General features: G+C 40.0%; 2 protein-coding genes across 3 annotated transcripts; both read right to left on the bottom strand.

The window, feature by feature from the left end:
* Positions 1 to 70,260: 70,260 nt before the first annotated feature.
* DHRSX (dehydrogenase/reductase X-linked) lies at positions 70,261 to 232,775 on the bottom strand. The gene is made up of 7 exons (XM_066545172.1): positions 232,632 to 232,775; positions 194,795 to 194,902; positions 182,444 to 182,512; positions 130,140 to 130,241; positions 116,545 to 116,752; positions 100,085 to 100,292; positions 70,261 to 70,726 (listed from the first exon to the last, which is right to left on the bottom strand). Exons 1-7 carry the CDS (start codon positions 232,741 to 232,743, stop codon positions 70,529 to 70,531), a joined length of 1,005 nt encoding a protein of 334 aa, XP_066401269.1. The 5' UTR covers positions 232,744 to 232,775; the 3' UTR covers positions 70,261 to 70,528.
* On the bottom strand, positions 220,863 to 275,302 carry ZBED1 (zinc finger BED-type containing 1). 2 transcript variants are annotated; one of them, XM_066545170.1, is made up of 2 exons: positions 274,801 to 275,302; positions 220,863 to 225,710 (listed from the first exon to the last, which is right to left on the bottom strand). In XM_066545170.1, exon 2 carries the CDS (start codon positions 225,657 to 225,659, stop codon positions 223,572 to 223,574), a length of 2,088 nt encoding a protein of 695 aa, XP_066401267.1. In that variant the 5' UTR covers positions 225,660 to 225,710; positions 274,801 to 275,302; the 3' UTR covers positions 220,863 to 223,571. The 2 variants fall into 2 exon arrangements, with proteins under 2 accessions (XP_066401267.1, XP_066401268.1); XM_066545171.1 differs by lacking the exon at positions 274,801 to 275,302 and adding an exon at positions 232,632 to 232,728.
* Between the last annotated feature and the right edge of the window lie 13,056 nt (positions 275,303 to 288,358).

Here is a 288,358-nt window from a genome sequence, read left to right as displayed (position 1 = left end):
TCTAATTTAACCAGATGTTAAGTCTCTCCAATTCAGCCAGAATTATGTGACCTTACCAATGTCAAGGCCCATACAAAGCTTAGTGTTAATTCTTGTCCACTTTCAGCCTGCTGCAGCCCTCCTGGGCTCCCATCTCTGGCAGCCTTACTGACATGGAGAATCTCCTTACTGCCCAGTCCTCTCTCCTCACAGAAAACCAATTTGGATGCATAGTAAATACCACAGTAAATAATCTGGTTAAATCTGTCCATAGGGTGTCACGAATGGATGTGGGGGTTTAGATAAGTCCTTGAATTTTGCCCAGGCCTCAGACAGCAGCCAGAGCTTTACTGAGGCAGCCAGCTCCCCAAAACCCACTCTCATTCACAAGTGCTTTAATTCTGATTTTGTCTATTATAGAATTGTTTATTCAATAGACATGAAACTAACAGACATAAGGCTTATACTACACAGAAATTAGGACAAAAAGAGACTACTGGAAGATATATATAGCACAAGGTTAAAGGTACCTATTAAGGTTACAGCTAGCGAAGAAATAATCTAACTTAGGCTTCAATGTATCTTGCCATCCAATTGTTGGTGGGGCACACATTGAGATCCTTTCCCTCAATCCCCTGGGAAGTAACCACAGAACCTGGCTCCAGGGAGAGGTCTCCCACACTTTCAGGGTGGGCAGGTAGAAGGCTTCAGCCTCTGCGGTAACTTGTGTGTCTTTTATAGTTTGCAAAACGGTGTCTCTTAGTCAAGAATATTTCCTTTATCTCTTCCCACTCAGCTCTCCAGACTAAGATGCTGATTCTTAGCTGAGGTCTGAGCCCTTTTGGCAGCAGAGATGACCCCTTGCTGGGCCTTTCAGCCTGGGTTATCTCTTTATGCACCAACTATCCGTGGTAGAGAGGGGGTGAGGGAGATGTCCTGCCACATAGGGACAGGCAGAAAACAAAAGAGACTATTAGTTTTAATCTTTTCAGAAAAATGAGTACAACAATCATGAGTGATATAGTGCATACAGTGGTAACAAACATTGCAATGTTTACTGATGCACTGTGAAATTTCAAAAGAACACTTTTTCCATTGAAAACTTAAGACCTTCATTGCAAGCAATGAAAATTGCATGCTAATTTTACAAATATTTCCTGTCATCACTGCAAGACAGTTTTTACATAGTTTTCATTGAAGCAACAGAGCAGAAATATCATTTTAAATTTCATAGCCATTCATCTCCATTATTTTGTTAATATGCTCTGCCATTACCACATCTCCACTCAACCAAAAAATATACTGAATAGTTATAAGAGGATCAGCACCTTCCAAAATAATTGTTTGTTCAGGTGTGAAGTGTCTCTTTCATACAGAGTCTTTACATTAATGACTGTGTTTAATTAGGCTGGTTAAAAGTCAGAAAGAAGAAATTCGTTCTCAGCATAATAAACTGCTAATTACTAACTGCAAGGAAAAGGTTATGGATAAAGAGGACTTGGCTATTAAGGCACGTAGCAGAACAACTTCCATTCCCCTCACATTTCCTGCATTTGTTACAAACAATTGCAAAACTCTTTTCAAGGCTTATTGGTCTCTCTTTCCCCACACTACTCTGAGATAAAGAAACAGCTTTAATGCCAATAGCGTGATTTCCATTTTTATAGAGGGTGTAGAGGTATTTAAAGGAACATTGCCAAAACACTAAAGATAGACTCTTAGAATTTCTATTTTTCTGTTGTTTTTTTTTTCATTCAGAAACCAAGTAACAGACACTTCAAAAACTCCTGTAGGAATGATATTTGCAAGCATTATTTGGGAAGCTGTTTTCATTTCAAAATACAGAGATTTGTGTCTAGAGAATGTCAAAGTAATCACAATTACAATATTGAGTGTCATTGTAATATGATTTTAAAACAAAGGTAACAGCTATCTAATGGACATTTGATAATTAATTTTTTTTCTTCTTAAGCCTAAGTAGTTCCTATTCACACTGCAGTACAGAGCTGTGCTGTCATCCCTGTCCTTGCTGCACATGTGCATAACCCATGTTTGTTTGCGTGCCAGCAAGGCACTGACATGGCCTTCATCTCCATGTGGGATAATTCAGGCTGGAAGGGGCCTCAGGAGGTGTCTAGTGTAGTTGAGTCCTAAGCATTCTGCTTTACTACATTTAACTGGGATGGTGGTTTACAGGTCAGTATCTCAGTTCACCACCTGATTCATATCTGAAATTGTCAGAGAGACAGAAATGAAAAATCCTTCAGTTCTTGCTATTGCCATGATTTAAATATGTCTTCTCCAGAAGCTAATTCCTCCTCTTTGCCTTTATTAAATGCACTATTTTATTTGAGGTATAGTTATTCTTCCAGCTGTTGCATTTGTTTTGCTACTACAGTAAAAAAACCAGAAAAAAATTCAGTGTAAAAGAATAGCAACTAGTTATATTCTCACTGAGCTACAATATCAAGGACATAAACTCCATTAGCAGATTGCAGGCTTTATAGGTTTATCTGCAGCATGCAGCGTTAAAAATATACTCTATGACAAAATGTCTGTGGTTTTGCTGCTGAAAGCAATAACTAGCAACATCTCTGATGAAACATGTCTAAAATGGATGGGCACTGATATGTTATTGCTTTCTAGGTATCTCTCTTGACCATAGCATCATAGTACTATTTTCCCTAAGACAGTGCCTTCTTCCTGCTGGCAGTTGTAGTTCTTCTATTATTTCTAGAGTCCCATATTGTTGTTATTAGATTTCTAAAGTCCATACCTCTTGGATGTATTCTCATGGCTGCAGATCTTCACTGCACAGACTCCTTCTGCTGCATGCTGTTCTCTCTCATGTCAGGGCTCCTCCAAGGCTCTCCCTGACTGGCTAACCCACCCCCTTTTATCCCGGTCGTCTTCATTGGTTACAGCTGCAGCCCATCAAGGGCAACCAGGACCTCTGGGGCAAAGCCTCTATACAGATATTTAAATACAATACATATCCTCTAGTATAGTCCCCCTTTGCTTTTACTTAAGTTAACAGTTATACAGATGCTTTAAGTACAATACATTTTCCCATGGCTCACAGGCCATGTACAACACCCACATTTCTCCATGACTCACAGGCCATGTTCAACCCACATAGCTCCTTGCTCAAAGGCCATACTCTTTCACAGCTCCCTGACCCAAAGGCTATGTTCCATCGCTGCTCTTGGCCACCACAGCTCTCAGCTGTCTTATCTTCTGTTAACTATCATGTCAGGGTCACCACTTGTAGTTCTTCTATTATTCCTAGAGTCCCATATTGTTGTTATTAGGTTTCTAAAGTCCATACCTCTTGGGCACATTCTCATGGCTGCAGATCTCTGCTGCATGGACTCCTTCTGCTGTATGCTGTTCTCTCTCATGTCAGGGCTCCTCCAAGGCTCTCCCTGACTGGCTAACCCACCCCCTTTTATCCCGGTCATCTTCATTGGTTACAGCTGCAGCCCAATTAAGGACATCTCAGCTGCAGCCCGTCAAGGGCAACCGGGACCTCTGGGGCAAAGCCTCTATACAGATATTTAAATACAATACATATCCTCTACTATAGGCAGTGAAACGTGTCAGGAAGACAGCCTTGCCACCCACTTATTTTAAATTCTCTTGTTCTTCCATCTTAATGTTTAAAACCATACCTCATGAGAATGACAGAGGCTTTAGAAATATGATAAACAGGTACACAAGTGCATAATTAAGAAGCATTTAGAGTTTTTTGCAGAATCCACTGGGCAAATAGGCAAATATTTGATAGCTAGTTAGAGGTCTCTACAGGATATCAACATCAAAGAAGGCAGAAAACAATCTGTTATTTCTAAATTCCAACAGCTGCCTACTTACTCACTTTACATACTTCAAACCAAAACAGATAGCCCGTCTATAAAGTCTCAGTGAAGTGGGTTGTTACTCAAGTCATCCACCAAAACTTAATTTAATTGTAAAACAAACTTTATTGTGTACCTGCAGTATTACTCAGTAATCCATGTGTCTTTACCACTGAGATGGCCAAATGATGAGGATGAATTTCTTTACAGCAGGAGTTCAGTCCTCTGTCTTCAACTGTCTGTGCAATGATAAACAAGACTTCCTCATTACATCCCTGTCATAGCTGCTGCACAGAACTTGTTTGCTAAGAACCAGAACCACTTTCAACCATGAGAGGAAAGCTGGCAACACAAAGAGCTGCTAATGCCTCATCCCAACAGGGGCCACAAAGGTTCATCAGGCATCTCTCAACTTCCAGCAAAGTGGAAGCTGCTGTCAACTTGTCTTAGCTGATACTAGGACAATGTACTTAAGTTAACCCTTCTGCTTGAAAAGAACTAGAAATAAATTGTTTCAGATATATAGACACACTTATGTATATCTATGTGTATGTGCTCGTGTGCATATTCACAGGTAAAGTTTGTACAGGTTTGTTATGCCCATATGTGAAAGCCATCTTTCTCCCTCTAGATAAATACACATTTAAGTGGGGATTTATTTTAATATTTTTTCTTCACATCTATGTTTAATTTAGTGTAATTTTCTTTAAAGAATGAGTCCTATGAAGAACTGTTTTAATTCAAAGTTTACTTATATAAAATTCAACATTAAGGTTAAAATTCAGGTTATGCTTTTCTTACAGTATGGAAAACTTGGGTATCTCTTACAGGGTCATTCACTTTAGACCCAAGACCTTTCCTAGGACACCTGCCAGGTGCAATCAATCTGAAGCCATGGTGAATAACATTGAAACAGCAGGCCCTGAAAGCTGTTTGAAGGGCAGTTTCTTCCAGCCAAACTTCAAGCAGGAAACATGGACCTTTCTTTGGAAAAGGCTAACATTTTGAGGGGTTTTAAAATACCTTTAGAATATATATGGTGTTTTTGAAGCACTAAAATAGCTCTTCCCTCACTCCGAGACTCACTTTTTAGGGTCATGAATTTTAAGCATTTTGTATTCAGAGCCCAAGCAGTGCTTCTCCCTGGGGTTTTTAAGCACGGTCTTGGTGTGAAAATCTTGTGCTGATTACCACTGTAGTATGAATGTTGTAATTCTGCTGCAGAAGTGAGACACTCCCAAGGATTCTGTTTGAAGAAGCAAACAGCTACTGTGGGGACCAGAGCAGACACCTCAACTTTTCAGAAGTGTATCATAGGGAAAACGTCACATTTTGATTACACTTTAGAACAAGACCATGGAAGACCCTTATTTCTTTCTTAAGAATGGAAGATGCTGGATCATACAGACTTGCCACACAGCCTCTACTGTCTGGTGACTGATGACTTGCTGAATGTCACTCCTTCCACTCACTGCCCAGGTCTGCATCCAGCACAATTCCACTCATCATCCGAGCTCCAAGGCTGTCTGCTCCTGTGTGCCTTGATTGGTTTATGACAGTTGCACAGTCACACCAGCCAGTCTGCTCTCCACACAGCCTTCTTCTTCCTTGTGGCTCTGTCCATCCCTTTCTATAAATTTTGTACTTCATTAAAATGTGAGACATTATAATTTGCTCGGAGTTGTCAAGTACAGGTCACACCATGTACCAAAAAGTCATGAGCAAGAAGAATGGGAATGGACATCAGGAGCAAGATAAATAAAAACAGACAAATAGGTGCATGTCAGAAAAATTACCAAGTATGCCAAACATCCCTGTCTTCAAGAAGTACAATATCAGATTCACAAAGGTTATGTTTGCAGTCCAGATCCCACTGAGATTAACAATGAATTCCAATTCACCCAAGCAAAAGTTGATTTAATTTTTGAAGACGGCTATTTTGTTTATGCTTCAGCAGAAGTTCAGGCAATCTTTGTTCTAGACAGTGGTACTCAAGTACATTTTTACAGAGTGAAAAATTATCTTTTGAAAGTGCACACAATGTTTCAGAAGTCAGCAGCTCTAATCTGAAAAATTACTGTAAAAGTAATATCATAATATCCCTTCCTCTTCTCTTCATTTCTGATATCAGTACAGTTAATGATTAAAATAAAAAGTACTTTAGAAATGAGGGAGTTTACTACAGCCAGTGAAAATATGTCTTCCTGAAGTATGATCAGCAAAAACAAAATGCACTTTGCAACTCAAGGAGTTATAAGTTCTATTTATTTTTTTCACACTAGTGTTTTCTTTAACCTGGGCACAAATAAATTACTTACTGCTTCTCCAGAAGGTTTTACCTATAAGAGTAGTAAAAAAAATCCACCAACAAAGATACAGAACTTGTCTCTGAAAAAAACCCACATGCATTTTTTTTTTACTATTAGTTGCTTTCTGCATATCTCTTCCTTTCTGTAGAAATGAGCATAATTTTTCAAATGAAAAAACACCCTAAAATGTTCATCAATGGATGAAATTGGTTTAGTTCACTTTTGTATATTAGACTTCATTTTTTGTAAATGGAAGAAAATCAATTCACATCACATCAAGGACACAGTGTTTGGTGCATATCATTCCTCCAGCAATGTTTTCACATAAAAATGGAGACTCAGATGTTCCTGAATGAGGGTGGAACAATAGGAACCAGAAATTCTATTTAATGTACTGCTCAATGATAATTACAGACAAGTATACTCAGCTCCCTTCTTCCAGATTCAACAGACAGCTGCTGTCATAAAAGTTATTGACTGTGCAATGACCGTATTGTGGCCAGGTATAGATTACTTCAGTTCAGAAAATGCAGTAACTTGAACTGTTTCAAATGCCATTAATATTCCTGTTCCTATTATAGAAAGCAAGAAAATTTATAAAAATCAACCTCAAGCTTGCAGCTACAGGCAATGTAGTTATATAATTGGAAGTGCAACGTAGAGTACATTCCGGTGTTTTGAAAGACTCAGAGGCCTGAATCAATGCCATAAATCAGGGGAATAAATTCTGGTACAGAAAATAGATTTCTGCTTAAGTTCAAGTAAAACTCAGACATTTAAAATGTATGCCTCCATTCTCAAAATGACAAACAAAAGATAGTTGGAATTTAGTTGTCAGTACAGGTCTGATGTGTGGGCTGCAAACCCTACTCTCTTTATAACACAATGATATCCTGACAACAGTGGGCACATTTGCTTTTTTAACATGACATATATTATTTTTCTGTAACCAGAGAGACCATCTGATGAAATAGTATTATTAATGATGACTTTATAGAGCAAGAATTTCATGGTATGTACCACAGTGCATTCCATGCATTATGGATGGTTTTGCTGGTGATCAAAAGATTCTCTGTTTGTCAGAGAAGTCAGAATTGACATATGATAGAAAATCATGGAAGCCCTTTTATTAGACACAGCTTAGTATGTCAGAAATTGTTTCTGTTCCCAGAGAGACCAGTCAATTGTCAAAAGCAATTGTGACTGTTCCAGAGAGCCAATCATCCAGGGAAAATTATGTACAGCACTTACTGGCTGCAAAAGAGTTGTATATTTTTGGTGCCCCCAAGATGATTGAGACCATGGAAAATCAGTTTCACAAGAGCCATGGTGGGCTGTACTTTAAACAACATCAACACCACAAAAATCTGACCTTGTATCTTTCACATATTTTAAACCATCAGTTTCCCTTTTACATTTTTCCAGTTCCATTTCCAATGTACTCAAAATAAAATACGAAGAAGGGTTAGGCCAAGAAAAGTCTATCCAGTCCTGTGTCCTTCAGCATGCCTGGAAGGGCCAGGAACATATTAGCAGTATAAAAAAATATCAATAATAATTCTCTAACAATATTGACACACTCAGAAATACTTCCTCATAATGCTCTTCCAGTCTGTGCAGGCCATGGCTCAGAGACCTCCTCGGAAGGGACAGAGTCTTTACCTTTGGGAGTCACTAATGCAGTTTTTGCTCCCTTGATTAGTCCAGCTGTCTCTTGACATCATGCAAACTTTTAACTCCACCATATCCATTTCTAAAATTCATTGCGCAAGATGTGAAAGATAGTCTCTTTTTTTGGTTGATGTTTTAAGGATGCCATTTACTGCTTTCACTAGATCCCCCTTGCACTGAAAAAGACAGGGAAAATCCATTCCCTCTTGACAATGATTTCAGCCAGCATATTACCTGTGTTCTGTTCCTCCCCATTAACCACATGGTGAGCTCTTACATTGAGTGATTCTTTATTTGTAACACCATTTCCCTCCTTTGGCCCTTGTCATTGCCTTCAGTGGATCTTTCCCACTTCTGTTGTACTGGATGGAGACTTAAGATCTCCATTAAGTGTTCAAGATGCAAACATCCTATAGAGTGTGTTTGTACTGAGCCATGACACTGCTGCTGTTTTGCTGCTTCTCTTTCCATCATACTCCCCAGTACTTGGTGCGCCTTCTGAAAACTGCTCCCTGCTGACCTGGTTGTTGGGAGCTCTCCCAGCAGCCCCAGACCTCTGACCTGGGGGACAGCTGCTGCCTTAGAGAAGCCAGAGCCTATGGCCATGTTGGTATCTGGGAAGGATCCAAGGATTTGCATAATGAAAAACTCAGCATTTAGAACCTGGTTGCAGACTCATGTTCAGTGGTGGGACTGAGCTTTCCATCATGTGGTTTTCTTTGAAGGAAGGCATGAACTGTATTTTTGGACAGACTTTGTCCATGTCCTCATCTTTACTAGCACACTTAGACTGACAGCAGTCTAACCTATCCAGCAGTGCTGTCCCAGACTTGCTCTTGCAGTTTTAAATTTAAATATTTTGCATTGGAGATATGTTTCATGTTCTATACCATAGTTATACTAGTTGAAGTGCTGTTGAGCACAGCGTGATGTTTATTATTTTAATCATATTAAACCCCATTAGGGAAGTAAATTGTGTGCAGTGATTGTGGGCTTTTTATCTCTTAGGGTAAGTTTCCCCACCCCTTTTAGGAGGGTGAAAGGTTTTAATGAATCAGTCTGTGCAGGGAGCACTGGCAGCTAGCAAGATGCTGCTGCTCCCTTTCAGAGCAGGAGCTATGAGGCAATCTGGTTGTTTGGGATTTTTCTATTTCAGTTGAGGAAACACATTCATAGAGCTTACAATTTGCTTGCAGGACTCCTAGAAATGTGCAAAGTATTGTCTTGCAACGTGAAGATCTAATCAAATTCCCTTTAGAAAGCATTTAAAGTTCTGAAGGACAGACATGCAGGACCAGTTGAGAGCTGAAATTAAGAAATAAGGTGCACAAATTAAACATACTGGAGCCATGTTATTTCGTTTAATCAGGGCATCATAGTTTATTATGCATTTCAACATCATCATTGCTATTTAACAGATTATCACTGGTGTGTTCTCTAATAAAAAAAAATAATAAAGGAACGGCAGATTTTGGTCCATTTTGCTTTTGCTATTGGGCTTTGACTTGATCAAGAGTGATATGAAAGCATGGGTTTGTCAGAATGGGACTGAATTTTACTTTATTACCTTGATATAATTGGAGATGTGGAGAGCATACCAACTTGAAAGAACTGACTTAAGGGATTCAACAACAAATCCACAAAAGTAATATTTATTTTCATTGACTGTTAGGGAAAGTGTTAAACAAATGCAAAATTTAAAAAAGGGCAAAGAGAGGAATGAAGTTTGCTGTTGTATATAGTTTCAAGGATACTTGTATTTTTGAATGCCAGATGTTAGCCAAGCTCTTTGCTTGGCTCAGATGCTTTGCCTCTGATGAAGACATCTAAACAGAAGCATGGCAGTGTTCTAAAAAGGTATGTAAATCCATCCATGACCAAGTAGAACTTGTTGCTGTTTCCAAGACAGGCAGCCTTTTTCAGGCTTTCATATTCCTATTTTTTTCTTCTTCACATGCCTTTGGCTTTAATGTTTATGAATCTGACCATGGGCAGGAAGGTGGGGTGGTGGGACTTTCAGCAGCCAGACCCAGAACTAGCTATGGAAAATGGGGCTGACACCATCAAACACTTGGCACCATTCAGTCTCTGCTTCAGGTTCACTCACCTGTTAGATGAAACCAGGGAAGAATGAGCAAGAGTTTGGCTCAGTGTGTAAGTGTGCTATAAATTAAGTATTAATTTGAAAAAAAAAATAGCAAAAGGATTTTCATTGCAAATCAAAAGATGCATTGGATCACTGTTCTGGTTTCAGTTTCTACAGTAGCTTTGGGGAAAAATTCAGGTGGAATAAAACCTGATAGCTTTCTTGACAGTCATAACTATCTGTCTTGACAGTGAATAAAATTACTGTTCATTTAAATCTGATTTTTGGTTGAAATGTATATGACTATGAGCAACCTGGCATAGCAGGAAAACACAAGAGTAAATGATCAGGGAGAGTATGATGCACTTTCAACAGGAAACCAAAATTACTATTTTACTTTGCTGTCACCTTAAAATGTCTCTGTTTCCTGTGACAATCCTTTTTCTTCTTCAAAAAGGCTTAATAATTATCCATCCAAGGTAGCAGAAGATTTTCCAACAGTTTTAAAAACTAGAGCACCTTAATTTCTCCATGACTGTCATTATGAAAATGGGGCACTTATGAAACTGGGGCACCTGGTAACCTTACCAAAGATTTATACTGAAAATAATAACATTAAAAGCAGATAGACAATCTAAATGAATCCCATTTTTTATAAAGCTAAAACTATTCCTGTGAAGTAGGACTGGAATTTGGAGAGTGAGTATGTATGCATTTGCATTCAGCCTGTCTGCTCACCAACAGTTTGGGTGCTCCCATAGGCACGTGGGCAGAAAGCCAACAGGCATTTGCAAATGGCAGTGTGGCCACTTCTGAATGAGAAGATCTGAAGCTGTCCCACCTGGGACACCTGAGCAGCCTCCTCACCATTGGGACCACAGTCTCATGACATGCCTCAGTAGCAGGGCTGGATCAAGGAGCTCTTCCCCTGACCCCTCTCACCCCTCACTGTTCAGTCCTTCTCTGGACAGCCCCATGAACAAGTCACATCTTAGTGGGGTGTGGAGGGATAGAATGTAAGAAAAAAAATAAAGATAGTGCAGAAGGTAATCTCACCCCTGAGGAGTTGCAGCTGTACTAATTACCAAAGATTAGGAACAGGCCTGGCCTTAACAGGCCACAGCTGGGTCTAATAAGGACGAGTGCTATAAGAGTGGGTTAGCCAGGTGAAGAGCATTAGAGTTTGTTGGCTGAGCTGTGAGGAAGGAGTCAGTGTGGTAAGGAGCTGCCTGTGAGACATCACCATAGCTTTGCTATAAGATGACAACAGTGGGGAGCTTCTGAGGATCATCCCAGTGATGCCTGAGCACGTTCCTGTGTGTAGACCAGGTCACCATTGAAGTTTCTCATCCCAGCTGTACCAGGAGCTGCCCAAGAGGAGCCATGGGACAGCCCCATCAGACAGGCTCATGCTGCAGCCACCAGGCTGAGGGACTCCAGCCTGAGGAACAGACTGGCTGCATGATGGAGCTCATCCTGAGCAAGGACATCCTGCTCAACCCAGGGCAAGGACAAGGCAGTGGGGCTAAAACCCACCTGAGCTATGCCAGGACATCTGTGGAAACAGGGGACTAGGGAGGCAGGGGGAATAAAATATAGCTGCTTCTGAGGAATAGAAGCGAAATAGTCTGTACTAGCCTTTTCCCTAGTGTGTGCAAAGGGATCTGAGGGAATCTGCATAAGTGAAGTGTATGCACCCCTAATTTATTAGAAATCTGAACTGTTATGGGAGTCCTCGATAAAAATACAGTTTGAACTTTGTCTGCAGTGCTGAGCTGTTCATCAGCCTGGCAGAAGATATCACTATTTATTCAACTGCCTGAGTGGAGAGGGCTCAGGGATAAAAAGTTTTTTCACCTTAGAAATATAATAGAAAAGAGTGTGGAAAATTATTCAGTAGCAGAGCAAAGCACCCAAAGTGCATCTGGTAGCTTTAGGGAAGGGGAGATTAATATATTATCTATATATATGTTGATATCTTTGTACATTTCTGTTGTGGGTATAAAGAGCTCACTACATTTACAACATTATAGATGGATTGTCTGTGGTGTTTTACACCTGCCTTTGCCCCTGCTAAAGCTCCATTGCAAACAGCACTAACACCAGTCACCTTCCCAGAAAAATAATGTGCTTAGTTATTAAAGCAGCTTGGGGCTCCCAGGTTATGCCAGAGGACTGAAGAGACTGGCTAGGGTTGGATTTGAGGACTGTTGTGGTTTCAGTTTTCCCCCAGTAGGTCTTCGTACTGACTCCAGGGCAGGACAAACCTGTGCAGGGGAGAGAAGGAGCAGAGCAAGCCTGCCTCTCTGCATGTGTAAGGCAGCTGCAGAGCTCAACACTCAGTTTCTTACACTTTTAGGATGTGCCTGCATAGGCATGTGAAAGCTGAACATGGCTGATGGTGGTCTTGAGTAAAATGCAAACTCCTCTCTACTACCTGTGTGAAAACATCATAGTGTTCACACAGGCACTTGAAGTGTCAGTTTGGTTTCTACAATCCCAAGTACTCCTATGATTTTTTTTAATGGTACTGTATCACTTAATAGTCTGTCTTTATTTATGAATACAATGCGTTTTCTGTAAGAACTTTATTGTGATCCCCAATTTATTCCTGAGATAGTTATTCTTATCTTGTAAGACATTTAAAAATAATTTAGTCTTTACTCTCTATGGTATTTGAAGAACTTTGATTTTCAGCATTTATAGCTTCTACAAGGCAAAAACAAAAATGGGATTGGCATAAAAAAAAGCAATTACTGCCTTCTTGTATATGTCACAGTTTGGAGATCTTACCAGGGAACTGCAGTGTTCTTGATGTATGAGCTCCACTCCTGCCTTTGCTCTGTTAGAACATTTGGCACCAAAAATGAAACTGGAATCTAATGTACACAATGTTAAGAAAAAATGGCTTTTCAAAGCCAAGTTCAGAAATACGACAGTCCTTACAGCCTGAATATGGAGGAGATTTTTTTGTTTGTTTAATTTAAGGACAAAGTATGGGACAAACCAGAGCAGCTTAAACCTGTATGTTTTCACTATCACTGTAGCATGACATTTTTACATAAACCACAGTGGCTGTGCTGGGACATTGCAACAGAGAACCAATAATGCACCCTGTGAAAAGAAAGCTCTCTTTCACAACTGCTTATTGACTTTTATTCAGTATGTAGTGCTAAGAACTAGTATGTTGCAAGAGTAGTTGTTCTCTCCTATTTACAAAAAAGAATAATTCTGGAGTGCTGTAATTTATTAACTTTGATTTTGAGACTGTCTGTAAGTGTTAATAAGGTCCATTGTTTATAGTGCTTGCTGGCAGAGCTTAGCACTTGGAGTTGGGAGCAGTGAATACTAATTCAGGAGCTACTTTCAGCTGTTTGCACCTTGACTTTGACAGTGTCCATTTTAGAGGGCAGAAACAGCCTTTTTCTCCCTTTTTTTTGTAGTTGGCTACCACATTTGCAAGATCTATATTAATTTAGCTCTCCAAAGGAGAATCAATTTAGCATGTTTTGACATGAGAAAATTTATCTCATTACCTTTTGTCCGACACTGCTTTTATTTTAGTTCTTATTTAAATTCACACAGAGCCTTTATCACAAAGGTTATCCTAACTTTCATCTTTTGTATTTGTCACTGGAACAACTTGTTCTTGTCTATTGTATGAATATAGCACTCAGATCTCCTTGAAGATCTCCTTCTACAACACAGTCCTTAACAACAGAAAATAATGGTTTCAGTAGTGCTCCTTAAAAAAAATAATTACACCCCTCCCCCCCAAAAAAAAAGGTTAAAAAAAGAAAAACAGAACAAATCCTTATCATTCAACAAATATGAGGTCACAGCCAGGAATAACTTAAAGAGACTGAACAAGCCTTGCTAAATCTGCAGAGGGTTATGATGAATAAAACTCATGGAATCCTGGTGTATTTTCCAAATATGATGGCTAGTGTAGTGCAGAAAATGGCACCATAAAGGCTGGAGGCTGTCCCATATTAATGTCAGCTAATAAAAACAGATCCTCAAAGGACAGATCTCCTGTTGAGGTTGTGGATGAGAAGGAACTTAGCTTCCCTTAATGACATTCAGTGAAATAACTCAAAACCTATATATGAGTTTTTATTTAACCTTAGTATCAATGTAAAAGAAGAAATATTACCAATTACACATTGCTGAAAGTGGTCAAAGAGGATAGAAGGCATCTTGGAAGATATTGAGAAATACTGAAGCATCTTTTTTTCTGTTGAATGAATATGTATAATAGTTATGTGATGAATGAAAGACAGAAGCTGAGATGGCCATTTCCATGCTCCAATCTTTACCGTTAAGGTGCTCAGGTTTTCAGACAATTCACTTCTTTCTGTGCCAAGTCACCTTGAAGCCTGGAAAAGACATGTCCAAAGGAAATAGGGAACCTGCCCTCCAGAGGTAATGATTTTTCTCCATCGACTGTAGAGGGAGCCTAGAAACTAACTTTGACTTGGTGACAGGCATAGAAAGGTGCAGGTGGATGTAAAATCCCTCTGGCTGTGTTTACAGCCATGCACTACCGACAGCAGTCAGAGCTGGATGCAGGCTCAAATGGAAGAGAGCACCTATGACTTCCTGCATTTTTTTTCCTATCTGTGTCTTTAGTAGTGTTACTCAGCAAACATTCATCTTCACATTTATTTATACTGCCATTGCATGACCATCATCTTCCAGGCAACACCTAAACAATTCTGCTTAGCTAGAATTTTCTTAACAAGAAAAAATGAAAAGGTACGTGAAACTCTTAGAGGCCTGGTCTTAGGAGTAGGTAAAGTCTGTAGTATAAACACAAGATTTCTTATCCCACTTATTTCACTTTAAAAAACAAACAAAAAAAGAAAAGAAGGAAAATAAATACTTTTTAGTTTTAATGTGTACCTACCTTTCCTCTATTATTGTTTATTTTGAATTATGGTTTTTTGTTCAAAAATATTCCTGTGTTCTGTCTGCAAAATATCATGCAAGTATAAAATGTAATAGCAGAAGTTAGTCTTGCAGACACGTTCATCAAAACATACAGAAAATGAGAAGATTTATCCTTTATGCTGTGCACTTGATAGCTTCTTTAAAAAAAGGCATTCATCTGTATCAGAACATTTTAGCAGACTACACATTTTGATGTATTTTACTGCTTAAAATTGATTCTTAACCTTCTGACATTTCACTGTTTGGCTCTAACATGGCACAAGAATGGAACGAGGCAACAGTGTTAAACAGATCATATCAAGGCTGTTATTATGAGCCACTCTTTCAGAAGGTGAAAGATGGTCACCCAAGGTGCCTATGCAGAATGAAACTTTTGCTGATGAGGGATAGGGTGGAACTGATTCATTACCATTGTTTCAAAATTTATTCCACTCCAGAATGAAAAAAAAAAAAAAGCTTCTGGAAAGTCTCTGGAAATTCTACAATTATTTCTGAGCTGGTAAACAACACATCATTTTGAGAAGTGAAAACAAAATGTTTCAGTTTCTCACCAGGTCCAGGAAGAAAGATCACCTCTGGCTTTTTCCAGGGTGTGTCTCTTTGTTACTTAATCCTGACTTCTCTCCTAAATGAGACCCCTACTGCAGGCTCCTGTAGGTCTCAGAGTGGCCACTTCATCAGCTGCAGAACAGCCTGACACCTTGTGCAACCAGGACACTCTTCTAGTCTACAACGACCCTTAAAAATAAAGCAGTAGTGATTAAGAGTCTTTTCAGCTTCAAATGCAGAAAAAAAAATACGTACACACATCAAAGCTGGCAGAGTTTCTCCCCTCTCTGTCTCATCACCCCTAGGATCCATTTGGTCCCTGTCCCAGCTATCACCCTCCTAGTAAAGCATCCAGAGACTTCAGTGTTTGGTTTGAATCTCTAGTCCCAGCATGTGCTTGTGCTCTGTTCCCCTTGGCTGGCAGTCACTAAGGGGTCCATGCCCAGCATCTGGAGTGCCAGTGTCATCTCCAAAAGACCAAGAAGGCAGCAATCACATCTAATGCCAAGCACCACTTGACATTAGGCAAACATGCTGCCTGCACTGCTCCATTCTTTACAGCTGGCAAATGTTTAATAATAATGTTATTTTAATACAAAAAAAAAAATAAAGTAGTCAAGAGGTGATTCTTTTATGCCTAATCTTTTACCGGAGTTGACTTTTCATCAAGGCACATCAGATTTTTATAATTTAGTCTTAAAAAAAAGGAACAAAACTGAAACCAGTAGCCACAACAGAACCAAAGCCCCAGTAAAGAACCAAATGAGCCACAGTCTCTGAGAATTTCAGAATAGACTTTCCTTGTTACCTCATGCTGGAAGATGGGAAGGGCCACATTCTGCTCCCAAAACCTGTTCAGGGAGAACTGTGGGATCTTTCATGGCCTATGCCCATGGCACATCTGGATGCATGGACATAGGCCATGAAAGGGGAAGCAGGGAAAGACCATGTGCCTCCACAGCACTGGAAAGGGATTCTGGATCACAGATCCTCTAAAAACTGCTGGGCCTTGCCCACTGATCATTCCAACAAATTCAGGGATATTGAACTAGAAATATAACTCTATTTAATATTTAAAAAAAATAACTATCTATTTTTTGATATTACGAGGGAGAAAAAGCCAATGTCTTTTTGACTCTGAACATCTAGACTTGGCTTTTTCCAGAAAATTACCTGCAAAAAGTTTGATTGAAGCAACTTTAATATAAGCAGGCATCCAGTTGTATTCATCCACTACCCCCCAGTGACACTGCCAAGCAGTTCAGAGGACTGTGCCCATAAAATACCATTGAAAACCTGCCTTGGCCTTGTATTTCTCCATCCTGATCTCAACCCTAGAAAAAGTCACTTATCCACCCCAACCTTCATAATTCCATGTAAGAGGAATCCACTTGGTTTCAGCGATAGTTGCAGCAGCTCTTTGAAGGATACTTGCCCTGGGATCTTGCCTCTGATGTTATTTTTTATCCCAAGAGTTTGCACATTCTGGTTCCCAGTGCATTCAGGCAGAATAATATAGTACAGACCAAGGTAAAGGAAGTCAGACAACATTTATTATACAGAGGCACATTCTGGAAAGAGAAAAACAGTGGTTCAGAGGTGAGCAAATCTGTGCAGCACCTAGAAATCAGTCATGCCATGATTAAATCATAGCTCTAATATTATGTATATTTATTTTCAAAGAAATTCAAATGGGTTCCTTGGTACTTTTGCATGCACAGTTGGAGACCTTGAAAGAATTTTGTTTCTCAGTCCTCATCACTCTTAATTGCTGCCTTTTCAGGCAGTACACAAAGTCACCAGTCACCTTTCAAAGGTTTGACAGGTGTGTCTTATCACATCAGTTAAATCAATGCAAGAAAACTCTTGGTTAGGAAACCTGCAACCAAGTCCAGTAGCTGGACAGCAGTTAATTCTTCTCTGCCTCTCTGGCCTCATGTTCACTCTAACAATAAGCCCAGTAATAAACCAATTAAGCATAAAATATTTATAAAGGTAAAAATAAGAACAGAGGAAGAAGTGAAAACCAACCATCAGAAAATTGTGCTGGCATTTTATTCTTCACAGCTGATTTTCATCTAGAAGATTGCTCAGTCACCCTCACAGCACAGGCACTGCAGCATTGCGTAATGCAAAGCTGGCTGTAGGGTGACTTTTAGTGCTCCCTCTCTGTGCTCTGCTCCATTCTTTCTGTGCTTCACAGGAAACAGGACTGTATTTGCTTTATTAGGAATGCTGTTCAGCTGTTTAAAGGAAAAGTAGCAATTTCACCCTTTATTGCTTCCCCTGTGTAAGTAAGGAATATCCTTGGCTCTCTGCTGCAGTTTGCACCATGGCTCAGCCTAAGCAGCCTTTTTAGAGTAAGGGAGAGAATGCAGAGGGGTGTTTTGCCAGCAGACTTGAGCATCTCCTGCCCAAGTGGATGCTACATGAGGAAGCCCTGCAGCTGGAGAAGAATAACCAGGACAGCGTGGTCCTGACAATGCTGTGCAGGTCACAGGGAAGAGAACATGAGCTGTGCCCACTTGCATCAGGTTTTTGACATACATGTCTGCAGCCTAGAGCATCCACTGCCAAGTGCAAGTGTTCATGGAAAACACCAGGTATGTACAGCAGAGCAGCTGGTTAGGGGTGGATAAGACATTTGGATCTTAGGGTAGAGAGCTTAACTACTTACAAGTTATCTACACTATAGATGTAAAGTTGTGGCAAACATTCCTGCCCTCTGCACTGGCATCTTTTAAAACATCTATTAAGATGCTCCAAATTTTGGCCAGAACTTGTTTTGAAGTTAGCCTGAGGGCCAGGGAATGGGAAGGGAGGTTTGCATCCAGAAGCCAGGAGCTTGAAAAAGAATTTGTTATTTTTAAGCATCATGATCATTATAGCTTTTCCCTTTGAGACATCTGTGAGAGAGATAATTTATACGGGAAAACTTTCTAGTTGTTTTTGGAAATGGAGGCATCATATTTCAGAGCTGGTTTTCTGATAAGTTTCTGCTTTGGCTGACTTTTTCAAAGTGTCTGCTTCCCATTTGTTGGATGTTTTCTTGTGTGATTAACCGAAATTTAGTTACACTACATTCAGGAACTGACCCCTATATTGGTATTTATTGAAGATCAGTCTTGGTCACAAATATTTCTTTTCTTAGATATAAAATCAAGGCAACAGAACTGTACAGACCTGTCCCTGCTTTCAGGGATGCAATCTGACTTTGAATACAAAAAATGCTCCATGACCATTCTCCACTCCCCCAGATGATTCTGCAATTTGTACTTTATGTTGTAAACGGCTGCACTGTTATTGCCTCCGTTTCCCCACTGATACCACTACTGATGATACAGGAGGTTTTACTTGACAGAGAATTAAGCATTTTCAATTAAGTTCTTCAGAAGTACTAATGATACCAGTAGTCCTTGAGCATGTGCTTAAGTACCTAGCTGATTGTTTAAAAATTGGTAAAATAGGTACTACAAACCACATTTTCTCCATTTCTTAGTTTTACTAAGCAATCTGGTCTGTTCCTCATTCTGTCAAACAAAATGTGGTGTAATACCAGAGATGGAATCTGCCTGCAAGCAAAAATAGCAATGAAAGCTACAGTGCTCCCCCAGAGCATCAAGGGAAAGGTTCAGTCCGAAGCATCTGGGATTAGAATTGCAAAAATTAAAAGAACAATAAGACAAGATCTTCTTAAATATAAGTTTATATTGTGCTTTAGAATGCTGTATCAGTACCTGTGGTATTATGTAATGCTACAGCATCTTTCCTAACTTAATTCAGCACAAATCCTCATATGATATTTCACATTTTAATCAAAAGGTTAGAACAACATTTTAGCTCCCATTTTCCAACATGAGCTGGAAAAAAACGAGTAGGCAAAAGATTCTGGCTAATCCCAGAGAGCTTTCTTTTTTTTTTTTCCAATTTGTTAATGTTTTCAGATACATGATTCTCATCTCTGTAAGGGTGAAATAAGCAGAGTTTGAGCATAAGAGATAAAAGATCCAGGGACTAAACATAGTATGTGGTACTAATGGCTGGCAGCTAGATGTGCCAGCTCAAATCTGTTATGATTTGAAGGATATGGCAAGGAGGCCTTTTCAGTCTTTTTACAGTGTTGATGCTTATTTCTTAAATTTTGGGGCTATTTCTTTCTCTCTGTACTGAGAAAGTTGGTTCCATTTTCAATACCAAGTATTAAATACCTACCTTTTCATTATTCTCTATCCATAAAGAAAAATCATCTTCAAATTTTTCAGGGCACAATGACTATAATTCCCTGATCTAGTGGATGAGTTAGACTTTCCTGAAGCCTGGGAAATTTTGCTTTAGACAGATGAGGTGCTGAATTTTCTTTCTCTGCTGAGAATCTTTTGACAGTACTAATCCCCAGCTGGAACAGTAAATACAGTGAGCTTTAAAGATGACTGAATTAGATACAAATCCACAGGGGATTTCCTATTACCTTCATAAATGTAAGTATCTCCTGCTGATTAAATGCCCTGTAAACATTCTTAGACGGTTACTCATGCAGGTTGATTGTACAGTAGGACTAAAGAAAAACACCAGCTTAGCTGAATAAGATATTCTGGAAACATTTTTAAAGTAGTAAGAGGCTAGAAGAAGAGGCTAGAAGTAAAGGCTAGAAGAACTGCCACAATTTTAGCACTGAGAGGAAAAGAACAGCTGGGTACTCTTGGAGGGGCTGAGCATCTGTCCTGTTCATGCTTCCACCATCCAACAGTACTGTAGCTTAAGATATCTCTATATTATTCACACTCCAACCAGATATTTGAACCTAGATAGTGGGGTAAAATAGCACTATCATTCCATTTCTGCACAAGTCAAATGAATGGGAGAAATGTAGTGAATTACTCCATTTAAAGTACATAGAAATAGATTGATTTGAATGTATATGTGTAAAAAATGAACATATATTTTTTATGTGGAATTACTGTCCCATTTTATTTTACCATCAAATTTTCCTATAAAATTTAAAATAGAATTAGTTATCACTTAAATGCTTATAGCTCTAATGGAAATATTTCTGTTTCTCTTCAGTTTTAAGTGCTTGTTATGGGGCATGTAGGTGGGCTTTTTAATTATGCAAAGATAAGCAAACATGACAATGTTTCTGAAAATGAAGTCTACAGTAAATATTTTACCTACAACAGATATTGTTTATGCTTATATTGGTTTTGGAGTTTGCTTTTGATGGAGTTTGCTTTTATTTCTTTTTTTTTTTTTTGTTGTTTGGGTTTTTGTTTGTTTTTGTGTGGGTTTTTGTGTTTTGAGGTTTTGTTTGATTTGGAGTTTTTTGGTTGGTTGATTTCATTTTGTTGGTTTTTTTCTGGTTGGTTGTTTTTGGTTTTTTATTACAGTTCAAGAATTTCAGGAACAAGGAAACACCTTTGAGGAACATCAGTGATGACATAGCAGTACCAATACTAAAACAAATTTAGGAATTTAACATTTAACTTTTGCTAGAAAAGAAAAAGTTGGGAGATGGGTGAATCAAACAGTAATGAGTCATCTTCCACATGACTGAAGCACAAAGTTCCACTTGACAATATTCCTTCCCTGACATGTTCCCCCTGAAACACAAAGAGTAGACTAGGGACAGATGGATAAATATTCCCTCAGCTCAGAACCATTCTGCATCTTTTGCTGAGCCCACAGAATCCAAAAGTCATTGCCCCTAAGCAGAAGAGATAGTTATTCCCCGCCTCCTCCTAGCAGGAATCTTTGATATTGATCTCAAACATGGATATCTTATCTTTATCATATTCTATATGATTTTAGAATCCTCTTCAAGTTCCTAGCCTGAGACAAGAAGCAGTGGGATGGTGCAGCTCAAATTGCATTTTGCTGGTCTTTCTTCTTCAGCTTCTGTGCTCTCCTTGTCCTTAAGGTACCCTCAGGGTGCCATCCTTTGAGACTTTAGCTAAATATGTACATAGAGTTTGTACATCTAATTTGTGTAGATGAGGGCACTTTGTTCTTTTATGATTCATGAAAGTGTACCGGCCCATTAGCATCAGCAAGAATAAAATCCACTTTTCATTTAAATAAATCTCTTGCATCTTTATGACTCCATCAGTCTGACAGTCTTAATGTTGATGTACCTTCCTTTGAGTACGTACCAAACCAAAGGCAAGGGACAAAATGTCCGGTAAGCAGGGAACTCTGTAATTCCTTTAACTGAAGAAAAGAAAATGAGACAGAGTGAGATTATACAAGGTGTTGACATATTTAGACTTCTGTAAGGCACCTAAAATGTTACTGCACTAAATCATTTAGGAGAATGAATGATATAAAAGAAGTATGCTTTTCATTCAAAGGATGATTGGTGTGTCTCTACCTATAATCATAAGGAGTAAATCACTATAAAGGGACATTTAAAAAAATTAGATTCTTCTAGCCTTTGGAATACAACTTTAAAATAATTTTCTTATATTAGTATACAAGTTTTTGATATTCGAAGACTGAGAAAATTGGAACCATAAAGAGAACATGCTTAGGGGGTATTCTAATTTTCTCAGCAAAGTGGAAATTTCAGCATCAATTGAAGTGTACTACCAAAGCCAAGAAAAGAATGAGACTGTAGGACAAGCAGAATAACAGCTTCCAGCCTGGGAAAAAAAATTGCTCTGAAAAAAACCCAGAGGTAAATATTTAGATTAAAATAATTTCTCATGGAATTTTACGATCAAGAGATTAACATGATAAAGTGCATGTATGCATCAACTGATTAACTGTGTAGGGACACTGTGAGCAGAACTCAGCTGCCTGAACAGGTGTCTAGTCCTGTATGAAGGGCTGTTCGGTACATCCCAAGACCAGGGTTTAAAAATATGGCAAAGGACCTACCAGAGATGAATACCCATCTGGACTGGCAAATAGAAGTTAAGCAAGAGACCATCTAAATTTTCAATTTACAATTGAAAATAGTTACAACATACAGTTAGGCAAAAAAACTCTACCTCTGTAATTACTGAATCTTAGTATCAGTGTAACTACTACCAGGACATGGTACTGTGCTCTACTTTCAATATCTTATCATGATGGCTACAGGAAACTCAGCAAATATTTTGAGACTTAAAGAAAAATACAACTGACCATAGGCTATAGTTTCCATATGGGAAAATTAAGCCTGAGAATACACAGGTTTCCAATGTAAAAGATGAAATTCTGCTAACTGCCACTCAAAGACAGATGCATTCTTAGCAAAAAATGAAATGGGATTTTTCACAAAGGTGTCAAGGGTCATAGTCTGGGGAGGGGACAACTTTCTTCTTGTCAGGTTTCACTTATTACTGGGAAGTGGCTATTACATTTGAAGACTTCCCTAAAAGAGAAGCTCGATTTCAAACAAAATTTAAGTTTCTTTCCTCATGATGGATGTGGATAGGGTTTTTAATCTGAGTTCATGAACTGGCTTCACTATGCATTACAAGAAAAGCAAATTATAGAGCTGGGTTCAAGTTGATAGTGACCTTGAGATGGGGAAAAAATGGGTCTAGCAGAATCTCATGATGTTCAAAAAAGAGAAAAGCAAAGCCCTTCAAATAGAGAGGAATGGCCTCGTGTACCAGGCTGGGGACCCAGCAGCAGAAAAGTGGCTTTGCAGAACATGTGCTGAAGATTCTGGTGGACAGCAAGTCAAGCTGTTCTAGTAATGTCCCCTCAGGGCAAACAAGGTCAACAGCTTTCTGGTCTGCACTAGGAGCAGGGTTGCCAACAGCTCTCAACACCCAGGAGATAGATCTGGAAAGTCCAGTTGTGGGCAGCTCAATGCAGCTGTAGTGGGGAGATGTGGACATACTGGAGTGAGTAGAATGAAGAGCCACAATGATATTAAAGGAATTAGCATGTATATAGAGGCCCAGAGACGTGCCACACACAGAGGAAATGCACTGCCTGGTTTCAAGTACTTGACTGAACCTAAAGTTGATTTAAATTAACTTTAGACTTTGAAAACATAGAAATGAGATCAGAGACTAACCAAATGCTTAAGCATGTTCCTATAATTCTTTTCAGAAAAATACCTTTTTTTTTTAAAAAAGAGAGCATGTACAAATGGAGGGGTCAGGGGAGCAACAAGCTTTTCTCAATTAGTCTGCTAGTAGCAATTTCGACTTTTCTTTCATAACAGAACTTTCAGAAGATGAAAGGAAAGAACCAGTCCTTGGAAAACTCCAACAAATGTGAAGCATTTTAGAGAGTAGAAGCTATTTTTGGACAGCCCTTTTTATAGACTGATTGAATTATTCTTAGCACAGAGCTAGATTTTCTGGTTTACATAAACAATGATTCATTGTTTTGTGATCTGCAGTTCTGTATAGCTGAATTAAACACTGTTTAGTGGCCAGTCATTGTGAAACTACTTTATATTATACACAGGTGAATTGAAGGTGAACTTAACTCACAGGTGACAAGAAGAAATGTTGATGACACACTTGATCAACTGACTTCTTGAGCAATTTACAGAAAATAACTACACGAATAAATACAACAGGCTTGCAGGAAGAAAAATGGGCAAGGAACCAGGCTGCGCACCTCAGGTATCTAACTTGCACCTAGCATTTTCCAGTCCAGTGTTGCACTCTCTTCCAGTCCTGTCTTATCTGCATGTGAAAAGACAACTGGAAGCTTCCTGAGGGATAACTGGACTGTCTTAGGTGCCTCTACTGAGGAGCTGAGACCTTCAGAGATGCTTATTCCCACTTTGTGCCAAAGGAACTGAAGCATTTTGGGGGGTTCCTTCCATCTCAGCTCAAAATTTCTGCCCCTGCTATGTACCTAAGCAACATAATGTTTTATTGATGCTTTACCATCATGGAGTGGATCACGTATTCAAAGTCTTGTTCTGTCATACAAAATACTTTTAAACTTTCATTTTTTGAAATTTTTTGTGCAATTACTCTTCCAGTAAAGCAACAACTCTCACCTTCCAAAAGTCTTTTTATCCAGCATGAAAGCAAAGGACTGAAGTACTCCATACCTCCCAAGATGTCTCTGCTGTAACCTCCAGCAGGTTCTCAGTTCATTTACACAGCTACCAGTATTGCCATCCTAGCACGCTGAGAACTGGGTTCAAACTGCAAAACCTTTTTGCATTATAGGATCAGTCTCATACTACTCACTTAAGACAAATGTTAATTCACTGTTTGGAGGTCAAACCCCCAAACATTGTTAATTCCAGTTACAAGTAATTCGCTCTGCAGCAGAGATATATGCTCATTGTGCCTGGACGCAGCTGTTTAATTTAAAATTAACTATCTGCTCAGTCAGGGGGAAGATATTTTCATTGGTACTTTTTGAGAAAGGGAGGGAGAACATAAAATCACTGAGATGTTTCACATGTTGGGAGGAGGAGAGAACTGCATTATGAATGAAGCAAAGTAATCAACCCAGCTGTCCTTTCCCCATCAGTTTCAGCCACTGTCATATAAATTAGGGATGCCCAAATGCTTGGATAAAATAAAAATATGCAAAAAATTCCTTATATTTCAGATTGCCTAATTTAGAAATTTAAGGATAAAAAGTCTTTGATTTAGATTGATTTTTTTAGTTCTGTGAATTTTCTTCAGGTTGTATGATTCTGTGGGAATAGTATTTTTAGACCTTCATGCTGTGGGAAGTCCTCACCTGGATAAAAATGCATCTACAAATATATAAGTACTTATCAGATTCTGTGGTTTGCCCTTTGTATTGTTAAAGCTGTGGGAAGAGAAGAAGCTGAAGTAAAGGGAGGGAAATCTGAAAACAGGAAGAATTTTGAAGACACGTTAATTTATTTGATGGGATTTTTTCATTCCCTTGGAAAATTGTGCCCATCCCTGAAATAATGGGAAGAGATGTACTGTGAAATAGGGTTTGCTGCTGTCCTTGGTCTCTGCCTTTGGCAGAAAGTCTTGGTTTCTTTGACATGGGATTGTCAACTTTCTGCAATTTAAGGGAAGGGCTCCCTATAAAAAATTTCCAATTTGAAAAATGCCAGGGAAGTAGAAAGTGTCAAAGGTGTTAAATTGAGTGCACAGGGTTCATTATTTCAGTAATATGCTATATGGAACATAAACTGAAGCTGTGAATAAATTTTATGCACACACATGGTCTTCACATACTTTATCCTCTGATAAAATGACCTTTTTTTATATAATACCAGTTGCCAGTATAGTTGTACAGTTCCACGATTTTTGTTTAGGAGAAGGCTGAAAACCCTTTATTCTTAAATATATTTTACTTTTACACTCAGCAATTAGAGTGACATGATTCCACAACAACAACTTTGAGAAAAGACTGGATATATAATTAGGCTGCTGTCTCCTATTTCATAGTTCTCTAAAAAAAAAGAACTGGCAGGTTTAGAAGTTTAATGTTAACCCTGGCCAGCAACTAAACACCAACCAGCAACTCACTCACTCTCCCCTAGAGGGACTGAAGACACAATTAGAAAAGCAAATTAAAAAAACTCTTAAAACCTGAGATAAAGACAGTTGACGTGAATTAAACAGGGGAAAGAAAACCCAAATGATGCAAAGACCATCACTCACTGCCTCCTAGTACTAGACCGATGCTCAGTCAGGCTCTGAGCAGCAGCTACCTTGGAAAATCTAGTCCCTCTCCCCAGTTTTTACTGAGTTTAACCCAGTTTTTACACATCCCACATGGCAGGGAATGTCCCTGTAGTCAGTTTGGGTCAAGTGCCCCAGCTGTGCCCCACTCCAAATTCTTGCCAAAGCCCAGACTGCTTGCTGGCAGGTCAGAGTGAGAAACAGAGAGAGCCTGGAGAGAGTGAGTAAGCACTGATCGGAAACAGCTGAAACATCCCTGTCCCATCAGCACTGTCTTGGTCCCAAATTCAGAAGAGCACTACACAAGCCACCAAGAAGAAAGTTAACTCCATTCCAGCCACTTGCCCAAATTAATACCTGAGTGACACCCATATTTCTTTAGGTTTTCAGCCACTGTTTCCCTTTCACAGGTTGAAGCATTCAAAACAATATAAAGTCAGATTGCAGTGTAGAGTGAAAATGGGTTTAGTGTGTTTGATTGCCTCCACTTGTATTGATCAGTTAAGCTCCTATGCTACCTGTTATTTACCTAGGCTTGATTTTCTTTTTCACCACATGGTGTTGTATGTGTTTTTCTAATAACAGATTACGTCTCACGTTCCCTCTGCTGTTCCAGTTGTCAGGCACATTGCAGAGGTCACAACTGCAGCAGATAGAAGCTGAGCCTCCTCTGTAAAGAGGCACAACCAGCCTCTTATTTTTAAGGTTATGTTTATGACAGAACTGAGAAGATAAATTGCAGCTCACAGAGAATCTTAAACTTGCCAGCTTGGGTCTTGACAACAGTGAAGCCAAGACACCAAGAGGCTGAGGACAGACTATAGGACCTATCAAGATCCCAAAGAAAATATTTATGTAATCTGTATCAAACTAACTCAAGTATCTTTACAACTCAAAATATTTAAGTGTAGTAGGTTTTTTGTACAGTAGAGAATAAGAAAGCCATTCTAGTTGATGCCCTGTCATAGTTCTTCTGCATGGGAGGCTGAAATCATGGCTGGATGTAACAGAAATAAGTTCTATATGACTGGAAAAATTATTATCTGAGGTGTATAGATAATCAAGGTCTTTGGAGTTTTATCTAGAAAAATCCAGGAGCATAGAGGATCAAAGAAGACACTTTCAAGATGTTGTACTCAATGGATGTCCCCAAAAATCTTGAAATCAAGCAGAACAGGAATGGTAGGATATATAAAGACGTGGTTCAACAGATAAAAGAGTGTGCTTACAATAGATCCTGTTCTGAAATCCAATACCAAATGTCCAGAGAACCCAATTAACTTTCCAGTTTTTTCACTATTTCTGAGAATTCTCCCAAACAGAACAAGCACTGCATTAACTTGTCATGATGAGAATAATTTCATTTTATTGAGTTCACTAAAAGACTTTTGATCCAGAGCATACATACTAGAGCAGCCATCAGTGGCACAGGAAATCCACATGCTCATTGCATATTATGTTCTAAGGGGTGCCCATCAGATTCCACTGCTAGTACAAATTTTAATTTCCACTAGCCTGTGTTGCTGAAACAGTTGGACATCTCCTCTGGAAGAGTTGATCAGGCTCCTCTTGTGATCAGTGGACATGGCAGGCATCCCCAGAGCTGGTACATATCCCCAGACACATCCAGTAGAACTAACAGGGAGTCCACAAGTTAATTTGGACCACATGCAATAGGCTAGATGTCTTCTCTGTGTGTCACATTAACATTAGTCTGCAACACAACAAATCACATTGAAAACCCAGATTTTCCCAGGCCCACCACAGTACATCAGTGACATAAGAAAAAAAATTGCTCCCCTGACCTGAGTCTTGCCTAGCAGGGATCTTGGGCCAGGCTGTATACAGAATCTTAGATGTTTCTGAGGGAGAACTGGACTTCAGATACCTGAAGCAAAACCACAGAAATTTAGTGTTAAATTAGTGTTAAATGTAAAATAAAATAGTAATAAATGAAGAACCTCTTATTCTCTTTTGTTCTTTTCTTTTTTTTTCCCTGCAGGTGTTGGAGAATTTTTTTTTGCATTTCTTGCTGCAAGAGGTATTCTAATGAAGGTATCTTTCAAATCTATTTTGTTTCTTGTCAGATCCTTTTGGAACTAACAGCAACATCTCCAGTTCTGTCATGACTCATATCTAAATTTTAAAACATATTTTGATTTATAGACAGTGAAGGAAATAGTTCTATATATTGCAAGTTTCACAGAACTTTGTTTTTCTTAAGACAGCAGATTTGCTTGGAAAAAAAAAAAAAAAACCAGCTCTAATTTACTGAGTATTCAAAGGGTACTGTTGGCACAAATTATGACAAAAAAAACAACTTCATTATGGTCCTGCTCTACAAATCAGGCTCTTTTTCTCAATGCTATGCAGAAAAGAATCTGAAAAGTCATCAAAATGTTGACACAAAATTCCTTTGGATATTTGGACATGCAAGTAGCAATTTGTATATATATTATACTGAATGTTTGCTGTCTATAGCTAACCTTATGAGGGCTGTTAAAGATTTGTAAAGCTGAAAGGCCAATCAAAGCATACATTAGTAAGAAGTTCTACAGTTTTCTGTGTCAATTATTCTGAAATTGTTCTGAAACTCAAGGGGGTAAATTAGCTCAGGTAAAAACCTGCAGCCTACCCTGGCATTCTTTGCCTTTCTTCTCATCCAAGACAGCACAGGGATAGCAGCAGCTGCCAGAGCCCATTGTTTGCTGATTGTACAGGCAGAACCCACAGAAAAAAATCCTCTGCTTTCCACTGCACCAAGGAAATGTGTGTGTGGTGACTTTTCTGAGCTGCCTGTTTTGTCATTCAACAGTGAACTAAGGGTAGGGACACAAAAGGCATGAGTTGCCAGGCTTCATTGGCAGAACTCCCATTTGGAACAGCAGCAGAGCAGGACTCTGAGGACAAGGTTTTGAAGCTCACATCCTAGGAAAGTGGATGTGCATCACTGACTCCTCTCCTGAATTTCTCTGTAGTCTTGCTAGTGTGCAACATCGACTATATGAAAATGTACCCCTTAGACACAGTCCTTGAGACTTTGCATGCAGAATCACTAGAATAGAGACTGATTTTAGTGCACAATGCCAACAGTTTACACATCATACTGCAAACATCCAGGGTTAGGTCAGCTTTTCCTTGCTAGACAGTGAGAAAAAGAGGCTTCTGCAAAACCTTCCTTCAGGCATTATAGTTGGATGACCTGAATCTCCATACTACTGCTCTCTGTAGCTAAGAAGGGAGGGTGGTTTAGATGCCTAAAATAGGGAGCTAAGTATACTTTCTACCTACAAAAATATCAAGCAGAAACACCTACATGGCTTCCATCCCTGTTCAGTGAAGATCCACTCAGTTCTTTGCAGCCATTTTCCATCTGTGACCCTGGCTCTTAACATTCAAGGAATTTTCTCTAAGTGCTTAACATTAAAGCAAAATTGCAAAGAAAACTCATATATCATGTTTGAGTCACGTGGAATACCAGGCATATTTTCCTGATACTCTGCAGCTTATGTGCAATTAAAGAACAACCTGCTCTTTTTCATTGGCGATGTAATATAGAACAGAGAAAATGAAGACATATTATAAAAGATTGGAAATAAAGCATCTGTTTCAAAGCTTATCTACTTCTTTAATATATCATTTAAATACAGTATTCCCTAGTCTTTGCTTAGATAATTTCATGTGAAGAGCTTCAAGATTTTTTCCAGTTGTCTTCATCAGTGTGCTGTATGGCTCTGTGCATTGTTCTACTGAAACCCATTTCACACATAGAACAAAAGGAGATTTGCCTTGTAGAATTCTTTTGACTTCTTACTGAAAAAAAAATTAATTTCATTTTTTGTCATTTGAAATAAGGAAACATTCTCAGTCAGTGAAACCAGACACATTCTGTCTTTAGGAATTTGCAGAAGGCTACATCTGAACAGTTTCAGTGGGAACTATCAGCAAAGCATCAGGATGTGTTGAAACAGGGGATTAACCTTTTTGAGAATGGGATGCTGTTGCTAAGGCTGCCAGCACAATAGAACCTTTCTCCTTGTGTTCCCTTACTGTTACCAGAGTTTAAATCTCAAAGAAATACTGTTAATTCTGCAGCATGTTGTTGTGGGATTCCAAACACCCCAGAACGATTTCAAACCAGCATGCATGAGACTTCTGTAGAGGTAACAATGGTAATTGTACTAAAGAATGTTAATGATTTAACTATGATGAACACTTCTGAATACAGTTACCCTTACTCATAAAAAATTAGAAAAACATATGTGTTTTTAAGTGACAGTGTAATAAAAGTAAAATATCCTTATTTTTCAGTTTTATATTTTTCTGTCATTTCCTCTTCTTTGTATTCATAATCCTCATTCCATTTCTTATGCCTAGTTATGAGCCTAGTTATATGTATATATGTGTTTAAGCACAGTTATCTCTCCACATTCTTAAGTCATCCTGTTTGCTGCAACAAAACTGAGCTCTTTGCAGAGCAGTAGATATTTGTGTGAATGGCTGGCATCTGTCAGCCCAAGTGTGAAATCCTCTGTGGAGTGTGGCCTTCTTGGAGAGAAGGTGAAGCCTCTAAGTGCCAAGATAAGGGGGTGCCAAATGAATTACAGAATGTTTCCAGTGATATCGTTAAGGAGTGATCAGCTAAACGTTTGAACATAATTATAATAAAATGTTTCACCAGTCAATATGTGCAAGTTCAGGTGCCAAACTGCAATTAGAGGCTAAAGGCCAGGAGTCAGGTGGCACGTGGTGGCTGTGATGAGCCCTGTGCCCATCCATGGCTATCAGCTGCCAGGCTGTGCTTTTTCAAAAAAGTTGGGGGACCTGGGGGGAGAAAAGGAAAAAGTTGTTGAGTGACCAAAATCTCATAAATTGTTTGGCTGGTGTAGTGTAGGTCTGAATTGCCAATAATGCTCAGCATCTTTATAGTCCCTCACATGAGAAATGTGAGTGGATGCACAGTAACGGAAAGCAAATGCCTCTGAGGTATTTTGTTCAGGTATTTCTGGAATGCTTTCTGTTTGTATCCTACAATTAAGAAGAACTGGAGTTGAAATGTGAGCTAAAATCACAAAATTAACATCCCTGAGTTCTGCAGTATAAATATGAGCACAGACCTGGACATTACTACTGCTGGCCAATGCCTATTATTTTCAGCTCAGGATTCTAAAACCAGGGGAAATTCCAAAATTATTTAAATTTATTTATTTATTTCCTAGAAGGAGCCCTAGATGATTCTAGTAGCAAAAGACCTACAGGTAAGTGTGAAGCTGTTGGCAGAATGAAAGGAGCAATTTTCTCTGAGTGGTAAAAAGCTTCTTCCTCTTTTTAGCTGTCTCTGTCACTTAACCCTTTCTCCTTGGTACACTGCCCCTGCCACTTGCCCTGCCTGGCAGGTTAGTGGTCATAAGATAATGAGCACTAAAGAGCTTCTGCAGTGAATGTTATGACTTGGCTGAGGTTAAACATTACAAGCAGCCACTTGAATAATGAATGATAAAGAACATGAAGGCAACCTGTTGTTAGCACTTTGGCCTTTGAATGTCTGAAGTTGCTTGCTATTATTTCTGACATTTAGCACAGGTACAGCACAGGCAGCAGAAATTTGCAGTAAAAGTGAGGAAAGTTGTTTCAATATGCAAGCCATTACATACTTTGAAAACGTCTGTTCTACACTGGTTTAGCAGAATTTTTTTTCCTGATAATGTTATTTAGCTAAATTGTCTGTTTTGACTATTTAAGCTGATAGACTTGTGGGAGAAGCACTTCAAAATGAACTTGTCAGGGTTATTTTTGTTCTGTTCCCCTTTAGGAACAGCTGATATTTTTGGATGCAGTTTGGAAAATAACATAACTAACAAAAGTGAGTTGTCATGAGCAGAACCTAGTGATTTTAAAGTTTGATACAAAAATACTGTTTAGGTTGATTCAAAGTTATTTTAAAATTCTAGTCAGAGTCTCAAGATAGCTTTGAACAAATAAAATGATATACAAGAAACTTTGAGAGAGACCATCCTGATATGTTCTGAAAGAAGTATCTCAAAAAAATTTCAATGCTATTTCAATAAACCTGGAGGCAAAATGGAAGAAGAAATAATAAATATTTATTTGTCAAAGAAGGAACTGAAAAGTCATCTAAAATGTTAGAATTCTTCAATGAGAAGAGGGAGGTTTTAATTTCAGTTCATGCTTTCTTTACTATTAAATGTTTAATGAGAAATTTTAAAGCTGCAGCAGAAGAGAATGAAAAAACAACACAGAATCTCATATATCTCATATATCTCTCAGCAATGAGAGTATTCAATGATGGATGTATTATAAAACTAGCTTTTTTGGTTTTAGAAGGGTTCTTAGCTAAATATTTTGCCTATCCACACTGTTTTGATTTGGTAACTTTATTGACAAAATTGTATGAATTTAATTTGGGAAAAATATTTAGAAATTCTTTTTGAGCACCACCCAAAAACCCATTGTGGTCATAGCCACAGTAAATGTCAAATATTCTTAACAGGGAAGGAATTAATTTTACTCCCACCAAGAAAGAAGCAGAGCTAACTGTTAGAAGACACAGGATATTTCTTTTAAATCCAGGTGTCTGTTATCTATTGTTGTTTACCAAAACCAATGAAAATTTGATTTCTTTGGTTTTCTGCAAGTTCTTGAGCATGGGAAAAAAAGCCAGGGCATATATTTTAAAGTGTTATATATAAATGAAGTGTTTCATGATCACAGGCACAGCACTAGACAGGATTCACTCCTTTATTTCACCACTTTTAAATGTAGGCTTGGGGGTGTGGGTGTGTGTGGTTGGTTTAATTAACACTGGACTTCATTATATTGTCTTGGAGTTTTTTTCCTCATAAGCATTCTAAATTATTAATTAATCAGAATTAATCTTTATCATCAGAATCATATGGATTTGAAATACTTTTAATTAATTTTAGACAAAAAATATTTCCAATTAACTTTGCTTTAATTGCATGATGTGCTTTTGGGGAGGAGTGGTTAATTGATTGCCATTTCTTCAGGTGAAAATATTGGTTCTATTAGATGGGAGGGTTGGTAGGGGGCCTTCAATTTACTTTTGTGTCTATTCATGTTTGTCATCAAAGTCTGACTGATGTCCATGCCTTTCTGCTGTGTTTTCTGTCTGCCTTCTCAATGTTTCTCTGTTCTATTTTGGACCTTTTTAATTCTCTGCATCTCATTTGCATGCTGTAGTATATGGTATAGATAATTCATGCTATTAATGTATAAAATATTGTAAGATCCAAGCTATGTCTTTTGACCACCCCAGATGGGAGCAGAGTCTTATTCTTATTCAACCAGTTCCTGGAGGACATTAAGATAATATCGAGTCTTTTCACGTAAGTATGGAGTCTTCCTGAGCGATGATCACTGACTTCCCTGGAATGTCCAGGCCACTCAAGAGTGATTTTGCACCTCGAAGATTGCATCTACTACAGTGATCCCCCTACTACAGTGATTCCCGGGGGGGCGCCACCCTGTTACGTGTGAATGCCGACTTCTCCGGAGTGCTCTGACAACATCCAGACACCTGGACTGGACTTTTGTCTAACCCTGCACATGTATGGCCCCAGTCCTGCATGTGAAGGGACACAAAGGAACATTCGGTCACTTCTGCCTCAGGTGGAATAAACTGTATAAGAACTCGCTGTGCAAAGCAGCCGGCGTGAACTGAGGGGAGACTCTGACATTTTGGTCAGATCCAGGTTCACCCAGTGCCGATCCTGGGCTCGATGCTGCCCTAGGCTGTGGTGGGGTTTTTTTCGATCGAAATTCTGTTTCGCTGACCCTCTAATAAATCATTGCTAAATTTTCTTATAAATTTGGCTCTCGATTTGATCATCTATAACACATGCCAATACTGAAGAAGGTATTTCTGTATGGCTTAGTCTCTCTCTTCTGTTTCACTAAAAAAAGCACCATTTTTTATTATCCATAAATTAAGTATTTCATGCCCATTGCCTGAATATAAGGTGGCATTTATATATTATCTCCACTTCTGAGTTATCAATACATTAATTAGCTTCACATCTTACTTTTGCTGTCTCTTTGTTTTACACACCAGAGTGAAAGAGTTAGCTTGAAATGTTTCCATAATATAGTTATTTAAGTATTCCTGATAATTATCTAATACATCTGCTACCATCATTATATAATATTAATGACAGCCATATTTCTTTCTGGATGGAGGATTATTGTTTTTACTGCAATACTTTCTAGTATGATCTTGGCTTGTAGTGGAAAGAAGTAATAACAGTGCAGGAAAGAGTCAAAATGCTTGGTTCTTTGATGTATGCCAAGGAAAATAAATTCATTATTACCTTTCTTTATTGGGTAATCTTGGTGGTGCTGACTGGGACATAGAAGAAATTGTTCCTCTGCCATGCATGAACATCTCAGCTGAAACAAACTCAAATGAAGTAACCTCAAATACATGCTTATCCCAAGAGCCAGAATCCAGAGGTTTACCTCTTCTGCTTATTTTCAGTGTGCTTTCCATGTGAGAGATTCAGATGAAACAGATGTCCACTTACCTTACACAGTCTGTTCCATTGAAACACAGACATTTGTTTGAAATCTTGATTTGTTGTATGCCTGCCTAAACTGCTTTTGATCGGTGGGCAACACTGCTCTTACCAGTGCTTTAGCTTAACACTGAAATTTGTATTGCTGACCGACTTTGTCATCAATTTAATCTTCTTACTGCTAACTGATGTTTCTGAGTAAAAAATCAAAGAAATCACGCACCATACATGACTCCCTGAACAAGACCAGTAAAGACACTTAATAGTTTCCTTGTTCTCTTTGACCACTCTGGTAGGTTGAAACAAATGACACTAATTTCCACCATCTTCCTTGCTTCTTATGGGTAAAGAACTCATTCACTTTTGTGAATATCTTTCAGATGTGTAATTGAGCTGATTTCTGGCACTTCTCACCTTCTTCAATCTCAGGTGATAAACATCTAGTAATTAAATCTGTCATTGAGGGCATAAATTTCAGTATTTAGACATATCTACAGTCATAATATAGAGATCCTTGATCCATGTATATATTTAACCCTCAGGGTTTTTCAGTGATTCATCAAATTGTCTCAGAAGAAATATTTTAACATCCTTTCCTACACAGTCTCCAACTTCTTATTTGCTACTGAACCCTCATTCATCTGAGCCCTCTTCAGCCAGGTTTTAATACTACAGTGATTCAGAAGTGTCACTTCACTTTTCCTCTATCCAGTTCTCATTTTTAAGTCATCAACATCACAGCCCAGTATCCCTGACACCTGCATGGTGTCAATCCTTCAAGATAAACTCTTTTTACCTGATTGCATACCTGTTACTGGAAGTCAGATTTTTTTCATCATAACCAACTCATGATGTTTGTTTTTAGTTCTTGTTGCTATGCACTTAGATTCCTCTCTTGGGGATGGATGAATTCCGGAGATATAACTTAAACCTCCTCTTCTTTGCACATTTTACCCCACTATAGAAAGTCTTGACCCACTCCAGTGTAAGTTCTTGTCCTGATGCCAAGAACACTCAGCAGAGTCCTCCCTGATATTTTCAAGAACCCTAACCCAATCCTGCTTTTCAGTTCTTGTTTTCTTTACATCAGCTTCTATGATAGGATTTTAATTTTACTTCTCATAATTAGGGCTCTTTCCTGGTACAAGTTCTGGTTTTCTCTACACCGGCTACCAAGGACTCTTTGGCTCTCCATTCCACTTTCTTTGGTGCACTAGGTGTGCACATTCTCATTTTCCAATTTATCTTGTGTCCCCATTCTTTTCTTTTTTTTCTTCCAAGAAGCAGATCTCTTCTCCAGCTCTGAGTTCTCCCTTTTCCTGTGTTTTCAGATTCTCTTTCTTGTTCTGGAATTTGCCCTGTACCTCTGCTATGCAGCATATTTGCTGAACATAAATATGCCCAAAATTCAAGGGATCTATAGCTCAGGCATATTGCCAAGAAATACATCTTCCCTCTCTTGGTCATCCTTAGATCCTGAAGTCTGTCACCACTTTTGGTTATGCCACTTATTTCTCTTAATTTTACTGAGGTCCAGATGATAACTCTACAGCGAAAACCAATATGACTACTTGAGTACTGCTGGCAGAAAAAGGGGAGGAAATTATTTAACCAAAGGTTTTAATAAAGTAATTCAGCAGACTTGGTCTTTGCTGAGAGACTTTTTTCTCATGACAAAAGCTTTGTCAAGCTCATGACCTCACATTATGTGCTGGGGTCTTGAAACACTTTGAATGATTATAGCACTAATTCATGTCTTCAGCTTTAATTTCTAAAATGTGTAAGGAATTTATATTTCTTTATGGGAGAGGGGTTAAAAAGAGTACTGGTATATATATTTCCCCTGTTTTCTTTTTTTTTTTTTTTTTTGTTCAATGCTGCAGAAAAGCTAGTATCAGGTTAAGATCTGTGCAGCTATAAACCTTTGCCACTGGCAGGAATCTAGCAGTCACAAACAATTAGTTCTTTCTGTGAATGGTTCAAGGTTAATTTTAGCCTCCCTAAACTGTCTCCTGCCAGATCTGATAAGTTTTCTGCTTTAGCTCCAGCTGTCTGGTCCCTGATGGGATTTGGCTACAAGGAGGATGGCATTATCAGCCCATTAACTATCACTAGCAGGAGAACTGTGATGCTGATGAATATTGATCACCTGTTCCACGGGGTTATCAGATGATGCTGAGTGAACCTGACGCTTGGTTGTTTCTGTGGGCAGCTTTTATTTTTTACTGGCTGAGGGCACTTCTCTCCTTGCTTCTGCCCGTGGAGGAGAGCAGCACAGCAGGGCATCTCTGCTCTTGCCACCACCAGGTTCTGTTTGACTTCAGGAAGGGACTGGAGTGAGGGCTTTACCCCCTCTCTGTCCCCCTTATCACACAGATTAGCAAAACATTTTTGTTAGTGGGGCAGGGAAAGGCCCAGGTCGTTAGAAAGGAGTCTGAAAGGGTTTGCAATCACTGGAGGGATCTCTGTGGTGCTCTCTAAACTGAGGATGGTTTCCACCACTGTGGTGACTCAGCTGTGTCTAGGGTGGGTAGGTGCATTTCTACTGAAGTGGTGCCAGGGGAGGTTTAGGCTGGATATTAAAAAAAGGGGTCTTCCCCCACTTGGGCACTGGAACAGCTCCCCAGGGAAGTGGTCACAGCACCAGCCTGACAGAGCTCAAGAAGCATTTGAACAATGCTCTTGGGCACATTGTGTGATTTTTGGGGCTGTCCTAAGCAGGGCCAGGAGCTGGATTCGATGAACTTTGTGGCTCCCTTCCAACTCAGGATATTGTATGATTCTAAAAGATGTGGAAGGTCTACCCAAAAGGAGAGCAGTGTGCAACCCAGATTTCTGTGGACACTTGAAATCAGAGGGTGTGCTTGGTTGTTTTGTTTTTCACAGCCGATAATTATGAAAAAAAAACCCCAAAACTATACACTGCCAGTATTTTCTTCCTAATCAGAGCATTATTTCTTAGGGTTATGGAGGCTAGACATTACTTTGCAGTATTTTTCTAAGCCAGTTTGGAAAAAATAAATGTTTTATTACATCTCAAGGCATAGCAGCACAAATACTGGGAGCAGAATAATGAACAATGCATTATTTATGAATACATAAAATATCCTGTCAACTAATAAAGTCATAATTTGATAAAAATCCCTTATTTTGGATATTACTTCCCCTTTTATTTCATTACTCCAGCAGTCACAATTCATTCAAGAGATGGGAGGGGAGATGGGAACAAATCATGGTTATCATATTAAGACAAAAAGTCATAAACAAATATTTCCTAGGAATAAGCAGTGCTTTGGAATAAAGATTAAAAAAAAGTGACTTAACATTATCTTATCAAAAAGAGGTAAGAAAACACCTAAAAGAGATGGTCAAAAGTTTTCTCAATGTTTTGGGTTTTTTGTTTAATCTTTCTCCAGTGCATGTTAGGAGAGGAGTAGACTTCCTATTCAAGACAACTGAATCTCCTTTTAATCCTAAATTTAATGCTTAACAGATTTTTAAAAATCTTAGTAATCACTGTTGCAATTTAGTTTGATAGTTTTAGGGAACATGAGAATAAAATTGTATTGTTTCCTTTTTTCCTTTTTTTTCTTTTATAAGCATCTAAGAGATATTGTCTTCATGTTCAAAGATGATTTCTAAACATGGGAAATACTAGTAGCAATCAGTATTTCCTCAACTTTTTTTCCTATTTACTCAGTAAAGCGGGTATCAGTTTTAGCATGGGAACATCCATCTGTGAATGGTGGCGGAGGAAAAGGAGATCATAGTGTCTGAAATGGAGATGATTTAAGTGTTGCACCCATACTTTGGAAAAAAAAAAATCTGAAAAAAACCCCAAAACTTTCCTAATTTAGAAAGGGAGAAAACATTTCATAGCCTTCAGCAGATGGAAGCTTTGGAAAGCTTGCCAGCTCCAGCTGCTGCCAACTGGCTGTGACCTGTAGGCAAGGCTTCCCCAATATCACAACAAAATCTTAGCCTCCCCAGTGCTCTGCATTTTGAGAAACAAAGCCTGTCCATCAAAATTGTACCTCCACTCTACTCAAAACACATCACAACCAACAATTTGTTCTGCTTCTACCAGTACATTTGTTTTGACACATCAGCCCATTTTATAAATACTTGGGTTTCTGTGAGACAATGTTTTGTCAAGAGACTCAGGTACTTCAGTGTTTAAACTCAGCAGCATTAGAATGCAGAATGGCTGATGAGAAATTGGATGGAAAGAGAAGCAGAAAGGAAAGAAAACAGAAGAGTGGCATAAGAGTCTGTTGGGTTTTTTTTTTTAAGTTAGAGATCAATAACACTGAGATGGTCTTGATTACTCAGTGGAAATCATTTGAGGAAAGCACAGAAATTGAAATGCTCAGCCACCAGTTACAAATGTGTTCCTCTTGATGGCAGATTATTTTCATTCCTATAAATTTGCAAACACTATTTAGCTGAACTTTGCACCTCCCAGATTTTTGGCCCTTATTGGCAATAAACCAATTAAACAACATAACTCTGAAACAAAGCAAATAGAAAACCACCATGGAATCAATCAGCATAAAAATATTTGAAGGATGAAATAATTAAAACCCAATTTTTTGTGTGATTTCCATCCAAACGCCTGTTCCCCACTCTCTGCAGTGTTATTCTTTTTCCCAGCTGGGATACCTGCAAGATGTAGTTGTGACATGTAAAACTTGAAAATCACAAAAATATATATTTTGGTCAAGTATCACCTGTCATAAGAAGAAGAAATTAGGAAAATATCAATAAATTATATTTTTTACAGAAATGTTATAGAGAAAATATAATCTTCCTTTCATTTCTTGATTTTTGACAGTTAATCTCTGATTATATATTGTAGCAACTCCAGTAGGATCCTGTCAGGCTCCATAGTGCCTTTGTAGAGCTTACATATCTGTGTTGCTGTGTGACTTTCAAAAAACTCAGCTTTTCCAGGATTGCTAAATGATAGAAAAGTTTAATTCAATTAATACTTCCCTTTTTATGCAAGGAACTGCTCAGACCAACAGAAACCAATCCACCATGAACGTGGGGTTTCACCTTCACAAAGCATTTTTGGAGTACCAGAGGAAAAACAAACAAATGAACTAGAGATCCTTGCTGAGTGGTTAAGGCTGGATACCGGATGTGCTTCCAGACCAAACACATTTGAAGGTGAATATATTTGACCATAAATGATTGATTTCTAGCAGCTCTCAGGAGAAGGAGCAGAGCACCCAACACACCAATGTCACAGCAGTGCGGTTCAGTAGCACCTCAGGAGACGTGCTGTGGCACCCATGGATTGTTCAAGAAAAGCTCCACAAGCAAAGAAGAAAAGAAACAAGAAAAACCAACACAAACACACACACTCTCACTCTTGTGTCACATTACTTTTTCCCCTCTGTCTCAGACCATGGCAGAACAAATGCTGGTATACAGATGCAATCAATATTTTCTAGTTTCTTAGAAACTCTCTGAAGACATCACTCAAGTCCAATAGACCAGAACAATCTCTAGAGGTGACTGAGTTCTCTGTGCAGTAGAGGAACACTAAGTGACAGGGACTTGAGTTGTCTCTGGAGAAATGCAAATGTGTCTTCCACACCTCATTAATTGTGTGACTGTGACTGATAAGGGACCTCAGTTAGAGACCTAAACAATGGGGCAGAATTCTCTCCCATTCACTGATTTTTCATAGCCCATCTTAAAGAGAAAATAAGAGCTGTCACTGTTCTGTTGGTTTCTCTAACAGAAAAGAGTACAACTTCTCTTTGCCTGGCAGTGCACATTCAAGTGTATTTATATGCAAAAAAATGGGAATTGTGGCTCCCATTAAAGTATTCATATCTTCCAGAGTGACTTACGCTAATCTGGGCTTGGTCCAGCTTCCAGCTGAGTAGGAGTAACTCAGCCATTCTGGAACAGCAGCATCCACCTATGGCATAATTCAGATGTAATAATTGTGCTTTGAATTCATAATTTAAATGTGACTTAGCTTTTAGGTGCAAAGAATGCACCTAAATGCAGAAATGTACATGCAGTCAGGGATAAAAAAAAAAACCACAAACAAATTCCAGAGAAAGAGGACAGAGAAATATGACAAAAAGCATCACAATAACCACACTTGTGGATGTCACCCTACATTGGAAAATTCAGCAAGAGTGCTTGATCACAAGTTTGTTTTGGGCCAAAAGCTTTTTGAGCCTTTTGAATTCTGTGTTTGGAAGCTTTGAAGTTGTTTCATCCTCTCATGCTGAGCCGTGTAGGGGATGGATGTGCATACTGTCTTTCTGGCCTTTAAATCTTCTTAAACCTTATATATGTTTAATGTCTTTAAAAAGCCAGCAGAAAGCCTATGAAACACAACAGCTCAAGGCATAGCTATAGAATATACACTTCAATGGGGCATTACACATCAAAGGACTGTGACAGAGCAGGACTATGAAAACACTGATATTGAGACAAGTAAAATACAGTTATAAAGTAAGACTGTGTTACTTTGTGACCTCAGAAGTCCTGGAACAACAGGCAAAAAGAGTATGTGGTGAAGTGATGATTGTAAATGAAAGTCCCAAACATCCAGCAACATCATTCCATTCATAACCCCTTGAAATGTTTTCTAGAATTTGCAGATTAGCCCCCTTTTCTGATTAATCATCTGTTCTGGTTCTGCTAGGGATGGACAGCTTGGAAGTAAGGTACATGCATACTGATATTACAATGCAGAAAAAAAGCAGTTGCACACTTCTTGAGGCTAGTGTTGTGCTACCTGTTATGCTCAGCTTGCTTTTGTTGATGGTTAAGCTCAGCACAATCAAGTTTGCACATACATCAGGGATTAAAGACGCAAGTGAAACCGGCAAGGGGTCATGGCCAGGTCACTCATTAACTTCTGTTCATTGATCATGACCTGGTAAAGAGATGATGATTTTGGAGTTGGATATTGTGCCTGTTTAATGACAGTGCTTCCTACCCCTCTCTGCCCACTGCCTGTTATTGTCTCCCTTTGCTGTGAATATTTGCAGCATTTGTTTTAATTTGGATGCAGTGGCTGGCACCACAGTGGGGAAGAAGCTACTCAGGAGCAGTTATTCCACATAATTCTCTGCCTATTGGTTGGGTGGGGATTATTTAGCATAGGAGTGATTATGCAGAGAAGAACATTTCTGAGCTGCTGAAATAAAAGCTACTCTTCACAATGTATTAGAGTGGTGGAAGCTGAAAGGGGCATGCTTAAAACAGTCTCTTCTGAGAAATAAGGAAGGATCAAAGACAAAATAACTCTTAATAACATAAAAAACTTAGGCAAACTGACACAGAAAGATAGAGCTCTAGAAACCAGTTCACGCATTAGAAAGGCATTGATAGAAATCACTGACAAATTCCTGTACCCTTAAAAGTTCTGGGAGTCTTGGACAGAATGTGATTCTGCTGCTCTCCATGTGGTGCCATCAGCACCTTGCAGCCACCAGTTTCCTTACCTCAAGTAAGTACCCTAACCGTTTGTCACAGTTACCAGAAGTCCATTCTGTCCTGAGGAATCCTTCTGAAAACATTTAATTGCAACCATATGTTCCCATCAGAAGCTTGAACAAGTCAGCATTTCCTTTGCTTGACATCAAAGCTTTATCACCCAGCTCTAATTGCCAAATCTATCAGAAGGGGCTGTAGAGACAACTAAAGGAGTGCATTGCTCATCTGCAATTAAACCTTTGCCTCAAAACTGATTGCAGGTTTGATTACTCTAGCCAAAGCTGCTGTGAGTCCTTCCTACTCAAAGCAAGGCTGGCTGGTAGGCAGGTTCTGGGGTTGGGCAGAGGTGGGGGAGGCCACCTGTAAAAGCAAAGTAACAGAGGGCATGTGCCCAGGAACAGACTGTACTTTTTTGCCCAAGGGTATGTCACCCACATTTGTTGTTCCTTTAGAAAAGTTGAATTAAGGCAAAAAGGTAGCAAAATTTTTTTCTGACAAATTACTGAAACAGCAGAGTTTCAGCTGGCAGCTCGAGGAGAGCTGCCTGATGAGCTGTTGTGAGGACAGAGCTGGAAAACATCACAGAGCCAGCCTTAGAGAATGCTGAGGACAGTGACAGATGAAGGTTTGGGAACAAGATGCACAGGAATGCTTATTTGCTATGAAGGAATTTCTGCTTTTGCTCAGAACACTAACTTCAAATGGTGAGGTTATTTTGTTCACCAGCTCCTACTACAATTATTTCTTTACCCAAATTTGTTTAATTTCTACAGAAAGCAGATGAACATGTTTTTTATTGTTCATTAGATTTGTCCTGAATGATCTAATATTATGCTTATAATAACTGAAATAAAAAATACTAATTGATTCTTTAACCTCATTTCTGACCATTAATGGTACCTGCTTTTCAAAGCCATGTACACTTGAGATAGCTACCCTTATGAAGACTCCTGGCTATCACTGTGCTTTCAGGCTGTACTTCCATCTGCCTCATTCATTTCTCAGACTTTAAAACTGTCACATCTTAATAATCTACTAAACCCCACAAAAGCTGTGCATTGCTTTTTTGTCTGTAACCACAGAATTTCCCCTCTGCATTAATCATGATCTGCTTGCAACACCAATAAGGGAAACCTTTGTCAAATGATACTTCAATAATGAAATATCTGATGCTTGCAGAAGAAATAAGCACAGAATCACAGAATATGCCAAGTTGAAAGAGACCCACAAGGATCATTGAGTCCAACTCCTGGCTGGCCCTGCACAGCACCACCCCCAAGGGTCCCATCGTGTGGCTGAGGGTATTGTCCACGTGCTTCCTGAGCTCTGTCAGGCTGGTGCCATGAGCGTTTCCCTGGGAAGCTGTTCCAGTGCCCAGCCGCCCTCGGGTGAAGAACCTTTTCCTAAAATGTAACCTAACCCTCCCCTGACACAGCTACAGGTCATTCCCTTGGGTCCTGTCACTGGTACCACAGAGAAGAATCAGTACTTGCCCCTCCTCTTCTCCTCATGAGGAAGTTGGTAGAATATTAAGAGAAAACTAAATTATCGGCAATACTCAAAACATTAGAATATTTTAGTAATGCATAATGTCTTTCAGATGATAGTGCTAGATTTATTGATGCCAGCATTTTAGAGATTGAACAATGCTTTGATAGAGGGTTCAATGTCACCTGCTTCAATAGGGGTAAGTAACTTCATAAAAGAAGCAATGCACTTGTTTTAAGGGTTCCAGGCACTTCTCTTATCCTCCTGCAGTTTGATTTGGAGTCAGATATTTTTACCAGGTTAAGATACTGCTGGGATAATCATATTCTGGGCTGCATCAAAAGCAACGTGGCCAGCAGGGCAAGGGAGGGAGGTCCTCCCCTTTTACTCTTCTGTCATGAAACACTGGCCTGAGTCCTGCATTCAGCTTTGGGGCCCCCAACATAAGCACAGACCTGTGTATGAGTCCAGAGGTCACAAAGATGAACAGAGGGCTGGAGCAGCTCTCATATGAAGTCAGGTTGAGAGCACTGGTATTGTACAGACTGGGTAATTGAGGCACCCAGGTTTTGGTAATTGGGAGCAGGGCTGGGCCAAGCCTCATTCCCAGTGGGCTACAGCTGTGAAAAGCAGGTGAACAGCATTGAAAGCAATGAGACATGGAGGGCTGAGATGCACTGAGCCTCATCCCCAATGGGCTACAGCTGTGAGAAGCAGGTGAGCAGCATTGACAGCAATGAGCCATGAGTGCCCAGGGGCACTGACCAGCCACCAAAGGGAACAGAGGGCAATGAATGAGCATGAGGACATAAAGGGTTGGGCTGAAGAACAAGAAGGGCAATGCCTGTAGCCTTCTGATGTGTGATGTTACCCTGTATGGACAGGGACTTGAAGCCTTCTGATGTGGTATGGTGTTACTCTGTATGGGTAAATGCTTAAAGCCTTCTGAAATTGTGTGGTGATACTCCGTGTACTGTGGCCATCTCAATTGCAACGGGGTAAGAGAAGGCTTTGGGGATTATTTAGAACATCCTTTCATAGGTTTAAATGAAATATTAGGAAGAAATTCTTTAGCATGAGGGCAGTGAGGCCACCGCCGCATGTTGCCCAAAGGAACTGCAGATGCTGCATCCTTGGAAGTACCCAAAGCCAGGCTGGATGTGGCTTTGAGAAACTTAGGCTAGGGAAAGGTATCCCTGCCCATGGTGGGGGGCTTGGAAATAGATAAGCTTTAAGGGCCCTTCTAACTGCCACCATTTCATAATTCTGTTACATGATTCAGTTTGGTTGGTAATAAAAAACAGCACTTACAACATGCCCACTGTCTGACTGCCGGACTTTTGGCATTTCAGATGAGGTAAGTTTTGAGAGGAAACTTGCATGCGGTCAGTGGAGCCACTTTGCAGAGTTTTCTGCCATGCAAAGGGAGAAGAACAGGAAAAAAACAAAGCCTTAGACATGTTTCCCACCATGTAATTTTGAGTATTATGGCCTCAGTTTTGGGAAAATATTTGATAGGATAGATAATGAAGATTTCAGACACCTCCCCCCCCCCCCCCCCCATGATCTGGGCTCCAAATGTTGCTGCACTAAATGGGGCAAGGGAAGGATGAGAATTTTCTGGAGGTTTAACAAAGAAATAATGTCATGAAATGAAGAATACGAGAAAGTAAACTTAGATCATGGAAAGGATTTATTGGCAAGGCTGTGACAATCCAGACAGGTAACTTCAGGGCATATATGAAATGATAAATCACAAGTATCATGGAAAACCTACATTTGTTCTTTTTAAATTTGAACTTTACCACAGCAAAAATGAAAGAGTAAGCCTCAGTATTTTTGATGATTTCGTAGAATTTAACTTGATAGATAGCACATGTTTTCCTTATCTTTCTATCTCCCTTTGCCAAGCGAATAACTACAATTTTCTGACATTTTTATTTGGCTGCTAATAAGAAAATAGAAATTCTAACAGAGAAAATTGAAAAGAAGGTTAATTGATCCTTGTCTCCTTATAGGGGAAACAGAGTAGACAGAATTACCTGTCATCTGATTTGTAAGTACAGAATAATACTAAGGTTTAATTTATGTCTTATCTCACCATGAACAGTAACTTGTCATAGAAGAAGGTCCCTGAGGGAATCAAAAGGATGGGACAAAAGCCTAAAGGGAGCTACTTTGCACCAGGGACTTAAAAACTGCCCTCGTTAAACACACCTTTTTTTAGTGCTATGCACAGGAGAGCAGCAGCACCAAACCAACTAGCTGTAAACTCTCTAAAGCTTTCTCACCTGCTCCCATCTGTAGGTTTTTCATTGCCCAGGTGTACAAGGCCATGTCTGCTGACCCAAATTAGCCAAAGGGATATTCCACACCATAGAATGTCATGCTCAAAATATGAACTGGGGGGAGCTGGCGGTCAGCAGGTTGCTAGCGCTTTTCTCAGGTTCCATTCCTCTCTCTTTTTGTTGCTTGTTTTGTTACAGTTATATTATTACTACTCGTGGAAGTAACATATTCATTTTATCTCAATGATTAAACTGTCCTTATCTGGATCCATGGGTTTCTCTTTTTCTCCAATTCTTCTTTCCATCCCACTATGGGGGCATGGCAGAATGTGGGTGTGAGCGAGGAGCTGCATGGTGTTTAGTTGCCACTAGGCTTAAATCAATCTATTGATGACACTTCCAATGATCTGATATGAATCAAGATAATGGTCTGTGCTAATTGATTGCAAAATAAGAAAATTAAATATCAAAGGTGTAGTATATGATAGAGATAATCCATGCTATTTATGTATAAAATATTGTAAAATCCAAGCTATGTCTTTGACCACCTGGCTGGGAGCAGAGTCCTACATTTATTCAATTAGTTCCCGGACAATGTTAATATCAAGTCTGTTAACCCATGAATGAAACCTTCCCAGGCCATGATTGCTGACTTTCCTGGAATGTCAGGGCCACTCACGAGGGACCTGCACCTGGGAGATTGCACCTACCTCACTCAAGCACCGGCGTCCGTCACTCTGCTACATGTGAATGCGAACTCTTCCGAAGTGTTCAGACAACCATCTAGACACCTGGACTCACTTTTGTCTATTCCTGCACATGTATGGCCCCAGCCCTACATGTGAAGGGACACAAAGGAACATTCGGTCATCTCTGCCTCAGGCAGAATAAACTGTACGTAAGCTCACTGCATGAAGCAGTCGGGGTGAACCACTGGGGAGATGCTGACACTGTCGGTTGGATCCAGGTTCACCCAGCACCGCCACACAGGGCTGACACTGCCTTGGCTGTGGTGGTTTTTCTCGAAGTTCTATTTTGTTAACGATCTAATAAATCATTGCTAAATTTTCTTATAAATTTGGTTTCCGATTTGATCATTTATAACAAAAAGCATGTTAAAATATCTGGGTTTAATTTTTTTTGCACTAGTGCAGCAGTGCAGTTAAAACTAAATGAGAGTAACACATCTGATTTGAGGTCTGAGAAGTATTTTTTGTGAGATCTCCATTATGCCCTCTAGGATTCTTGCTTTGCAGATCAACAGCAGCAAGAACACAGGATATGACTTGTTAGATGCATAATTTCCATTTAAAATTAAAATAGTGTCAGTACTGACTAAGTTGTTCCTGGAATTTATATACATTTCCCAACCCAACTGACAGCAAACTTCAGGCCTGTTATGCTTCTATGATCTTTCCTTCATTAAAATGTATAAATAAATGATGTGGTAAATTATCTCATGTCTAACTCTTGTCTTGTTAGTACTCTAGAGGGAGATGAAGTTCTTAGAACAGGGCAGGAAAGACAGAAAATACAAGATAATTAACTTATCTTCAATTTCACTAACAACACAATTTTTTAAAGACAGAGGTCTATTCTTTAAAATGCTTTTTTAATTGCGGAGGAGTGATCCTTTTATGACAATAATCTTTTACCTTGAAGTGGTAAAGAAAAACACCCTCTAATAGAGGTTCCCAGAAATTGAAATTAACCCTCAAGGAGTTCTCCAGAGCCATTACAGAAAGCAAAGGATGGAGTTTTTTACCTGATTTTTTTGTATTCTGAACAAAAATAAAACCCCTCCATTGCTTGCTCTTATATTAAAAAATGCAATTATTATTTATTTTTTGTTCATGCAGATGATTGTTGTTGCCAATAGGCAAATAAAATTAAACACTCTGTCCCAAAGAATTTATAATTCATGTTTGCATTTAATGGATGGGAGAGGGATAAGTAAAATGAAAGAATAATGACTACAGAAAAAGGTCCCTATGGACCCTTTGGTTTATTTTGCATATGTCAAGGTAATATAACAAATAAGCATCCATCTGTGTTTGTATGTTGTATGAAGTATGCATAGCATGAAATCCTAGTTATGGCCTGACTCAGGCTGTGAGAAGATGCACCCTCTGTTTGTGGGCAAAGGATTCACAGTCACAGGGGAGAAGCCATGAAAGAGTGGCAATAAAAAGCCAGTGGAAAAAAAGCACAGAATTGATGGGGAGGAAGGGGGTAGGTGGGAACAGGAATGCATCCCAGGAGCAGGTGTCACAGGGCAGGGAAGCCTCATTCTGCCATGGAATTTAGCTGGAGGAAGATCTCTGGGCTGTGCCAGCTGACCTGAATTCCCCAATGATGGTCCCCTCCATGCTGTTGTGGGGAATGGTCTTACATTCCTCACAGTCCCCAAGAGCCCAGAGCCATCTAATGCTGGCAGTGCAACAAACTGGTGATGCTGAGCTCAGCTGTGCCAAGGCACTTTACAGAAAAGGATCTCTTGGAGAAATTGTTAGAGGCTCTTTCAGACAGAGAGAATAAATATATTCTATATCTACCAATAAAATGTCAATTAAATAATATAATAATGATCACACACAGAGCACTCAGTACAATCTCCTTTGTCTGAAAAATTAACAAAAAGTATTTTTTTTCTGGCAAACCAAAGGAAAAAGTGAAAATTAAATACCAGCATCTTTCTTCTATAGCTGCACAGGCTTGTTTCTTTAATGAGGAATCCCCCTTTGCTCTCTTATGAAAGGGAGTTCATGAGAGCCAGGAAGCTGAACTTCATTTCAGAAAAATGCTCCTGTATCAGTGAAAAGGATGATTATGCCTACAAACCCTGTCATGAAAAAAAAAATAATAAAAAAAGGACAAGAACAACAAAAAACCTTCCAGGCCATGTTGCCTACAAGAGCAGACATCTGCCTTTGCATTTGAAAATGACCAAGTAGTGCCAGTTGGCATTTTAGGTTGGCAAAATGTGCACAAGTAGGGCACAGGCTCAGAGTGGTTATTAGCCCATTGAAAATGTAATGAAAAATCTGTGCACATGGGTGGCTTAAAGATATTTAAACATGATGAGTAAATGTAAAATGACTGTAGTTTAAGAGTCTGTCTCGGTGGACATATTTAGTCTTGTAAAAATTCCAGAGCAGCGAGGCTGCTTCCTTAACTGAGGTTGTAACTGGTTGTGTAGACAACTGAAGGAAGTTTGGGCAGGCAACCCAGGATTGCACAGGCAACTGAGCATCAGACCAGGGGAATGGCGTAAATAGAAAAGGTGATTTAACATTTCTGTGCCCAGCAGGGAAACAAGAAATAAATGCCTCTTCTGCTAGGCCAGGAAGGAGGTCTAGAAGCCCTTGTCTGCCCATGATAATATCACAGCTTCCAACAGGGTCTGAAGAAACAGATTTGTAATTGCTCACCAGGAGCAGAGGGAAGGGACAGGATTCCCTCCTGGACATTGGTGCTTCCCTGCCATGCTGAGGTGGGCATTTTTGAGGAACTGTGTGTTTGTGACCTCTACTGCTCATCAGTCTCTTGGAATACTGGGGGTATGGGAGAAGGGTCTAGAGAGAAGAAGGGGCACTGGCTGACATCTAGCTGACTCTCTGGAAGGCTGGACAGGGACAGTGGCAATGGCTGCCTCTCACTTGGGAGCCCAGCAATGGCAGTGTCTGCCCAGGACACACTGCTCTCCAGCTTCCCATATCCCCAATGTGGAAGATATCCCAGAGGGCCAAGGCAGCCGCTTTTCCATATTTTTGGGCAGCCTTGGGATAGTACTTAAGAGATGGGAGAAAGGTGCAGAAGTGAAATATTCCATTGCCTCAGTTTCCATCAGCTCCTGTTACATGCTTTCCCCTGTGTTCCTGTTGGACATTTCAGCTTGCTTTCATGGCTCACAGGGAATGTACAGCAACACCTTCCCCACTGGAATACAGCTACTGTGCTGTCCTCCCTGCTCTGCTGAGAGCACCAAACCAAACCCAAAGGGATGTCCAGCAGCAGATCCACGAGGGATGACCTTCCTTGCACACCTGGACAGAGGCACTCTCTTTCCCTGACAGTGTGATGCAGTACAGAGCAGAAACACATCCTTGCCCCACGGAATAGATCCTAGAAGGCAAAGGGCTCTCTGCAGTTTGCAGCCACCCAGAACACTGCAGTCTCTCACTGGTCAGCCAGAGACTTCTGCTTCACATGAAATACCATAACAACATCTCTGAGGTATGGGAGCAATTTACTTAATTATCTAGCTTATCCCCTTGATTGATGCTAAATTATCTTAATGATTTTGATAGCAATAAATGCAGAAAATAGTACAACAGTACTTTATAATTAGACTGCAATCTTGTGCTTTTCTCCAAGTGCTGCAGCCTGTTTCTGAGATGCTTAATAATTTCTGCTTTCAGAGGCCTGAAATTATTTTTCAAGACACAAATCAAAATAATTTTCTCTTTTAGCCTTTCTTGTGCCTAATGTTTTTCAATTTTATGCAATGGTCTTATAAAGCAATTTATAAAGCTTCTTAGTTTGAACGAGCCCTGCAAAAGTATTTTGGATATTGGATATATTAAAGCATATTAAAACATAAAAAACTATTAGAAGTGCCCATCAAAGAGCTGATAGACATGTTTAGCTGTTGTGCATAGTATTGATTTCACTGCAAACTGTGAAGTTGCTGATTTATATTAAATTAGTAGAGCAACTAAAATGGAAAACTGAATTTTCATTGAAAAGTCATAGTTATGGAATCAAGTGATTGCTGTAAACACCTGAAGAGTGGAAGAACATTCCCCAGATCATGTCAGGTATAGAAAATGTTAATTCAGAGGGATTGACAAAGGAAATTTCTCTCCTGTAAGTGCATTTGAAACACAGGTAATTTTAAAAAGATCCTTTAAAAAAAAGTAATTTCTTTCTGGTTTTAAAAACTCAAATTTTAAAACATATTTGTCTTCAAGTTTTTCCTTTTTTCTTCATTTGTTCTTTACTCTCTTTGAAGAGAATAGGAGTTGGACTCTGATGATGCTTGTGGATTCTTCAGCTCAGGATATGCTATGATTCTTCAAGAATGCAAAATTTAAAGTCTGAAACATGTAAAAGCAGGGAAAATCACAAGAAGGGTAATTAACAAAACTATTAAAAAAAGGCTATCACACACCAAATCACCCACCTTCTTTCACTGAACTAAGCATGGAGAAAAAACCATCACTTTTTGGATGGAAAAATGAAATGGTTTAAATAGGAATTAAGGCAGCTAAAAATGTTCATTTCAGGGATTTAAATTTTATTTTTCACAATTCTTAGGAAGACCATTTTTTACTTTTCTTTTTCTCTTTTCCTATTCAAATATTGAAAGAAGCAGATTTTTTTAAACAAGTTTCATTTCTTTGTGCTGTAATGGTAAGCCCTGGCCAGCTAATCAGAGCCCTATTCATTCAGGCCCTGCATTCATTGGGACAAAGCTGTTTAATTTGTAAATCTGACAGTTAATAAGTTGTTTTTTTTCAGATTGGACAGAAATGACATAAGAAGGACAAAACATGAGTCTTTTGACAGACTCCTGGTAGGCAGTTCAAGGGTTATCCTTTCACTGGCAGATCTAATCATTTAACATCAATCCAATTTAGGTCCTGTTGAATATTAAGAGCAAGCAGTCACTTCTAGGCAAAGAAATGCCTTCATATTAAACATTTACACTTAAAAACAAGAAGTAAATGATTGTCCATCCTGTCTGTTTCTAAAAATCAATTCACATGATGCTGCATCAGTTTGCTTGAAATGGGAGATTCTGGTTTTAAGTCACATTGTGACACTTGCAGATGGGTGATGGCTCCATCACCATTACTGGCCTCATCTAAAAAAACCCCAAAACCCCCAAAATTCTCTATAATGAGTTTGCATCTTATTACAAAAAAAAAAATTAAGGAATCTAATGGCCATAAAGAACATGTGGTTCTTAGCCAAGTTTGTTTGTCTGAATAGAATGTTGACATTGGCATTTTCTGGACATTCTGCCTACTGGCTGGAATTGAATTGAATTTTAGTTCTAATCATTATTCAGTAAATGAAAGAGGGAGGTTGTTGTTTGGGTCTTTTTCCCCTGCTGAGGCTTCTGTAGAAATTAAATCTGCTGTTGTGCATAGACCATCATAAGGTATATTCCTTGCTTTGTATTCTTGACCTCTATCTCTCTCTACCCTCTTCTGAGGATTAGCATAAAATTTCATTGATGCATTGGCTTTCTGCTGATCTTTCCTGTAGGGACAACCTTCCTGAATAAAACTTTTGAAAATACAAGCAGATTGGTTTAATTTCAGGGATTAATGACAATTCTAAAAAGACCAATAATAAATTCTTTTAGGTTGCTTAGCTGCACTAGAGCATATCTGAACCACAGACTAACTCCAGGCTACCACTTTCTGCTGAATAATTTTATATGAAAGCTATTTTAAATGTGACCTACAGTATTCCAAAGTACCCCAGGCTCATCTGCTTTTATATTATAAACATCCTGTTTCTTGAAGACAATGTAGTTATGCAACTTTTGAACAAAGATGAAAAAAAAGGTTGAGGCAAACAAACTGCAAATACAGCTCTTGTGTCACTGGAGGAAACCTTACACAGTACAGGTAGACCTGATCATGTCAAATGCCAGGCACTTATTTACATGCATGTTGTAAGGACTAAAATTTGGCAGTGGTAGAAATTGGAAGTGCTGTCTTCTCTCCTTAAATCTGCCTTTAATATGCAGTATTCTCTAAATAGAATATTTTAGCATATTTCTAGCCTCAAGAAAATTTTAAAGGGGAACTTGGGTATTCACTGCAAATTATTTCCTGACACTGCAAAGGTCTAGGATTTTTTTTGGCACCAAAGTACTGCTATGCTACCCTGTGATTTGCCTTTTCCCCTTGGTAATTCATAGTGACAGACTTTTAAACAGAATTACATCCCCCTAAGCAGTTTCCTGTTCTCTGGTAATGGGCAGGACAGCACAAACAATAAGGAAATATGACTGGCATACAAACATGGCTGTCCTTGTTTGGCATCCACACAGAGATAGGTGTTCAGCTTTTTTTCCAACAATGAAAGAACTCCCTGTGCCCTCCATGCATTTTATTTTCGAGGCAAAATCAGTGTGTTTGGGAACATGCATAAAGAGGGAAAAAAGTTTAGAAAAGAAACCCTGAATAGACCACTGTTTCTCAAAGGCTGAAAGTTGTTATTCTCATGAGATCAGACCTTTAAGGCAGCTCAGCTCTTTCACAAACCTATTGTTGCTATGCCAGAATGCTCTCATTGTGGACACGTATTTTATCCAGTCTCCTCATCCCTTATGTCTGTGCTATGAGCTCATAATTGAGAGGCAATATAGCAGCACACCTTTTTAAAGTGCTTCAGAATAGAATGCATTACTGCCACACATGGCTGAAATAGAACAAAAAGCCTTTTTGAGCATTGATCTTTCTGTGGGGAAAGAAGGAACCATTGTCTTATGCAAAGAATAGCTAACACATAGCCTGGAACGTGCCATAGTTATCTTCCTCCAAAATCAGTATGTCTATAGGGAAGATAACTGAATATCTTTATGTTATTTACATATACAAACACTTTTCATGGCTTTGAGAAGGGAATAAAAGGATAAGTGTGCAGATATCTAGAAGCTCCTGTAGGGCAATCACAGACATTTATTATTAAAGAACAATTACGTGTTTTGTGTTGTTTTGTATGTATCTTCCCCATCTTTTACATACCATAAAAACATAAAATAGTATCACAGTAACAGATTATGAACTGGTATACCACTTCCATCTACTTCCATGATAGGATTTACTGTTATAAATTGATAAGACAGGTCTGATTCTAGCCTTAAACCTTTTTTTTCCACTTCCTCATTTAGAATGAAACAGTTTTTCCATGATGCCAGCCAACTATCTGAGACAGCAGTGAAAACTGCAAGAGAGAATTCATAATTAGCCTCTGTGGCTCTATTGCCAACAACCTTTTAATCATCAGAGATTCTTTCTGAAGAAATAGGTTTTTGCCCTTGTTGCAGAAGAGGAAGGATCTGATTCTGCTCATAAAATTAATAAGACTCTATGTCATTATTTTATTTTCCTTTTTCTTACAATTTTTCCATCCTGCAGCACAAGACTCAAATGTGAACTTATGGTCAGACACACACATCCTATGGATTGAATTGCAATATTATGGAAAGGTCCCAGAGAGAAGAAAGGAACAGGATTGGATCAACTAGCACTGAAGAACTTTCCATGAGGAAAAAATTAACAGAAATCTCTTACATAGAGCTCTGGTTTTGGATGGAAAACATGGAAGTCAGACTCCCAGGTCCCAGTCTGATCAAAGACCCTGGTGTCTCATCGTCAATTTTGAGGCTCTTGGTCCTCCAAAGCTGAACCCAGGCCTCTGAATAAGTCTCTGTTATGGTCAAAATTTGTTCCCTTACAAAGGGAATTAAAAGGGAGGTTTTTTTTGAGTCAGGAGCTGTCTAATAGTTTGCATTAATGAAACTTTGGGCCTCATTTTCCAGGTACCTTATTCAGCTCTGCATTGGGATGACTCTACTACAGATGTGCAGCTGAGAAGACTGCCATAAATGTTAAATGCTGTTAACCTTCACATAGAAAGGATGAAAAAGGCACACTGCTAGATTTCTGTGGTGGTTGAAGTGCAAGGCAAGGCTAATATTTTTCTTTTTTTTTTTTAGATCCTGGACACTACTGTCTCACCTAGACTACGGGTTATCAGGACAGATCTCCTGTCATGTGATTAAGTTTAAGAGCCATGGACTATATTTTAATTGGTTTTAGCATACTTTTCCCCTCCCTTCTATAGACTTAATGGCCAATTGAAGATGACTGGACCCCAAGCCATGTTTTTCCTGACCCACAGAACTCCTCCCCTCCCTGGAGGAAAATCAAGGTGCTCTGCAGAGACATGCAGACCTCATAAGTGTTGGTGACCCCTTCCAAGGGGAAAGGATCTCTACAAGCCACCTGATCCAGCTCTCTGCTCAAAGCAGAGCAATTCTGGCTCAAGGAAACCATGTTTGGCTTAGTCAGTCCAGGGCTAAGGTACCTCCAAGCCACTCTGAACAGTCTGGTACCTCTCAGAAAACCCCACACTTCCAGTCATACTTTTTGAAAAGTCCTTTCACCCAGGATTTTTCTCCTGGGAAGCTGAGAAGCCTCAGAGGAAGAGGAAAACAATAATTATCTCATTTGCTTCTCCTGTGTTTTGCTGCTTTGGAATGTGTTTGGACGTCGTTTACCAACAGGTGATTGTTTCATTGGTTTCATGTGAATTGTTTTGGCTTATTGGCCAATCAGTGCCAAGCTGTGTCGGAACTCTGGAGAGAGAGTCACGAGTTTTTATTTAGTATCTTTTTGGCCTTCTGTCTGTATCCTTTCTGTATTCTTTAGCATAGTTTAGTATAGCATTCTTTAATATAATATAGTATCATAAAATAATAAATTAGCTTTCTGAGAACATGGAGTCAGATTCATCATTCCTTCCTTCATCTGGGGACAGCCCAAATACAATCCTGTTGAGTTACCCCAGTTCTGCTCTGAGCCTGTCTCCTTGGCAGGAACACCCAGAGGGAGATTCAGCCAGCCTAAAAGCTAGGTATCTGACCTGGACCTCAGAAGGCTTCAGTCTGCCACAAAGAAATAGGTGCTTTTAAAAGTGAATTGTGTGCCACTTTTCTCCTCTTATTATAGAGCTTGCAGCCTATTTAACTCCTCAGAGAAAAGCTCCTTTCCCAGGCTTGGGGGTTTCAACCTAAGCCAAACGAGAAGAAAACACCAAGCTGGCTTGAGAGCACAATGTGGGCAGAGACATAATTAAAGCTAGCTGAGGAACTTTTAAGCTATTTTGGTGAAGTAATGTGGTAGCAAATTGGAGGAGAGGATCTCAGGATTACCATTTTGAACTAGAACTGAAATTTGGGAAAAAGACCTAACTAACTCAGCACTGAGCTGTAGTTTGTTTCACTATTTTTAGTTAAATGTCTGTTAGTAATTGAAGCTTCACTTTTTCTTTCAGTTTCAGAAGCACAGATTGAGAGAATGTTTGTTTCAGTTCCCTGTTTCTGATTTTATGCTAAGATCGGGGCAGTAATTTAAAAGTACATAAAGAAAACAGAATATGTGAAGATTTTCTTCCAAAACAGACATCAAGAATAGTTAGAGCTTCTCATTCTCTTGCAATAAAATAGTGATAAGCAAAAGGTGTTGCTCTCCAGGCAACAATGTCTGAAGCAACCTTTCAAGACAAACAGAAAGTTTCTATTTGTTTACTCTGTTTTCTTCAAAGTGCTTAGCTGGGATTATATTCTCTTTTCTTCTTCAGCTGCCTTCTCCACAGTCTCTTTTATCCCTGGCAGTTTACTTTTTCTTTCATAGATTGCATCATTCATATTTCTTTATCTCATCCTTTCTTAGAAATTGCTGTCCAACCTCTTGTTTTGTTCCTCAGCCAGCATACTTATGTTTTGCTTTTGTTTTCTGCTCTGCCTTTTCCCACTTTCCTATTGCAATTTGCCCTTGGTGAGCTCCAGTTACCTAACAGAGCCAGACAAGAACTCCCTCTGGGGAACTGCAGACTCCTCTCAGTCTCCACTGGCTCTGTGGTGAGCAATGGAGTTACTGGAGTTCAGAGGCTGGTTTCACTAAGACCCTGGAATTTAGAAGCAAGCTGGATGAAGGGAACTAATATTTCTTGTCATACAGACTTTTTGAAGTTTAATCCCTTCATTCTACTATTTTTCACTTGTATCCTCCGGCTTTCTCCAGATTTTTTTTCTCCAACAGTTCCTACATCCCTTTAAAAACTGCCTGCACGGACAGCAAAGCCCTGCTCAAACTTGGATTGGTTTGAACACCTCACATTTGAACATAAAACCTTCTTTCTTTGAAGCATTTCTCTTTCAGAGCTTCATCTCTGGCCCTGCAGCAATACTGGGGCACCACAGGAGAGCAAAGCCTCTGAACTCTGCTACAGTTCCCACACTGGAAAAGTAACTTGGATGCAGTAAGACCATCTCCTGGTCTTTCTGCATTCACATATAATTCTAATACATAAGTGAAGCCTTTAAGTAAAAATGTTGCTCTATTTTTCCTTCTCTCAAACACCATCTATTTTGCCTACTGTTAAGAATGACCCAAACTCCCATGTGTTAGTCCATTTTTGAGCTGCAAATCTCTGCCCTTTATGCCCACAGAATGTCTTTTTGTCCTACTTCCACTCATAGCAAAAGTTTAAAAAGCAAAGGCTGTACCAAAAAATTATAATCTCAGCTGAACTCATATGATCTATGCTGACAAACAGCCATCACTCACTACCCTCATCCTTGCACACCTGCAGAAGATGAGCAGGGACACTGGAGCACCCTGCCAGCCCCAGCTTCCCAGAGTCCCTGCTGGCAGCACAGTGTGCTCAGTGCTATCTGCACCTCATCAGTCATATCTGAGAACATAATACCAAGACAATAACCTACTTGGGAAGTGTGAGAGGGGAAGAGGCATTTCTATTTAAAATTAGCCAACAAAAATTCTCAGAACTGTATGACTGAAGTCAGTAGGAAAGCTGAACGAGTTTAACCACAGGAGGTTTCCCAATTTCTTGGAATAGAGAGCACCAGGCTTTCACAACATCCCATAGGGCTTCTGAGGACCTTCTAGTCCCAAAAGAATTACCTACAAGATGATCAGTATGTGTCAAAACCTGTATTATGTAGGCGTGGATTTAAAGCACTCAAATCAGGATGTGAATTCAAGAGCAGCTAAACCCAATTTTATCAGACCCTACTCCCACCCCCATTCCCTCAGTCTCCCCCTGCCCTGAGAAGGCTAATTCAGACACTTACAACTTAACTGTTTATGGGTTGTTTACAGGTATGAGGACTGAAAAATCACCACAGAGAAAGACTAGACACTCTGGTCAAGAGCACCCTTATAATGTGCTAGAGACCAAGTTCCCTTGGAAAGAGAGTAATCTCCAAAGTAAAAATAGAGGATTCTTCTGTTCCCTCACTGTTCTCGGATGCTGAGCTACAGCACAAGCCTCTAATGTGGTTTAAAGCCAGATTCTTTATTGCTTTCTGAATTACATTTCTAATAGGAGCTTTGTTAATCTCTCCTTTATGTTGCAATTTAGTCAATGCAAGAAATCTTTGCTAGTGGAAGGCTTGCCCAGGGCTGTCATTCCTAAAAATCCTTCAACAGTTTTCACAAGTAACCAGCATTCACCAGAATGTGAACTGCACTCCAGAAAGTGTGATGTTAAATATGTCAAAGAATTTAGGTTTGCAAGAAGCCACTCATGCTCAGGTCCACTGCAGTGTATTTAGCCACCTCTGCTCTAATGGGACTCCAGGTTTAAAAACACTTAAACTTCTTTAGTTCCCCTAATCCTGTTAAAACTATTCCTGGAAAAAAACTCCAGATCATAAGAAAATTTCTACTGCTGATCAGCCTTATTTATCTATGACTGAATTTTTGCTCTTTGTGCCAACATCCCTGTCTTTTAACTTAAATATGCCTTTTCCCCACGCTGTTTATAGATGAGAGCTAGAGTTTCTCTGCAGAGAAACAGGCACTGGGCTGTTCCAAAGGGACACTCCTGTACTCAGTGCAGCTGGGATGTGTTTAGACACCTACCATTCAGGTCCCACCTGACACAGATGCTGTTTGTAATGACCTGTATTCTTTTGGAGGAAAGAGAGAGGGAGAACACACAGAGAAAGAGTGTAATGGCCATCCCTTGCAACAGTTTGGCTTTTGTATTAATTTAATATTTTTTGCCAGGGATGTTGCTTTTGGGTTTGATTGCTCCTTGTGTCTCCTGCAGTTCCTTTTCATGGTCTGAACAGGATTTTGGATGCCCAGGGCAGGCAGATACCCTTCAGCCCCCTACCAACCCTGCACTACTTTCCCCACAGCAAGCAAAATTATCTGGCTGCTATGCTCCAGTGAAAACAAACCAACCAACCAAACAACCAAAACCTCCAAAATAAGACAGGGATGAACACCATAATATCAAAATATTCCACTGAAAAAATTCCTGCTCAGGGCTTGCCTAAATTTAGGAGCAGTCTAGCTCTGTCTCACCTGGGATTCCCTCAGGCACCCAGAAATCTGCTCATGTGCATGACAAGGACCTTCTCCATCTTGATAGTTGATGCTCCTATATGAACTCTTTATGAACTAAGCTAATCCATGCTTAAATTGTCTACTGTTCTGAGCTATATTCTGAGCTCTTTCACGTTTCTCTTGGATGCCCACAGCATCCAAGCACTGGGACTGTTTTGCTCATAAATTATCAAGCTCAACACCTCCTCAGTGCTAGGGGAGTGAGCTCCCCCTCTTTCCTTGCTCTTCCAATTAATCTCCCTCTTTCCAGGAGCAGAGCACAAACAGCAAAGGATTAGGTGCTCTGGGCAGGTGGGCTCCTCTTTCACAGCCAGTGCTGAAGTCTTGCCAGGCTGCAGAACAACACAAAAACAGGTGAAAAGCAACACAGTAAGTCTGAAGCTCTGCAGCCTCCTGAACATGCATTCACCAGCAGCAAGGAGGTTCAGCTCTGCTGTTTCCTGTTGGCTAGAGCATCATCTTGGCCAGCATTTATTTTAAGCTTGTGTTTACTTTCATTGTTACTAAGAGAATTCGCACACTACTTCACTCACATCTCACCCCACCAGAGTCACCAATTTTTTCTAACATCTACAGACCACTTTTCTTAATTTTTTTTTTTTACCTCCAGCAACATTCGGGACACTTAAATCCCATAAAAACTAGTCCTGCTTCTTGGTTACCTCTGAACAACTATCTCCATTCCCCAGGATTGAAAGCTCTTGTTTCCTTTTGCCAAGAAGATTTCTTCAGGCCCATAGCTGTCACTAAAGCTTTTTGATTGATTAACATAACCAAGTTAAACTAAGAGCAATTAGTCCCAAGATTGGTAATTGTATTTTTTTTAGACCCATAGAAAGCTTTATGAGCTGCAAGCCTGATTGTTTCTCCCCACAGCCATACCAGCTGGTGTGGAGAACGATGTGTGCTTCATCTCACTCCTGTTTGTGATCCTGACAGCTACAGTACAGGCTCATCTCAAATACACAATTTTTAACTGTGTTTCATAACTTGATGTGCATTCTTGGGAGGTGGATGGAAGAGATGGCTAGAGGCAGCTATTATTTTGCCTGGCAGAGAGCAGGTGGAAAGCAGGCCAGCTGCAGGTAGTCAGGGTGGAAAGCTGCTGCTGTGCCATTTTAGAATTGGCGATTTGCAATCGGGAGAGACATTTTTCTATCCTGCCAGCTGGAGGCTCTTGGCAATGTGGTTATGTTTTTAGAAACCAAACAAATCAATCTTTCTTAGTTTTCCCCGGAGTTTTGGATTTTACCTCATGAGATTTGATCTAAAGCTTTTTATCACATCTGACTAACAAAAGACTTATTAAAAATGAAAGAGGACCCAAGAAAAATAGGAAGAAGTACAACTGTTCATCTGTATTCAGCAAATCAACTGCTTTGAACATAGGAAAACCAAGTGGTTCTGAATTTATTTTCCATTCATGAAATAAACCATTTCACGCTGGCATAATACGGTTACCACTTCAGTTTAAGTCCCTGTAAAGAAGTGCAGGGGTTTGAGTTCTTTTGTAGTACTGTACATAAAAATAATGTGCCTCTTGTCTTTAGCAAGCTTTGATGTATGGTTTGAGCTTATGGTGTATGACTATTTGTTCAGCAATAGAGCACTAGTTTTGGTTTTCTATTTTTAAAATGTATTGTAATGTCTGTATTATTTTTCTCTGGAGATTATGCAGACAATGATTTTCTGATTGAAACAGATTGAACTAAAGGGCTTAAAGTTTAAACTTATCTTTTGTTTAACATTGTTGTTTATAAAAAGCCTTTCAAACATGGAGATCATTTGTCTTGCTCTTTATTTCAGAGAAAAATTAGCCCTCTAACTTGTGCTGTGCCTTCTACCTACTGAGGTGTGATTTCAAACCCTTTTTGTCACCTGTCTCACATTTGTAGCTCAACATACTGTAGCACCAAGTCAATAATGCACATGCAGAAATTTGAGCATATGCTTAAATGGAATTTAATACTTATTAGAATATGCTCAAGCACATGCTTTTATACTAATGTGCTTTATAAGTACAATGTCCCAAAACATCTACTCCCAGGGCAATTAAGTCATGTAGGTTTATGGAACCTCATGGAAAGGAAAAAATTACAAATTCAGTCTAACCTATTCCCCAGATCTTTCCATTGGCTTCACAAGAAAGAAGGATGGAAAGGTATTTGTAGGATCAAAACATTGATCAAACTATTTTGCAGATATTCAAGTTGAAAAGCTGTTTAGATAACTGTGTTGCTGTCTCCAGACCTCAAAGCTTTTGAAAAAAAATTGAGTGATTCTGCATGAATTTGTCACTGAATTAACAGGTCACTATTTCAAAAAAGAGCAACACCCAGCATTTGACCTTTTCAGCTGTAGTGAAAACAGCCACTTCATACTACCAACTATGGTGAAACAAAGGTGAAGAAGCACAGAAGCTAAGACTCATTTTAAGAGAAGGTAAGTCATACCCTTAACAGATGGGACCAAATTTTCTAATTCTTCTGACCCTGAGAGCTAGTCTTCAAGAACATAATCAAACCTGAGATATAGAATCACAGAACCACTTAGTTTGGATAAGACCTCCAAGTTTGTCCAACCACAAACCTAACACTGCCAAGTCTACCACTAAACCATGTTCCTGTGTGCCACATCTACAAGTCTTTTACATATCTCCAGGAATGAGGACACAGCCTGGGCAGAATGTTTCAATGTTTGACAATTCTTTCTACAAAGATTTTTTTTCTGATATCCAACCTGGAAAAATCCCAGTGAACACAACATTACATGAAGTACTTAGTCTGATTAAGATTTGGATAACTGCTCTTTTATTTTTGCTCTTCTCCAGTGGAAGCAAATTGCTACTAATTTCCTTCTGTTTTCATGCAGCCTTCAGACATGAAACAACTGAAGGAAGAGAAGATGAAAAATCAAGCCTATATTTTGTGCCCTCTGTTCTGGATCTTCATGGACCCCAGCACTGTGATGTGGAAGAAAAATTTGAATCCTCTCCTATAGTTCAAGTCATCAAGTAATCATTGTCAAAAGGAAAATCTCTTCTAAGTACAATTGCTAAAAATAAAGAATTTAATTTTCGGAGTAGAATGAAAGACATGCCTTTCACTAAAGGCCTTTTTCCTGAGCTTTTTTAAGAAACAACTACATTGCAAAATGCTGCACTATCTAAACAACATATGAGGAACACAGTCATATTGATCTAGGTCACTTCAAACTTGAGTAAAATTCGGAAGATTGAGTATTTTGAGATTTTAATAATACCATGGTCTTTTCAATGTTAACTTCATGAAATACCTGCATCTTGGATTTTTGTTCAGACACAGGATGAGAATTGTACTTTTCAGTATTTCAGACAATGAGTTGGTGGTAAAATGGTTTCTGCTCTGCAAGAGGATGGGTAATAAATGCAGCAGCAATTGTGGATCAAGTAAATGTGGTATGAAATGTGGTTTAGAGTTCCATAAAGCAGATGGTAATGCTTCTTCTCATAATAAGCAGAGAAGGTGTGAATTTGCAGCTTGAATTCAGTGTCCAGGAATAAGACCCAGCAGGGCAAGAGGTAGTTACAATACTGCAATCACAACTGCTCTGCCAAGTGACTGTGTAGAACAAAACTTGTTTCCATCAGCTTTGGGAGAAGCCCCACACCTTTAGAGAGGGCCATAAAGAGAAATCACATATGAGAGGAAAATAGAGGTTAGGAAAAAAAAGAAAGAGGTTAGAGAAAAAAAGAGAAAAATCTCTGAGAGGCTAATCTGCTTTTCTAAATCACTGTTAGAGCCAATGTTTGTAGCCAAGTTGCTGAAGTTCCAGCACTGTGCTGAAGTACTGTGTAATTGCTGGGGGATCTCTTTGCTTCGGAGGGGCAGTGCAATATGCATTTATCCTGCTAGTTCTGTCTGGGATGAGAGGGAAACATCTTCTGGGAGATTCTGTCAGAGTGATAAATAACAGAAATAATTTCTAAAACAAAGGAAATTACTGAAATTTGTTATGTTCCAGATGAAGCAAGTCACTGTGCACTATTTTATCTATGACTTCAGCTGCTGAACTAGGGCATGCTTTCATGATGTCAGTGCTCTCTCTCAGTCCCTGTTGCATCTCCTGACTCGACAGCTCCAGAATTTTCTCAAGCACTCTTTAGTGCAGATTTAGGGCTTTAATTTGGGAAATAAATCACAATAAAAGAAGCATTTAGAGTTCTATTAGATCATGCATCTTGAAACAAATCAAGTGGGCTGTATTTACAGGATAAGGCTTTATGTGTCTGAAAAAAGGCTTACAGAACCTCCAAATCTGAGTTCCTCTATGATGCTTCAGGGAAGGAGGTCCATAAGGTTTTGGGGCATAGGAACATCAAAAATAAGCTGACTAGTGAGACTATATTACCAGTGTATATCAAAATGAGCTGCTAAAATCTCAAAAGCAGGAGGAAAGTTGAAAAATCAGATAAGATTCATGAAGAGATAAGAAGATGGTTGCAAGATGTAAAACATGACTTCCAATGAAAGATTCAAAGACCAAGCTAGTTTGTCAAAACTATGCCAAGAGAAGCCTTCTTCACTGCCTGTCCATCTGCACCAGGATCAGAACATGGGTTCTTCAACCCAGCAGATAAAAGTGTAACTACATCAAATAGCTGGGAGCTGAAAAGCTACTCTGATTCAAAAGTGAAATAAAGCTCATTTTTTTAAGCTGAAAAAATTTTGTGGCTGGAAAGAATATGTTAAAGATGATCTCTTTCACTGGAAAATTTTAAACTTGGGCTGAAAAATATCTAGAAGAGATGATCCAGCCAGTTCAAATCAGGGTTAGATGATCTTTGTTGTGCAGAGATAATTTAATAACTGTAAATTAGCTATGATTAATTTTGAGCTAGGAAACTGTGGGAGGAGGAAGATGAAGAAAGATCAAAAAAAAAAAAAGGAAAAAGAAGAAAACAAACAAATAAACAGCTTTATTTCCAGGTAGTTTTAGTGCATGGAGAGCTGGCTGAGTCAACAAGAGCTCACACGAGTCCTATGAAGGGTGGCTGAGGGAGCTGGAGTTGTTTAACCTGGAGAAAAGGAGGCTCAGGGGTGGCTTTATCACTCTCTACAACCACCTTAAAGGAGGCTGTAGCCAGGTGAGGGTTGGTCTCTTCTCCCAGGCAAGCAGTGACAGGAGAAGAAGACACAGTCCTTGGCTGTGCCAGGGGAGGGTTAGGTTGAACACTGGGAACAAGTTCTTCACAGAAAGGGTGATTAGATGTTGGAATGAGCTGCCCAGGGAGGAGGTGCAGTCACTGTCCCTGGAGGTGTTAAAGAAAAGATTGGTCGTGGTCGTGGCACTCCGTGCCATGGTCTGTTTGACAGGGTGGTGTTGGATTTGATGATCTCAAAGGTCTTTTCCAACCTAATTGATTCTGTGATTCTGTGATTCTACAATGTACAGGTACTGGATATTTACCTTAGGCTACAAGTCTGTTTTCCCTCTCTGGACAGCCAGGGATATGGCATCATGGCTCATTTCCCACTCCAACAGCAGCCAGAGGAGTTGTCCCATAGGAGTATTGTACTCACTGACCACAGATGGAGCCTAACTCATAGGCTTAGACCGTCTATCCTGCTCTTAGATGACTTTAAGTGAGATAAATGCTACTCTCTCTTCTCAATACACCATATCAGTGGAATTTTTAGGTTGCGCTTTTTTTAGACTAATTTCTTTAAGACAAAGAGAGGGTTTTAATATATTAAAATAATATAGTAGAAACATGAATTATCCTTCACTCCAGAGATAATGTTCTGAGGCATTATCAAATTTAAATGATGCAAGGTTTTTATAGCTTCTTGTGCTATTAAGTTACGCTTCTTTGTACAGTGATTCTGGGATGTTTCATTAACTTCAGCAGAGCTGTGCAATGTAGTTAAGAGAAAGGTTCTGTGCAAATGTTTTACATTAACTTTCCTGAGCATGGTCTTACTTTCCTTGTAAAGAACTGACATTGTCTTCAATGAAAGCTTTCCCTGAGGAAAAAAAAGCAGGAGGATTTGGCCCCTAGCTATCCTGTGCATCTTAGAAGGATTTTATTCTTTTCCTTCAGTATTGCTAAAAAAGCCTGAGATACACCACACGTCTTCAATATATGCAGATCAATGTGGACTAAATAATCAGTTCCATAAATGTGAGCAAGCTGAAATAAATTTTGTTTCTACTTTCAAAACACGGAAGTGATAAATTAAATTGATCTGCTTATTTGCAAACAGTGATGTTACTTGAGCTAATTTTGAGGGTTCAGGCAATGCCAAGATAGAGGGGAAGGAAATGTTTGTTGATCTCTATTTTTTGGAAAGGACATAAGACAGCTTATCATCTTCATGTGTCTTGCATTCTGACTCTGAGGAGGTGTCCAGGTTTAATACCACTCAAAAAGTGCCATAGCCTGGTTTTTGGCTCTTTTTATTTTTTACTTTTTCCTTCACAAAATTAGGGAATCTTGTACTGTAAACTTGATTAGTTTAAATCTAGACGCTTTGTCTAAATAAATGAGTCAGTGCTACATTTTGACTCTTCTTGATTGCCTGTGTGAAAGGAATTCTTGGCTATGGTCTATTTCCAAAGGGAGAGAGGCCAACAGGAATTGGTACAGTATGGAAACCAATAACTATGTGTATTTGGAAACAGCACTCTTGGCCACTGGTCTGTTTTCTTCCTGTTACCTTCCTCCAGTGTTGCCACAGTAGATTGCCAAAGCACAGTACATTTGTTTTAAAAAGGAATACAATTACCTTCAAAGAATTGTTTGTGGCTTTGCCATCTTGCCTGGCCTGATGTTGTACAATATATGTTTTGCACTAACTTCCTCAGTTATTACAGATGGGTCAGTATACTCAGCCTCACCCTCTTAAAATCCTGGGAGTTCTGTCTTATCTGTGGCAGATTTCATGTTAACTTCACTGGAATCTGATTTTTGTCTTTCCATGGCAGCAGCTGAAGCGGAGACCACGTCATAGAACAAGCAAGGGCAGCCTAACATCAGAACTGAACAAGAGCCCGTATGTAAGAAATTTATTTATGATGAACATTTAAATATCTGCCATGTGTTATATTTAAAGTTAACCCTACTGTGCATTTGGAAGAGGCAGCAGCAAACCTGATGCTAAATATCAACATCCTTTGTTTCTACAATATCAATTCTCACTGTGTACTAAAGTAACTGATAGTTGTGTAAAGAGTCAACTATGAAGTCTAAATATTTATAAAATATCATTTCAGGTGTGTGGCTGCTGGCTCCATATCTAGCTCCTAAAGTCAGTACTGAACTGGAAGCAAGAATGTAGCTACTTTATTGTGTGCAAATAACACACAAATTATAGCACTTACCTTTTCAGTTTATAAACAATTTCCCCACAGCTGACAAAGTAGTTAATTATTGAGGGAATGATAATTTTTTTCTAAGGACCTTAGAGCACTTTTTTCAGCAAGTTATTTATTTGCTGTACGAGTTCATTGTTTAAATAACATTGCCTTATCTAGTTCCTAGACAACTGTATTCATTCTCATAAGATCCATTCATTCCTGTAAGATCTATTTATTTGAACTATTCTTCACAACAGGAGTCATCTTTTTTGGTCCTTCTTTAGAGATTTTTTTTTTTTTAAAATTTATAATCCTTTTTTAAGAGAAAAAAAATTGGTTTGACATTGTTTCACTCTGCTACCAAAGGCAGTAGGCTCAGATCACCTTCATACTTAGTGGATGCTTTTGTTTATCTAAGACTTAAACTGGACAATGGATTTTGCATGCTTTTTCATGCCAAGATAGAGGGACTTCGAGTTCTGAACTAAATATTAGCCTGGGAGGAATATTGACAAGGAAATATCCTTTGTAGAAATTGTGAGCAATGGGTCACTCTCAAACTAATCAAAATAAGTGCTGTCATTGTGGACGTGAGGGAAAATCTAAGTATGGCTTCTCTGTGACTGACCTACATTTTTAGGAGCCTACCTGGCCTATTTGCCAGGTGTCCTTTCAGAGGCATCTTTTAATTATCTTCAGTTATCAGATCTACATGTTCCGATATGAAATCGCTCTCAGAGAGGATCTGCTTTCATGCTGGAAGGTTAATTTGTTTACTTTCAATTTACCAATTTCTGGGGCTTGTTTGGCCTTTCTTTGCAAGGTTAAAGAGCTCTCAGGTGTTTTTCCTATACATATGTATGTACTACTCAGCCACATATTCAGTGGTGAAATACAGCCTTGTCCAGATCTCTGGAAATCCCATGACCTTAAAATGTGAAATTAAATCAGCTCTAACCATTTATCTCTGCAAAAGTAAAATCATTGTCATCTTTTTACATGTTTTATGTATTTTTTCCCTAGATAGATATGTTAAGAACTATTTTGGACTTTTGCAGCAGTATCACGAGTGATTATTCTCATTCACACTGGGAGTACTTTTATAACAACACTGGGTTTTGCCCCAGATAAGCTCACGTGCGCTTGTGTGACATTGCAAAGCTGACACAGTTTTCTGCTTTTAGTTCCTGAGATAACAGTTTTGCAACTAGCTCAACTGTATTTTCATGAACTGCAATGCTCTAGAAATCCCTGGCCTTAGGATGCTTTTTTTTCCCCTCACTCAGCCAAATCTGTGTTCTCGGTTCTCATGAACCATGTTTTCAGTGTTTAAACAGATTTCATTGCACTGAGGCAGTTAATAAATTGGTTCAGATTACACTGAAAGTATGACTCTTTACTCTTTTTGTTAATTCACTAATCCCTATGCCACTTGAAACTTGTTGGGCAAATATTGTGGAGCTTCAAGAGAGTTAAAACTGATGATAATCTCATCCCATCTAGTTTGAATAATCCTGGACATGCTGTTAGCAGCAATGATGTTCCATGGGAATGCTATGGCAACATCAAAATGTTGGCTGTCTAGCAGGCTTACTGCATCCTGTGCATGATCCATGAATAAACAGAGGAATTTAGTTCCTGGAGTGTCAGTCTGGCACATTTCACAAGCACTACATTCACTTACCAAAAAAAAGTCAGCCAGTCATACAGAGAAAGTGCTATAGTGACTGAGTGATAAATCTCCTGCCGCTAACCCTTGTATGTACCAACTCTAAGAAGCTAAAAATAGATCATCCATGGCTTAATTCAGACAGGAAATATGCTCTCCCTCAATTTTTTTATTGTTTTTGTTCCCAGATGCTCTTTGTTCATACTATTTTTCTTTTTTTCATCAGTGCATCTTCTTCCTAGACTCTGGACAGATAAGCACGCTTACTTTCTCTTAGACGTGATCTTCCTCTGAACCAAAGGCTGCAGATAAGGTCACTTGAATGAAGTACTAAGTTTGAGCTATAAAGCCCAAAAGGGATATTAGTCCAGGGTTCAGTGCACAGGAACATGTTCCTACTGTTTTAGTCTGCTGCAAATAAGAGCACAACACTGTGTTTGCACTTGGTTTTGTCATGTACTGATCTCCAGCCCCTCAAAATGAATATAAGATTTATGCCCACCTATTAGTCTCTTTCCTTGTGTATCCTGAAAAAAAGGAAATGGAAGGACATTTATAGGATTATGCAGCTCTTTTAGATGGCACCTAAAATCAACAAGATGGGTGTAGGGTAGACTTTACTCCATTGACAGTGAGACCTCAAGCTCCCTAGACAAAGATCCCATGCTTGGAAAGACTCACTGAGAAGACATCAAAGAATCACAGAATGGTTTGGATCAGAATGGACCTTAAAGATCATCTGTTTCCAACTCCCCTGCCATGGGCAGGACCATCTTTCACTAGACAAAGCCCCATCCAACCTGATCGTGAAAACTTCCATGGATGGGACACCCACAGTTAGTGTGGGAAACCTGTTTCAGTGCTTCAACACCCTGACAGTAAAGTATTTCTTCCTAATGTCTAACCTAAATATTCTCTCTTTCAGTTTAGAACTGTTACAACTCATTCTATCTCTACACTGACCAAGCCCATCCTCCCCTATATGCCCCTATATGCCCCTATATGCCCCCATATGCCCCTATAAGTACCCTAAGGCTGCTGTAAGGTCTGCCCAGACACTTCCAGATGTTTTTGTAAGACTTAAAATCTTGACTGAAACTGTCCAGGGAAGTTTCTCTGCAAATTATTCTCATGGTTTACCAAAAAATTCCCATTAAAATATTTTTATCTTCAGTCTAGTTTTTTTCTTCCAGTTATTTGAGCTTGTATAAATTCAAGCTATCTTTGTACTGTCCAATGTCTGTTTAGTTTTTTACTCCATAAATGTGATCATTCTTAAAGATTCTCTATGGTGGAGACATAGGTGGAGTTCCCTTAACTGTACACAACTGAAGTGTGTTCAGAATTGATAGCATCTGAACCAACTGCTATCCCACTGAGGGGGGAAACCCAAGTGTTTGCTAAAACTAGCTTCATAAAATACATCAGCTCCACACTCAGAAACAGTCAAATAAAATTTAAAATAAAACAGCTGCTAGGAAATTTCAGGAAAGACATACACAACTAAAGGGAAAATACCCTCTTGCTCCTATGAAAGCTGGATGAGTAGGCAGGGGCTATTCTTAAAAATGGCAAAGACACAGTTTAGGGAGGATGCATTGTACATCTCCAGAGACAGGAAAAAGTGGGCTGGCATGAATTACTGTCTCTTTCAAACCATGAACTCTAGTTCTGAAACTAATATGAACTAGGATCAAAACCAACAAAAGGAGGTGATTCTTCATGCAACAGTACATGAGTGACTCTCCTTGTCAAAGAAAATGAATGAAACTTCAGATGCAGCATTAGAGGTGTTCAGGAGAAATGGGGACAAGTAAATCTTAGCCCACTGACAAGACAATAGGCTGGCTGCATCCTCTGCCAAAGCCAGTGTTGCGATTATGATGTTTGATCCCTTCCTTACCTTTGTAGGAAAGATGAACTTAAACTGGAAACAAGTTAATTCAGTATCCTGTTTGAAGAAGACCTTATTTATTTACTTTTTGTCATTGTTCTGACCTTCAGTTAATACCTTTGGATAAAAGCTGACATATAAAACTGACTTTAAGGCAGAAAAAGGCAGAAACAATATCATGATCATGAATGCCAAATTTCTGCATTAGAACAAGCTGGTGAAAGTGTCTTAAAAATTAATAAAGCTTAAGGAAATGAAGCTGCAACTTTAAAAACTGATTTAAAAGAGTAACTTATATGTACAAAGGTGGTTTAAGTTCAAAAACCTCCCAGCACAGCATGCTCAAGCATTATTTTGTCGAACAAAACAATGAAAACTCATCTCTGCACATGTTTAAAGATTGTATTTTAATCACGGACTGAAACAGAATGATTTACAAAACTGATGGTTAGGTTTAAAACCAACCACTACACCTTTCTGTGGGAATATTCCCCCCACACCCTATCAGATTAGGGATTCAAGTGAAGAACAGAGCTGTTCACGTTTGCCTTTGGGACTGAACAGTGATTTCCAGGATGATGACTGATGCTGCAAGAATTCACCTAAGATGCTTTTCAATGCATTTCATTTACCCAGCTGAAAGTGGCTTCTTCTAAGGAAGCCTGCTGGCTTCATCAGAAATCCCAACCATCTTGCAGCTTTCTGTCCAGAGCCTTCTCTGCAGCTTCTCATCGTATGCTACGTCAGCTGATTTTGTCCTTTCCTCGTTGTAGAGGTAGCAGCCACCAGCTCCTTCCATCTCGGGTGATACTGCTGCATAGATGGTTGTAGAGGCTCCTTCCTCTGGGGTCTGCAGAAATGAAAATACCCAAATCCAAGTGAGGCAGGTACAGCAAAAGAATTATATTACCACCATAGGACCTTATCAGTGACAAACATCTTCCCTAATTTTGCTTTACACTTCTGGTCCTTATGCAAACCCGAAGCTTGTAATAATAAGTCACTTATTCAATTGGCAGAGTCCATTTCTTCAATAGAGCTATTTTAAAATAGCTTAAAGCCTGAACAGACATATTGAAAACTCCAGTCTATTTTTTCAAGAGTTAGTCAGATGGAGCATACAAAATAATTGATTTAGCTTTCACAGTTAGAGCTAATAAACCCAAAAGCAAGCACAAATATTAAAATCCTAGTTTAAGTATTCATTTTGCAAGGATGAAAGGGTCTGTGCTTTGCCTTAAGAAGATGAAGGCTATGCTGTACATGCAATGTGTTCATTGTAACAACAATTGTGACATGAGCAAAGGATCATGGAAACCATGACAGCAAATTAAGATTCTGCAGTTCAGTCCAAGCAGGCAGGTAAATGAGGGAACTACATTTTAGACACAGCATAGTTATCAGAGTTCTTCTCTGTCGTAAAGCAAAATGGTGAACGATCTATAATGTCTGATATACCATGAGTATTAAATGAAAATTAATAAGTGAATGGTTTAGAGTGATAACTCCTTTCATCCTGAGTATATGCAAAAATTTTACATTCTGCATTCAGAAGAATAACACAGCTACCACTGAAATTATTTCTGTGGCATTTTTATTCTAATTAAAGGAAATACTTAAAATATAACATTTGATATGCTTTTCCTTTATCAGTGATATAATTATGATCAATGCCTGCTAGATAATAATGTATCATTTTGCAATACTTGCAGTCATTATCTGAGGCATTAACAATACTGATGCTGCTCAGAGCTTTGTCTGCAGCACCTGACAGGATGCCTTTTCCTGAAGAACTCACTTGATGAATGAGACAGTAGTGAATAGGTTACTCATTGCCTTATAAAAACTAATAAATTTAAGTAATTGGAAGCTTTTTGTTATGTTTGGATTTTTAAGAAAATCATTGTACTATGATATTCTGTCTAAAATCACTTAAAAATGCTCATTTACCTTGGTTTAGTACTTTTCTGCTATTTCACCCTTCTTTATCCTATGGAAAATAGTGCTTATTTTTTTTACTCACTACATTATGTAAATAACATAAAGGGCCTGCACAATTCTTTGCTCATAGAGTGGCTAATATAATGATCAACTATGAACAGCAGTATAAAATATCTTGATATTGTAAAGTAGCAGAACAACAATGAATGTGAGCATTCCTATTTTTATATAACTTTTTCTGGATGACAGAGAATAACCTAAAGGTTTTTTACGTACTCTTGTGCTCTACTTAAAAAAAGTAGTGACACAGATAAACCATTACTTCATGTGATGTTTCACCGGACTTTATGTTCCTGCATTTAACAGCTCTCCAGCACAAACAGGCATAAATGTCAATATCATGACTCCCAAATCTTAATGACAACAGCTCAACACTAAAACACTTTAGAAAAATTCTGTGGGTGGAATTTGTGTGATTATGTTCTTATGAGCAGGGCTCTCTACCACCTCAGAGACTGATCTGCATGGATACTGTTACAGCATCAAAAATACCAGGCTGCCCCTGCTGATTCAATGGTAAGGTTCTCCCGGGATATGCAGAATTTTTCAAGATTTTTACTTTTGATGATATGCCAGTAAAGTTCCCAACCAGAGGAGATCTGTACCAAGAGGGTGGTCAAACACTGGAGCTGGCTTCCTGGAGAGGTGGGTGGTGTATCCCAAGCCTGTCAGTGGCATTTGAATGGGCATTTAAACAATGCCTTTAAGAACGTGCTTTATCATTTGGTCAGTCATGAACTGGTCACTGCTGTTGTAGGTCCCTTTCAACTGAAATACTCTATTCTATTCTCTTCTATTCAAAATGATATCAAATATTTTAATAAAGGTTATGCACTGGTTGAAAGTGCTTACATGCCCACACTGTGACTTATAAGCACAGCAACAGTGACCATCCATTAAAGTCGGCTTGTGTAACTTTTCATATGATTTATTTTGCTCCTCTCATCCACCATATGCAATATGCTGAATTGAAAGGTCTGTGCTAAATTCCTATTTAGCTTCTACCAGCTGATGCTAGAAGCAATTATCTAAACATACAAAGAAAAAACCCAACTACCCTATATTAAGGAATTAGCCATCATTTGAAGCACTCAAGGCCAGGTAGGATGCAGCTCTGAGCAACCTGGTCTAATGGAAGACCTCTCTTCCTATGGCAGGAGGGTTGGAACTAGTTGGACTTTAAAGTGCCTTCCAACCCAGGCCATTCTATGATTCTAGGATTCTAGACATTATGGAAATATAATAAGGAAAACAAGTTTTTCAGTACAACAGAGCGTGAGATGCTGGTGTGTGACTAATGAATTGTCTTATTCTATCTTCTGAGTGCTTAATTAATGATGAAAGATTTATTTTCCCTTTCTCTATAATCTCTTCATTATTTTGGCATGTTTTCTGTTTTAGTGAAAATAAAAATGAAACCCTGCACCAGGAGTGCCCTGCGTTTCCTGCTGGGAGTTTGACCTTTTTGTTTTGAGAGGCTGAAGTAAAGCACATGCTGTGATTCCTTCTCTGGATCTTGCCCATGCCCACTATGGCAGCAACTGCACATCCCCACACAGAGCTGAGTCTCTTTCTGGGAAAGTGTTGGGTCTGCTACACACCCAAAAATCAACTGCAACAAAGACACACAGACACATGCAGACATCCTGTCTGTGCCCCAGTGCCTGAGGACCTCTTGGGAAGGATGAAGCTGGCAGCAGGCTGCAACCACTGGAGCAATTATTGGGTATCTGAACAAGGATCAGGATGAATTGTTCCAGCAGTGGCAGACTCACTCCTGGTTGCCAATTTACCTTTGAAGAGCTTTTCCATAGCTTTTCTTTTACCACATGATAGGCCATCAAAAGATGAGGAGAAACCACAAAGTCCTTGGAAGAGAAAACGCCACAAACTGGAGACTACTGCCAAAGCAACACATCTGACCCACCCTTTGATGCCAGTGGCTATCTAGGAAGGAGAGCCCAGACAAAAGATAAGATATGATGATAAAGGACCAGAGAAATCATCAGCCAATGGACAAATATCTTGACCTATAAAAACCCAGGATGTTTGTCATGATGCTCTATACAAACATACAATGAAATAAACCTAACTACACCACATTAAGGAATTAACCATCACTTGAACTGTTCAAGGCCAGGTTGGATGAAGCTCTGAGCAACCTGGTCTACTGGAAGATGTCTCTTTCCATGGTAGGGGGGTTAGAACTAGATGGAGTCTTCCATGAAATATTATACCAAGAGTAGACAGGAAGTAACAGCAAGTATAATTCTAATCACAGGGGAGAATTCTCTACACATTGCCAGTGTGAAAAAGTCTTAAAAAACAATAAAAGAATAATATTCATATATACAGAATCAGTAACATCTTGTTCATTAATTGACTGGACTTGTCCTAAGAGAAAGGGTATGCCTATAAATTGCACAATGATTCTTCACTCTTCAGTTGCCAACCTACTGGTGTTGATTTTTTTTAATTGGATTTTTGTTTACAAACTGTTATATTATTAGTATCCAAGAAACTGTAATTAATGCCTTTGTAATATACAAGTAAAACTGATTTCTGCTTAACTTCTTCCTAATGAAATTCTGAACCTGTATTTCCCTTTGCTTGTTGTAGTATTGATCACAATTTTTACTTTCTTTTTCAATTACCTTTATGTTTGTCTTCATAGAAAATAAAGGTCTGATTGAAGGTACATCTTTCCTCGTCAGATGTATAAATTGTGGAAGGAGAGAAAAAATAGCCTGTGACCGGCTTATTTAAGCAAAATGTAGCCTACATACATAAAATGACATTATTTTGGCACTATCTATTCCCAAAGAAAAAGCCTTTTTCTTTTTACAGAAGCTCTGATATTTCTTTTTTTTCTGAAATATTAATCAATTATAACTCATCGACAAAGAATAATTGTACCTCAGTATGAAATGGAATATTCTGTTCTAGGAAAAGTGGGACAAGTGCTAAGAGGGTTTGTATTTTAGTTTTGCTTTTTTAGGACTTGCTAGTTCATGCACTTTGATTAATCCAATTTTAAGGGACATATAATTTTGTCAATACTAAGTGCTAATTCTTGCAAAATGCGCTAGCTGACAACGGTCAGTTCCTACAGGCATGTCACCATGAAATGTTACATCCTTTCCATTTGTCTAAGAGAGGGAACAACAGCTTAACTCTTTAGAAATCATGCGTCTGCATCAGTTTTGAGTGATGGTTTTGTGCTTTCAATGATAGTCCATGTATTTATTCACTTCCACCTTCACCTGAATTCATAGCTCAGAGTCCTGGGTAGCCAGTGTGTTATGCTCATCAGAAACCACAGAAAACTGGACAGGAAAAAGTTTAATAAACTCCTATAATTCCTCCTCTGTAATCCCTTCATTTTTCTCAGTACCACTTGCAGCAGCTACCAGCAAAGAGTGACAACTGTTCTATGTGTCTTAAACACTGTGACAAATGGCTTGAATGGACAGCCTGCATATTCTTGTTTTTGTACTGACTAACAGAGTTGGCTGTATGATTGAAAGAGCAGCAGCGATACAAGCCATGGTATCAGGGGACTTATGACTTTGGGATAGTTTCTCCTCATCCCACTCGATCTGAAAATTGTACTTGATTTGTATTTCATGAATTCAGGATTCTGCCATCTCAAGAGATTATAGGAGAGAAGGCTGGGTGAAGAGGACAGAGATGCTGACAGAATTACTCACTGACATCACAGCTGAGTTTTGAGAGACTTGAACAAGGGGTCAGAGAGATGTGCACACAGGACTTCCTGGTAAGCTGGAAGATCACTAAATGCTGAGAAAAAAACCTGTTAAAAACTTTTATCCCTATAATTTGTGCTGCAGAATACATCAAGTATTGATGGAATAACCCTAATCAGCAACATTAGGTAGACTGCTGTAGGAACTTTCATCAAAAGTGGGCTTATAACACTGGTCCTAGCTCATGTACCATTCATTAAATCATGCACTTTTCAGTTCATGTGAGAAATCTACTCATAAGCTGATGAGTTAAATGAGCTTGCAGATGTTTTTTGATTTGGTTTTCTTTTTGCCACAGGTGTTCATGGTGTTTGCTCTGCGGCTTCACTTTTTTAAAAGAGTGAGTTCCATCAGGCCTTTCCTGGAGTGGGTAACAAATTTCCTGGTTCCAGCTGGGAAAACTCAGAAAGCACTGAACAGGCCATCTTCTGAGCATCAGTACATGGACACTTTTGCCTGTGTTCCTTCACCTTTCTCAATGATCATTATTCTGGTATATATTTTTTAAATGATGGCATATTACTGACTTCTGTACTGAAAAATTCTGCATATGCAGAGTTTCCTTGTTTTTCTGTCTTCCTTGAGGAAAGACAATGATCATCTGTGATACCTGAGCAACACTATGCATATACACTGTAGGGATTAGCAACAACAATGAGAACATGAAATTGCTCTTACTTGGTACAGCAAAGTCTTTCATCTACTTGGTGGCAGCTAGTGGAGGGGTGACACCCAGTCACCCTCAATGCACTGCTTGACTCTCAACAACAAAGGCAAACACAAAACATGGAATAGTGTGAAAAATTTCAGAAACAGAGGAGCTGGGATTGTGTTCCCATGAATATTAAAGCAAACAAGCTTGTGGGAAGCAAATTACCTGCGTTCTAGGGTTCACTGACTACTATGGTCTGTGAACCACTGAATCATTTCAAAGCCAGGTGTCTTGGGAAGACACCAGGTTACTTTCTGGTGCAAGAGTCCAAGGTGAAATAACAACAGCTGCTGTAGAGCCACAGCCTCCAGGTGAACACAGGGGCTGTGTGTGTTCAGTGTATTTTCAGTGCATTGTGTAACTTGCACTGTCTAGGCCTCCTAATGTGATTGTTGTTTTGAAAATTCCAGACAAAAAGTAATCCACTGAAATCCTGAGTATGAAAACAAAGGCTAGAAAGGAAACCATGACGCAGGTGTGTGGACGTGTTCAGCCACCTTTGATCAATCAGGCTGCAGCAGCTGGCTTTATGTCCTGGTGGCACCAGTGGCCAGGACCAACTGTCAGGTCCCTAGGAAGCCAAAGCTGCCAGACAAGTGTGGCAGCACAGCTCTTCAGCAATCTCTGCCTTCACTCAAAAGCCCTGGTTTCCATCTGCGTTCTCTCTTTCCTTCCATTCTTTATATGTAGCTTGCTATTATGCTATTTCTAGCCAATTTCTGCCTTGATAATAGACTAGAAAGAGATATTTTATTGAATATAGTTCTCCCTAGATACCCAGTCAGCACAACCAAATTAATTTCTCTTCAATCCCCAACTTGTGACAATGAGAATTCTTTAACAAATTCACTCCATAATAAAATTCTTCAGATTTTGTCTTTGAAAGAAATAGCAGAAATGGTTCAGTTAAAGTGTGAAGCCTTTTTCCTGAAAATGTTGTGGCGACAGAGAAATAATTTCTCAATCAAGTTATAAATATATAATAAAAGATGAAACTCTGATGAATTAGGAACACAAAGCAATTTTCACACTAAAAATTGAATCAAAATTTGGAAGGAAAGGAGCTTTTATAATCTGAATAATTCATGACAATTCGGGGAAAAAGAGAAGTTTTCCCTGAGCACAAACATACTGAAAGAACAGAAGCAGAGGCAGCTGGCAAACAGACACAGAGAATATCAAATCCCAAATCTCCTTTTCTCTTGAAAGCAAATTCTCTGGAAAGACCTTAAAAAAATTCAGGTACATGGAGAGACTGGGAAGCCCCATCTTATCTTCAGATCAGCCCGTGCATGGGTGGCTGGGATGCATGTAGATAAGGCAAGCTATGGAAGAAAGGAACTGTCCTGAAAAGCCTGTCAGGGTCAGCCTGTTGCTCAGGGAACCCAAGGAGCAGGCACGTGCCCAGATCCAAATGCCTCATTTCCCATGAATCTTTTGATGGAGTTGGCAGTGGAAGGTTTTAATTGGTTTTGTGTCAGAGATATGCCTTCTCATAAATCTGTTTTGTTGAAAAATGGCCAAATAGCTCTACTCTGAAGCCAGGGGATGAGTCTTGTTGCAGATTCAGAACATGAGCAAAGTTTCACTGCCATGACTCTGAACCCTCTTCTTCTACAGCAGCTACTTCAGGCTAAGCAGGTGTGCTGCTTTGGGCTGGGAGAGAGTTAATGTTCTTCACAGTGGCTGGTATAGGACTGTGCTTTGGATTTGTGCTGAACAGAGAGTTGATAATACAGAGATATTTCTGTTATTGCTGAGCAGGGCTTACAAAGAGCCAAGGCCTTTTATGCTTTTTATTGCCATGCTGGCAAGGAACTTGGGGGTGTGTGGCTGGGAGGAGTCACAGGTGGGACAGGTGATCCCAAGTGACCATAGAGGTATTCCAAACAATATGACATCATGTTCAGGATAAAAAGTGGGGGGAAATGATGGGGGGATAGTTGGAGTGATAGCATTTATCTTCCCAAGTCACCATGACATGTGATGGGGCTCTGCTTTCCTGGAGATGGCCATGGGAAACAGAATCAGTTCCTTGTTTTCCTTTGCCTATGTGCACAGTTTTTGTTTTCCCTTTTAAATTGTCTTTATCTCAACCCACAAGTTATTAAGGGGTCTCTTACCCCTTCTATTCTCTCCTCAATCCCACTGGTTAGGATGAGTGAGCTGCTGGATGGGGCTTGGTTGCTGGCTGGTGTTAAATCACAACAACAGGGCATCATGGGTCATGTCAAATAGCATGAGATACTTGTGTTCTCAGGCAGCTGAGTGAAGATCCTCTTGGCTGGCCAGCTTTCTGGGCTACACTGAAGAAATCTCCATCAATTTCAAGGGGCAGCTCCAACAGTGAACTCACTTGTAGGTATTATAAATAATAATAAATATTATAAATAAAATATATATAAAATAATAAAATTATATTTGTATCTTAATTTCAAACTGAATGTCTCTCAGGTTAGAAATGCAATATAATGTTGGTTATGTGATCAGGATTGTTTCTGGATTCATAATTTGCATTTTCTAAGATATTGAATAGAGCACTAAATGAACAATGTTCACTTTTAAGCAATTTTGAATAGAAACAAGAAGCCAACTTTACATGACTGAATTTGAGCAGGGACTTGAAACTTTGGGTCAAAGTCATTAATCATGACTGAGTCCTTTATTCATTTTGTCAAGTGCATTGAGGAATATTACTTGCCTGCAGGCTGATCCCTAAGCTTGCTCTGCAGCAGACAGCAATGTCTTCAAAGTCAGACCTGAGATATCACTGCAGCCACTGAAATCACTTCACACTTGTTACCTCAGCTCAGTAGCAGTATGCAAAATTTGACAGATAGGAGCCTGCTGCCCCAGACATTGCATAAACATCCAACCAGAGACATTCACTTGCTGGAACATCCAGTCTCTAGGCAATAAGGCAGGCAATAATAGGTAGGGAGAGATGAAAAAGTATGTGTACTTCACAAAATACTGAAGCCTCTTCTGTGAGAATAACACTCTGCCTGGTTAATGAGCTCTCTGGAAAACAGGTGATGTCCTGCAGCTACCTACTGCTAAGGATGCCTGAGTTAAATCACTGAGAATTGTCCTGGATCCTCACATAATCTGGAATTTTCTGCAGCACTTCCATTCAGAGACCCACAAGGTATTTATTGAATCAAATGTGCAGGTTAGAGGAGATGAGGAAAGAATGAGTCTCTGAAATCCTAATCCTGATGTCTCGTGCACTAGGCTGTAACTCCTGTGTTTGTACAGGAAAATAAATCATTTATTTATTTACTTCCAGCTTAAATTTTCAATGCCTTATCTTACACAAGTACATAGGCCAGCCTTAGATTCTTGAATTCTTTTAAAGGAGATAGATCTTGGCAAACAAAACAACACAGCAAAGCATACAAAGAAATATTTGTGTCTGAAGTGGTAGCTACCTTTTTAGCAGCCCCAGAGAATAGGAGACACAACAAGGCTCAAGGTACTGAAGATGATGCTCCTGAGTGAATTTACCTCTGAACAATTTATCACTGTCTGCTCATGCAAAGTAAAATATCTTTGCTGGCTTTTGGTGAAAACATAAGACTTCAGGAATAATATATATGGTAACTTCTGGCTTGTAGCCCCCTACCATCACCTCTACTTGTTTACTTACTGTTTAATATTTGACAAGTCACATATCTTTTTTTCCCTTGTTAGGAAATGGAAACTGAAACATCTCCCACTTCACAACTTTCTCATAACGACTGTTATTTATTTTTAAATTATTATAAAAACAGGATGGGCATGGAACTCCTAAATATTTAAAAGAAAACCACAATATAGAAAGCCTTTAAGAACTATGATGAGATCAAAAAGCAAAAGACTGTACAGAACACAGACAAAATGAAATAACCCAAAATTACATAAGCCAGCAGCTATTTCACAGCCTCTTCTGTTTTAAATTGCTCCAACCCCCATTTTGCACCCCAAACAGCAGCAGGACTATTTCCAGCTGTGGTCTCAGCCAGGTGGAGGAGGGCTGGGAGAGGGTGGCTGCCAGCCTCAGTTTTCTACCTTTCCCACTGGAAGCACCTCCTGAAAGCAGACAATGGAGATGTGAAAGTGCAAATCCTTTCCTGGATCACCAGGTAAGCTCAGCAGAGAACACTCCCTCCCTGGGACTCAGGCAGGCCATATGCCTGCACTGCCAAAGATGAGGACCAGAACTAGTGAGGTGCACAAACTAACTCAAAATGACTACAGGGTGCTACATCTACGCATTAATAGCAAGCAAGATGAAAATGTGTCTGGGAAGATGGGAGAGATGAAAGCAAAAGTACACTTTCCTCCAAATGTATTAGCTGTACATTGCAGTGGCATGCTAGCTGGGCTGTAATGTGTCCTGCTGATGGCTCTGCTCCACACAAAGCTCCTGCATGGAAAAAGACCTTCACCTTGTACTGCTTGTCCTCACCTTGGGTCTCAGCCTTTGTCTCTTTGTCCCTGAGCTGCCGGGGGAAAAAAGGAGTTTAAAGCAAGTCACCAAACACCATTGTTGCAGTTCAATTCCAGCTGGCAATTAAACCACTTACTCCCCTCCCATCCCCCAGTGGGGTGGGGAAGAGAGTCAGGAAAAGATAAATCTATGATTGCTCACTACAAACTGACTGAAGCCCCCTGAGCAGCAATCCATGGCTCCTGGCCAACTCTCCTCAATTTAAACACTGAGCCTGATGCTCTCTGCTATGGAATATCTCTTAGGCCAGGCTGGGTCAGCTGTCCTGGCCATGCTACCTCACAGCTTCTTGTGCATCTTCTCACTGGCAGAGCACAGCAAACTGAGAAGGCCTTGGCTTAGGGTAAGCACACTTAGGGACAGCTACAACATCAGTGTGTTATGAACCTTATTCTCATACTGAATCCAAAACTGTACCAGCTGCTAAGAAGAAAATTAATTCTATCTCAACCCAAACCAGAACAACCATTTAGCAATGTCCATGTCCCAGCTGGTCTGAGTTTCTGGTTTTTGTAGAGTTATTGTGCTTAAATTATAGTTTCACAGTATTCCCCAGACTGAGAAGAGAAAGTCCAAACTGGAAGACAGATAAAAGTGGTGGTGAGGGAAGGAATCTTATTCTGGAAATTTGTTTCACATAATTCCCGTTGCTGGCAATTTCATCCTTTAATCTTGAATGATAAACCAAAAATATATAAACAAGAGGGTTAATTTACATCTGTCCCTAGTAACATAGCAAAAGATGGAAAACAAGAAGACCAGACTTATATTCTATAGTTATTTTAGTGGAAGACTAGAATTAGGTGGAACTCCTAGAGTGGCTCAGATTTTCTAAACATACATTTTTAAAAGATAGTTCAAATAAGTAATTTCAGATTTTACATCTTCAATTTTGCCCAATAAGCTCAGGGCTTTTCTATTTAAGCAATAAAACCCTTGAAAAATTACAGTTCTCTTCATTATAATTAAACTCTCTTTTATCAGGAAGCAGTTTGTAAAAATAAATAATTTAAAACAAAATGTAATCTTGTAACCAGAACTACCACTTCCCATTTTTCATCACAATGTTATCAGATTGCTAAAGCCGTGAAATGATGGATAGATTCAGAAACCATACCATTATGGAGCTGTCTATATAGCTTATCCTTTGTTACCCAAGAGAAGTTCTAAGTTTAGAAGCAAAGGCAACATTCAATTGCAAATTGACATATCTGAATGCTTATTAACCCAACAGAATCAACTTGTTTTTAACAAAACAACTAAAAATGCAAATGTAAAGGATGACTGAATCTGATTATTCAAATCAAGTTTTTGTTGTGTAGACAGAAAGTGAATTTAAGCTCTGTAACTTAAATCCTTTTGTTTAAGTCAATCAACCCCAGGGCTCCTTACTATCTGCAAAGGAATCTATTGATGGCTTTAATTCAGAAGAGACCCAAAGAACATGTATAATTTTAGACAGGCAAAGAGTGCCATTGATTTCAATGAGATTAGTCTCTATGTCAGGCAAGATTTGAGGCATCATATTTTTAACTGTAGAGCTCATTAGACAGAGAGAAAACATGCAGACCCTCAGCCACACAAATGATTCCCAAGGTTTGGAACTGAAGCAAAAAACTTTCATCTTGAAAACAATTACTCAAGAGTTTAAGCTCATCACCTTTAATCAGCTAAATGGTCTGAAAGAAAGGCAGGCTGGTACTCATAATGCAGAGGGGACTATAAGCCTATGGAGAGGTGGTACAGCTATTCATTTGTAGAGGCTCTGAAGGAAAAAAATAGTGTCAGTTCTTGCCAGTGGAACAGATAAAGGAAAGCATGAAATGGCATGTACTTGTTACATGTAATTGTTAACTACTGGTAAGTAGGAAAATCCAGATCTACTATACACTGAAGGTGTCAAGTTTAATTCCTAGGCTTATTTCTAAAGGTTTTTTCTAAATCTTCATTAAGGTAGCAGATGGAGTAAAAAAAAAAATTGTGTCTCCATTGCAAAAGTCAGGATTAAATTTGGTCACAGATGTGGTCATTGCCATGTTCTTGTTTCCTTTTCCAGATGACAGAAGTCACAGCAGAGGTGTCATATGGCTGCACAGGTGAGGTGGCATGCCCCATTCCTGTGTGAATGACTACACTGATTGTCCCAGCTTTTGTTGGAGAAAGAATTGGTTCAAATTCCAAAAATGAGATCTGTAATGAATGATCAAATCTCGTTAACTGAAACAGAATAATGAAGAACTGGAAAGGAGAAAACCATTTAATCCCTTTCACACCAAACATATTTCCGCAATAAGCTATTAAAAAAAGAAGAAGAAAAAAACCTAACAAAAAAGGGGTTGTGAGGCATGAATGTTAAAAATCCCAACAATATTTCTGAAAGTTTTCTTATTCCTTTTATGTTGTCTTCAGGTAGGTCCTGAAGACGAATTTCTGAGAGTTTCTGGCTGGGGTTTTGATACTGGAGTAATTCAGGGCTTACATAGCCATGGGCCAGAGGCTTGCTCTTGCAGAACTGTTGATACACAAAATAGCAAGAATTAACCTTTTCATTATGCTCCCCAGGAGAGCTCCTGTTGCACTGGAATTCATAGGGCTTTTTGACATAAAGTTTAGAGAAGATGTTTAGAATGGGAAACAAATACTGTGAGGTTTTGTGGCTTGATGAATACATTTTACTGATTCATCTGGTGCTGAAATAATTCACTTTATTTAGGAAGCTCAGTATTGAACTGTGCTCTTTGGTAGTGTCACTTTGCTACACACATCCTTTGGCCCTGATAGTTCAATCAATGAGCCCCCCTACCCCCGCTCACTCTCTCACTTGAGGTGATACTCTGCAAGCAGCAAAGCTCCCGATGAATAAACTTTTGCTTCCCAGGAAAAATTCCAGCTGAATTAATGCAGAACTGTGCTAAGGTTTAAGCAACTGCTTATAACTCATAAAAGCACAGGCTGAGGTCTGAGCAGAGCTCAAGCACCAGTGCTGGGTGCTATCCCAGCCCTCCCCTCTGCCTCTCCTGCCTGTACAGCCGCTTGTTTAAAATTCTGCTCTTCACCTGCAAGTCTGCACAGCTCTGCAGCCGCCTATTGTTATTTAACATGTACTTCACAGTGGAATTGAATTGTTCCAATCAAGATTAGGTTCTGTTTCTCTATGTGGTATGCAAAGCATGTCTGCAGACAAAACTTTTATCCATTTCTCCACCTGCCTTTTCATTGTGCCCCACAACAATCACACTGACAGTCCCCGTGCTTTTTCATTCCCCTTTCTTCATGAATTCCTAAATGCCTCTTGCCAGGCCTTCACTCCAAGCTCACTAACTGTGGCTGCTACATCAGTGTGCCACTTGCCCCACTTGCTCAGATCCCTTCCTGCAGCTCATATGCCATGTGGAGGAGGAAGGGGCACTAGGTAGGAGGGTTTCCTGGTGCAGCACCAACATTTGCCATCCTTACATCACCCATCCATGTCACTGAGCCCCTTCAGAAACCAAAAAGGGGTAAAAAGCAGACTTCAAAGCATGAGGTCCTGGGGTAGATGGTATTTACAATCTGTGGTGCAAACAAAGGAGCAAGCCCAAGCCTTACTGCACTAGAAAAAGGAGAGGAAAATAGTAGGTGAAACCTTGTCAATACATTGACTCAGCCAAATCTGACAATTCAGGAGAAATGGGTGGGTCCACAAGCAGGGCCAAAGCCCTAGAGCAGATCAGACAACAAGGCTCCTCTCTAAAGCAAGAGTGGTGTGACAGGATGTTACCCTGCTGGACGTGTGTGGATGCAGTTAAGGATCACGAGTGAGGCCACTGCCTGGCCACCAGCATCGGCCACAGTCCCTTGTGCTGCTTGGCCCTTGCCAGGGCATGGGACACTGCTGCAGCTGGGGGAAAAGCTGCAAAGCTCTCTTTCACTCTGCAAATCTGCTGAGCTGATGTGGCTATAAGGGTGCCACAGTCAAAAAGCAAGGATTTCCAAGCAGAGAAATTTTTATATAAAAATAATCTAAATGGCTGGGTTTTATCAATTGCATCAACTCCTTAGTGTCCAAAACATAACTGACCTTTGCTTTTAAATCTGCGGTCAATAAAAGATTGATTGATTGTGAACTGATTGTGAACTTTGCAAAGTCTGTAACACGGTTCAGGGAAAAATACGTTTAATTTCCCTAATAGCTGCTGACAGTCTGTGAAACAAATAGTTTTAATTATTTTCTCCTTGGTGAATTTCAGCTCTCATCATTTAATCAAAAAGTAGCACATTACCAACAATTGAGATTAAATGGAAAGACATACAGTAGGGAAAATAGGAAATTACATTAGCACTAACCAGTGGCAAATATGTCCTTCTTATTGCACTCTTGTCCTGATACAGCAGAACATTTGCAATGCCCTGATAAAAAAAAAGCCCTTAAAAACCCAAATCAGCCCTTTAGACTTTTCCCATTTATCCTGAGACTTAGGACTACTGAAAATCCTGATGTGGTCTCTACAATAAGAAAAAAGGTACATTTTAAAGACTCATTTCACTTGTTGATGAACAATGTACAGATCTTACACATTGGTGTAAAGTAAATGTTACTCATTTTTTTACTGGCACCACTGATGCATGAAAATAACTACAGAGCTAATCAATAGGTAATGACTGTATTTCACAAGTAATGCTCTGTTCAGAGGAAAAAAATTACTGCAATTCACAAACAATTATTGACACCATGAAGCACATGAATCAATGCCCACTAGAGATCTGCACGTTATTTAAAATTTCTTCAGCAATATTTGTCTTTGTTCCTTAGTCCCAGTGTAATTTTTCCTGCCTGTTATACTGTGAATATATTAAAGGTTAGTGTGAATATATTGATGACAACTAGAATAAAATGTAAAAGCTAGACTCCTGATGGATAAATCCAACTATTAGCAGTGGCGTGACTGTTACCAGAGCACTGTAGCCATGGGATTCCATGCACAGCTCTTTCTTGCAGAAGACATTTTTTGTCACAGAATGATCAAGACCTCAACTCTTAAAGGTCCAGTATAACTCTCCTGGAATTCAATCTTTTTTAAGTCTTCCCTGTTGATTTTTCTCCCTGCAATGGTTTACTGCTGAGGGCAAGTGGAAGGACATGAGGTGGCCAGAGCTGGAGATAATGTGTCTCAGGCTTATTGAAGTGTCCCAAGGAGAAGATTTATCACTGGCTCTCACAGGGAACCAATGAATTCCTATTGGCCTAATTCTCTAATTATAGCCATTTGCCTTGTTTTTATTGTTATCTCTGTGTAGAGCAAGGGAAAATCACGAAACAGTCCAAAGTACAAATCTGAATTCTCATTTGTTAGCACAGGGGAGAGAACAACACATCTGTTCTTCACTTGCATAATCAAATATCCGAGATGTACAGGGCAGTGAAGAAGATGATTACCACTGGCTTTCACATTTTTCTTTTTGATTCACATGTGGCTTGAGACATGGCTGGTTTACAGCCTGATATGATACATCTTTACTTGAGGTTTTACCTGCAAATGAATTCTGCTTAGCCCAGAACAAACATCTGGTCCCTGCTTAGGAAATGAATTGAAACAGCATCATGCCTGCCATCAGAGCAGCTACTCAAACATCTGACAACAGTTACCAGCAGCACCTGATAGGAGGGACAGATTTTCAAAAGAACAAATGCCCAGCTGTGACTAGAAGCATATCTGGGTGTTTGCTACAGTTCTGCATAAGAAAACAGCAATCATTTTTAATTACTAACATAATAAAATGAGGAAAAGCACTTTGGCTCTTGAAAAATCAGGGAGATTCCTCTCCTAGTCTAAATTAATATTAAGAAGAATTTACAAATATTTTCAGATGACCACGGCAGAAAAAAAGCACTCAAAACAACAAACATAACCAAAAAGAGAAATCCAGAGAGAAAATAGTGCTAAGTACACATCTTTACATAACATATTTCTCTAAGGGAAAATAGATTCCTGAGCCAAGTCTGTTCTTTAACTCCTTCTCTGAAAATATAAACTCATTTCCAAAGAGCTCAACCAGGGTATTTTTTTCCTTTTATTTAAGCAAGTATGAGAAATCATAAAATAAGATTGAAAATTGTCTCAGCATATACCTCATTTGCAAGTAGTAGACAGCTGCTCAATCTCGTAAAGCTTACTTTTGTGTTGAAAAGGAAATAAAATCTAGACAGTACTGGGGTTGGAGCTAACTGCTGCTACATTCAATAAGTGCAAATATAACTATATCAAAACTAGAAATGATGAAGTAGGCTCAATGAAATGGAGATGAGAGCATAGCCCAGAATATATTCACATAATTTAAAAATAAACATTAAATATGTATTTATGGGGTGATGAGCAGGAAAGGAGCTGCTCTTCCAAAGCTCTGAGCATACAGCCCTGCTGGCTCCTGGTTTTCCAGTTTAATTTAGAGAAAAGGTTACAATCATCAATCTCATTCCACGAGTTGTCAGAAGAGCCAGCCCCACGTATTTCATCATTAAGAAGCCCCACTGAAGAGGTGTTTTAAGCATTTGCAATGGAGGCTAACTGAGCACTTCCCAGCTGCTCTGTAGCTCTGCCCTTTATTCTAATCCAAAGGTATATTAAGTGGAGGACAATTGCAGATGTTCTCATCCATAACCTACAATGACAATAACAAACAGCTGATCTTCCAGTCTCCCAAAATATTCAGCACTTTGCATTTTGTTAGAGTTATTACCTATCGTCCCTAAAAATTCTTCAATAATATTCTTCTACCTATCGTCCCTAAAAATTCTTCAATAATATTTTTCACTCTTAACCTTACTTATCTGTAAGTAAGGTTAAGAGTGAAGAATACTATTGAAAACTACTTAGTAATATCTGTTTAACTTGTAAACCTACAGTGGGTTACATTTTTGGTTAGTATATGATTAAAAAGGAAATTAAATTTTATTAACATAATTTTGTATATTAAAAAGTTCTATACTTGAAAGTAAGTAATATTTTAATATGAAAATTATCTAATATCCACAAATTTAAGCAAAGGGACTCCAAAACATGAGAGGTACTCAGTCTCCTGAACTTTAGGTACATCTATTTTTCTGTGATAAAGGCACTAAGAAACTGTATCAATACTTGCAAAATTCAGTTAATAAATACCTATTGTCATCCAAAGTTTTACAGAAATAATAGCTGATATTGAAAACATTTAATAACATGAAATAAAATTATATGCACTTGCTTAACAAAACTACCTTCCACCTACCACACATAAAATAAAGAATTTTTTATTCAAGAAAGATACTTACATAAAGAAATGCCTGGTAGTACAAATGACCCAGGGATGTGGTGTTTACCACAGAAACTATGGAGTGCTTAATCCTTGAAGTGGAAAAACCACATGCATCTCAGTGACATGATTCATTGACAGATATTTCCATCATAAATATAACAGAAACCCTCCAGGCCGCTGACAGCAATGAAAGGTGAATGAGAGATTACTGAAATACAGCTAAATTGCAGGTATCTTGAGACCTATGTTTCAGTTCACCACACCATTTATTTCTTGACAGTTCAAATTTTCTGGATAATCCAAAGGATTTATTTTGAAATCTAGACAGTAATTTATATCAGGGGGCAAACTTTTACTCAGTCTTTTGGAGCACTGACACATTTTAGCTCTCACAACAGATCCATGACCAGTAGTCTGCAGCAAGTCTATTGCTCTGATTTGAAAGACCCACTCAAGAAAGATCAAGCACTCAGTTTTGACCTCCCTATAATATCACATCATGGTTTAAATTAAAGGGGACACAAAATCAGAAAACAAATTTTGAAAAAGGATTTCTTTTTTTTTATTATTTTTAAAACTTGTAGTTTGGCTATGTCAGTTATCTCTACAGCTCCATTTGCAATTTATCTTGGCTACTTTATTTTTTTAAGAGCAGGCACAGATATTTTGACCAGGACAATCAAAGGTCTCATTTTCACTGAAGGCTCTTCAGGCTGATCCATAGCTGTCATCTTCCCTTTTTCTTCTCTAACCAAAAGCAAGGACTAGACTGTTGGACAGTTCAACACAGCTCATGAGCAAACTGGAAGAACTACTGTCAAGAAAGGCAAGGGTGGAGGTGAGTGCAAGAAATGGCACATATTCACCAAAGGTTTTCCTAAAGATGAATTTGCTAGGTACTCAATAAGTTCAAAATCAAAATGGACATTTCTTGGAAAATCTTCACTTTTATACTCTTATACTTTATTCATTTTTTCTTCTCAGCATGGGAGCAAACCAGGTAAACTTGGGGCAAAAAAACCCCAGGATTCTAAATACAAAAAGCATTCAGAAGCAACAATCCAGCTTGGGACATCTCTGATCTAATTTTGCAGATAACCTAACAGCTGATCTTCTTCTCCAAAACCTATTTATACTCCATCATAAAAACAACACTCTTCTTATAGTTGCCACACTGTGGAAGCCATTCCCAGAGTATCATTCCAAAGATCAGAAACAAGTTTCTTCTTTTTCCTTATTTCTTTCTCAGTTTCTCAAAGTAAATACATATCCAGTCACTTCACTTTCATTCATTCTTGTTTTGAGTAAATTGATTCCCTAGAAGCATTCTTACTCCTGTTTGATTAGAGACTATTACTAGATATCATGATGTAAATTGACAATACAAAGAAGGAAAAAAAATTTCCAAGAGCTTCAACAGAGTCAAACCAAAACCAGCTCACCAAAGGTGTGTTGTCTTTATGGTAAGAGTGACAGCCCTGGTGCCAACCTTGAGCAGGATGGTACCTGCTCACATCTATAAAGCCTAATGACTGCAAATTCTTTCTTTCCAACCAGGGGAGCGTGTGACAGATTGTACATTAAGTGTACAAGAGCTGCTTCTGAGCACTGGAGGTACTTTATAATTCCCTTGGCTCCTCTGCATAAACCACTGTGTAGTGACCTGGAGATGACAAATCCAGGTAACTGAGTACAAACACATTTCATATTTTATCACTTTTTCAAAAAGCTGGAAATAATGACACCAGCAATCTGCCTTTAACCTAGAACTATAACAAATGGGTCAAAGCTCTCATGGGAGAAGTTGTACAGCCAAGATATTAGGTTTTAGATATATTTTGCAGTGAAAATAGTGCTTGAGGCTTTCCTTACAATAGGGAGAAAAAACCCCACTATAATGAAAACTGAGAATTAAGTGTATATAAAATAATATCAACGGGGTAATTAAAAAAAAACCAAAAAACAAACAAAAAACAATTGCAAAATGCCCTGCTTCTTTTCTTCCAGATCTTCTTGAATGGATTTCAAGCAACGTCAGCTGAACATAGTAATATAAACATTTGAAGTACTTACTACCTCTGGAGATTTGCAGGCCCTCTAAAGAGATTAGGGTTCAGTGTATCTGTGCCAGCCTTAATCCACTTCTTGAGATAACAGGCATATAAAATAGGACACATGTGCCACAAATCTAAACCAGGCAAGAAAAATAAAAGGCCAGCCCCAGATCAAGGAGAACCTCTAAGGAGCAGGATCAGACATGTCTTACATGCTTTACAAAAGAACAGTACTCCACACAGAGGATATGAAATCAAATCAGATAATCCTTGGCAGAAGAATATGCAGTAAGATTCAGACTTGGATGCTTTTGTGTTCAGATCTTATTTACTTCTTTAGCAGGTTCTGATCAGCTACACTTGTATAAAGCCACTGATGATGCGCCACAAACTTCATGGTGATGGATGTCATAATTTCATGTGCAAAGGAAAATGGGGACCTAAGCTCTTGTTACTGGTTGTGATGCATGAGAGGTGTGATAACTGAACTCCTCTCTGAAAAAACTACCAGGCTACATTCACAGCTTGGGCAGTCATAAAAATAGCCTTTGTAACTGGACAACATACAGCCCTGACAGGAAAAAAAACAAGTCTACTGCTCCACAGTGTCCTTCCTACATAATTTTTAGAATCAAAAAATAGTTTGGGTTGGAAGGGATCTTAAAGATCACCTACTTCCAACACAACTTCCATGGGCCAGGACACCTTCCACTATTCCAAGCTGCTCAGAGCACCATTCAGCCTAGCCTTGGACACTTCCAGGAATGGGGCATCCACAGCCTCTCTGGGCAACCTGTTCCAGCACATCACCACCCTCACAGCAAACAATTTTTTTCAAACATCTGATCTAAATGTACTCTTTCAGCTTGAAGGCATTTCCCCTTGTCCTGTCACTATATGTCCTTGTAGACAAAAAAGCTCTCTGTCTGTCTTTCTTGTAAGCTCACCTCTGATACCGGAACACCAGAGTTAGGTCACCACAAAGATTTTTTTTTCCAGGCTGAGCTATCCTAATTGTCTTTGCCTTTCCTTGTAGGAGACATGCTCCATCCATTTAATCTTGCTGGTGTCCCTCCTCTGAACTTGCTCCAACAGCTCAATGCACTTCCTGTGCTGGGGAGCCCAGAGCTGGATGCAGCATTCCAGGTGGGAGGAACCCAAATATACTCACAGTCTGTATAAGCTTATTTTCAACTGAGCTCCAAAAGTTGAGCTGCAAAAACAACAAGACAGCTTTTCTCTTTCTACATTTTTAACCATCTTAGGATAGTATATGACAAGTTACAGACTGTAGAAGACTGAATTTTGCATCTTAAGCTTGGCAGGCAAGAATACTGAGTAAGTCTCTTCCTGAGACACAGCCAGCCTCAGCAAACTACTGCTGGCTGCAAGGATGTGACATGGCTGGGCTGGGACTCACAGTGCCCCTTGCAGCAAAGCCCTGGGAAAACAGGCCTGCCAGGCACACAGCACCAACTCTACCCCCTGCTATTAATTCAAAAGGTAACAGATATACTAAATTGAGTAAAATATTGTAATTAAGTTAAGCTTGTAAGTTGCTGATGGCTAGCTCCAAGACTTTGATGACCAACTAGGAGACATGGGGAGCAACTCAATTTTTCAGACCCTGCCTGAGCCTAGGACCAGCAGCAGCACCTCCTTCCTATTTCAGTGACAGAAAAGTAGGTCAGCACAATGGGCCAAATAAATACCACTATAAATCACATCTCTGATAAGCTCTCCAAGTTTGATCTTGTTTTATTGCACATTACTCTGGTTTCATCCAAATCCTCTTCTGCATATGTTCTGTATTTCCTGCAGAGTGCCTGGTCTGTGGCAATGTAACCTCTGTGGTTACTTCCCTTTTCCCCAGCACTGAGATGGCACCACACAGATGTAGTCAATTTGCCCTGAAGAGACTCACAGACACAATTTAAACAGAATGTTTAAATATGTAATAGTGTCCACAAACCATTAGCTCTTGAGAGATTGAATTAATGATACATTTGTGCCACATCTAGGATCAGGCTCCTTCTAGAAAAAATGGGGACTAGAGGCACTAAACCAAAGTCCCTTCTTGGGTTTCCCTATTAAAATCCACAAAATCCCAAGTATTTAGCTCAGAACATAATGAGAACAAAAATAACTTCTACATCACGTAGTACCTCAGTAGTCTTTCTACAATGCAACACAGACGTTTGTGGCTTGCAATCATAATCATTATAGTCATTACCAAAGCCAGAGCTACTCCTGTGACTTCTGAACTAAAAGTTTTCATAGCTTAAAAATTGGGTGGCAGATGATCCTATTTTATTTTAAAAAGTGTGTTTTCTGTTTGCAGTTCATCCTCAAAGAGGAGATGGTGCTTGCTTCCCATGGCTCTCCCTTGTTACAAACATTAGGCTATTATAAATCTCACAGGGAGTAGACCTAGCTGTTGTATTGCATTGCACGTAACTACCCATGTAAATGCATGGCGATATCTGTGTGATAAACTGTGGAGGCACACCATGAATTGTAAACACTTATGAGAAATGCATTTCATAAGTAACTGGGATTTCCTCACCCAGGGCTGCTGTAGTGAAGGCACACAATAGATTATAAACATATATGAGAAATACATTTCATAAGTAACTGGGATTTCCTCATCTCTAGCTGCCCACGAGCACATTTCCCACTTATATGGGAAATGGTCTAACAGCTGAGAGCTGCCATTTGCAAAACCAGATTGATAGCAGATTACTTGTGCCCCAGATCCAAGAACAAACCTTCACAGTTCCTATTCTCACCTGTTCATATCCTCACATCCAAAATCCTACCACCTTCAGTTCATTAAAAAAATAAACCTAGAAAATTAACATTGTGCACCTTTGGAAAGGATTCATCTTAACTAGCTTTATACAGCATAGACATCTACAGCTGAACTAGTCACCAGAGGACCCCTTGTCATTCACAGGGATAAACTGCCACTTGAAGGACTTAATTCAGCTGTCCAGCTGTAGATATTTATCTTAGGATAAGACAGGTCCTATAGTAGTGACCATGAGGAAACCACACCTCTGATGCTGGCATTTATATTGCAGAGATTTATGAACCAGGAGACCTGTCAGAGGTCACTTCCAGGCATAAATGCCATAGACCTCTAGAAAAGGGGATGTTTCTGCTTCTTGGTAGAACCTGACATTTTATGTCAACCTTTGAAAACTCAGAGAAACCACCAAAAATTGTATCTGTTTTGTTCATGGAAGAATTTCCTTACTTCACACTGAAAGGTTTTTCAGTCTCCTTCAATGACTAGTAACTTATAGACTGTCATATTCAGAGAGGGGGAAGGAGAGCCTGTATATCTCCAAAATCTCCTAAAATTATATTTCACTGTAGTGGATAGGGTCTTTAGGTAATGGGGCTCTCCAATACAATTTTTTTTTTTTTTTTTAGGGACACATAACTCACAAATAGCAAAGCAATGAGGAATTTAGATAGACCATATACATATATATGATTATGCAAATATATGAATATATATATATATATAAAATATACATGAATATGCACTCCCTACAACTTACTCTTCTGCATGTTTTTATTTTAATTCCAAATTGCTGCTCACTCATAAGCTAATTGGGAGGGTTTTCCAAGGGAAACCAGTGATCTTTCTCCTTAACTCTGTTTTCCAACACATTCACATGGAAGACAGAAACTGCCTGCAACTCCTGTTCCTACCCTTGCTGAATGGGTCATTTCATTGGGGCGGGATTGTTTCCTCTCTTTTGTTCTTTCTCTGAGACATATGCTGATGAGAAAGAGTAGTGGCTGCTCTGTATCCTGCTGCCAATGTGTTCAACTTTCCAAGTAGTGTTATACTCCATGACCAGAAGAAAACAGAATTTTAAGCACATAGTGATTGACTTAGTACTTCTCTGATGCATGAGGAAGAATTACAGTAGTGTGATGCTATAACCCATAATTTAAAAGATTGGTTAATGTTCCAGTGGAAATTTCAAGATTCTCTAATTTCCCAATCTTTCAGGTTCTTTTTTGAGACCTTTACTTTAGGGACATCAAGGAGGCTTTCTTTTAAACTGAGAGGAATGGGTCCAGAGGCCCTGATATGTGTTTGATCCACAGCAAAATTATCCTCCTTTTTTGTGTTTTTTCCATTTTCAACAAGTCTAACTGGGAATAGATTACCACACAAAGTTATTAATCAAATACTTAGGAAAGTACTGCAAGGAATAGATTGATGGATGGAAAACGTCTTTCCTAACTAACTCTGCGGTTTCTGAATATGAAACCAGTTACAGATTACAGGATGATAGGTTCTGATGTGCTAACAGTGGTTAGGCTCATATATTTTCACAATTTCTTAACTGTTTACTTATTCTCACCCCAGTAAAGCAATGGAGGGACTATTTTTCCCACTCTTTTGGATACAAATTTAAATGCTTTCACATAAATAATCTTCCTGGGCTGTCAGGTTAAATCAGCAATCCTCTGACACACCAGAGTTAAGGATAAACCCTCTCTTACACAGTAAGACACAGTGTCTGACATTTCAGTTGCTTACTGAAATGTCCAAAACAATTTCACACAGTGCAAGCATGGGTTTTCACATAATGCACAGTGTAGTTTTAACCTGTTTTCCTTTAGACCATTTCCTAGGCTAAAAAGGGTGAATCCTGTAGGCAATATTAGACATAGAGACAGTTTTCCTGTCCTGTGAACAATTTCAAAAGAGGGAAGACAATCTTCCCCTTTCACACTGTGAGAAGGGAAAAAAAAAAGAAAAAAGGGATGCTTATTTTAATTAAACAACTAAAACTGCAGGACAGGATGTGAGATGAATCTCTGTGCACACTACTTCATTTTTTGCTTGCTCCATGTCTATGTTTCAGCCTGTTCCAACTGGCAGCCTTCAAGAGGAAGCTTGGGTGTGGTTTGGGGATAAATCACAGCAGCAGCTGCTCCACATAAGTTATAAACAAGAACTTCAACATCCTTGACTCCCTGTGATGCAGTGTGACATAATCCCACCCATTTTGTGCTGTCCTCTACAGCAACTATACACTCCTTTGTGTGCCATACACTGAGGCAAGCAACACAAATCCTTCATTTTCCTGCCATCAAAACACCCTGTCACAACTCTAAACGTGTCCCTTCAAATAAATATTTTAACCACTTAGAGATTAGAAAACATGCAGAAAAACAGTGATATCTTGGGATGTAGGGGGGTCACAGGTTCAGGGGAGACCAGGGTCCAATGCTATTTATGTGTGCACTGAGGGCCAGCCTGCCTTAGAGGGTCTGATCTGACTTGGAGCAGGCACACAGGGCTCTGTGTTCAGAGGGCTCTGTGCTCAGCAGTTACAATAAATAAAGCAGCCAAGCTCCATCCACATACCCTATAACAGGCAGGACCTGGACACTTAACCAAGTCCAGGAGTTCACATACAAGAAAAAAACCCAAATCATCAGGATTTGGGAATTAAACAGTAGATTATTTACTAGCCTTCTCAGGCTGGTTTCCTCATCTTTCCCTCTAGAATCACTCTATGGCTGTACAAATAATAAAATACTTAATAGAAAAAAGATACCTATGGCTCTGAAAGCTTAAATCCCTGTACCAATGTGTAAAAATGGTATCTGCTGAAAGACCAGTGTTACTGGATTCAAGCAGACTGTTTTCTTCTCTATGTTTTTGACCAGAAAAACCTTTTGTAAAAATTAACTGCAAATTATACGTTTCTGCAAGTTTTCATTTTTGTGAGAAAGGCCCAGATTAGCTTTATGTGAGGACCACACACTCTCATGCACAGAAAATGTTGATGCTGATGAATTGCTGCTTTCAGCTGTGGGATTTAATTACTCTCATTCTCTTACAGCTGGTGTTATTGTGTGGTGATGTGTTTGTCTTCTGACACCTGGGGGGGCAGGATGAAATAAATTTACTATATTCACAGTGCCAAAGGGACAGTTTGAATAAGAAATGCTGCAATAAGACCTGCATGACTATGTCCTCTGGCATGAATGATGAATCCAGGTCCTTTAGATCTTGTTTTCTAGACTTGCTTACTGACTGGAAGCATTTTTTAAAAAATGTTATAGGAAAATTACACTAATGTTAAACCTATTTTGACAAGGTGAAGGAAAAGAATTAGTTTATATTGACTGATATCTATCTAGCCCGTGTTCCTGAAGCCTTTCCCTTCATTTTTACAGGCTGGCAGGGTCACTAGTCCTACTCGTTTTCAGTTTGTCAGTCAATAATCATTTATCTGGCACTATGTCTTTGGAAATGACAGCTGAGACAGGATCTGATGCAAAGCCTTCCTTCCACAATGCCTTCCTAAATAGCAATCTGAAAGGACCAAATACCCTATATCTGGTAATGACATGTTCACCAAGCTTGTCATAAACAAGGTTTTGGGGGATTTTACAACACTGCTATCTGTCAAATGTCTCTACTTTGATGCCATAATGAAGTCATACAAAGCAGAACAGTCCCTGTTATTGGACATTAATGAGAGTCAACTTTTTTGTTTTGCTCTAGGCATTTTAATTGTATCACAAGCAGAGACCATCTGGTTTAAGAATGAATATTCAGTATCTGCTGCAGATGCTGAAATACTTGGGAAGGAAATGGTACTTCCTGGTTTCCAGCCTGCACGGTATCCAATGCTGAAGCTGGTGTGTTGCACACATAGCTAAACTGCAGTTTGATGCTCAATGAATGACTTTTCAAGTTATTACTATCTCATTAATTAGTTAGTGTTTCTTAGTTTGGACTTTATCTCTTCAAAAAGAAGATGAATTTATGTTAAAAATTACTAAAGGATGACATGCTTCATTGCATCCTGCAGAAGACTGTTTCATATCATCAGGCTTTATTTACCAAAAAGTCATAGGGATAGAAATATATTTTTTTGAGTAATAAACATAATTTGTCTCTTGTGTGACAGGTGCAGTCCATGTTTATGAAAAATACAGAGAAAACATTTGAAAAGTGCAAATTTAGAGTACCACAGCAGACAATAACTTTTCTGAGAAGGAATTGAGCTGAGAAAGAATGAAAATGTTACTTCTAAAGGGCAGACACCAATTTCACAAACTTTATGACTGTCACCAGAACCTTTAGTTTGGTCTATCTTATTTCTACAGAAATGCCTCTCACTGCAACTTGTGGGGGCAAAAACACCAAACTGATTTGGCCAAGACTTTTCTGAGCCATATATAAAGTCTAGAAGATAATGCTTTGCAATTTTAAGAAAATCAAGCTGTTAATACTTTGAGTAACTTATGCATATGTATCATGACCTATTTACAAGACTGAAAGTCTATTCATTTAAGTACCTAAATATCTTGAGGTGGCTCCAAGGCGGATGTTGAGCCGACAGCCTTGTCTGCCACACTTTTGAGCTGCCTCAAACATGAGCAGCCCAGGGAAGGTGGGGGCCAGGCTGCAATCCCTAAGAGGTATTTGACTTGAACATGACTGGCACCAGTGCTGGCAGAAATGCATTGAAAAGTAGTGGGGGCTCTGCCAGTTTGTTTAGAATTAAATCAAACAAGATGTTGACTCTCTCCTGCGGGAGTGCAATGTGATGCATTTCCTCACCGAAGCTCTCTGGGCTGTGCTGGCTCTCAAGAGTGCCATGTTTCAGTGAGTGAAGCAATTTCCAGCCCACATTTAGAACCCACACTGGAATACTTCAGGGTGACAATAGTTAGTTAAGTCAATATGATTAAAGAGCTATCACCTCATTTTCACCGCATTACTTCCATAATCCTAGAAGGAAGATTCATATCAGTGCTCAGGAACAAAATTCCAGGGGAGAAAAAAAATCCATACTACCAACAATCAGCTAATATTACCAGACAACTGAATTTTTTTGTATTTTCTTTCTTACTTTTCTCAGGGGAAATTTACCCTAATGCACGAGACCAACACAAGACTCACACAGGCTTGAATGTTGAATACTACAGCCCTCAGTAGAGCACTATTAAAAATGCCAGGCAGAATTTCAATGTGAGCTTGCTGTGGAGCTAAACATCTCCTTGTGATGCCAATCAGGGCACTCCTCTGGGCTAAAGTGCTCCCAAACACACAGATGTATCCTAAGCAATAAGCAAAGAGTAGGAGTTGGAGCTGTAGCTCAGAGGTCTAAGGGAGGATGGGAAGAGAGAAAATAAGAATTTCCCTCTCCTCTGGCTTTTGGGAAAAACACATTGAGTGTTAGACAAAAATGTGAAAATCTCAACCTCAATAACTGAAGCATTCAGATATCCAGAGCTGAGGTTATTCTAACTCAGAAAGCAATTGATAAATTTGCTTTTCAGGCAGTAAGGGCATTGCTCTTCCATACAGATCAGTATGTCTGTCTGTCACCTATTTCAAGGCAGAATTTCTTTTGAGCAGTATCACATCCAAAGAAGAAAGAAATGATAGAACTGTCAGTGGCAGGGCTGTTAGAGTTGTAAGAATGGGAATCCCTCTTGTAATAAATCATTTTAAATGTCCAATAACATCCAATTCAGTGTCTAAACATCACCAGTATAATACAAAAGTGTCTCCTGGGCACATCAATAAAACTGGGAGGGACTGAGAACTGCAAAAAACAAGAGTCTTGAAACTCACTCTCAATGCAAGAATTTTGTCTCTCCAAAGGAAATTCTAAGCACAACCTAAAAATCTACATGAAACTTTTATATTAGGAGGGTGAAGTAAGTCCAATGAAAAAACACTGCCACTCAAGACTGATATTTAAAATGGCAATCACAAGAGGGAAAACAGGTTTAATGGACATGGTTTGGCAAAGCTGCAGTCTGCTTCTTTAAGAATGCACTACAGATTATGAGCATTCTTATTACAATTTTATTGCAATATTCAAGGTGCACTCAGAAGAATCTATTTTTTTTTAATATGGGTTTATTTGTTTGCATCTTATTTTAGTCACTCTTCCAGCCTCCAGTTCATTTATAAAATGAAAGCAACTGATATTTCCATATCAAAGTTTAAAATTAATTTGCGTTGTGGGACATGCTCCTTGATGTAAAATACTTCATTTTAATTAGGACATTTAATTTTCTCTAATGGAACCAGGTTCCATTTACTTAATCCAAAACTACTTTCTGAAAGAGCTATAAGCAGTACATTCTCTCAGCACAAGCCCTTCAAAGGCCTGTGTGCATGAGGAGATTTCACCTGCACAGCTAAAATGATTTCAGCTTAATCTGCTTCCACCCCTACAAAACATTGCCCATAACTGAGTCTGCCCCACTTCTGGATCACTTTTATTAAACAACTTTTTGTTTCCTAGAGCAGATCAGGACAGGATAATAAAAAATCAAGTACCATACATTACAAGTATGTGTTAGAATGAAAAATCTAATTAAAAATTGTCCCACCTCACTGATCACAAGTGTCTGGACCTCACATCCTGGAGCACAGCCACCTCCCACTGCCACTTTTGTACAACTTTCTTCTTCCCTTTGTCCTCCTCTCTGTAACATGTTGTGTACATGTAGACCATGCCAGATCCTGTCTGTTTCTCTTTAAGAGAATGAACAAGTAATTTCTGAGAAACACTTTGCATATTCTGGCTCCATGTTAGGGTGATGTCCTGCCCCCATGCACGCACAGAAGCACGTGGGTAGATCAGGGCAGAGATTACCAGTGCACAGGCAAGGACTGTGAAAGGCATTCCCTTTCCCTACTGTGGCAGCTTGCTCCCTCCATCTAAAATAAATGTTTGTTTGCTGGAAAGCCTGTCTTTATTGATTTTGTACATCTCATCAGCACAGAGAAATGCAATAAATCCCATACACTATTATAAACTCTGAAACACCTTCAGCTCCAGGCCAACTGCGGATTTCACAATGCAGGGACAAAATGATTTTAAAAATGGAATACCTTGAAAAATAGCCAGGCTGTCATCCATTTGACCACTTTCACAACCCAAAAGACATGCTTGTAGAGCTCAGTATTCACTACTCCAGGGTCTACTACATTAGCAGTCACATGGCTTCCATTTGCAGTCAGAAGATGCTGTAGTCGATAGGTAAATAACACGAGGGCAAGTTTGCTTTGGGCATAGGCTCCATGGGGTGAATACGAACATCTGTACACAGGAGAGAAACAGAGAGGGAGATGCATGTAAAAATAACCAGAAGGAGAACAGAATTGCACAAACATCAAATGTACCACATTTTGCAATATTCAGATATACACTGAGTCGTCAGAAGAAACAGCTTATCACTGTCAGGTGTGTTGTTTACTCAAGTCCTGGTGATTATTCCATCAGACACAAAGTCTTATTTATAGCAGGGAAAAATATTAAAATAAAATTACACAATACCTGCCAGAATCTCTCTGTCAAACTCTTTAAACCAGAAATGCTGAGGCATCAATCTCTAGGCTATCATCACCTGGAGGCCCTTAAACTTCTCTCCTCTCTTTCACTCTGCTCTTTCCAAACATACACACCCCATTCCCTGTTAAATCCATGACTGATGATACTACTTCTTCTTGCTATTATTATTTTTACTTCATCAGAACTTCTAGTTGAAGGCTCCTGTGTTGGGAGCAGTACAGATGAGTAAGGTACTCATTGCAGCTGCCCTGGTCACACACCAGATTGTGCAAAGCTAAGAGATGGATAAAAAGATAGAGCAAGGAGAGCAGCTGCAAGTGTAACCACAGTTTACAGCCTTTGAAGAAGAGATGGCTGCCAGGGTCCGTGCCAAAGAGGTATGACAAAGGCACACAAATTCCAGGAGTTACAGCAAAACATTACCAGTTGAGACTCCTGTGCACCTCTCTCATCTGGATGTCAAATGTGCCTTTCTTTCAAGTCAAGCTTTCTAGGAACTGCTCAGTTGAGTTTCATTGCATGCACGCAGCAGTACTTTTTTTTTTTTTAATAAGCCGGCTATTTTCAGGCAAATTAGCAGGTATGTCACTTAAAATGCTCTTCCTGACTGAGGCCTCAGCACCACTTCCATAAATTCCTATGCCATAACAATTCAGTCCTGTAATTACCTCAGTCTCTCATCTAACCTTTTTTGTGCTAAGCAGAACCAAAGGGAAATGGTGGCATTACAGACAGCTCAGAGGCAAAGCAGGCAGGAGCCTAAAGCAGCAGGCTCCTGGGAGCAGTGGAACCACTCCACCCCATGCACTTTGCCTCTGCTAAACCTGGGGAAGTGATGCTGCAGCTGCTCCCCATGTGGAATGAGGGGTTAGGGTCCATGCAGCAGCAGAACCTTAAACTGTTGGTGATAGAGAGGCACCCACCCAGGAACAGAACTCTCTTTCTTCGTTCCTTCCTTTCCCCTAGATATTGTCCTGTCTCTGTGGTGGCTGCAGCTACAGCTCCATCCTCTATACCTTCACCCTAAGTGCAAGAAATGTCCAGACTAGGGATGCCCTTACTCTGCAGGAAAGCCTGCCTGTGATTTCCCTGGCTGTTACTATGTGCAAGTTTTTTATTTTGAATGAATAGTAAACATATGAATTCATTTTGTTACCTCATTCTTGTTGAATATCTTATTTATAATATCCTGTGCACTTCATCACAGAAAGCCCTGGATGTTAAGAATCAGGCTGACACTCTACAGAGGTATAAGGCTACTGTAGCAATTTAACTGTCCATGTTACCTGCAAGGACTCGGAGACACCACAGTAAAAAATACAGCTTAGCCACAGGAAGTAAAAGACAACAACAGACAACAACACTGAACCTCCAGTGCATCTTTTTTTTTTTTCCTGTCTCTTTTTTGTACAAGCAAATCAGAAGTAGTCTACAAAACCATGATATGAATTGAGGACCAAAAAGGACAGCTGATCATAGGTGGGCCTTGCACCAACAGCCTCAGCTATACCGTGCTGGATAACATACCTCCATTATCATAAGGATATCACCTGCACCTTTGGGCAAAATGGGCTATTTAAAGAGTAAAGAACAATCACTGCATGAATATAAAAGTGACTTGGTATTAGTCAGGAAATTGCAGTTACATTTTAAATTCAGTAATATCCATGCTCTGATCTGAGATGCTCAAAATGTCACCTTATGCTTCATGCATATTCCAACCCCTTTAACTTGAAGGACCAGATCCTCAGCTGCTCCAAGCTTCTCCTGTGCACAGCCACGTGGGGCAGAGCTCACACTACCCATGGGAAGCAGCATTCATCCCGAGCCGCCTCCGGCAGCCAGCTGGCAGCTCCCCCTGGCACTGCTCCATCAGCGCAACCATTCCCCACTGAACACAAGCTGGGGCACGGGACGGGCTCCCGAGCTGAACCAGAGTCATCTTGTCTGGCAAGTGGCTCACAGGGAAGCAGAGCTGGGGACTACTCTGACTTGTTCTGCCTGGGTCTAGTCAGGCCTTCAGTAATCTTCAGATGCCAGGCAGGAGGATGCTGAAGGCTCTCCATGACTCCCAATTCCCATATTTTGTGTGAGCGCTGTTTTGACTTACCTTGTGGAAATGAAGCATGAACTACAAGGGCTGGATCCTCCAAAGACTTATATTTTGCATAGGTATGTATGTCAGAGAAACATGAGTGCTGAGAAGATATAAAAGCTACCCAATCAATGAGGAAGCCTTTTATATCACAGTGCAGAGATGCAAATGATCTGCAAGGCAGCCAGGAATCAGACTTCAATAAAATAATATAGATATGAAGACTATAAAATTAGATACACAGAGCAAAAACTTTTGGCAGAGGCCCTAAAATGATTAGCTTTTCCCTTCCTGATTTCTGTGTGTGTGTTTTTTGCTTTCCAGGAATCTGACATCAAAGGACTACATAAGACAGAGGAATAACACGACACAGAACTGATGAGGATTTCTGTTGAACAACTGTTTTTTGTCAGACCCCATTTTATTAGAATCACGTTGTTTAAATGCCACATTGAAAAAATAAATCAACACTGGTTATTTGACTTCATTACATCCAGTGTTGACTTCATGTATCAGAAAAATAGGCACCTGAACTTACACCACAATTCGGTCTCCTAAGTACACACATGTAGAATCACAGAAGGGTTTGGGTTGGAAGTTTAAAGATCACCTAATTCCTCTAACCTACCATAGGAAGAGACAACTTTCCACTTGACAAGATTTCTCAAAGTTCCATTCAGCCTGGCTTTGAATGGATGGGGCATCCACACTGTCTCTGGACAGCCCATTTCTGTGTCTCAACATCCCCATCATAAAAATTTCTTTCTTTTGTCCAATCTAAATCTACCCTCTTTTAGTTTAAAACCATTAAATTTATTCCTCTTACACATTGAATTATCTGGCTTTAAAGCCTATGCATCTAAATCTAGCCTCTCTTGGCACTTTATGTTCTCTATGCACATTTTTTACAATGAATAAAAGTATAATTGCATACTAAGTAAAACAATATTGATGTTATGCATTTCCACATTTTCTGAAGGTTCTAAAATCTTTCCAAAATCCAAAAGTGCATACAAGAGGCAAACCATTCTAGCAGAACACAGCTTACCAGCAAACTGTGCTAGCAGAGCAGAGCACACGAGGTGCCTGTGATAGTTGGACTTTTGCTGCTTTGAGGACACAGGGCATCAATGCTTTACAGCCAGGCAGGCAGAATCTTAAGCAGAGAAGCTCTGCCTCCTAACCAGGCAACCAGCCAGGCAAAAGACTGGTAGCTCCCAGCTCCCAGTGGTACATGTGGGTGCTGGTCAGCCAGCTAGGGAGATAAGGAGGCACTGGTGTTCAATGCCCAGGGATAAATCCTAATAAATACTGCCCACCCAGCCTGGGTGATGCCAGACAGCATGTGCTGAGGTATGGCAAGCCTGTACACAGTCAGCAGCTAGGAAAAGTGGAGCAAGGACTTGGTGGGAAAAAGTTGAATGGGGAAGCAGAGCATGTCTGGCATCAGAAGCTTGGAGAAGGTCATGCTCACTCCCTTGTTTCAGTGGGCCTCGCTGTGGACCACTCTTCCTACCACAGAAAACAGTGGCATGCCCCAGAGGATGCTCCTCCATAGCATTATTTTGCTGAGTCAATGCTGATAAAACAGGGCAATACACAACTCACTGAATGAAAAGTACAGGAGGAGTTAAGGCAGGCAGAATTTAATTTTCTGCTTTGAAATCTCTCCAAGAGAGCACCAATACACAAAACCTTCTTCTTCCTTTAAAAATAATGTTTTATGGATTTTATACTGATGAATAAAGGGTCAGGTTAAAGCAGGTTCTGCATTTTATGTCCAAATGTTTTTTTTTAGCAAAATTCTTACTTCTGGCTTAAGATATTGTGCAATATAAGCTACAGGTTTGACTAACTACTATAAAAATTCAGGAGAAAAGAAAGGGATTGTTTTGAATTTTTGCAAGAAGAAAATAAGTAGGTATTCCATTCTAGACTGAGTGCCTTGAGGTTTACTGAGTATTTTTTTTTCTTCTTTTTTTTTGTCTTTTTGTCTTTTTTCTTTTTTTTTTTTTTTCCACCAGAAGCTGATTAGCTGATTTTGCTGCTTATCTCTATGGTGCCGTCTCCAGCAGCAGCCTCCCTATGGAATGTATTTTCGAAAAGTAATGAGAAGCCAAATTTCAAACTGAAGCCTGCAGTGGCTAATTAGGTGTTTAAATATGGACTCAGCTGCTATCCCAGTTTGAAAACTGAAATAATGTTTAGCACATCTCTTGGCAATATTGCTTGTTTCTCCTCAGGCTGGCTTCAGTTTTCTACAGTGGTCTCCTGCTTAAATCGGATGATCCCATGTTTAGTAAAGAGCATTAGGTGAGGTCAGAGAACCCACTGAGCAACAGGGGAAGCTGTGATGCCCAGCACAGATCACTTCCTTCACCCTCCTGTGCACGGGGCTCGCTTGCTGCTCTCAGCTTTGCCACCCTCACTGAGGGCTCCTTTCGCGTTGTGCACACACCTAACAGACATCATGGACTCACGGACAGCACTCTGTGCCCCACCACAGCTTGCTTCAGCAAAAGGCTCAGAGGACCTGTGACCATCCTGGCTGGCACACAGATCAGTTTAAGCCAGCCAGTGCTAGCCCTGGAGCTTTCCTGATGTGAACCTTTCACAATTGTCTTGCACATCATTCTCCTTTCACCCATCACCGCTCCCCAATTCCCAGGGTGTTAATTTACCTGCAGGGCAGAGTGCACCAGGATCAAACTGCAGAGAGCCCAGCTGCTATGTGCTCCATTAAAAGACAAGTGATGCAAAACGTGGCTGACATGCTGGGCTTTTTAATGAAAGGCCACACAAAATTTCAATATATGCCTTAGGATGAATCAGGGAATTAAGCAAAACATAGGCTTGCTGTATTAAAATGACTAAAGCTTCCTAATGATTTATGTATTAATCTTGCAATACATCATCACCATTGCTTAGTCAAGACTATAAAAGTCTATTATTAAACACTCATGAGGCTTTCACAGTCTTAAATTTTCTTTCTTCAGGGAATGCAGCACAAGATTTTTCAAGTTTTGACAGATTTTGCAGCTTATTTTGAAGCAGCTAGGAAAATATATTGGAAAATAAACATCTTTACTGTTATCATAAACAGTTTCTTTCTATTCTCTTATGAAAAAGCTTGAGTCCTAAATATTGTTTATTAGATTAAAGCAGGCTTCCTGGCAGTACTACATATATTTATCCTGTGAACACGTTTTCTGAGTCTCATTAATTGTGATTTTTCTCTCAATAAAAACCAACCAACCAAATAAACAAACAAAAAACCACACACACAAAAAAACCCACCAAAAAACAAAACAAACCCCCCCCCCCACCAAACAGAAATCTCAAATCTAAGGTATTAACTTATCTACTTTTGAGATGTTGCTGCAGTTATGTTTTGAACAGCAGCTGTCCTGTTACCAACTACTACTATAGGCTATTTCACAGTCATTCATGTATGACTGGACATTTTGTGTGCTCCTGAGCAACTCCTCATGTACTTCTTCATGTACATTTCTTCAATATATGTGATGTATAACCTTAAAAAAATCAATTTTGACAGTATACATATAACAGTTAAGGTGGCTGAAGCACACACCTTGAGTGCATAAGGAATGCAGTGTTAGGGACTCCTGAGGAGCCCTCATGACCCTGTGATGAACTTGTTCAAAAGGAAGGCCACCAGAACAATAGATGAAATTAGTGGTACTACACGAGGTAAAAAGGAAATCTTTCATGTCTTAATTTGTGGCATGGGGGTTACTTAAGGAGTCATAGGCCAGTGGCAGAAAGGCATCTTGCCTTTCATTCCTCTTCCAGCAGTGAGCTCTTCAGTTCCATGTGTTGCTCACACACAGCTCTGGACAAAGCCAGTCTTTGGCTGGCATCATTCAACTGTAGGAAAATAACATTTTTCTTCCTAGAGTTAGAATATAAGGATAAAAGCCCAGAGCTGGGAAATGCTCTCTCTCTCTAACAGGTAAAATGTGGGTGATGGTCTCAGTAACTGATATCTCAGCAGATCAGTGACTCCTGCCTTGTGCTTAACCCTCAATGCAGTAGAAGCCACAAGGTGGAAGCTGGGTGGTGTTTTGGTTTTTGTTCCTTTCTTTAAGCCATGCTTCCCAGCTTCCAGCACTTCACTGTATAAATACATAGCATTCAGTGACTAGCCCCTTCTAATAGCCTTTAGGAAATGCAGAGGGAAGAAAAATTAACTTACTGTCTCTTGAGGACTACATTTAGTAAAGAGACGTAGAATGTCTTTATTTTAAAATCATTTATGAAAGGCAAAATAAGCCAGGGCTTGTCATCCAGGGTGTTACTGTCATCCAGATGGAATCAGAGCATCATTTTTCATTTGGCTGATCCCTAGTCCTAATGGCAGGAGGTGAGATGCTGAGAGCTATTCTGATCTACTGAGATTGGCTGTGTGCAGCTCAGTAGCTGTGTGCTCAGCATAGCTCTCAAATGTATATAACACGAACTCAAAGGCTGGTCTTCTCAAACTGTCACCAGAATCAGTACCTTCAAAAAGTAAAATTTTTCTGTTTGTATACAGTTGGTGTTAATTTCTGACATTTTGGATTATTTTAAATATCAATGTCAAATTCAAGTTATAATTACTGTAACTCTATTCTTCTAGGAAATATATGACTTTATTTAGAATAATATAAATTGCCACTTTTCTACAGTCAGTGCATTTGATGCAGTGTTAAGTATGTGCTAACAGCTGAAGTATCATTTAATCATAATAGTATCCCTTCATTCAATTAAAAATCTCCATTAAACAAATGAATAAGTAAATATACAAAAGGAAGAAAGGGTTTGCATTGCTTTACCTAAGAAAAAGATCACAGCTTCAAGACCTACATTCTGGGTCTTCATGACCCTTTTGAGGGATGGGGAAACAACAAAGACACATTTCTTTTCATATTATCTCTGGGTAATCTGGATCTCAGGTTATTGAAGATTGTGACACATCTTGTACGATTATCTATAGGATTATAAATGGGGGGAGGTACTCTCCATCCACTTGTGGAGAGCTTCCTACCTCTCCTGCAACAGAGCTTTTGAGTTGAAGGAAGTAATGGGGGGTTTTAAGATTTCTTTGCTTCCACCAGAATGGACATAGGACCACAAAATCCCCAGCAATAACTTGAACAATCCAAGATATTCTTTAAAAGTATCTTGAAACTGGTGTAGACTTTTGCAGATGAGTTGCAAGTTCTGAGCTTTTCATTCTGGGACTCAAAAGGAACTGTAGGGTCTGAATAAGCATAATGAGGTTCTGCCATTTCAGATCCAGCACAGCACACCTACTGTGGCTGGCAGATTTACAGTAGAATATCTTGGTGTATTTACAAAGACAATTTAAGGTTTAATTGTGGTGGGCTCAACCCACTGCACAGCCTTGGATTTAAGGAGGAGCTGAATGTGTTCTGCAAGAGCAAATATTAACCACACTGAAGGACTGGTCTGTCTTACCAGAGGAAATGTGCCTGCAAAATAATTTTTCCTTTGAGATATCTGTAACTACTGTGCAGAAAATGCTATGCCATCAATCTTTGTTTACAGAAATAACAAAAAATTAGCAAGTCTGGCACAACATACTTTTGAAAATCAGTTTCTGCTTGTTGAAACAATTTAACAACTTCTGCTTTTTAGAAGTTTTCTTATGTAGTGAGAATAGGAACATCACAGCTTCAATCTGAGTGATAGAAGTGACTAATTCCCCAGTTAAATTATGAGTTAAGACAAGGAATAAACTCATAAAAAAGTCAGTTATTTGTTAAAAGCCATCACAAGAAGCCTTCTCTTCAGCTGGAAGACCTTCCTAGGTTAAAGAAGAGATACAGCTGAATGCCAGCAGGTACCAGAGGAATTAAAATGTGGAAGTATTCTGCATCCACAAAATGACTGACAGTCCAGACACAGCATAAAAGGTTTTTGCTCTTTGAGCATGTACATCAACAGCATCACTCATCCACTGTCAGAAATCAGGTGGGATTTAAATAAGCTTTAAATATGAAAGGGGCCTGTGAAGAGGGAGGGTCTTATCTGAGGAACATAAAAATGTCAACTTGAGCAAAACACAAAAACCAAGAAAGGAGTAAGATACAAAGCAGTCTTCAGCCAGCATTGCAAAGTGGTTATTTCTAAGCACTGTAAAGGACAGTGTCAGCAACCACTTTCTCCACCATTTGGCCTTAGAGCTGAGTTTTGGGGTTCTCTTTATAAATTTCTCAACACTGTGTCACCCTGGAATACTGTAAACAGGGATCTGTAATAGAAAACCAAGCATTTCATAAGAAGGGGCATGGCATGGCCTGGGATCAGAATGCTTAAGACCTCTTACACTTGCAGACATGCCAGAACCTAGTGAAATCTGGCAGGTTTAGCTTTCCAGGAAATGACAAGAAGTTTCATGTCCTGAAAAACAAACACAGTCACAGAGCTGCCCTGCCCCAGCCCTAACTGAAAAAAGAATGTAAAGAAACTGCTGCCTTGACAGATTGATTGATTGATTGATTGATTTTTTTGTGGCAATTCAGGCACTGAACATGCTCACTGCTCCTTTACCATCACTGTTAAAAGCTCTTGAGCTTCCCCTGAAGTTACTGTGAGCCTCAGTCCTCCTCAGTCTCTGTCCCTCTTGGGAAGCTGAGATTTTGCTGTGTACAGCCCCTCTCCACCTCTCATGGCAATAAAGGCTGGCCTACCACAGCACCCAACACAAAATAAGAACAGAAGAAATGCAGCAACAAAGCTACAACTGTATCAGACATTCTGGCAGTACTAAAATTCCTGGGGGCTAAAATATTTTATGTTTACAGAGATTCATTTTACTTAGAAAGCATAGTTTTCACAACACATTTTTATCAAGAGCTTGATTAAATCAAAAGACCAATTTTTCTTCACAGGTGTGGGTTTCAACTGCTTGGTCTGCTTTTGAACAGACCAAGCAGTTGACCAAGTTCTCCTTCTCTAAGCAAAGAGGCTTAGGATGAGCAATAGAGAAAAGGTTAAGAGTTAACAAATCACAGAGGCAGAAATCTGCCTTCAGCTCCCTGCACAGTACCTCATAATCCTTAATGCTTGTGGCAAGACATGGAATGTATGGCTATGAAGAACCAGGAACAAAGCAGGGCTGAACCTAGAGGGGGTTTCTGAAAGGTGAGCTGGTAATTTTGACCATTTCTCTTAACACATTATTCCAGGGATTTACAGGCATGTGTGCCAGCCTTCCTGCTGCTAAGCAGCCCAAAGGGCAACTCCACTGACAAGATACAAGGAGGATGGTGATAGCTAAGGCTTGAGAGAAATGCTTAAAACATTGGAATAATCACCCAGGACCAAAACTCCTAAGGTTCATTCAGCCTTAATGAGTCTTTTTGCTGACAGAAAGGTGTTAAACTAACCTTCCCCTCTCAAAGACAACAAGCTCTCTCTCTGCTCCTAGTTCTCCAATCCCTTTTGCCATCTCTATCACATGAATGCAATACATTAAATCACTATAGAGCCATCTTGCTCTCTGGAGAACAGCACATTTGTGACAGTCACTGTCCTGAGTGCCACACAGAGCTGGCTCCTCTCACCCAACCCGTGGTGCAGGGGAGAGGCTGGGCAGCAGGAGCACCCATATCTCACATACTTCCCAGCATGCTGCTACTTTGAACTAGTTCAGAAACATCCTGTCCTGTTAAACCAATAACCATTATTAACAATCCTTTGTGAAGAACAATAACTCTTTTAGACAAAAAGGAACTTAACATTGTGACAACAAAGTAGCTACACTTAATATCCCCAAATACATGTAAGTCTGACATTACCTTTATGGTATAAGTGTTACAGTCTGTTATTGCTCTCCAGACGTCAATCAACCCTAAAAGCATTTCGATTAGACAGAATGAAAATACATTGATGAATGTAAAATGAAAGCTTTCTGAAGTTGGCATCTTGACCTAAATATTTCTTTTTCACTGGTTGCAGAGACAGATAAGAATGGATAAAACACTTGATGCATTTGAGCTAGAACTCTGTCTTTGAATTGATGAATTGGTCTGCTGATACAGTAGCCCATTTATTTTTTAAATTAACTTATAGAATTTGAGATCTGTGCCTTCCCCAGAACACTCATTTTCCAGGCCAGTCAATTTTTGCAATTAATGCTAATTGCTGCAAACACAAGGGATCATTTTGCAAAGCAGCAAATCCTTTTGCACTTATACAGATAGTATTTGGCAAAGAAGGACTTATGTGCATGGAATAAGCATTTAAATACTTATCATCTAACTCTATACAGGAAAACTTGATAACCTGCTGGAGGAAGGACATGTCTAAATGCATAAAGCAGTGTACTGCAGTTGGCATTTGATCCTGTGAAGGCAACATGATTTATCTTGCAAATAGAACCAGAATATGCAACTGAAGACATCATGCAGAAGCTGCTTAAACAGCTGAACTCAAACAGAAACATATATTCCATGAGTTAAATAAAACCTATGATAATATGTATCTATCTAATGTTCTAGAACAATCTTTTATGATTACTATTTCTGTATTTTTCCCAGCATTTTATTGAACAACAGTCCAGTGACATAGCTCTTTAGATGTTATTATGAAAGACTTCTGTACTGGCTAAATTGGATTTACAAAAAGGGGTAATAATGAAAATCTCTCCTACTTCCTTTTACAAATTTTTCTTTATTATATAAAAAAATAGAAATATACCCAACAGTGCTATGCTACTACTCTGAAGCTGCTACAACAGCTTCATGTTTGTTTTTGCTTGAATTTAAAATGGTATAATTCCAGTTCTTCCAATCAGAGAGAATTAAGAAACTTTAAGTGACAGATCAATGATGAAAAGCCACTGAAGGAACTAATTGGGTGTTAAAAAAATAGAAGCCTTTAATTGGAAAAAAATGTTGACTCATCAAACCATTCTTAGTAAAAAAAACAATCTATTTTACACAAATGTCCAGCTTAAAAAAAAAAACAAAAAAGAGAGAAAAAGAAAAAGTAATTTGAAACTGATGGAAATACTTGAAAAGGATGGTTTAGAAATTAAAGATTGGGAGTTCCAGTTTTATTGTCACACTTCAAAATCTGAATACCAAAGTACTCATAGGGATAATTAGGAATAATTTTTAAAAATTATTTCAGAACACTGAAATCAAATGTTTTGGTTTCAAAAATGGATAAATATTTTCCAAAAGTAATTCAATATCTTAACTTTTACTTGCTGTTCATGGAAAATATTTTCCAAAATTTCAGTAATGCTGATAGAAAAAAATCCTTAACTTTCTACCCAAACTTAATACTAAATTTTTAACCAACAAACACCACATAAATGGAAGAAGATAGGAAGAAGGACATCCCTCATCCAAGAACAGGAGATCTCCAGACAGTTTGCTAAGCAGATTTTCCCATCAGTACCTAACACTTCCTCTTACAGTTCTTCCTCTTACTTGTTCCCTGCCTAACAGAGGAGATTAACTGGAGCTGCCTGGTCTCTCCACAATCTTCCTAGGTCTAAGGCAGAGTTGTTTATCCTATTTTACACCAGCTAGGACACACATGTGGCAGCTGGGAATTTTGGAATTCTTTTCATTTAACTTCTATTGTCTCTGACATGATTCATGCACTAGGGCTACAGGGAAAAAGACAGAAATTTTATCTAATATATTATATTCAGCTTAGAGAGTTTCAAAAAAAATCAGCTCCTTCTGCAGTTGGAGAGCAGAGGAAAGGGAGCAGGAAAGTGTGACTAACTGTTCTTGAATATACAAGAGATGTGAACCAGAAAAGGAGCTGTGTTACTGTGGCTGGGGAGTTCATAGATCTGTGAATCACAGCATTACAGGGCCCATTTGGTATGCAAAAAGAGAGGATGATGAAAGGAATAGTTAGTCATGGAGAAAAAGCTAGACAGAACACACGAAGATGCTAACCCCTGGGAAAGGAGCATATTCAAGTGTGATCCACAGCCTGGGAAAGAGAATACGGTCTTTTTTTCTTTATTTTCCTAAAAATACCTTCATGTTTTGGTAGGTAGAGCACTCAAAGGAGTGTCCTACACCTCAGCCTTGAAAGCACCATGAACTCAAGCCTACCTCAATCCAAGTGGATAGTACACTATTCTTCAAGCTTTTGCTAAAACCAGACAGCCATATTCTCTCATGACCATGCTTCTTTTCTCCTCTCAGTTTAGAAAGTATTATTAAAGGCAGGCAAAAGAGGAAAGAAGGCCATGCTGGCTGTGCTGCTGGAGCACACAGTGTACAATTCCTCTGCCTGGTATTGCTGAAATCACCCCTGTGGAAATGCTTGCAGATAGGTTGTGTTTCTCTTAAACTTTCACCTCCCTGAAAACAGTCGTGTTCAAAGTAGGGATGAAGGGGAATGATTTGCCTCAGGGATCCCCTTGTCGGCTCATGGGATTGCTGTTGAAAATGGTCTGGATCTAAAAGACCACAAAGGCGTTTGATGTTCCTCATATATAACCTTCAGCAAAAGAACTGGGAGAACAGTCAGTGCTCTTGTGCGTGTGCGTTTGCATTTTCAATAACACACATGAAACAAGCTGTGCCCTGCCTGCTTGGAACAAGCTCTATCCTGCCTTGATGTGCCCATGCCATGTCTCTTCCATTGCTCTGTGTGTGTGTGTGTGTGAAAAGGAAGGGCAAGAAGGGGGAGAAATGGCATTCATAGGGAAGAGATAGGAGAGGGGCTAGGGGAAAAGATGAGAGGAAGATAAATGGAGAGGAGGAGATAAATTGGTGGGTAGAAATAAGACAGCCTCAAAGAAAAAAAAATAAATAGGGAGGGAAAGGCAATTTAAACAAAAAATGCTCAAAAGACACAGATGAAGAAGCAGGCAAGCATGAAGAAAGAGACAACGAAGGAAGGAAAATAATGCAAAATGCAAAAAGACAAAATTAAATTATCCATCCCACTGAAAAGAGCTAACCAGAGCAACATGGGATAAATCAGGTTGGTGAAACGGCAGGAAACAAACTAAAGAGGAAACATGGAGGACAGTAACACCAGCTTCATTTAACACTGATCATGGGACAGGCCTTCCAACAATTATTTGTTATGCAGTTGCCCTGTGGTCTTTGATATGGATGATGGCTGGTTTCAGATCAGATCTCTCAGCAGCAAGTACAAGCAATGAGGAGAAATGGGTGGGAGAAGGATTCCACAGAAAAGTCTGTGGTAAAGCAGAGAAGTGAGCCTCAGTTTAAGTCTCCTTTAAGGCAAGACTAGTCTTCTGCCCTTCCTTCTCTGCCATGCTTGATGGATGAATCCCTGCTCCAGTACTGTCAGTCACCTCTAGTCAGGACACTAGCCCTACTGGCATCTAGGAATAATGGGACAAGAGGATGGTAAACTATTCAGCCTGCTGCCAGCAGTCATTTCCCCAGCACAGAGTATATTCCCTTTTCACCAATAATGACTCCAGATGGTTTTTGTTGCTTTCCTGCTAGGTTAGGACTACCAGCCAACCTGGGAACGTACACCCAAGTTGTAAAATGAATTATGGCCAACTGGCACAACTCAAAATAAAGAAGGAAAAAAAAAAAAGAGTAGAGAATTTTTAGAATGATTTCCCATTCACACAAGCAGCAAAAATGAGATATGGCATCACCAGGAAACTGTTCACCATGGGTGTCTTTACCACATCCATTAAATCTCCTGAATGTTGCTCTGAATCACAAGGCATCTCCAGGGCCCCATGGAGTAGGCAATGCCTGGCTCTGATACCCCCCAGAAGTGCTCCTTCTAAACCCCCTGCTCACGCTGCAGGGACACACTCAAACAGTGATCTCACTGGTTTTTGCACTCATTATGGTGATGTCAAACTATTTGCCTGAGTGGGGGCTTATTGGCAGTTAGGCTGAAAAAAACAACAACCCAGGAGCAAATTTTTACACCTGAACCAAGGAAAGGTTTGGACCTGAATTTACAGCCCACTCCAGGTTTCACCAGTGTGCATATGTGCAGGCACCACTGCTACCTCTGAATGATTCAGAGCATCTGTGTGGGAATGAGCAGGCAAAACCAGTCAATAGTCTGTCAGCTTTTATGGCCCTCCTTACATCAATAATGTTGAAAGGTAAAGGACACAAAAGCTGCAAATCTCACTGGTATATTAATTTTCTTTATGTCAGACTGGTCATGTTCTTGCTCAACCATAACTTTCCAAATAAAAACATTTCTGGTTTCTTTAAAATATGAGTTAATAATGACACATCAAAGATAGGGATGATCCTAAATTAAAGAGGCACAGTACAATGCCTTGCTATAATAAAGGAAATTACTGTTATCTAGAGACACAGAACAGTCATATTTAATTCTGCATTCCACACTTTAGCCCAAAGAAATACTAATCCACTTAGCCCCCTTGCATGGTTCCATCCGGCACATGGCCATCAGAAACAATGACTACACACATCAAGTGAAAAGTAAGGGTAATTTCCTGTGGTTATTTTACAAGCAAGAGATTAAATTGTGACTACCCTGCAGAGGTTTAAACAATGGCTTGTAATAAAACTGATGCCATAATATGTAATCAGAAGTTTGACATGCCTAATGCAGCATTCATATGTAAAATGTCTGCAGCGGAAACAGCCCAGCCATATAATTTCAGTCTTTGTTTGGAAAAGAAACCTTGGGCCAGATACCTCTGATCACCTGCTGAAGTCCCTACCAAAGGATGGAGACAGATTTCCATGGAAATGACACAGAAGTCAGACTGGCTCCATGCAGGCAAGCAGAAGCTCTCTGGAGCCCAGGAGAAGGCAGGCTCTGCTTGAGCCTGTTAGTAAGCACATCATTGCCATGCATGACTGCATGGGGACATTTTCAAATTTATCTCAGTTATCCTGCCTGTTTCTCTGCTAACTAAACCACTCCATGTGGTTCCTGTATGACATCAGAGGCATTTACCACACTATTTGATGTCTTCCTAATGCTAGAAATACCCCACAGACATTCATCCACAGTTTTCCTAAATGAAAGCAGGAGGTCAGAAGTCATGCATGCATTTAAACCCATTTTACTGTATTAAAAACCTAGGGTGGGTTTGGGTTAAGGTTTGGGTCTCCATGAGCTCTTGGGGAAGCACACCAACACGAGCCAGGGTGCAGCAGTGGATGGCCAGGCTGATGTGTGACAGGGCAGGGACTACAGGGCTGGGATAGGACAGGCAGGGTGACACAGCCTGGGGCCGGGGGTGGCTGAGGGATGATGGAGAAGGGCTGTGAGGGGAGCCACGGGCGAGACTGGGATGTCAGAGCAGAGCAGGACAAGGAGAGGGCTGGAGGCAGAGGGAGCTGCAGGCAGGGCAGGAGCAGCAGAGGGCTGGCACTGCAGCTGTGCGAGGCAGCTGGGCAGCAAAGGCAAGCTGCCCCCGGAGCCCCGCCAGCATCCCTGCTCAATGCAGCCACAGGCAGCTGTCTGAGCTTATCTGAGGGCTCTGTGCCCTCATCCTCTCGGGGATGAGCTCTAGTAGCATCCACCCAAGCCATTTCAAAACATCCCGGCTACGGAGCATCTCTCCCTGGTTAGGTAGTGGCAAGTCCAGGCGCCGCACGCACCACGAGCATCACCGCAGAATAAGCATCAGAAAGCAAAGTGAGGTTTTCGAAGTCCAGAATAAAAGACACCATTCAGAATTTATAAATTGTTTGTACATTTGGCTCAAGGCTGCAAGCTTTGATCAAATGTTAAATATATTAAGCAAGTGCTTGAGAAGCACCATAAATTTTGTTTAAAAAAAAAAAGGCAACAAAACCCCATCTCATAGTCAGTAACAATTCTTCATAGTCAGTAACAATTCTCTTGTATTTTAATCCGCACAGGATTACTACAGATCAGTGAATACCAAAAAGGGATCGGTACCTGCTTTGTAAGTCGTTTAGGTGCAATTTGCCTACATAATGGGTGGCTGATGAGACAGTGATGATCCTAGCGTTGTGACTGTGCGTTCCTGATTGCTTCAGCGTATCCAAGAGGAGGTTAGTCAACAGGAAGTGTCCCAAGTAGTTCAAGCCGAAGTGCTCCTCAAACCCATCCTCCGTCTTCCTTTCAGGGACCAGCATCACCCCAGCTGGAGGAAAAAAGTAGAGGTAAAACCTGTTGATTTATTTCAGAGGAGCAGCAATGTAGAGGTAGTACGGCTCTCCTGCTGCAGAGGGTAAACACAGCATTCAGAGCAGTGAGTGACTGGTGATGGCATGTAAAGTCGACACTGATTGATTCCTGACAAGAAAAATGTCTAAACCCTCACTTTGGTTTCTTTATCCAGAAAATGTGCTGATTGACTCTCTCTCTCCCTCCCTGCAGGACTGTGACTCCATTTGTGAAAAGTGTTTTCAAGAGGTGGAAGCTGGGCGATCCCAACAACATTCCCCCCATCAAAGCTCTGAGCAGTGGAGACAAGACCAGGCTAGGCAGCAGACCTGCTCTCCCAGACAGCCTTCTCCTGGGGCCTGGCTGGAGTTGAAAGCTCTGGTGAGTCTACATCTGAAATCTGCAACTTCTCTCCCACTGGTGTGGGTGAGAACAGATGTAGTAAATTTACCCAATATATCTTAATTACCATGCTTACAAGCAGCTGCATATTGAAATTAGGTTTTCAATGCTTATTTTGGCAATATTTTTGCATAAATTTCCACAAACCACAATTTTCAAACTCAGTGTCTAAAATAAGTATCCACATCTCCATCATGAGATGTTGATTTCAGCATCTTGCAGAGAATTCTGAGCTCATGCATAAATTATATCATGTACTGAGGCTGTGTGAGGGATAGTTACCCTGCTCAGTTATAGCATTAACTTGAATGCTATAAATTTTTCTTATTTTGTTAAAATTTAATTACTGTACAAGTGGATATGACCTTTGTCATTTAAATGGAGATGGACATAACTCATGGAGAATCCTGTTATAGGATGCTTCTCTCTAACAACCATAAATATGATACAGCAGAAAGACCACTCCTGCACACAAGACATGACAGAGTATCAGCCTAATCCTCATGCTACTTCATGTGCCCATTGAAAAGACTTCAACATCCCATTTCCTGATGTGAGCCTGACCTGATGATCACATATTAAATTACCATTTTAAATTGCATGTGCTGTGCATCTACATCACTTGTTTTGGGGGGTTCTGCCACCTGACAGTCCTGCTTTATTGCTGTCTCTTGGGCTGAAAGAGAGATATTTTTGGGATCTTTTTTAGTATGGCAAACAGCCATAGGGATTCACCTGTGGCTTCCTGCCATTTAATGGAGCAACTGGAGAAGAAGTGGGAGGGGAAGAAACTCAAGAAGGCCACAGAGAAAACAAAATGTTTGGGTGGAGCACAGCATACCTGCAAATGGAGAACTTAAGAATGAACATGAGCAATGCTGACTGGTGGCACAGTGAAAGAAACACAACACAAATTACATTATGAGGCTCCTCAAAAGCTTTGAGCCATTTACTGCTGCTACAATGTCATTTACTCCTGTAAACTGTGTATAATCACATCTGTAACACTGGCTGGTACTGAGAACTGCCATGAAGGTTATGGACAGATGCAAATGAGAGACAGGCCCAGCTGTGACTTTTTCTTGTTTTCTGGGAAGAAGGAAAGGAGGGGAATGGCTTGGGGATGAAACAAACCCCAGGCTCCCAGACTAAGTCTCAGCCTGCTACAGTGCAAGTTTCAGCACAGACAGCATGAGCTGTAGGAGGGCACATGGAAACATTGCTGCATCTCTGAGCACCAGGCCTAGTACAAGGAAATGATTTGCATATCTCTGAGGCCATCCTGCCCTCCAAAGCCCTGACACTTGGAAAAGGTGAAAGGCAGCAATTTGCCAGAGTTTTCTTTGCAGCAACACAAGTAAAATACAAGCCCAAGAAAGGCAGTTGATATAAAAGAGCCTCAGCACAGCAAGGCTGATCTGCACGGCAAATGCTGCTTCTGCATCTGCTGGGATTGCTGCAGGGCTCAATACAGGACCCCTCCATGCACAGACCCACTTCTGTTGGTTGGGTCAGACGGAGGGATGGAGAAATTTGTCCTGTGTGTTAGACAGAAGTGTGTTAGACAGCTGCTGCAGCCGTTCAGCTTGGCATCATGAGCAGCAGGCAAGCCCAGGGAGGCTGCCATTGCTCACATTAGCCCCAAGGATGCCTGTGCCACTGCAACCTCACCCTCGACCTCCAGAGAGGCACAGGATTTCAAGAACACAGAGAGGCTTTGCCCTCCACCCCAATTAGTCTCCACCATCTGTGCTGTGCATCCTAGAAGCAAAAAAAACCAGATCTGAGCTCAGGTCAGGAGACAGAAAAAATTTTCATTTACGCAATGCACAACTGTAAAGATACACACTCCCCAATATTCTTTTGCTCATTCTTCAAGAGCATCCCCTGAGTAGAAATTCTGGTCAAGTCCTTGAGCAGGCACAATCACCTCTGCCTCAATCTGATTCTATCACAATTCCCTTTGTGTCTTCAAGAGCTGCTCAAATAATGTTAAGCCAAAACACCTTTGAAAGACTTTTTCTGTTTTTTAAAGGCTCCCATCTTTCAGGTAGTTCATATCAAGGCTCTCAAAAAATCTTGTCCTGTAATCTGAGGGCAGTTTCTCTTATTTGAGGAAAAGCCATTTTAATTTACTAAAAGTGAGCATACAAAGGAATACCCAACAGGCAACTGAACCTGTCTCCTTCCTTAGCAAAAGGGAAAACCTTGTAAGTGTAGCAGCAAGCTCTCTTTCTTAAATTATTAACTACCTAACATTCAGGAGATACTAAAAGTGGCATGCTATTGATTTTCTCTTGTCCTGAAACATCATCAGCTTTACCTAAGGGTCCCAAATGTTAACTCAAAAATGAAAGCTGGTTCTATTTTAATTCTTTTAATTAATCAAATACTACTTGAAATGTTAATAAATGCCTTGTCTTTTCATTGTAAACTAAGAATGACTGTGCTTTGCTTTTTCTTCCAATATGGAACCCAAACAACTCAGTATCTTTCTGATTTTAATTATCAAGAGTCAGCCTTATAATTTTTTCAGACTGTACGTGAAATTTGAAGTGGCAGCACACAAACCATTAATGCCAAACACCTCGGTTCTGATGTAACCTTCTTATATGTTTTTCCCCTTGATTTAACTGCATTGTCTCCAGAAGATTCAGTTTAAAAATATCACTGATAACATCATGGCATAAGAAAATGAATTAATAGGTAAACTGAACATAAGCTTCTACTTTGTAATTGATTAGCAGTTGCTGAAATATTCCAGCAAAAGTCTGATAGTATGGGATTAAAAAACTGACTAAACAAAACATGGATGTGTGATTTTGAAGAGGTAGTAATAAATTAGAATAAGGAAAATATTTTTCGTAAAACTATGCTGAACAACTGTTCTTATATATATAGCAATACATTCCAGTGTGCTGCAGTTCTGCATTTATTGCAATATGTTTGAATTATACACATTTTTATTTTGCTTTAAGGAATAACAAAAAATATATTCTTTTTTAATTCTATGACTAGGCAATCAATAACCATATTTCTCACTCAAAGAATGAATACACTTCAAGAGAGCTGTCTTTGTAAGCAGGAATTTATGATGATTTTCTATATAAGTTTGTAATGAAACTCTTGGTTTCTGATCCATCTTATGTAATTTAAAGAACAAAATGGATCTGACACTGCATGCAGCATAGCAAAAAATGTCATGATAGTTATAAATATTATAGGCCAGACAAACCCCATTTTTATTGAATTATACAGGAAAATTTGCACTATGCCTGCTCGTACTGCAGATGATGACAAACGTTGCTCTAACTCCCATACCTCCCACTGCAAAGATGTCCTCCATCTCCATTATAAAATGTGTTTTAAGAGCTGTAAAAATACAAGTATTTCACTCATCTGGATTTATTTACAGTGAGCTGCTTGGAGGTTTTTTAAGTCAGCTCTCTCAAACTCACTACAAAAGAAAAATTTAAAATCTCTTTTTCACATACAGAAAAAAATGTCTGCCTTCCCAGCCAGGCTCACAGAAGAGGGTTTGGAGGCAGATCCCCCTCACACAAGTTCTTTTCTCTCCAGACAGCCAAAGGCTGGGCAGATAAAGCGATAGGTCAGCCACAAACACACATAAAACCTTCCCAGCAGGAGGGGAACCTTTATAATCACAGTCATCCAATTCTTGCCATTTACAAGGAAGAGATACATACTGTACCAAAAATGTTCCCAAGGGGAAAAATTAGGAAACAGCTACTTCCAGTAAAAGCACAAAGCCCTTTTTCCATACTGGCTTTGCACTGTCTTAGCTGATGCCTGTAGCAGCATTTCCAATCCCACGAGTGCAGCCAGACAGGGAAACCCACCCCTACTTCACAGAATGTCAAAACTGCTCTGTTCTGCACACCCATGCCACAAAACACCTCTGCGTGTACCTACATGTAAAATAGCATGGGCCACCTCTCACCTGAGCAGGACAACCATACAGCAGCATGCCCTGGCTAGGCTGCCTGTAGCAGATTGCTTGTTCCACCTTGTTCCATTGGGCTGTGCAATCCCAGAGTATGCCTGCCCTGTGGGTCTCCTGGCTAGGGAGCAACAAGAACATGAAATGCCTTAGTGTAAGAATTGCCCCCAGAAGTGCTTACTGAAGGCACAGCTGTGCCCACATGACTGCTTCTTACAGGCACTGCTTCTTCCTGCCTCGTCTGGGCTGAAGAGCAGTGAATTTACAGCACTGTAAATTCTAAAAGCTGTGACATGGCTGCTTAAGCCACATCCCTAACCCAGAGTCCAGTGCTACAGGTAGGCCACATGCCTCTTGGTACCCCAGGAATGTTCTGAGTCTCAATGGGACCACACACAGAAGCCAGATTAACAGTGCATGAGAACTGAAAAGATAAAAATCCCAACAGTTTAGAAGAAAAACACAAAACCACAGACTTGGTGCAGCTTTCCAGCGTTACTGTCTTACTCCCTGTCTCCACAGAGGGAGCTTAGACTCTTGCATTTCCTGATGTCTTTTGGAGTTTTATATGTGTGTATACAATTTTCAAAAGCCAAATGTGAGGAAAATGAAGCAAAGCAAGAACTTTTCCCCCATGGCATAACAATGACACTGGATGACACAAAGATACCACACCAATGCATTTTACCACTGGGGAGATGCAAAGACACCTGGTAGTCTATTTGGCATCAGTGATGGAACAGTGTCCTGTGCATGGACCTTTCCTGGAAGGGACCTGCCCCTGTGAAAACAGGTTTGATAAAGGAAAGGGACCGAGCCTGGGGTTGTGGAGAAGAACCATCTCCAGAAGATTAGGTCTCTCCTGCCTCATCCCAGGACAACTTCCCCACAGGAGTTTGCCTGAGCCTCTGCTCCAGCACTGAACAAGTTCCCATGAGCTCTCACCTCCTGTTCCCTACTCCCAAGATGCTCTGCACCACCCATTGCCTTTTCTGATTACCTTTCCTGACAGCTTCCCCAGTTCCCTGTGCTGGGCAAAATGCATGGCCATGATGAACCAAGGACAATGTTCTGCTTCCCAGCCTTCCCTCCTCCCCTCCCACCACAATCCAGTGATCCCATGCTGATCTTATCAAGGAACTGCGCGTGCTCAGGAAGGAGGGCAGAGGCTCAGCTCCAGACATGTAGATCAGCTCCATCTACCCCTCTGCTTTCCTGCAAATGGTGAGTTCCTTCTCCCTATTCTCTTACCCAGCCACTGTAGCTCCTTTGTGTCTCAATCCCACATCACCCTGCACCCTGCAAGCATCTGCCTGTCACACACCTGGCTCACCCTACCCTCACTGCTGAGGCTTGTTTCCTGCTGGAGCCATGATCTGTGGCTCTGAGCCTCCTCCCAGCTTCTCCATCCCTGCTTCAGAATCAACCAGATGTGACCAAGTCACAAGTGTCCACCCTATTGAATTGGATGATCAAGCAGGAGAGAGGCTCCAATTCCTTCTCTTCCAGGAGCAATAATTCTCATCTCTGTTAAACATCAGTAAACTTGCAAGTAAGAGATCAGTCAAGAATGCCTTCATAGAGAAAAGATTCAATCATTTAGTACCCAATACAGACTCCAGTCCTCAAGGTTAAGGACTTGATCCTTGTGAATTATATGGTGTCTAAGCATTTCCAACCTCTGACTGAGACATCTCCTACAGCTCACACATGCCTAATGGCTCTCTTCATCCTCACTACCCACCCCAGCTCTACCTCAGTACTTGCTCTCTTATTGATTTTCTGATATTTAATGAAAATATATGCTATGTTCTTAGTTTAATTCTCTATAAAAGTCTTTTAATCAGAAAATTCAAATGTTTTGCAATCAAGGTTTCTGCCATCCTGATGGTTCCCAGCTGTCCTGTTTGTTCCTCCCACCCATCAACTCTTCACAGTCTATTTTTCACAAGATAGAAACTTGTCTCAGAGCTCATGGAAGACTGAGGCCACCAATCTTGAGAGTGGAGAGACTGGAGGAGCCTGAAATGAGACCCAGTGCCCATCTCCACCAAGCTCAGAGGCAGGCAGGAAGAGCAGATGGGATGCTGGTGCCCAATCTCAGCGCTGGTGCATTTGCCTGCACGCAGCACCTCCCACTATGGCTCAGGGCTGTGATTTGGGCAGAAAGACCTGCTCAGGATCGACTTGGGACATGCTTGGTACAGGCAAAATATTCAGAGAGGAACACATAAAAGGTGGCTCACAAAGTGCAGTGCTTAGCAGGCTTCTGCCTTGACCCATCAGGGGAATATTCCATAAGTAACAAAAGATGCAGCCAGCACTGACACAAAGGCAAGATCTTGTCGGCATTCAATTCCACACTGTGTGATACCACCACAGCCTTTATGAAAAGCCTTGCCGTCATTTCTGACATTAAAAAAAACTCCTAAGTTGTTTGTCTTATCATTCCTGGAAACAGATAAACTGTTTTATCTGGCATTACAAAATAAAACAAAGAAAAAAAAAGTCAGCCAAAGGCAAATAATTGGCATGGAAACTCTTAGCCCAAACACTAAAAGTTTGGCAAAGTAGTGAGGAATTGAAAACTGAGTAATGTCTGCTGCTGGTGCTCCAAGACCCACCTATAATGCTCACAAGGGAGATGTGCACTGTATTGGCTGTGCCAAAGATAAAGCAACGTGTCTTTCCAGAAAAAAAAAATTCTTAGTTTCCCACTAGGTTAAAGAAAAGAAAAGGAAAAAATGCCCACAATCCACATTCACGGACTGTGAGAACAGCAACCAAATCTTTGTAGATTCAGAACATGGGCAAACCGGCTGTAATACCTCCATAAGAACAGATCCACATTCAGAATCAAGGTCACACTGCTACACGTGAACACAGCACAAGCTAGTTCCTTGGAAAATGTGTCAGTTAAAAAAAGTAAATACGTTCCATAACCAAGATTTCGATTTTGGACTAAAATAAATCAGAGCATTCCTAATTAGGTCTGGTTCAAATAACCCTGTGTTTCCTAAAAATATGCTCAGTAACTGTTTGGTTATTTGAGCTGGCACAATGGTGAGTTAGCCCACTCACAATCATAAAATAGGAAAGTCAGTCACAGCTTTCTAATTCAATAGGATATTCTCTCAGAAGTAAAATATTTCAGTTTGCATTTTGTATAAAAAATATTTTTACCTAAAATCTATGAAAGGATTAAGTAAAAATAAAACATGGCTCACTCCTGCCTTTCAGAAAAGCCAATGGCAAATGTTCCACACACTTAAGTAGAACTGGTTGGGTTTCCTAATCCATCAATAGCTGAATTTTGTATCTGTCTTCCACCGATAAAATGTTCACGTTCAAAACATAAAAGCAAATGGGTCAAAAACCTGCAGCATGTGGAGCCTCAGATATTTCCCCTTTCAAAAAGTGTTTGATATCACAGACAGAAAAAAAAAGCTTTGGAAATAATCAGAAAGAGAAAGATAATATCAAACAAAAGTCAGGATTTTCATGAATGAAATCCTTACTCTTTGAAAGCCAGAAGAGTCTAAGGTTACCCCTCTAACTTATTAGTTCTTCCAATAAATAATAAACCTTTTAGAGGAAATCTGACATCTTCTTATAAGATACATATAATTCTGGCAGACCAAAAGTGCTATCCAAGTATAATAAAATCTCTAGCTGATGACTGCTGCTAAAAGTCCATACGGCAGATAAACGTGGGCATTGCACAACCCTCACTTGCTGTGAATGAGCCAGGCTGGATACTGCCAGCAGTGTCATGGTGCTCTGACACATGTGCCCAGACAAGTTACTCACAATACCCAAGGCATCTAATAGCTGGGAAGAGCAGTGTGTGAGCAGCCAGCCAGCCTCCCCACAGCCAGCTCTCTGAAAAGAGAGCTCTTCCAAAAAACCTGAGAAGATGGCATCTGTCATGCACTGAACTTCATAAACAAATATGGCTCTGGTAGTTTCTTCTCATTTTAGAACGTGTTAATACGCTATGTGAAGGTCCTTATGAATCTTCCAGTTTTTCCCACCATACATGGAAGATCCAACGTAAGCCAACCTCTCCACCTCCACCTCAAATTAGTTTTTCCAGGGAAAACGATTCCCAAAGGCCCAGCTCTCCCATGATGTCTAATACTTATCATCCATTACACACAGGTAAAGGCTATTTACTCTTCTGCTCATCCCTTCTGTCTTTGCCCTATCCCTCTGAACCTTTTCCATCACAGCTTTGCTTGGGTATTGCTCTAATTTGTCTTCGAGGAAGGATAAAGATGAAACATGATGTTGTAAGCAAGACACTGGAAGAACTTTAATGAGATATCATATCCTGAATTCACCACAGCTTTCCTGTGTGCCTGGAAGAGAAGCATTAATTTCAATGAAATCCAAGTTTCACTGGAGTAACAGCAACCCCTCCTCACTAACTTTCCCTCAAGGCCTTCTCCAGTGAATTTCCACATCTCTGAGATTTCTTTCCTTTTCATCAGAACAGCCAGTGTAGCCTGCAGCTGCTACAGGCAAGGAAGCTGGCTTTTACCTAATCCAGTGGGACAAGATCTTTTCATAGATCTCACTGTGATAATTTCAAACAATTTAACTATTAGTAAATTCAACTTATAAATATGACCCATGAGTAGGTAAGTATGTATAGAATTGTTTGCATTTGATACATTCCCTTGTTCCCAGCCCTTGAACTTCACTTTTCTTCTGAAGATCTGATCCTGCAAATACTCAAATGCAAGAATAATTTAGTATGTGATCAACCATGACAGCATCTATGGGACTATTCAAAGGACTCCTAGCTGACCTGCACATGGCTGGATTGTGTGCAGGTAACACAAGGAAATATATATATTTCACATACTCAGCTACTGATACAGCTTTTAATGTGCTCTAGGAACTGAAGAGGTAAGCTTATACAGTCTTATTCATTCTATCAAGAGACTGATAATTTCTCAGATGATCCACAATGTACCAAATATGATCATCTGAATTAGCTAGCAGTTCAGGGATATTGATTTTAAATTGGCCTAGATAGGCTTCAACCTGAAATACATTAACTGTAATCTGCCTGCAATAGGCTAGTAATAGGCCTGAAATCTCTAAGTTGGCATTTCATTGTTAACGAGCTAGACAGTGCATGTTTGGCATCCAGAAGTATCCTGGTGTCCCTAAATATCTAGTGATTTCTGTGTTGGCTCTGTTGGTTTTAAGATCATTAGGTACTGTAAACAACATACAAGCAAACACATTAACTACAATGTGCTAAGAAACAGTTCTAGCACACAGAGAAAATTACTGCCTTCAACGCTAGGAAAAAACATCTCTGGCATGAAACAGTGACTGCTGGTCATGGAATTTTACAAAGTGTTTTAGTATCTGTCCCTTTTTCAACCACAAGAAGAAAGCAGACTTTCTAATGCATTTTAACAGCAATGCCATTTTTAGGAATATATTAAATAATTAACACTAGTGTACATGCTGTAATTTGCTAAATGCTTTTCAACTGTACAGAGACAGAGTTCTTTCTAAAACAAAACTAAAAATTAGCACCCAAATGCTAATTAGCAGACTAGAAGACACATTCTTCTGACCTTCTGTCAGATAAAACTTTCTTCACTGCTTCTGCTGCATCCCTCTTTCTGTGGCTTACAGTTCAACCATTTAGCTTACTTCTTGTTTTCTGCAGAAAATGAATTTGTTTTCTATGTCATAGCATTTTTCTCTTTCTAGCACAAGCACATTGTATTTAAAAAAAGTTTATATAATACTCTATTTGCATTTTTAATATGTTTTGTTTATTTTAAAAACCAAGAGCTGATTCTGCACATTACTGATGCAGAAAGCATAGTAATGGAAAAACAAGCCCTTATTTGACAGCTGAAATAAGGCGTGCATTCAACCAAATTTTTCCTTTTAAATTAGAAATTAGAAAATTAAATGTACATGCTAAAATAAGCTAAAACAAAAAGAGGAGGTGATTAGTGCACTTATCTCCATTTAGTTGGATACCTGAACTTCAAATGATTATTGTGGGACCTGAATGTTTAGCTCTAGAAGAATACTTAGAAACTCAGGATTTTAGTATTAATTTAATTTCCAACTGAATCCTTGAGTTAGGTAAGGGACAGAGAGCCAGTGATGAAGAGATATTTTTTTTAAAAATCACCAATGACCTTAAAAGCTGCTGAATTTCACAACAATCTTAGGTCAGACATGTAGTCTTGATTATTTATTTGGTAATTCACATGTAAATGTGTAATTTACACATGAAATTCACACGAATTCATAGTAATTCACATGAAATCCCTTGTCCTCAATAATATTTTAATGTTAATTTCATAGCTTGCATTCTTGCAAAATGTTGGAACTTTTATCAAGTCATCTGCAAATGTTTGGCTTTTTGACAGGTTTGCACAAGTCCTCAATGAATATAATACACATTCACATAGATACAGGATACATATCCATGGAGATAATAGGTGGAAAGTTCACTAACATATGCACATGATTATATCAATCAATTTAAAAGATTTTGATTTAAGCAATTAAATAATACTAGTGTGTAGTGCAACAATCTCAGTGTAACAATTCTTGCATTTTTACACTAAATGTAACAGAAGACTGCAGCCCTGATAATAAAAGGCTTATTCTCATGAAGAGAGAAATAAAAAATTTTACTAGCTTGCTGATAGTTTGATTCAGAAGTCATGGGATGCATACAAAGTCTGATTTTCAAAACCTATGGGAAAGGCAGTGGAACAGGCAACTGAGATGAGGCTTCTGAGAGAGCAATGCTTCCAGCTCTGCAGCAACCATGGTGGACTGAATCATCCTCCTTAGTGCATAGAAACAAAAAAAAGAAGTAAAAAGATAATAAAGGAGGAAAGAGGAAGGGAAAGGGAAAGAGAAAAGCCAACCAGATAGCCCAAAGGTCAGCACTTGACTTGATTGAGCTCAGTACTGGTGGTTTTTGCATCAGGCCACTTCTCCTCTATTGGGTTTGTCCATTTTCCTCTTATGTAGCAAGGAAACATTTGGGCTTTCACTATGAAACAAAAGTTACTGGTGAAAGTGCACCTAAAAAAAAGGACCTTAAAAAAATGTGGGAAAGACCATTCAGAAGTGGAGTCATTGCCAGGCAATGGCCAGAGACTAACCTAATTCTCTGGAATTCGTTACCTGTGCTTTGGATGTGATTCTGTTAAGGCAAAAAAAATTACTTGAACCATTCATTTCATTGTAGATTCTGAAAGGATTTTATCGAACAACAGATTTCTCTTGCCAACTGTATTTGGCAAAAAGCTTAAGTGAAATCAAATGGCTTTCTTGCAAGTTACAAATACATAGACTGAAGCAGAATAAATTTTAGTCTCAAACTCCTTTCTTAAAAGAAGTTTTGGGCTTACACTCTTTGGTCTTGTAACATATTAAGAACATTAGTAGATCCATTTTCATACAACTTTGTTTCTTGGATAAGAAGACACATTTAATTTGCATCCAACCCAATTCAGCAGCAGCTAGGGCAGAAAAAAATCCTATATTCCAGAGGGCTTCCCGGTTGCTTCAGCCTCATAATTTTTCCCCCAGCTGGCCTCCAAGCCCCTGAAATGCTGACAATGCTGGCTTTGCTCATGCTGAAAACTAGTGCAGGGTAGGGGATGCCTGATGGGTACATAGAATTAAAAACCCCTTTTCCCATAAAATGCTGTTTCTTCAAATAGTGTTGTTCCCATCTGTGTAACAGTTTTTATTCTGTATGTTTAAAAGTAAATCTGGAAAGACTTTGTAACTAGGCTTAAATACTTACTAATTAACTCTAACTAGGCTTATATATCCACCTCTAATTATTGCATGATTAAAATAATAATGGTAGGCTTTTTTGACTAATCAAAGAGAAATGAATGTTCAACTGAACATTTCAAAAATGTTTCATATCAATCAGCAAATAAAAAACACTTGAATTTTCATTACAGTATTTACTTGTGTTACTGAGAGCTCTTTAAGGCACCAATGAATATAACAAACACATTTATTTACAGCATATTTGCTCTCACTAGGATGGAAGTGTGCACAGGGAAACAGAAAATGTTCTCTGGGATGTCTTAATAAAAAAATATGTAAATAGTTGGGAAAACAAGAACAGCAGCATATCACAGCAGCAAACTTCTAAAAGAAACCTAAATTGTTGCTGGTGGGTTTTTCCCCTATTTAAATAGACAGGTGAAAATTCCCCTTTAGGACAGTGCATGCAGAGCATCCATGGTTTCTGGAAGAAAATTATTGTACAGGCTGGCTTCCAAAAATACCGCGGCTATAATACAAAATTAGATAGCAAGTATGTGAATAACAAAAGCTGAAATCCCTAAAAATAATTAGATTCATTTGATGATTGTATGAATGCAAGATAAATATTATCCTTTTAATTTGTGCTCTGACCACTGAGGATGCAGTTTTATGAACAGCTTTCCAGTAGCACCTGGATCTATGCAGTGACTTCTCTGAGGTTGCTGGATAATTTGCCAAATTATATTTCAGGTGGATTAAAGCCCCAGCCCAGCTCACCAGTCACCCACAGTAAACAAGTGTTTATACAGGGAAAAACATAAGGGGAGAGAAAGTAAATAAAGGTGAAAAGACAGATTTTCTACTGGCATAAAGTAGAGCTGCTATTTCCTTTCTTATTTTTCTTAGAGATGCTCAGATTCCTGTATAATTGCATTCTTTTTAATGCTGGAGAGCTAAAAAATGACAGCAAAGGAACCAGATTTGCAATAACAACATGAGCAGGTGTGGCATTGAAGTGTTCAGACTCCTCAGCTAACAATCTCTCCAAAAAATGCAATTTAACTCTAGAAAGACATACCAGTTAATATAGCCTTATGGTAACCTGCTGTATGGTTCAGATAATCTATCTGAAATCTGAAGTGATAGATAGGACCTCAATTTGTCACATCTTCCCCTACAGGTATGTGAAGAAAAAAACAGAACTCACCATTATTCACCAGGACATGGAGTGGACAATTCTTTGCTCTAAACTGCTGCACAAATTGCCGTATAGACTTCATGGAAGCCAAATCACAGTATAAAAACTCCACTGGGAGAGAAGAGGAGAAAAAAAGAAAGTCAGTTACAATGTTATAAAAACACATAGACATCAACAAGGACTTCTGTGATAATGTCACTAATAGAGTAAAAGTTTTAAAAAGAAAACAGACTTTTCAAAATCCTGGGTGAAGCTGGGCTCAGGTTCTTTCTTTCTCCTTCTTCCCTTCATTTCTATTTTTAAACTACTGATTCTTCACAGTGCAAATATGAGAAAAGTGGCTGTCAGGAGGTGAAGGAGGGCATCAAATGAAGGAAATATGCCCCAGCCCTACTGTTCTTACTACTGCTACCATTTAAGAAGAGGAGCTACAGTGCTGCAGCACTGAGATGATCAGGATATGGCAGCTGGAAATCAAATGGGGAGAGGATAAGGCACATCAGACACTGCAAGGTTTCCCTGTGCTCCTGATGCAAATATGCTGCCCTTTGTTTTTTCCCCAAGATTATCTGCTAACTACCTGTGGTTGGAATAGTTTATAAACACTTTATTGCCAGTAGGAGAGTTGAGCAGCAGCACACCCTGAACACAGTAACTCCACTGATTGCTAAAAGCAAATAGAGCATCCTAAGTAATGCTGTGGCTCTGATGGTCATCCAGGGACATTTGGTATCCAGGTCACCTGGGAGCAAAAACCAGCCATGAAAATGCCATGTAAATGTGGGTAAGAGTCGTGCTGGCCCTTGGCTTCGGCAATGGCAGTGTGATTTGAGAGGAGCAGCGTTCACACAAAGATTGTGGGGGGCATCCTGCCTATGCTGCTGATGTCAGTCCAAGGGCAGGCTGGCAGGGGGCTGCACCAACAAGGGTGCAGGGTGTCAGTCTCAAGGGGCAGGGTGTCAGTCTCTAAATATATTTGGTACCAGTATGTCTTTATTGCTAAGAAAACACACATCAAACAGGTATCCGTCCTTTTGTCCAAAGCGTTACTCAGCCATTAACCTGCACTAAAATGCTAGAAAATTAATTAGTCAAAATAAAAAATATTACTTAAATCCCCCAGCAGCTTTAAACCCATCAGGTCTTAAATTTCTCCTACTGCAGTTGTTCAGCTTTCAACTGGACTCTCACAGCACTGCCTCATGGATTGCCTTGCTTGCATGAAGCCATGACCAGAGTTATGAAGTGAAAAGAAGCACTGCCCCCTGCCAACAGCAGTAGCTGTCCCCACACAAGCAATGCAAATTCGTTGGAAGCTCTGCAAAGGGAAAAAGAAAGAAAATTATGACCTTGTCTGACTGTTTTAGCCTTTAAAAAAAGTATATTTTGCATGCCAGGCTTTTAGCTTGTTTCAGCATTAGCTATGCTTTAAGGAAGAGAATATGATGCTCTGCCACAGATATTAGTCTCTCTTCTGGTTTCCTACTTGTCACAGTGGAAGCCCAAGTCAGCCAATTGTTGTCAACTCCACCTGCCAAGACACTGGGGCTCTGAGGCAGATTTGCTTGAACCTCCTCCGTAAAGTGACTTTTCCAAGGAAGACCAAAAGGTGTTTCAAATTGGGAAAGTCAAACAATTCCGAGCAACCTTCTGTGGCTAGGTCCATCAGAGAGAAAGGCAAAGGCTGTACAAACCATCTCCCCTAGTTCACTGTGTCCCTGCGGGGTGAGCCCTTACTGTGCCATGTTTTCCCCCTCCCTGCTGCCCTCCCTCCTCCTGGCCCCAGGGCTGCTGCTCTGTGCTCCACAGGAAGGAGCAGCCACCCCCTTCCTTGCACATGGGTTCCCCCACCTCCTCCTATGAAAGAATCAGCCTTTGAAAGAAGGGGAAATTAAAGAGATACAGTTCTTCAAAAATGCCTTTCTGATAGGAGGATTAAATTATTGGATAAATAGACTCCAGTGCAGGCGGTAGTACAAGACCTTTCCTCTTACTCTCTTCCCTGGTCCATCAGGGATGTTCATCCTCTCCCTACCAAGGCTCTGAGCTATAATGCCTCTTTACAGCATGTCACTGCACTAAAAGATTAGGAAGGCCTGCAGGCACAACAACGAGATAAATAAAAAAAGATATTCACAACTGTTATTTAATTTCTTTCCAGGAGAACAGTTTCTTTAGTTCCCTTAATATGAAGCTCCAATTATCCTTATCTATTCAGAACCTAGACAGTATTAGTCCTCTGAAATTGTTGTAGTAATGTATATAAATTATTCAGTGGCCATTTTCACTAAACAAACAAACAAGCAAGAATTCATAGATTCCACTTATAAGATAGTGTAAATACATTTTTTTTCAAAGTGGCTCTAAAGTAATACCATTTCAACAACACTGTCCCACGAATAGAAGTGGACAATTTCTTGATCTCTCAGCAGACCTTTAGGCTCTCAGCAATTTTCTTTAATTTCACTGAGGCCCTGCACCTGGAGATGGTAAGGAAATGTAGAAGTTATTAACTTCCGTCAGTGTTGCTCAGGTCATTCCTCCTGTGGCCTAGCTGCTGTACAAAATCACATGAATGGCACTGTAATTGCTCAGATATCCAAAACCTGGTCATAATAAATTATTAATAATTAGTGCAACGAGTGGAGTGAAGACCTAGATGAAGATTTATGCTGACTCTGCTGTTGTTCTACTTCATTAGGCAGCTCATCAAGGAAAGCATGAACTTCTTAGGAGGCAGTCACACTGCCAATGGAGGAGTCCCTTTCAATACAAAGATATTTATCCTACAGGAGGCATTAGGCCTTCATTAGGTGTGGTATTTTGTGGCACAGTGCAGGCTCCAACCACTTCTCCATCACCAATATGGACTCTGACAACATTATTGACTCTATTGCCACTACATATGCAAGAAAAGCAGACCTCTGAGGACGTCCACTAAGCTAAATTTTAATCTCTTTCCTTATCTGGCCTTGCATTGCCAACAAGAATGGTGGTTAGACAATGTGTGCCAAGAGAGTGCTTTTTAGCCTGACCAATGCAGTCTGATCCATCCTGATAATTAACTTTTTGCTGCAGCTGTCTGATGTACTCTCCCTTAATTTTCCAGTTCTGAACAACAAATGCTGTCCTTCATTATGACTGTGCAATGCCCAGACTAATGGCACACTAGGCCAAGGCTATCATTACTAAAGTTATTTACTTGCTTCCTTGGGAAGCACGTCATCATATTCTGCATTTATAAAGCACGTGCCATCAAAAGATCAGAACGTGCTTCAGAAAGGCAAACAAACAAACAAACAAACCAGCCCCCAAACTCTTCTCTCTGCTCACAGGGCCAGAGTCCTTGTTGGTGCTGATTCTTTGCCAGGGAGGTGGATCCGCTGGCGCGGCACCGCGCGGACCGAGGCGCCGTTCCCCTCGAGAAACTGCCAAAACGTGGCTCTTAGCCGTGTGCTGACTCACAGGCAGGGCCTTGAGCAGAAACTCAAGAGTTTCTTCTCTGCCCCACGGTGATTTTTTTTTCTATCAGTGTACTGGAGAATTACAAATTGAGAAGCTTAGAACAATGGTAGATTTTAGACTGTTGTGAAGTGTGCGCAAATATACTAAGAACAACAATTTTTTCGATGCCTTAGTAAATGAAGACCAGGGTTTTAATAATGTGAGCAAATGACCAAACTGGATTGTGAACTAGGAATTTAACTAGAATTACTTCAGGGAAGCAAGAATGGCAACGTTTTTCCATGTAGGATAATTATGAGCAAAAAGAAGATGTGCATTAACAGTGAGAAAACTGAAACATGCCAGAATTCTTGTCTTTTACCAGAATAGTGGCCTTTCTGCTTTAGAGTTTAATAATCTAATAAGTTTTTAAAACTACCTAGTTCTTTTCATTTTCTGTATGCTATTAAGTACAAAAATAGAGAGGAAGATACAAACAGAATAAGCTACATACAGAATATCTGCAGCTAATGCTACTGAAATACTCAAATTTCTAACTCTACCTCATTTTATCTCTCCTTTTCTGTATTACTTGCTTTTAGGTACTTCTGTAGTGACAGACATGCCCATATTTCTTTCTTCACATACGGTGGATGTGTCCCATGTTCTTACCTAAATATTTTTTCCAATGAAAGTAAGTACATCCATAATTGTCAGACACTGGCTAAAATTTTCACTCTTAAAAATATTTTCTATTCTTTTATTGTAATTTGATGACTCAGTTGTCAGAAAGTTATTAGCAAATGAAATAAAGAAGGAGCAAAATTTCCCAAAAAGACAGCCAGAATTACTTATGCTCTTAACCACATATGAATAGATATATATATATGATGGTGCTACGATTGCTGCTTTCCTTAATTGCTTTCTTTCAAACATGTATCTGCCTGGTGCAGCAACTTTTCAGCCACAGGGAAATCAGCACAATGTTTTCTGTCTGTACCTCACAAGGCCCATAGAGACCCCACAAAGCCACGCTGGCTGCCACGTGTGACACTGCAAAGCACATGTGCAGTGTTGTTCCTGCATTTTACTCCCCTTGCTTGCTTGGTCATGGTAACTAAAAGGAGAGAGCCTGAATGAGTGGCATCTCCTGGAGAGCTTTTGACACTCTGAACTCCATGAAATCCAGGAGGAGGCCCAGCATTAGGAGAGCCTGACACAGCCCCTGAGTGCTCACACTCCCCTGAGCTTCGCCTTCAGGGTCAACTTCCCCATTTCTATCTTCCTGCTTCTTCACACTATTACCACACCTTTCTTCACATCCAGAGTTCCCTCCTTTGCTTTCCACACCAGCACAGCTGACTGTAACTGCACATTTCCTCTGTGTCTGTATCACAGGGCATAAAAAGCATAAAATGGGAATTTCAGTCTGCTGTGGAAGGAAAATTCAGAAATAAATAAGAATGGACAGGTATTTCAGTGAATGACTGTAACTGCTGAGATGTTTACTGATCAGCTGAACAGAGGAAAATGCAATGTTATGATTCCTTCAAAGACTACACCACTTAGTCATGGTTTAGATCCGATTAAGATGAGATAAGGCCACCTACCAACTACCACTTTTTATGCATTCAGCTCTAACTCACCATGTTAAAATTTTTATGGACAGCTACAGCTCTGCTTCAGCAGAAATAATAAGTCATAGTCTACTTGGTTTTAGTACTTATGCCACAGCAGTTTTCTATCATGCTTTCAATGTCTTAATGTTTCAATGTTAAAAGAACATGCAGGGGATACATTCTAAGGAAAGCTGCAAGTCTTTCCAGAACTGCAGGGAGCTGAGTCCTACAGAAAGGATTGCTTTGCCTGTTCCTACTTGCCACCCATCTATCCAGTGTCTGAAGATAGCAGAAAGAAGAGTTACTTCTTCAGCAAGGAACAAGGAATGCTTCCTAGACAAAATAATAAAAAATGGTGTTCAGTATTTAGGTAATCATCTTCAAAAAAAGCATCTCACAGGTACATCACATTCTGGTTTCTGTTTCTCCACAGAGAAATTATACTTTGGCACCTGCACAGCAGCAAAAATAAATGCTGTCCTGCTCATAAACAACTGAGAATCTGAAACAACAACTGAAACCACATGATTTTGAGAGTCTGGACAGTGCCATGGGGATGTTTATCAAAAAAGACCCTTGATGAGTCAAAAACCTTCCATCTGCTACCTGCTGCACTTCAGAGCTAGGGAAGCTCTGTCAGCAAGGTGGCAGGTGAAAATGAAGTGGAGCAAACCTCAGGAAAGAAAGAGTGTGAGCTGTGAGGAGAAGATGACATAAAGCAGTATTGACTGGAGTCTACTTGCCTTTTTTCATCACTCTGTCTTTACTGCGATGGTAAAATGCAAAAGTGGTTCTACACTGCTAACACAAACTTGTGGTTTATCATTCTGCCAGCTGGGTGTGTGCAGCAGCAGCACACACAGTCCCCATCTACAAAACATAACTCCCATTAACAGAACTTTCCTACATTGTCTGGGACTCACACAAGGGCTGTGATGCAAGTTGTGCCCAGACATGCATGATGACAGAACACTGCATGCTATTCAGGGCCATCAAATGCTTACTGTAAAAGGACTTCTCAGTAAACAAAACCAAACAAAATCCTTCAGGTAAGCAAGGCATGCACCAACCAACTGCACATTGAGCACAATGAGAGGCAGCCAACATAAATGCAGCAAGCACAATGTCTCCTAATTATGCCATGCTCCTGCCTTCATGCACTTGATGGCCTCCATGGCCTCTACACCACAAGCACCATATAATCTCCTCCATTCTGTATTAGCAGCCAAGATTCACAAGGGTCAAACATTAAATTGATTAGCACACAGAAAATCCTAGTAGGTGCAATCCTACCCATGACACTGGTTGATGCCTAATTCCAGTTGTGGTTATGGTGACAATTTGCAGAATTTTGGCTCCTAGTCCTTCAAATTATTATAAACACGTGACCTTGGACCAATGTCTGCTGGGTATTTCATAAGTTCTCACCAGTATTATTCTCTGTATTTTATTAGCCTGAATAATTTTGTGGCCCTTTATCAGACCACTGATCTTTCATGGACTATTAACAGAAATAATAAAGCATGGGTAACTCTAGATCAGCTTTACTGCTCAAGCTGACACTTGTGATATACCACTGAAGAAGAAGACAAATGGAAGATATCCATCTGTCAAAGTGTGTGAGAGCAGTGGTACAGATCAAAATAGTGAGCATATTTAAAGATATACCATTTGAGTACTTTTTATATTAAAAGATACACACAATTTAAGGCAGCCTAGTTTGTCTACAGCCTTTAAGCAGGCAAGCAAGAGCACCCAAATTCAGCTGCTTCTTCTCTGAGTCATCCATTCTAGCACTTCTAACTTTAAAGGCAGTATAAAGAGATGAACTTCCTGTGCCTAATGTCAGCCTTTGTAAACAGCCTCCCTGTGTCATCCTCCAGCCACTTCAGGGAAACAAGAGCTCTGTATCAGTCTTACAGCATAAAGAGAAATAACATTAGGCAAAAATTAGAAAATAAATTTTATTTCTTCTTCATGAAAGTTTGAACTTTTTCTGCTCAAAGAGCTAATATAAAATAAAGGTACTTTGTGATGCGATTTCTTAACCATAGAGCTTTCTACTAAGAGAAATGGGAGAAAAAATTTTCATCTGGGAGCTGTTTTCTTTCTCAGAGGTGGAAGAGTAAAATAAAGAAAGGAATTTGCTTTCAGAAACTGAGCAGTCAGCCTTAGCTACTTCCAGCTTCCACAAGAGAAGTGTGTGGCCTAGTACAGTGATCCTTTAACTTGTTACATTCAAGAAACACCCCAGTAGCTCTTGTGGACTGGTTAATCAAAATGGACAAAATTTAAGGGAAAGAACAATGTTCCAGTTCCATCACTACCAGCAGCTCCCATTACTGCTAAAATGTCAGCTCATCACAGGAGAGACCCCTGAAAAGCCTCACAAAGCACATTGCCAGAGTAAAATCTCTCTGCTTCATGGGGATGGAAAAGCTCACAGTGAGGTTCTGAAGATTCATCATATATGGACAGAAAAGAAGATGGTTTAGAATACTGTCTCTACTTTTATTGCCTTCATTGCTGGGGGACTGGTCTGGATGATCTTTAAGAGTCCCTTCCAAACCAAACTATTCTCTGATTCTGTATACTTTTAGACATATTTTTCCTCTTGCTCCCTGGTGAACAGATTTTTATATTAAATTTTTTTGCTGTAATCTGTGAATTGTAGATATGGAGTTTTTTTCCTTCTCAGGTGGCACTTACTTCTTGGAATGGCTTAACTCTACGCTGTGACTTCTATCTCATTTAAAGCCTAAAAATACGCGGCACATATGTGATGCACACAACACATTGTCCTCCAGTGACACTCTTTGTTGGGACTGAAACTCAAGTGAAGAGCTTTTTGGATGTAATACAGAGTCAAGCTGCTAATGAAGATAAAAGTCAGCAAGGCTTGTACAAGATGACAGAAAGAGAATGTACTTCAGCGAAAGCTAGGAGCATGATTCTTCCTAGAGATTATGTTGAGTCCTCAACTGACTTAAACTGGTGTAGTTTTGCCAGGTATACAGAGCTGTCATTAGTTTCCAGTTTCTCAGCTCTGGATTTGCACATTCCCAATGTATCTTGGGTTGCAAAGCTTTAAAGTTAAAATATCAACTCACCTGTACAAGCATATGAAAGAGAGATGGCAAATAAAGGGGCAGAGACATTTTGCTGGTAGTCTTCTCCTTTAGAATATTTTATTAGATGAGTATCCTCACTAAAGCAAGAACCAGCATTCATCTTGAGCTGTTTCTGTCTCAACTTGCAGAATTTTTTTCTACATGAACAGCTTACTTTTCACAAGAAATTTAAATTTATTTATTTATTCAAAACGTTTTCTCCAAGCTAGCCAAATCCTACCAAATTCAATCCAGCTTCAAATTAGATACCTTGCTCATATCTGTACACCCTAAATCTTGCTTTTCTCAACCTCCCTAATTTATTTAACTTTTAGTGTGAAAGAAGCCCTCACATTACCAATGTGAGGGAGAATCAACATGAGGTTCTATGAAAAACAGGCTGTTCAGAAAGTGAGGGGTTTGCTAAAACAGGGCCTTAATTACAGACACTCATAGAGCCATAACATTTGTAGAACTGACTTTTTGTTTTAGTTGCTACAATAACAAACCTCCAAATCCAATAAGACTGATTTTGGACTGCAATGGCTTAGTTCTGATGATACCCCAGTTCCCACAGTAGGACTGAGCTGGCCCACTTGGTCATGGTTGGTGCAGGTCTGGCTTCTGTCATGGATGTAATTGTCAAGAGATGTGAACTGACTCGTAACCTTCGTCCCATAAATTTTACCTGCCATTCTAGATTTAAGTATCAAATGTTTCAGTCAAAATTCAGAATGCAACCAGCATGTCCTATTCTGTCATGCAGGAGCTTCTTTCCATAAGCCAATAGTAAGTATATACTTGGAGATCTGACATAAATCACTTCTAGTAGGACATTTGTTAGTCTGTCTAGCTATTTCATAGATAACATCAAATTTTGATTCCTGGCCAGACTTTAATACCAGAGAATCATTCTGTGATGGCAAAACAGACCTCCCATTGGCTACATTTCGTGAAAAGAACATATATTTTTTTGAGAATATTTGCTTACCTTTCCAAAACCACGAATATAAAAAGCTCTGGTGTGAAAAAGCATGTTTGTAATAAGCTTCGGTATTACCGCAAAAACACCTCAGCAGATATTCTGCTTCACACCCTCTGAGGTACCACAGAGAGGCTGATAATGTCTCTGCTTTGTAGTACTTCAGGGATAGAAACCTTGCAGGGTCCAAGAAAATAAAAAAGAAGGGAATAATATTTCCAAGCTCCAGGCAAGAACAACTTGGAGTTGTCAGAAATACAACATCTAGACATGAGAATTATCCGTTAAACATACTTTGACAAAGACTACCTTCCCTTTTCCCAGAGGTTTTCTGCTTTTCCCTCTCATGTCAGTCCTAGTGCCCATGAGGCAAGCTTGAGGGGCTCTCAGATCCAGCTTCAATCCATTTTCTTTTACTTTTTTTTATCTTTATTTGGAGATACTCTTTGCATGGATAATCAAGTCACTGTTCCCCTCTGGCAGCAGAGGTAGCAAATGTGGCAGAGAGGGGAAAACAGGAGCAGGTAGCAGGGGTGAGGGAACTGCAAAAAGCCAGGGCTACCCCTTCAGATTTAGGCCAGGTTGATCACAGCTCACCTGGTTTCACCCAGTGGGGTGTCTGCTCTCCCCTCACACCCTTGCCCCAGTTCATCCCACTCACACAGGTCTGCTGGTGCAGCTGCTTCTCCTGGTACATGCCAACCTATGCCTGGGACGTTACCTGGGATATGGTGAGGGAATATCAATAACCTTGCAGGGCAATGCTGTCATCCTTTCCCACTCCTCCAAAAATCAAGATACATAGGCTTATTTTTTCTTTTTCTTCTGATCTGACATGAGACTATTTCTCTTTCATGCTTAAGCAAGCTTAGGTCTGTAGAGGGCTTCTAAGATATGATTCATCTGACCTGTTTCACAAATCCAGTTTAAGATGAGATGAATCATGTCTTACAACTGTTTATTCCTCTCCACAGGCTGCAAAAGAAGCTTGGGGACACTGACTCAGATTAAAACCTCTGCATTACAAACCTCAAAAGTTAGTTGATTGCAATCCTAGTGTTCAGTCTCAACTGCTAATGAACAAACAGAAAGAAGGTGAAAAAATCAGAGAGCAGGGAATGTGTGCAGATGACTCAGTGTTATTCACCATACTTGAGCTTTGGGGAAAAAAGAAAAAATGAGAGTGAGAGCTTCGAGAAGAATCTTGCCAAAGGCTCATAGATAGCTGTAACACAAAGAAAATTCATGCTGGAAAAAGATAAGAAGTATTGCAGGGTGTGTTTAAATTCCTCCCTTATTGTGAATGCCTCTGAAATAACTGTGACTTCACAACAGAAAATTTGAAATACTGTTGCACACTCTTATTCACAAACACATCCCAAGAGTCAAAGACAGCAAAGATAATTGTAGTGGCTGGTTTTGGTGAAATTGTGTATGCACATGCATGTAACTGGGACTGAGCTTAAGCAAACTGCAAGACATCATAATTTTTACAATAATGACACTATAGCTATGCATCCCAGGTGGGAACTGGCAGCTTTGCTGCTACTCTATAAATCACACACCTCTCACAGCTACTAATCTGCTGCAGAGATCTTTCAGGCTAGCAAAGTGACAGGAAAAAGAAGTGCAGAAGAATAAAATGCTAAGAATAGAACCAGTCTCTTGATTGCTGCTTCACAAGCTGCCCTGTACACTGGATCCCACCTCCTTTTTCTTTTTACTTCTATACAAATAGGTACTTATATTTTTTATGAATGTATTAATATATAAAAGGCTTTCATTTTTGGGTTTTTTTTCTTTGAGATGGATTAATCTTTAGGAAACTAGATCTCTAGATCTCACCCCTCACCCCATTCTGCATTGTTGCTTTGTTATTCTTTTCATCTCACTTCCCTTGCTGGTCCTCCAGGACTTTTAACATGATCACTCTAATGTGCAGTCCCTACTCAGTAATGGGACTTTAAAGCAATTATCTTTCATAGCACTTCACTGCTAATGCTGACCTGGAATTTCAGGCAATGCCAGCCAGAGGTGCTGAGCAAGGAGCCACAGGGTTCTTCTCCCCCATCTCAATGCTCAGTGCTTCTGGTATTTTCATTCTTCTTGAAGGCAAACTCACTTTTGGACATCAGTATATTTCTTTCCTTTAGAAATATGCATCCTGTGTATTGTTCAGTATTGGCTTATGCTGATAAGAACTTTCATTAGACATGTTGTGAAAATTCTTCCTTTTGTTAGAAAAAATAACCCTGGGAAGGCCATGTCTGTCTGGAAAAGGTATACTCTTTTGGGAACTATTTAGGAAAGAAACAGATACTTTTAACTGCCTATAACCCCCTTTCTTAAAGAAAAAAACAAACAAACAAAAAACCAAAATATTTTTTCTAAAGGTGCATCTTGGGGGAGATACCAGGTGAACAAAACCAGGATACTGAAGTCTTTCTCCTATTCAAAAATCCAACTTGTTAATTACAGTGTTTTTCCACTGCCCTTTACACCAGCTTTAGGGAAAGAACTACCTGTAGAGGTAAGTCTTGGCATTCCCATTCAGTCTCTGGACTCTATGGAGATACTTCATTAGCTAAACTAATTTTTAAAAGATGTTGGTGAGATAGTTCTCCTGGTCTGAATTTCTCACCTTCGGGAGGGACACAAGGTATGGATCAACGTGTCAGTTGTACCACAGTGAAGGCAGCCAAGCTTGCTGAATTGGAGAAAAGAGACGTATAGCACAGTTAGACACATAAGAAGGTCATGAATCTATTTCTATGCACACCTGCTCTCTCCTTAGTGGGGAGGAGATCAGCATCTGAATGGTCTGTCTTTTAAAAGGCAAAGTCACAGCACTGTTATTTCCCTTTGGTGCACACCCTTCAGGGAAAACCTTTAAGAGAGGTTAGGGAGAAAATGGATTCTCATTAGTCTGCTTAGTCCCAAGTATAACTCAATACAGTTAAAATGGATTTTTTTCCCATTCTCTAAACTAAGAAAAATAAATGCAGAAAAACAAACCTCTTTTAAATTTTGCATTCTCTACAGGGAATTAATAATGTATGAAATTATTCTTCCTACGCTTTCCGATGTATTATTGGCATTTACTTAATGAAAAAGCTAGAAATTCTCCTCACCATAGACCACTATTCCTAATTCAGTGAAAACTGTAATCCTGACACTATGAAGAAGGGAATTAGAGATCTGCACCTGGCAGGATACTGGATGTGGGAACATGAAGGTTTTGGATTTCTGCATATTGATAAACTTGCATTTTGGGGGAAGATTACCCCCCACACACATATTGGGAAAAAATCAGGTAATAACTTTTATTAATTTGAGCATGAGATTCTAGCAGACAACCTTTGACAGCAGGTCTGGATCTGAACGGTACTGTTTGAATGCATTTTGAATTGCTGCAGAGCTCCAGATTAATAGTGCTGCAAGATCAAAAGTCTGTGATGCAAAATTTTAGTGTTGCAAGTCATAGCATAAAACCCACACTGCCTGCATTTAGCAGATTCTCACCACCAAAGTGCCTCCATAAGCCTGTGTTTATGGTTCAGCTCTATGTCTGTAAAAGGCTGAATTTGGCCTCCAATGCCACAGAAAGCATCGTACAACCCACCCTGGTGCTAGGAAGAGTGGTGGGTCTCCTTCCTGCCCTCCCTCTCCTAACCAGAAAAGGGCAGAGCAGATGAGCTGATGCCCACCTGGGAAAATATGTCAGCTCTGCCTGAGAAAAAAGGGGAGTGGGGCTGCTGTGAGACTCGGACCCAGCCCTGGCATCACTTGTGCTTCCTCTGGTTACTTCATAGGAGTGACACAGACTCTCTCAGCTATTATTTTGGGGGGCCAAAGCAAATCTGGTTAGCCATGTATAAAGCTCTGGAACAGCACATTTCTAATAGGTAGGTAGAGTACTAATTTAATGGTAAATTATATATTTGGGTTAGCAGCTTGGCTGCTTTGTTGTTTGGTTCTTTCAGACAACTTGGATGGCGGCCATCAGCTCTCTGTGATTTATCTCTATTTAATTTTTCCACTTTTTCAGACCTTTGGCTGTTGGTAATTCAATTTCTGGCAACTGCAGTCCTTCACTCCCTATTATAAGTTACACCCCAAGGCAGACATACTGCCATCTGCACTGCAACAGTGGTGGTAGCTAGTGGATGCAGGGAGGCAAGTGTCCAGATGCCACTTGGGCTCTGAAATAGCTTTAATATACAAATGACTGTTTGGATTAGAAATATTATCTAAATCCAAATATGAGCCCCTCAAAAACATTAGGGTACTCTCCCAAGGGATCACTCCCCTCTGTACCCCACTTTCGCGTTTTGCTTGTCTCAACAGCTTTCATGGATGAGGAAAACTAAGTATTTTCTTTTGCTCAGCCTCCAAAACCATCAAAGGAGGAACTAATCCCCATCCAGTCATCCTTCATACACACTCACTTCACTTCCCACATCTTCACTGATCCTCTCCTCCCAATCTCTGTGCTCTCCAGAAAAAAAATCGTCTTTTGGGAGATTTGAGCTTACAACAAATCATCAGCTGCTGCTTTTCTGAGAAATATATCTTGCTCCCAGCTGCTGGCAGCAGCTCTCCACAGGTGGCAGGCACAGAATAGTGCCACAAGGTGCTGCTGCACTTAAAAGCAGGTAGACATTGTCATCGTCCCCTGTCCAGCAAACCTGAAAATGATACTAGCTTTGGCCTGAATTAAAATTGGATAATTATATTATAGGCATAAATTATGTCAAAATCTTTCTAAAAAGCTCAAAAGGACATCCCCTGCTCTGAGGTGGGAAGATAATTCAGGAATGCCCAGATCAGCACCAGTGTGGTCCACCTTTCTGCCCTCCTGTGTGACACAGGGCCTGACCCCTCACCCACTTAATCCTGAGGCAAACCTATAATTTCTCAATGAGCTATGGCACAGCTTGATGAGCTACTAGCAAGAAACAAGGATGCTGCTACTTCTCCATGAGATGGTTGTCCTGAGATGTAGAACATGGTTACATCTTCCTGTCCTCTGATGAGAAAGGGGGACTACAGTGGTTGTCCTGCATGATAACCAGCAGGGTGGAGAGTTGCTCATGACATCACTGGAGAATTCCATTGGTTCTTTTTATATCTCCTTGGAAAAATATTTCTATGTACAAACTGGCATCTCCTAAGCAGAGATCCACCTGATTTTATCCAGGCAGTGTTTCAGCTGTCTCTATCCAAATGCTTCAGCATCTGTCTGATAATGTATCTTTAAACTTTCTGGACTCCACAGTGAGAATGTGAAAATTTCATTTGCTCCTTGTTGATAGGCACAGCTATCTATAATACACATGCAAACAGCCTGTGTGGGTGACTGCCCACCATACTCAGCCTTCAGTTCTGTTTTAGGGCTACCTTCCCAAAGAGAATAGATGAAGTGGAAAGATGTCAGGCTCTCTAATACCCCTCCTCTGATAAACTTCTCAAAGTCATGACAGAAAAGGTAAATCTATCATAAGTATTTCCTATTTAAAATAAAAACTCCGTTGCTATTCTCTAAAGATGTCTTTGTTGTTACCTCAGCAAAGTTAATGAAAAAGAAAGGGAAGCCCGAGCCAGAGAGAACAGAGAGCAACTTAAAGACATTTGGGGAATGTGGAATTAAATTCTGCTGGAGGGTAATATTCACTTTCCACATAATTTTGTTTTTGTGGAATAAAAGACTTGTTACAGCTTGGCAATGCTTTTTAAGAGATCTAAATTTCTAACAGAAAACAAACTCTTTAAGATGCTTGACTTGCATTGTTCCAAGTTATTACATTCTTTAGCTCTAGTCAAGATGTTTTTGATATTTTAATATCTATTTTATTAACATAAGCAGAAGTAGCATTGCCTCTGCATAAGATGTGACTCAAAGCAATGATTTTATACTACTTTAATGTAAGACTGTTTACAAAAACGAATCAAAAAACCTGTGAAAGCAATTTGTACCTCAGCAAAGATTTTTTAAAAATTAAGAAATTAAGAAGAAAAATGTTTTAAAAAGGTACTTTACTCAATATCACTCTACTTACATAAGCAGCAGGTAAAGCACCAATATTGTCCAAACTTTTCACATTTGCATTTTAAGAAGACTTCCAAACACTCAGAAAGTGAAGCACAGACTGCAGAGCCTTGAAAGACACAGCTCTAGGAAAGCCACTAGTCATAGAAAACCTTGACCTAAGTATTTGGGTGAGCTAGCAAAGATTAATGTGCAAGATGGTTTATATACTTGAAACATCACAAGATTAGAAGAACAATAGAAAAAGGTGAGATTGCTTTCTACAGACAGCGAGAATCCTGTAGGCCCTTGCTGCAGTTACAGTTTAGTGGGATCCCTTTGAAGCCAGAGGATAAGCTATCCTGTGTGAGAACATCAAAGCAGTCAAATAATGACACATTGGTGTGGCAAAAGCTATGGCTTTCCCTTATCTGTTCACAGCTCTGCATTTCTGCAGGGCAGTGTGGAGAGCATACCAATGTGCACAGGGATGGCCCAACAGATACAAGTGCTCGTCCGTGATGATAACAAATGGTACAATTATCAGAGTCACAACAAAGTGTGGAACTGAAAAATTACTAATTCAGCGTATATATCACATTATCCAATCTATCTGAAAAGAATGCAGTGGGAAAAACTGTTATGAATTCTGAAAAAGTGTTAAAAATTCATCAGACCATGGAAAAGACATCTCCCTAACCTATGAGCCGTTTCCTGGCCACTTACCGCATTTATTCCAGCAGTCTGTGGGACGGATCTGTTAAAATGTAGCATTAGCTAGAGAAGATATTCCCTGTTATCTGAATGTTTGAGAGCTCCTTGAACCCAAGATTTCAAGCAGCTTTGTAAGCAAAAGTGACAGTGTTTATCAGGGAGGGTAAAATATAGGAAAATAATTATATACACTTGTAGTTAATTATTTCACTATTGAAATGCAAAAATTGATCTAAGAAAAATAATTATTAAGAACTTTTAAGAATGAAAATACAATGGTGATTTTCTAAATTAATTTAACAGTTGACTTACTTTAATTAGTGATAAATTGTTTATTGCAAGTTTCTTTAATCACCTTCTATTTACACATGGGAGCCTCAATCTTTGTTGAGTTATAGAAATCACTGTAATAATAAACAATGCAAGATATTATCTAATCCTTATGGGTTTGTGTTTGTTTGTGGAAGATACAGCATTATTATTATTTTTATCTTACTTTAATAAGTTATGTGTAAACCACCTATTTTAATTTAAAGGTAGGGAGCATGGAGTAAGCAGACCTTTTCTAATCATGGGCATATCCACATGTCCTGTGTCATATCCCATCAAAAACTCATCAACTTCTACTTGAAATACATCTTTTCTTGCAGTATTATGGGAAGCCTAAGTCATACTTTCACTTATCCAGCTGATGGGAAAATAACTTCTAACCTTCTAACCTTCATGGCTAGTTTACACCTCATTGGTTTCGTAAATTGCCTTTTGCTATGAATGTGCCTCTACTGGTTTCATTATTTGTCCTAGTGACATATCCATGGGCAGCAAGAGCATCTTCTCTCACATTTAATTATTTTTGGACAAAACCAGCCAAGTTCACTTAGTCCTCTTTTGTTACTGCAGACTCTGTTTACCTCAGAAAGTCTGCTCCATTTCAGTTTGAGTTCATTTTACTGAACGTGAAGAGCAGGACAGCACTTTGTATTTTAGATGGAATGCAATGGAAGTTGAACATTTACTAATTTCCTTTAGGTGCACACCACCAAATACATTTTAGGATCATTTGTCTTCTCCAGAGGTCTATATGAAAGTCTAAATTGCTACAGACATGGCTTCTCTTTGTCACCTTTAGTCATCCTTGTAACATTGAACACACAGATGTCCTCCTTTTCCTCAGCTATTTTTAGCAAATGAGCTTTGAGTTTATAGCTAAAATCTTATTTTATGTTACAGCTCAGGGAAGACTTTTGATACCAGACAGACAAAAAATCATCTCAGTATTAATATTTTGCAGCTTATTAGCACAGCATACTTCTGCTGAATTTCATTGCACCACACAGAGCTTCATTTGAGATGATTAAAATTTAATATCAAGACGTTCAACTAAGCTATGCTGGAAAATCTGCCATTAAAATTCGTTTAAGTTTCATTACAGCAATCCATGGAAAAATCAACTATGACAGGCTCAGGAAAGTTCACATTTAAATAATGCTCCTTATACCCATACAGGGCACATAGAAAAAGTCTGCACCAAATACCACAACTTTTTAACACACTACACCTTCTTTGCTCAATCTTTGGGGGTGTATGGGAAGAAAAATGGGAGAGCAGAAGAAAGGACAGTGCTTCGAGGTAAAGGTTTCTGATCTCATTGAATGGAAAAATACCAGATAAAACATGTCAAGAATGCAAACAAAAATGAAGACTGTTTCCACAATGTATAATAATCTGTAGTAATGTGAATAATAAAACCACAGGAGTTACTTTGGCTTGAAATTTTTGTTGGAAGGAGATAAATTAAACAGCAAAGTTTTGAAGTACTTTTTTTCTCAAACATGTCTGGTGACCATGAGGATTGTTAGAAAAGATAAGCATGAAGATGGTTGGAGTGTGGGGTATTATTTTTTTTTGGCTGGATTTGTGGCAATGAGGTTTCTTTCTTGGATGTTTTTGGTTTTGTTGTTATTGTTGTTGTTTTGGTGGGGTGTTTTGAGGAGGTATATGTTTGTTTGTCGGTTTTTCTTCTATTTTTTAAATGGTAATAATTTATTTTAAAACTTTTTTCCAGTTTTATCAACAGTACTTAGCTCTTGGAGGGCTGAGTCTCCATTTTTTACTGGCATTCTAATCAGAGGAATCAAAGTCCTCCAGACACTCTGTCCCAATCACAATCAGCAGACCTGCAGCTGCTCTGGCTTGGGTGAGTTCCTGGCAAGCAAACTCCAGTTCTGGAACTACATAGCCATAAGAATAAACTTTACTTTCTTGACAGCAAACTTCTTTAATATTTTTGATTATTCCCTCACTCCTATTTGATAAATTATATTAACACAATATTGATTTTTTACATATTTTTTGTACTCCCTTTGTCATTGTGCATTGTCCTACCAATGTGAATGTCCTATCACAATTTCCATCATATCTCTTTTGATTCATGACTTTTTTTTCCTAGTATTAAATCATATCTCTCTTTACCACGTTCTTAGTTATAACGGGAGAAGGAATTGGTGATTCAAAGCTCCTTTTCATTATTCCTTCATATTTTGCACCTGCCACAGAAAGAATTGTTTTTTCCCAGTGTGGAGATAGCTTTTGCACTTGTGGTCTGTGCAAGCTGTGGTGGGTAATTGAAATTGATCTGCTCACAAGGGATCGCTACATCCAAACCAGCAACTCGCTATCTTGTCTCCTGCTTCCTGCAGCTCCCTGCGGGGTCAGATGTCCCTCTTTTGGCCCAAGTCTCTGTCCTGTTATTTAAACATACACCTTGCTGTCCAATCCTTCTCCAGCACAGACCAGACCTGGGGGATCCCACAGCAATCAGTGGCGCATTAAAGAGTTCATCTTTGTTCCACCAGACCTGTGATTGGGGCCAGGACAGAAAAACTTTCTTTAACCCTACCCCCTCAAAGCTTGTGAATCCAACCTTGAAATCTCACAGGATTCACTACACACCAGTGCTGCCACTTGTGAACATATTCTTACTCTGGCCCCATGCTTAGGGATTAGAAAATGCATGGCATGTTTAGGCACATGAATGGCAAATAGGTTGCATGTAATCTTTGTTTTCTATTTTTCTCTTAATGAAATTCCATTATGTCGGAAAGAATTTTAATGAAATGCATGCAGGAAACAAGCAGAAATTGTTTTAAAATTAGATTTAATTATACATTAACTGCAAGTCTTGTATGCAATGACCTGATACAGTACTTAACATGTTTATCATTAGAAATTTAATGATAAAACCAACCAAAAATGCTTTTAGTCCCTCTAACAGTTGGATAAAAGCATAATTTAATTGGCTTATTAATGGGTAGAAAGTCAAAGGGATTCAGGAATGTGACTCTCTGCCTAGAGGGTTAGAATAAACAACTATGACAAGAAAACAAAAATGTTTATATTTCCACTTTCTCAGATGATAATTTTTAGCAGTTATATAGGATATGAGTTCTAAGAAAGTAAATTACTTCCCCAGTACTGTTACATTTGTCAAAATTATCTCAAAGAGTGGTAGCTGAGGATGTTTTTGTGATATTCCTGTTTGCTGCAAAAGTCTATGTCCAAATATAATAATCATCCATGAGAGACTGCATTCTTTGTGCATTCTACTTCTACAGTGATGCTGAAAAGTGAAACTGATTTACCTGCTTATCTATTCCAGCTTTTGTTCTTTTGCTAAGAATCCATTGACCCACGTAACTATTTTCTTATTCACCTCATAACAGTTTTCTCAGAGAGATGGTGATCTCATTAATTTAAAGGAAAGCTATTTTGATCTAAGACTAGATAAGATGAAAAATTCATCTCTCCTGGAATTTTTTTTATTTCATTTATTTTGTTTTATCAGCCTTGTTATTAAACTCGATTTCTCATTTGACCTTATTTTCCTTTAACTGAGGGACATGCATCCAATGATACCCTCCCTGTTCAAATTCTTCAATCTAATTCTAGTCTTCACAGGAGACCACACATTACACAATCACTGCTATAACCATCCAAAATGTTGTATTACAACTAGCTGTTCTTCAGCTATCCTAACATATTCTTAGTTGCTTTCGTTGTGCCTTTTATTTTTCCCACTGATGCTAACAGCCCTTTAGCTTTAGTACCTTTTGCATATTTTCTCTTAAAATTTATGACAAGGGACTTTGCTATTCCAAGGAAAATCTACACGGCCAGGCAGAAACTCAACACAGATTTTTTGCCTGGGGTGTAAACTGGCAGGATGCAAGCTGGCTCCGGTCTGGAATTTGATGTAGAGTTGTGCATAAGCAAATACACTTGGCCAATACTTGGATCCAACACCTAATTTTCCCTTTAAGGCACTTTCTACAGTTCTTCAGTAATTTCCTTATGTGTGTGTATGCATACATGTATGTATGTACACACATACATATTTTGTTGCAGCAAGTCTGGTTTTTGAAGTATGATTTCAGGGACTTAAAGTGCTTCTCCTTCCTTTGATTTTGCACAGCACTTCACAGAGTAAGCATTCTTGACATCCCTAATTTTAGGGTCTTATATTTTTGGTCCACTGTTGGTTTAGGAAAAAAGAGATTGATGCATACAATTACTAGGAGCACACAGAAAATTATTTAAGGCAAATTCTTGACTTGCCTACTTTTGTGTGGCCTATGGGTTATCCCAATTTATTAAGGTTAACAGTGCAATTACTCTAATGCAAAGCAAGTAATTTAACAGGTATATCATTTGAGGGGTGGGATTTTATTCTTTCTTTTCCCAGCCAAACTGTAATTCTGGGCATTGGAGCCACCTCACTCTGCCCCCAGAAACCAACCACTTCCAATGAAACAGCAGCAGAGAATATTTTCTAGCTAGCATTTTGCATCAACACTGCTCATGCAGCTGAGAAGCAGCTGGCCAGATTTTAACTGACCTTTTCCAAGTAATGGACCTCAGCATGGGATCAAGCACAAAGAAGATATGAAGCAACTGAAAAGGAGACGATGTAACAGACATTCAATGGCAAATGAAGCAGCAGTAGCTGCTGTGGGCAGGTGTCTCAGAGATCTGCAGCAAATTTCATTCTGGAGTGCCTGGGTGATGCCTCCTTCACACCTGGCCTCCTGAGGTTGCCAACTACCCCTCTATAATGTTTTCTCCCCATGGCAGTTCCCGCACCCATACCAAGGATGGCAGCGGCACGCTGGGGCTCGAGCACCCACAGCTCTGCTCCTCACTGTGCTGCCCACTGGGGCTGGACCCCACGGTGCCCGTGGGGCAAGCACCCTCCTGCTGCTGCAAAGAACCCCATGCTCCTTGTGTCAGCAGCTACCAAACATGTCAACAGTCTCCTTTCCCCTTAAGACACCCAAAACATGGAAGACCGATGGAGACTGCAGTGCAATTCAAACCCAACTCATTTTGGAAACATTGTGCTGTGATGAAACAGTGAAAGAAACTCATCTTCTAGGAAAAAAAAAATCCTCATTAGATGAAAAATACATGGAAACAGCTACAAAAAATATGTCAGAGCTGTACTGCTGGGTTTCAGTATCATTTGCCTCATACTCATTACTGAAATTCACAAGACTTGCCATGATATGCTGATAGGCTACAGCTCTAATACTTTAAGTTGCTGTTAAGAATTCAAGACATGACAATCAGAACAGTTCTCTTTATATACAATTAGAACATTCATTTGCTCGTTCATAGCAAAATTAGGAAGTAGAAGCAACCAGAAGCTGGGAAAGCAGCCAAGCAATAAAATTGATTGATTGCCCAAACACATAAAAATCATATCCACAGCTTTCAAACAATCTCTCAAAAGCAGATCAGCTCTTCAACATTACCAAACAACCTGGTTAGACAGGATGGCAAACCTGCTGTTACATGGAAGACAAAGTTTGTCTGTGAGGTGTAGCTTACACAATTACTGGCTGTTCAAAATAGTGTGCACCTCCATAAGTCTGTCTCTGTTTAAATGAATTACCAGAAATTATTCAGAAATTTCATTTTTCTTTATTCCTCAATTACACAATTTTCTTTATTCCTCAGTTAGACATACAGCTGTGTGTTGAGGGAAAAAATACCAGTCACATCACCTATGTTTTTTTTCCAAAAAGATGCACTCATTTTACTTTTCAGCTGCTTCTTTCATAAGGCTACAGACCACTTCCCCACAGCACATCAGTTTTCTTTGGTTCATACATTACAATCAAAGTGGATCAATCCTTATAACCAAAGGATCCAGATTTCAAATTCTATCCATCTCTCCTAGACTTCCACATCATTCTCTTAAAGTCAACATTGTCCAAACCAAGTATTAAACAAACATTTATAGTATGAACTGCAGAAATGAAAGCAAGTTTGGTGTATTCACAGGCAGATGTTTCAGTGAAAGGCTGGTATATTCGACCTCTGGTTGTCATCATCAGAAGAATAAGAAGAACTATTCAAAACTAGGCAAATAATTAAACTGAAGGTATTTTATTTAAGCAAATTAACTGTTTTTTCATTGAAAGAAATCCCAGTAAGAAATCTGAATTCAGCTTCGGAGAAGGTGCTGAATACAACTCCCTGTGTTCTAGTCAAAGTCATCTCAAAAACTGTTTCTGATCCTCACTAACTGAATCAAGGCCACAGCTGTGCATTCAAAATCCACACTGGTTTTCGTTATTGTTATGTGTGACAGCTTTAGTCAACATGAAGGATCAGAATTCATGGCACAGAGCATTCAGAATGATTCAGTGTCTTGCCCTGGCAGAAGCTATTGAAAATCCAAGCCTTTTCAGGCTCTGATCAAGGGAAAAAATTACTGCTGACAGGTACAAAAACTTGTTGAAATACTTTTCACAGGTGAAGTTGCTTATGAGACAAAAATCTAGCAAATATATGGCAATAAATATCTTCAAAGACTTTTGTAAGTATTAACTAATGAAAATTAATTTCACTAAAATTTCTACTTGACTCTTAAGTGGTTGGTTAAACAAAACAGCCAAACAACCCTACCTGCATGCTTAAACTAGAGCCTCTGAAACAGATTTGATCCACATTAATTACTAAAAATAATAAAGCATCATGAATTTTACCTACATATATTGAATGGACATTACTCAGCAGACTCTGAGCTGTAAGAGTTGCAATAGTTTTTTTGGTTTTTAAATTGTGGTTCAGTTTTCCATATCATTGTAATTACTGCAGCTGCACTGTTGCCAGCAAAATCCTAGACTCAAGCTCTTGGCTATGACAGCACATCTAAGTAATCATCATGGAATACTAGGCTAAACTCAAACAGGTTTCTTTTTATGAGCTATATACATGAGCAAAAGCTAGAGCATGTTTAAACAAAGCAAATCAATTCAAGTAAAGCCTCCCTACCTAATAGATTCACACAGCTTATTAAGAAGAGTAAACATTAAGAACACCCATCAAATGAGAGAAATAAGGCCTTGGTTGTCCTATCCAGGCAGGGCAGGGCATAGCCCCAGTTTCAGGTTGTCTTAGTGCTCAGAGAAGAAAATCCATTATGAAATAAGTTTACTGTGGACTTTTCACTCCTTTGTCCATTGCTTGTTGTCCTACTTTGCTGCCTAGCAGAGCTGTTTTGATTAGCTGATGACTCCTGACTGGGCACATCACCTTTGCAGGACAGCAGGAGTCATGGCTAAAGTGACTTCTTATTCAGCTGGCCTTTTCAAATGACAGGACAGCTTCTTCCACTTCTCCTTCTAGAAAATCCCCAAGTACTTCAGAAACTTGTAAGTTGTAAACAAATACTGGCTCTAAAGAAATATTTAGAGTAATATTCTTAGTCAGTGGAAACTACCAGCATCATTTCCTATAACGAAAACTCTCCCTTTCACATATTTTATTCCATCCCTGGTAAAACTTGAAGAAATTGCCAATATAAGTTGGTCAACAACTGTGTCATCCTTGGATTGTGACACCTCAGGTGCTACAAGCTTTTTCCACTGACATGTCCTAATAGGACACCACTGTAATGGCTCCAATCTGTCTGTGAGGCAGCCATTGCCACACTAGGGCTGTGAGTGATGAATGCCACGCTACAAACATTTTTTTAAAAGGTACTCAGACACACAGATTTGGAGGCATCAGCTCCAAACCAAGAAACTCTACTCTCCTTAGATTATAGTATACTTGGGTAGGAAGGTAGCCAGAGTATTACAAATTATATCTTGAGAAGACATAGTTGGTCTGATTTTCCTTGTATTTTGTCCCAGCAGCTGTAAGTATGGACAGCATAGGCAATAGAAGTGTGAAAAAAGGTTATTATTTTTATTTATAGCACTTAGCAACTCCTTAGCCATGGTGAATTTGTCCAGATGAGTGACTAGAATGAAAAGGACTGGAGGGCTGAAAAGCTCCAGAACAGGAATTGATTAGCTGAGAATCTCTTATCAGAGGCACTGGGCATGGGTCTGTGGTTCACATACACAGACACAAATCACATTCAGAAATTAACTGCTTAGTTCATTATGTAAATTTTTACATCTAATTACAAAATACATGCTAAGGAGTAATTCATATTCCAAGGGATTTTGATCTCTATGAAAATTATTAAATACAGAATTGGTAAATAGATTAATCATTTAATAAAAAATTTTAAAAGGAAAATGTAGGAAAATGAAAATAATTACTATACAACACTGTGACTTCATGCAGAATTAATTCAGAATTTCAAATAGAAAATCCAGTTTGCTTGGAGGTTTTCCTGTTTATCATATTTTTAAAACTGTCGACCTGACATCATCATTTACTTAGCACAGTACATCTTGCAGTCATTTCTATTCTCTCTCTGGTTGCATAACCTCTCTGACCAAACAACCTGAAAATACATGGTTGCTTCTGAAGAGAATTCAAATCGATAAAATGCTAATATAAGTGGTATTGAATGGCATTAGAAAGTCACAAACATTACTGAGCAGATAAAATTAGCATTCTTCTACAACATTAATACTCTGTCACAGAATGCAGCTCAGAGCACATGCCTTTCTCTATCTTTTATTCAAATTAACTCCTGGCTTTTCCTTGCTTTGTGGCTTTATAGTAATGTGGAATTATGATGGAACACTCAGTTGCTGCCCAGGTACTATTACTCACAGAAGTCCTAAACCCCACCAAGCAATCAAAATATACATTGAATAAATAATGTCGTATATGCCACATGAATATGTCATAATAAAAATATTTATTTTTAATACTTTCTTTTGGTTTCTTCTCCCCTTGTCAGTCAGAAGATACTCTCATGAGCTGCAGATATTTGTCGTTCTGTGGTTAGAGCATTATTTCCTCATTATCTACTACATATAATACATGCATAGGGCCTGAAAAGTGAAATTTCCATACACAAGGATTGAATTCTGCAACAAGCTGCAGAAATGCCATATATTAGCTAAGGCACAAACCCAGGTTCAACCTGTTTTATTGAAACAGAGACATGTCACACCATGGCACCACAAAACTTACAATTCAAGAATTTCAATACAGCATTTAATCACAGCTGTTAACACTTGACAAGAAGAGCCTTGTTTTTCCTTGATACACCTTTTCCTCTAGACTTCCAACTTTGAGATTTGAACAAAAAATAGCTTTTTCCTCACTGACAGAAGTGAGGAATTTCTTCATTCAGACAGGGAATTTCTTCTTCAGACAGGGAATTCTATATAATTGCCTTTATGATTCTGTGCAATAGCAGGACCATTAAAGAAATACATGTTCATAGACCAGAGGAATCCATCTGTTTCCAGATATTTCATGCAAAACATCATCTTCCCTCCTGTGAAAACATGAAAGCTGCAATATTGCAGTCTGTCTTAGGTGTTTCCAAGGTGGAATCTCCTCTACAAACTTATCTGTAGTGGGTTCTTTCAGAATAATTATTTCAATATTCTACAGTTAATGTATGATACCTGAAATGCAAATCCCACATCTCTGGCATACTAGAATTTCTTCCATGACATATAATTCAAGCTCTCACTGAAAATTTATGGTGTTACAATGATGCTTTTTGGTGGGGAAAAAACCAAACAAAAGCCCTAACTGAAAAGCTCTGCATTATAAATTTTCATTCTTTTATAAATTTTCAGTGACATCAGGTGATCTACCCTCTTTGTACTGAGTATCCATGAATAAGCTGAGGAGAGAAGTAGCCTGCTTGATCACAAGTATTTACAAAGCAAATCTCAAACTGTTCCAGCAGTCCTGCAGTGATGCATGTGGAGCCTGATATTCTTTGTGCTGAAGTCAGATACATTTACATCAGTGGGAGGCTTTAGAGAAACAAACTGAAAAAAGGGAGGATAATGATCAAGACCGTTGAAGTCCTAGGGGAAGTTGTGCATATTGGCCCAGACTAAGGCTAGGTAATACACCATGATGTAAGAAACTGGGGCTTATAGGAGGAGGAGATCAAGCAGGCAGATGGAAGAACAGATAATTGAAGGGAATTATCAGAAGAATGTACATCACAAAAGGTGAAAATAGAGGCATATATGACCAGTAACTTGGAAAAAAAAACATCATGGTGATGGTCAGCAATTTAGATTAGCCTGAGGCAAGATAAGGCCTAAGACTTGGAGATGAAATTATTGATATCTTGAGCAGTGGAAAAAAAAAAAACAACAGGGGAAAAAAAACACCAGGAGAACTTTCTGTGTTACCCTTTTTCTAAGCAGAATACTTCTTACTCCCTTAGGTGTTATATGAAGCTTCTACAATACTTGTAAATTTTTTAGACATAACTGAATGTAGCCAAATCAGAAACAATCTGATACAAAAATCAAAAAAATGTAAAAGTCAGAAAAAAAGAGATAATTTGAAAGAGCTTCTGCAATAAAGCCTCCTGCTGGAAGACATGAAACAGAACATAGAAAAACACTTAGCAGATAATGTTTCTGCAGGTTTACAATAGTCTGTTTCAGAGAAGTCAGGATACTTTGCCACTCCATCATGTCAGTCAGTCTGTGAGGCTGAGAATGAGCAATCTAACCAACTGGAAGCACAACAAAGGACCAGCAGGAAGTTTACTGACAAAAACAGAAGATTAAAGGAGATGAACAATTGCATTGAGTGTCTGCTTCAGAATTGCAACTGGAGAAGGAGTACTGCTGGGGAAAAAGAGACCAGAGGAAAAACAGAAGGATTCTATTCTGGACTAGAAAGGACAGAAAACAAGAATGCACTCAGACTAATCTCCCATTAGGGTGTCCCAGGACAGGTCGACTGTGCATAGTTTCATCAAAAGGGAGCTTCAACACTGACCAATTCATAGAATTTCCTTTAGGAAGGGAGAATAAAAGTATCTTTGAGCTACGGGAAAAGCATTAATAACTTCAGTGAGAATTACATATATTGACACCCTGCTTGCAATGTCCTTTGGAGAGCTGTAAATATGAGGGCTCTCTAGGAAGAGAAAAGTTCTGACTAGAAAGCATCAAGATGAGCTAGATTTATGCAGAAGTAGCCATGAGAAGCCACATAGGGGTAGGCTGTATGATACCCCACTCAAAAGTAATACACAAGACAGAAATCAGTGATTATAAAGAAGAAACACATAAACTATCTTTAGATTTACAATAAATGACAATGGAATCACCTCCATTGGTGCTGAAAATTCTATTGGCTCATAGCTACTTTTGCATGGCATGTCTGCATTTTCCCAGAGCTCTGAGCTGGGTTCTGCATTGTGTCTGCAAGGAAAATCAATAATTTCTGAAAAGAGCAATGGGAAGGGTTCTCTGTATCTATAACAACCACCTTCATTTTAGCTGCAGGAAATGTTTAGAAGAAAAAACACAGAAGTGATTAGATCATCTAGAGAAAGTGCATTTGCTCCACTTGATGAAATCTATTTTCTGGATTTTGCCCAAAAGGAAAAAAACAATGGCGATGATGTTTCTAGAACAAACTGTTTTGAGTTTATTAATATCCTTGACAGCACTGGAGAGGGAAATTATTAGAAAATTATACTTGAAACATTACCTTGAAGTTTTAAGCATATGTTCCAATAATCTGAGATGAAATAATTCAGCTCTCTAGGTATTATTGACTCAGAGTAAGGATACTAAAGCTTAATCAGAATTGTAGTTCTCTTTCAAACTATACTACTTTCACAAAACATACACTGTAGTATAAAGGATAACCGTACATTTGGTATGATTGCAATAATGTTAGGCAGAGTTACATCACATTACAAAAAGGATTTAGTTAAAAGTAATGTACAGCAAAACTACTAAAGAAAATTCACCAGCACAGATGATCTTAAAAATATATAGTGAGGTAACTCTTCTTTGTAGACAATACAGCATATTGTGTATTTATACTTCTACTAAAAATTTGCTCCTGCTTCTCTCATCTGTCATTAGCATTAAATCAATATACTCACATTGACTTAATGAAGAAAAAAGGACCAAAAGTACTATTCAACCAATATGGACACTTGACAGTACGTCATTTTTAAGAGAGATCAGACTTCCTGAATTAATGTTTCTCCTTTCATCTTCATACAAGAGTGCTATTGTCATAAATGCAGAGTATTGAAGGACATAGTCAACCCTAATCTAATAGAGTATTAGGAATATTGCATATTCGTTAGTTGAATAATTTAGTTATGTAAAAGGAATAATGCACAGATAGGCCAACCTTTGGATCCACAGACCTTGTACACAGTACATGCAAGATTTCTCCAAGGCTGAATTTTGCAGGCTCTGTGTATTAACAGAATAAAAGAAGGGGGAAAAAAAAGAAGCTAGAGGCATTTGAAAAGCATGACAGCTCAGAGAAATCATCTGCATACCATCTATATGACACAGCTAGAATAAGTCCAGTAGTGTTCACCCAGCTGCAGCCTAAGGGATCTGTCACACAGCCAGCTGCTGCTGCTATTTGACATCTGGGATCTGTAACTGGCATTGAAAAGCAAAAAGAAAAAGAAAAAAAAGTAAAAATAAAGGGGGGGGAAAAAACTGAAGAGTTATGTGAGGTTAACAACAACAAAAACAAAATTCCCTATCTCTTCCAGCACTAAAGAATTTTCTAAAGAAATAAGTAAATTTTGTTGCCGCAGATGGAGCCTCCGTGCACTGCATGCATACAGTGCACAACTGAAAGGTCAAACGATGCCTGGCAAATGAGTGAAATGAGTATCACAATGAAACTTTAGAAAAACACACTCAGACTGCTCAGAGCAGCACTGTGTGCCCATATCTGACCAGCAAATTTGTTACTTACAGCTCCACTTGCAAAGATTACCACTGCTAATTCATGCCGTGGGGCTGAGAGTTCCTGGTTAAGGCTGACTCAGTGGTCTCAAGCATTATACCAAAGGTATCCAATTCTCCACACAGAGAAAACCTCAGCCTGATTTCCCCTGCCTGCTTAACAGTGCTTACTGGGCATAGAGAGAAGCTTCAGTCAGTGAAGTGAATTCCCTGAGAATCAGCAGAGCTGGGGAAGAAAAAAAGCATCCTGCCAAAGAAATGCCCCTTGCACAAAAGCCTGGATCCCCCTACCACACCAGGGACCAGGTGTGCAGCATCCATGGGGTACTACAGATGTGTGTGCTCTGGGTTTCAGTGTTTTGCAAATCTCTATGAAAGACAACAAAACTGTCAATCAGTACTTCCAGATTACTGCACAAGCTGCAGAGAGCTTCCCTGTCTGTGGCCTGAGCATTTCATCAAAGGTTACTCTCTCTGTCTGAAGAGCTTCTCATCCTCATATGACCCCCCTCTTCCACTCATGACTGAGAGCACTTGATATACACGTGATTCAGATATGCCCATATGAAATCCCAAAAGCTTTACTAAGTGTAATTTTACAGAAGCAAATTGCCTGCTTCTCTGAGCTGGATCAGCAATGTTTCCCCCTGCCAACTCCCAGTGCTAGTGAAGCTTTGAACTGCTGCAGTGACTCTCTGAGAGAGACCTCACTAGCAGAGATCACGGGTGGAAAAAAAATACTTCTGTGCCCCTGCACGTGTTTCTGTGGCAGTTTCTATATTTACATCCTTAGGGAACTAACTCTGGGCCAAATTTTGTCACTCTTATTCACAGTGAAGAGTATCCCACTGAACAAATAGTCCCAAGGGAATATACTGAGGCAATCCAGATCATGTTGAAGAGCTCTTTCCACTGTGAGAGGTTTATTTTTCTGTCTGGCTTAAAGATGGCTTCAGCTGAACTATTCGTAGCATTCGTGGTGATGGCAGCCTGTGACCTTTATGTGGGAAGGAACATATCTGCCAAGGGTCCTCTGCTCATGGAAGAGGCAGATGACACTGCTTTGAGCTTGGAGCATCTGCATGAAATAGGGAATGAGAAAGGTAAGGCACATCTGCATTACACTGATGCTACTCACAGGCACCTCACCAGCAAGTACGGACACAGCTCTGTGCAAATCTCTGCAGAACACACAAAACATTTCAGACACTGAACACTTGGCCTTTGCTCTTGGCATCAGGCAACTTGCAGCATTGTGCTAGCCTGGAAATTACAATTTTGGAAGCTATGGAACTGACAGCTGTATCCAGCATGTATAGATGTTGATACTGAGTACATGTACTAGAAGTGTGCTTCTCTATGAGGCTTGGATGCTGGAGCTGTGGCCATCACTCCAGCAGTCTTTCACAGAGATCAGAGCTTCTTCCTGAGGCAGTAAGGAAAATCCCACTGCACAAAGCAAATATACAAACATGCATAAGGTATGACTAGGCATATTCATAGATAACAGATAGATGAATAGATCAACAACAAAAGTAACACCGAATATTTTTGTATTTTCCTTTCAGCATACCTACATTTCTCTTAAATCTTACATAGCAAAGTATCTCATTGATGAATAGCTACTATTTGACACTATTGTAAACAAGGGAATGCCCTGATGAAGGCAGGAATGATGCATCTGACACCATGTTCTCAGAAGGATAATTTATTACTTTATTACACTATATTATATTAAAGAATACCATACTATATTATACTAAAGAATACAGAAAGGACACTTATTAAATGCTAAAAAGATAATAATAATGAAAACTTGTGACTCTTTCCAGAGTCCCAACATAGCTTGGCCCCAAATTGACCAATGAGTCAAAACAACTCACACCGGAGTCCAATGAGGCAATCACATGTGGGTAAACAATCTCCAAACACATTCCAGACAAGCACAACACAGGAGAAGCAAATGAGATAAGAATTGTTTTCCTTTTCTTTGAGGCCTCTCAGCTTCCCAGGAGAAAAATCCTGGGCGAAGGGATTTTTTCAGAGAATGTAAATGCTGCATGACACAACTAGAAGGCAGTTTGGATGCCTAGAGATTTTACTGTGTCTCTGGCTTAAACAACAAGACCCAGGCAGAGGAACTGAAATAGGGAAAAATATCAGTTGCTTATGCTTGGCCTTAAGGCACAACCATCAAATAAAATTTTGAAGCCCCAATGCAGATTTTAACTCACAGATCATGTACCCTGGCACATTTACACTAACCAACATCATAAAGAAAAGTTTCACCACTGGTTCAATTCAGAAGACCCATGGGGACCTAGAACTGTTCACCAGAAACACAGAGAAGTATACAAAAATGCACTGTGTAATTCCAGGATATTCAGGAACTAAAATCTCTGAACACAGGTGATGTATTCCTGTTACAAAGATTTATAACTGGCTAGGCTATTGAAAAATTCCAATGTGTCCTTATCTAAACTATTTACTCCATAAATTACACAAATTATTTCATGCCCTTTACTGTTTCATTCAGTGATCCAAGTTCCCCCTGGCCCCCAAAGTAAAACTAAAACTAGAGAGAGAACAAACTCTTAGCATTGCAAAGGCTAAGCCTTCCCTTCTGTGCCTGTGATCAATAATGGTCATGCTCCAGCTGTGTTTAGGTTGGGCTCAAATCCTGGCTGACACATATTGAGTCCATACAAATTGCATCCAGGTTGAAGGATAAGGGACTGGGAGAGACGTGCAAAACACAGAAACTGTAGAAAAGGAAAACTGTGGGTTCAGAGGTGCAAAAAAAATATGCTAAGTTGGTTTTGGGTGAGGGCAAAGGGTGGCTGGTAAACATAACCTTGGACCAGGTTCTGGCCTTTCCTTTGTGGGTCCTCAAACACTCCAGCTCAATAGGCTAAATGGATCACACTAGATCAATGCCTTCAAAAGAATAAGGAGAACGAGCTAAGCAGATTTTCTTTTGTCAAGGGTTACCCATGTCTAATGGCTTTGCTGGACTGAGGCCAGCTACCCCAGCATACATCTCCTTTGAGTTTGTCTGGAAATGGTAAGTGTATTATTTGTTAAATTACTCTTCCTTATCTCATATGAAAAAAAAACAGTATACATATGTGACTGTGGTCACAAGGGTTTTCAGGATGAAGAAGAGACGAGAATGTTGACTCTATGATCAGAAGGCTTGATTTAATATTTTATGATATATGTTACATTAAGACTATACTAAAAAGCAATAGAAAGGAAAGGTTTCTTCAGCAGCTAGCTAAGCTAAGAATAGAAAAGAATGAATAACAAAGATCTGTGTCTCAGACAGAGCAAGAGCCAGCTCTGCCATGAGTGGTCAAGAAATCTAAACACTCACAGGAGACTAATCACGTGTTGCATTCCACAGCAGCAGATAACCATTGTTTACTTTGGTTGCTGAACTGCAGCTTGTCACAAGGAAAAATCCTAAGAAAGGATTTTTCATGAAAGATGTCTGCGACATACATAAATTTTCCTATGAAGATACACAAACTGTTTTGTAGCAGATTGAAATACTTATATATATATAACTACCTGGGAGCCTTTATTCGGTTCTTTCACTAATTCCAACAAACCCTTTTCCTCCCTATAAAGGATTGAATTGGCATGGCAGCAAGGGTTCAGAAAGAAAGGAGGCGATCAGTTAGCTAGAGTTGCCTAGATGTCAGCTGTCCAGCTCCATCTAGCCACTTAGGCTGCTGTCCTTAAAAGAGTTGTCGAATGTGCAGGAAATCACCTTTTAGGTGTGCCAGTCTCTCTCCTGTTAGTAGTGAAGGTGTTCAAGTTCTCAAATGGCTGAGGCTGGTGAGGAGTCCATAGGGCCAGAGAACACAGCGCAGGACCACGAGGGACCGAGTTGAAGTTCCCAAAGTCATCCTCACCAGCAGTACCAATTGTTGGTTTCTTTATTGCTTCATGGCCTGCCAAAGGGCACTCCAGCTCCCCAGAACCAGTCCAGGTGAGTTTTGTCCTACAATCAGCAGCAGCAAATGTGCGCAAGCCACAGCGACACCGCGGAGCTGCTCCTTACACAGTGGTGTTGCTGAAAGGGAGCAGGAGGAGGGCTTGTCCAGCCCTTCCCACAGCACTTCCCATCAGCTCCCAGGCACTGGTGGTTTAGACACACGTACTGCCCAAGCTATGCCTCAGAGACACTTCAGCAAGTGAGAAGACCACAAGTTACTCAAGACAGTCCACAAAGGCTTTCTCAGACACTGAGTTTAAGCAACAGCATAGATGAGGTTAGACAGACTGACCAGAGCATGCCCAGCATCAGCTATGCTGAAGGACTGTTTCTAAAGAGGATATCATGCTGAGTAATGAAAGGCCTTGCTTCTTTCATGGAATAAAAAATGCATGAAGTACTCCTGAGTTCCGTCCTCACTCCTCCTGAGTTCCTTCCATCTTATCTTGCAAAGGCATCTGTTGCTACATGAATGAGGAAAAAGATACATGCTTGCTGTCTCCTGACATCTTCAGAAAAATATACCTAAAAGCTGTATCTGGAAGAACTTGATTGTACCAGATGAGGTCTTTACATTGGATGAAACTGAGGTTTTGATTCAGCAGGGTGGATGAGATGTCTCATACAAACCTCTAGGATATATATCTCCCTCTAAACCCACATTGTTAGCTCTTGAAATTTCCAACTCTTATAATACTGAAATATGATTTTATCCCTCAATCACTTTGATCAGAAACTCAAGAATCTCAGTGTTTCATACAAGATACATTCACCATATTCTATCCCACCCTCTGTGTAATATTCAAAAAAACCCCACCAATATCCCTAATGGTTTTGACTCAATGGCCACTTCCAAGTCAAGTAATTTTGTGGGAGCATGTTGTGCTGTACCCTGGTTATCCAGAACTAAGTAGATTTCCATAGTTTCCAAATTTTCTCTCTGGAAAAACAAAGGTGACACTCAGCACTGATATGTGCCACTGTCTTACCCTGATATGGAATGCAGATGCCACTAGTCAGAAGCACCTTTGTGGTCATTTAGTTTGCACATAGCTCTTGAGGAGCAATTGGGACCAGATTATATTTCTCAGCCTCAGAAAGCCATGTGGCTATATCACCCAAAATCATGACATGGGTAGGTGCTATATAACAGGCATTTTAACTGAGCCTATTACAGTCTCAACATTCTTAAACAGGTCCAAGGCTCTTTGATCTGGGAGATGAAAGAACAACATGACTCAAAAATATAAGTTAGACACTTCAAAAAGCTAGTTAGGCCTGGCAACAGCAGGCAATTTTTAAAATAACGGTAACTAATAAGCACTTCACACTGCACGTGATATATTCTTCCTAAGTTGCATCTGATGTAGTCTTGGGACCTCTTTTTCTTCCCATGAAGATCTAAGAAAAGGTCTGCTGACCATCTTATCTTACATCTCACTGGATTCAGCTTTTTCAGTATATTGCATGTTGGTTTTTTTTCTTAAACAACATTGAAACTTAATAGTTTGCTTATAGCATACATGAAAATTGAAATTAACATTTCAAATCATGTATTTATTATGAAACTGTTTCACTGACACAACTGCATTTTTTCTCATGTTTTGCTGTTACCCACGTTTTCCCTCCTGCACAGCAAAAATAGATAAACCCCCACTTCTGTCTATTTTAACATCTCCCAGCTTCTGTGTGATCTATCACTACTGCACACTTTGAAAGACTTTACTCAGAAACTGCATTTGAGCTAAAAACTAAATCATTATTTAGGTAAGCATTTGTACTTTTCCCTCTGTAACTAGAGGGACAATACATAAGGACATAGAAGTTCTAAAGCATTCTAAGGCCTCTTATTTCCCATTTCCTCCAGAGTCCTGACCATCAAAGTCTTTCTGCGAGTCTGAAGGAAAAAAGGCAGGGAAGAATACTTTTTATGGGGCAATGTTTCTATGGGATCTCCATAAAAACATTGCACCTTTGTTCTGGAGCTCTACCACAAAGAATTGTTCAAACATGGCAAAGATGATTAATATGCTGCAACATCTTAGGCAGGAAAGCTTTTCCTACAGGTGAATCAAGGAGTCCAGGTGTTTGGAAGGCTGTCCCCTGCCTCCTCCAAGGATTCCAAAATCACATACTATTTCTGGAGCTTTTTCAACCACTTTGTTAAAACACCTGGGCTCTCTCAGCTCCTTCTGCTAGATATTGCCATGGAGGAGTATTACATATGACTCATGTGCACCTTGATATAACTCACAAAAATAAGTGATCAATGACAATGAGAGCCAGGAATTCTCAATTAAGATCATATCAGCTCATAAAATAGAGTATTTTTTCTTTTATTCCTGCCAATTCTTAATTAAAACAGGTAACGTAAACACATAAGTGCTAAAATTGAATTTGGAAAGGCTGAAATTCCCAAAGACAAGCTGTTATTGACATGTTACAGAAGAAACAAAATATTACTTCCTTTATGAGTATTCACTTTTGGCTTACATAAGAAAAGATTAATATCTAGCCAAAATAAGTCTCAATTTATAATTTTCCCTATACTCACATAGTGAAATGAAGCTTTAGATCTTCACTGTAATGATAAATAGCACATTAAAAAAAGAAAGTCCAAAGAACAAAGCATACTCATGAATTCAGAGGCTGACTGTAATTAAAAAGTGCAACATTTGCTCATCTTTAGAAACCATTCCTGTATCTCACCCACACTGCTCTGCTTTCTGAGACTTTCACAAAATGAACCAGGATACTGAAATGACCATTTAGTCAGCAATTTATATCACTCTTGAAACTGAATATGGAGATTCAATACAAACTGCTGCTCATTTATTGTGTTAAAAAACCTGAAGGATCTCTGTGTATACAGTTAATGTGTCCAATATAGCCAGCAGCTCTCCAGTTGCAGCTGACTTCACAGTCATCCCTCAGCTATCGCTAACTCTTCCACCATTACTATTGCATCCCTAGGCTTGAATCTGTTTCTTGAACCTCTCCCTTGTGAGATAAAAATCCTCTATGCCACGAAAGAGCAACTCAAAAAATCTTACACTTATCCAGTCTTCTATCTTCATGCTAGTACCTGCATCCCTTTCAGTTCAATATATCTAGGTTAAAGGCACACGTCGCAGTGCTCACAAAAAAACTTTACAAAGCCTTCTGATGTTCTTGCTGCTCATGTTTCCCTGACTCCTTCTCTCACTCCAACAAAGGGAAAAAAAGCCTCCAAATTTATCCAACTTTTTCCTACATATTTCCTTGCTGCATTCACTTAAAACTAGCTTCACTTTCCAGACAAAGTTTCTGATCAGTTGACACAGCATTCCCCATTGCTCTGTGTCTGACTGCTTGCTCTTCCATCTTCTCAGTAGACTTGACACCCACACACTGAGGTAGGTAATTTACAGGACAGCTCCTGAATAAAATATCCTCTTTCCAAAGATGCTACACAGCAGCAGCTTGCTGATATGCATCCTAGTGTGCTACCTTCTTGGTGCCTTAAGCTCCTGCTTTTGCAACCTGCAAGCTTCACTCTTCAGTTCCACAGATTTTAGTACAACTGTAATTATCAGATGGGGCTGATTTGAGACAAAGGCACTGACTATTTCCAAGTCATGCTTGTTTGTTTTATTTGAGCATTTGCTGTTCTGTACACACATCACTGGAAAAAGAACCAACCAACCAACCAAAAAATCCCAGCCCAGGTTTTCAGCGTCAGGTTTGTTTGGACCCCAAGGAGAACCTTTCCCTGTGCACCTGACTCTAAGGCTGGCTGATGGTCCTGTTCACCAGGAGCAGTCATGCCTCTACCCGCTGCCAGCTCTGAGCACCCCCTAGAGAAACGTCGTGGTTCATTTGCTTCATACCCAAACAAGTGCTGGGTGCCAGGTGTTAGGAATTTTCTGTAGAGCAGGCTGAATAGACAGGTGGTGAAAGTTGCTGACAACACAGAAATATTTAGCTTAACAGAGGCTTGGGAGGATCATTAGGAACTTCCTGAAAGATGGAGCAAAAGTGGGCAATTAGACAACACTTAACAGGGGAATGATTGCAGATTCATGCAACGTGTTGCTCCCGAGTAGAGAAAACAAGCAATGTTCTGGAAGAGTGTGACCTCTTCAGAATAAGCAGCTCATTAAAGGAAGGACTGCAAAAAGCCTGCAAGAGTGTGTGTATGGTGGGCAAGGATGTAAAGCAACTAAGATCTTTGATTTGTTGCCTGTAATTACCATGAATAAACCAGCAGAGACTATTTTTGGCTTGATTTCTTCCTTAATAAAGAAAAGCCTGGTTCAGCCTCATTGCACTGGAACTGCAGGCTGTTGGGAATGCACAAGAATCCAGCTGCTTGTCAGGCAATGTGTAGACAAAAGGTGACTGAAACTAGCTAATAGCCAACTTTTACAGGCTACTCTCCCTGCAAATTAGCCCAATGCTATGCAGTGTTTTCTAAGCAGTCAGACTGATTAGCATATATGAACTCTGGCATATACAGAAATCACACCACTATTCAGCACTGTACAGGCTAAATAAGGGTTTAGAAGCCTTCAAAATAATCCTTGCAATTAACTGTAAATTCATTGGAAACAAAAATATTACAAGGCATGCATTTTAAAATATGTAGCTGAATTACAGTTCATACTGACTGAAGAAATGGAGAAATTCAGTTTGTGGGTCTTTTAGTAGCAAGTGCGTACATGGGTGGGAATAACAGCTGCCTGCACACTTATGATTCAGATCTGAAGAGCCACGGGACTCACCTCCCAGAACAAATTCATGGCCAACTAGGATCAAAATTCTGGCCTCAGTACCTTCAGTTTCTCTGAGTAACTGTCCAGATGAATTGTTGGAATTGTCACTTCCCCATTAAATCTGAGGCAAGTTTCTAATTAAGGCAGTACGTTTGAAATGAGGAGGTAGAATTCCTGATTAGGTTAAAGTCAATTGTAAGTTTTCAAGAAGACATGGAATTGCAGCCCTAAACCCCATTATTTAGAAGGCTATAATACTCCCCCCACAAGGGCTAGAAATATGTGAATGCAACAATCAAGTAGCTTTGTGAGTCATGTTTATTGAATGTAATCATACAAACTGTTAGGTACAGAATGTTTGACAGTTCTTCTTAATCTTGCACAAATGACAAGCTCTTTTATGACCATAATATTATATCTATTTTCCTTTAATGTTCACTTTTTAAGGAGTTAAGGAGTTACTTGGCCCCTAGGTGGGAAGGATACAGGTCAACTTAAAAGGAAAAACAAAAAAAAAAGAGTCAATAAAAGAAAAGTAACATTAATTGTTTTGGGTTTGTTTCTTCTATCTTCCTAAAGCTCCAGTGTTGTTTCACAGGTTTCTACCTGCTTGCTGTCCATGTCCAGAATGAACATAAAACCACTAAAATAGCTCCCCAGATTTTAATAATGCTTGAGAAGTGGGTCAATATATGCTGATAGAAGCACTTCAAATGCACCTGCCACAAAAGAGAGGGGGAAGAATGGACAGAGCTTCTAACCTCAGCGGTGGTGATCTGTAAAGCCCTTTTGGCCTCTATAGTACAAGACACATGGAGCAGTGTGAGTCTCCAGTCCCTAGACAGCAGGGGGAAGCTCTGTGCCCCCATGCCAGAGATGGAGGCTTTGGATGTCCTTCCTCACAGCATAACTCAGGGGCTTTCCTTGCTAACCTAGAGAAGGAGGAAATGTTTGAATTTATCTGTGCAAGGAATGACTAAAAAGCTCCCATGTCAAAGGCAAAAGAGAGGCACACTTCCAAGGAACTGGTTGGGGGCAATGATGAAAGCACATCGATGGATAAGTAGAGGTTAAGTTCCTGCCTTTAAATTTCTGCGTCTGCCCACTGATACCTATTTCTGCCTTGCCTTTGGCAGCCAAACTCAGAATCTGTAGTTCCAAGATATAAAAAAAGGAAGCCAGAAATATTTAGAAAGATATACAGGACTTGAGAAGGTAGGTTTGGGAAAAGGACAGAGGGATGGTTCAGTGGGAATGGAGATGCCAGGGAGCCACTGAGATGAAGAGGGCAGGAACACAAGAAGAGAGGAAAACCCATCAATAGCTATTTCATCCCCTTCAGAGAAAATTAGCTTAATGATTCAGTCACTCTTTTCTGCTTTTCAGTTGAATAATAATGGAAGTTGTCTTTCAGGCTTTTCCCAAGGCTAGCATGATACCTCTTCCTAGGACAAAAACAGCCACTGGACTTAACATGTCACTCTTACTCCATGTTTTTTAAATTTGACAGCTTTGAAACTAATTTAACAGAATAGTTGCCAGAGAAAAGATATCATGCAATCCATTTCATTCATGTGTACTCTTCCAAACCTATATAAAATCAATGAAGAACCTTGTTTTTCCTGGTTGGGCAGCAGGATGTCTCCATCTCAGAAGCCAGCTAAAGAGAAACTAAAATCTTAGCATAGTGGATAAAATGTGGAGAATAGCAAATCACATTGTTCCATGTAAAATGTGCAATTTTTCTGACTGTACAAGCACCATTAATCTGGGATAATTTTTAAAATTGAAAATTAAAAAGCACAATAAAACTACAGGTTGTTCCCATTGACATGTAATGCTGGCTTGCAGTATGCAAAGCACAGAAAGCAAAGCAACTCCTATGAGTGCATGAGTACTATCTTAAACATAATATGAAGCAGGCAGATATGTGTTACAAAGCTGTATTTTCCACTCTGTATTTTTTTAAGAAATATGGAAAAAGAGAGATAGAGTAAGGAAAGGACAGAAAGAGTGAAGAAGAGAAAAAGGGAAAAGAGAGACAGAGACAGAGATGGAAATACAAATGTGCCAGGAATGCTGAACACTTTGGAAGATCTTCAGAGAAGACAAGGAAAGTTAAGTATACAGAATGGAAAGGAAGGCACACAATTTTCCTTGATGGAGCATTAGGGGGGAATATGCAGGCTGAGGGCTAGAATAAAGCCTGTAGCCTCACACATCCTGCCTGGAGAGTTAAACAAGCCTTGTGTGCGCTGTGCCAACCCAGCTCATCCCTGTAAGCAGGCACAGCTGTGAAAGCTCTGTCACTGCTGACCAGGACATGACTCTAACATCTTTGTGTAGTTTCTCTAATATCTTAGTGTAGTAAATGCAACGTCCAACAAAAAAATCCTGAACTATGGAGTGACTCCAGTTCTTTATTCAGGGACCATCGACTCAAAAGTCTGCTTTGCATAAACACTAAATAAACAGTCAAGCCCTGCACATAATATTTTCTGGATATGATCTTATACTCCTTCAAGCTCATGTGGCAGCAACTTCTTTCCAGGTTCTTCTTTCTCTCTGTTTTCAAATGCTTCTTCATCCTTACCTACTACTTGTGTTGGTTTTCTCTTTAATCTCCCTTTCCGCTCAGCCTTTAGTATCTCTCCCTTTTGTTTTGCTTATCAATATACACATTAGTGTCTTAACTGTCTATTTTGGACTAAATTTAAAACTAAATTAAAAAATATGACCATTCAAAAAGAAAATGGAACATGAAATGTGGAATTCATATTGTAGGGTTTTTTTTCTCCTATCTTTCTCTTATCTGTTTTCCTTTTTTCACCAATTTTCTCCCATTTTATGTGTCTGATTCAGTTGCTCTTTGAACACATTAGTACATATTCCTTTTTATAGCATCCATTGCAGTAGAAGGCTAATTTTTATTTCACTCAAAGGCTAGACTATATTAAAAATATTAACTGATATGAATCTGCAAAATCTGAAATTAGCCTGCAAAAAAAGAGAAATTCTTTTAAAAATATTTTAAAAATAAAAAGGTCAGTAAAAAAATCTATTTTTCAAGTAAAAGAATAATTTAGTGCCGGTAGCATAAATTTATATCATCCCTCTGAGACAGAATACTCCTTATATCATCAGTGACATACAATCTCACCTGGTGCTAAAAAGGAACTGAAGGAAAAACATCACTAATTTTTAGCACCAGAAAATGGTGTGTTTTAAAAAGTTGCTGCAATGGCAGCTTGTGGAAAGGGTCCATGAAGTCAGACAGCAGGGAAAGCACCACCTAAGTCCTTTCCTCCTCAAGCTGCAGAGAACAGACCAAGGCTGGGACCCACAGCCACAGTTTCCTTTCAGCCCCCACCCACTCCTTACACACCTGTCCCCCACGACAGACCCAAACTCCCCAGAGCATGATCTTCTTACTGTAGGCTGAAATAAATTAATGAATCCCCTGTTTTGTCCTCATTTTACTGCCTTACAAATCCCTAAAACTGGGGCTGGCAGGTAGCACTTTTCCAGCTAAAATGAAGTATTAGCCATTTTGCATCCAGCTCCTGAGAAATAACCCCCATGGAAACACTTTGAAAGCACAAAAGAATGGCTTTATTTCAAAACATTATCTTTAGAAAATAAGGTAAAATTATACATAAGAAACTAAGGATATAGATGCTAAATTTTCACACGGCCTAAGAATGGTATTTCTGGACTACTCTTGAAAAATTACCTTTGCCACCAGCAATTTACATTACCTGATGAGCTTTTTGTCATCTAAACGAACAAAAAAAATAAACTACCAAGACGTCTATCTCAGACTCCCCTAAAGACTGTGCACCCACTGCACAAGGCTGAGAGGGGAGGGCTCTGCCTGGACAGGCTGCCCACAGGGAGACAGAGGCAGACCACAGAGAGGGTGAGGGACCTCTCAGCTCCGCTTGTCAGCTCCCCAGAGCTGCTGCAGCCACATGTCCTGCCCATCTCCACGGGCACACACACCCTGGGGCCCAGTGCCCACCAATCAATGCAAACACGGCCCTAAATGCTCTAATTCTGATTGCACTGAGATGAAGAAAAGGTTAATTGGATGTGGGAACACTGCAACAAATTGTCCTCTTTTGCAAGCAAAGGCAAACATTTTATTTTCTCCTGCTGGGTGAAACACAGAAATGGGTACTGCCTTCTGACTAGCATGTTTCTAGAGGTATGACTCAAGGAAATTAAAAACAAACAAACAGACAAACAATATTCTGTCTCTTCTGTCTGTAGGGCTGACTGAAAGGGCATCTGGAGAGGCAAACACAATATAGTTATATACCATTGGTAGTCAAGGTAACTACAGTATTATAATTCCAGACTAAAAAGTTGTTTCATGTATCTTCTAATATAGCAGTCTTCTTCCAGCCACTTGAGATTACCTTAACTGGAGGAAGAGCCTAATCTTCTCAGGAGAACTGCTCAGTATATCAGCCTTGTTCTGTCATAAATAAGCACATTTTTTGACATCTCCATCTATTATCTATAGTTAGTGCTTCAAGGTATAGGTCCTTATGGCACTGGAGACATGCTTTGTCTTCTACTTTCAGAAACAAAATCTTGAAGGAAATCCTATTTGAAGACTTCACTTAGGCAGGGACAGAACAATTAATTTTTGCATCAGCTCAAAGAAAAAACAAAAATAAAATCCAAAAAAACCAAATAGACTGATGGAAAGAGGGTTCAGACTCACACAAAAGAAGTGCTTTCCATAGGATATCTTCACTTTGTGGCAATTTTTAAACAAAATCTTTTTTCAAACAAACTTTTACAAAATTTTCTTGTTAAAAAACCTAAATCATTTATAATGTGCATTTTCAAATCAACACAAAGCATTGATAAGTTGAAGTTTATTAATTCAATAAGATTTAAAGGTCTACATTCTAAAACAAAGATTGTCTTTTATAGTACAGCAGTCTGGGACATAAGAAACACAGTTGGGATGAAAAGCCTTTGATCTGGATCGGGCTGAACACAAATTGACACTTTTCGAGTTAATCCCTTCTACAGCACTTTGTCTGTGTTATTTTGTAGATATGAGTGTAAAAGTGTTTCTTTCTCTCTTTTACCAATAAATGCTCCCATTCAAACAGACATATCTCTTGGCAAAATTCTTGGAAAAAATTGTTCCAACTAGGATCATGGAATTTTTTGCATGGACTGACTTTCAAGTGTTGATTGTAAGCTGGGAGAAAACCTGCAATATTTTAGATTGTTACAAACCTCCAGTTCAGAAGCCCCCAACTGCCATGACAAAGTTTTGAAAAGGAGAAATTGCTTTTTGCCTTACACTATTTTTCCTTCATTTTATTTTCCCTCTGATATGCCATCAAATTCTTAAAGAGACAGAAGTACAGACAGTGTATCATTTAAATGAGATCCATGTTCCAGGAAGCTTAGTTGTTGTAAATTACTTCTTAAAAAAGCACAAGTGAGCATAAGGGAGATTGGAGTAAAATGAGAGGAAATGCAGAACAACAGCAAATCTTGCCCAGAGCCATGGAGATCTCTCTCCAACCACAGGCCCACGTTTTTCATGCTTGGGAGCTAAAACATTGGCAAGGATTATTTTTCAACTAGGTCAAAGTAAATGTTGGAAAGATGATTTGATTTATTTTGTCTCCTCAAGTCACATCAGGTGTGAAGAGCCATCCTGCCAAGCAGCCTGAAGTCAACAGTAATCTTGGTAAGAGAAGTCAGTGGCAAAGATAATGTTAAAATCAAATAAGGAATGAAACACAGCCGAGCATTATCTTGGGGAAATTAAGCGGGTGGTGGAAACAGTTCACATCACCTTGTGCAGAAACAGTGCCTCAATATATGAAGAGAAATCCAAACTGAGACACGATTATTAGGCTTGTAATGATTATCATGTTAGATGTTTGGCTAAATTGAAGAGTCTATAAATATCTCTAGGAATATTTATTTTTCTTCTTACAAGCAAGGATTTCTATCACCAGGTATCAGAAAAGACTATTAAAAATGCTGGCATTAGACACTTTCTGCAAGACTTTAGGATAATAAGGATTTCCAAGTGTACGTGAGCATGATCATTTACAGTCAGATGATGAAAATGTGGCAGAGATGACACACATCATGTAATCTTGAACACGTTAAATTTGAAAAATATATTTTAAAACCTAAGTCTTAACTAAAAAAAAAAATTATTCTATGCCCTGCACAAAAAAATGAAAAAAACCAACCAAACAAAAATCAAGAACAAAATAAAAACCAACCAAAGAACCCCCCCAAACAAGCAAAACCCACCCAAACAACAGTAACAAAAACAACATCAACAACAATAAAACAAACCAAAATCCAAAACACACAAGAATGGAAGCTGCTTCAGAGTCATTCTTACTCTAAACATCAACATTTCTACATTTCTTCCCTTTGCTTCCACAGAATGTTTTTTTTTACTTGAATAGATGTGATTTTTTACACTGCTATGAAGTTCTTTTCAAATATCTGCTTCCCAAGACTGCATAATAGTCAAATTATTGCTATTCCTATCACTATATGCAATTAAGTCTTAATATTGGTGCTGCATGAACGCTGATACAGTTTCTGGAAGGCCCTGAAGTCCTGTGTAAGTTACAGTACCTGTATTCAGGTCTGGACACACAAAGCAGACAGGGTTTCATGTGGGTTTGGCAGCTAAAATGTGCTAGATTTACAGAGCTACAGGGTGGCTGGGGCTGGAAGGAGATTGTCCCTTCTCATGCTGGGCCACCTGGAGGTGGTTGCCCAGGACAGTGTTCAGATGGCCTTTGAGTACCTCTCAAGACAGAGAATCTACAAACTCTCTGGGCAACCTGTGCTGATACCCAAAATCTCTTATGCTAAAAAATTATAAAAAATATATCGTTTTTCTAATTTTAAGTGGAATTTCTTGCATTTTAGGTTGTGCCCAGTGCCTCTAGTCCTGTCATTGAGCACTGCTGAGGAGAGCCTGGCTCATAATTTATTTAAGAACTGGGATATCTATTCAGAGCTTCAATTCTGTGCCACTGAAAAACAGTCCTTGAAGAACAAATTAAGCATGGGCACAGTGGCATTGGTCCTTGGGAGGTGCAGAGGCTCCTCTCTAGCAGTTCTTCCTCTAGAGCTTTGCCATATTGCTGCAAGGATGGAGCTGACAAGGAAATACTGGCACTGCCTGCACACTCAGGCTGACCAACATCTGTTGTTTGATGTGCAGCTCATACCTGGCAGGTTGCTCACACAGCATACACGCTCTGCTTATTCCACATTTATTTCAGCCCACAAGTTCTCCATGCTCTTGGCAGCTGAACATCCAGTACAGAAGCCAATGGCATTTCCTCAGAAAATATTCTACTTGTTATAAGCAAATTAACTTCTAAGCCCTACATGTAACTCACAGAAGATAGGTCTATGTAATGTAGTTCTTGGAAGAGAAATACGAAAGCATTCCAGAGAGAACACAAATTGCTTTTTTCTTGGCTTTGTCTTTCATATATGCTGGCAATTTTCTTGAAAACAGACAAGGTCTAGAAATGGCTCACACAACTTGCCTGCAACTACTGATCGAGATGGAAAAAATAATGGAATATTAAGGTTGTGACAAATCCAGGAGCACCTTATTCAGTCACTGCACAACATCATGACTCTACAAGTGCATACAAGAGGATCAAAATCCTGTGAAAGTCTGAAATGGGAGCTTTCTCCAGCCTTGAAGAGGCAATTTTCATTTGAAACTCCCTTTCTCCAAATTGCCTTCAGTAGGGCAGCACAATCAGCAAAATCCTAACCTCAGAGCTTTGGTGCCATTAGTCACACAAAGCTTTGGTGATTTACAGTCAGAAAATCATTTCAAGACATCTGACGGGACTTTGTTATTCTGCCTACAGCTACACCTGTGCACTTCTTTGTCTCTAAGTTTCAATTAGAGATAATTTAAATAAGAGAAAATCACATTTCCTAGTGGCAGAGCCTGTTAATGAAATGTGTTTCACATTTCCAATGGAAATGGGAATTCAGGAAACCAACAGGCAGAGCTTGTGCCTGCATTATGAATACATTTCACATTTGAAAGACTTTATCTCCATCTCAGTATCCAGATATGCAACTCATCTTCAGCTATGTGAACCATATTCATATTGCTCTTATTTCTGATTTGCCACACTGTTAACATGACCATTCAATTTCCAAAGTGTTTTAAGAAACCCAAAAAAAAGGTGTCGCAGACATCTTTTTGTGAAATTTTTTTCTTTAGGATTTTCTTGCTGAGGCTGAGAAGTTTCAGCAACACATGTAAACAATTATTATCTGCTGCTGTGGAATGTAACAAGTCCACCTGTGATTGGCCCCTCTTGAATATTTATAATTAATGGCCAATCAAGACAGAGCTATCTTGGACAGAGTCCTAGAGAGCTGCCTTTGTTATCATTCTTTTCTATTCTTAGCTTAGCTAACTTCTGAAAAACCTGACCTTCTTTTTCTTTTTAGTATAGTTATAATGTAATATATATATACCATAAAATAATAAATCAAGCCTTCTGAACATAGAGTCAACATTCTCATCTCTTCCCTCATCCAAGAACCCCTGTGACCACAGTCACAAATAGGGATTTCTCTATTGTTTTAAGTACCTATAAGAACTGAGAGGGGAAATCTTCTATCATGTTACACTGGAAGTCAAAAGGAGAGCAAGAAAAGACATAAACAAACAGGCTTAACAAATTTAACCATGGTTTTGCATCAAAGCATTATGTAAAACAAACAGAAAAGCAGGGCAATTGATTTGAAAAGTTTTAACCTAAGTGATTTTATCAAAGGGCTCTGGAGACATCTTTCTGTGGATTAAAATCTTTCCTGCTTAATATGAAGCAAAATGTCACCAGCTTTACTGGATAAGGGACATAAGTGCTATGAGCACAGAGAAAAAGTATTAGCCCAGGCATTACTTTCTTGGTCTCCAGAAAAAAGTCTTCCATCCATGTGCATGGGGAGGATCCAGTCACAAATTTAGAATAAGTTTAACACATCCAATGTTTTTCAATATTCAGATATGTTCATATGGCTTGAATATACCTAACATAACCTCAGATGGGTCTATGGAAGGAAAATAAATCTTAATGTTTAGGTTAATGTCTAAGGTTCTTAGACCTGTCATCAAGTGACAAAGCAGAAAAATTCTGCAGTTCCACACAGAGTCCTGCAAAGTGGAACACTGTCAGACTGAGACTTCTCTACTCCCATTCATATCACCACCTTGGCTTTCAGGGTGTCTTCATAAGCGTGGTGTTCAGCTGTACAACTCCAACTGAGGGCAGTCATTCACCTGCCAAAGCCAAGTACTGGAGATGATGCACCAGCCTGAGAAAACAAACCAGGCAGGTGGAAACTGCGCTGTCATTGTCAGGAAGCTCTTTAAACCAATCCTACAGGTCTTTCAGCATCAGCAGTGGTAGAGAAAGGATATTTCAATAGGATGTGGTAGAAGAGACAAAGTAACCACATTAGGTCCAGCCACAAGCCCAGGATGTGACGTTTTTACAACTCAAAACACCACCAAAAAAAAAAGTGACACAAGCAAACATAAACTCACACATGCTTAGGCACACTTGTAAAAGACATGTCTTAAACACAAATATTTTCCACTATTTTTGACTGGTTGGATGACCACTTCCATAATGATGTCTTTGGCATGCCATCCAAAAGAAAAAGTCCTGGTAGACATTTTTGCACCACAAGGCATCAGTCCTTGCTGAACTGAACTCTTCGCTGAAGACAACTCCAGCTTATATCATGGGAATACCACCACCAAGTTTAAAAGTTTGTGAATTTGGGAACTCAGCAGATTACTTCCTCTAGCCTGCAGGGAAAGCTAACAACAAACTCTCTGGTACAGAGCAGAGAAAGCTGGACTGCTCTGTTAAAAAGGTGCCTGACACAGCAAGCGTTGGTGGAGAAACCACCCATGAGTTATTCTGTAATTACACGTGGTACAAATCAGCTATATTAACCCATCTTCTTTCACATCAATTCTTCAATCTCAGATCTCTAACAAAAAAGAAAAATTCCTTATTTATTAGCAAGTTATACTACAAAACGGAGCAAGAAATCTTGTCATGTCCTTATTCCCTGGCTGAGCCACATGTAGCAAAAACATCTCTAGAGAAAGCTCTGGGAAAAAGCCAGGCTTCTTAAATGCACGTGAATTTTTTTAAGACAATTCATTCTACTATTTGGCCCACGCTGTCTTTATGTGGGTCAGACTGTAAATGACACAATTTGGCTGCCACTGTGCTAACCTCTGCATTCCTCTGGCTCTGAGGGAGAAAGTCTCTTCTTCATTTCTCACCTGACTTCAAATGGAAGTTTCATGAAGGCTGTGAATTTAGCTGGTAGTTTTATAATTGTGGTTTTATTTAAATTGCCGCAAAAATGTTGGGTGAGATTAAATACAGGCTTCTCCTTTTGAAGAGGTCTATGCTTAATATGACTTTTACACCCTCCTTTCTCACTCAATGATAATTCTTTTCTCCTTTGACTCTAGTTGCAACTCCAGCTCCTAAACTCTGGATGTGAGAGCCTTCCCCTGGTACTGTGCTATGTGATATTTATGCATAAAGTTTTGCTAATTGCTGATTCCATCGGCATTCATAAACCTTTGCTGGAATGAATGAAGCTTTCATTCATGTTTATATATGAGTTTCCAACATTTGTATGTTTGTAATCATCAGGCTAAAACCAGCTTTCATTTGCAGAGACATAAACTGAGGGTAACTGAGTCAGGAGATATAACTCTGTTATGTAAATTGAGAGATTCTTTTTCAGTACCATTGAGAGTTGACTTTATCACAGAAACCTCCCATTTCCACAGCTCAATGATGTTTGTTCACCACTGGTAACTGTGGTTATGGCTGCACTACCAAGCAGTTTGGATCAATATAAGTCCATTTCTGGAGCTCATTTTGTGCTGGGCACCTGACATAGGCACTTGCTGCAGGTCTGTGTAAGGCTCAGATAAACTCTGAAGTTTGCTCCCATGCAGTACTGCTGTGTTACTGCTGCAACTCACCTCCCAGCCTAGTCCAATCCAAAGGGAATCCAGGACAGGACCTGCAGTGCCCCTCCTGATAGGAACCTCTGCTCAGCAAGCAGCCAAGAGCTGAGGGTTGCCTGAAAAGCACCCAAATGATCTAACTAATGAACACACTAACAGAGACACACCCTATGTGCAAATTACAGAGATTTATCCAATTAGAATATCTCTGTGGCAATCCCGAGCCATCAACGATTTTCCCAGCCATATAATTGCCACTATTAACAACACAAGTTCCCAATTTAACAAATGGAAGCAAGATAAAGGTCCACACCATCCTGGCTTCTCCCAGCTTTATGATTCATGCTGTAGCAATGTGTTGCCCTTGGTCTTTTGGAAATAGCGCCCGGTGTGAGAATTTTAATGACAATGCAGCACTACTTCTGGCCTGTTTTGGATATCTGAGGGCTGGGATTTCTTTATCATGGAGGAGGTTCTGATGGTTAAGCTGACTGGGTCTATCATGCCCCAAGGACTTGTAGCTTATTTACTTGCTCTCAACTGCCCATGTACATCCTCCCTCCTTACACTTTGCAATAGATTACCCACAACAGAGACCCAAAACCAAGGAAGACACTTAAACAGTCTGGAATCAGCAGGGAGAGGAACCAAGAAGGTTTCTGATGCAGCTCCAGGAAAGAGGGTGGGTGGAAGAGGAGATGAAGTGCTACGTTGTTTAGATTTTCTTTAGCATCACTGCTTTATAGCAAATGGCTGCAACTGCTTTCCTCTCTAGTTCTGTACTCTCTTTTGGCATTGGCTCTGCTTTCCATGCCCTCAGGGTGGGAAACCAGGCTCCCTGCCTCCCTGTATTCAGAAGTTTTGTCCATCCTTTCATGTCTTGCCATGCTTTTACAAAAAAACAAAACAATAAAAAAACAACCAAAACCCATCACCTGCATGCATAGCCTTTTTGTTACTATCCTTTATCCTCCTCTGCAACTGTTGGCGCATTATTGCTCCTCAGCTGCTTCATAGGAATTACTTATGTACATGCATTGAATCTCACTTGTCCCAGAAGTAAGTACAGATTATGTCAAGTAAAACTACTTACCCTTAGATATCAGACAGAGCCCCAGACAGACAAGGCCAAGACAGAGAAGGATGACAGTGCCTTAAAAACATTGTAATTACTTGCATTCAATAAGCCTGGCATTTTCCCAGAGCTGTCTCTGGGGATGTTTGTGCTATGTATGGCTCAGCCAGGCAACAAGGAGAGGACAAGGTCTTTTCCTCCCTTTTGCTGTCTAACCTGATAAAAAGCAAGGAGATTTTCTTTGTTCTAAGGAATCTGAGATCTAGATAACAAACTGATGGCATCTCATGTTGTTTGTCCATAATAACTATATTGTCCCAATCCTTGACCACACTGGCTGCCCAAAAATACTATTTTGAATAGTTCTCCATCAAGAGTCTGATGTTCCTGATGGGAGCAGTTTCTGTAAAGCAGTATTTTCATATGGGCCATGAAAAATGCTCAAAGAAAAAGCAGGGGGAAAGGGTCAAGACAGCCAATAATGTTTTTATGCAGTGACTAAACAGATCTTGAACTGTAGCTTTTGAAAGGGTAATACTCTTGCACAGCCCTGTCTCAATGTTTTGGTTTGAATACAAGCATCATCTAGCCAACCAAGGACACAGTCACACTATCTACACACATATCTTATTAAAAGCAAAGGCAGATTCATTGATGAACAGTAACACAGGAGTGGCTCTCAGTTCTGAACAAGTCTTTTGCACAGGACATTGCATTTGTAAATACAAATTTTCCTCAATCAGTGAGAAATTTCGAAAAGTCTCTACTCTTCCAATTTAATTTTAGGCCAAACCTATCGGGGCCTGAGATTACTTAAACCTCAGTTAAAATAATTACAGTGAGGAACAACTTCAGTTGACTTTAAGTACTCTTTCAGGTTCCTCAAACTGACATCTGTGTCTTAACAGTTTATACCTGAGGGCTATAACTGACTTAACCTAGAAAAAGCAATAAGGCCTGGAGTGCTAGAAAAGCCTGTGATCACACAAGGGGAGAAAATAACACAGACCCTGGTTTACTCAGATTCATCCAAGTCACATGACATTGTTAATTCCAACTGGTTTTGGTCTCTGCACAGAAACTTCCAGCAAAAGACTTTAATGATGCAATAATTACCTTTTTCCTTTCATGATCCTTCTAACTATGCCTTAATGTATGATGCTTTTAACTAGCATACGTGTATCCTAGGGCTATAATGGATGCACATTTATTTAAGTCAAAAGATAAATCATAATGAAAGGGTTTTTTAACGCAATAATTAACATGTATTTTGATCATCATAACAGTAATTATTAGAGGTACAAAAACAGAATCAGATCTCAGAAGAAGCCATGAAGATCCCAAATAGGTTGGACTAGCAACACTGCTCTATTATTTTGCCAAGAAATTATGTGTCAAAGTGGCAGGAATGAATCATCATGCACCATTAGGAACTACACCCAGTGACACCCAGGGACAAAAATGTGAGCTGCACTAACCTCCACCATGAGCTGCAAATGGCAATCACAGAGCAGGTAGTGTGGAATGTGCCTTTTCTGTTAGTTATCAAGCTGTGCTGTCCTTATACCTCTACAAACATGATAGACCATCAGGTAAAGGAAATAAGAGAAGAAGCACAGAAAGGTAGGAATTTAGGCTTGATATGAAAGGTCTATTTATATTTAAGAGCATGGTTTTACTTTGTGAAGTATTATAAGCTCTTAACATGTGTCAAATGACCCAATCAAGTAGCCTTGATCTTTCAAAAACCTGTTACTTCCTAAAACAAGCAAAGTAAAAGAGCACACACTCTTACCTGCTGTCACCCTCCCCTTAGCAAAAATTACTGGTATTCTGAATTTTTTCCCATCTATTAAATCATGCACATACACATATGCAGGCAGACTGTAACTTGCAGGCAACCCTTTTTCAATGACAAACAGTAAAGTCAAACCAGGCTGAAAACATTTTTTAAGAAATATCCTATGCATTTTACCCCTGAGTCAGATTTATTTCTAGAATTCAGTTCACAGAATCACAGAACCATTTGGGGAAAAAAGGACCTTAAAGAGCATCTAGTTCCAAACCTCCTGCCATGGGCAGGGACACCTTCCACTCCACCTTCCACAGTTTGCTCAGAGCTCCATCCAATCTGGCCTTGAACACTGCCAGGGAAGAGCCATCTACAACTGCTCTGGGAAACCTGTTCCAGTGCCCCAAATTTAAAAAAAAAAAAAAATTAGCATTACACAAGGGGTCCTCATATAAAAGGAGATGGATGACAGCAAAAAGAGAGGGAAAATGGTTCCTTAAAGGAAATTGTATAATATGGTACCTTTTCCAGACAAAGTTTCTTCTTTTATTTTCCTCACCGCTTCTTGGCCATCACTTTCACTGTTTCCAGCTGTTAAAGGACAGAAAATGAAAAATTAACAATGCAATCAATTTAAGGACTGGCCTGTATGAAGTGACAACCACAGTGTAGAACCAGTGTGAAGTTTTAGGTGGAAAGGTGTGCTGCAGAGGCTTTCAAAGAGGGCTATACAAATGCACTGTGATTTCCACAAGTTCTGCCAGTTTATCTCATTTATTCATATAAAATAGAACTATCTACTGGACCAGCAGACTTGAGATTTGAGTCCATGAGACAAGTGAATTTTTTCACATCCAGATTGTGCAAAAACTTCACTGCAGGTTAGAGCAGATTTTCCCTTGCTCTTTTTCCAAAATGAAGACTTCCACAGTTGGAGGAAAGTCCTGACTACCCTGTCTCAAATGCTCATGAGAGGATTTATTAGTGCTAACATAAAATATGATTAAGCATCACATAAATGTCTTTTGTACCATTCAGCTTAGGTGGGTGGCTACTAATTGTCTGACGTTTGCCAATTTTTTTATAACATGTCAAAGGAAAAAAACATAAGCATGAGAGATATAGGAATTAACACAAGTTGAATTTTTTAAATTAATATTCAATTTATCCATCAAAATATTTTCCATAGCATGGAACATCAAAATACCTATTGCTTATTATCTAAATTGGATAACAATCCTGATATCTCTTATGAATTTCACGAAGCTGCCTATTTTCCTCATTATATAAAATTCTGCCAAAGTTTCTGTAAAGATTTTTTTTTTTTTGTGCCAGCCTGCAAGTATCCTGTTCTGGCTTTCACAGCACCACAAAATAAAATGAAGTTGGAAGAGACTTCAGGAGGTGTCTGGTTCAGCCCCTTGTTCACATTAGCTGGTACATGCTTGTATTTACTTGTGAAAAAGGACTTGAAACACATCTTTGTTTTCATGATATGCAAGAAAACCTAACATTTACATAAATTTAGCCAAAATTAATACACTTAGCATTCCAGATACTGGAGAGAAAATAATTCTCACATAAAATCTAGATTCATACAGGTGTCCAACTGCTGTCCATAAATTCCATTAACTATGGACTTATATTGCTCAGACTGATGGAAGGAAGGAAGGAAGGAAGGAAGGAAGGAAGGAAGGAAGGAAGGAAGGAAGGAAGGAAGGAAGGAAGGAAGGAAGGAAGGAAGGAAGGAAGGAAGGAAGGAAGGAAGGAAGGAAGACCCAAAGCAACAAAGCAGATATTTGCAATATTTTCTTCTTGGTGTTCTTCCCCCTTTAAAACCATCCAGCCTTGTAGAGAAGAAAAACATTCAGTTTGATGCTAATTTCCAGATATAGATGCAGCATCAACAAACAAACCCTCCAATGAAACCCTGCCATTTCTGGGGAAATTTGTGCACAGGGTTTATGGGTAACAGATTAATTTTCCTCACTGTTTCATCTCAAGTAATGTACTAGAGTAGGATTTCAAACTCAGAGTGTTGTTATTTATTAGGCTTGATAGTGTTATGCTAGAAATAAGAATACTTGTGTGCCAATTCTGTGAACATCTTATTTGATTCCTCTTTTATTCAGCACCTCTCGTGCAGAGATCTGGCTTATTAAAGCCTCCAGTGTCATGATATAACTCTCAGTATGTTCATTTAATTTGTTCTTTTAAAAGAGCTTGTGTTCACAAGAAATTTTAATTTGCTTTATTTTGCTCTTATATAAATGGTTATTCATTAAAGCTCAGTGCCTTCCAAATGAGCTCATTTTATTTATATTTACATATTTTTCACTCTGGACCACTGGAAAAAAAATTATTATTTTGCTAAACAGTCACTTCAGATGTCTGTTTCCAGCCTGATCCAACAGAGTTTGAAAACCAGATACTGAAGGCTGGAGTATTGCAAAATTGAAATAGCTTCAGCGAAAACTGCCACAATAATAGAGGTTTTCTAAAATCCTTCTTTCAAAGAAAATCCTGCAAGAAAGAATAAAGACACTGAACAAATGACCAAAATCCTTACAAAAAGTTCAAAGGTACTTAGATCAGAAGGATGTATACCATGAAACTGGGAGGCTAATCTAGGCTTCTGAGTTAGGTTAAGGAGATCAGCACCCCTTTGTCAAGGGGGGAGAGGAAAGGGACATTGCACTTTTGCACTGCTTCCTTTCTAGTACATCCTTCTGGGATCTTCTAAGCAAAGTGAGTGGTAAGCATCAAAAAGATCAACCTCCTTTTAAGTGCTATATTACTATTAAAATTTTTTAAAAAAAGCTTTTTAAGTCATCAAGCTAACAGTCAGCTTTGGGTTGGGAAAAATCAAAACTAATCTGCATCTTCTTGATGAAGTTGGGTCACTAAAGGGCACAGCCCTCAAGTGCATTGAACAGATGTACAGCACCCTAAATTCAGGATGGTTTACTAGACGAGGGTCAAATTCTTACTGCTGTCAGCTGGTTTAAATCCTCAGTATCATATTTGCCATGATTCTTTAAAAAATTTTTTGATACACAAACTAATCCTCTGGCTGGACATTTTTTCAATGATTCACCATAATTTCCATATGTTCCATATACAAGAATTTATCCATTATAAGTGTTATAGCATCTGTAGCATAAGATCTGCCTACTCTGAATTCAAATGGTTTGAAGGGAAGGGTAAGAAAGGGAAGAGAGATGATCATGTATTTCATGCAGTGAGGGAATCTTAGAAAAAGCTTTGAGAACAAGGGATTCATTGTCTTGGGAGCTTACATCATCAAAGTACCCAAAACCATAATAATCTTGCTTTTCATGCTAATTTAAAATGTCTACTGGGAACTCAAAATAGATATAGTTTTCTCAAGAACTGTTTATGCAAGCAGTTCAGTGCCTTACCTGATGGGTTTTTTTTCCACTTAGTCCACAAATAGTGAAGAATTTGGGTGAGACTTATTCAATAACAACGCTGACTAAAATAAATTCTGAAAAAAAACCCTTAAAATATAAAAATTAATTCATTCTAAACAGATGTACCTGTATAAAATGAGATATCATTTCAATGGCATAAAAAATATAATTCCTAATAAAATACTGAAAAAAAGGAAAACATATTTAATAACAACTTTTAGTCAAAGAAATGCACTCATCTCCTCCACATTTACTTCCACAAACATCACAAGTCAAAGCAAGCTGATATGAAGCCACCAGAGAAGTACATACTAAAATTCTTATGAGCACCAATAGGCTCTGGATCTGATCCTAAATGTCAGACTCTGTCATCTCAGTCACTTAAGTAGGTCCTAACTCTGAAAGTTATTTCAGGGATTTCAACAGAATTGTCACAGAGATTTCTCAGTCTCAACAAGGCTGAAAAAAGCATGGCCCTTAGAAATCCTTCATAGGCTAAAAACACATTATTGCTAATTAAGGGGTTCTGATACATCTATATGCATTTTTCATACAATATTTTTAATTTCTTTGAATGTGACTATCTCTTCAAAAAAGTAATTGCCACTCACACACTGAATTTATGTACAAGACTGATCCTGATAAAGAAATAAGAGCTTTTCCAAACGGTGTTTTGCAAAACTAAGAATTTGCAATCTTGATGTTTCAAGGAAATGTACTCCAGGGCATTATAAAAAATTTAAAATAGTCTTTGATCAACAATAGAGCCTGTAAAGCTTAAGGTTGCCTGGAGAGAATAAACCCACAAATCCAAAAAGCCCTTGCTTACTTAGGTCTGTCAAGGAGAAAATTTCCTTGCTTTCAGTAAGATAGCACAAAATGAAGACAAATAAAAACTTTTGGAGATGAACACCAAGAAGATTCAAAGCAACCAGCACGTGGTGCCCAGAGAAAGACCTGACCCCTCCAGCTTGGAGCCTGAGAGCCACCTTGTGCACAAGGCACCCCTCAGCCCGCGATAAACCCAGAGAAGGGAACCCCAGGGGGGAAGGCAGGAGCGAGAGCTGCCCAGTGGCAGGGCAGGCACATCACATCCCAGCTCTCCCCACATGCCCCAGACACTGGCAGGGGTGACCCCCTCAGTCACCAGTGCCTGGGGAACCTGAGATAAAGCTCATCCCTTGACCTGTGGCGCCATAATTACAGATCAGTTTCTCCCTGAAACAATGGATCGCTTTCCAGGGTGTGCAGCATGCCCCATGGGCCTTCCCTCTCCCCACTGCTGACTTCGAGCCACCTAATTTAGAAGTGGTGCCCATAAACTCTTACGTGTCTACCAGGAAAAGCTGGGGGGTACAGTAATCAATTCTGTATAAGTGTATACCATCTGATTAAGGAATTGCAAAGGATAATGGTTAGATGCCTTTGTGAAACAGAATATAAAAGTTTCCAAATGGAAATTTGAATCAAGATGCCTCCTCAGAGTAGAATAATCCTCATTATGATCGAAGGGGAACTGATTTCTTTGAAGCACCAGACTGAAGACAGGGCTTATGAGGGCACCCAATGCCTCAAGAGGAAAATAAAATCCTATCAGCTGGTGTTAGGAAGATTATGATTTTATGAGTGTACACAAAAAATAGAACATGCCAAAAAGAGAGGAATAACTACCCCCAAAATCTCCAAAGATGAGAAATTTGAACTCAATACAATATGAGCAGGTTTTTTAAGGAATTTATAAGGTTTCTTTTAAAGGAATTTGTAAAATCTTCAATAAAAAGAATACTGATCTTACATCTCATATATAAAACATTTAAGGCATGGATTTCAATAATAGGTGTAAGGATGTGACCAGCTATAAAAAATAAATTGCGAACATGATACAAACTTCCTTGTGTCCAAAGATACCACACATCTTTTGTCATTGAGTTCATCACACAACAGTCACAATTAAATACATGCCTTTCTTACATGAAAGGTGGAAATATTGCTGTAAGTATTCCTTTGAGAAAAGAAGCAAAAAATGAGCAAGGGAGAGAATGTCAATTTGCAAAAGAAAAGAAATCCTCATTATTGCCTTAGGTTTCAGCTGCCCATCTGTTCCAACAAGAGGTTAAGAACGACCCTGTTTATCAAACTCAAGATACATCTAGACAAGTGCCCTCTTTCCAACTATAACCTGCAGCAGATACTTAAGGAAAAGACATGACAGCAATAAGTTTAGGAGTGATTTTCTCCAATACACCCTCCCAGAAGCAGGAAGTTTCAGAGATTTCCTGAATCCTCCCAATGAACATGGCCTGCACTACTACACCTAATTGCACTTTCAGTTCATTCAAGAACTTGACCGCCCAAGAGTCCTGGGACAGCAGGCTCCGTGATTTAATGACACGCCTAATTATGTTTAAAAGGTTATTCTTCAGTAGCTTGTTTGTTTTTGTATTTTTTATTTTATTAGATGTTCTCCACTTTGTGTAGAATAATACAGGGAATGGCCACTTCTCCTTCACTTCCTACACCATTCATAACTGTATGATCACACCTCAGTCATCTGTTTGGAAGCAGAAGGATGTTTGTTCTGTGCCCCACCTTGTACAAAGCCATCCTCTACTCCTAACCATCACTCTTAAGTTTTTTCCAGTTCAACCAGACTCCTTTTGAGTATGCACAACAGGATGATCCAATGGTTTCTATAAAGGAAGAGGGACGCTTTCTGTCCTGTTTTCATCTCCTTTCCTGCTCAGTAATATAATTTTATTTGCCTTTATGACTGGCATGAAATATCGATGATGTTGTACATAGAGCTTTCAGCAGTAAATCACAATATTTATTTAACTCTTTGACTAGCAGTTAATTTAGGTCCTATTCTTGTAAATACATAGGTGTGGCTGTTTTTTCTCATATTCTGTACTTGCATTTACTAACACTCTGTATTTATCCATCCCTTCATAGCACAGTCATCCACTATTGGGAGATTATTTCCTATTCTTCATAGTAGTTAAGATTTCACAAGGCATCTCTGGACACCTCCCAGTCCCACCCTCTGCTACAATTGGTGGCCCAGGACCATGTCCAGTCAGATCTCAGGTGTTTGCAGGGATGGAGACTCCTCAACTTCTCTTGGCAGCCTGTGCCAGTGTTTGAACAGCCACAATGTAAAAAAAAAAAAAAAAAGGGAAAAAAAAGGAGTGGGTTTTTTTTCCCATTAGGTACTTATACACTGGAAAAGATCCTTCCAACCCTTCTGTCCTTTTCAGGCTGAATACATCTCTCTCAGCCTCTCCTTACATGTCAGAAACTCAAATTCTTTAATTATCAATAGTCAAACAATTTTGAATATCCTAAACACATTTAAACAAAATGCATCATCTCACTCTTCACCCTGTATTCTGTATCTATCTTTGATAAATGAACTGAACATCTGTCTGTGGGACCACAAGCATCTTTGCTCCAACTCAAAGCTGATAAATTATTTCTCAATATTGTTTTCTGTCTGCTAATCTATTACTAAACTACAAGAAATTTTTCTCTTATCTCAGGACAAGCCAGCCACTTTAAATCTTTTGGCATGAATCTTAACAAAAACATTTGAAAACCAGGATTAAATTAATTCACACAGTTGTTGAATATTTCAAAGCATTAGGCATAAATGCTTAATGAATAAATTAAACAAGCACCTAGAGAAACCGCACTAACTCTTCCAAAGTTCCAATAACCCATATTTAACTCTACATTTTTTAAAATGCCTGACTTATTTTTCAATATAAAAAACACACTTACTGGCCTATGCACAACATTTTCCCAAAACTGCCCAGCACTGTATTTGTCACCTTACACTTCTTCTTTACCAAAGTTGATTTAAGGTTTTATGCCGCAGATACTAGTCCAGAAATACTTTTACACTTCTGATGGGTTTTGGTTTCAATCACAGTGGCCTGTTTTAGATTGCTTTAATTTCTTTTTGATGTCTAATACTGTGTTTATACTGGGTTTGTAACAATCTCCATGCTATTTTAAGCTCTGTATCTTTTTAGCTACTCATTTTATATACTTCAGAGACAGTGAACAGATTGAAGACTTCAAGCCCATTTGGTTGCTCCTCATAAGCTTGCTTTTCCACCCCCCTGATAAAACTTGTTTTCCTCTAAACCCTTTAAGACCATTTTGAAATAGGCAGACCAGAACACAACATAGTATTTATGGTTCTGGCCCACGAAGGATTCATACAGTTGAATCAACTCATATTGTCTGTTTAGTTTGTTAATTTTCTAACCATTTCTAATATTTGTTTTGGTTTTTGCACCCTATGGAGCACAACTGAATTTCACAGAATGATCTGTTTTGATCCTGAGATCTACATCCAAAGCGATGATGGTCAACACAGAATCCATCACATCTTCTTTTGGCATTAAAATTTTTCCTCATGTCCATCACTCCATATTGATCTACATTGAGTTGTATGTGCCTTTTAACACTCAGCTTCTTATGGTCTTCCTGCAATTCTTCACACATCCCCGGTCTTTATCACCGTGAAAATTTTGATACAATTTGAAGCACTTGTCACTTCATTATGTGTTCTTCCTATAAAATTATTTGTTGAAAGCACCATATGTTAAAACAAGCACAGACGTGACAGTCTTCCAACAGAAGTTAGGGACTAAAGTGTTTGACAAGATTCAAACATATTTGGAAGACTGTGTGTGGCTGTGTGCACATGTATGGTGCATAATTAACAGTAAGCAGAGAATTTCATAACCCTGATTACAGTGCACTGATATGATAAAACCTGAACTGAATTACAATTATAAAGAAATCTGCATGCATTTCCATTATGCTCATGCAGAAAAATGAAATTATCACCCACTCTTAATAGGTTGGTAAAATTTTGACACTTCCTGACTAACTCTAGAACTCATTCAGGCCTAAAAAACCTGGCTGAAATTAGGAAGATAAATACTTAAAAATATATATATATATATAACCCAAGTATCTCATAGATCCATGTATATTAAAAAAAGACTATTAAAGTAACCCATAAAATTTTCCAGTAATTGAAATTAAATCAAACTGTCTTTGAAAATGAACTATTGCACCATCTTGATAGGATTTAATTATCCCTCGAAAGTCACTTTGTAGTATTATACAATAAAAGAATTGTCTGATTCATGGTGCAGAGAATCCAGCTTGAAAATTGGAAACTAATGGGAATGAAAGAGGTGACAGAAATATCTCTTGCTTCGTGTCCTGCAGAGCTTACCGAGGTCACACAGAAGTGCTGAATCTGGCGATGGAAGTACATTTATTTATGCCAAAATTGCAGGGCTCAAGCCAAAATTGCATAGCTCCAATAAGTCACCTGAATATATATACATATATATAAATATAATGAGATTGCTTCCTTCAAAGTGTGAGCCTGTCTTAGAAACCTGTGACACTGATATACTCAAACATTAAAGATTGATTACACTGCCCTGAACCTGGCGTTTTATACCGAGCAAAAGTGTAACATTGTAAAGATGCAAATATTTTGATTTTCATTCACTGTTTTCAGATAGAATTATCAAAACTTCTACATTAGATATTATAACACATTATCTCAGCCTTCTTTTATTAATGTACTGAGGGCAAAATATAAAGAAAAAATCAAATTGATGCTTTCCTTTTTTGACTCAACAATTTTAACATGCACACACAGAATCCTCATAAAATTAAACAGCTGTGAACAGGGATGGAAGGAATATGAATAGTTTATGCTTTTTTATCACTCTAAATTGAGACTCACAAAACTGTGGCAAACACCTTGAACCAGAGCTGAACATACTGGGTTTTGTGTCCTGGGCTGGGGGAGGTCATAGAAATTTCCAGGATATGCTGATTTCCAATGTCCTCATTGTGAAGAGCACATTTATTTGTAAGTGCATACAAAACATTACCTTCAATATCAGTCACTACTGAATACAGTGTGCCATTTACTTTCTCTCTCTGAAAATGAAATTGCAAGTTTATTTATCAACAAGTAAATTGCATAGGAGGGAGCAGGAACTCCCTGTATGCTGGATTGTGAAGATTCATCACAGCTATCAGTTTTCCCTAGCAGGGGTTTGGTGTTTGCCATGAGATTTTCCTGAAGTAAAAGCCCTGCTGACTGCGAGTGAAGCTACTGAGAAAAGCAGCCTGGCAGAAAGCCTCAATGAAATCTATCAAACAAACATACAAATATACAGAAAATTACTTTCATCATTTCAGCATTCATCAAAACCTCTTTCTCAGGGAGAGGCTGAGGGCAGGGTGAGCAGAAGGAAACCATCAGTGGGGGATGGAGTCTTGCGCAACAGTGCTGGGACTGGAAAGGAAGGAGGTTTAAAAGAACGATGAAACCACTTGCTGTAAAGGCTCTGAGTGAAGAAACAGCCTTTTCATACAGTGCCTACTCACGCTCCACAAGGTAACATGCTTCCTACTTATTTGCTTTCCTCATTCCATTGGTGGATTTGATTTAAAAGTAGGTTGTTTCAAATATTTACTCCTCTAAAATGTCAAACAGACTCAAAATCACATCCATCACAAATGGTGAATCATTTTTCACATCAGACATTCAGGCTTGACTCATTTGCCTGCTGCAGGGATACCATCCTTTATTGCTACAGTTCCTATAATGAGAAACAAGCGTTCAGTGATTGAGCATGATTGACTGCAAGCTACATGTAAGTCTCTTTTGCAAGTCCAAATTCACTTAACATCCACACCATCCACACCTTTTTCACAGAAGTTCATGTTTATATACAAACATAGGATGAAAACAATTCTAGAGGAGAAAGCTTGAGCACACTTGCTCTCTTATTTGAGCCTTGCGTGGCCTGAAGCAGAATGTGCTAATGCATGCCAATGTGCCAGCAGATATTTCAAACACACGTTGGACGTTTGGGTCCAACAGTTATGAGCAAGAATGGAAGGTCATTGCATTTAATGTGCTTTTGAGACTCTTATGATCTTGCAGCTGGAAAAGTGCCTGGGTCTATCCATTCTTCTGACAGGGCTGCTTTGGTCTGAAGAGTTTCACAGGCAAAGAAGATGGCTGTGACTCATAGGGCTCAGTGTTCAGGTCAGAGTTTGCTCGGAAGAAATGAATCAGCTGGAGGACTTACTCATCAAATGCTTCCTATAATTAATTTCATTAATTCACATTTGTAGGGATTCGTAATGAAAATAGTAAGATTGATACAATTGTGGAGTCAATGGAAGTGTCTGTGTTTGTAGGCACCAAAAGAAAGAGCAAAGTGTTAAAAGGATACCCTTTATTGACAATCAAAAGACATGTTTAGAAGACACTGTTCCTGTGCTGTGCACGTCAAGGCTGCAGAAGACACAAGCACAGAAGACTGGCAGCAGATGACCATGAACTCTGCCATCAGGAGGATAACATCTCCAGGTTACAGCATAATACCCATACCATTATTTTTCCTGTTAGCCCAGCCTAAAAATTGGTTATAGACAGAGTCTAAATATTGCAGACCAGGAAAAACGTACTGAGAGCTGCTGAGCAATATAAAAGATCACTGAATAGTAGTGGTTGGAAGGGAGCTCTGTCCAATCCCCCTGTAACACAGGGCACATCCAGATGAATTGTTAATACCTCCAGAGAAGGAGAATGCACAACTTCTATGGCAGATCTGACCATAAAATAGCCTGTCACTTCTGATCAAGAACCACAGGACCACAGGATAAGGACTGTCAGCTGGCATGACCTTTTCCCATACTCAGGTGATGCTCACAAGATCACACGAGCTCACACATCTTGGTGCTTATGAGACTATGGGTGTGAGGGTGAGTGAACGAGATTTATGACAGAGTGACTGTGAGTTGAAAAAAAAATCATCTTATTTAGAGATTCCATGAGTTGAAAAAAATTCAGCTTATTTAGAGATTCTAAACCTCACCTTCCCATTCCCAAAAACCTCACACTGAATTTTGTTACACAGTATACCCTAAAGTTTAAGTGATACAAAATAAATCTTGAAAAAAAAGAATGTTCTATGCTTTTGTGACCCTACGCAAAGAGAAGAAAATTACCCTTTTTGTTTTCCCAGAGTACATTTTTGCAGTCCACCTTAAAGATGAAAAGCAATTTTAGTGAAATATTAATGCTGACATCATTAGCTACGTCTAGCTACATTAGTAACATCTGGCATTTAGCTACATAAAGAAGCATCTACTTGCACTTTGCAGACGCTTGGGTTTGACACCTCTATTAAAACACGTATGAGTAAGTGGTGTTCCACATTACACCTGTATGATTCCAAGACAATTCCATTAATGTTACTGACTGCACCACACTGAAAGTACATGGCTACTGTGCTCTCATCCATTGTTTGGAGTGGGTCTGATATGTGTACAGAACCTTAGAGAGCAAATCCTGTATAAAAGTTGAACAAAATGGCATTACCAGCTTGATAGTGTACAATGAAACAACAATCTTCAGTGACTCTCTGGAATAAAAATTACAGTGGTTTAGGTAAAAATCTAGTTAAGGAAAGATGAAGTGAGAAAATGTAGCAGTTTAAACATAAAAGTATTCATTATACTACATTCTCATTTAGTAGACATATCAGTAAACATATTCCTCTACTACAAATACATATTTGTAATAAAGGAAGTTTTAAAAAATAGGAAGTCTCCTAAATAGTGTCTGTGGTAGAAAGAAGAAATGGTGCACACAGGACAGTTTTGAGTTCATAGAGAAATTCACCTAACTTGAAATGTCACACTCTAACTCAGTCACCTGAGTGACTCTAAAGAGTAAATCAACTCTTTATTATCAGTGGAGAGGAACAGGCACCTCCAGAAGGTGAATTGCCCAATCCGTCTCAGACTGACACGATTGAATCTCCAGGTATTTATTTTCTTGTCTTGCCTACAGAGGTCTCTTACAGTGACAAACTGAGAAGTAAATGTGCAATTTTTACATGGATAAAGTTATAAGGGCTTCCTCTGTCCTTATAACAGGTCATCCCCCACTAAACACTGTAATACTCCTTCAACTCTTTAATTTTGTTTTCCTCTTAATGAACATGTACACCCCAATGCTGATGCATGACCCATCCCCAATAACAAGGAACTAAATAAAATAAATACTTTTGTAATGCTCATCTTTTAAAGGTTTTTTTATTGTTCACTTCTTATCTAAGGTAGTACAGCTCTTCCAAGTCCAACAGAAAAAATCGCATCCACTATTTTGTTTTAAGATCTTGCAAAGAAAAACATAAATCAATCTTTATTCGTGGTAAATACTGGCAAAATATTCTCCTACATTCCCCTGACATATCCTTACTTATGGATATGTCAGGGGAATGTAGGAGAAAGAAAGAAAGAAAATACACCTTAAAAGGAAAAAAAAAAGACTTATGAGACAAAAAGTATATTAAGAAAATAATGACTTTACCTATTATCACATGCATGCCAAGTCTTGCCAAATGCTTCACAGTTTGGTAACCAATTCCTTTAGTGCCTCCAGTCACTATAGCAACCTTTCCATTTTGTGTAGGGAAAACTATATGAGAAAAAAGAAATAACACAAGGTTAGTTCACAATAGTAACAAATTAAGAAGTTAAGATGTATTTTAAAGAGTGTACGCTTAACAGACCGCTCAAGCCAGGCCGATAAACAATCTCAGGAACAAACTCTTTATGGAAATAAAAACTTTGGAATATCCACCATTATTTACTGCACTATAATTTTCCAGTATTAACAGTTCACAAAAGACTAAGGTTGGCGACATGAAAAGCAAACAACCACTTCAGAAATTTTCTCATTTTTATTTGCATTCATTTCATCATCCTGCAGTCATCTGACCTTTACAATTTCCACCATAACTTTGTTACTGAGCAAGGTGGTGGCAGTTACGTCAGCTCGGGGGTGGCTTACTCAATGTGTACAGGGGAAAAATTCAATTGGCAGCATGATTCCCTGGAAATTTCCTGAATGACAAAAGACCAGCGTCTGTCAGTAACATGGAGGAAAGATCTCAGTCAAAGGTGAGCTGTCAAAAGTACACCAGCTGACCCAATTTCCCCGCATAACTGAGCACTTTCCCTTCTGAAATCACGAGGCCCTGAGCCCCAAAGAAAGGAGGAAGCAATTTTCTTGCATGAAGGCCCCCATATGCTTTTTCCACCTACATCAGCCCTGTCCCACAGAAGCCAGCATCCCTGATACCCTCACTCTGTCTCCACTCCAAGTGCTCCTTGACCCACACACAGCCTGGGGAATGCTCCCAAACTCCTTCTGCTATAGGGGTGGCTCAGGCACATCCTGTGTCTCCTGCCTCAGGAGCCCTTAGCCTGCCAAGTGAGCCAAGAAGCATTGAGGATGGCCCTTGCAGAGCAGCTGCCATCCCAGCTACAAGCTCTCACACTGGGTGCAGGTTGCACAGCACATTCCCCCACCATGGAGGGAGTTCTGCAGCCAAAAGCAGAGCAAAGGCATTATAATTCAAGTGCTTGGGTGTGAAAAGGCATGAATTAGGTCTAATATCAACTTTTTTTTTTTTTGGGTGGAGAATGTTTCATGTGAAGCACCGTGTGGTCTTTAGGTGACCAAGGTGAATTTCTAATTTGCTTTGGAGTCAAAGCCGTGAGGTATGTGCACAGGAAAAATAGCATTAAATACTTCATTTTGCTGTGGTGCAGTGTCTGTAGGCAATGCTATAGATAAAAAATGTTAAAAAGATGCCAAGTTTCATCTACCAAAGGACTTTCTATTTTGATTTCCAGGTTTTTAGGGGATTGCTTTGTTGTACAGCACCAACTCATATTTTACATAGTTATGAAACACAGGACTAGCACTGATACAAGCTTCTTTCTTCACAGCAACTTCAAAAAGATCCACATTTCACCTTTTTTGAAACACATAGTTCTTTCCATCATGATTCAACATGAATTTCTCTTCTCTTCAGGTAACAACTTGGTTCTTCCCATCCATGAAGAAGAGAAATTGTTTGCAGTTCTTTGAAGGTTAACTCCAGTTACAGTGATATGTATGCACATAGGTGTCCTGACATATATAATTCAAGCTAAGTAAGACTTCCCCAGGAGCCTTCTTAAGGGGCTTCAATTTAGCTATATGCAGCCCTGCAATTTCCACCAAAAATACTTCTAATCATAAACTCTAAACAAAATGCCTACAGGTTCAAATCTAGTCAAGAGAAAATGCACTCTTTTGGGCCTGAGTACTATAGTGTTTGCAGGGAACCCCAGCAAGGGGAGAGATATGATGTGTCTGACTCCATCCTATCAGAAGGCTAATTAATGACTTTATTATATTATATTATTCTATATTATATAACACTATGTTACATTGCATCTAAACTGAATCTGCCAAGCACTCACTCTGCACACCCTGAACTGAGTCTCGTGACTGTCCCCCGACAGTCCCAACACACACACACGCTTGGCCCTGATAGGCCAAGGAAACAAAACACCATCACTTTGGGTAAACAAGCTCCACGCTGCATTCCACATTTGCACAAACACAGGCACAGCAAATAAGATAAGAACAGTGTTTTCTTTCTCTGATGTTCAGAGAATGTGAAACCCAGAAATACTCTTGGGAAGAATTGTGCCTTGCTTTTCTCTGTGAGGTGAAATGTGGGGCTACAGAGTACCTTCTCTTCCTCTTCTGCCTCCCCACGCCTCCCTTGCTTCCTGGCCTCTCACCACATTGCTATCTGACATTTGGATTTCACATGCTGCATACAGGTGCTGTCACTCATTTCCATTACTGCACCACCTCTTGAATAAGAAGTGACATTTTAATGTGAAATTCACTTAGAAAAAAATTAGTGAAAGAAAAGGAGAAAAAGAAGTCAGGACTGGGGAAGGGGCAATGATGTGAAGTGAAAATGGAAAGTTAGAAGAGGAAAGCAATAACAGGTATCACTGTGATAAAGTGGTTCTTAGCAGAGGACCCGATTTAGCAGATGAAAGAAGATGTCCAGTCCTATCCTCTCCATGGTGACTGCAAAGAAAAGGACAATTTTTTGGTCCTAGTGGCCACTTAAAGACTCCACTGTTAATATGCATTCTGTGTAATCCTATATTACAGAGAAGTTTAAAACAGACCTGCTTGTAGCAGGTAGCCCCAAGGACGTAAGAAAGCAGACACGGAGGGAGAAATGAGGGCTGCAGACACACAGATAAGTGGTCATTATCTGTTTTATTTCCAAGAGATACACCTTCCACATAACATGGTTTTGTATAGACACAACAGTGCATGGCACAACTCAGTCTATCCACTCACTTCAGTCAAAATGGGAAATGCAAATAGAAAAACTGAAATACATCGGGGAGGGGAGCGGGGCAGGAAGAAATGAAACTCCTCAATTAATTCTTAATTGTTATTAATTTTGAAAATATGTACAATTTCCACCAAGTCAGATGTCTTAGTGTAAAATGAATCTCCATTTAAATAAGACATAGTTAGCATTTATTTCAACAAAAGTGGTCAAGACCAAATATAGGTTCTGTGTGTATCCAGGGACAACTCCAGTGAAAGGCAGTTTATTAGTGCCCTGTTCCCTCTAGGACTCCAGCTTCATATGGAGTTTGCAGTACACCCAACTTTCAGTGTTGAAACACCACTTCCATGATGAAACTCAGCATGAAAGCAGACCTCAGCTCAGCCTGGTTTTCAGCAGGTACTGGTTTATTCTGTGTGAGAGGTTGAGCTCAGTGCAGCTGGAGCCTCACAGCCCCCCAGGCAGGAGGCAGTGGAGACCCACCAGCTTTGCAATGCCCAGAGAGGTCCCCTCTGGCACTCCTTGCATCTCGTTTAAACCACCCCAGATCTCTCTCTCCCTCTGCTCCTGGTAAGGAGGTAGATACTGATCTCAAGTTCAGAGGAATAATGCCAGTGATATCTCTGTGGGACATGAGAACAGTGCAGCCCAGTGCTAATGAAATCCCCTGACCAAGCAGGAGCTGGTAATTTCCCTCGTGTTCAAAGAAACCAGCCTGCAGTCCTTAGGTGCTCCTTTATCACACCAGTGGCTGAGAGAAGCTTCTCTCAAGCTGCAGGTTCTGCCTGCATTCCAACCTATTTGGACAACATAAGCCTGTTTACTTTGCAAGTGGATGACCCTAAAACAGGAAAAAAAGCCAGATTTATTATGTCCTGATAAAAGGCTATTTAAAAAGAATTATTTTCCTTTTAAATATACTTGTCCTTAATCAGAATTAAATTGCATGTACATAGACATCCCCACAAAAATTCAATACTACAAAAAATGTAAGACAATTCTGTAATTTTAAAAAATACTAATTTTCAAGAGACTCTAAAACAGGGCTGTCAGGGTGCCCCAACAACTGCCAAAACCACACGGAAATAAGACAGTCTGCAGACCCATATCAATGGCCATTTCCTGCCAGCAAAATCTCAGCTCTGAAGCAGGGATGAGGGTCATTGCAGTAGCCAAATCAAAACAAAAGCAGCAATCTTTCTCTTTTTTTTCAGAAATACACCATGTGAACATGGACAATGCAAGCCTCAGAAGAAGAGCTTCCCTTGAGAGTAGCTAGCTTTGGTATTCTGAAACCTTTATAGCACATGGTGCTTGAGACCAAGGGAAAAAAGAAGAAAAAAGTATTAGAAGTTTATTTAAAGCAAATTGCATCAAATTTTTACAAAGTTCCGTCTCCTACCTTACTAATCCAGCATCTGCCTTGTGGCACATCATGGGTCATGTGGACCCATTGCAATAGAATTTCTTTCTATTAATTTCCTCATTAACCTTCCTTTTAAGACATTGAAGGCCAAGGGTAGAATTTAGATTGTCTGAATCTGTCACCTGTATTTATCAGGCAAGACCTGAGCATAGCTGAAGGCACCCAAAAAGTTGGTCAGTGTCCACCTGTGAGGTGCCATGCTGGGACCTGCCTGCACCTCCTGAACTAGCCACATAGTGCAGGAGCTTTGGTGCTATTTGTGTTGGAGAGATCCCTACAGACAAATCTCAAAAGTTTTTTGGTTTTTTTCATTCCTCCTATAACTGAATAATTTATGCAAATATTAGGCCTGAAGGTAACTGGCAGAAGCACAGATGGAAAAAAAAAAAAAAAGAAAAGAACTAACAATGAATATTTAGTTTCATGACTGAATAACAAGATCCAAGTTTGGAGCGATTCCTGTATAGCAACACTGAGTGAGAAAAGAAGGCAAACTGTAATTTCCAGTCCTCATCTAACACCACAGGACAAGGCACAATCAAGTTCTTCTAGATGGATTAAAGAAATCATATAGCTCAATGTACCACAGAATTATTGAGTAGTTTTTCTTATTGCAAAATAGTCTGACTCTTTTCCTCTGATTTATACTGTGGCAATGTTGAGATTATAGCCATTAAGCAGATGTAGAAAAAGAATTCATTTTCTACTTTGAGAGGCAATCAGTAAACTGCTGGGGAGCCCATGCAGCTTTTAGCAACAGACTTTTTTGTGTGCCTTACAGAAACATCTCCATAAAATTCTGGTTTGGCAGAAACCAGGCCAACAGGATCTGGATTCAAATGTCATTCTAGGACTATCCTAACAGAAGACAATTTAGGTACTCAAATCCTGACAGATAAGCCAGACAAACTGCGTGTGCCTCAAGCCTGTCCTAAGCCTGTGCAGAGGATTTTTCCAAACGCAAATTGTCCTCCCAAATTTGCACACAAAGTCTTTTCTGCTTCCAATCGCTTTCCTAATGAACATCAATATGCAATCAAGATTGAAGGCCTTTAAGGCTGGAAACCAGGTAGGTGGCAACCAGCCTGACGAGTCCTTCTGTGAGAAGGCATCCTGCTGGTTTCAGCAGTTGGGGCCATGGGGCTCAGTGCTGATGAACAACTGCCATGCACACATGCAGGTCCACAGGCACACAGCCAACAGCTCCAACACACCTCAGATGGCTGGATGCATTGTGAAAGAGAGACTTATCTGTCCAGGGAAAGCATCTGTTTCCAAACACAGCTGGAGTTCTGCATCAGAGAGGAGACAAGCCTCCAAGCTTTTGTTAAGAATCATGAGGAAATGGAGGTATCGGAGAGGCTGGCCCTGGAGTCACTCATGGGAAGAGAAAGGTGTTGAAGAACCAGAACAGCAGGAGAAACCAAATCATGGAAATGTGTCCCTTGCCCTACAAACTCATAGGTATCTCAAGGTGCTATTAATGGAACAGCAGCAGTCAGATGGCTCTAAGAATTTCAGCAGCCAGGGAAAGACCTAATTTAACAAGGCTCCCACGCAGCCACTGTCAGGGAATAGGACTGGTAACAACTGCTCACAAAACCACAGCAAAACCCCTGGCACACATAAGTTTCTTGTTTAACAAATGCACAAGACACACAGAGCCTGAAATGCTGCATGCCAGTGAAACAACAAACAACAACTCACACTTATCAATTCTGGAGACTCACAGAAGTTCCATCCCTGTATTTCAGGGGAAGGCACACTCAGCCTTTGCCCCATGAAGTGGACATTTCCACAACACAGCACAGCTCCCACACTGCAGCAGCAATTTGTCTGGGCTGCCTGGGCTGCCAACCAGTGCTGTAACTCCAGCCAAGGCACCATATATCCAGGATGCTTGGACAAATGGCCAAAGTGCAGCAAGGCAGCAAATGACACAAAAGGAGAGCAGCTGGCAGATACACCAACTAGAGAAGCAGAGTGCTCAGCCAGCTAAGGAGATAACATGTTTACTCATCCCTTCCTGACACTGTCAACACAGGAACAAGTGACACTTCTTCAGAGTTAGCAGCAAACATCTGCTGAGCCAGACTAATGATTTTTTTTTAAATTGCCAATGAAAACAACTTAAAAAAACCCCAACCAAACTTAAGGCTGCTCTAAATTTATAACATTTGTTTAGCTTTTTGATAAGCCTGACAGCTTGCTTACAGGGATGAAGTGATAACATTTGCAGGCAAGATGACAAGCCCTTCACAGAAGGCTGAGATACAAGCTCCCAAAATCCATTACAGGACTTGTTCCTAGATACCTCATTTAACGCATGCAGAAGTCATACTACAAACGAGCAGAACAGATCACTTTCCTCTTGTTTTTTCGACTCATGAACAGACTGTGCAGCCTTGGGGGGTATTAAAGAGGTATTGTTAGAGTCCAATATCACAAGTTTGGAGCATGAGTATCCACTGCAAGACCTAACTATAGTTAAAAAAAGCCCCCACATATTAGAAAAGATGTAAGATAAACTGGTGCAATAGTAAGATGAAAGTTATGATGCCAGCATTACAGTCCTGAAAGAAATATTTTTTACTAAAGAAAAATAACAATACCCTAAATAAGGTAGCTGTTCAGAGCAAGAGTTTTTGGCGCTCAAAAATACAAGACCTGTGGAAAGACATCTCTCTAACAGTGGGAAGGGGAGTGGAAAGCTACGCCAAAACTTTCATTTGCATGACACACCTATCTGTATTTCTTCTAGTGATTCTTGGAAAGACAGCATAAATGCAGATAAAGGGAGAAGCGTGTGTGGAAAGCAGGGTGTGGAAGGGGAAGCAGAAGGAAGTGTTAGACTTTCACATAAGTCACAGGAAAAAGATTTTTGGTCAAGATGAGGTCATTTTCAAGTGCTTCATTCCCCTTTCCCCTCTCTTCACCTTCACCTCACCTCCAGGTATTCAGGTGAAAGAGATACAGCTCTAAGCAATTTAATACACCTGAATCATAAATCTCTGCATGGTGATATTGTCCTCAAAGCCTAAAAAGGACCCCAGTGAGGACATTGGCACTGCTACTTATAGATGCAAATCAACCATGGTTTGGTGGGGTAAATCAAGGCACTGATCCACAGGCTGCTAGAAAAGTCAGCTACAGCTATTACCAAAGTAATCAAAAATATATTTCCTCTCCACTTGCACATGTATTTTCAGTGCCCTGTTTTTCAGAGCATATGATTGGTGTGTTTGCAAGTGAAGAAGTCCTGTCTGGTTACAAGAGCCAAGAGAAGATGCATTTTCACACATCTTTCCACTGGAGCCTGAGTGCTTTTGCTTTATTTGTCTAATAGGATGATCAGTAATGTTAGTCTTGGACTCTGTGATGCTGCTGGACTTGGCAGAAGGGCTGCAAGGAGAAAATGATAGTTGGAGTTTTCAAAAATTATACAGACGATAATTTTCCAAAATGATTTATGCTGCCTTCACTCTGTCCATGAGGAACCTCCTCCTCCAGGAAACCCTATGCAGACCTTCTGCATCAGGGTCAGTGATCATCCACAGCAAAAAAGCTGGATGTTGCCACCTCTCCCCCAAGAAAGAGGAGGGTGAGAATGGAGAAAACAAAAGAGGACTTTTAATTTGGGAATTTGTTGTGACATTTCAGAATTGCCTTTCTCTCAGACAATGGGAAATAAGGCTGCATTGAAAAACGGTTTGGTGAAGCATATATATGAGCTTTTTACAATACAAGTTCAGGCTGATTTTGACAGAGATATTAGGAAATTTGATCCCAACAAATATGAAGTTGCCCTAAGGTAAAAGAAAGCAAAAGTAGATGAGAGGGTAAGGTTCCCAAGTCCTGAATCTCACTTTTGGCCATGTTTGCCAGAGTTCCTGAGTACTTTGTTCCTTTTGCCAAAATTCATCTGAAGATAAGATATTTGAATTTAATTTTTTTTTATGAGTGCCAAATAGATAGATTGAACACAATTATACATATCAGTCAGATGGAAAATACCACAGTGCGGCATTAAAATCTGCTAACATTTAATCAGGAATCCAAGTTTGCCTACAATCTGCTCTTGCGAGGAAAGTTCCCAACTGAATGTGTAGAAAAGGAGAGCACTTGATCCCTGCAAGGGCATGGGGTGATAGAGAAAGAATCAGGAGATGGAAAAGTTGTCTTACATCAAGAAGTACAAATTATATTACTGAAATTATGGCTCTGCAAGTTCTCAACAGACACCAAGCAACTTCTGCCATCACACACTAGTCCTTGTCTTACATATTCTTGCTATTCCTGGCTTAAGCCAGTGTTTGTTTGTTTGTTTGTTTGTTTTTCTGGAGAAACACTAGTCTTAAGGATTATTTCAGACAAAGGCTGATAGTACATTTGACAAACTTGTGCAAAAATATCTGGCACCTGACTACCCACTGGCATTACACCACACATGGCATGTTTTGCTTCACTGTGCAATCATTTTGTGCTGGGACAGATGCCAGCTGGGGACTTGGATGAGGCCGTGAAGCATTGCCTTTGCCTGGAAAGGGGGGCTCTGCTGCCATGAGGCTGGACTGGAGAGGTGTGGGGGACAGCACTGTCACTGGCAAGGCACAGCACTAACTCAGCTCAGCAACAGCGATCCATATGTGAGCAGTCCCAGCCTCAGTCATAAAAGGCAATTCACAAAAACATAACATTGGGTTTTGTGAAATAAGTGCAGAACGGTTGTTGCAATAATATGAAGAAATCCCACTAATTCCTTACACTATACTGAACAGACACAGCCTGCATATGAAAGATTACTGGATTTGTTAAAAATATCGTGAGAAGAAACACGATGCTAGCTCCAAGAATAAATTAATCTTCCCTACATATGCATATATTTAAAGGCTCCATTTACCCATATCATTTTTTTACATGGGAAAATACTATCACAAGAATAGAGAAGGAGATTTTTCCATTTGTATGCTCTGTTCTGCTTATCTTTCATTCCTTTTATATATTTACCTATTAAGTCTTACTCTTTGGCTTTCTTCTCTTTCACTCCAGTCATACTAAAGATAAGGAAGTTATATTCAGGTGTATCTTTAAATCAAGAAAAAGCATCTGATTATCTTTTGAACAGATTTAGTGATGCTTATTCCCATACTCCCTCCCTCTGGGCAAATGTAATTCTGCAATACCTTGGGCAATGTCATCTTATGTAAAACTTCCCAATGCTCTTCAAGTCATGTCACCATGTAATTATACTTTTTTCCTGTTGTGAAATGAGAGATGAAAAAGAGAAGCTTATCCCAGGATATTTAAATAGGGGCAATGGAAATAGCTCTGCATAGTCTAGTAGCTGCAGAATGCATTTTCCCATCCTGCAGAAGTTCGAGACATTAGAATTATTTTTTCATTCTCTACCAGGAACCAAAGATTGTTTAGGCTCCAAGATTTCCCAAACAGCTAACGAGTAGATGCAGCTGCATCTGACAATACTTTACATCCCTCAGGATGTAAGAAACCATTTCAAGTCCTTGCTCTCAGACATACCCCCAAGCATACAAAAGCCTTCCCAAGTGCAATTCCTTATTTCCAAATGCTACTTCCCTACAGAGAAAGTTTCATTTTAACCAAACATTTGACATTTAAAGACACTTTTCCCACTCAATAAAGTCCCAAATAAATGTAGAGCTTACCAAATCATGTTCATAAATCCAGTGAAGAAGCCATAAATAACAACCAAAATGAAATGTGAATAATCTCAGAAAAGGTCTTCCCTTGGAAAGACCACATCCTCTATACCTAAAAAATCTTAACAGTTATCTGCATGAAATGTGCCACAGAATTCTTAAGGTTTTAAAATTTCATGTCTAACGATGAAAAATTAGCATTTGGGTTACAGTTTTGACCAAAAACCAGGGTAATGGCAGTGAGTTTGAAATGCTGGAGAAAATATGAATCAGCAGAGCATGATGCTGCTGTTGCTCCATTACAGACCGAGTAAATGTCATAACCGACTGCAGAGCAGAAACCTAATTTCAGAAAACTGTAAATGATGGTTATTTCACAACAAAGAGACTTAAGAAAAGGAAAAAGGAAAAAAAAAAGAAAGGAGAAGGAGAAGGAGGAGAAGAGAAGGAGAAGGAGAAGAAAGAGAAGAAAAAGAAGAAAGAGAAGAAAGAGAAGGAGAAAGAGAAGAAAGAGAATAAAAAGAAGAAAGAGAAGAAAGAGAAGAAAAAGAAGAAAGAGAAGAAAGAGAAGAAGAAGAAAAGAACAGCTGATATTCTTGATTTGATCCCAAATACTGTAGAAATTAAGCAGGCAAGTCCCCACACCTTGCATGGAAGAAAGATTCCATCATAAACCCACAAGTCTGGAGAAGATTTTAAGTTCCCAAAGCTCAGAAAATGTGGAAGGTCAGATATTCAGCTTCTGCTGAAACTCAGAATGCTGAAACTCAGCACTCTCCTGGAGAAAGTGGCTGCTTGGACAAACATACTGCTTGCTGTGTAAAATTCTGGCTGGATGGCCATGGCCAGAGTGTGGTGGTGAATGGAGCTACATCCAGCTGGTAGCCAGTAACAAGTGAGGCTCCCCAGGGCTGAGGATTTGCATCAGTTCTGTTCAACAGGCGCACATCGAGTGCACCTTCAGCCAGTTTTCAGATGACACCAAGTTGGGCAGGAGTGTCAAACTGATGGAGGGTAGAAAGGCTCTACATAGGGAGAGCTTGACCAGCTGGATTGATGGACCAAGGCAAAGGGTATGAGATTCAAAGAGACCAGTTTCTAGGTCCTGAGTCTGGGTCACAACAACCCCCTGCAGTGCTACAAGCTGGGGGCAGAGTGGCTGGAAAGCTGCCCAGCAGAAAAGGACCTGGGGGTCCTGGTTGACAGCATCTGAACATGAGCCAGTGTGTGCCAGCTGGCCAAGAATGCCAGTGAGCATCCTGGCCTGTATCAATATCCTAGCAATAGTGTGGCCAGCAGGACCATTGTCCCCCAGTGCTCAGCACTCATGAGGCCACACCTGGAATCCTGTGCTTGGTCCTGAGCCCCTCGTGACAAGAAAGACATTGAGGGGCTGGAGCACGTCCAGGTAAGGGCAATGGAACTGATGAAGAGTCTGGAGCACAAGTCGGATGCAGAGCAGCTGAGGGGGCTGGGGGTGCTTAGCCTGGAGAAAAGGAGGCACAGGGGTGACCTTATTGCTTTGTATAACTCCCTGAAAGGCATTTTAGCAAGGAGAGGGTAGGTCTTTTCTCCCATGTAATAAGTGAACAAGACAAGAGGAAATAACTGAAACCTGCTCCAGAGGAGGTTTAGATCGGATACTAGGAAAAAATTTCTTCCCTGAAAGGGTTATCAAACATTTGAACAGGCTGTCCAGGGAGGTGGCTGTGTCACCACCCCTGGAGGTATTTAAATGACATGTAGATGTGGCAATGGCACTTAGGGACATGGTTTGGTCATGGACTTGGCAGCGTGGGTTAACTGCTGGAATTTTCCAACCTAAATGATTCAATGATTCTATGATTCATCAGCACTTTCATAGGCAGAAACTGAAGCAAAGAGTGATCTCGTTACTTACAGTCAAACTGGAAAGACTGATCTACTTATGGCCAAACCAAAAGAAATATATATATATATATATATATATATATATATATAAATCCAAACCAAAAGCAAAATATTGCCACCTGCATTTTAGCATCTCACCAGAAGAATTAAAAAGAAAACAGAAAACAATTTATACTTTGCACTATGATCTATACCTTTCAAAAGACAAAATATTTTAATTTTCATTTTCGAGACAGTATTGACTGTATCATCATATTCCTAGATAGAACAGGATATATTGTATCACAGTCCACAATATCAACTTTACAGCTTCTACTTTTACTGCTTGTGAATTCCAACATCTCTTATTCTGACCACATGCTATTAAAAGATTGAATTAATCATTCCATCTTGCTCAGTGCACAGATGGACAGATACAGTTGGGCAACCAATGCATTGGGAAAGTCGATTCTTTAAATATTCCCTTACTATATTATATTATATTATATTATATTAATTATATTATATTATATTATATTATATTATATTATATTATATTATATTATATTATATTATATTATATTATATTATATTATATTATATTATATTATATTATATTATATTATATTATATTATATTATATTATATTATATTATATTCTGAGAATGTGAGGGGGGGGTGTGTGTGTGTGTGTGTGTGTGAAGAAAAAAAAAACATTGGAAAGATCATTAAGAGTAGTTTAAACTGCATCTCCTCTCTTCCCAGAGACAGAGAATGTGATTTCCATATCCCAATCAAGCTTAAGAGCATCCAGCTGAAGGTCACACTCTGATCTGCCTCTTCCAGCTGACAAAAATGCTCTGCTGCCACTCAAACAGTCTCCTCTGCTTCCCACGGCTTCATGTGACAGTATTTCCATCAAATAAGTAAGCAGAAGTCACGAGTTGGTATACAGAATTTAAAAGGTAATTGAAAGTTTCTGGAGTAGTTCACTTCAGAACACTGCAATCACTTCTGAACTGAAGTGCTTGTTATCATATACAAAGCTCTAGTAATTAGAATCAGGAAGAGAGGTACAAGGTGATTAGAGAATATTGGGAAAAATCTAGTTAACAGGAAACATAGCACATAAACCAATCAGTATGAAAAATTTCCCTGAGATACCTGCAATTTATTAAAATACAAAATGCTAAAAAGCACATTTCCATATTATTAAAAATTTTTGAAGCAAATCAGAAGCCATTACAGCATTGACATTAATGTGAGATTAACCTCAGATGCTACTGACTTAATAAAACCATGGAAAACAGTCTCAACATCCTTTCCTCTCCCTCTGCCCTGCTTCCACATCCTTCAAAGCCACTCCTGGCCAGCACATTTATGCCTTTGTCTGGCTGACACCTGGTGAAGAGTCAGGCAGGGGCAGAAGCTGTCTGTGGATGGTCACTCCTAGAGGTGTGAACAGCCCAAAGCAGTGGCCCCAAGGAAAGCAGGGTTCACGTGGGCTGTGTGGAAGCAGAGCAAGCCAGTGAGGGGGACACTCACAGCTGCACAGCCCCAGCGGTGCTGCCTTTGCAGGGCAGTGCCCCAGCTTGATGCCCCAGCTGCACCAGGGTGCCCAGCCTCTGCTGCCACCCTCCCAGGGCCATCTTATAGTCCTCTTTTCATTTCCTATTTTCCAGCAGGAAAATCCCTGATGGAACAGAACTTTGAGGGCTTTTTTATTTTTTTAAAGAGAGTTTTTATGTCTTTTAAAAGATATTTTTATTTTTTTATATTTTTTATATTTTATTTTTTATATTATTTTTTAAAGACAGTTTTACTGAAGCCCCTGAGCCTCTGGATGGAGCTCAATTTTGTACTCAAAACTACTTGAAAATCAGTTCTAACTTGGAATGAGAAAGTACACATGGAATGAGATTCTAACTTGGAATGAGAAAGAGCATGCACATATTTTGTCTTCAAGACAGCTACAACATTTATGTTCCAAATATGGAATTTCATTCATTTGTCTCTTCTTCGATAACACAAGAAGGTCAGGGGTTTCAAATGGAGTATGAATGTGCAAGTACAGAAAGGTCCAAACTATACTACATATGAAACTTCCTAACTGTCTCTTAACAGTCCTTTACTAGGAAAAATCTGATTTATTTTCAAAATCCTCTTTCTCAACACATGCTGGAGTGATCTCACAGTCATGGATTTTCTTTCAATTTTCATCTTTCTTGTTTCTCATAAAATATACACTGAAGTTTTCACAGGAAAACAACTACTTTGCAATAAAGACAGCTAATTGTTTTGAATTCTTTTTAATTAGATGTTTTTATTCTTCAGTGAAAAACTTAATTTTGAATGAAATTGTATAGCCCATCAATCTAGAGCAGATTCATGAGACTTAGGGAATTAGTTAACTTAGAGGAACAGCTACTGTGCATGCTCTATAATTGCTCTTCATCAAAATTGTCAAAGATTTTTAATATGCAGTTACCACACAGATTAAAAGCTGTTAAAGTATGTCTCCATTTAAGAGGCCATCATTCCACAGTGTCATTATCTGCTATTAATATTTCAATTAGAGAGCATCACATGCTCCTTTGAAGAAATGTGGAACTACTCACAAAACAAGTCCCATTATTGATAATGCTCCAGGAGTATGACACAAACATCCTATTTTTGTTCCTACATTTAATTACCTTCTATAAATAACTTGCCAAAATTTTAAGGGATTAGCTCCTTTCATATAGAAATATGCATTTGTGTTGACGAACACCTTCCAACCATTCTGCTTCTAGAAAGGGAGGTGACAGCTACAGGAATTAAATTGGCCCTTCTGCAGAGCCCCTTTACAACCTCCCTCTTCAACCAGGTGGTCAAACAGGCTGATACATCATAGTGCACCCTGTCAGTCCTTCTCAGGACATCAGAACTGCCAGCACTTTTCAGGCATCACTGGTAGCATAAATAGGCTTCATGCCTGCTTATTTTTTCCACCTGACCAGAGGATTTAGCTCAAATGTTACAGCTCTGCAACAGCCCATTTGGTGTGCAATATTTTCAAGGCATGATTCCTTTCTCTTTCCTGAGAATAAAAAAACCCAAAACACTTTCTTTACTATAACAGATCTTATAGTTATTTTTATAATGCCAAGCTGATCATCAGTTTCCAAGCTGATGCCTGGAGCTATCTTTCAAATGTAGGTCTAGCCAGGTAACAGTGACAGGACCAAATCAAATGGCCTGACATTTTGCCAGGGCAGGCTTAGATTACATATTAGGAACAGTTTCTTCACTGAAATGGTGAAAGCATTGGAACAGGATGCCCAGAGAATTGTTCAAAAAACATGGGGATGTGGCACTTAGAGAGATGGTTTGCTGGTGAACATGGTGGTGCTGGGTTTATGTTTGGACTTGATGATCTTGTAGGTCTCTTCCAACCTAAATGATCCTATGATTTTAAGCCAATAGAGAGCACTTTCATTCCACCTCACACTCAACAGCAAAAAGTTATAGCTGTGTTTAATTTCTGTGGGGTGCTAAATAATTTAAAAAATTTGAATGAAGCATTCTTTTTAAGAAGCGTAAAGGAATTTAGCAATGTAAACATATTAAGGGGAGGAAAAAAAAAAGAACTTGAGGAATAATAGCCCAAGAGCTTGCACTGGCTTGTTTAGCAGCTCTCTGCTGTTTCCAACACTTTTCTCTCTAGGTCTTTTTCCATTAATACAGAAGGCATTTGAAATGCATGTGTTACACTGTGCACTGACTTCTTGGTGATTTGAAGGATATGACCCTAAAATGCAATTTCTATTCCAGACTCCAGCCTTACATCTCCATCAGCCCCCTGTAACACACGGTGTAAACAGCCAGCCCACTCACATTCAGTTCTCTGGCGGGGCTTTGCCACCAGTTAGCACCCCTCCCAGAAAAAATCCTGGTGATACAGATGGTAAAAGGTGAACAGTTCCTTGCAAGAAGAGAAAAGTGAGCCTCTGCCAACTCTGCAAGCTGCACCAGCAGCTTCTGTAGCCCTTACATCAGCATTCCTTTTGTTACTGCACTTGAAGCTTTGCAACTATCCACACAGAAAATCCATCCACCTTCATTTTGGCCTTAGTACCACCTCCCTCCCAAGGCATGCTAAGACATCTAGCTAACATGTCTGTGTCCACATGCAGTGTGTGACCAGTGCTGCTGCTGTCCCAGCAAAGCCCAAACTCTGCTTCAGGCAGTTACCAGCATTCCCTGGTTTTGCTTGGGAAAACAGAAAACATTATGTGACTGAAGAATCTGTTCTGCAAGTGCTGTCCTGCTAATCGTTGTGGTAACTTTACAGGGCAGTGCTTTGCCCAGCATGGAGTACACCAGCACAGCCAGCCCCACGCAGGTTTATCCTGGAGGAGAGAAGCATTCAAGTTGAAAACCAGTAGTTGCAGTCAAATGTGAGGCACAGGGGAGCACTGTCAGAACAAAGAGGGACATCCAGGGCTACTCACCAGGATGGCATCACCTACACTCCTGTGACAGCAGTGACATTTCTCTAGGGAGCACAGGCACTTTGGCAGCCCTTTGCTTACTCAGCCCTTTTTGTAGTTGCAAGTGCCAGAGACTGGGCAGGAAGAGGTGTCAACATCTCCCCCTCCAAGCTGCCATGTGCCAAGCCAGAGGAGCTCACTGCAAAGCCACTTTGACACAGACCCTGATGCCTTTGCAAGGAATAGATCATGCCTGCAGAGAGGCAGCTGGCAGAACAGCCACACACATGCTGCCCAGAGAGCCACCCAGCCTCAGTCCCTGTCCCCACAGCCCTCAGCAAAACCACGTGCTAGCCATCAGCCAGACCAAACTTGCAAAGATGACTTTGTTCTTTACAGAAAAGAGTGGCAGCTTGGAAGAATCGGGACTGAAAAAACTGGGCTTCATTGCTAAATTGCAATCATTTTCTGTATACATACGTGGGTATGTATATGTTTTTTCTTCTTTAGAGAAGAAAACAAATACTTTGATAATTGGATTAGAATACTGGGAAAAAATATCATGGTTTTTACTGGTACCTCACTAGAATACTTTATGACTAGCATTAATGAGTAAATATTGAGAAAAAATAAATCACTCTGAACATTGATGTAGAAGAGATGGATAGAAGATAGTTAATAGCAAAAATCCCATTAAAGGTCATTATATTAGAGCATAAACTAGTAAATCCATATGCCACTGTAGTGCAACCTTAACAGAGCCATGCTTAAGCTGAAGTCCAGGCTTCACCATTGCCCACCTATTTTGTTGTTTTACATCCTTTCTTGTATCTTCAAATATCCCTTTCCACCTTGGAGTGCTGGATGGCTACACATAATGTCTTCAATAGACTGACTCTGAAAAGGAACCCATGAGGACCACAGGAAGAATACATGCCTACAACCAAGTGCAAAGAACTCTGCTAGCACCTACTAAGCACTACTAATGGCAGCATTTGCAGCTCTTGGTACTTGCTTCTGACTCAAATTAGTTGCTCTTCAAATATCTGTATCATATAATTAGGAAGTACAGCATCATCAAGTGAACATGGATTTTGCATTTCTTGACCTTTTTCCTACTAATTTTCAGCAGACTATTTAATGTTAAAAATTATACACTGTGAAATGTGGTGATTCCAGCTAGGAATGCACAACTAAGACTGCAATATATAGGTAGCAGTATTAATTAACATGAAAACACTCCAGCTGGCAGACTAGGTGATATCTGCATTCACCTGGATGACTTTATTCATTAACAAGATGTTATTTTGGAAAAATATGTCCAAGAAAAGTCCGTGTACCTCAGCTATAAGAAGTGTTTCATAGCACAAATGTCCCATTTCTAGTTACCAGTTAGTTATCTAGTTAGTTCTAGGTTATATCCAATTGCCAGCAAGGCAAGTTACTGCCCTGCAGGCACTCTCTTCACTGGGATACATTCAGTAAAAAAATTACAAGCTTCATCACTGAGTCAGTCCTGGTTTGCAGAAAGTATAGTGCCAGTAAGGTTTTGTTTACAAAGTCATTTCATTCTGTGCAATTCTTAGACTGTTGCAGATTTCATAAGCCACTTGCAGTGGTACCACTGAACTTTTTTTAAAGAATGAGGTCTGACTCCAACTCCTCTAATTTCCTTAGTTGGGACTGGTAGACAGGCTTATTAAAAAATATGGTTATTCAGAACTATCTGTTTATGGTTTTAAAATAACCTTATTAAAACAGAGTACATCTTGTGGGTTGGCTTTGTAAAGAACATGGCTTTGGGGCCATAATCAGCAGTTTTGGTACAAATTGCTAACATGAAGCATCACCTGCCTCCTGCTGCAGCACATCCCACCCGAGCAGCCAGAGCTGGCAATCAAATCCTTGCCCACAGCATAGCAGATTAAAAGCTTAATCCCAAATTCATTGAACACTCATAAAGTTCATTAACTTCAGCCCCTGGTTTGTACACAAGAGAAGCACCAGTATGAGGTGCGAGGTCAGGAGGTGGCAGAGCTTTGCTTTGATTTGGTGTGACTTTGTTTCCTCATGCCAGTGAAGTTCAGGTCAGAGGGTAACCTGGTGCAGAGTTTACCAGGTGTTTAGTTATATCAACCATGTTACCAGTGTTACCAGTGTGTCAACAAGAGGAAGAAGAAAGGTTTTAACAGTTCCCTCAAACTCCTCCTTCAGAAACAAGTTCAGTGCATTTTTTTGGTCCAACTTTCCTTTTTTTTTCTTTACGTCTCCAGGACTAATTTAAAATATTGAGCAATGTTAGTAATCATGGTTAGGCATTCCCTCAGACAGCAAAATGTCCATAACCCAGAAAGCATACTCTGGCAGAAAACAGGCACACAACAAAAAGCAGAAGTGCATCAGAGCCAAGCACTCCAACTCAGCTTTACACAACTCAGAGGAAGTTCTGGGTAGGATGAGGGATGCAATTTTCGTGCCCAATTAATTTTCTGTGAAGTATCAAAGCTCTCCTAGCAGAGCACAAATATGATGAAATGAAAACAAATGTCATTATTTTATTACAAAATGTCACTTTCTTTTTCCTAAAAAAGCAATCCTGATGTGAAGCAAAATTTCCCTGCTTTTTTGGTTATCTGCTTTGGGAACCACAGATCTCCAATATATTCTTTTGTTGCTGGCAAAATGCCCATTTGAATCTTGCTTTATTCCAACACATCTGCAGCTTTAATGCAGTAATTCATATAGTATGACAAAGCCACAAACTGAAAATCACTGTCTGTAATGACATCTGTAATTTAGAAACTTTGAGGATAGAAAGCTTGAAACTGGCAGGCAACACTTACTGCAAATACCAAGAAAGGACTGAGTGTGTGTGTGGGTATATAACATTCTTTACTCTTAACTGCACAAATCTTGATCCTTGCCCGGTCTGTAAGGCAAGGCACACAGAATCTTAGTGACATGGGTATCGAAGTATTTCCTAAGAATGCATTTGTTGAATGCATTAAAAGTTTTACCATGACTGAATTGTATCAATAATCACACAAATCAGTGCCCATGGAACTTCAACACTACTCCAGCACTGTGCAAGGGAGTTCCAAGTAAAGCATTCCTGGTGGGACAGCACCTACATGGCCTAAGAAAAGTGACTTACTACTTAGCTACTACAAAAATACCTCTAAAAATAACATCATGGGGTCCACTACTTCCACCTGCCTTCCAGCCATGCAAAATGTTTGGAGGCTGCTTCAGCACTCACATCTAAACCAAACAAGACAAGGCTGTTGCACAAGGTTGTGCAACTCATCCTACACAGGCAGACTCACAGTGGAGTCCACCCAAGGTCCTGAATGACTCAAGACCTTCATTCACCCAACTGCCCTGCTGGTAAAGCTCTCACATTCCTCAGCTGAGCTTCTACAAGCTCCAGTGCCTTCAGCTGAAGCATGGCTGAGTGGAATTAGGTTAAACAACTCTTTTTATGACGTAGAGGAACAATTACATTTTCTAGCTCATTTTCTTGAGTTGTAGCATCTCATCATTAGCACCAGAGATGCTAAAGCTAACAGAGTTTGCTCTATCACCTAAACAAGATCTTAGGCCAAATAGCCCCCAAAACTGCAGAGACTAAAAGACTGCAGAAGCTTGAATTTGCACAACCAGACATTGCTTGGCAGAGTGCTGATTTGAAGACAAAGACCATATATCCTTTGCAAAGATACCATCTGCCCATCGTCAGAATCAAATGCACAGATGGAATCCATCACTTGGCTCTGAAACCCATCACTGCTTCAGCTGCATGAGCAAAAAGCAAACACCCAACCTTCCACCTATAACAGTGTACCCCCATTTGCCTCCTTTCCTTTGTTCTACATTAGCAAAGGAGCCCAAGTTCCTGTTTACTGAGGAAGGAAGATCCACGCAATAGAAATGCTCATTCACATCTGCTGGAAGGATTGATTTTATGCTTGTAAGGACTAAATCATTGAAACTGAAACATCTCACAAGCAGAATAATGACTAAAAGAGTGTTGTTCTTTCACTTGTACTCTCACTGAAATACCATGGGTCTGGTTCTATATTGCTATGACGCAGGTAAGGGCACGAAATGAGGCGCTTACATTTAAGCCTTTTACTCAGAATTTTACTTTAAAATGTAAATATTTACACTTCACATTCTCCCATATTTGGGCAAAATGTAGTTACAATTGCCTCTTTCAACAACAGAATAATTAAGCCTTCCAGCTTATGAATTGTGAGGGAGAATATTTCTCTTACTTCTGAAGTTCACCCACATTTGGGACCTGAAGAGTTCAGATAGCTTTTTTAGACAGAATAATTCTATGGATACTAACCTTGGAAGCACAATGGAAGACAAAATGGACACATGTAAAATAAAAAATTGTTCTTTGTATTTCATACACGGTCCACACAGTCCACCTCAAAATATCATTATTTGAAAGATATTAAAAGAGACACACTTGTGATGCTGGCACTTTTAAGGGGTCTGAAAGGCAGAGCATACAAAATGGATTGCTTTTGGAGATAAGGTCCCTAAATCTGTATTTAGACACCTAAGTCAAGGAGTTAGTGTGTAGACTCTGCAGACTCCTTTTAAGGCCACATTTTGTATCATTTTAATCTTAGCCTAAATATAAATATAAAATGAACAAATCCTTTTGTAGTCCTGGTGTTTGCAAACTTATCACCTGACAGTGTCACCTTCTGCACAATCTTCTTCTAGGGGTGGCCAGTCAGCTCAGACTAGAAGCAGAACCACGGCAAAGGCCATGGCCCATCCCTTTCCTTCAGGCATGTGCAGATCAGAAAGCAGCCCCAGCAACACAAAAACACAGGGAAAACACTCTGGAGGAATCTGTTTTTCCTTCTGCGGAGCACAGCAACTTTCCTAAACAGCCTAGAGAAAAGGCAGAAGTGCAGCCAACAGATCAACTTTGCAGACTGAGCTGCTCCCCTCACTGCAGGGAAGAGCTGTCTCTGGGATAAAATAAGAATGTTATCTTCCATCAGCTCTACCATGCATTGCCAAAAAAGGCACAAAAAGCATATTGCAATGGTCTTAACAACTAGCAAATAGTTTCATGTATTATCTCTGAATTTATCTCTCTAAAAAGAACTGTGAAATCTTCATGAAAACTCATGAAGGGGAGGTGGGATGGTGTGGGCAGAGCATGCGCAAGAACGTTTGTATACAAGACTACAGCAGAACTTGTTCATGTGAGCACTTTAAGCCCACTTGGGCATTGAGTCATACCTTCAGATACAACACACACAAGGTTGTGCTTTTCTCACTTCACTTCTCTGAGCAGGTACACAGGAATCTCTGAGCAGCAATGCCAGTCTCATGTTCCCAAGACCACGGGGTAAACGCTGTATTATCCTCAACCCACTGCTCATTCAAACCGGGCAGCAAATCATGAACAGTGCAGGTGAACTCTGCCTGCATTCACCAAGGCTTGAAAACATGCAGGTCACATTCTCCTATTCTTTCACTTGGAATACAAGAGGCACACAGCAAACAACACAGCAATGAGCAGCACCAACATACTGGCTACCTGCACAGGAAATAAAGTAGGGCTTAGAATGAGGGACAAAAGGGATACATGCTCCACTCATCCACAAGACCGGCTTTCTCACCACAGCGCTCACTCCCTTGGGACCTGACAGATTTATGATCAGTAGCAAGTTCTTGGACTGCATGTGAATGTTTATCTATGTAGATCAATGTGTCAAAATATCATCCAGAAACAGTCCCTTCAGCCCACACTCCCACAGGCTGGAGGCCAGGTCACAGTAAGAGCTTGAATCTCCCTTCTTCTCCAATACCTCATTAATGAGAACTCCTCCCTGGCCATTTGGGAGTGCAGGAGCTTTTTGAAGTTAACGGAGCTCATTGCCAGCAGCATGTGAACACCAAGAAGTGTGTAAAACAATTGTTTTACAGCATTCTTAAATGTCAGACTACAGGAAGGTTAGCCATTCAGCATTTTAAAATGCTATCAGGATTTTTGTACAGGAACTGGAGACTCCTATTAAAATTTCAGTGTTTTCCATAGATGGACCCACTTCCTATCTGTTCCCATAAGTAAAGCAATTGCTTTACTTTTTTTTTTTTTTCACATTTGTTAATAAATTCCTTCTGTTCATATAAATTCTGCTGTGTGCTCAAGAAACTTTTATTTGGTGCCAAACCACTGAGTGCATCTCAGAGCACAAACTTACACCAAACTGCACCAACACCCCTAACACAGAACTGTGCATGGTTTGCAAAAGCACTTCACTTTTCTCTCACACACACACATCAGAAGGTTGTTTTTGAGAAGATGAAGGTTCCCATGGAGCACTGCATTCACAATATGGGACAGGATGTTTCTGGCATGAGCTCTACTGATGCTGACTTGACATCTTCCTTGTTATGACTGCAAATTCCTATCACTGTAAACCTAACTAATGACTCATGAGGAAAAAAGCAAACAAAAAAAGCAAAAAGAAAGAAAGGGAGAATGAAACCCTTTCAATTGCAGTGTCTGTAGACACAGTGATACACAAAATGTCTCAAATTTAAAAGCAAAGCAGTATCCACTGGAGAAATAAAAAATGAGTGAGTTTTTCATTCCTAACTGCAAGTATTTGGGGACAATGAACAGACAGAATATTGTATGTAAGCAAAGAAACTGCCTTTTTAAAAGTAACCTTATTCTGCATTGTTTGGGGAAGCACTGTTGAACATGATATCATGCACATGCAGCTATGGACAAATACAGCCATATTTTCAGTGAACTAAGCAAAACAAAGGGATTAATTCTCTACAGATATATGTAAATTATGAGGCTATCAAAAACCTTTACAGATGCATTTTAATTATCTCCTTCCTAAGAGTGTTAAAAAAGACAACATTTCCCATTTATTTCAAATCAAAGTAGCCCCTCCTGTCTCTGGGGGCTACAGGACTGCCCTACTGCTTCTGATAGCTGAATCTTGGTGTACTTCTGACCATGGCATTTATTCCAGGAAAACCACTGTAAATGTTACCCCCAAAATATCTATCAAATAGGAATGGAAGCTTTACTGTCTATATAAAATATTTATGTAAATGTCACAGAACACTCTTTTCTATGTCAGTATTAAACACATAGCTATTTGAATAATCAAAAAAATTTCCCAGGCAGAGCTTCAGCCCAGAGCACAAACCAGTATCTTATTACAGTATTTACCTTAAACCCCTATCTAAGGCAAGCAGCACAGATATTATTTCTACCCTGACATGCTTATTATGCCTTTGGCTCTGAGTGTAGTTTCCTAGCTGTGCTGAGCTCAATTCCCCAGCATATTCCCCTTACACAGGCAATTTTGGTCCAATTGAGCCATGTGTCCCAGTGTACAACACTGCGGGGAGAGGAAGCACCAGCTCTGCCTTTTCACACCATAGCAAAGGTGCTGTACCCCACCATGGACTGCAGTAAGAACCTAGTTTAAACTCTTTTTAAAGAGAAATTTATCTGCTCTCAAAGAAGTCTCTCTATAAGACAAGAAGCTGGAGTTTGCCTCCCTACTGGTTCCACCCAGCATTCTGCCCAGGCAGGGCCAGGGAGAGGGACGGAGGATTTGGCAAACTCAAGTCACTGCAAGTAAGTAATTGTGATGCAAGGAAACCAGCACACGTGTGCAGCAGGTAATAGTCTTTCCAAAACCTCTGAAGAAAAGTTACATCTGATCATCATTTCAAAGCACTGCAGATGGCAGCATCACTTCTGTGATCTTCTAGCAGCAAGAGAAATCAATACCACTCAGTGTGGAAATGTCAGCAGAAATGCTCAAAAATCTTAATATTTTAACAATTCCAAGTTCTGAGGGACTCTTCTTTGAAAATATTTGCTGCAACAGCCTTTGAATTTTTAAAAACATATAAATCCAACTGTGTTTTTAAAACACATGGTAAGCTCATAAACAGTGGTTAGTTTTTATTTTTTTTTCCGTTTTTTTAATGCTAAACTCAGTTTCTCTGTGGCATTTTAACCCAACTGCAGGGTCACTGAAGGGGCACTGCAACAACAGTAAATATATATTTGATTTTTATTATTTGATTTTTATTATTCAATCTAAAGGAAATTCTTTTGTATTTAAAAACAACAGCATTATAAACTGCAACTGCAGAGATGTTTTGAAATTACAGTTTAAATGGTATCATTAAGACATGCTTTACTGATGTGCTCTTAAGGTAGACATAAAATGAAGCTGTATCTTCAACCTCTCTCTACAGCACCAAATGTTACCAAAAAAGCAAAAGCAATTTCTGTAATTTCCCTATGTTCCCTAAAAATGTTTTAAATTTAGCAGAACATTAATTTGGAGGAGATAAGGCAAGACAGACCACATAGACTGGTCCAAAGGGAAAAAAAAAATAGCCACAAAACTTAAGAGACCATGAGAGTCCTTTCAGCAGAGCTAAAATGACAGTCTAGACTAGACAACAGCACCAGAACCAGGATCACCAGATCTTCAGAAGAACACTCAGAAATGGAGACTATCAAAAGGAGGATGGTGTGCAGACACTAAAATGTAATTTTTCCAGCATGAAGTTTCCTTTCCCAGTTGTCATGGAGTATGTAAAATACACTACTTCCGTGTTCATATACATGCATTTCCCCTCCTTCAGAAATTATGTCCTCAGGCAGCCCCTTCTTTTTAAGCTGGACAAAAATCAAGAACTACAGAGTTCTCAGAAGTTTTCAGAAGTCCTAAAAAATATTACAAATAACCAACTGGTGTTTCTTTTGCTTTTAATATTCCTGCCTGCTTACAAATGCCCCTGTAAAGCTAATTGGACACCATGACATTGGTTAAAGAAAATGCTTGAAATTAATCTAACAGACTGCTGCAATAGAAACTTAAAACCATACATCCTTTCCATAAATAATACAGAACTTTATTGCCCTTCTTTAAACCAAAGCACTTCAGACATTGTTTGCTGGAAAAATTCACCTTTTCAACTTCAGTATGGTTCAGGATTTTTTCTTTGTCTTCTCATAATCTCTGATGGCAGAGGGAGGTGAAATTCGTGCAAGAGTTGGTCAGAAACTCCAAACTCCCTTTAGTTTTATATTGTTATCCCAAGAAACCTCACCTAGCCCACTGAGTTTTAATCCTGAACTGGCAATACCTAGTTGGTGACAGGGCAATTCTTCTTTTGACACAGAGAAGGTACTTTGAGACCCTGTTCAAAAATTCACTTTTTCAGCATGAAAGTACTCAAAAGCTGAAGTTTGTTCCTCTATTGTCCTCCCTCCAAAAAGGTGTCTCAGCTGTACTGAAGAGAAAAGGAAACGTTAGGCTGTGGATTCAAAGAAGCTGTCAAGAAACACAAAGATAAAGTTGACTTAATAGCATTATTAGGAAATTGTTCTGGGCCCACCCTTAGCAGCAACATGGGGGTTAACTCAATTTGTAGCAATATTTAAAACAGCTGTGAAACTTTCCTTCTCCACCCAACTAAACAACAGAAAATCTTGTCAACAAATGAAAAACACCACACATATTTAAGTGAGAGAAACCATCTAAACTTCCAGTATTTTTCATCCTCATTTTTTTTAATCCAAAAGATTTGTACAGCATTTTTAAAAAATAACTTACAGGATCAAAAGGAAAATAAATGCATAGCTTTAAATCCTCAGAATACAACCTCCCCCTATTGTGGAAGAGTTCAAAGTCATAAAGTGCTGTAGATATGACCACACATCAGACAAATAATCTAGTAACTAACTTATTTTTCTGGTTTATTTAACAATATTCCAGGTTTAGAACATTAAATAAAAAATCTCACAGACAATGGGTAAGACTAACAATGGTTTTGCTTTTTTTTTCTTTTTCTTCTCCTTTTTTTCAAAGAATGCTGAGACACATCAATTGAACCAACTACAATTTTATTTTGGATACCAAAAACATAAAAAGAAGCTGGAAGGAAGAGAGTAGTGCATTGCACTGATCTCAGTAAAACTCCTTGTAAGCATCACTGTTTATGTTCAGCCCTAGGAGGATGAAGATGGATACAATGCTGCCAACAGGGGAAGGCCAAGTGCAGACCAAGAGTGCTCTGGGCTTTGCCTTGATTGTGAGGGCAAAGCTTTAAATTCTGCTCATGTAAGACAAGATCCACACACTTCACACCAGCATTTGTGCAGGTCCTGGAGGGAGGGCTTGCAGGGGTGGTAACAGCTCCTGCAAGTGATGACTGCAAAAACCAAGAGCTCTTCCTGGGAGACTGCTGGGGTGTCACAGGAGCTCAGGTATCTCACTCCCTTCCATAATTTGATTTTGTTGCCCTCACAGATAGCAGACTTACTTATGGAATTTTAGGCCAAGCCTGCGTTTTGTGCCTTGGGCAGACATACACACTTCTACAGTGGACGTGGAGAGTAGCAACATTCAACAGGATGCACAGTGCATGTACTTTGTATAAGTGCAAATCAGTTTTCAGGGGGCTGGAAAGTGAAACCCCAGGTTTACTAACAGCCAAACACAGGCCACACCACTTGCTAACTGCATTTTTCCCAGGCTTAAACATTTTTCTTTACGTAGTTGCAAGTACTTACTTCAGTGGTCTTTCAGCCTAACCTCTGTCCTTTCCCCTCACTCACCCATCCCTTCCCACCACCTACAAAGAATACAGAGGCCTCAAACTTCAAAAAATTATTAAACCAAACCATAAACAAACCATTTGGCAATAGATTCAATTCCATCGCCATTCCCATTTTTGCATGTTCCTGCTGTCTGTGCTCTTTTTACAAGTCAATGTCCACAGGTGTCATTGTGATTAAAAAAACCCAACTTTCTTCCTCCAGAACAGTAACCCACAGATATTGCTCAACATAGTTGTAGACTAACACTGAGGTGGGGGGGTGAGACACCAGTAACAGAAATAAAACCCCAAGAAAACCTTGATTGTAACAGGAAAATGCCAAGAGTTCTCCACTGCATCTCAGAAAAAAAAGCTGGTGCATCCTATTTTGTGTCTAGCATGAACTCTGATTCTGTTTATGACCTGCATTTCGTAAGAGATTTGGGGGGGGGGGGGGGGGTCTCAGGTTGGTTTCTTTTTTCTTTTTTGTCAAGTTCTCAAAGGGGCTTAAAACACTTATGCTCAGAGACACAAAGGGAGTAGTTACAATACACAACTAATCAGAAACAGTACTCAAACATTAGACTGGACAGGACTGAAGTCCACTCTACAAACTGAATTAAAAAGAGACAGGTGAAAAAGTTTTTAAGTGCTAACATAACAAAAAACAATTTTAAAGATTCACTAAATACATGTGAGGAAATTCAGGGGTCCCCTTCTTTTAAATATATTTACATAATATTAAAGCTTTTTATTTTGCTTTTCTTGCCAACAAAATTTTCAAGCTACCCTGGGCAAAGTCCCCGTTAAATGAAGAGGTTAAGGATTTTATAACACAGACAAACCATTAGACCAGTAGCTTGTAGACGTCTCCCTGCCCTCTCCCCCTCCCTCCCTTACCAAAGAGCTGATGCCTTGCCTGCTACACACCACGTGGTATCAGCCATGGCATCGGCACAAGGCAAAGGTAACACAACACTGCCTCGACCCCACACTTGGTTCCCACTTTGCAAAAGCACAAGAGACTACAATCAGGACTTGCTTAGACACAAAGCAATACAAACAAAAAAAACAATTTTGCCATTTAGCTGCAGTTAAATGGTAAAACTGGACTAATGCGGACACATTAACACCAGTTTAAGTGTTCAAACCATTTACACTGCACTGGAAAGGAAAATAAATTATCCTGGTATAAATGCATCCACACCACAGCCTATGCCAGCACAGTATCAGTTAAAATAATAACATATCAGCCCTCTAACCAACATAATTATACCAGCTGAACTTTACTAGCATAGACCAGACCTAAGACATGAGGTAGTGAAAAATCAGGCTCAAGATCTTTTTTCATTCCATAGCAACAATATAGTCTAAAAATATTCACTGCTCAGATCTATGGATTTTAAAAACATTTTAAAATCCAAAATTTAAAGCTAGCATCCTGAGTCACACAGGATTTACAAATGGAGGCATAAATTTTAAAAAACTTCCTCAAGGTCCTAACTCAGGAAAATAATTTTATGATAGAAAGCACATAAGCATGTGTTTGTCTTCCACTGAAACAAGTGGAAAGGAAGCACATGGATAAGTGCTTTCTGAAATCTGGGCCACAGTCAGAAATCACGGTCTTTGTAGAATTTATTTCCTCATTCATTTCAGTGCTGTTTGATCACAAGTCATTCATGTTTTAAGACAGTGGGAAAAACACAGACAATGGAAGCTAAATCAAGTTTGTTACAACTGTTCAATATTTACAGCATTCATAGCATACAACAGAAGAATTTTTGGTAACTTAAGACAAATACCTCTTTTCTTTGTCATTAAATGTACCGCAGCAGTCCTGTCAAACAAACCCACTGTCTCGAATATTAAAGAAACTGTTGTTCATGTTTACTGAGTCATTTAAATTAAAAATCTGTTCCTGTTCCAAACCCCACTCTCCTTCATCTTCATCCTCTGGCTCTGCCTCAGACCCATTGCGACTATTTTCATACAAAAAGATCTGCTCATCCACATGAGCCGGGGCTAACCGGTTTCTCTTTGCACTCACAACATTAGCAGAAGAGCCAAAAAGGCGTTCAGGGAAGACCCTTGTGGCCAGAATACACCAGTATTTTTGAAGAACCTTTGGTAAAACTGGAAACAGTGCTAGTCTGTCAGACCACCACTTCAACGGGTCTTCATTCAAACCGAGGACCTTTTGTGACTTGAAGTTGCTCAACTCCTCAACGATTTGAGCATGCCATTCCTCCTGGTCTTCCACGCCTCCTGTCTGGCAAAAGATCTCTGCAAGCATATTGTTGATGACACTGGTAGGAGGAGGAGTAGAGGAGATTATGATTTTTTTCATAGGGGGCTCTTCTGAAACAGTGAAGAATTTCTCCTCAGTTCTAAAACTATTTTCTTTTACTTTCTCCAGCAGGCTTTTTGCTTCTTCCACCACTCTGTTTTCCACCTGCTGCCTCTCAAAAGCTGAAAGAAAAGGCAGTTTCTTGTAGCGGGGATCCAAGAAAGTTGCAACATTGAGAAACATGTCTATCTCAGGTGTGTGCTGGTAGGTGGTTGACAACTCTTTAGCAATCACCTCCTTTGCCATGCTGATTTCTTTCAAATCGTTCTCTTTGATGTTCAGAGTGGTATTCAGAAGCATGTGGAGAAGGGGCTTTACCATACTTATCGTCGGGTACTTTGAAGCAGACATCATCTCTGCAACCTGCTTGAAAGGCTGGAGCAGCTCCACCAGCCCTTCGATTGTATTCCACTCACTGGATTCCAGCATGAGGTGGTGGTTGTTGCTGTCCTCCACGAGAACAGCCGCAATGACAAACTGCTGCTCCTTGAGGCGCTGCAGCATAGCGAGCGTGCTTCCCCACCAGGAAACACGGTCGCTTACCAGCATGCAGTGGAGAATATTCTGCTGCTTCTGCTTTTCGCTCAGCATGTACATTGCGACCGTAGACTGCTGAAAATACTCCACCAGCTTTCGGCACCTGGCAAGAAGGTTGCAGAGTTTGGGGAGCTGAAAAGCTTGTTGTATTCCTGCGTTAAAAGTGTGCCCCAAACAAGGCATCTGTACGGGAATATCTAAGAGAGAGCAAGCTTTTACAATGTCTTTACTGTAATCTGTCGTAGCACCAAAGACTTTTGTATTGATCCCCCACTCAATGAATGTTTCATAAAGGACTCGTGTAATGGTCTCTGCAGTGTTATCCTCCGGCACTTCGAACGTTTTCAAACACCGTGAGTTCACAGCCAGGCAGTTGGCAGGACTGCTGCTGAGAAAGTGAACTGCCACAGTTACATATGACCTGTTCTGGTTTTCACTCCTCCACATGTCCGTGGATATACCACACCAGAGAACCTCAGTGAGCTCTTTCAGCACAATTTCTCTAATAGCACTGTACTTTTCAGGAATTGCTTTTGTACAGAAGTACTTCCGGCTCGGAAGTTCATACCTGGGGTCTGCTGTTCTCAAGAGGGCCTTGAAGGTAGGTTCATCGACGATGGAGGCTGGATACATGCCCTCACAAATTAAGCTGATGACTGCAGATGTCAGTTCCTGATGTTTTTTGTTTTCGTAATTCTGGTAGGTCTTCATGATGAGGCTATCTTGAACAACCTGCTGTGATGACTCCGGCTTGATTTTTGAAAATGCTGTGGCAAAGGCTTCCCTCATTTGCTCAGTGTTGCTTTTCACAAACTCACAGAATTCATCAGGGTGATTCTTTTCAAGGTGGTAGGAAAGGTTGGAGGTGTTTCCTGAATAGGCAATCTGTGCCATGCAAATACGGCAGTAGATCTTCTTCCACTGTAATATGCATCCTTCTGCATTGGTATCAAACCCAAAGTACTTCCACACTTTACTCTTTGCTCTCGGGTGAGCCACTAACTTTAGGTCTGATGGGGAACCTTCTAAACTTTTATTCTCCATTGCTTCTTGGCCACCGTCCCACCTTTTGATCCTTCACTCATTAATGAGTACCTGATAAAGGCAGTAAGATAAAGATACAATGAGAAAGCACAAGTTTGACCACACTCAACTATGTGAAATCAGCGTTTCTGTGAATGTATCAAGAAACCTACTCACTAATTACATTTGCAAATTTAAAGACGAAATTTGCAGCAAGTGTGACCTATAAGAAGCCCACTGGATTGTCAAAAATTAAAAAGGGTTTTAATAGATCCCATTCTGCTGTGAAACTGAGCTAGAAGACCCAAGTAAATGTTGTTTTTTGAATTTCATAATTCTGGGTAGAGAAAGCCTAAGTATCACCACAGACTTGATAAATTACTGTCACAAGAATTGGTCATCTGCTATAGCGTTTTCCTGCCTCTTAAGTTAGAACTAGACCAACATCCTCTTGCCAAAGAATTACTAAACTTTGTTGTTAACATTTATTTCAACTGAAACCTGATACTGAAGGAGCAAAGGTTTTCTTCTTTGTTTATTTTGAAAGAAGTTTTGTAAGCTTGATCTAACTGTTCCAGCTTTCACTTTAAAAAAATTGTAATAAAAAATCTGTGATGCAAATTATGGCAAAAATCTGCTCCTCTCAAATGCAAAGATGTTTTCTGACTGAAATAAAAGGAAAAGGAGCTTGAACCTACATGCAGATCAACAATACATGTCTGACACCTTTCCTGTCCTTCTCTTTCTAAAATCAAAGTCATCTCCTGAAGTACTAGCTCACATTTGTGGTTCCTGGAATAACAGTACATAATAATTACAGGAAAAGCAGACAGAAAAGCACTAATAAATGTTATTATCCACATCAGCTGGAAAATAATTTTGCAGCATTTTCTTCAAAAGGCTACAGAAGTTGGGAGGAGATGACACTAGAGATGAGTGCGGTGATAAGGCAAGACTTGGCAATCTGTACCTTGATACCTGCACAGGAAAACACTTCTTGAGCAGTCACATGCAAGTGCTACTTGAGGCCTACAGTGCCTCTGTGAACAGTGCTGACAGCTGGCACCCACCCGAGCTGATCTCACTACACCAAAAAGCCAAGTCACAGCACAGCACAATTGGACTGGCACTTCTCTATTTCTTCCACTCCACTGTGACAGCAACAAGCCCTTTTTCAGGGCCTTGGCCAGCATTGGGAAGGAGAAGGAAGACATTAGTTTTAGAACCAGATGCAGCTTCCTTCACACAAAAATCCAGAGAAAGAGAACAGGAGAGGAACATAAGGAGCATCAGACTGAAAAGAACAGCACTGCTATTTCTCTGCTGCTTGGGAGCTGCACCTGTGCCCAAGCCCAGAAATCCTCAGGTGGTAAGACTGGCTGGTTAGGGCAGGAAGAAACAATCTAACTTTTCATATTACTGTGAGGGAATATTAAAAAAAAAAACAAACTTGTGCAAGCTTCTCTGGGGTGCTTTCTGCTGTTGGAGAACATTCACAAGAAAAGACAGTTTTCTCTCTGAACTACAGCTAGTATTTTGCAACATTTTCTGAATGCCTTGAATGGAAAACCAAAGACAGGTTAACTGATACTAAACATACTTATCTAAATACAGCTGTTTGTTTAGAAGCAGAATGAGAGATGCAGGGCAAGCATTTTATTGGATTTGTTCTGAAGATTTACTTCTGGGTGTAGACACTTTGCATTTTTTCCTGAGGGAGGGGCAAAGTTCTGCCTACTAGCATGCCTTCTACTGTGATTCATTCAGTGCCTTTAAGTTGCCAGGATAAACTATTGATTCAACATGGTAATGCTGCCTAATTCCAAACATGTGCATATCAACAGCACCAAGGTATGCAATCCCACAAAAACGGATGATTTTGAAAGACCAAGTGGTGTAATGTGTAATGAGGAAACCCTGCCATGCCATCAGATAGTACACTGACATATTGATACGTATTATCATAGCTTTTAGACTCCTCCGTTTCAATCCATGACATGCTGTCTTGAGGAAGCACAGAGGCTCATGGCATTTCACTAAATCTTACAGTTTGCCCTGCAGTTTACCTGGCAATTCCTGAAAGTAAGGAGGAATGCACTGAAATAAAAGAGTTGATGCATCTTTAATGTTCAAAATTAGTATGACACACCTTGGATCATAAAAAGTTCATCACCAACTGACAAAGTAGAAGTTATTTCAGAGTATGGGAGTGTTACAGACTCACCCCACTCTTCATTCTTATGTATGTCACAGCTTTGCCTTCATTTTGTGATGTATCAGGCACTTGGCAATAGTGGCCCAGAGTAGCACTGCCACAGCTAAGGATATGCCACTATAATACTGCCTTTAGTAACAGTTCAAATATAAACTGCTCATCATGCCTGCCTCTCATCGAGTGTTATACAGCATAACTAGCATTATGAACACAAACCCAAACCCCAGACCTTCCTTTTACTCCAGAAGGAGGTAAACTTCACTTTCAGAAAAAGTGTTCATAGTCTACTCCTGGCAAAAACAACAGCAACCCTGAATTCCCACTGAGAGGAGAGCACCTTTGGAGAGGCTGCTGTTTCCTTCCCTTGCCTCCTCCACACAGCTGGCCAACACCACCAGCCAGTACCAGCACAGAGGCTTCTAAGAGCCTGCAGAGAGGATCCTCTGCTGGCTTTGCAGCAAACTCTGCTGCTGCAGGAGGAGGAAGAGTCCAGACTTTCTGGCCCTAGCACCTCATCCCTGCTGTTCGGGGCAGGCTGTGCTGTCTCCTCACACCTCTCAGACTCCCTGTCTCATTCTCCTAACACAAACACAAGACCTCTCTCTCTCTCCAGAGCAGGCCTTGGGCCAAAATATCAATGCTAGTGGTGGCTTGTGTCCTGGAAGGCAGCTGTGCTACCCTTGCAGGTAGGGCTCAGTTTCCCCACTGGCAAAGAAAATTGGTTCAAAACGCACAGGACAGTCACTTGGACTGTGAAACCAAGCATGGGGATGTGAGGAAACGTAGGGTGTGCAGACACCCTGCAACCTTAGCTCTGCCTCCCTGTGCATGCACAGCAATGGCACCCTGTGGGTATCCCTGTCCCACAACCTTTGCCTCAGTCACCAGAGGGGCAACCATAAAGCAAGTGATTCCTCATTCTGAAAATAACTTAATGACTCTTTTAGGGGCATGCGTGGAGAGAGGGTTTAACTGCTTGATGTAACTGCATTTTTGCCTGCCATCAATCCTGTCTACCTGGTCATTTCCTTACCCACCTCTGGATGATTTACTACCTGGAGCTCACACACCTTTGAGCAGGAAGTGCTCAGGCTCCCACTACGCTTTAGTCATATAAAGTAAGAGACCTCAAAATATGAATCAAAATTAAGAGATGCATGATCCTAAATCAACATTTCACAATTAACTGTAAAGGAACTTGGTACCAATGTGGATACTGAGTAACTAAAAACTGAGGAAATTAAAAAAACTGTATGAAATTTCAACAACTTTTAAGAAGAGCAGGAGTCACATTTAAGATCTCCTTAACTTGTTCCACATAACCACCTTCTTCAGATAGGTTTTCCTTTTCTACACATTACCGGTTCCAAATTTAACTGCAAAGACTTCAAAACTACTATGTAACACTCAGGATTTAGGTTTCCCCTACTAAATTTCAATTAAATATGTACAGGAGAAGAAAAAATGCAGGAGAAAGATGCCAAATAAATTCCTTGAGAAGCTTTTAATTATGTGAACCATTTTTCTTATCAGTAGGATGACTTTTGGTGATCATATTTCCACTGGTAATATCCTAGTGTCACAATTAATATTGGTTTATCTTTTATCAATCCACTGATTAGATTTGTGTTTTTAAAAAGCTGTTTTAATCAGGAACTTTAGTCATGCAGGGCTTTTTTTCTCCCTCTAATTAACTAAGATTAAGCACTGTAAAGAAGTCCAAACAGTAATTTCTAAGAAAACTATTAATAGTTTAAACCACTGAACACGAAAACTAGGTATTAGCAGTTATACTGTTTATGCAATTAGTACTTGGAGAAGTATTTTTAAGTTTAACTTAAGTTCCCCTTTATTTCTGCACTTTCCTCTATGCTGATTTTAGTAAGCAAAGCAATCGCTGACTACAAACTACGCTGTTTGTAGTCTCAGCTCTGTATTTTCCTTCCCTGAGCTTCAAGATCAGAGTTTCAGGTTAACTTTCCTACTCTGTGTTGAGGTGGGGGACATTCACCTGAATAGAGAATGTTATTATTTTTTCAGTTTGCAACTCAAAACAATTACCAGGTTTTTGCACTGAACCTAGATTTCAGAGCTGAAACTCTTTCCCAAAAAAAATGTCTCGAATTCCATTTATAAAAATCAGATGAACTCCAGTAGGATGTGAAAGAACACATGGGTCAGTTTTAAAAGCACATGTGCCAAGAGCACACAACTCTTAAGTTAGGGTAAGGAAAAATAAAAGTGAAACTAGTTCTGTTTACTTGGATTAAAATCTTGAGCCCTTCTTCACAACAAGAATTAGAAAGCAATTTCTTGGAAAATTCAGAGGCAGAAGGGCTACATTGAGACCAGAACCTTTCACTCATCAACAGAGCTAAAGGACAAGCCAGCAGACATCTCTCTCTTTTAAATCTTCCAAGCGAGATCTGCAGTGCTGCTGCACAGAGAGTGGGAACTCTGATATGGAAACTGGGGCCAAGGAAGAGAGGATCAGAGGAATGGCTATCTCTGCCTCCGGGTCCTGTCCTTCCCAGCTTCCCTTTGCCATTCAAGCACTCCCAAGGAAAGGACCCTGACAATAAAATGCCTGTACTTGTGAGAGTTACGGACACCCCTTAGAAAAGATACTGAAAATTTTAAACATATACACCTTTCTAGATTACGGCCTGAAAAAGGTAGTCAGGGTTTTCTTACAGAAACTGTAGTTTACTGATCCAAGCTTGTTCTAACAACACTTTTCTTTTTGTTACACTGACATCACTATTTTGAAGTTATTATAGAAACAAGGTTCATCTGGGTAAAAAGGTTGCAGTTGTTAAGGTGAAGCAGTTCTTTAAGCAATGGCTGGACACAGCGAGTGAAAGCAAGGCAGCAGGTAACTGCCAAGAGGGAACTGCGTGCAAACAACTAGTTGAGGAGGAAACCACTTGTCCTTGGAAAAAAAAGATCACAAGTTAGGGCTTAAAGAAAACTTTTCACATCTGTCAAATCTGCCTTGGTCCCACTTAGGTAAGTGACATTTCCTGGGTTGGATCTTCACTGTCTTCCTCTGGCACTTCCAAATTCAATGCTTTTTTTTTCACTAGCAGCAAAGAGCAGAGTGCAACAAAACACTGGGTCACATTTTCGTCATGCTGTTTCTTTGTGGTTCAAAAAAAGATTTGGAAAGTGTTACACACCCTAGGCAAAATACCCAAATTTCCTCTGCCAAGAAACGCTAATGCTAAAAAAATGCTCAGATGACTTCAAACCATATGCACATCTGCCCTTTTTGTCACCGGGGTCCTCTCATTTGTTTGAGGGTTTCATTGCTGCCTTCTGAGAATGAGGAAGGGAACCCCAGCAGAAGAATCAGGAATGCATAAAAAGCACACAAAACACTACCCAAGGATGCGACGTGTGATAAGATGAACAAATAAGCTCCTATTGTGTGGTGTACTTGTTCCATCCCCTTCCCAGTACTTCAGATATTGTCCATACCAATATCTTCATCTGCCTGAATTCCTTACTGAAACACTAGGCCCTCTCAATATTACTTTTTTTACTGTTCCTCTAGTTAAAACTATCAAGAGGGCCACAAAGGCTCACTTGCAGATAAGGAGAGAAAGTTAAAGATATGGTCTTCAATGCAGCAGTATGGTCAGCTCTGATGATAACCCACACATCTGCCTGAACTCATAGTTTGCTCTAAGTTTATAAACTCAGAAACATTTTAGTCTTCAAGAGTAATGCAAGCAGATCGTTGTCTTTTTCTGAAAAAGTTTCCCGTAAGTCAGCATTTAACACACGGTTGATCCAAATCAGAAAAGTGCAAAACCCTAACTTCCTAAACTAACGACTAATCTGAAGTCCCTTAGAAAAAACTGCAAGTGTCACCCACTCGTCAGCTTAAAGGCTGTCAGCGAGTGTCAGCCGGTATCAAATACTAAGCTTTTGGAGCACGGGTACGTTCCCCTCCTGGAGCAGCCGGGACAGGGAAGCCGAAAGCGGTGGTCCCGGCCGCCCCGGTGGAGTGGGGGCACAGCGGGCAGCAGGAGCGCCCGGGGCGGGGGAGGCTGCTCGCCGCTACCCGCCTTCCAAGCACCTACCTGGGCTGAGGGAAGGAGCGCCCGCGCGGCTCTGAGCCGAGGTCTCGGGAGACACTGTCAGAGAGCCAAAGAGAGGAAGAAGAGAAGCGGGGACCCCCGGACCACGGAACCCCCACACCGCCTCCCGAGGCCACAAGTCAGGCCGGCGTGCAGCCAGGCGCCCCTCCCGGGCCCGGCCCCCCGCCCCGCCCCGCGTCCGGGGCGGCCGCGGCCTGGGGGCCGGACAGGGCGGTGGGGCCGGGGCCTGGCGCCGGCAGCGAGGGCGGGGTGCGGCGGGGGCGGGGAGGGCGCCCCGCCAGTCGTAGCCCCCCCGGGGCCACTGCCCTCGGGCAGCGCGGCGGGTCCCGGTCCCGCTCGGCCGGCGAAGGGGAGCAGGGGAGGAGTCCGGCGGTGGCGCCCGTACCGGGGCCGCCGCGGTGCCTCAGCCCCTGCCCCGCTTCGGGGGATGCGGCACGGCCCGAGCACCCCTCGCTATAGCCAAGATCGCGGCTGCCCTGCCCTGTTCTCTCCTTCCCTTCCCTGTCCGGCCGCTCCCGGCTGGGCCGCGCGGTCTCGGCCCCAGGGCCCCGAACTGCCGCCTGCCCGTGGTGGGTGGGGGGAGGCGCGGCAAACTTTCCCCTCTCCGCGGCGGGGGCTGCCGCCCCCCGGCCCGGAGCCGCCCCGCCCCGCGGCGCCGGCTGCGGTGCTCACCTGAGGCCGGGGCGCACCGCGGCTGGAAGCGGCGGCGCAGCTGGTGCAGGATGACGCGGAGGCCGATGCAGTACACCCGGAGCAAGGGCACCAGCGCAGACAATAGCGACATGGCCGCCTCCCGCCCCGCGGCGGCAGCGGGCTCGGGGCGCGGCGGGGAAGGCACTGGACTAGCAGGCGGCCGGCGCAGTGTTTCCGCCGGGCCGGGCCGGGGGGCGCGGCGCGGCCCCCACCCACCCACGGAAGGGAAAGCGCCGCCGCTGTCACAGCAGCGCCCGGGCTCGCCGCGGCTCCCGCCCTTCTGGGCATGTGCGGTGGCGGGGGAAGGGAAGGGAAGGGGCGGCGGCGGGCGGACCGGCCTCGGCGGCGGCAGCAGCGACAAGGCGGCGGCTCAGCCCCCGCCGGGACGCCCGAGTGGCTGGGCAGGGGGAGACGGAGCGGGGCGGCGTGCGCGGAGCTGCAGCCGCGGGGGAGGCGGTGGCGGCGTGACAGCCCGCCCGGTGAGGCCGCCGGGGCTGGGGCGCAGGGACTCCTGCTGCCCCATCTGTGACAGCTACAAGACAGTGCCTAGGCGGAGTGAGGCGCACGGCGTTGCTTCAGGATCCCATGGCTGAAAGCGCTCATCGGGGTTGTCTCACCATTTCCCTTCAGTCTGGCACAAATGAGGGGCTGCTGCGGACTCCCACGGCGTCACTGGGTCTGGGCACGGCCCCTCTCACCTCGGGCATCCCTCAGGCTCACTCCTCTCGAGGTCTCAGTTGCAGGTACCGATTTCTCCAAATGTAGCTCGCTGTACGCAGCTTTCCTACCTCAGGAGGCGGAATTTTACACCTGTCTGACGAATACCTTCTTTACAGTGATAACTGGTATATCGCATGCTCTATCGTGTTGTCAGTTTTCAATGCTCAGCCTTAATCTGAGTACTCGGGACAGAGAAGCGGGTCCTGTCTGCCAGCTCTTGCGGTAGGTGGCTGATTTCGGCTACAGGAAACAGAGCGCCTTAGTCCTGATGCCGTAGCTTTCATTCACAGAACCGGTGGGTTTTCAAAAATGCAGATGAGCCTCAGTATCGATACAAACCAAAATCAGTCATTGCACAATAGGAGACGTTGGCCTATATATTCAGTTTCAAATCTTTAGGTAACTTTTTGTCTCTGAGAAGGATGGGAAGCCATACAAAGTTCTGGAAGTGTACTTGAAATGCAGTCTTCTAGCCTTAAAAAAAAACCCCACTCCATACTTTCTAAAAAACAATACAATTAACAAGATACTTTTTCAGTATCAGATTACATTGCTCAGCAGAACTGACTTCATGTCTTCTGTCAGAAATACACCTAAAGTAAAAGCATAGTGTGTAGTTGCTCCAGGACAAAACCAACCATTTAATTTTATAGATCTCTGGTGATTTTTTTTTATTAACACAGAGAATTAGGCAAACATAAATTATAGACATCATTAAGTCACATCAATGAGAGATTCATTCTTAATGTATATTTTTTGCAACCATGCATGGAGTACTAGAAAGAGCAACACATAAAACAACATGAAAGAAGAAACACATTACTAAAGGTGAATTATTCTTCCAAGTTATCTCAGTAAAAATCAAATCCCGACTCTTTTATGTTGCTTTACATCCTTTTCTCAGAACTACAACATTAATGAAAGCCCTTTCAACATTAAACTGTGAAACTTGCCTACAGTGTATTTACACAATCTGTATATAAATAAACCATACTTTCTCAGGTTTTCTAGTATAATAAAATCAATTGATGCATATTCAAGCTACTGCAATAAATACTCTGTCTTTTTTCAGGCAATGCTATCCAAGGAATTAGACTAACTGGAGGGAAAACTGATGGATTAACATTACAGTCTTACTGGACTCACTACTTTTTCTCAGCGTGTTACAAATTATTTTAAGCCCTCCATGGTTCATGAGTACAGTGTCACAGAAAAGATGAGAAAATTTTTTTCCAACAATATATTAAATTATTTTTTTTTCTAAAGTCTAATGGGACATGGAGGAAGAATGAAAATAATTACAAAAGGCTGTAGTCTTTAAATCTTTTCAAATAGTCCTCTAATACATCCTTATTTTAATCAATACTTTCTTTTTTTTGGTTTTCAACAACTTGCATCTTATTATTGACACTTTGGTTTTTCTTGCAGTCATTTACTCCAAAGCCCCAAGTATTCAGGCTGGAATCTCATCCATCTACTTTAGATACCTCACTGAGACATTATTACCTCAATGAAATTTTAGGTGTCTTAGCCCTGGAAGGGACAAGAGGAGCAATCTAATTCCTCAGCTCTGCTGTATGGGCAGAGGACACAAAGAGAGGCACTTCTGAAGACCTGCAGAAAATGACATCTTTCTTTGAGGCACTTAGAGTGCCTCCTTCTTTCCACTGACTGGAACTGAACTCCCAGTGCCAGTGGGCAAAGCCAGCCTGCAGCTAGAGCCCTGATGTCCTCTTGGAAACTCATCTGAAACACTCCTAACACTCCATCAACACAGGATCCAGCCTCTCTATCCCTACTGCAGGACTGACGTTAATGAGATCACAGTGCTTCCACCCACATTTTGCATAAAGATGCAAAAACTTGTAAGAAAGGAAGTGGGTGATGTTTTTAGACTCTAATTAAGCCCTGAGCTCCAACTTCCCAGCAGAATGTTAAAACCAGCAACCATGGGATAGTGTGGATGGTGGGTGTTGCAGCTGAGCACCTGTGCAGCCTGGAACACATGAGGCACAGGGCCACATCAGAGAGGACACAAGCAAACCCAAGGTTGGCCTAGCAGCCCAGATGCTCTCTGGCACAGGGTGGAGAGTTACAAGGTTATGCTTTGCTTTTCTTGTCTGTTGTATGACACATCTTTTCCACATGGAAGTTTGCTGCCCTTGTTTTTTCTTCTCTTGAGATGAGAACTGGAGCCAACAACTCCTTGCATCCACACACAGTAGCAGAGGTTGATGCTTTCTGCCCAAGCATGGTGTAATAGTTGGGGTAGTCTTGTAAGATGTCAGTGACACATCAGTCCCTCTCTAATGGTAAAATGCACACTTGCACTCCTGTGCTTAGCTCAAGTCATGCCCTCAGCCTTTTGCACCTATGTGGGAGCTGATGGCCCATGTCCGAAAAAGCCAGACATAATTCTGACTGCTGCTAATTTTTCAGGCTTCTAAAAGGGATCTAAATGCCTGTCTTCCTAAGCTGGATTGTATTGGGACTTGAGGCAAGAGATAAGTGCCTATCTCCCCAGAACAGGATCTCCTTAACATGTGTGGGTGAATATAGTTAAATGCCTGAGGAGCTTTCAGGTTCAGTAGGGAGTTGCTCACAGTAATAGGCAGTGCTGGGAAACAGTCACTTGGGATTACATCTGGAATTCATGGTAGGGGTTTTTTCACCTGCGGACAATTTTGGCAGGCTGCCTTTTTTGTTTTGGTTTGGTTTTTTTGGTTTTTTTTTTGGCATATGCCTTTTTTTTCCTTCGTCTATGCAAGAAGAGTAATTTTAGGTTCCCTCAAACTAGACATCATCTTGCATAATATTGGGCACTTGAGCATAGCAGGCCTGTACAGAGCAGTAAGCTCTTAGGCAGCCTATGTAGTAGTTACTTGGAAAGAAACTTTGCCAAAGGGAGAGGTGTCTGCAAGCTACACAGTCCTGGGGACTGAGAGCTCCTCTGCTGTGGGCAATCTGAAGGGACATACTGTTCTTCAGTTACAATGGGGAAGATAGACAGTAGATTGTTCTAAGAATAACTCTAAGATCAACCTTCTGTGTAACAGAACCATCCTATAGCATTTCCCCATGAATGGGGATGGCTTTTGGTTCCTATCAGCCTTTTTCAGGTATTTCACTTTTCAAGAAAATGGTCTCATTGGGAAAAGAATTACCTTTGCCAGTGTGGCTATAAGGAGGTGACACCCAGGAACACAGTAAAGAAAAGAAATCTGAGGGTTTTTTAGCCTAGCATTTAAGTTCATGGTAAAGAGGCAACAGTGTTCAAATCCATATTCCCTGAAGAATCTACACTTTTTAGACTAGAGAAGAACAGGACGAAATATGGACTAATGTCTTGGAATAGGGACAACTTCTCATCCACAAAATGCTCCAACCACTCAGCTACTATGCCAGAAGCATAGTGTGCTTATTGTTCCTGCTGAGTTGTTTTGTTTTGGTTTTTTTTTTTAAATCAGTCATGTCTGCAGCAACTGTTGTATTTGTACATCTAAGTATTCAGTGTATGTCACACTTTCAGGATCTATCTGGTCTGAAAAGCCTGAAGCATGAGTAGTTTGGTCTGGTTGGCATTCCCCTTCCCTCATATGCCTTCTCCATATCAGGTAAGTTCTGAGCATCCCCCCTGCCTCTCAGTCAAGACTCAGAGACCAAAGAGTTAGAAGAAGGTACGCAGAAAAAAAGCAATTACAAAAATACAATTTTTTTTTGAAATCTCCAAACATGTCTACCCACAAAACTTGCATGGAGACATAAGGCAGGTGAGGTGCTAACAAAAATACACAAGGTTTTGTTAAAAACTTCTATCATAAAATGCTTTAAAATACTACATATATTTAGAATTGAACAGGGGTATTAATAGGCTTCACACTGTACATGGTAACTTGACTTGGCTGAAAGAAGAACAAGTTATATGGAAATTCTAGATGTAACCAGTATTATTTCAGCAGTGGAAATCAGTTCTTATGTAATTCCTGGATTTATTGGAAAATGTCTGTAAGTAGATTAACTGATTGATTAACATACATGAAGTTTCAAAAGCACTTTGACAAAATCCTGTGCACAAGGGATGATAAGCACTCAGGGGATAAGAACCAGCATATATGTGAAACAGAAGAATAGAAACAAAACCCCACAGAGAGTGAAACAAAGGAATTGATTTTCATCAGAAAATCACAGCAAAAGAAGAACAGGGTGTCAAGGTTCCATTGAACAGCCAACTCTGGCTAATACATTCCTTAATGCCTCAGATGGGGTAAGGGAAAAGCTATTGCATTATAATGGCATGGTGTTTCTGCTAGTCAGGACAGGAGAGGAGCAGAGGAATTTCAGACATTTAAACAAGCAGGGTGTACTGGCAATATTCCAACACCAAGAAAATAATGCTATTAAATAAAAAAAGATTAATTATGCCCACTATAGAAATGGCTTTGTTGACAGTTAGTTCATGTGTGTTAAAAGATATCTAGTGTCAACAACTGCCATGTGGTTATTTTAGTGTTTGTATAGGGATGTCTGCAAGCACCTGTGGCATTCCCTATGCAACACTGCCCAACCTGTAGCTAAGAGTATTTTGTTAGGTTTCAGTAAACGGGCAGAAAGATTATTATGATCCAAAGCAAGAGTGCTCCATGACACCCAGGTCCACCATGTGTCTTTGATCTCTTCCTTAGCAATACTGTAAGACAAACACATCTTTCATCAGTGTGGCTAGCACCATTCTAATATGAAGGAAATAATAAAGCAGAATCACCCCTCAAAAACTGGGCATTGTGAGTTGATCTGCACCTGTATTTTTGTTGCATCTGCTTGCAAGAATACTTGAGTGCCACATAAAATAATATTGCTCAAGGCAAGGTTTGTGGGGAGAATGCAGCAGACCAGCTTTCAGGTGCATGTAATCCCATAGTCCAAATGGGACTATGACAGCACTGCTACTTTTGGTATTGAAGGTTTGAAAGCAGGGTGCACTGGTCTCATCTGTGCTGTTTCTGGGCACTTCCTGAATATTGCACTCACTGCTGTTGCAGCTGGCCAGTCAGCTTCAGGAAGCAGTTGGATTGAATCCTTGAGGACATGAGAGTCTTGGTTTTGGTCATATCAGCTATAGACAAGCAGGTGACTCCATGCCACAAGCAAGGTGTCCTCACACTGATGGTAGATGGGTGACCAGGTCAGGGAAGCTGAGAGATGGAGTTTGAATCAAGATCTTCAGCGATGGACAGAATTGGCCAAAATGGCAACGATAGTGCCCCATGCACATGTGAGTTTGGGACTGTGACTGATGTTTTAGACAGTCAGTGGAGGCACCTTCTGCTGCCAGAAAAGCAGGTGTTTTTTCTTACCTCTTGTGAGCTTTTCATACAGCTTGAAGTGACCCCAGACTGTCTGTGTGTGCCTCACATCAGTACGAAGATACTTTTCCACATGTATTCCTGTTTCAACAATTGACTTCAACAATTGACAATTTACTTGTTAGATTGGATTCTTACATGTTGTCTTTAGGACCCACACTGCTTTTGCACTTGGCTCCCTGGGGGCAGTTCTGACCTCAGTGCTCCCCCAAGGATGGGAAGAGCATCTCTTATTTCTGTTGATGTTTCTAAAGACTGACTGGGTGTTTCCAGCTGCCTGTCTCTGAGACTGTGGCATATGAGAGAGCAAATGCAATGATGGATAAAGAGATGTGTAAAACAAGCTGGAGGGAAGATCAGGCCAAACATGATGCAAAGGAAGACATGCATGTGACAGAAGATAGGAACTGTGAGAAAGCCTAGAGGTTGGTCCACGTTGGTTTAACTTTGCTAAAAATGTTCCAGCTCACTGCTAACCTAGATCATGTCATGCAGTGCGAAGGATGAAGATGGGCAACCTTCTGGTCTGTAGGGTGAGGATGTTTGAAAGCAAGTGGAGCTGAAAAGCCTGGTGCAGTAAAATCACCTATCTTGTGGCAGTGCTGGGGCGAGGGGCAGCTGCCCCTCCCTGACCCCAGGCAGGGATGTGCTGAGGGGTGAACTCACAAACAGGTGGGATGCAGCAGTGACCTGAGCTGGGACATGTGCAGGGCCCAATGTTCTCTTTCTCCCTTCTATATCAAATACACTGGGGGATTATTGAGAGTAGGAAATGGTCTGGCAGTTCTTTGAATCCACTTTACCCTTATTTTTATCCCTTCCCTCTGGAACAGATGCTTTGCACTACTCTTTGTCAATAGGTCCTGTCTCCCTAATCTCCCTAGACACTTATTACTGCTGCAGCTTGTTCCTCTAACTTTTTCAGCAATCTCTGCACTGTTACTTCTTGTCCTGGGACAGCCAATGCTCTCTCCCATTTTTCCCAATTCCATCTCACTTTACTTTCTAATCACCAGACAAACCTGTCTCTCTATCTGCCTACAATCACTGGATTCTCTGTTCTCTTGATCACACCTGCCTGTCAGTTGTCCAAAAAGATTACGTATGCCTTGAATTTTCCACTTTAATAAATGAATGATTGCAGTGTTATATAACTTGTTTATGTTTGGCTTGTGCACTGCTGGTTTGGACTTCAGCTATTCTATAGCATTACATTAATTCACCAAACACAAAGGAGCTGTGTGAAAAGCTCACATGGCCAAGAAATTAACAGACTCAACATTTTAAAATTGAAGGGAAAAATTAAACAAAAGAGTAAGTAACTCCTGCTGTTCTTGAGGACAAATTCACATATGGCATAGACAAGGAAAGAGGAGACATCTGATGGCTGAGGAGACATTTCTCATTCCTTGTCCTTGAGACTTTTGCAAGTCTCACTAAACACTGAGCTTTATTTTTCATTCTTCATCTCATTTTTCTCAGCATAAAAGCAAATCAAAGTGTGATCAATGCCGAATTGTCTTAAGAACAACTGCAGAGAAGATTCAGCAGGGTTCACACCTTGCACTTTCTCCAATATTTGTGTGTGAGGAAGTGCCAAATGTTCCAGAATTGTAGTTTGACCCCCTAGAATGTATGCCCTAGAAATTATCAAAGAAAATTCATTCTGCTTATAAAAATAATTTAAAGGATGGAAAAAGCCAAAGGCTCATCCTGACAGCTGTTAAGAACACACTTTCAGTTTTGATTGATCACTGGAACATGCTCCCCAGGGAAGTAGTCATGGCACCAAGCCTGCCAGAGTTCAGGGAGCATCTGGACAATGCTCTTAGTCACATGGTTTATTTTTGGGCAGTCCTTCAAGGAGCAGGGACCTGCAATCAATAATAGTTTCAGGCCCTTCCAACTTGAAATATTCTATGATTCTATATCTGATTCCAATTTTATATATGATATTAGTCTTCATACTTTTTAGAGGTCATAAACTATTTTGATTATATGTAATCCATTACTTATGATAATTTAATTTGAAAGTCTATTAAGATGGCAGTTTAATTCAACATCATCATCACATCCCAGTCTTCTGAGACAGTACAGAATGAAACATTGGCCATTTTTTAAAATCTCTCACTAGATATTCTCAAATATGTAACAAAGTGGGTAATTCTTAGTCCTCTGGCTTCTCTGAGAGATGAAATTGCTCAAGCCTGATAGATGAAATTCAGATTCCCATGAGGTGCAGTGGTTAGAAATGATGCATTTCAGATTCTGGATTAGTCTTGGCTTCATATTACTTTCAAATCTGCTGCTGCTGTTTCAGTATTATCAGCCATTTACATTCAGTATTTAATGACAATAAGCCTAACCTAAAGGACTTAGCTACTGCTGCTTGTATATATGTTAAATTCTTAGTGTCTGAGTTTGGAGATTTTTTGTGTGTGTTTGTATGTCTAAGAGCATGTGTTTAAGTACCAGCATTATATTATAAAATGACATAGGTATTTTACATGCATAAGAAGCTTTTAAAACAGTTTTATAACAAGTATTTTTTCATCAAGGAAAAGGCCTTAATCCAAACCAACCAACAATTAAAGAGATGACTTGCAATCTTTAAACCTACTTCTTAAAACTAGCCTATTTGTTTTCTAAAAACTTGCAAAAATACCATCACCCAGTCAGAACTGTCACTCTAACTGTTAATTGATAAGTATAGGATAAGCTGCTTTAGCAATGCAGAACATTTTATTCCATAATCCCAGCTAGAAGATGTTTTCCTGCCCCCTGACTTCACTTCAAAGCGGATTTATCTAAAGTCTAGATTACTAAAGTGAGTTTAGACTACTTTAGTAATAAAAAAGTATATACATTGTAAATGTATGTGCATATTTATGTGTACAGACATTAAAATAACATTTTCAAATTGTATTAAGCCTGTGGAAGGCGAATAGCATTTTCTGCACCCAGGAGTGAATAGAGAAGTGTTTAAAGGTATTGGTTTATGCTGTAACTTCTTTACTGAAAAGAGTAGGGATTTTTGTATATAAATCACATTACAGCATTGTTACTACTTTGAATAAAGGAGTTATATTGGTTATAACTCTTGACTAGCTACAAAAAAATTAGTGATGGAGTCCAAATTCTCCTGATAACCATATAGTGGAGTTGCAAGCCCAAGCAAACTAGTTTTTATCCATCAAAAGTGTAACTCCAGAAGCCTTTACTACTGTTTCAGATGAAAGCAGAATAAGCAACAAGAACCATACGTTATGTACAGGATGAGTGGCTTTATGCTCATAGTTTCACTAGCTGGGTTTCTAATTGCAAAACCAAGGGGGTTTCCTGCAACTTGCATGTTGGGTCTTGCACCCATTTCACTTCTGGCTAGCCTGCCTTTTATTGGGGTTTTGCTTCTTAATTATGAGATTATTAACAGCCAATTCACTGTGTTTTAGTTGGTTTATTAGGTTGTTTTTGATGTTTTTCTCAAGGAGAATCCAAGATTTCATATCTGGCTTCCCTTGGTTTTTGTTTGTCACGATATCAATTATGCCCTTGTTTTGCATTGTCTTGCAAGCAACTGCTTACAATATGTCATTAATAGCAATCAAGGATCTGGTTTTGTCTTTCTTGTTGTTAAGTTAATAGGGAGAGTATGAAGTGAAAGAGAACTTTAGTGCTTCATCAAAATACAGTTTGTTTACAGAAAAGTGCACAAATTTGCCCATAATCAGACTCAAAGAAATAGCCTCTTTTTTACCTGCAGGTTGATTTTTTTCCCTCTATTTAATTATTAACTGTTCCTGCTGCTAATCAAAAAAGTTAGTTTAAATCATGATATTATGAAAAAAAAAATTACTGAGCTTCAGAAATGCATGTGGAAGAATGCATGATCTGTAGTTCAAGGACAGGATCAGGCACTGAAGAGACACACTAGATGAGATGGAAAATCAGCACAGATTTGTATATATCTGTTACAGCAGCCAGGATCATGTATCTCAGAGGAAGTTTAAAATCTTCTCAGCAAACAACCTCCTACATGGTAATCTCTACTTTCCTTCTCTACCTATTATACTGCTGTTTAGTTATGGTTGTTATGCTAAGATTCTGAAGATTTTATATCCTTTTTTTTCATCCTATTGCCATTAATTTTCTCTTTATATGTATTTGATATGTAAGTGATACTCAAAAATATTTTTTAATTTTATTGTCTCTTCTATGTCTGCTGAATTTTACTTATATGATTATCATGTCACAAAATATTTTAATATTTTATAATTTACCACCTTCTGATTTCTTTGCATAGCCCTTTACTTTATTACAAGGCAGAAAAGAAAAATTCTCAGTCTATCTTTAAAAAATTTATTTCATAAACTGCTTTTTTGTCTTACTCATTTCCTGTTTACTGTAAAAGGTCTTCTATGTCTCTTCAGAGGGAATTCGCAATTCAACACAATCTGTCAACTTTTATTTAGACATCCCCTGTTCAAACTGTACAGTGGAGTGTATACTGCAACTGAGACTTCAACACAAAAAGAGGTGTTGATATAAAGAGTACTTCATATATTTATAGAGCAAAACTGCAAGTGTAAACTAGGCAGAGACTAAGAGATGAGTAATAAGTGAACCACCAACAAGGGATGTTCTTGTTAAGGCCTGCACAGAATCAGCTAGTCATGCCAGGCTGCTGTCTACCCTATTTTGAACTGCAAGGTCATATGAAAATACAGGTGACAACTGCTCTGGATGTTTTCCTAAAATTCTGCTCCTGGGCTCTCATGCTGTCTCCAGCACTGGTGCACCTCGTTACAGCCATGCAGCCCTGGCATTAGAGGGTGAAATCTCTTCACATGCTGGGAGTGATGAGATCGGTGCTGCCGATGGAGATGAGCCAGGATATCTAATGCTGCAAAATGCCTTTGAGAGCATCTGCCCTCTCATCAGCACACACAACTGCTCTCCATCTGTGCCATTCTCCATACTCTGGGACTGCATCACCCCTTCACCAATTAGGCCATTATGCTGCTAAGGACAATTTGTAAGTAATATTTTTGGTGCACTTTGTTTTTCCAATTACATTTGTTTTCCACTTAAAGAGAGAGTGAGAAAAGAAAGAAAAGAAAGGGATTTGCAATGAGTTCTTGAAACAGTTTGAATTGAAGGCTTGGTCTCAACTTTTCCTCTTTAATTATCTGCTTCTGCTACTTGGAATTTTCAGGGCTGTTTGAGCCCTGTAATAACTTGTGTGATTTATAGTTATAATGATTTATTCCTGCTGGGGGGGGAAACCATGCTGATTGCTTCTCTCTTGTTTTTGCTGTGTCATTCCCTATGTTCACAGTATGTATTGCAATGGGTTTTCTAAAAAGACAAAAAACCCCAATCAATATAATTTTCTAAAAGCAAGCACTTGATGTACACATTGATACACAAGATGCTAACTATATAATACGTGAAAATAAACACACTTGTTGAGTGTATGTATGGATGCTTCAGGTTTTTTCCCAGAAAAAAAAAGTGATTTTCTATGGAAAATCAAGAATCTGATGTGTTCCCTGCTATTTTCTTGCTTACACAGACCAATCTACTGCAATCTCTTATCTTTGGGCTTTTTACTATGCACTAGACTGATAGCTTCAAAGATTTTCCTTAATAACTTCAAGCCATTTTTCTGATCATTGCACTGGATGATGGGCCCACTTAGTAGACATACTTAATTAAGCTTGGTTGTTGGTTGGGTGTTTTCTGCTCCCAGAGTAACCAGTTTACATTTATACAAACTGCAATGATTCCAGTAGAAAATAAAAATGACTGAATGTGGTTTTATGTAGTTGCTTTGTGTCCTTGGACTGAAATTCATTCACACCTTTAGAGAAAGACAAGAAGTACATAATTTTGAGTGCTCAGGAGGTGATTTTTGGTGCCCTGCACAAAGGAGAACTTTGCTCTTCTTTCAGTATTAGCATTGTGCCTGCAAATAGAAATCATATTACCTTCAGTTGCATTTACTATGCATCAGTGGCACACTACTCAGGTTTGTTCTCTCTCAGGTTTGTTCTGCATTTAGGAGAGGAGAGTAGGTTTCACTACCCAGAAGATACATTTCTTGATAACTTGTAGCCACCAGTAAAAACGAACATAAGTTATTGGTGACTAAAAACCACACGCATCTGAAGTGTGGAGTGATTTTATCACCTCTGTGCAGTGTCTCCAGAAATTATCATTGGTGATGATTGGAAATATTTGTGTCAGGGGAAAACAAATGAGCAGGTAGAGATGGTGCCCACCAGCTCTACACTCTGCTGCACAGTAACTCATTTTCTTGTCTAGGAATCACTCCACAGATTGACCAGTTTTATTTACCAGTCCTCCTAGGCAGAGTTTGGAAATGAGAAAAAAGTATGTTACATTTATTTATTATATTGTTTTCTTGCTTCAGTCCATTCTCTGCAAAGCTTCTGTTTATTTTTCTTTGTTGCCTTGTACCTGCACTTGCAGCTTGAGGCTGCTGCCTCTGACCTTTCTACAGAGAAACCCAAACCCACACTCTCATGTCTCAATGCTGTGACTCTTCTGAGGATCTGGCTGTTGAAGGAGGAGGGTCACTACCAGAATACCAAGCACTCCCAATTGCCACCCAGCTCCAGCAGTCCTGGAAGCAGAAGAAATCCTCCTGTATTTTGTGATACTTAGTGGATTTTCAAAATCTTAGGCTTTGCCTATTTTTCAGTGTCCTTTTATATTTAATTATGGAATAAACCAATTGAAAATATTCAAACTGAGAAATAAGACCTGATGTGTGTCTAGAAAGAAATATATCTGTTAAGATCAGTAACAATTACATGACAAAACCCCTGTGGACTAATTAGTAGAGTCGGCAAACTAACACTGGTTTTCTAACAGAGATTTCTTTTTTTGGATTTTTTTCCCCCTCTGATAATCTGCCAGCTCCTCAAGCATACTTCTTCACCTCCTAATATTTTGAAAGGCACAGTCACTGTCTCTTGCATCTTTAGCACCCACCAATTCCAATCAAAATATCAGCAATGAAGATGGATATCCCTGTCAGGCATCACTTCATCTCCTAGTAGAGCAAGGAAGGCAAAGCCAGTATCATAAATCACTTTCCTTCAAGGGTATAGTCAAGTGACATGGGAAGTTAAAGGTTTAAAATAAAGTTTCAACTTCACCTGTCACTTTCTCTGGCACAGAATGACAAAATCCCAGTGGATACAATCCAGCTCAAGGAAGGAGAGAGAGGCTGCCTGGTTTTATGGTTCATATTGCCAGCTATCTCCAGGACTAGTACTAATTGTGATCCTTGGAATTGTTCAATGTGATTCTATGTTTCTATGGCCAGGCAAAGCCAATTTGCAGCTGTTTGTATCTTTTCAACAGTTATATAAATTCCTTAGCCTGAGAATTTTCTCTGATAATGCATGAAGGGCAAGAATCAAACCCCAGCAAGTCCATGGATTGGATCTCAGTAGGCTTTGATTCTCTTTGGACAGGACACCCAGCTGCAAAATGAAAGGGCAGAGCTGCAGAGAATATTCAAGAATACTGTAGAAAGGAGGATAGGGAGGGAGGGCTGGCTGGAAATACCCACCCCTTTTTCAGGTCTGTAAAAACAGATGACAAACAGAAAATAAAGCAGCAGCCAGAACAACCTTCCAACACAAAATGTTTCCCTCCATCAATCCTAACAGAAAGGCCTTGTAGTAGGCCTCCAGTAGTCTCTTTGAGCAAGCCAAGAACCAATCCTTCATCTTCTAAATCCATGGAGGCTTTTTCAGCCTTAAAAGTGGCCAGTCTGCTTTTGGGTTGGTTTCCCAAGAGTGGAAAAAAACCAGTGATAACTGAAATGTAAATGCTGTAGAAAATCTATTATCCAAACTGACTCTTCTGCTTTATCACTAGTCACTGCAACACTGCCTTTGAGTCTCAATTTTATTTACTGACCATAAGGCCCCTGTAATTAAGCCATGATTTTGCTCCAGAAGGTGACCCTAGGTTAAAAAAAAAAAAAAAAAAAAAGGGAAATAAAGGCATCATGATTCCACATAACTGCAAATGATATCCTCAACTAACCTCATACAACATCATGAATTGTCAGTGAGATTGCAGGGATCTGAAAGGTGGATTTGGACTGCAGAACCATAAATCCTATGGGACAGCAGTTAGAAAAACACCAGTCAACTTGCACAGACCAAGCCAAGCTGCAGAGCTGATGGGTACAGCTAAATCATGTTGTAAATATATAAAGTGAAAAATGTTCCAGATGGTGTGTTCTTCCCCTTAAATCCTCTCAGATCTCACCTGGGGATATGAGTATCTCTAGACATAGTCATAAAAAAGGAGGCAATACCTAAGAAAAGAAGTCTAGTATAAAAAATAAATAAATAAAAAATTGAGCTCATACTTGAGTGGTTTGCTGGAAAAATCTTAAACTTTCCATACATATTTTTCTTTGGTTATCAATAGCTATTCTTCTCTAATTTCATAACGTAAGCAAGAAGGGAACAGATCAAACAAATGTCGTCATAAAAAGTCAAAGACATTTTATGCTTTGCTAAGAGGCCATTGCTGAAGTGTCTGATGTTAGAAACAATAGAGCAAAAGATTTAAATGAGTAACAGCTATTTTAGAATAAATGTGTCTTGCATAAGTTGCATACACAGTAAGAAAATAAAAATTAAGGACAATTGCTCAAATAAAAAGCCTAAGACGTGAATTTCAATAGATTACAACATGTAGGCCAGCATATTCTAGCTGCTATTGCTCTATTTGGCTTAAGAAACAAAAGTATTTAGGATAATTTTAATTACAACCAGTAAGAATTTCCACGCTTGGGGAAACATTAATATTTCAACATTTCAACATGCTGAATCAGAAAAAAAAATCTTAAAAAAAAATCAAATTCTTCTCAGAGAAAAATTCTTAAAAATTATGGGGTTTAGGTATTCCATATAGATAATGTCAAAACACTGCCCTATGTAATATCTGCAGCATTTAGTAGAAACATAGCATTTAATCCATTATTCCAATACATTTACAAAGTCAACATGAAAGGAATAGAAAAATTTAACTCTTTCAACTCACAAAACAGAGTATTTGATGTTGAACAAGGATGTTGTGGAGGAGATTCTAAGCACTGTGGAAATGTCTGCATACTAGCTAAGTTTGGTCACCTTCCAGCTCCACTTCTCTTTGACAATATCCTGATTATGAAGTCTGTCTTTCCTTCTTGTTTCTTTCCTTTCTTTCCTTTTTTTTCTTTATATGGTGATAAAACAATAAATATGATAATGATAAAGCAATTTTAGCAGTATATGTGAATTTTTTTTTCAATTTATTTTTCTTTCAATGCCTATATGAAAGCCTGCACATCTTAGGACTAATGTGCAAAATTGAATCCTCAGAAAGCCCAGGCAAGGAAAATAAGCAGATAAAATGATGGATAAAGAGAGATGTGCATTTCAGAGGAGAGCTAGGATTAGAAGCAGCATAGCCCTGGCTTTCAGACTGGGCTTCAGAATGTCATGCTTCTGGAAAAACAGCTCAGTGCATCCTTTCACAGAAGAGATTGGCCAGCTAAAGTGCTGTGCATAACCTCAACTTTTATGTCTATTTCTGACCACAAAATTGATGCCCGTGGGAGTGCAGGTACACCTGCAGGAGTCTGTTAGTTCAGATCAAGGCACGCTCTTCTTGAGGCAGCTCCTGCCTCTCCCAGCAGCCTGCCTGGCTTGCAGCCTGAAGGCATCTGGGCTACAGAAGGAGGGGCCCTTCATGAGACACTCCTGGGTGTGCAGGTGTTCAGGCCATGCCATGGACTTGATCCAAAGTAAAAACCCCTGGAGCATCAGATCCCTTTTCCTCCAGTCTGCTTCTGCTGAGCTAGTGCAGATGTAGCCATAAAATTCCACATACCATCCACCAAATTTAGAATATTCCTGCAACTCCTTAGTTGAGATTGGACCTTTTGAAAGTATTTGTGAAGCATGATCTTTAAGAAACATGGTAAAGATGCTATGGAAACATATAGGTCTTGCAGCAAACCACAGCACAGGGGCACCTGTGTTGCCTACACATGAAGGTGATGCTTACTGGAAGGTGGAGAAATTCTCCTGCACTCCCTGACCTCTGTCTGCAGCCCCTTAGTCTGCTTCTCCATGTCTGGAAACCGGGTGATCAGGCAGGATGGCTCCTGTGACACTCTCACAGTAGATGTGTCAGCTGCACTGGGAGGGGACCAGCTCTCCTGACCACACTCACAAATGCCTAGTTCATTGAAAACCCAAGCTGCAGCCCACAATAACCTGCTGCTCTCCCTCTGACAGGCAACTGCATCAAAAGCTTTGCTGGAAGTAGGGGAAAATAATGCTTGGCAATGACGTGTGTCTCACCCCACAGCAGTTCCAGTTCCACAGCCCAGCTCATCCTGTTCCTGCCCTACCCTGCCCGGGCTGGGCTCCCCAGCCTGACCTGCACGGTCCCCAGAGGGAATGCTACAGTGCCTCCTTGTGCAGCTCTGGGACACCTCTGCCACTGCTTCAAGTGGCCTGCCTGGGTGTGGGACAAGCAAAGGGTTTGCACAGAGCAGCCTCCACACCCAGGCACCTGCACGTGGTGCCTAAAAATGGGCACTGCAGGGATTTGCTCTTCACTTTTCTTCTCAATAAACTGTCTCTGATAATTGCCTTGGCTTTAGAGCTGAAGGCCTCTGGAGTAATGAACAACTGTTATTTCTAGTACAATGGGATCGTTGCCTGTAATGTTAACCCTTAATTGCTGCTGCAGTGCAAATTATGAAAAGCAAGAATATCCAAATATAGAGACACTTGTCCCTTGTGACAGGAAATTAAGGTCTCTTCTCTGGCATTGCTGCATGCCCTGAACTCCCACTCAAGACAAAATGAATTTCATACATTCAATATTTTGAAAAACAAGCTCTTAACCTCTACAAACGAGCTTATAGAGTTCATATCATGTGTGCTCTGGCTATCCCTATAAATGTCCAAACCTTTTTCGGATCTTACTAATCTCCTGGGCATACTAGTCCCTTCAGAGTTAATGGCAAAACTTGGCTGAAAAGGAAGAAGTGTATTTTTTAAAAATAATGAGTAAATCTGTGGGTGCATTATCTTTTGAACCTTTAGTGGTTTGGATTGATTAATTGGGGTTTTTTATGGTAAGAAAAAACAAGCAAATATTTCTATATCATCCACAATATAAAATCATCTATCTTCCTTCCTATTTTTGACATGACACCTTGAGAGTCTACCATTTTCAGCATCTTGGATAAAAGCTTTTCCATACCTGTTCATGCCTTGCTTTGGTTCTGTACTCTTAGAAGCAATAATGACCAGAACAAACTTAGACTTCTGAGAATAAGTGTGTTATCTCTACAGTGCCTTTTTAATATTTCAGGAATTAAGAGTCTAAATGCTTAATCTCCACTGTGAAGTGTCTGAAAAGCATGGTATTGTCAAACAGAAGCGGTAAACTGCTGAGGAAAGTTCCAATCCTTCTCTTACTGATGTCAGTGGGAATTTTGCCAGGAAGCTCAGCATGATAAGGGTATAGACCAAAGTAATCAGTTCTACAGATGATTACATGAAAAGCCCTTCATTATAGCATGATGATTGAGTATTATTACAGTCATGAGACACAGACATCTTCTGGAACCAAAACCAAGAAAAAAAATGTATTAAGGCTATTCCTCCTCTGAGTTGGGCCTGTTTGGCAGTGGCCTTTCATCAGATGACTTTTCACATGTTAGCACAGCTACTTTGGTTTTGGCCACAGCCTGATATGCACAGCGAAATGAGCCCAGATTTCCTGCTGCACAGTTCCTCTCTGCTAAAGGTCTCTCAGCCCATGAAAGCTGTGTTGTTTGGCAAGTAAAATATTTTTGGCAAACTCAGGAACATTACACTTTGTCGTCCATCTTCTCACTTCAGTTCAAGTTCAGTCTTGCTCCACAGGCGCCTCTTCCAGGTTGGAGAAGGGCAAGCAGTTACCGCTCGTGAGTGGTGGCCGATGTCTTGACGAAGGGACACTGTGGCACAGACCCCCAGAGTGGGACAGCCGCTTCTGCAGCCTCACCCAGCCTGCCCAGTGCTCAAGCTGAGAGCAGGAGGGAGCAGGAGGTTATGGCCATGAATTGGGCACTGAGAGCACAGATGGTGTGTGCAAGCTAACGGGGCGCCCTTGCAAACACGTTCGGGTTCTTCACGTTCTTCAGGAGCATTTGTTAGGCAGACACACTGATGTTGTTTTGCACAGCTCATCCAAGAAAGTGAAGTTGCACAGTACCCTGCAAAAGCAAAGTCTGTATGAAGATGGGAATATGACTAGAGTTTGTATTAACTTTGAATTAAAGCGTTTTATTATTACTGATCTGTAAGGAGGTTAATTTTCTCTCAATTATTTGGGGGTCAAACAGAAGCCTACGTTCCCTACTGAAATCAGTCCTTTGTCAGCTTAGCAAAACCTGTATTAATAAAGAAAAAATGTAAATATTCATAAAACATACACAGTCACCTCACTCAGTGTTACTAAAATCATTAATAGTGTCTGGTTCTCGTTTGTATTGTCATAGTCACAGGAAGCTGCAGTGATGACAGTAGGAAAATACACATCCACAGCAAGTTTTAGATACATTTTGGGGAGGATTTTCTTCGCTACCTTATTTAGGAGAGGAGTTCTAATGGTGCATTTTAATTTATTTTCCACATGTGTATGTTGGTTACATTTCTTATCTGAAAGGAACTGTGAAACTCTCCCACTGCTTCTTGCCTGAAACTGCTCTCTGGATTGCAGTTCTGATTGTCTCCTCTTGAAATTATCATTAAAATGGTACACTGGCAAAAAAACATTTGTCATGGTTGGGGATTCTGAAATATTTTCTGTTATTTTTATAGTTGCAGTTAATAATTCCCTGAAGCTATCCATTAAATACCTCTTCTTTCTGCAGTCCTCTGAAACAGTGGTAAAAAATCACTGCTATTTCATTTGAACCTCTCAAGTGATGGGCAAAAATCAGTTGCCTAGCAAGCAGAAGTGCTATTTTTTATACTAAAAGGTCAAGACAAAAATGTGCTGAAAACTTTCTGGATACTTATATAAAGAGATGAGTTATGACTTGGGAGTTATTTATTGCACAAAAGAGTCTGTATTTGACCCTCTGAATCCTGCTCTCACATACTTTAAGGAGAGGAATAACTATTTCTCAAACAAACATTCTGATATTACAGAAAGATAAGAGCTACTTCTCTCAGTTTAGATGAACTCAGAAATGTGCCTAGAAAATAATTTTTCATCTGCTATAGAAATGTCAGAGTTCCAGCTTAAGCAATAGCAGTATGAAATCCTTTTCTCTCTTTGACCACGTACTAAAGGAGCCAGCAAATGAAAAGCTATTGTGTTTATTTTCTATGGGCAGCTACCACATAATGCTGTGGTAATACTTTTCATGGAAATCCATCACAAAATACATATTACAGTTCAGAATATACCATCTAGTCTAACCTATACTATGCTTCATTTTTTTGAGATCTTTGTACTGAGCAGCTCACATGTGACATGGTGCAAACATGCTGCACCTCTCAGTTGGGTGGGTGTATTTCTGGGGTGCTACAAGCTCAATTAGAGGGCAACATTAATTTCATACAGAAAACTTTGGAAGTGAGAGCTCAGTCTAGGTTTAAGCTTTGTGCAGATCATAATGGGAGGGTATAAAGAGAATCTATGTGTTTTATACAAACAGATTGGGCACACCTATAGCTCCTATGGTCTGGAAGTGAAATTAAACTGCCTGTCTGCCACCAGCAGTAAAGCCAGCAGATTTAAGAGGGGGATGGGTGGGTGTAGATGGAACCTCAGCTATCTTTCTTATGGTTTTTAAGACACAGGAAAAATTTCTAGGTAAAACAAGAGAAAGAAGAGCACCTCTGTCACATATTGTGCAAAGCTGTCCTGTCAGCCACACACAGTACACTAGAAGGCATCACTGCATCCTGTGTCTGCTAGGGTATAAGAAGAAAGTCTAACAGACAAAGCTTTCACTTTATTCTCATACCAAATAAGAGATCTGTCTGGACTAGGCAACCAAAGTGAAGCAAAATGCTTTCCCTTTCCTTACCTACTGCTATGGATGCATAAAACATGGATTGCACATGAAAACATGACGAGAGATAATGAAGCTTCTTATCTTTACTAAACTCTCAAACTTTGCCACCAAGTTTCCAAATTCAAAATACTTTTTTTTTCTGCCTCATCTAACCACCAGCTAACTCATCTCTGGGTCCTGCAGTGAGCTCAGCTGGGCTGGCACAGCCTCTGGCAGCAGCTGAAGTTCAGGCAGGTTCAGATCCCACCTGCAGGGACTCTGGCAGGGTCAGGACCCTGGCAACTGATCCAGAAATCTAAATGGCTAAGAAAATGTTTACAGAAGCGTTAAAATAAAATTATATTTGTATTATTAATTATTCTTTCCCTCCAAATGTATTGTTAGTATCAACCATTTCTGAAATTACTGTTCTGGAAGCAAATGCATTTAAATTCTCACAGACTGGTGTTTTTAATTGATGATCTTTCTAAAAATCATAGAGTCACAATCTTAGAATGGTTTGAATTGGAAGGACCTTAAAGATCATCTAGTTCCAACCCTCCTAGGGGGTGGAAGTGGCCAGGGAGACCTTCCACTGTACCAGGTTGTTCGGGGCCACCATCCTATGTGGCCTTGGACACTTCCAGGGATGAGATATTCACAACTTCACTAGGCAACCTGCTTCAGTGCCTTGCTATCCTTATAGCAAAGAATTTATTCTGGATATCTAATCTAAACCAGCCCTCTTTCAGAGTAAAGCCACCCCTCCTTGTCCTATCACTACAAGCCCTTGTAGAAAGTCCCTTCCCAGCTCTTTTGTAGGCCTTCTTTAGGTATTGGAAGGTGCTATAAGGTTTCCCCAGAACTTTCTCTTCTACAGGCTGAACAACCCAAACATTCTCATCCTGTCTTCATAGAAGTACTTTTCAACACCTTAAAAAACAAAAATGAAGAAGAGCTGGAGAGGTGTTTATGATCTAATATCTTTCCTAATAAGCAAAGTAGCCTGAATCTTCTAGAGAAAATTAGCATTTATCTCTTCCCTGGTGTAAATCATTCTAGCCCACTTTCCCAATTTCCCTGATGGTGAAGTATTGCTAAGCAACACCACACTTGCAGGTCAGCTATCACTTAATAACTATGCCAATGTCAATTTTTTTAAGGCCCACACTATATTTTTTTCAAAGATTATGTTGCCATTTAAGAGCATTTAAAAGTACTTAGCTAATCTTCCTACTGTAATACTAGCTCTTGCTTAGTCTAAAGCTGCGTTGCTATGGATGAATATTGCTTGGAGTGTCTAAATATTTGGAAGTAAAACCAGCCATTTTCTTCAGTGGTATAATGAAGTGTGGTATAAGATCAAGCCTGATTTTAATTATAAGTTGTCCTTTCTCTTACTCTGCCTGCCTTCCCTGTTTTTCATGCCAACAGCAACTGTTTAATTTGACTTGAAGGAAAGCTAAACAGTTAGCCTCAAGTAGCAGATGAATCATTCTAATATCTGATAACTTTTCCAAATAAAGGTCTCTCTCTCCAGGAGCCAATGTCAGTCTCCATCACTTAACAAGCTTATCTGAGCCCATGTAGTGAGCAGGGACATGCTCACACTGGAAAGCTAATGGTGGGATTTTCAGTGTGTTGCCAAACTGCTGAGTAGTACAATGATATTGCCGACTTCCAGACAAAGTTCAGCACTCAGCCTGTGCCTGAGCAAGTCCTGAAAAGTAACAGGTATAGGACAAATTGCAAAAGTGCCTAACCACACAACCCCCAAAAGTGTAAGGTGCTCCTCAGTGAGCCTCCACTGGTGCTGGGGCATCTCCTGCTCCTGCTCTGCTCAGGTGCTCCAGAGGTGCCCTTCCTCTGGGAGGCCCTAGCATGGCCCTTACAGTTCGATCCAGACACTCAGAGACTTCAAAGTGCCAGCTAAACATGGGTTTTCATAAAAGTAAGCACTTGGATACAGCACAGAGACCTTTTTAATGCCAAGTATCTCATTAAATTGTCAACTTCCTTGCAAGCAGCACTCGGAGTAGCAAGAACAAGCATGGGAGATGAAATTCTCTGGCGACCTATGCTGGCAAACCAGGACTTCCAGACCCAAGTGCTCAGGGCTGTGAGTTCAAGCAGTGCTTGGCTTGCACCCAAGCCCCAGGAGCCCAGGGAAGCCAAGGCAGAGGCATGGAGCAGGCTCTCTTTATGCCCTGGTGGCAGGTTTGCTGGGCAGCATCTCCCTCTGGAGGCTCTCCCCAGATCCTGCTCCCATCACAGCCCCAGCTGGGCAGGAGAGCCCAACCCAAAGCACCACCTGAATGTGAGGCCTGGGTGAACCTGACTTCTCTTGGTGCATTTTAACAGATGTCTGGCTCAAAATAGTATCTTCAGACTAAAAGAGCATTCTGTAAAATTAGCATTTCAGGAATTGTTTTTCTAATCTGTTATTGAGTCTGGGAACCTTTCAGGATGGTAAAATGCTACTTTTTTCTCCAATCCTGATCATTAGACACACGCTTTTCCTAAAAGTATGGGGAGGCTAATGGGATCAGATGAAATTAGAAAGTCAAAGTTGATGATTCTAAGAACAGAATCTAATCAAACACAAACATGACAGTTGTCATCACTGTCATGGTATTTACCACAATTTTTCTGTTAAATTATCCATGTGTTTTCACCAACACAGAGGTTAGTCATTCAAGTCATTTTAATTATATTTTTGTATTGCTGTCTCATTTTTTACTTGTTTGGATTTCTTGTTTATTGGATCTTTGATGGGATCCATACATACTGAGGTTTCTCATATTGTTCTGAAGCTACATTTAGATTATCACAACCTTCAAAAACTCAAAGATGATCCTAAGAAAATTGAAAAGATGGAACCAGAGTTTTCAGAGAGATCCAGTGACTCTAGTAAACCTCTACAGAGCCCCAGGATCTCCCTCATCAGAGGGACAGCAACATGCTGCCTGATTTTTTTTTTTTTTTGATGGAAAAGACAGAATCCTCACATACATTCAGCATGATAAAGACTGAAAATGAAAAATTTCTATCCAGCTTCTAAAATGTCAAGCAAAATGTCAGGTAGCACTGTAATAAAAAAAGGAACATCTAACATAAAACAGGAGTGCTCTGATTAGCACATTGCTTTCTAATGAATGTCACACATTCAGCAAAACCACTGGGCTTCAGAAGTAATGAAGTAGTGATTGGATAAAAAAAAGCACAGTGGCTCACCAGTAACTCCCAGAAAAGCTCCTTTATGAAGTGAATCTTTATTTGGATACTTCTGTAATTGGACACATCTTAAGATCAAATTCTCTCATCAAAGGGTAGATATTAAGACCTCACTAAGGCAGTGGATCTTTATGGATCTAAGAAGAAAAGTTGGCGTTCATTGGTGTTCCTCTAGGGAGAAGGGAGAGTAAAAAAAAATAATTTTTAATTCATGGTGTTCAGCTGATGGAGAATGACAGACCTTTGCAGAGATGGTGATCCAAGGTAATTAAATTAGATGATGGAGACTTCTCTTACTGCCACTCAAGATAGAAAATCCAAGGAAGAGTGGCCATCCTAAAAATAATTATTTATGAATCCCACAAAATAGGTCCAGTGGAATAGACCCCTATACATTATAGGAAATGAACCTGAACTAAATCCTGCACAGCAAAATTTGTCTTGCAAATGGAGAAAGTGAAATTTGCAGAGCACATCCTTGATTTTTTAATCAATTATTTTTACCACCCTGCAACCCGAGGGAAGTCTATCAGGGAAACACAGGACCAAGGGTGCTTCTGGCCAAAGGAATCTGTAGTGAAGGCAGACCATTCATGAGATGTGAAATAAACTACGCCTTGCAATTTTTTTTTCACATATCTCACTGCAAATGGTCCTAACTCCTAACACCTGCCACCTTTAACGCAGTCCTCCAGTAAGCTGTTTGTCAATGTTAGTACAAGTGTTTACTGTACCAAAATCAGTCTTCTCTTTTTCAACACAGTGCTTTGAGAGACACAATCTAGAATGTTTTATTGCTCTCTAGACATTTTACAGTGTCTAGTAATTTTTTTCTCTCCTCAGAGAGATGTGGCATTATCTGCTTTGATTTTATACTTTTAAATTCATGTGCGCTGCTCCTCATTTGCTCACACTTCAGAAATTCAAAGATATCCTTTTCTACCATTTGTATCAGTAATTAACCATAGCTAAACAGGCAACTTAATGAATGGCAATGGTGGGATTCCTTGCTTCAATATATTAAAGAATTGCATCCTTCGTCCCCTACACATTTATTGTCTATTTACAGATTTATTGTCTCTTTAGCTAGCTACACAGGCGTTTTTCTTCAGCTGTTTCTCAACTGGTTACAAATATCTAAAATTCTTTACAGAGGATCAGACCATTATTCTGACCCAAGGATCATGTGTAGGTCTTTTTACATATATTTTTAATAATTGATAGAATTTGTATGCAGTTCTGTTGGTACACGATTATCCCACTTCTTTTTGACAGCCTCTGTAAACATCCCATTTGAATTCTCAATAATTTGGTGTATGTTGCTATCCTTTTACTGTCCATTTTATTGGAATGCCTAAAAATCCTGACATTTTTTGGAATCAGCTTCCTTTGAAGCTCAACAGGATATAAACACCTACTGTCTTTTGCATCTTTTCACAGTTGCACCCACAAAATACTGTGCATTTATAATATAATCACCTTTCTTTTTATATTATTTTATAATATAAAAATAATCACACAGCAACCCAGAGGGCCAAGCGTATAATTAATTGCGTAATGATCAGAGTTATGGACTCATAAAGAACAGAACTGTAGAATTATCTATATCTAAAATGACACAAATTCTCAAATTATAAAACCACTAAATTTGAATGGTTTAGTATTTTCCTGATACTAGCCATAATTAAATTAGATTTTACAGCTATTGCTATACACTTCTAGAAGTTAAAAATATTATCAAGTTGTTTCTAAAAAATATTATCTGGATGTTGCTAGATAAAGAAGAATCATCAAATACAAAATACCCACGATGGAGAGCTTCAGTTGCTGGTACACAAGCTGCCCAAATGTCATGAGACTGAGTTTACAGGTGCAGTTTCTGGACTCCACCACTGATTGCTTCATACAGGTGAAAATCCTACAAAACATGGGAAAAATAACTTTTGTGGATTCAGTCCTAACCAACATTGTGGAGTAAGCTCAGAGGTAGACAGAGGCTGAAGCACTTAAATTTGGAGCTTCTGGAAAGTTCTGCAGCTTTCAAAAGACATCCATATTTTTCTGGCAGCTGTGTGTGACCAGTATCACTACTAAACAACAGCTGGAGCACATCAGGAGAGCTTCTAGACTGCACTCTGTGCTGCTCAAAGACCTCTCACACTCACTGGGAGATCTGTGTGTGATATGATCCAAGGCCTGCAAAATGGCAATAACCAGCAGTCTTATTTTAAACACATGCTCTTGATCCAAATCAAAACACTAATGTAGATGCTTTCCATAAATCCCATGCACTCGTAGTTAAGTCCTTCTGTTACAAGCTTGCAATGCTGTTGCTGTGTCATGGTGCTGGCTCTTGACACATTTTATCTTCAGTAAATAAAATAAAATTAAGACTTAGAAAAAATGCTGCTTCACAGTGGGTCAGGTGAGTACCCTGAAAGCACAATTTAGCTTTCTGGGCTTTTGGTTTGAAAGAAGGTTTTTCCTAAAATAAGCAAAGCAGGAACCTTTGCAACTGAACTCAAGCATTTCAAAGACCTTGAGAAAGACTGTGTCAGTAAGGAATTGCCACCTGTAGATGAACAGAGAAGGGGAAGGCAAGAGAAAGGAAGCCAAAACCAGCCAAGCCAAGCTAAGCCAAGCCAAGAAATGGAAGGCAAAGCAAGGCAAGGCAAGGCCAGAGAAAGCATATAATAGATTGTTGTGAATTCTGTGAGGTTTGTTATCTCAACATGTTTGGTATCACAAAGCTGCCAAGTGCAAGATAACTTTCACAGATCTGTCAAGCAGCTGTGTTACAAGCCCTGCCTGCTCGTGTCCAGGACTCAGCTGGGCTGCAGCCAGAGCTCCTACTTCAGTCTCCTTAGAGGAGGAAGGCAGGCATGTTGATAAAGCCATATAATCTCCTAATTCACTGGGGCCAAATGTAGATCTGATCAGGAAGAGAAAGGGGCTCAGGAGTGTCCATTTCCTTATGTCCCATTGTTGCCCCATTTCTCCTCACAGAGAAAAACAAGGCAATCTTCCCAAGAATATTTCTGGGATTCACATTCTCTGAACCTCAGAGAATGATCAAAACAATTCTTATCTCATTTGCTGTGCCTGTGTTTGTGCAAAAGTAGAATGCAATATGGAGACTGTTTACCCAAAGTGATGGTGTTTTGTTTCCTTGGCCTATCAGGGCCAGCTGTGTGTGTGTGTTGGGAGGATCAGCTGACAGTCACGAGATGCTGTGCAGTGGAGTGCAGTTGAGTGCTTGGCAGATTCAGTTTTAGATGTATAGAATAATATAGTATAATAAAGTAATTAATTAACCTTCTGATAAGATGGAGTCCTCCTCATCATTCCTCCTTCATCAGGGGCAAAAATATCCACTGTATCCTAGCACTCCTGCATGCTCTTAAGGTGTGCTCTGAATCTCTAGATTTGCTGCTTCAAGGAAGCAGCTCTCTCTGTGCAATGTTCTTTTGCTTCCCAACACTCTTCTCCATTTCTTCCATGCATCTCCCCTGCTCCCAGACTTCAATACAGCAGTGAGTACCCTACTGCATCACTTTTTCACTGGTGGAAATATCAATTAAAAATATTTGAGTGGTTATTTTCAACAGCAACAAATGAGTTGTCATTGAAAAGTACAGAAATAAAGGTTAAAAATCCTCAGAATATTTATCACCTCTTCACATTAAAAGCAAACCTTGGTTAGATGCTATAAGCCAGATTTTGGAATTCAGAGTCATTAATCTCCAAAAAACTGCTGTTAGAGAATGTACACACAACATACAAGCATGAAGACTTTCTATGTCATATGCTTCTATATGTTTCCACCTATATTTCTATACAACTAATGAATGCATAAGAGGCTCATTTCCCCACAAAATACAAAAATTAAAGTGCTTGCTGTAAAAATGCAGACAAACAAGCTTATCCAGGACATAACTCTAGTTTAGGATGGATAAATTTGTTCATTACTATTCTTTACAAACTTTGCAGAAAGCCTGACAGATAAAAACTGGTCCAAGATCTGTATTTTCACTGTCAGTGATGCTTGTGCAAAATAAAAAAAAAAAATGTATTGTCATTACAGCAAGGCACCAATAGCCCAAGGCTATTCCTTTTCTACACAGATTTCAGTGTGAAAATGGTAGGAAAACCAAAATAATTTTCAAGCTGCTAGAGGGTACTGTCAACTGTGAAAAACAGAAAGACAACTATAAACATAATTATTCAAGTGCACCCTCTGAACTAACAGGGAGATTTTGAAGGGCTAGCAGAGAATTTTTAAAACGTGCTAAGCAAGACAGATAGAGAATAAATGATTATGGTGGTTTCTTCCTTTGCAAAATACTTTTACAAAAGAGATATTAAGCAGATTGATTTGGTTCTCAGGAGAATGCATGTGGAGGGTAAGACCTGATGGCAGTTTTTAACTCCATTTCTTCAGCATCCCTGTTACATGTTCTGTATAGCAGTACCTTCTGAAGAAATTTGCTTGGGATCAAACTCTAAGCATCAATTAAGACTTCACTGGAAAGCCTACAGGACTGAAGAATGAATATTTGGTCCTTACGCATGGAAATGAAGAGGTCATGTTCAAAGTGTTTTTCCTTTTGTAAAAAGAAAGAGAAGATTCCCAAAAGATCACTTGTGTGCTTTCACTGGTCTGCAAGCCCTTTCAAAAGGCACATGCCCCAGAAGAAAAAGGCACCCATTGCTCCAGTAGCAGGTGGTGGCACCTGTTACTGCAGCTGCTGCTGCTCTTCCAGGTGCATGGCAAAAGAGGGCAGTGGAGCACTGTACATTTCAACACATTAAACTAATGATCCCTGCAGGTATTTTCTCTACATTTCTTTGCTGCAAAAATTATTACAATACCTAGAAAAGCAATCATGTTGTATTAATAACATCCAGACAGTTTAAACAGAGCATCTCTTTTGCTTTCACTGAAAATGGCATTTCCCTCCCAGCAAGCCTTATAATCGATTGACTGAAATTTCATTACTTCCAAATCTCCAGTCACAGGAGGTATTGCATTTTCACCCACTAACAGGATTCTCCAGGTTGGTTTCTTTTGCATTATCTCTTTCACATATTCTCCAGGGAAGTTTGCCTGTAACACATCTCTCCAAGTTTAATACAGCCAACAGTAGTTTAAGTGTCATCTCATGAAATGGGTTTGGTTTCTATTTCCGTGTCCCTAACAAGACACCATGTTGGTTTTAGCCAATGTACCATGGACAGTCATTGCTTATGCTGGGTTCTTTCTTCATTTATTAGGCAGTTCTACCTTCTGAATCCTTCCTAAATGTTTCTAGACTTTGTGTGTACCACATCCATTTCAAAATGTGTTTGTTCATGCAAATTTAAACATTTAGCAATCCACTTCAAAATGTGATTGTTCATGCAACTTTAAAAATTTAGCAACATCATTTGCTGTTGCCATATTTAACAAAAGAACTTGAAGGTCAAAGGTATCTTCAAACATTTCTAGTTTTACACTGTAATATAACCAAATCTGCAGTTTGGGGTTGCTTTGGTTCTTCTGTTGGAGTCTAGGATGATGCTTCCTTTTGTTGAAAGTGGAAGTTCCCACTTCAGTGTAAGTTGACATATACTATATGTTGTTAAAAATAATGACATATTATTTAAGGGAATGGTCAGAGTAAAGAACCCTGCCCTCTCTACCAAACAACCCTCTTTCATCTTGTCAAAAACAGCCTTTAGTCTTCCTTTAAAATGACAAAGGTTTACAGTGTCAATATACTCCTTGGGATGGCAGTGTTCTAACCAGATTTATTAGCAAAGCTCTTACCATTATAAGCCAAATTATGGTACTCAAATGTCATTCATAACAAAATCTCACTTTTTATTTAATGTCTATAACATGTCAGCACTGTCTCCAATGTTCCTTTGATGCAAAAAGGGGATATGGCAAGATAAACTTGGATGCGCCACATCCAACCTGAAGTTTGAATTATTTATAAATATTTGGAAAATTACATAAAATTATAGTGTATGATATGCAATCCATTACCACTACATTCTCAGATCAAAACACAGTAATCACCAACATCATTATCTTGTTTCAGAGCAGTTTCAAGGGCAGCTCACTGGACTGGGATTTGCTACTGGTCCAAGTAGCAAATTCAAGGAAGTGCCCCTACCCTCCTCAGCCTCAGTTTCCTCTCCTTTAGCAGGGGGACCAACACCCATCTTTTCTGTAAAGTGTTTGGACATCATGGTGTATGCAGTTTTTGTATTTACAGTATAGAGGCCAGATATTATTTCTGTTATTACAGTTTTTGTTCTATTTTTACAGGGATATTGTATTATTCCTACTGCTACAGTTTTCTGCCTCCAGGGTGCTGGGTCTTGAGCAAACTCAAATGCAGGCTGGTCAAAGTCGACTGCTGTTTACATTTGAAAAATATTTCAGAAGTGTGAGACCATCCTTTCCACACCAGTGCACTTAAACGTACAGAAAAATCAATAATTTTCTCTACGACTGACTAGGCTTTTTCCAGTAGGTCTTGCACAGTTAAAAAGGCAGAAACCACCCTCAAATATAAACAGCAAAAAACTTGCAATAGTGCTAACTGTGAAAAAATAAAATATTTTTTGTGAGATGTTTACAGAAATACTTTTATGCTTTGGTTAACTCCCTGAGCAGAAAACCTTTCTTAAAGAAAGAAATATTGTTGAGTCTTTATTTTATTTATTCATTTTGTCCTTAACTAAGAAATAAAGTAATATTGTATTTCAGAGATGTACCAAACAAACAATTTAAAACTAACTCTTCTTTTCTCCTCTCCTTAATTACTCCCGATTTCCTGATATAGGTTTCTGTACACAGGTGTCCTTAGATTTCTTTTTAATATAAAAACTATAGATTAAGATTTTATCATTTGCATTTTATATCAAATTATAAAATTTATATAAAGATAGATAAATGATAGGTAGGTAGGTAGGTAGGTAGATAGATAGATAGATAGATAGATAGATAGATAGATAGATTGTAGATAGATATACACATATTCAAAAAACTAAGAGCTGAACAAGTTCAAGTCAGATGAAATCAAGTGACACATGAAAGCTGAGGAATCCCTTGAAAGAGAGAATCCTTTACCCAAGGAGCTGAGTAGAAAAGGAGACAGGCCTTGGTGGACCACCATCTTGACCAGAGATAAAGCCCACCCAGAAAGTTAATTCAGAAGTGCCTTTAATTTGCAAAGGGGTTTATTTCCATTCTCACTCCTGTTGGTATAAGTGTAATGCAAGGCCAGAGAAACCTCACACTGTCAGGAGTTCCAGGAGCTGCTTTTGCAAGCCAAACCAAGTGGTTTCACCATTCATTTCTGGGGCACTGACCCAGCTCATAAACTGCATAACAAATTGTAATAAACTGTGACCTAAAGTTAAGCAAAACGAGGAAATCAAAATGAGCTTGGTGGCAACAGGCAAATGAAGTGACCACTTGCAATTCAAGCATCACTGCTAATAAATGTGTGCACATATGTGGGTTTGTATGACATCTCTTTTAATTCCTGATAATAAATCCTCTTGGTGCAAACCTTAATGTAACAGATATTACACAGAATGCTTTGAACACCACAACCATTATAATTGGTAAAAAAGAAACCAGCAAAATGCAGGTAAGTAGAAGGATTTACGTGTGGGTTTAAATTTTTAAAAAAATTGATTTTTTACACATCGGAAAAAACAAAATTAAGCTTTCCTTAGCAAGGACCATTATTCAAAGGACAAATTATTCTGGTCCACAAGTACCATCTGCTCCTATTACAGCAAGGGAAAGAAAAATGTAGTCACTTTCTGCTTTGAAAGTGCTTATTCTCCTCTCTTGTGACACTCAGAGGTGATGATAATTTTGCATTTTTCAGTCTGTCCCCTATCAGGGCACAAAACCTGCTGCCTACACAGGAGCAAGGAAATCCAGCACAGGTTTCTAGCAGAACAGCTCTGGTGGGAGGAGGATGAGGCTGAAAGGTGGCAATAGGGCTGCATGTTAGGATAAAAAAGCATGAGGAAATTGTGTTGGAACTGAAATCAAGCAGTAGACACCATCCAGCCAGTTATGAAAGCAACATTACACTCTTACAACAAAAGTGCTTTGCAACTACCTACTAACTGAAATGGTAAGAGAAAAATAAATGTGTTTCACAGTCTAAGCAATTGCTCTACTCATACAAATGTAGGTCAAAAAGAAATGAAGTTACAGTTCTAGTGCAGAAATCACAGGACGATAAAAGAAAGATTACTCACAAGCTTAATTCAAACAACAGCTATCTTAAAAATGGCAAATAAAGAAATGCATTTTACTACACAGACCAAAATGTTATTTAATTGAATATCCAATAAACAGATAGCTACATGCCCATGCTGGGTCACAACACCATGTTGTTTAATAAGGCACATCACTCTAAACGTTGTATTGTGCATCTGAGCTTGTTTTCCAGACTGCAGCAAAGAGTGACTGCCACAATACTGCCTGTCCTGAAGTCACAGCTCTGCAGCCCCACTCCTCGCCAGATGCTGGAGAGCCTCTGTCAGGGTCAACTCTTCTGTCTTCAAAGTGCCTCTCCATACAAGAAATGCACCTGGGAAATGCTACTCCCCAGAGGATTTGCCTGACATCCATCCATCCATCCATCCATCCATCCATCCATCCATCCATCCATCCATCCATCCATCCATCCCTCCATCCATCCATCCATCTTCCATCCATCCATTTATATTAATCTTTTTCAACTATATTAATCTTTTCTTCCAGCAAGGTATTTTGCAGAACTTTTCCCACTTGACACAGCACAGCTACCACTGGTACATCCCATCCAGGATGCTGCCTTTCAGTGAACCCTCTCCATGCTGAATTTCAGAAGGCTTTAAGTTATTTTTTACAGTTATCACAAGAGCCATTTAATTTCTCTAGTCATCCAGATGACCACAGTGTGTATAAGAAGTCTAGATTGCCCAGCTGACATTCATAAAATAGTAGCAGAATATCCAAAAGCTTATCCAAGAGTGACTCCATTTTGGTTCATACAGAGGTTCTCAGGAGTGCTGATTCTTTCACTTTCTTCAATGAAATCTGCTGAACCAAAGGCACACATTACATAGCTATATTTTCCAACCAATTATCACAAACATTTATATTTCATGAGATAACAGTTTGCCTTTTAATTTAGCAGCATTTTGTATAGAACACACATTACACATTAATAGATGTTACTAGTTTTAAGTCCTGTGTATTATATCAATCATTGCCAAATCAGCTCAAAAAAGGTACCTGGCTACACAGGCTGAAGAGTGACAAAGGTGGCTGGATGTCATCCTAGCTGCATCCCTTACTTGGTTGCTACTTTCTGCAGCCTGAAGAAGGACTCCCAATTGTTTATTAATGCCTATATGTATCCTCAGAACCAACGCCTGTGCTAACAGAAATTGGCACCACTCCACTGAAGTCAGCTGAATGTTTGTAACAAATGAACAGCTCCTCCACAGCAAGCAAAATTCTGCTTTCCTTTATGTATCATCCCACATGCCCATAGGATTTTGCCTTGGTGATTAAAAGAGAATGACTCACAATAGTGGCTGCAGTGTCTTCCAAGCTAGTCCTCACTTCTGTTGTGCTTTACCCTTCTTCCAGCTGACCTTGTTTGTGTGGCCAAAAGTAAGAGAAGAAACCCTTGGCTGATAATAAAGATAATACTATTCCATAATACCATTACATGTTTATCCTTGGAATTCACAGCACTTCCAACATGCAGACTCAAACTAAAGGAATTTGGTGTCAATATCTTGTTCCTGGGACAGGAACAGTCAAAACATTTAATTCCTAAAGTCAGCAGCAGGTTCACAGAAGTCTGGAATAAATAGATTACATATACTATCTATTCACCTGAATACTGTATAAAATTTTAAAAAGGGAATTGTCATGTGAATTTAATATACAATACAGAACCTTACTGCTTCATACATAATTTCGTTTTAGAACTAAGAGAGCTTTCATGAACTCAAGTAAAAAGCAAGTTTTCTCTTCCACTTTCAATTTAAAATCTCTCCAGGCTTGTAAGCCCACATGAGAGAAAAAATTAACGTCACTTCAGAATTCTCAAAAATAGCAGTTTATGCATTCAAATATGTAAGTTTTTTTCCTAGGCTCAAAATGTTTTCATCATTTTTTGATACATCTCCAAGCAAAAAAATAACAACTGAGGTATAGAAATGTGGCTTTTCATGTGTTTAATAAGGTGGGGGATAGCAGTGAGCCTGTACACTAACAGGAGAATCACTGTTTAAATCCCTGACAACAGATGCACTGCAGCTCTCATTTATCTTGGATTTGCACTGAAAAGAATTACTCTTGATAGCTCCATCTTGTAAATTTGGAGTACACTTAGGTGTATGATGAAATGTCAGAATAAAGAGGACCCACTATCACCTTGTGCAGCTTCCCTGAGTCTGTCCACCATCCAGACAGGCAGGCAGGTACTGCAGCACAGCTCCAAGCACTGAGGAAAAGGCTTTTTCTACCTGGGAAGAAAAGGTACAATGGCCTTTTGCATTAAGTGTCTTTTTCTCTAGTTAGCAATCTGCTTTCCACCTAAAGATAAGCTGTGAGTAGCCTAGGTATGAGATGACAGGTTTGGTGTTGAAGCATGCCATTCCCATGAGATTGCTTTTTTCTTCAAAGCCACAGTTTACATTTTAGCCAGGCAGTATCTGAAAATCCTACAGATACAACTACCTGTATAGCCATGACAGCTAATGTGACAGGCTTTGTACAGCTGAAGATAAATATAAAGATGAAAACTGGACCAGATTACAGAAAAAAATTACACTACACAAGGGTATGACCAGCATGATTATACTATAGTCAGAGCGATGTAACTGAATTAATTTCTAGCTCCTAGAAATGTGCTGGATTCCCCACAGAGGTGTGAGAATTAAGCAGGCTATAAGTATACTGCAATTTTTGTCTTCAACCTTCAGGCCACTGTGATATCTGAAGGCTTCATCCTCCACATATGAGCACAGTGGTGCACTGCCAGGTTCCACTTCAGCTCCACACCTCACCATATCCACGAGTATTGTACAGGATAGGAATTGTAGATGTAAAATGTAAGGATGATTAGGATTACTGGGAACAGATTCACACTCAGTTCCAGTCCCATTTCTGTGTCTCAATCCTTTTGGTTGTCCTGTCTAGCACATATTAAGAGTTAAAGAAAGAGTGCATAACAACAAGCCAGCCAGTGCTCATTCCCACAGAAGACTCTCAAGAATACATGCTTGATAGGATCATATAATCCTAGGATAGTTCAAGTTAGAAGGTACCTCAGAAGGTCTCAGAAAGTAGGGCCAGCTTTGAGGTCAGACCATGTTGCTCAAGAGGTCTTAAAAACCCCCAAGGACGAACACTACTGAACTCCAGCTCTGGAGACTTCAATGCAGAAAAGACATGGACCTGGTGGAGCAGGTTCAGAGGAGGGGACACAGGAATGACCAGGGGAACGGGGAACATAGCACCTCTGCTATAAGACTGAGAGATGGGCTTTTCAGCCTGGAGAAGAGAAGGTTCTGGGAAAAGTTTATAGCAGTTTTCCAGTACCTAAAGGGGGCTACAAGAAAGCTGGAGAGGGACTTTTTACAAGGGCATGCAGGGATAGGAAAAGGGGAGATGGCTTCAAACTGAAAGAGGTTTAGGTTTAGAAAGGTTTAGATTAGATTTTAGGAATAAATTATTTACTGTGAAGATGGTGAAAAGACTGCAACTGCTTACCCAGAGAAACTGTGGATACCCCATTCCTTGAAGTATTCAAGGCAAGACTGGATGGGGTTTTGTGTAATCTGGTCTAGTGGAAGGAGCTTCTGAACAAACTCAAAAACAAAAAGGAAGCCCCCAGAGGAAGCAAGGACATGAGCACATTGCCAACTCATGTACCTAACAAAAAAGTTACAGTGTTCCTCAGTTTTCCCATGTCCTGGGAAACTCTTCTGGACAGGAACCATACTTTCCTTAGTCTTCCTTTTATAACTCAGGTATGTAGGTATGTACCTATAGAAGGGTTTTTTGTTGCCCTTGCTGTCCCCATCCAGATTTAATTCTGTCAGGGTTTTACCTTACCTAACCCTATCCCCAGCTGCTTGGGCAATCTCACTCTATTCCTCTCAAGATATCTATCCTTGCTTCCATCCTCTGTAGGCTTCCTTTTTGTGTCTGAGTTTGTCCAGGGGCTCCTTGTTCATCCACATAGGCCACGTAGCATTTTTGCCTGACTTCTTTGGGATACATTGTTCTTGGCCTTGGAAGAGGCAATCCTTGAGTATCAACCAGTTGTATTGGGCTCCTCTTCCCTCCAGGGCTTTATCCCACAGGACTCTACCCAGCAGATCCCTGAGGAGGCCAAGGTCAGGTCTCCTGACAAGTAGGGTAGAGAGCTTGCCGTGCTCCCTCCTCACTGACCTAAGGATCTTAAACTTCACTGTTTCATGGTCCCTGCAGCCAAGCTGAATTATGCTGTATCAGTCACTAGAAACACACACTGATGTCCTTCTGTGTGCTCAGTGTCTCCCTTTTATCTTCACTGATACCAAGGCTTCATTAAACTCCCACTCAGTTATCGTACCTCTTAACCATGCCAGAATGGTGTTGCAGTAGAAAATAAAAACAAGTCTTTAGAATGGAGATTAGTGGCAAACTCATTTTTAAGCCCATTTATATACACATATCTCACAAGGGAGGTGATGATAGTATGTTCAGGAGTGCATTAATCATAAGAGCTATATAAGAAACCTGCACTGCAGGTTACCTAACTATGTCACATATAGTGTCCATGAAGAGCACAACTTAATGAAGAGACCTTGTTGATTTTTGCTGTAGGTAGCACGATGACTTTGCTGAGTATCCATTTAATAGGGTTCAAGCAGTCACAACTCACCACTGAAATGGATACTGAATAGCAAATAAAATTTTCTCCATGAGTTCAGCTTTACCCCAATACGCAATAAATACAGAAGAAGCGATTCATACAAAAAGCACTTTTTTCCCCTAGCCCTTGGTAATACATTGCTGCATTTCATGCCAACCAAAACATTTTCTTACTCGGGTGTTACATGAAATATCATAATACCCAAAAAAGCATCATAATCCTGCATCAGGTTTCACTGTGAATAAGTTTTAACACTCATAACTTCAGGAGGATTCTTTCATTGTTTGCACTTAAATACAGAAGTTTTATTACATCAAAGAGTTGTACATTTGTACTTTTGCAAGAAGATATTGGCTATTACTGGTTTGAGCCAAAATATTAGAGTTCTGCTATCTTTCCTCTGAGATGTTCTTTTCTTACATACATTTCTTGGTCATAATAGGTTAATTACCTAATAGGATTTTTCCCTGTTAAGTAGCGACTTTGTCTCTTTGAGGTCAATGGAAAACACAAGACATAAAATCTATTTGTTATTAATGTATTTCTTCCAGCCCACATAACTGTGATTTTTTTTCCAAAGTGAATGGAGCAGTAGCATTTTCTTTATAAAATGATTCATTTATAACCCCAATATTCAACATCACTCATCTTTGATCATTGAGTCCTCAAGAAAGCATCTGCAACACTATCTGGTTTTCAAGTAAATTCCAACTGGGCATTAATAGAGCCAAGTTTCAAGGAAAAAGGAAAAAAACATTCATGTGAAGATTCTCAGCTTGCTCTAGAGTTGCAAATTTCTAAATTCATCACACAGATTGTGCAAATGTATATACATATATACAGGCATATGTATGCATGTATATTTATATGTACATACAGTTTCTGTACAGGAAAGTGGCAATTTTTGTGCTCTAAGCTTCTCATTTTCCTTTCCATTAGCACCATTTCTTAAAATTTAAACACACTGGAGTCTCTCTTCTACTGTGTTGATATAACACTCTTCTTTCTTTTCCCAAACCTTTGTCTTTCTTCATCAGTAACAAGCAATTTTTTCCACATCTTTTTTGCAACTGTAATCCTAAATTCTACAATTCTACAATTTCTACAGTGAAACACAGAATGTATGAATGTCACCTTATTGGTATCCTTTAGGTATGATTTAATGACTTGTGAAAATACCAGTAAATATCTTTATTATTCCAAAGTAATATATCAAAACATTCAAAATAAGAATGCAATTCTCAACAGCAGAGAGTGTTATGAGCCTCTCCAAGCTAAAGCTCACATTTTTTCACTTGGGTAAAATTTTAAAAGTTATCAGAATGCCTCTAAGAAGAGCAGATGCTGCTATGCAACTACATGTACCATACCAGCAATGCATATTAAAAGTAAACAGTAATATTTTTAAAAGCTATTTTAATGGATATTAGGAGATTTCAACAAAAAAACTAGCTTAATGTAGAACAACAAATAAGCAAGTGTGTGCTGCTTTCCAATACACTCATCATTTGGTCAGCCCACTTCAGGAAAATCAATCCGTGCAGTTTGTCTACAAACCGCATTACGCACAAAGTCACAGCTCTGAGGATTAATGCTTAGAAGGGAAAGGAGAAAACACTCATGCCTCAAAGAAAAACTGGGGGAAAAGTCATCCATTGAGAAACAGCAGTGGAACTTTCTCGTGTGTCTGAATGCCCAATTGCAGCCCTGACGTGCCATGCAGCAGGGAGGGAGCAGCCAGGCTCATCGTACCCAGAGCAGAGATGGATCTTTAGGTGAGGAGCAAACATGCCTGCTTTTCATGACTCCTTTAGACCACCTTTTCCATAACTCCTTACACAAAGAGTTTGTATGAACATCACCAATGCAAGACTGTTATTCTAGCCAAGCAAGAAGCAAGATATGGCCTGCTCACGCTGCAGGTTTAATACACTTGTTACAGTGACACTGTATTCCCTAATACTGCCCCCAAATTTGTCATTTAAAGGGCCCTGCCAGTTTCAAGTGTTAGAATCATGGCATCAATTGTACAATTAATCCCAACCATCCCACCTCCGAGCTGTTTATAAACAAACTGGGCCAAGTTCTTGTCACATTACCAATAATCTAAGGCTCACAGATTTTAAGACTGCGAGGAACAACTACAAAATCATCACCTTGCATAGAACAGACAGTAGAAAATCTGTCCTAGGCTGGGCCCTCCAACAAATAGGGCTGGAGCTGCATAGGGCAGATCTACATGTTCTGCCTTACAGCAGCTTGAAGGCTCTCTGCTTTACACTCACCTGGAGGGGAAAAAATACAGCTGAGCACTCGTTTGACACAAGGACATCTCGAGGATGCAGCACTGTCCATCCCTGGACCTCAGCTAACCTTTCATCTCTGCAGAGACCCTCCTGTGCTGGAATCATCTTCAATGCTCATTTTAAGCCTGTTTTAGGGAAATGGTGTAAGATGCACAGAGGGCACACCATGAAGACACTGGTTCTTATTAACCCATCTTATAGGGAAGAAAATAGAAAATAAGCAGATCTGTGATTTTTATTGCCTGGTTACTCTTCTTAAATGCCACGTACAGAAAATATTTAATAAATCTGCAGGGAATTTGCCTGACTAGGAATTGAGTAAAGAATGACTTACCCAGAAACATACTGCGTGTTTAAGTCTGATGTGACAAGACTCCTAGGACCATGACATAGCATGCTACCTTGCAGAAGGAATTAATCCATAAAATTCATTACACTTCTGCTGATGAAGCAGTGGTAGCTTCACAGTCTTTTTCCACACAAAAAAAAAAAAAGGCAAAGATTTGAAATATCATTTAACACAGTTTTTGAACAGCCTATTAAAAGGACTAAAAACATACTTTCAGACCATGAAATTACTAATTTTTGTAACAGGGTAAAAAATTTCTCTTGGCTTAAGTAGAAACACAATAACAAGTTGTCTTTGCTTTAAACAAAAGTGCTACTCATGATGTTACAACCTATCTTACTGCAAAAAACAATTAAAGGTGATCTATATCTACCTGATGCACTGCATCTCAGTCACAGGGATTTCAGTGTTCATCTTTGGAACACTCTGATACATTAAATGAGAGCAAGATGGTGAAAATTGTTGAGTTGAGGCACGAGCACAAACCCGAAAGAGAAATAAAATCATCACCAAACTTCTGAGCAAACAAGTAAATAATTACAAAAATAAGGTCTCTACATATTCCACGGTAATCAATTCTACCCTTTTTACTGTTTTAATATCTCTCTCAACTTTAGTAACATCATGCTGTTACAAATTCACATGCTAATCTGACAATATATTTCTGACTCTGTCAAAACCAACTGCAAAATTCCACACACAGCTGAGCAAGGCCAGGATATCTTTCCCTTCTATGAGGCATTGCAGCAGTACGAAAAGGTGTGTTTCAGATCTTTAGGGTTTTACATTTGCTAGTACACAATAATGAACACACAGAGTATTGAACTAAAGCCAACACATCTGTGACTACAACTACAAATCAAATTCAATACTGCTAATCATTGCTCTGCTTATTTTTCAGTTATGTCAGGCTGAAAAATACCCATTTGATTGTATGCAAACCTTATACGCATATTTATATATAAATGCATATATATTCACCTTATTTAGAATAAAATCAGGCATTAAAAAAAATTCTACATCTTGTCTCCTAAAAACAATATGCTTAAAAGAATAATGAGCCAGCTGGGAATGCTAATGATCAGACAATAACTGAAGGGACTGTTTCATGGTTTCTACAATTATTAAGTTGATTAATGTCAGTTATGATGGGTAGTACAAAATATGTACTTCAGATATTTAATCACCCGCACACATATCTCTTGATATTTAAAGATTTCTGAAAACCACATTAATTTGCCACACTTCATCCAGTTCTATAAATAACAGTTTGGTTTACTGTGAAATAATTAACACTAAATGGCAAAGCCTTTATAACTGTCTCACCCACTAGCTCCTGCCAGCTGGGAGAGGGGCAGAAGGTGTGCACTGCTGTTAATTCGGAAGGGAACATATGACACAACCTGACATGTCAGAGTGTGAAGAGATTTTTGCCACTTTGGTAAAAAAAAAGTGTACTGACTAGAGGAAGGAAAAAAAAAAAAAGACGAAGAGGACTTGGAGGTTGTTTTATTTCCACATCATTACATGGATAAGGGAAACAGAGCTATAGCCATTTTTAAATGTCTGTAAGTTTCCCCTCCTCCTCCCTCTTCCCTTGCTGTTCAGAGCTGTTGAGTAACAGACATTTCAGAGCGTGCATGGGGGAAGTAAACAAATGCATTGCTACTGTAGTTGCAGGGCAAGGAAACATTGATGTCACTGCTGTTATAATCAAATTAGTAGCGTGTGTTAATGGTAATGTCATGTTTGATCAACTAGTCAGGTCAAAAGCCCTTCAAAATACAGTCTGAACAGAAGCACAAACCAAAATGGCAAGAGAATCGCCTTCCGAACAGTTTCCCCCGTGTACAGACCCCTGTTGCAAAGGTGAGCTTTCAGTCACCAATACTCAATGTCAAATCACCCCGAATCGCACGATTACACTTTACAGTTGGCTGGTTCCTGTTCCCCCGCTTGAAACGTGAATTTGATGTTTCTCCTGTTCCCCACGGTGTACACGCACCCACACCCTGCGGCACCCGAACACATCCCGCCAGGGATAACGCGCGCAGCTGGAGTTTGCTCCTATTCCTGACAGCTTGTCTGTCAAGGACAGAAGCACTTACAGCCCAAGTGTTTGGGACCATTTTTCTTTCAGCAGGTCTTTTCCACTTCAAACACAATGTGTTGCTGTCTCTCTGCTTCAGCACAGGGTATTCAATACAACCAAACAGTAAGAGCAGAAATCGCCAACAACAAATTCTCTCAGGTGGGAAAACGGCTGGGCAGGATACATCCCCTCTTGTGTCCCAACAAGTCAGCATGTACATGTTCACCAATTGTGTACTTTTGATCAACATTTTCTGAAATTGCCCAGCTTGTGGTAAGCCGTTGAGTGTTAACCCTTTTACAGAGAGTAGCACGTAGGAAATGCAGTGTCAGTGACACCAGACACGGAGCGCTACATCCAGAACTTCCCATGCACATTTTTCTGTCATCTCCCCCACTTCTTTCCATCAACCTGGCCCTAGAAAGGAGAAACTCATCCTGCTTCACATTGCCTCCCCGAAGTCTGCCTGCTGGCACTGCCGGGTACCTGACATCTTCCCTTCATTTTCTGTAACTTCCCGATTTGTCCCTGGACTGATGAAGCATTGACTTTCCCCCATCCCCTGGGCTCACCTTTTAGGTCTGCCTGGCGGCGCAGCCACCGCCTGCATACCAATGTGGGGCCGCAAAGGCAGCGCGGCGGCCGCCCTCCGGCACCCGCACCCGCGCCCCGCCGCTCCCTTGGGCGCGCTGCCTTTGGCGCGTTGGCACCACGAAAAATTTAAAGCGGGGGGACACGGACACTGGGGCAGGCACAATTTATCCCGGCCAGCAGGACGGGTCCTGCTTGTCCCCAAGGGACACGCATGCCTGAGTGCAGCAGGCGCTCAGGCACGCACATCCACGGGTGTGTGTGTAAGCGGCGTGTGTATGGGGCGCCTGTGCCACATCCATGTGCGTGCGTGTGCCAGTGTGTCTGTGTGTGTGAGGGGAGGGGAGCAGAGCGGGAGCGGAGCGGGAGGGAGAGAGGGAGGCAGCCCCGCGGCACCCGCGCATCCCCCGCACCGCGGAGAGCGGAGACTCACCGGGTCACCCTGGTCTCTGAAGGTCAAGCTCAGGTTGGTTTCTTGATCGCAGTTGTCCTCCGGGCTCTTTCGGCTCGGTCCTTCGCTCGCTTTCTTTCTTTTTCTTTTTTTTTTTCTTTTTTTCTTCTTTTCTCTCCTTCCCCTTCTCTTCCCCTGCTCGGCCGCGGTGGCGGCGGCTGCCGCCCGGAGGGGCTCCCGCTGCCGCTCCCGGCCCCGCGGGGTGAATCCCGGCTCCTAAGCCCTGGCCCCGCGGCGCCGCTCAGATCCCATGGTCGCAATCCACATCGCGGCAGATGTACCACAGAATCACGTAGAGGATCAGCAGGATGGCGAAGATGAACAAAGCCACCAGGATAGCCTTGGTCACCGGAGAGATGAGGGACTGCATGTCACCCGCGGACCGCCGCCGAGGACAGACGACTCGAGAACTACACGGGGGCAGCGAGCGCGGACGGATCCCGCGGCCCCGCCGCCGCCCCCGCCGCCGCCGCCGCCAGCGACCCGGCGGGCACCGGCGGCTGGCGCCGAGCCGGTGGCGGAGTGCCGGGGGCTGCCTCGCTCAGCGCCCCCGCTGCGGCGCTCGGGCGGGCGCGGCGGCTCCCGGGCGGGCGGGACGGGGCGGCGCGCACGGACAGCTCGGCGCGGCGGGGCGCCCGGCCATGGGCACCGCGGCCCCGCCGCGGCTTCAAGCCCGCCCTGCGGCGGCGGCGGAGTGCGGCCGGGCGCCGGCAAACTTAGGCGCGGGGGCGGCCCATGGGGGACAGGTGTCAAGCGCCCGGTTGCCCTGCAGGTCTCCGACGAAAGCCATCCACGGGGGAGGGAAAGTTGCGGGCGGGACGCGGCGGGCGCCGCCGCCCCCGGCCCCAGAGGGAGCGTGAGGGGGCAGAGGGAGCCGCGGGCAGCGCGGGCACCCCGGCCGCGGCAGCCTGGGACCGCGCCGGCCGGCGTGTTCCGCCCAGCCGAGGTGTTCCCTCCCCTCCCCGCCGCTCGCCCCCTCCTCCCTCCTCCTCCTCCTTCTCCTCCTCCGCCGCCTCCTGCGGTCCCCCCGCCTCCCGCCGCTGCCGCGTCGCGGGGGAGCCCCGCCGGCCGGGTCTGTGCTGTGGTTCCAACTGTAACGGGGTGCGAGGGAACGGGATTTCCTTTCCTGTCCATCCCCTCCGCCTGCATTTGGCACCTTCATTCCCCATCAGAGACCGACCTGGAGCGGGGGCCGGCGGCGGGGAGGACGGCTGAGGCTTGTCTCCGTTTTCTGAGCAGAAAGGTCACTCCGAAAAAAATAAAGGTTTTTTTTTTTTAATTCATGCAGGTCGGCATGGGTCACAGCCTGCCAAGCTTCCCTCTGCGGTTCTGTGGCCTTTGGCATATGCACCAAAGGTGCACCAGGACAGATAGCATGAAAATAGGACAGGAAGATGGAAATTGTACGAAAGAGCATTGCTTGCATATTCACCCCCAGCAGCAGGTCTGGTTTAGCTTTCAACTCACCCCCGAATTCTGCAGCGCCAAAAGTGCCCATGTAGTGGCACATCACGTGCACACCAACCTTGGCACTCAACACCTGAAGTGTGTCCAGACACCTGCCTGCCTGCCCAGCACAGCTGATCAGGACCAGGCTTCCAGGCGAGGAGCCAGGTGCCCCAAGACCAGCCCTGCACTGTGAGGCAACCAGAGATGCAGGCACCCTTCCCTCAGGTCACCCAAGCAGGGGGTTGCTGAGGGCACCCTGGGTGGGACACAGGCTGCTCCTGTGGTGTGAGCTGCTTCTGGTACTATGCAAGGAGTTGCCACCTTTGATCTCCAGTGGGGACTGACCAGGTGCATCTTCACAGAAGATTCTTGCTGGATTTCAGTTCTGAGTGCAGTTGTATCAAAAATACCGAAATGCAGAAGAACAGCATTGAACTGTGTAAGAAAGGGCTGAAAGAAACCTTAAGACATCATCCCCAATAAGGACAAGAACAACTTTATCAACAGGGAGAAAGAAAGACTTAAACTTCAATATACAAAAAGTGGATAAATGAAGGATAATCAAATTTGAGGGGAAGAAGGTAAGATACTGCTATATAAGTATTCCAGGCAAAATACTCTGGAGGGAAAATACTCTTGTTATTAATGCCAAGCATGGGAGTTTAAGATGGAGTGGAAAGAAAAATATTAGGAAATATTAGGAAAGACAAATATTAGGCCCTTAAATAAGAAGGCCTCCAATGCAGTGAAATGTCTAAAGGGTAAGAGATAATATCTCAAGAGAATGTGTTGCAGGACACATTACACAGCTTTTCAAAAAAGCTCAGCTTTTTTGTGCAGAAGGGATGGTTAGCAGCACACCACCCCTGTCTCTAGTGCTTTAGTTCCTCATCTGCAGTATGCAGATGGCCATTTTTCCACCTTTTTCCTTTGGTATGACCACCTTGCCCTGCAAAATTTTCACTGAACCTTTCTTGTCCTTTGAAATGATTGCATCTTGTTTAGAGCTGTCTTGCTGCCGGGGTGCAAGTACCACGTTCATACAACGCAGTTTGGACTCCAAACAGCAACTCTGCTCATTAGTTTATAATTTCTAATTCAAAGAAGTGCTAGGTTCTGGAGGCAGATGGCTGGGTGCTCATGTCCTGTTCTTTGAGACAAATGTTTTCTAATCCACTTGCTGGACATTAGTATTTCCTTTGGAGGAAGGTGTCATTCCACATAGAATAGTTGTTCAGCTCACACTCAATGGCTTGTGCATTGCCATCAGCCTTCCTTGGTTTGGCTGTTCTCAATAAAGTGGTACCAAACCTGGCAGTGCCAGGCACGGCAGTGGGAATGGCAAGGCATGGCTGATAACCACCGTATTGTCAGCAGGAGAAGCAAAATAATGCACCATCATTTCTGAGACTAAAATGTGATTGTGTAATGTACAATCTGTTCTGAACCGGTTTTGAAATCCGTTTGTTTAATTTGCATGTACTTATGCATGAGGGCATTCCTGAGTAATTAAAAATATATAGTCTGAGTTTGATGTTCTGTCACTGGTGGAGCCTGCGCCAACACAAAAATCACAAGTTAAGCAACAGATATATTGCCAAAGCTGTCCTTAGTTAAGAAAGCTGATTTAAACAAGGAAGTAAACATAAAAACCATCTTAGTTTTCAGATGTCTTATTAGTAAGCAGCAGGGAAGAAGGAAATCAATCTTTGCCAAGTGAAGAGAGATAACAGTGACAGAAAAATCATTTTAATTTCCACCTAGTAAGCTGATATTAAATTAAACAGGAATACTAATACATGTAGCTTTTAGTTTTCTCTTTCTTGATTCCCTTTGAAAATGTGCTGCATCTAATATACATTTGCAAGGAGGAGCATGCAGAAAAGACGGGTAAAAAGACCCAGAGTCACAAGATAATGCAGGCAGCTTTAAATGCCCAAATTAAATCCCATGCTAATGTGAGGGATGTTTGTGCGACATAGATGGTGCAAGGAGCCCAGGCTGTTTCTCGCTAATTTCACCAGCAATCTTAGCCAAAATGAAGTTATCCTTGCTCCAGTTGGCTTTCCAGTCCTCCTGCCAGGCTGTTTATTCAGACCTGCTCAAATCTATTGGAAAGACAGGGTCAGTTTTAAATTCCCCAGGCTTGGACAGTCTATGTCATCCTGGATTCCACTAATGGGAGCAAATCCTGAGGACTCATGGTGCGTCCCTGGCTTGGGAGGAGATCCGAAACCATTGGATCCCTGGGACTTGGCTGCTGGGTTTGACAAGGAAACAGCCAGTGGTGTGTGCTGGTGGATAAGGCTTGTACAGACAGAGATTGCTGCTCAGAGAAGTTTAACTGTTCATATTCTCTCACCATAACCCCAAAATTGGCAGCAATGCAAAACCAATGTGTTTCCCTCTTTCAATAAGGACAGCAGCAAACTGGGCAGGACACTGATCAGTTGAGGTTGAAATAAATCACATTTTTTAATTCCTTTATCAATGAAAACATCTAACCAGCCTAATACCTTTATTTTTATAGGCCAGTTGCTTTTGCATATAATTTCAGGGGTGTCAGTGAAAGGCTTGTGGTTTACACTGGTGTTAGCTAGAGGCAATTCTGGTGCAGATAGTCAAACACAGACTGATCATTTCTAAATATGTTCTCTCATTGCATGCCCAGTTTCTAATGGCTTCATGGGAGTTTTAAATCCAAGAAAAATACAAGAAGACATTTTCTGGTTTATTAGAATGATTTTCAGATTTACAGAACAACTCCTTGGAGAATGAGTGTCAGAAACATGTCTTAGATGCCCAGTGAGTGCACATGGCCAACTGTTCCTGGAATGTATCTGCATTGAAGAGGGTCACACATGTTAGAAACACTAAAGGCAATTGTGAACAAACAAGCTCGAGTGCAGCAGTTTGTCTGGGATTGCTGCACAGTAAATTAACAATGCATGTTAATTTACCCCAACTCTCAGTCTATTATCTTAAAAATTGATATAGTTAGTAGTTTTTTGCTGTAGAAGTTTTATTACTCACTGACTTCAACAAAACCAGTATTTTACTTAATTACAAGAAAGTACAGTTAATTAGTGAAAAGTTGAGTCTAATCTACTAAAATAATACTTGATGTGAGCAGAAACAATGGAAAACACATTTTTTAAGGGACTGATGTTGCTTATCAGAGCCCTCCAACTCTCTAGCATCTTTCAAATAATTTCCAAGCCAGAAGTGATGGAATGACTGCCTGGCAGCTACCTCTGTAGTTTTAGTGATTTTTCTGAGTCTATGCATGTCTATATCACAAAAACACTGATGGGAAGTGGCAGTAATTAGATTGGACAAATCCACAGATTTGTCAGGCTTCAGGTACCGCTTTTTGGGCCAAAATGCACTGTTGCTGAGACAGTATTTGTTCTGTAAATCAGAAGAGAATTATCAACCATCTCACATTTCATGATGATGGACACAACATAAAAGCCTGGGTAGACATGAACACGCAGCATGAAGAGCAATCAAACAAACAGAACATATCTCCCTCTCAACAGAGTGAGCCAGAAAACAAGATCTGAGTTATCAGATACGCTATTTGGTGGACCTCCCTTTGGGAAGCTATTTGGATGAACCAAAGTAATGAGAAAAACCATAGGAGTTCATAATCCATATGCAATATTCAGAAGATGCAGTTTAATGTAAGAGGGTGTAAGAGTTTACATTTTGGTGAAATTCACAGCAAGGAGAGGTATAACATAATGGTCATTTAAGGGGAGAAGAAAAAGCTCCTATTGGCCAGAGCAAAGAACAGATTAACTGAGTTTTAGGCACAATGCAGCTTGGAAAAAAATGTTCTTTATAGAATACTTGAGAGTAGAAATGCAGGATGGAGACAGGAGTTACATATTGTCAGGCTGCATCACATCAGTAATACCCTCCTAGGGTACTGGAGTTCCACTTACAGGTTAGAGTGTTTGGGAAAAGAAAGGCAAGAAAAAGTAACTAAAATTACTCAAGGCTGTAAGAATTGAATCTTTATCAAATCAAAGCTTCAAATTGGCGCAGAAAATCAGGTATGTCTACTTTCCCAGACTCCCCTGAAGCTACAGATATAAGCCCTCCTATGTTTTCAGGGGAGATTACAGCAGAGGATGGACAGATCTGTTTGCCTTTGGGCTTACTTAGAGGCCCTCTCAGCCTCTCTCTACTCATCTGGCTTATGGCACAGGCAATTACATTTGGGGTAGTCTTTGTGCTATTGCCTCACACACTGCTGGGCCTGTCCTTGTGCTTCTCCTGATCCAAATCTGACACCTCATCCAAGAAAAAGAGGGAAGATGGTTTGTGTAATAATGCAGGAACTGGTATGGCCTGGCCATAGGGACCATATTCACTGATATTCCCCAGGTTGAATTTCATCCTGTACCTAGCTGAGGCTGTGTTTGATGCCAGTTGGATTTATTCTTGATATCATTGTCTGCTAGAGTGACTTGGGGTTCCTAAGATACCACAAGAGCAAGTTATATGTCCCTTGGTTTTACAGTGGAGTTGAGACTTGGGAAAGCTCAGTCATACTCCTGCCTGTGGCAATGCTTCACTAACCAGGTTTGGGTGTTTTACTTAATTCTCCTGTCCAGGAGGAGTAGAAAGTGGATGTGATTGCATTGCTGTATTGCTTTGAATGTAACTGTGAAATACTGCACGTTCTTGAATATCATCCTTTTTCAGATATCAGCCAACTGTTACTGGGTCTTAGGGAGAGGAACATGTGATTTGACAGATACACTTCCCTGACAAGAAGAGTCAAGCTGTTTAGAGAATGAAGGTACTCCTAAAATTGCCACTTGCAAAAACCCCAGATGCACTTTTGTTCTTCAATTTTATCAACAGGAATTTGAAAACCTGGAATAAACTCAGCAAGCAAGTTAAGAAAAAGGAGGTTCAAAGGAGTTATCTCTGACCTAATTGTCTATGAACACTTTTGATACATGTCTTTTGGATTATAGGGCAGAAGAGAGCTTATGTTAGGCACATGTTCATGCTAACAGATTGCTAATATGGCTCAGCTGTGTTTCCAGCAAATTTCAAAAGAGAAATCTGATGAAATTTTAATGCCTTCTCCTTCCTACCTGGTACAATGGTGGAGAAGTCTATTTTTTTTTGTTTTGTTTCACTCTTTAAATATGCTAATCTAGTCTTTTTTTAAGTTAGTGCAGGGAGAGGGAAGTATATAAATTAATTAGACCCTTCCCTTCCCTTCCCCTTAGCTCATCCTGCACACTCCTACACAAACATTTTACAAATACCTTAGGTTATAGATTTATTTGCTCTTAAATAAAATCTGTCCTTTAATATCATACATTTGGAATGAAAAATATCTACTGAAAACCAAGCCCAAGGTGAACAATTTAGAAAACATCTAGGAATTGCCTGACATCATATTGAGTTCAGTGGAAGAAGAGCTGGTGGAGAAGCTTTCATTTGTTTTTGCATGCCCCTTTAGAGAATCCCTAATGAGTTAAATGAAATAAAGATTTGGATATTGGACATCAAAATAGAATCCTTTCAACTTTAAATCATTTTCTCTAGCCAGTGACCACAGAACTGTACTTTGGGACTAATAGTTCCATTCACCCAACCACTAGATACACAGTTTTGCTGTGATGGAGATTGGCTCCAACAATCAAGCTGTCATTTAAAGAGCAGAAAGATGTCCTGAAAAAAAATGATAGCCCATGTGCAGTGTGAAAGAGATCGATATAACTAACAAAAGGCTCCATCCTGGGTCTGTTTGAAAGATGAGGAACAATGTGCTCTGCAGGGAGTGAACTGGTTTTGTCTTCTATCTGTCTCTTGATAGTAGTAAAGAGAGGTTAGACGTGGTCACTGTTAAATGCTGTTATCCTTTAATGGCATTTGTATTTTCTTCTATAGATTTTTCTTTTGCAGGAGTCGCATGTTATTGTTCAACTTGCTCCTCTGTTTCCGTGCCATAAGTCAAACTGGCCAGCTAAGAGAAATGAATCCCAAGCTTGCTTGAGGAGCAGGTTAATACCCCTAGCTTGATGGGTGCTGGCAATATGCTGTACTTTCTTCTCTGTGTAGCAGAGTGGGGTTGGTGTCTCCTCATCAGGGCCCACTTTGCCTTGAGCAATTTTTCTAAGGGATAGCAAAAGGCAGCCTGTTTTTAGAGTATAGTCAGTGGAAAGGCGAAATGTGTGTGCAGCAAATAAGGCATTGGGAAAAGTAGGTCAGGGCTGGTCATGACAAAACCACTTGTTTAAACAAATGTGCAGGATTACCAGGTTTTGAACAGATCAGTCCTTAGTGAAACATGTAACTCAGCTGGGAAGCTTTGTTTATCACGGATCTCAGGAGCCTCTCAAAGCACCTGTGTTTACTAGCAGATGCCCAACCACTGACAGGATGAGGCTTTAATGACGTTTAGGAGGAGGAGGAGGAGACTGCTACTAAATAGGAGACTGAATTTATTCAGAGCAAATAAAAACTTGGTTTAAGAAATATAATGAGTTCAGCTAATTCAACTTATTCACACTAGCAGAAATTTCTAAAATTCCAATAACCTATTGTGATACTGGGAGAAAATATTTTTTGGGTGGTCCAAAGAAGCCTTTCAGATTCAAGTTTGAACCAAGTATAGCACTCAGAATGCCACATTTGTCTTTAAGAATTTTATTATTTTTCCCTTCATTGCTATAGGCTGCAGTGTGCTGCAGTAAGGGTGTGTTTTCTGAAACAGATATTCAAAAAAAAACCATATTGGAATACACAGTACAAGCACTGAACACTTTTCCAAAAAGATAGGCAAAGAAGTCATGAAAAGTGGATTTATGCTCGCTTCAAAGCATCATGCCTGATTATCAGGTGAAGAAAAGAAAGAACAGTGCAGCATGATCAGTAACAGATGAGGATTTTGGCTGTGTAAATGTTATTTTCCTATCAGGATCACACTGTCTCCCTTCTGAGCCCAGAGCACGTGCACTGGCTGTCTTCTCTGACTCTCCTTTTCAAAGGGGCAGCTCAGCTTTGGGTGCATGGGTCAGATGCAAGCTGAGGAGATCCATCCACAAGGTTCGTGTGCCTGCAGCCTCCTGTGATGTAACAACCTGCTATTCCTCACCAGTGTTTTGTGAAAGAAGCATGATTTGCTGCACAGCAGAACTTATCACCCAGATTTTGACAAAGCTAGTCACAATAGCTTGGCACTTTTAATTGAGCTTTATGGAAATCCTGGCAGTTAAGTTTGCCTGTCTTTTAACCTTTTAACAGGCATGCTGTACTTTAGGGAAATACTGAATCATGGAAAAGCAAACATTCTCTCCCCTTCAAGGACATGGACACTGGAAAGCAGGAGGAGAATTAAGAGGGTATATAGTGGATTGTTGAGAATTTTCTGCTGGAAAAATTTCCAAGGAAAAATATTCATCTCCTAAAAACAGGCACTTGGCTGAAAAATTTCAGATTTGGAAAGAGCATTTTGGTTTACATGGGGAAAATGGGCATGTTGGTTCTGCCATTCCTAGCCTGGTAAATCTTACCAGCTATGCTCTCTGCCTACAGGACTTTATCAGAGGCTCACTGTGAGGCACCAAAACAGTTCAGTTCTGCACCATTTTGGCCCTTCTCCTGCTTACTTCTCTCTGGAATCTAGGCAAGTGGGGTAAGACTGACATAACCTACATTCCCTCACTTAAAATCAGACCTACACTCACCTCTTTGTGCAACATCACCTTATCTGGCAGTGTAGTTCAATGGGCAGAGCTGGAATGCATCAGAATTGGGTTCAGTTTCCTACTCTGCCCTGGGCTCCACAGAAAATGCTAAAGAAATCAAGTAGCCTGAAGGCATAAAATAGGGATAATAATAATTCCTTCCATTAGAGGTAAGGGTCTCAGGATAAGTACGGTAGAGGCTATGAGTAGCCATATATGACCAAAAATGGAGCATATCAAAGCACAGATATGTATTGTCATCAGAAAGGGGAACAGATTCAGACAGAAGAGCTTGAAAACTGCCTACCCATGCTGTAGTCATTAAAGCCATCCTGAAGGCAGGCAAGGGCAAAATTAGATGTGCTCCTGATGCTTTGGCTTTTTGTGCCTCCTGCATTTGAAACAAGTTGTGGAAGCTACAAGGCACCAGAAGCAGTGTTCTTTGCCCAGTATGACCAGAACAATCCTGCTCCATGTCGTCTGTGCCAAGAAGGAAAGGTCAGATCTGACCTGTGACCCCTTTCTAATGTCAGTGGCAGGTGCCCATGGGAAAAATTAACAGCTTAAAACAGCTTAAAAGATACTCCTTGTTAAAAAACATTCCTCTGAGGAATTGTGCAGAGCAGAATATGGAAGTGAGGGATAAAGCTTCAGTACTGGGGAAAGACACCCTTCCTATATTGCAGCAGACAGTAATACTAAAAGATTTCTTTTTATGTGAGTGAAAAAAATCTAGAGTAATGTGCAAAAGTAAAGCCTGCCAAATATTGAGGCCAACTGATTTCAACACAGAAACGAAATTGCAAATTCTCATGTCTCATGGGCATTGTATATTTTTTATTTTAGCACAATGTGCTAAAAGGTGGTTTTGGTACAATAGAGTACAGGTTTTAAAAAGTCTGAAAATGAAATAGACTTGCAGACTGTTCAAGTGTCCTCAAAATATTTTTCTGCAAAATCTGGAACCAGACATGATATTCAAACACAAAATACAAACCACCTTCCAGCATCATACCTCAGAAGTCAATAAAAGATTGTATTTTTGTAACAAGGATTAATTTAGGAGATAGGCTAAGCTTTACTGAAATTGTTGGTTACAAATGTGTCCTGTTTGCCTCCATAAAAGATAAAACTAGCAAGATTAGATTACAGCTAAATTGATTAAATTAAGTTAATCATTTCTCTTAACTAAGGTGTAGAATCTAATAGGAAACAGTTTCCTTCCATATATCTCTGGACAATCTCTGCTAATTTCTGTTAATTCAGATAATATTCTTTATAATAATGTTTACTTTTTTCTAATTTTGTCAAAAGCAGGAATTTATTTGGCAAAAGTATTGACATTTCTAACTTACCTCACATAACAAGCAAGTAGTATAAGAGACAGTGGTATTGAAAATATGCATCCAGCATTCTGTCCTTGCTCATGCAGTGCTTTAAACAGGATTATTTTCATCCTTCCCCTTGTGTAGGAATTAGTAGAACTTGTCCAAAACTTTTCAAAAATGTATATGTTAAGTATGAGATCAAAACAAAAGTAGAGACTAGAATGGGAAAGTAGCAGAAAATCATGTAGCAAACACTTTGCCATTTTTAATTGATTTATGCCCTTGCATTTGCATGACAGCATTTTCAGCTGAAACCTGCACCATTAATGTCAGTGAACTTCTATTATTAATGGTCAATAACTTGGTAGAATGTTCTGATTTTTATAAATTGCTCTTAATTTCTGTATCTGCTCTTTTTCCCTGTTCCATAGATATTTCTTTGTCAGCCTGTTTATTTGAGACCTGCAGCTACAGATCAAAGTTTGCAACTTGATCTCAGTAATGTCTTGAGCTAATTAAAACCTAGTTGTAGAGGCAGGTTGCTGAATAATAGCAGTTCTGAAAGGATGTAATAAGAGTTCTAGTTGGATAAAAATTAATTCTATCAAGAAAAGAGAGCTCTCAGCCGGGAAAAATACCCGCATAGTACAAGTACTAATAATTCCTAAGGGTGCCTCTGCTGGGTTAGTTTTTTTCATTCATTTCTTCTTGTCTGAGAGCTCCACCTAATGGATTCAAAAGGAAGGTATCAACCTTTCAGATTTTCCGCTAAAATCCTTCTCTTTAACTCATGCTGGTGTTTGCGTGTCGCCAGGGTGGAGTGTGGGAGGAGGTGCATCTTTTGACTTCTGGAGTAAAGGACAATTAGAGAACAGGAATTTTGTATTATGAAATCTCCTTTTTTAGTAGCGCAGGATTTGAACTTACTGCAGTTTCTGTAAAGGCAAATTTGATATAGATAAACTAAATGTCTCTGAATTTTTGCACTCATTTTTCTTAGCTGCAAGATCTCTCATCTTGCACAGTCAGGGCCTCTTACCTGTGCACACCACTACTGCACGTCACTGCAGCACTTTCCAGGGGTACCTTTCAAGATCAAGGTCCCAATCTGCAGAGAGAATAAATGAGACCATAGGACTACTCTTATTTACACAAACTCAGGAGACAATGCTATTGTTACTGCTCTAAAGTCTTTGGTGGCAAAGATGAAATTTTCACTATCAGTATTACCCCTGCAAACATTCAGAAATAATGAATGATTGTCCCTTCCCTCTGCCCTCATCAAAGTAATGTATAATCATAAAAATCATGAACCTACCTTTTATATTACATTTATTCCAGATTTTTATTTTTTTTATTGTTGCAGCAATAAAGTTTTCAAGGTTTTCTTTGCAATAGGGAGGGGTAGATATTTCCCCTTTCTGCAGTGAAATTTGAGATCCTCATAGTAAGCAAGATCCTTTAGTATCCAAGACATGAGGGACATGATGTAGAACATCATTAAACCTGCAGCCTATAAAAACCAAGACAATTGTGTGTAATATTTTTAATAGCTTAACCTTATTACTGACAAGGTGTTATTTTGCTTCAGCACAGAGTGTTAAACCCAACAGAAGATGTAACCAGGCCAGCAAGAAAAGGAAAGCAATATGAATCCTTGAAAATGCAATAAGGATGCTGTTTGTTGAGGAATATGGCTTCCTGATACCTGTCAGACTAAAACCATTTTACTCTTCAAAGTCTAATTATAAACCAATGGATGCTACATTAGGAAGAGGGCTGTAGGTGCTGACAGGTGTCTAAGGAAATAGAGAGAAAAGGCCATCAGCAGACAGGCAGTTTCTACTGGGGTAGAAAGAGAGCAGCTGAGTCAGATGCTCTGTATTCAAGGTTGCAATGAATGGCTGGAGGTCAGGTAAAGGGAAATATATCCAGACAATTGTGATGCTTTAAGTACCATATCAGTATGCCAGGACTCATACAGTAGTGTTATTATTGTGTTGATATTGTTACAAATATTGTATTATAAGCCATGGTAAACTGCCTCAATTCAAAAAGGAAAGAACTCAAATAAAATCCCTGCGTGAGTTGGTGGAAAAGGTAAGGAGGTCACACTATTGCAAATTTCAACTTATGAATGAAATTACTGGATTCTGAGGATGTACAGAGGGAATAGAGTGTGGGAAATGGTAAACTCACTGTAGGAAGAGGACTGGGCTGAAATTAGAGAAAACTGGGAAGTTGTATTTGAATTCTAATGAAGGTTGTAACAGTCCTGAAGTTATAGGGTGAAATGCAATTGCTGCTTCCTGGATGGAATGTGGTTTGGCATGCATGAAACCTATTCCACAGTGACTCCCCACATATTCAACCTGCAACCTTAAGCACACGTTGAGAGGGATGAAATGGAGGGTAGAGCATGGTGGAGACATCTCAGCCAGGCTCTGTTGAAATCCTTACAGGGAGGGGAACTCGATGGTATCATGTAGCCAATGAAGTGCACCTGCCAGCCAGGGGAGATGGGAGCAGATGTGCTGCTGCTGAACCAGCCACTGTGGCAAAATCCCTCCCCTTGGGTGAACTTGGTTCATTATAACCTAATTGTAATATTAACACACACCTCCCAGGTGTGCCTGCCTCCAAGGTACAGCCACCCCTCATGGGCACGTGCTGAATATTTTCCTGACCATAGAGCATAGTGCTAATAACACCAAGGCTGTGGGTTTGAGCTCTGTGTGTGTAAGAGCTGGCCTTGATGATTTGTCTGGGTAACTTCCAACTCAGAATATTCTGTAGTTCTGGGATTTAAGAGCAAAGCATGAGAATTTTACAGCTATCAGTAACAAAAGTATGTATGACTGGAGTCACTTAAGGTCCACCCAAAATTTAAAGAAATAGTGTGAAAGTTAAGAATGGGAAGAAGTTATGGAAGACTCCATCATAACTTTTGAGATCAGCTGACAAGGCTGAGCCTGTCTTCTCCTCCACAGGAATGCCTATTGGATGAGAAGAAACTTACTCTATGTGTGCTGGACCATTATC

The sequence above is a fragment of the Molothrus aeneus genome, chromosome 2, assembly GCF_037042795.1.
Source record: "Molothrus aeneus isolate 106 chromosome 2, BPBGC_Maene_1.0, whole genome shotgun sequence".
NCBI classification, from domain to species: domain Eukaryota; kingdom Metazoa; phylum Chordata; class Aves; order Passeriformes; family Icteridae; genus Molothrus; species Molothrus aeneus.
This window is presented reverse-complemented; position numbering and strand designations above follow the sequence as displayed.

Excerpts from the sequence above, each read along its gene's own strand:
- DHRSX (XM_066545172.1), bottom strand. The coding sequence starts at position 232,743 with ATGTCGCTATTGTCTGCGCTGGTGCCCTTGCTCCGGGTGTACTGCATC. Across the intron at positions 116,753-130,139 it reads CCATGTCCTGGTGAATAATG|CTGGGGTGATGCTGGTCCCT; the intron begins GTGAGTTCTGTT and ends TTTTTCCTCCAG. Across the intron at positions 70,727-100,084 it reads CAGCCTGGCTATTTTTCAAG|ACCCCAGAGGAAGGAGCCTC; the intron begins GTATTCCATTTT and ends TCATTTCTGCAG.
- ZBED1 (XM_066545170.1), bottom strand. The coding sequence starts at position 225,659 with ATGGAGAATAAAAGTTTAGAAGGTTCCCCATCAGACCTAAAGTTAGTG.